General features: G+C 44.7%; 6 protein-coding genes and 1 long non-coding RNA gene across 11 annotated transcripts; 1 reads left to right on the top strand and 6 right to left on the bottom strand.

Moving 5' to 3' along the window:
* Positions 1 to 519: 519 nt before the first annotated feature.
* Positions 520 to 5,751, bottom strand: RPL26 (ribosomal protein L26). Its single transcript, XM_059908115.1, has 4 exons — positions 5,650 to 5,751; positions 4,655 to 4,827; positions 3,379 to 3,519; positions 520 to 691 (listed from the first exon to the last, which is right to left on the bottom strand). The coding sequence occupies exons 1-4, from the start codon at positions 5,738 to 5,740 to the stop codon at positions 563 to 565; spliced, it is 534 nt and encodes a 177-aa protein (XP_059764098.1). The 5' UTR covers positions 5,741 to 5,751; the 3' UTR covers positions 520 to 562.
* A 7,509-nt stretch (positions 5,752 to 13,260) lies between these two features.
* RNF222 (ring finger protein 222) lies at positions 13,261 to 13,905 on the bottom strand. Its single transcript, XM_059909006.1, has one exon. The coding sequence runs from the start codon at positions 13,903 to 13,905 to the stop codon at positions 13,261 to 13,263; it is 645 nt and encodes a 214-aa protein (XP_059764989.1).
* A 16,702-nt stretch (positions 13,906 to 30,607) lies between these two features.
* On the bottom strand, positions 30,608 to 31,140 carry LOC132355282 (ubiquitin-conjugating enzyme E2 B-like). Its single transcript, XM_059907538.1, has one exon. It carries the CDS (start codon positions 31,058 to 31,060, stop codon positions 30,701 to 30,703), a length of 360 nt encoding a protein of 119 aa, XP_059763521.1. The 5' UTR covers positions 31,061 to 31,140; the 3' UTR covers positions 30,608 to 30,700.
* Positions 31,141 to 36,836: 5,696 nt separating this feature from the next.
* LOC132355230 (large ribosomal subunit protein uL23-like) lies at positions 36,837 to 37,366 on the bottom strand. Its single transcript, XM_059907472.1, has one exon. It carries the CDS (start codon positions 37,364 to 37,366, stop codon positions 36,896 to 36,898), a length of 471 nt encoding a protein of 156 aa, XP_059763455.1. The 3' UTR covers positions 36,837 to 36,895.
* A 6,824-nt stretch (positions 37,367 to 44,190) lies between these two features.
* On the bottom strand, positions 44,191 to 48,305 carry LOC132355489 (uncharacterized). The gene is made up of 2 exons (XR_009499634.1): positions 47,963 to 48,305; positions 44,191 to 44,486 (listed from the first exon to the last, which is right to left on the bottom strand). It is a non-coding gene; the product is annotated as an uncharacterized LOC132355489 (long non-coding RNA).
* A 158-nt stretch (positions 48,306 to 48,463) lies between these two features.
* Positions 48,464 to 82,216, top strand: NDEL1 (nudE neurodevelopment protein 1 like 1). 3 transcript variants are annotated; one of them, XM_059907459.1, is made up of 10 exons: positions 48,525 to 48,607; positions 57,276 to 57,373; positions 58,795 to 58,948; positions 59,861 to 60,009; positions 61,951 to 62,087; positions 64,950 to 65,123; positions 69,126 to 69,217; positions 73,950 to 74,101; positions 77,514 to 77,548; positions 80,659 to 81,066. In XM_059907459.1, exons 2-10 carry the CDS (start codon positions 57,288 to 57,290, stop codon positions 80,682 to 80,684), a joined length of 1,005 nt encoding a protein of 334 aa, XP_059763442.1. In that variant the 5' UTR covers positions 48,525 to 48,607; positions 57,276 to 57,287; the 3' UTR covers positions 80,685 to 81,066. The 3 variants fall into 3 exon arrangements, with proteins under 3 accessions (XP_059763444.1, XP_059763442.1, XP_059763443.1); XM_059907460.1 differs by having other exon boundaries at positions 80,973 to 81,055; XM_059907461.1 differs by lacking the exon at positions 77,514 to 77,548 and having other exon boundaries at positions 48,464 to 48,607; positions 80,973 to 82,216.
* Positions 82,217 to 89,309: 7,093 nt separating this feature from the next.
* MYH10 (myosin heavy chain 10) lies at positions 89,310 to 227,287 on the bottom strand. Of its 3 annotated transcripts, XM_059907898.1 has the most exons (43): positions 226,932 to 227,287; positions 219,900 to 220,275; positions 206,515 to 206,671; positions 193,132 to 193,159; positions 177,706 to 177,808; positions 177,070 to 177,099; positions 170,982 to 171,074; positions 154,639 to 154,702; positions 152,811 to 152,909; positions 150,875 to 151,018; positions 150,524 to 150,619; positions 146,204 to 146,322; positions 145,424 to 145,576; positions 140,594 to 140,767; positions 137,978 to 138,151; positions 137,365 to 137,479; positions 132,903 to 132,965; positions 123,681 to 123,874; positions 123,467 to 123,588; positions 121,505 to 121,574; positions 121,256 to 121,416; positions 120,141 to 120,249; positions 119,929 to 120,060; positions 118,837 to 119,043; positions 114,295 to 114,432; positions 113,383 to 113,506; positions 111,910 to 112,081; positions 110,586 to 110,798; positions 108,012 to 108,156; positions 107,238 to 107,444; positions 106,020 to 106,124; positions 104,731 to 104,883; positions 104,140 to 104,388; positions 103,645 to 103,857; positions 101,851 to 102,063; positions 100,635 to 100,796; positions 96,443 to 96,571; positions 95,995 to 96,083; positions 94,971 to 95,094; positions 94,692 to 94,900; positions 93,317 to 93,425; positions 91,752 to 91,924; positions 89,310 to 90,948 (listed from the first exon to the last, which is right to left on the bottom strand). In XM_059907898.1, exons 1-43 carry the CDS (start codon positions 226,988 to 226,990, stop codon positions 90,804 to 90,806), a joined length of 6,114 nt encoding a protein of 2,037 aa, XP_059763881.1. In that variant the 5' UTR covers positions 226,991 to 227,287; the 3' UTR covers positions 89,310 to 90,803. The 3 variants fall into 3 exon arrangements, with proteins under 3 accessions (XP_059763881.1, XP_059763882.1, XP_059763883.1); XM_059907899.1 differs by lacking the exon at positions 132,903 to 132,965 and having other exon boundaries at positions 226,932 to 227,286; XM_059907900.1 differs by lacking the exons at positions 132,903 to 132,965; positions 177,070 to 177,099 and having other exon boundaries at positions 226,932 to 227,286.
* Positions 227,288 to 288,358: the final 61,071 nt, after the last annotated feature.

Raw genomic sequence — 288,358 nt, forward strand, 5'->3', positions numbered from 1 at the left:
TCACTATTTTATTAGTCCCCATTTCGGAATATTGTTAGAAAGCATCTCAATCATTAAAGAACTGATGCTTGGGACTTCCCTGGTCGTGCAGTGGTTAAGAATCCGCCTGCCAATGCAGGGGACACGGGTTCAAGCTCTGGTCCTGGCAGATCCCACATGCTGCAGAGCAGCTAAGCCCTGCACCACAACTACTGAGCCTGTGGTCTAGAGCCCACGTGAAGCCTGCGCGCCTAGAGCCCGTGCTCCCCAACAAGAGAAGCCACCGCAATGAGAAGCCCAAGCGCAGCAACGAAGACCCAACGCAGCTAAAAATAAATACATTAAAAAAAAAAGAACTGATGCTCAAAGTTGGTTAAAAAAACAACTCTCTCTAAACAGTACTTTTCATTACTGGAATCAAGCCACAAGATAAGGGTAGTCTGCCCCTACTTAGATAGCTAACATAACCTGAACTTCCCTGAAAACTGACCCACCGAAATCTAGTCAGCGTCTCAAAGCACCGCAAGTACACAAAGACTCTTCATTTTAACAGTTTTTAATGAAAGTTATATACAAGATTACTTCATTCCTGCATCTTCTCAATTGTTTCTTCCTTATATTTGCCCTTTTCTTTTCCTACTTGGCGAGATTTGGCTTTACGTTCGAGGATCTTTTTGCGGTCTTTGTCCAGTTTTAGTCTGGTGATAACCACCTGCAGACAAATAAGAAAAAATGCTCCTGAGCTTTAAACAATTACCAACACAGAACACGTGGGAAGGCCCAACATTCAGTGCCATTCCCCACACCTGTGGGAGTGGACACGTAAACACTGAAGCGCCAGAAATGATTCTTTACCCCCAAACCTGGCTTAAATGTTCACTAATGCTCAGCCAACAAAGGAGAAGGCAATGTGGCACTGGTGGTTCTTCTCACATCCTCTTCTGTGCTTTATTATAAAATCAGCTTCTTTTTCTACTGTAAAACGTTTCAACTATTTCACTCCTTAGTTTTATAAGCTAACAAAGTCATACACATTTTTGTTTCTATAGTAACATTAATACCACAAAGTTGGAAATTAAATGTAGCCTTCACACATGCTTCAACCTGCAAAACCTTTAGTGAAGTCACAGAACAGACCTTACTCCAACAGATTTGTCACTAAAGACACCCAGATTATGATAAATTTTAGTCTTAGAAAGGAAAGTGAGGGAAGGCAAAGACAGCACTGACCAAGGTCTGGAAATATAGCATAGCGACCAAAAGACAATCTCCACCGCCATGGAGGTTATATCTAATATGAGATGGAATGCTGGAGGACAGGGGCTAAATCATATTGAGATCAGGCAAAGCCTCACGGAAAGGTCTATATTTGAACAGAGACCTGATTAGAGGGAGTAGAGTATTCCAAACAGAACAGCAAGCACAAAAGTCCAGAGGCAGAAGAACTTCTAAGTTTAACAGGTGTGTTTCTCAAATTTGAGTGTGTCTGGAGGGCTTGTTAAAATAGACCCCTGGGTCCCACCCCCAAATTCTGCTTCAGTAGACCTGGGAACAGAATGGACAATTCTATGAAGTTGCCAGGTGATGCTGCCACCAGCAGACACACTGAGGAGCACGGCTGCAGAACAGTAAAGAGGCCAGTGGACTAGAACATGGAGAGTGGAATAAGGTGACATCAAGAAGTAGCTGGGGGCTTCCCTGGTGGCGCAGTGGTTGAGAATCCGCCTGCTAATGCAGGGGACACGGGTTCGAGCCCTGGTCTGGGAAGATCCCACATGCCGCGGAGCAACTGGGCCCGTGAGCCACAACTACTGAGCCTGCGCGTCTGGAGCCTGTGCTCCGCAACAAGAGAGGCCGCGATAGTGAGAGGCCCGCGCACCGCGATGAAGGGTGGCCCCCACTCGCCGCAACTAGAGAAAGCCTGCACACAGCAATGAAGACCCAACGCAGCCAAAAATAAATAAATAAAATTAAAAAAAAAAAAAGTAGCTGGTGATGGGACTTCCCTGGTAGCGCAATGGTTAAGAATCCACCTGCCACTGTGGGGGACACGGGTTCAAGCCCTGGTCCAGGAAGATCCCACATGCCGCGGAACAACTAAGGCCATGCGCCACAACTACTGAGCCTGTGCTCTAGAGCCCATGAGCCACAACTACTGAGCCCAAGTGCTGCAACTACTGAAGCCTGTGCACCTAGATCCCATGCTCTGCAACAAGAGAAGCCACCACAATGAGAAGCCCGCACACCGCAACGAGTAGCCCCGCTCGCCACAACTAGAGAAAGCCTGCACACTGCAAGGAAGACCCAACGCAGCCAGAAGTCTTGTAGGCCACTCTGATGGTAACAATATCTGGATACAATGTGACAGCAGTCAACAGGTCTTATCGACTGATGTGGGGTATATAATAATAATGATATTTTGGCCTGAGCAATTAGGACAAAGCTGCCACACACAGTGACGGTAACAAACTGCAAGAGGGTTCAAGGATAAAACCAGGAGTTTAAACATGTCAGGTTTGAGATATTGATTAGATATCTAAGTTGACATGCAAACTAGTCAACTGGATATTGAGGTTTGTCTGGAATAAGAGATGAAGATGAGCCATAAAGAGGAAGATCAACTGTGTCAAATGCTGCATTAAGTTCAGAAAACACTAAGAATCGGTCACTGGATTGGTGACCTTGACAATGGCTGATCTAGTTGGGGGCAAAAATAAGACTGTAATAAAGAATGGGAAAGTCCTCGCTCTTAAGAGATACATACTAAAGTAATTAGAGGTGAAGTGCCACGATGTTTGTAATCCACTGGTGGGTAGGGAAAAGGGCAAAGAAAATAGTAGTTGTGAATTCTAGGTGAAAGATATGCAACAGCTGTACTAGTCTTTCGACTTCCCTGTAGTTTGAAGATTAGATTTGTGGTGCCAACTCAAGATCTTAAAAAACGAACACCTCATTATTTGAATAGGCACCAAGTACATTTATTCCCTTTATATTAAACATATTTTTTTAATTGAGAGAAATTAGACAGCAGTATTGGAGAATTCACATTGAAGTCCAGGACATGAGAATCAGACCATTATCTTCTATTTTGGCTTAGATACCAGTATCAATGGGATCTAGACTCTGAGGTCTAGATTTTTTCCATCTGCAAATGATTTAATACCTACTTTGCAGGGCTGTAAATGTGCCTTACTGTTTACTCAATTCTGTTTAATACACAGGGTATCCGCTCCATATCATCTAAAAATTACCCAATTTCCTAGATTTTAAGATCTATTCATTTTTAGATTGATCGATCAGCTTACTAATAGCTTTTAAGGACAAGGTACATTAAATACACATACAGAATAACTGTTAAAATTTCCTTCTCCCCTCTCAAGCATTCTTAAAAACACCCACCTTGCTGGGGTGAATGCCCACATGGACAGTTGTGCCATTAGCCTTCTCCCGCTGCACTCGTTCAATGTAGATGACATACTTCTTCCTGTAAACCTGGACTACTTTGCCAATTTGCTGCCCTTTGTAGTGCCCTCGTACAACCTAAATGCAAATTCAAAAATAAAAGATGTATGTGGTTAAAAGAATATTAAACTCGACAATCAGGAAACCTATGAATCAGGTAAACACCATTCACTTTATCAGATATACAGGATCTTCCAATTTTGAAAGACCTAATCATTAATGGAAATGTGCCAATAATTCTATCTCTGGCTTCAATTAACCTGGAAATAAACTGTGCTCCATATAAATCTACAGTGATGGACAGGGCATCCTACAACTGATGATCCACCAGCAGTGGTGGGCTTGTTAAAAGGTTAAAAACGAGGAACAAGCCCACCTTGGTTTTTTGTACCAAGTTGACAAGGATACTGTCACTCCATCTCAAAGGGAACAACAGGCCATAAATATTAAATTCACAACCCATTAAAGGGCCCAACTAAGTGCCAAAGAATGGGCAGCAGCTAATATTTAAGGGAACATGCCACTTCTTTCCCTGAGGTTAACTAACATCGTTCTGTACCCGGAAGTCCCAACCATCCTCAGCTTGCCAAAGTGCTTCTGAACAGATGTTTCTTCCCAGTCGCAGAAAGCAGGGAAGACTGCCTCCGAAAACTACTGGCAATTTTAGGACCAGCACAGGAGCGACAAATGGCTATTCATGTCATGAAATGCTGGTAACATGTAAGCTGCTTTAGAGACTGCTTGAATCTTAATCACTAGCTGCAAGTTACAGCTAAGAAACATTAATAGAAATTTTCACTTAAATAGATTTAATACATTATTTACTGGTACTCTCAAACAATCATATGAAACTACAGCTCAGTTGTAACTTATATATGGATTTTGATTCAGACGCAGAATTGCTTACTGGTCCTCAAATGCCTCTCCAATGCCCAAACATACCCAGAAAATGATAACTCCAAACTAAGATTCTGGTTCCAAACCCCCTTTCTTCTGTTTCATTAAGACTGCATCTGATGCTTGAGACAATTGATTTTCACCAAAGTGTAAAGGTGAAGAAAGCAGCATACTTTTTGTTTAGTCCCCAGCTCAACTCCTTTTGCAGTCCTGTTCTGGGAGCCAGTGTCTCAGATGTATCACTCTCAGAATGCAATCCATCGTCTATGCCTAATGTGTGGGATATTCGCCAAGATGACCTGAACCCGGCACATACCTGAACTTCATCATCCTTCCGGATGGGCATGGATCGGACATTGTACTTCTGTCTCAGTTCTTTAGAAAGAGGGGAAGACATAATCTTCCTGCGAATGTGGGAAGGCGCATTGAAATGCCTTTTCCGGTTCTTGCTTCGGTCAGAGGTCACAAAGGGATTGAACTTCATTTCGGCTAAATAAAAAGTTAAAAGAGGTGTAAATCCTTAAATGACCAAATCTCACTCAGTTTACAAACAAGAAACTGCAACAATTTCATCTTGAAAGTTTAGAATGCTCACAAAAGCTGTCACATTCTTTAACTCCATCAAAAACTGCCTGTAGTGAATTGCTTTACTGGGATGTTTTCTGTATTTGCTTATGGAACAGAAGAACGTTCCATTACCAACGCACCTGTTGTAATTAAACTTTTTGTTTACACACTCAAACTGCATAACTACTGCGTAAGGAAGCTAAAACAGCACTTATATTTCCGCTGAATTAGGGCAAAGCAGACTGACAATTCAAACATCACATCACGTTTTAGAAAGACCAACCAACGTTAATCTACGAACTTGAGAGTGAACACCTTTAGCCCCATCCCAAATGAAAGAAATCAGGCCCTCATCCCGAACCTGGAAAATGGACAGAACTCGGGTCCAAGAAGCCTTACAATGGGCGAGCGCCGTCTGAAAGTTCGGTAGATTTACCAAGAGGCTATCTTGAGACCATTCTTTAGGAAACTACACTGTCCAGACTAGACTCCATCACCATAGGCTCCCTCCCCTTCAGCTGCCTCCCCTTCAGCTCCCGTTTCCAAGTCCCCAAATCCTCTTTCCTCCTCCCTTCCCCACCCCGGCGGTCCTTGAGCTAGGAGAAAGACAGGCCGAGACCATCCTGGCCCCCCTTCCCGGCTGCTACTCGGCCACCGGAACAGTATCGGGGCCCCCGGGGTCGAGATACACCAGGCCCGTGAACGGATGGCTGCGGATTATACGCGTTGTCCCGGCAAACTCACCCGCTAGCGATCCAGCGATGGCCACAAAAGGAAAGAGATCCACACACAGCTTCCGGTTTTGTAAGTTTCCGAGAGATCTCGCGAGACCCATGTTTCTTGGAGCGAGAGAGGCGCAGAGTTTGAACACGGAGGGAAAACTGGGAAAGAAGTTGATAACTAGCGTCATCTCGTGGCTCGGAGGGGAACTGCAAAACCCTTCTCCAGGTCCTGGTGCCTACCGTGGGAGCTCTGGGTTCTACAGCTGCGTCGTCTGGGAACGGTGGTTCCCAGGCAGGTGGCGGGGGCTGCTTGGGGTCTGACTGCCCCGGCGGGTGTTGAGGGAGAGAGCGGCCCCAGGAACCCGTGTCCCTTCACTCTCGAACAGCAGGCAGCGGGTACTCCCTTAGCCGGGAAAGGGCAGGTCCTATATTTGACCGCCAGGTGGCGCCGGGACTCCGGCTGGCCGGTCACCTCGGTTACCTGGACATCCTGGGCCGAGGGCGTGGGCTTGTCGAGTGTGCCTGACAGGTAACCAGCTCCAGCCCGGCGCCCGCAGCCGCCCCAGCACCGCTGTGTGTGCTGACTGCTCCGCGGGGCCCGCCCGAGATTCGGCTCCCGCCGGCGAGGGGCCTTCCGAGGACTGGGGCCGCGGGTCCGCCCCCCACCCCGCGGAAGTAGGTCTGAACCCGCGTTTCTAACGAGCTCCCAGGTGATGCCGAGGGTGCTGGTCCGAGACCAGACTTTGAAGGAGCGCGGCGTGAGGAAGCCTTTCCACGTAGAGAACTGTGCCCTTTTCTTTTTTTGTTTTAAATAAATTTTATTTATTTATTTATTTATTTTTGTCTGCGTTGGGTCTTCATTGCTGCACGCGGGCTTTCTCTAGTTGCAGTGAGCGGGGGCTACTCTTCGTTGCGGTGCGCGGGCTTCTCATTGCGGTGGCTTCTCTTGTTGCGGAGCACGGGCTCTAGATGCGCGCCCTTCAGTAGTTGTGGCTCACAGGCTCTAGAGCGCAGGCTCAGTAGTTGTGGAGCACGGGCTTAGTTGCTCCGCAGCATGTGGGATCTTCCCGGACCAGGGCTGGAACCCGTGTCCCCTGCCCTGGCAGGGGGATTCTTAACCACTGTGCCCTTTTCTTAATTTTACTGCCTGCTCTCATTCAGTTCAGGATCTGATGGAAGCAGGGCAAGGGGGTGCGCTCTCCTGAAGAAGGATTGCAGTGCGGGGTGAACTCCCGCCGCGTGCCTGGCCGCGCACCTAGTAAGCGATTGGTTTCTGTTGAATGAATAACACAGGTGTCATACTAGGGGAAGACACACGTTTCATGATACTTAAGACGTAGTAAGCTTGCAGAGTCTTAGGGACACTCTTCTACCCGCTGCCTTTTTAGCTCCTTTAATCCACCAAATAGCCTTGCCATCCTGGTATAGTTGTCCCGTTTTACAGATGAGGACCCTGAGCCACAGAGAAGTGAGAGGAGCTCGTGCAAGCTTATACAGAACCCATAGGTTATAGACGAACCCGTGCAGGCTGGCTTCCCAGCCCCTTCTGATAATTCCCTATATGGTCCCAATTTGTAGGAACCCACTGGGGTCAACTCAGAGAGTGAGAAACCATATCCTTGAGGGCCCAGAGTGGAGTCAGTCAAGAACACGTGTTTTCATGATTTAAAAATAGTTGTGTTCTTAAATATGCTGTGAAGATATAGCCCGGATTTTATTTGTTATTCAAAAATTCAGTTAGAGCAGAATTCTGCTGCAATTCTTTTCAACAAATGTTTATGGAATATCTTTCATGGGCCAGCCAGGTTGCACCCTGGAGCTACAAAAGGAAATCAGTCAAAGTTTCTGCCTGCAGGAAGCTCACTGCCTAAGAGATGAGATAAACAACAAAATCAACAACCACAGGACCCCAGAGAAGTGCTCGCTGAGCCTGGCTGTCCTTGGTGCCTGGGTGCTTCGGGAAGAGAAGAGAACTCTGGGGTCCGGGAAGACCTGGGGTGAAGTCACCCTTTAGTGACTTTTGAGGAATGTTAAAATTAGCTCCGGGAGGCAGAGGGAATAGCTTGAGGGAAGGCGTGGAGGTGTGAAGCCCATGACACACTGTCACCAGGTGCCAGGTCCCTGTGGCTGGCGTGAGAGGGATTCAGAGAGGAGCCCATGGGGCTCTGGGGTTGAGCTGAGTGTGATTTGGACGCTGAAAGTCGTAGGGAGCTGCTGAAGGCTCCTGCCTTCCTTTCTGCTCTTCACCTTCTCTTTCCTCTTACTGTCTTTACTAGTTTCCTTAATCGCCTCTTCTTCAGGCCTCCCCATCATCTTTCTCTCTTCCCACAAAGGTCCCCTCTGTTTCTTCAGCCTCCCCATCATTCTCTGCTGTCACCCAAGCCTCTCAGGCCTCCCTCCCTCCATCCAACACAGAGTCATGGAAATTAAACTCCAGCCCACCCACCATGTGGAAGCATAACCGCTTTATACAGTGTGAAGATTGTTGGAAATTGTACCCACAGATGCAGATGACTGCTAGCCTAGTTATACAGTCTGTTTATCTTCACAAGTGTCTGTTGCGCGTCATGGCTCCACCCTACATGAACCTCTGGCCACCTCACCTGGCTGCCCTCTCTCCACGTTCTTCTTACGTGACTCCTTTTTTTTTTTTTTTTTTGAGTCTTAACCACTGGACCTCCAAGGAAGTCCCCACGTGAGTCCTTTTAAATTGGCTCCTTAGGGTCATTTTGAGGGTGGTCTTTGTGTAGCCCTAAGACACACCAAAGTAGGTATTATCCAGACTTCGTGCCTACATCCCTGGACTAAACTTTTTTTCTGGACCACAAACCATCATGTTCACTTGTTCATTTGTTCATCCATTCATTCCTTCACTCATGCATTCTTCAGATATTTATCCAGCTTCGACTCTTTCCTAAATTCTGTGCCAGACACTTGGTATGATCTTAGCAAGATCAGTTAAGATCTAGCCTCTCGTCAAGGAGCACATTGTCTAGAAGGAGGAGACGGACTTGTCAACAAACGTGCATTATAAAGTGTCTCGGGAAGATGTTGGGATGCAGCGGGGGACACAGCATAGGTGTGGCCAATTCTAACCAAGGTAAGGGTTGGGGGAGGTTTTATAGGTAACCCATGAACTGTTTCTGGAAAGCTAGGTAGGAATTTTCCAGGTAGACAACGGGGGAAGCGTGTTCCAGGTGGAGGGAACTGCCCAAACGAGAGCCCAGAGGCCTGCACCAGCACTGCTTGTAGGAACTGCCAGTAGTTTGTGTTGAGAATTAGTTGTGGCGTTCCTTTGTTCTGGGTTTGAGGAGGATGAAGGAAAGGGACAAGTTGAGAGGGTGGGCCAAGACTGTTTATTTTGTGTCAAAAAAGGACATTTGGATTGTGAAGGAGGCCAGAGAGACAAGTGGTGATTGCAGAAGGGCTGCCCGAGTCATCAGGCTTCACTGAGGGCAGAGGTCACGGGCCCGAGGGGCAGAGAGGTCTCTGATACGCCTGCCCAGGCTCCTGGCAGCCCTGGCCTGGGACCCGCCAGTGAAGTATGTGTCCTTCAGCACGCTGGGTCGGCCTAGACTGTGTATGAGAGTAAAAGGTTATTGTGATGGGAGGTGGCAAAGGGAGTGAGTGAGTGTGTGTGAGTGTGAGAGCGTGTGTGTGAGTGTAAAGGCCGGGGTGGGGGGGGTGCCTCTGGACAAGGGGAGAAAGAGAGGAGTGACAGTTTATGTTTAACCTCGGGGCATCCGTCTGCCTATCTACCTATCTGTCTATCTATGTTATCTTCCTGTAGTGCCCTGACCCCAGGGTGGTTGCTTAAAGATTTTATTTGAGAAAGAAAAGGAAGGATAGAGAAGAGGGAATCAAAACAGGGAATTCCCTGGCAGTCCAGGGGTTAGGACTCCCCACTCTCACTGCCAGGGGCCTGGGAAGTTGGAGAGCTAAGATTCCACAAGCCGCGCAGCGTGGCCAAAAAAAAAACAAGAAAGAGGGAATCAAAATGAGCACATTAAATGGTGGGGCCCAAAGAAATCCATAGGAACTTAGGAACGCTGAGAATATTAAACTTTCTACCTTCCTTCCTGGGTGCCTATTAAGCCTAAGATGTCATACCTCGAACGAGACACATCAGCTGACGCTCTGGAACCACAGGACAAGCAGCCTGGCGGCTCGCAGATATTCTTGGGGCCGACTCCTCACCAGGCAACAAGTGTGTACACTGCAGATATCTTTAGCTTCTAATATAATGTTTCAATTTAATGTTTGAATAATACCTACATTTATTTGGTTCAAAAATCCCAAAATACCAAAGGTAAAGGGAGAAGTTCCCTTCCCATTCCATCGTTTTCTCATCCCCATCCACAGTTCACCACTCTTACTAGTTTTTTTTCGAATATTCCCAATTGCTTTATGCACAAATCAGAAAGTAAATTCTTTTTTATTTTTTTGGGCACGCCACACGGCATGTGGGATCTAGTTCCCTGACCAGGGATCGAACCCGTGCCCCCTGTAGTGGAAGCGCAGTCTTTTTTTTTTTTTTTTTTTAACATCTTTATTGGAGTATAATTGCTTTACAATGGTGTGTTAGTTTCTGCTGTACAACAAAGTGAATAAGCTATACGTATACATATATCCCCATATCTCCTCCCTCTTGCACCTCCCTCCCACCCTCCCTATCCCACCCCTCTAGGTGGTCACAAAGCACCGAGCTGATCTCCCTGGGCTATGCAGCTGCTTCCCACTAGCTAGCTATTTTACATTTGGTAGTATTTATAAGTGCATGCCACTCTCTCACTTCGTCCTAGCTTACCCTTCCCCCTCCCCGTGTCCTCAAGTCCATTCTCAGCACACTCTTAACCACTGGACACCAGGGAAGTCCCGGAAAGTAAATTCTTATTCCCCCACTTTCTATACAGGTTGTAGTATCGGATAACCCAGTGTTCCAAACCTTGCCTCTGCCCGTCGGCCATTGGATCTTGGAGACTTTCAGAGTCAGTTTGCAGGTCCTTCCTTGTTCTTTTTACAGCTGCATGACAGTCCCTGCATCTTAAGTTACACAACCAGCCCCTTCTGACTGGCACGTAGGGTTTTCCCAATTCTTTGTTTTTAGGAACAACACTGCAATTACATATGTCAATACCGCAATATGCAAGTGTATCTGTCAGGTACCTTTCTAGAATGGGAACTGCTGGGTCAAAGTGGACATTTGATAGATAATATCAAATTTCCCCTCCTAGGGGTTTTATCAGTATCCCTTCCTACCAACCTCACTTGCTTCCCTCAACGTTGGCAGCAGGGTGAGTTTAGACAAGCTAATAGGTGAAAAATGGGATGCCAGCAGAATTGTAATTTGCATTCCTTTCACAAGTGTGTCTGAGTAAATGTTTAAGAGCCATTTGCATTTGTGTTTTCGGATGGTCTTTTTCATTTAAAATGAGTTATCCTAAAAGTCCAAGCTCAGCACTTCCCACATGCATTTACAATGTGTCTGGAATCTTTGAGAAAATATATAGCTTTTGACATTCTTTGAAAATAAAAGAAGTGCCATCTACAAGTCACGACTGAACAATATGGAAACACTACAGGTATTTCGAAATTAACTTTTGGCAAACACAACAGAATCTGAAAAGGCTAAAAGCAGGTCCCCAGAAATTCATGACACTGTTTGAAGCAGCCTGGCTGTGGTTAAAACTGACTCAGTAGGGGGCTTCCCTGGTGGCGCAGTGGTTGAGAATCTGTCTGCCAATGCAGGGGACACGGGTTCGAGCCCTGGTCTGGGAAGATCCCACATGCCGCGGAGCAACTAAGCCCGTGAGCCGCAACTACTGAGCCTGCGCGTCTGGACCCTGTGTTCCGCAACAAGGGAGGCCGCGATAATGAGAGGCCCGCGCACCGCAATGAAGAGTGGCCCCCACTTGCCGCAACCAGAGAAAGCCCTCGCACAGAAACGAAGACCCAACACAGCCATAAAAAAAAAAAAAAAAGCTGACTCAGTAGAGTCTTTGTAAATTTAACATTTTAATTCCTATAATAAACATTTTTCCTATGAATCCACCTGTACCTCCCCCAATAGCACCTATGTTCTCTAGTCTTGAAAAGAAGAAGCCCATAAGTGCATTAAATCAACCCTCCTTGTGTCCCAATATCCCCTGCAGGTGGATCCCATCCCCTAATGGTCCCCAAATGACCACCACTACAGGCTTTTAGGAACTAGGTAAGAGGGCGCTATTTCTTTCCCCACAGACAGCGAACTGTGCTGAGAGAGGCAGAGGCTGAGGAGAGCTTGGCCTTTGGCACACCTGGGCTCTGAACACCCACCCATTTCAGAAAACAGCTTGAGGTTTTTGCTGTTCTTAGCCCTAAAATTAACATGATGGCCCACCGACTTATGGGCCTTAGTAAACAGAAAATAGCTGTCCCCGAATGGCTCGCTCCCCAGACAAGACCCAACCTGAGCTTTTTCTAGTGTCCTCATCAAGGACCCCCAGCATAGGCGGCGTCCCCAGGTGATGTGACCTTGGCCAGCAGCCGACAACAGCTGGCTTCCAGTGTTCACTGAGACAGAAGCGTCCCTGGCAAGCACAGCTGTTTTCTTCCCCACCCTTCCTCACCCAGCCCAGCCTGGGAATCCACCCCGGGAACTGGCCCAGCTGGTGTGGCGTCTAATGAGTGGTTGGTCATGAGGAAGAGGAGAACCTGGGCTGGGAGGGAGCCCCCAGGGGTTCGTTTGCCCACGTAGTTTTCAGCCGACTCAAGTCCCGGCCACCAAGCTTCCCCTGCACTGCCCACCTTCCAGGCTATCCTTGAAAACCCCAGGACTCAAAATTGGGACCATTCCTGGGCCCGGGAGGCTTGGGGAGACCTCTGGCTCTGTGCGCCATTCTGCTGGCCTCAGCCTCTGTCAACAAACTTCTGACTGCTGCTGTGGTCTCTGCTCCCCTTTTCTGTTCCTTCCTCCAGGAGTTCCCTGAGATCAGCTTCTCCCTCAGGGAAGACCTTCCAGGCTGGCACCCTTGCCCAGCTGTGGGGTGTCACGGATGGGGGCTGAGACTCCGGGAAACACAAGTGCCTTTGGCCCCTGCGTCACCCCTTCTGTTTATTGCTCGGAGCAGGTTGGAGGACCCTGGCCGGGAATTCTGACCTGGAGGAGTCCTGCCCTTGGGCCCCCTCCAGGATGTACCCCACGCAGAACCCCAGCTGGCCTCAGGTAGTTCACCTGGCAGATGAGGACTACCCCTTGGGGCTGGTGAGCCCACAGTACGGAGCAGCTGCCCATCTCCCTGCCTTGCTTGGCTCTAGCCTAGAGGAAGGACCAGTATCCCCTGAGGGTATGCCCCTGCTGCTGTTTCTGAGCAGGGGTGTCCATCATGCTTTCCTCCCTGGCCTGGAGCCTGGAGTTTCCATTTCATTCAGCCCAGAGCCTGGCTGCTCAGCCCAGCTCTGGCCTCCCTGTTCTGTCTGAGACGCGCTGGGAGCGAGGAGCCCGGGGTGGGGAGATGCCACTGGACCTCCAGCCAGCACCGCCTTGACACCCCCTCTGCCCCAGGCCACCCCTCAGGGCTCGGCTGGCCCCGCCCAGGCAGCCTGGCTGTGTGAGCGGGCGGCTTCCAGAGCGGCCCTCGGGCCGGTGCCCCACTCACGCGCGCTTCCTCACCAGCAGCACCCAGGGCAGGATGGCGGCCACCACGGCCACCACGGCCACCGCGGCAATGAGGGTGATGAGCAGGAGGGCCCGGGAGCGGCTGCAGAACGTCCAGGTGGAGCTGGGCCCCCGGGGGGCCTCCGAGAACTCGGCCAGGCTGCGCCCGAGCAGGATGCTGTCCTGCTCCCCCAGGGGCACCCCGTAGCGGCTGATGATGAAGATCTGCGGCTCCCGGGGCAGGCCGGGCGGCGGGTCCAAGGGCAGCTGGCCGCCCTGATTCGGGGACGGCCTCCAGAAAGGCTGGGAGAGGGCCAGGGGGTTGGCGTGGCCTAGGGTGTCCGGCGGTGGCACGGGCGGCAGGCCCATGGGCACGGCCAGGGTCTGAGAGCTCTTGTCCAGCTTGGCGGGCCAGCAGGAGCTCTTCTTGCCGAGGAAGGTGACGTAGCGGCAGACGGGGCAGACGACGGTCCTCTGGACCTGCCCGTCCACGCGCGTGGAGAGGAGGTACTTGACCAGGCAGTCATGGCAGAACATGTGGCCACAGCACAGCGTCCGGCCGGCGCCCTCCAGATCGCAGAACTTGTCGTAGCACACGGGGCACTCGCCGCCCGAGCTTTCCTTGCTCTCCCCCTCGGACATGGCCGCACGGGAGGGCAGGGCCCCGGCTGTGGGCGGGAAGGGCCGGAGCATCAGGGCCTTTTCCTCCTCCGCTCCCCTGCCTGACCCCTCCGGGCCGCCTGCCGCCCCGCTGCCCCCACGCCCTCCTCCTCGGTCCTCTCCCGCTGCTCCTCCTCCAAGGTCTACCGGAAGTAAACCCGGACCCTCCGGAGGCGATGAGGGGCCGCTTCCGGAAGGGGGATTGGGAGACAACGAGAGACCCCAGCCACGCTGGGCTCTGGAAGGAGGTGGGTGGCGGGGGAAGGTGTAGCCTCCCACCTCCACCCCGACGGGCACTCGCTGTGAGGTCACCCCCTCCCCCTTCCTGGTTCCATGCCCGAAGTGGAGGCCGGAGGACCCATTTCCCGGGGGAAGCAGGTGGCTAAGCGGATGCGCCCGCGGCCTCAGTGCAGGCTTCAGTGTGGGCGTGTGCCCAGAGTGGCCGTTTTCCAGAAAAGCCTCTGCCGCTGCTCCGTCTCCCCGCTCGGGCTGGCTGACCCACTGGAGTGTGCTCAGCCCCTGGATCGCATCCCTGTGTGCTACGTGTGGCTGTGAAGCAACGAGGGTTTTGAAAACGAAACTCAGAACTTACACATCCAAATGCCAGCTGGCCGGCCGCGCGGTCGCGTCAGGGAGCTGTGGGCTCCTTCCTTTGCCCATCACAGCTCACTCATCCTTCAGACTCTTCGCAGAGGCATGCCCGAGGCTGCGAGACAACCTTCTGATTAACCTCTGTGAAGGCAGATTTTCATCCTTCGAGGATACGTCTGGTATTTGGAAATGGCCAGAAGTCACCGGGTGCCCATTCTGGTGAGAAAGCAAATGAGTGCTCAAGTGGCATGAGATTGTTTTAAATCAAAGATAAGGAGTCACCATGATGTAACAGGTGGGTTTCTAACATTATCTGAGAGCTCAAGAGAGGCTCCAAGGATGCTGTCAGCAATGGCAACATTGTTGGATTTAGTCCAGTTTCCCAAGGTGTAAACCTTGATGGGAAACACCTCTTTGGGTACGTGATGCGGTCCAAGTGTTCTCATTCTTCTACGTGTCCCCAGTATCACAGCTGTGTCATCTAAACTCATCTAGAACAGCCTCTTTAGAAGGACCGTGATCACCTGTTATTGATATATTCTTCCATCAGTGACATAGACAAAAGACCCCTGGACACACTGACAGCTAGAGCTGTGTAGCAGCCCCCAGACCTGAGAGATGACGTAGCGAGAACAAGATTAGTTAATAGGAAGGACAAACTAGAGTTGGTTCAATCACAAATCTTTTGGAATCTCTCCCCCCTCCTGGCTTGGTTCCAAGTCCATTTTGCCAAGTTGAAAACTTGGTCCCATAACCAAGAAAGAGCAAAAATATGTAGAGGGAGGGGTAGGGGACTGGGGACCCTGGTGGCAACACCAAAGCCTTTGCAGGGGTTTTCGAGCTTTGGTCTCTGAAGTGGTCAGTGTGGCCTCCAGGCTGGGAGTGAGGGTTCAAGTGCTCAGACTCTGAAGCTGGCTTCAAATCCTTGATATACCCATTACCGCCTGTATAACCTATCTGAGCCTCAGTTTCCCATCTCTAAGGTGGGGTTGATGATAATCGTACCACCTTCCTCTCAGCGTTGTCCAGAGTATTAAGTGAGGTAGCATGAGTGAAGAGTCTGGCACGCAGTAAGTGCTCAATAAACGGTAGGTGTCATTGTTAAGGCAGGCCGAGCCCTTTCCCCTCCTGGCATCTGCCTTCTGGCCTTCCCTCTCCTCCCCAGATGTTCCTTATTACGTAAGTGACTAAAGAATATCACACCCCTGACAGAGGGCAGCTCCCCTCAAATTAGAATAACTGAACAAGATGACAATAGATTAGGTCAGTGATGGGCAATAGATCATTAAGATGGTGATTCCAGCGTTTCTCAGACTTTTTAACTTTTTTGTTTCATAACACACTTGCAAATGTCTAAACTGGGGTTAGTCTCAGGACGACCTTGATTTCCTTAAGCCAACCAACTGTCCCCCTGCATTTCATTATTCCCCACAGGCATATAGTGGCAATTCCATCCATCCATCCAATTATTCAACAAATATTTATTGAGCGCTTGCTGCGGGCTAGGTACTGAGCCAGGCATTGGAGATAAGCAGTGTTCAAGAAAGCCCTTCATGAAACTTTAGAGCCTAGGGGACATTTATAAATTTTCTTGAAAAAAGATTTTTTTAAAAGGAGGAATGACAGTCAATCGCTTAAGTTGTTTGGGTAACTGAGAAGTAAGTTATCAAGACAGGCAAGAGAAGTAAAGCAGGGACTTGCCTGGTGGCGCAGTGGTTAAGAATCCACCTCCCAATGCAGGGGACACGGGTTCGAGCCCTGGTCTGGGAAGATCCCACATGCCGTGGAGTAACTAAGCCCGTGCGCCACAACTAGTGAGCCTGTGCTCTAGAGCCCGCAAGCCACAACTACTGAAGCCCGCGTGCCTAGAGCCCGTGCTCCACAGCAAGAGAAGCCACCGCTCTCTACAACGAGCGAAAGCCCACGCACAGCAACGAGGCCCCAACGCAGCCAAAAATAAATAAATAAATAAATTTTTAAAAAGAGAAGTAAAGCAGATAGATAAGAGAATGCTGGAGGAAGAAAGGACTTCTGAGGCCATTTAGGAAAATCTAGTTTTATAGGTGAGCAGAGCCGGGTCCAGAGATGGGGAAGTGACTTGTCTGAGGTCACCTAGGAAGGAGAATGGAGAGGGAGATGGGAGAGAGAGAGAGATTTCATAGATAGTATAGAAAACATTAGAATCAGTTGATAGATTGGGTGGGTGAGTAGATATTAGCCAAATCAGAAAGCACTTTCCTCCTTGGGATGAGAAGGGGAGCAGGGAGGACTGAGTCTGAGGAAAAATTAAAAGGATGCAGGGGATGCAAAAGACATCCCAGGTCCCCACTGGTGGCTTCTCTGTGCAGTCCCTTCCCCATCGTGTACTTCGGGAGAGGCACGTCCCTCACGTCTGGACAATGCCACCCGCCCTCCATCCCCACCTTCTCACCTCCCTTTCTCAGCTTCCCTGACGCCTCCCTCCTTGCGTCCCTCCCTTTCTCTTAATTCCATTTCATTCTCCATCCTTGAGTTGCTCTTATGGCCCTGACTCTGTCTTGGGTGCTGGGGCAGGGGAGAGGGCAGCAGAAGAAATGCAAGGAATAATGCTCTGATTTGGGCACAAACTAGCTAAATAACAGTGCAAGACATTATCTGCCAAAGGCATCCCCATTGGTGCTTCAGGAAATTTCAGGGAAGGAGGGCTGAAAAGTCTTCCTAGGTGAGATGGGACTAGTGTTGAGCTAATAATAAATAATTATAACAGCGACTATTTATTGAACACTAATTATGTGCTTGGCATTTTGCATCCCTTCCTCATTTCATCATGACAGCGATTCTGGGAGGTGGATGTTATTTCCATTTTACAGATGAGGAACCGCGAGGCTTAAGTCACTTGTTCAAAGTCAGGCTGCTAGTTCAGGGCAGACCCAGGATTCGAGGCCAGGTCAGTCTGGTTACGTGGCCCATGCTGCGTACCACCTCCTCTAGCGAGGGTTCGGATGCCTCCATGGAGGGCGTCCCAGACCTTGATCCAAGGAGCAGGTGAAGAATCGAGGGCAAGATGGCAGAATTGGAGGTCCCAGCCCTCACAGAATGTTTCTCTACAGAAACACTGACCTAACAAACATCCAGGGATGGAAATACCTCAAGAGAGCTCCAGAATCCAGTTGTATATGTTAAATATGTACAGCTTGTTGTATGTCAATCACACCTCAGTAAAGTTGTTTTTTTTTTTTTTTAAGGAATAGATGAAGCCTGGATGGGAAAGTGAGTCCCCAAACTTCCCTCCTCAGAGTGACTGTAAATGGGGCTGCCCCTCCAGCCGCCTGGGAGGCAGGGGAGGACGAGGGCCAGCTCAGGGGGGGCCGTCCTCGTGAAGCCCCAGTGCCTAGCTTCACCCACAGCAGCCCACCTCGAGGACTGGTGGGGGGGTGTCACCAGTCCAGACCATCCCTGCCCCCCACCTTGGGACGGTGATCCTGTGAGGCAGAGTGAGACTTGTGGGCACCGGGTTTCCCTCCTGGATTCCCGAGGCAAGGCTTTGCTGACCACTTCCTCACCCCTAGACACCACACACGCACACACACACAGACACACACACAGACACACACACAGACACACACTCTCACACCCTGGCATCACTCCAGTGTCAGTGCAGAGCCCTGCCAAGCTCTGACTGGATCCCACTCCTTCCCTGCCCCCAGCCCGGCCCCCAGACTCACTTGAGCTGGGACCAGGGCGCGCAGCATCTGCCTCTCCACCCGGGGCCTCCATGGAGCAGATCTGAGCCACCCAGAGGTGCTGGGCGGGCGACACGTCCTCCTGCCGCTGTCACTGTGACAGCAGCTGCCTCCAAGGCATTTCCTAATGACTGAGCAGGTCGGGAGGACAGCACCGGGAAGTGAATGTTGGCCAACCCGTTTGAGGCTGGGAGGCTCTTGGCGTTACCCAGGGGTTTGGCCCCTGCTGGAGTCAGGTGATCTTGATGAGGATGCTAGGAGAGGAGGGGCCCCTGCCTAAGGAGGAGCCCAGGGATGGGTGCTGGAGACAAGCAGAGGGTCTCACGATGGAGGCAGTGATCCAGGACCCCTTTGACTGAGGCTCCCCAGAGATGGGTCTCCTCAGCCCAGCAATAAAAGTCATACAGTCCTTCAGCCTCCTGGACCCATTTCAGTGATCCTCCCCCAGCCCCCTGCTCCCCTGCCATGATAGGGTGAAGGGGTCGGTAATGCTTTGCCACCCAAAGTCATACACAAATATTTGGGTGATGTGCTTATGTACACTTGTCCTTCATCTCACACTCAAAGGGGCTCAGAGCTCCAAAGACCAAATACCATGGAGATAAAGAAGGAGGCAGAGTAAAACCAACAAAGTAGGGCTTCCCTGGTGGCGCACTTGTTAAGAATCTGCCTGCCAATGCAGGGGGCGTGGGTTCGAGCCCTGGTCTGGGAAGATCCCACGTGCCGCGGAGCAACTAGGCCCGTGAGCCACAACTACTGAGCCTGCGCTCTAGAGCCCGTGAGCCACAACTACTGAGCCCGAGTGCCACAACTACTGAAGCCTGCGTGCCTAGAGCCCCTGCTCTGCAATAAGAGAAGCCACCAATGAAAAGCCCAGGCACCGCAGCTCGCCGCTTAGCCTGCGTGCAGCAACAAAGACCCAACGCAGCCAAAAAAAATAAAATAAATAAATAAATATATTAAAAAAAAAACCCCAACAAAGTAGGAACGCACACCTGCATGGAAGGAAGTCCCTGATATCACATGAAATATAGTAAGTTTCACAACAGTCTGTGTGATTCTGTTTATGGATGATAATATATGATCATTTTTATAGAGGAAAAATCTGGAAGACACATCCAACTTGATAGTTTTATCTCTGGAGGAACTTTGTTTTTTTTTTATTTTGACTGCTAGGGGTCTTAGTTGCAGCGTGCAGGATCTTTAGTTTTGGCGTACAGGATCTAGTTCCCTGAACAGGGATCAGACCCGGGCCCCCTGCATTGGGAGCACAGAGTCTTAACCACTGGACCACCAGGGAAGTCCCTGGAGGAACTTTCTGACATACATTCCTGTGATATTTGAATGTATGTTTCTTTCAAGATCAGGAAAAAATAAATCAAGAATAAGGCAGGGACTTGCATGGCGGTCCAGTGGTTAAGACTCTGTGCTTCCACTACAGGGGCACAGGTTCGATCCCTGGTCAGGGAACTAAGGTCCCACATGCTGTGTGGCAAGGCCTAAAAAAAAAAAAGAATAAGGCGGGAGTCCATGAGAAATTGGTTTTCTTCTGACAAAGGAGGTTCCTGGATCCAAGGCACAGCCAAGCATGAGTGTGACCCCACCAGGGCACCCCACGACGGCCCCTCCCTCACCCAGCCAGCCCTGGCCTGGCTCCACGGCCACCTTGAGGCTGGGGTGGGGGAGGGCGGTCAGGGGTTAGGACCCCTCGCTTTCACTGCCGCGGGCCCGGGTTCAATCTCTGGTTGGGGAACTAAGATCCCACAAGCTGCGTGGCTCAGCACCCCCCCCCAAAAAAGCAGACAGCCCAGATGAATTTGTATTTCAGATGAACAAACAATTTTGTAGTATAAGGGTACTCAGTGCAATATTTGGGACCTACTCATGGGTAATGGGGATCGACTGTATGGTGACGGACGGAAACGAAACTTCTGGTGGTGAGCACGCTGGAGTGCATACAGAAGTAGAAATAAAATGTTGTATGCATGAAACTTACATTATAAATCAAAATAAGTTAATACTTAGGCTCTATTTATACTAATAAATTATCCATGGCTTATCTAAAACTCAAATTTCAGCAGGCATCCTATATTTCATTTTGCAACTCTAGTCCCAGAGGCCTGGCCAAATTTTTCTCCTTTTCTCAGCACCTCCAGGGGCACCTTCCGCAGTGTGGCTTCTGACTCTGCCAGGGCTTCCTGGGGGTCCCTGAAAAGAAGCCCCAAATACCCAGCATCAAGGCTGTGTGTGTCCCCCAGGGAGGGGACTGAGCCAGGCCAGGCTGTCCTTCGACTCAGACTAATGCAGCGGTCCCCAACCTGTTTGGCACCAGGGACCGGTTTCGTGGAAGGCAGTTTTTCCATGGACCGGAGGGCGGGGGGGTGTTCAGGCGGTAATGCCAGCGATGGGGAGCTGCAGATGAAGCTTCGCTCGCTCACTGGCCGCTCACCTCCCGCTGTGCAGACCGGTTCCTAACAGGCTGGTACTGGTCCGCGGCCCGGGGGTTGGGGACCCCTGGTCTAATGTGATGTGGTTATAGTGGAAAATCTTTTCCACTGGTCCTGCCCTGCCATGAAGCTTGACTTTGAGGATTACTTTGAATATATAAGTATTTATTATCATAGTCTGTCATGGTTTTGTGTTCCAAAATAAGAATTCCACTTTAAAAATCGTATCTACATATGTATGTATATGTATGCGTACACACACACACACACACACCCACCCACCCACAAACACCCCTTACCTGAGAGAGTAAGTATATCAGCTGGGGAAACCTTAGCTTGAATTTATTTATCAGGTTGCCTCTAGCCATCTAGCAAGGTCCTAACAGAGTAGGACATAGGACAGTTTTTAAAAATATATATTTATTTATTTATTTATTATTTATTTTGTCTGTGCCAGGTCTTAGTTGTGGCATGCAGACTTCTTCGTTGTGGCATGAGGGCTTCTTAGTTGCGGCATGCATGCGGGATCTAGTTCCAGGACCAGGGATCAAACCTGGGGCCCCTGCATTGGGATCGTGGAGTCTTACCCACTGGACCACCAGGGAACTCCCGGCTGTTAAGTTTTGACAGGTAGAGGGGGATTAGTGATCAGGAAGGCTTGAGAGCAGAGGTATATTAGCCAAGAGGACCCACACTATAGGATTTGATAGTAGGGAGTGTGGGGGAATTGAGATCAGTGCATGAATGTTCACAAGGGTTCTTTGTGTGTTTATATAAAGAGAAAGTGCATGTACCTTGGGGTAAATTACTTAATCCCTTCGTCATTCAGTTACTTCATCTGAAAAATGGAGGTGGTATTACCTCCTCTATAGGATTGTGATGATTAAATGAATGGATACAAATAAGGTGCCTGAACCTACTGAATGGGAGAAAATATTTGCAAATGATATGACTGATAAGGGATTAACATATACAAACAGGTCATACAACTCAACATCAAATAAAACAAACAACCTGATTAAAAAATGGGCAGAAAAACTGAATAGACATTTTTCCAAAGAGGAAATGCAGCTAGCCAATAGGCACATGAAAAGATGCTCAATGCTGCTAATCATCATGATCTCAGAGAGGCAGCAGTGAGTGGTGGTGTGAAGCTAGATCTTAATTCCCTGCCCAGGAACTGAACCTGGGTAGCCTGGATGAAAACCAGAAATCCTAGCCACCACACCCCCTGGCCGTTGCCCCCAGTGAAAAATGCATTTCTCACGGAGGCAAAACTGTAAAAACAGGTACAAAGTTTATTATTAGAGACATAGCACAACAACAAGTGGGAGAGCACACAGAGAAGCGATTTGTTTAGAAGCAAGACAGAGATGCACACCGGGAGAGAAAGCGTGTGGGCGTCCTCCCTAATGAGTAAGAGTGCAGTAAATAGGCAGTGAAGTCATTTATATAGGGCAGTTCTTCCAGATCTTTGTTTACCTTTGGCCAATTATCTGGTTTCTTTTTCCACACCTGACCTGCCTTAGGACCCTCCCCAACTTGCGTGGGCAACTTTTTTCTAAGATGGATTACAGCCCAGAGGCCTATGGGATAGCCTTAGCATCACATATTATGGGGTGGTGCCCCCTCATTTTTGACCCCCAAGGAGCCTTTCTGCACATGTGCAATGTTTCCCTTGCCCCAAGGATGGGAAGTGTATGACCTCTTGATCTTTTAACAGGGTTTAGTCCCGCTCTGTTCCTGCCATAAAAATGTCCAATGTCTGGTTATTTACCCTATTTCTGTTGCTGGTTTTTATATCGAGGTGCAGATCTCGAAATATAGAGAGGAGTACGGTCATAAATATGTAGTCCTGGAGCTCGTTTGTCTCTTGCTTCAGGAAATGTAAACAGGGGGCTGGTAATGAATGTCCGGCCTGGAGCCCATCTTCTTCTCACCCCAGGAAGTGTAAACAGGAGGCTAGTTGTAAATGTCTAGCCTGGAGCCCATCTATCTCCTGCCTCAGTCAGGGAAATGCAAATCAAGTGTCCCCCCTCCCCAGCCTGCATCCAATTGCAGGGGGCCCTGCTTAGTTCCAGCCAGCTCAGAGGCTGTTTTGGGATTTCAGTTCATTCACACCCCTGAAAAATCTCACTCTGTCTTACCTGTTCCCTTTGTCCCCTGGTCTCTCCCTCCATTATTACATAGCCTGGGGCTGCTGGTAGCACAGGGGAAACCTGGGGTCTTTGAACAGAACACAGGCCCTGCCAGGGCACCTGGCTTGGTAGGCGGACAAGGGCTGCTCTCATTCCCAGCTCGCCCCCCTTGGCCCTCAGCCCCCTCAGTCCAACCTGCAGCCCAGCACACAGCAGCTAAAGAGCAGCTTCACAGATGTTACCCTGCACCCTCTCCTCCCTCTGAAGACTTCCATGGCTCCCCACTGCCCTCAGTACAAAGCCCACCCTCCTCAGCCGGCACATGAGGCCCTCACTGCCTTTCCCAGACTGTCTCTGGACATCCCCTTGCCCTTGGCCGTCTCATGCCACACAGCGTGGCCAAAGTGCTGGCTTTTAGTTTAGATACCTGAAGGCCTCGCGCTTCTGGGGCTCTGATTTTTTTTTTTAAATGCCTTAAAAAAAATTTTTTTTTTTCCTGGCTGGAATGCCTTTCTACCTCATCACCTCCCCTCTGGCATCTTTAACTTTTAAGACCTTGTAGGAGGGGATCCTAACTCATCTGTGTCCACTTTTGTGGGCCTGGTGTCTATCAATAGTGCTCAATAAATCAATGTGGTTTGTTTTGTTTTGTTTTGTTTTTTTCTTTTGGGCTGCATCAGGCAGCATGCGGGATCTTAGTTCCCCAACCAGGGATTGAACCCAGGCCCTCCTCAGTGAAAGCTCGGGGTCCTAACCACTGGACCGCCAGGGAAGTCCCTATCAATGTTTGTTAAATGAATAAAGGTAACTTCTGAAGCCTAGCTCACGTGTGTGGGGTGTGTGTGTGTGTGGAGGGGTGGCGCACAAGGGAAGTTTGGACAATGCAGTCATTCTCCTTTCTATTCTAGACGCCTTTGGAATCCATACCAACATTCCCCCCTCAAAGTCATAGTGGACTGAGAACCTCAGGTCAGGCTGGAGACAGCAGGATGAGCCCACCACCAGGGTAGAGCCTACTCAGTCACTGTACACCAATGTTGTCTTTGAAAAAGCATGATCTTGGACAGGTTCTCCAGGAGGTGAGTCTGGGGAGAGGAGGGAAGAGGGAGTGACTTGTGACGGAATCTGGGGCTTTTTAAAAAAATTTTTATTTATTTATTATTTTTGGCTGTGTTGGGTCTTCGTTTCTCTGTGAGGGCTTTCTCTAGTTGCGGCAAGCGGGGGCCACTCTTCATCGCGGTGCGCGGGCCTCTCATTGTCGCGGCCTCTCTTGTTGCGGAGCACAGGCTCCAGACGCGCAGGCTCAGTAGTCGTGGCGCACGGGTCTAGTTGCTCCGTGGCATGTGGGATCTTCCCAAACCAGGGCTCAAACCTGTGTCCCTGCATTGGCAGGCAGATTCTCAATCACTGCGCCACCAGGGAAGCCCGAATCTGGGGCTTTTAAAGGAGGAATCCCCCCGGGGAAAACTTAATCTAGTGGTTTGTCTTGGTAATTTTTGCCACATCTAAGTACGATTGTTTACTTGATTTTTCTTTAAACAACAGCAACAAAAACCTACTCTCTCTCGTTCTGAGCATCCATTCTGTGAAATCACAGGTCTGATGCTCTAATTATATTTTTAATAAACAGCAAAATGAATACATACTGTTAAGTAAAAAAAAAGAAAAAAAGTTTCTCTTGTGTACCACCGGAAGTCGTGGCGCGCACGGGCCTTGGCGCACGCTGATCTGAGACGTACGACTGGGGGATGACGACCCCCAAGGTCCGGAGCCACAGCGGCTCGGGATCTCAGAGCCGAAAGAGGCCACTTCAGGATTTTTCAAGGCTGGGCCCGAGGCTGGCTTTCAATGCTTGAGAGCCCACTGGACGGGAAGCCACAGAGTGGGATCAACCGAAGGAATCCTGAGAAAAGGAGAAAAATAGCTTGGACTTGAGAATGAAACTGGCAAGGACGGACGGTCACCCGAGGGTGCGGGCTGCGGGAGGAGACAGAGGACAGCAGGGGTGGGGCACTGGGAGAGCAGGAAGGCTGAGTCACGTCGCAGCCGCGCACGAGCCGCCGTGGGCTGCGTCCTGCAACTCACCTGGTCTGCGTGCGCCCCCGCCCCACGCCCTCCCACCGCCGTAAAACACACAGGCCCCAAATCGCCCACTGCAGGAGCCGAGATGCTCTGAGACGGGTGGGGGAAGGGAAGCTAAAGAGCGGGGAAGCCCAGAGATTTGCTCGCTGGGCGGTATGTGGAAGGGAAACCTCTCCCCACTTCCTGGGGGTGGTGGCAGCTGCAGGAGAAAGACTGCTTGAAATCAGTCTTTGTTGGAGGATTTTCTGAGTCTTCACTCTTCATCCCAGAACTGAAATCCTCCCTGACAGCTGAGAGGCCTCAACGCTTGAGACAGGTAAGACCAGGGTCAGGGACAGAGTCAGGAGTGAAAAAAATTTTTTGTATTTTTTCTGATTATAAAAATAGCACTAGTGTTGGAAAAAAGTGGAAATTTCATAAAAGCACACGCGAAAAGGAAAAATACAAGCTCTATACCACCTCTACACATAACTATTATAACTATTTTGGTGTTTATTCTTCCAGCCCCTATATATATTATTATATATGTATATATATGATTATGCTAAAGATAATTGTGTATTATATAATATATAATTATAATATGTGATGATTTAAAAATAAGTGGGATCACACTGAATAAATACTTTCAGGATCTGATTTTTTTCAATTGTTATCTTGTGATCCCCAATAAATTTTCTTTTACACCCTCATTTTGATTTTTATTTATTTTATTATTATTATTTCTTGGCCACGCCCTGAAGCTTGCGGATAGCAGCTCCCCCACCAGGGATTGAACCTGTGCCCCCTGCAGTGGAAGGGAAGCTCAGAGTCCTAACCACTGGACTACCAGGGTACTCCCATACACTCTCATGTTTTAAAAAAATTTATTCATTTTATTTATTTATTTTTGGCTGCGTTGGGCCTTCATTGCTGCGCATGGGCTTTCTCTAGCTGCGGCGAGTGGTGGCTGCTCTCTGTTGTGTTGTGGTGGCTTCTCTTGCTGTGGAGCATGAGCTCTAGGCGCGTGACTTCAGTAGTTGTGGTGCGTGGGCTCAGTAGTTGTGGCTTGTGGGTTCTAGAGCGCAAGCTCAGCAGTTGTGGCACATGGGCCTAGCTACTCCGCGGCACGTGGGATCTTCCTGGACCAGGGAGGATCAAACCTGTGTCCCCTGGGTTAGCAGGCAGATTCTTAATCACTGTGCCACCAGGGAAGTCCCCAGAATTATCTTTTTTAAAAATGTACATTAGTTGATTTTTGCTTCTGGTCGTGACAGAGTGGCTTGTATCAGGCTAGGATTCCTTTAGAGAACAATGTAAAAACTAGATTTCCCCCCACCCCACACACACACTCACAGCTGTTTTAAGGCTTTAGAGAGTAGCCAAAGTGGACAGAACTTAAGTAACCAGGATCCTGTACAGAAGGAAAACCCTTTGAAGTGAGGGGGATCATCTCCACTGCTTTCCTGAAGGAAATTCCTTACAGTAATTTGCTGATTTGCTTGGGAGGCATTGAGGCTGAGCAGAAAATGGTGGCCTAAAGTTTTGGCATTATCACAAGGCTCAGGAGTTCAGGATCTGACAAGAAAGAGGGACCTGAGAAACACTTTAGGGTTTCAGCTGAGACCCCTGAAGGGCTATGATCTAGGAGCAAGGGCAATCCAGAAACATACCAGCCCATACAAAGCCAGAAACATCGCAGTTCCTGATTGTATTAAGTGATTTAACCCTACTCTAACTGCCTGGAAAAAAAAACAGCAACAACAACAAAACCCACAAACAACAACAACAACAAAACCACCACCCCCCAAAACAAAAAAAAAAACACCCAGAAATTTCCATCTCTTCTGGAGAAATAACATAATCCAGAACGTCTACGGTTTTTCATTCTACACAGCATCCAACATTTAACAAAAGTTAACAGATATACTAAGAGACAAGACCAAATGAACAAAAACCAAGAGAAAAAAATAAATAGCAGACCTGAAGGAGAAAAAGATATTGGTATTATTGTACATGGACTCTAATACTTTCAATACTTAAAAACAGAAAAGAAAAAAACCCAAACCAAAAACCCAACCAAAACAAAAAAACTCTATAGATGGGTTTAACAGCAGTTTTTTGTTTGTTTGTTTGTTTGTTTGTTTTTGGGCCACACTGGGAGGCTTGTGGGATCTTAGTTCCCTGACCAGGGACTGAACCCAGGCCACAGCAGTGAAAGTGCCAAGTCCTAACCACTGGACTGACTTCCAGGGAATTCCCAACAGCCGGTTAGATATAACAGAAGACAGGATTAGTAAACTGAAAGATAGGTGGGTAGAAAATATTCAGTCTGAAGCATGGGAGTGGGAAAAAAAAAAGATGGAAAATACAGAAAAGAGCATAAGAGAGTATGGAATGTGATGTAAAGGTCTAAATACATTTAATTGGACTCAAGGAGCATGAGTGAGTCGTTCTGAAGCAATAGGTGAAGAGTTACTGATTACAGATTTTACAGTATTAGTGAAAGACATTAAAACACAGATTCAAGAAACTCTACAGATCTGAAGCAAAATAAATACAAAAAATCCCTACCTGGGCAAACTGTAGTAAAACTTCTGAAAACCAAAGTCAAAGATTATTTTAAAAAATTGACTGAGGGCTTCCCTGGTGGCACAGTGGTTAAGAATCCACCTGCCGATGCAGGGGACACGGGTTTGAGCCCTGGCCCGGGAAGATCCCACATGCTGCTGAGCAACTAAGACCATGCGCCACAACTACTGAGCCTGCGCTCTAGAGCCCGCGAGCCACAACTACTGAAGCCCGTGTGCCTAGAGCCTGTGCTCCACAACAGGAGAAGCCACGGCAATGAGAAGCCCATGAACCACATTCATGAATGGCCCCTGCTCGCCGCAACTAGAGAAAGCCCGTGCGCAGCAACGAAGACCCAACGCAGCCAAAAAAAAAAAAAATTAAAAAAAGACCTTAATTAATTAAAAAAAAAATGAAGGTGGAGCAAAGAGGTTTACAAATGAAAACAGAGACTTCATTGCCAAGAGAGCTGAACTAAAAGTACTACTAAAGAACATTCTTTAGGCAGAATGAAAGTGACCCCAATGGAAGCAAAGACATGCAGGAATGAATGAATGACAAGAGGTAAATGTGTGGGAAAAATACACGAATATTGACTGTATAGAATAATAATATTGATAATATCTTGTTTAAAAATGCATGAAAAATTAAAATACTTGACAATAATAGCCAAAAAGCAGGAGGAGGATATATGGAGTTAAATCAATCCTAAGATTCTTGCATTAGCCGGGGAGTGGGATTGCTTGATAACCATTAGAATAATAGTCAAAGAGTGTATAATTTGAATAATGGGAGAGGCATTAATTTCAAAAATCTGATTCAAAAGAAGGTAAGAAAGGTTTAAAATAGGGACATTTCTTGAAAATGTCTTTGACTAATTATATTTCTTCTGCTTTGAGCTTACCTGTATCTTTTGCCCTGTATACTATTTGGATGCTTTCCTTCTGCTATTGATTTTAGATGGATTTAAATATAGGTAAGTAGAAATATGTCCACGTGAATGTTGCAAATAGTTTCTTATAGGGATCAGTTTTAAATCTTTATGCCTTGGTTTTAACACTAAGGGCCTGGTTTCACCACTTGCTTTGATGTTAGTGAAAAGAGAAATGGTCACGTCTTAGGCTTTACACCCCTAATCAATTGAACTGAACTGAGGTCAAGGGAGCAAGCAAACATGAGGTGCTGCATTCTTGTCATTTAGAGAGTATGGAGTTATCTGAACCAGTGATAGGAATAACGAATGGTGAATGTTGAAGTCTAAAGAAGGAAGAGAAATAAACCGGGCTGGGAAAAACTACAAAAATCCCCAAGAGAAGGCTCAGCCGCTGCACACAAGTAGCTGCCGCTCCGGGAGGGGATGCCTGGAGCAGAGACGTGTGATGCATAGCTAATCAAGACCAGCAGGTGGCGCTCTAAAGCCGTCCGATTGCTCTCCAGACTTCCAGAGTTGAGATTTTGCTTGAGCACCTAGGAAGTGGAAACTGAGGCCCCGGGAGCTTCGGACCCCTAATTTTTGGCTCTGTGATTCCTGTAGAGCAGCGGTCCCCAACCTTTTTGGCACCAGGGATGGGTTTCTGTGGAAGACAATTTTTCCACGGACGGGGGTGGGGGTGGGGGTGGGGGGGTGGTTCAGGCGGTGATGCGAGCCACGGGGAGCGATGAGGAGCCGCAGGTGAAGCTTCGCGGGCTCGCCCGCCGCTCACTGCTCACTTCCTGCTGTGCGACCCGGTTCCTAACAGGCTGCGGACCGGTACCGTCCGCGGCCTGGGGGTTGGGGAGCCCTGCACTAGAGGCAAAATCCCCAAGATCTAGAGCCCTGTGGGGTTCTTTTTCTATGCTTGCTTTGCCTGTGCGCGCCTGTATTGCATCATCTCTTCAATTCAGTGGCTGAAACCTTGATGAGCAAACCGATCACCTGGTTCTCTTGTGAAAATGCAAATTCTAATTCAGTCGGACTGGGGTGGGGCCTGAGGTTCTGCGTTTCTAACTAGCTCCCTGGTGATGACTCACACTCAGTAGTTCCGAAACTTAGAACATGCTGACTCTTAAGGTCCTTTCTCTGTGCGATGTGGGAGGTGGGAGAGTTGGCAGCTTCCTGGAGTAAAATCCCACTGAAATGTCTGCAAGTTAAAGTTGGGCCAGTTGCGTGACCTCTTGGGGGTCTCAGTTTCCTCATCTGTAAAATGGAAATGGTGACGGCCTTTACTTAGAGAGTTATTTGAAGGTTAAAGCAGGATATTGTATGTAAAACACCACAGTGCCTGGCGCCTAGGAAGCCTCAACAAGGCTTGGGGTTACACTATGAGAAGTATGGAGACAGGCAGCCCTGGTGGGGTGGTACCTTGGAGGGAGCAAGAGGTGAGGGGCAATCCTTAAGAAGGTGCCGTCTTAGCTATCAAGATATCTATCTGTCACCTGAAAAAAAGGGGACCTTATTGTCATCTGGCTGAGGACAGAGAGCCAGGAGGAGAGCAGGTCTCCTGATCAGGTTGTAAACGTAAGGCTGCTTTTGAGGGCGATTTAAGTAGGCTGCAGGCTACGCAGGCTTCCTTCGGGAGATGGGGGCGGGATGGGAAGCAGTTTTTCCAGGCAGCTTGAGCTGCAGCTTTCATCACACTCCCCCATTTCACATCTTTAGGGGCTTTAGGGGTTGTGAGAAGAGCTTAGAGGAGCCAGGGATCGCCCTGGTCCTGCCCTCCTGCAAGGCTCTGCCACAGCCTGCAAAACCATTGCTATGGCGACCTCAGCCCAGATGCCTGAGTTTACCGAAACGCTTTAAATAGGGCGGTGTTTCCATAGCATCTTTTTTTTTGGCCCTGAAGTTATGTATTTTAACAGCTTTACATGTAATATTCATATATAAAAAACTTTAAGTGCTTTCCTCCAATTAAAAAATCTAAAGAATACAAAAATAAGGCATTCAATATTTGAAAAAAGTACAGATTTACAAAATGTGCATATTCTGTCATGAAAACTCCACACTAGCATTATACACTTGGAAAAAATACAAGCAGGATATATTACACATTTATGTAAGCAATAACTTAGTTATTGCTTACATAAATGCAAGCAGTGCAATAAAAAGTACATTAATCAAGATACATTAGCTTTTGTAGGTTCTAAACTGAAGGACTTCTTTTTCCTGCAGAATCCTTAAAACCTGTGGCACTTAAAATTTGTTAGCCTTTCTACTGCGAGGTAAATTATACACAACAGTGATGAAAAAGATTAACAGACCAGTTGTGTATTATGAATCATTCCAGCTTTGTTCAATAATGGCCGAAACTCTTTTCTCATATCCTCGTTTGTTTTCCTGATAAAGCTGTGCTGCCTGGCTATTGGCTGGACTATTTGGATTCGGTTCATCCAGCAGGGACTGAATTGATGTTAAGAGAGAAGCTACTTCATATATTGGACTCCACTGATCCTGAAGGATATCTAAACATATGCTACCATCAGCATACACATTCGGATGAAACATTTTGGATAAAAACCTAACAGCTGGCAGTATATTTGGATACTCCTCAGAAAATTCTATTACTGGTTTAAAAGTACCATCTTCAAAGGATGTCCCTTCTGGTCCAAATATAACTGCATTCCAGTGCATGATGTTGTTTTCAGATGGTGCGCCACTGACACGCACAGGTGGGTCCTCTTGCAATCACTTGAAATCCCGCATAAGCCTCCTCCAGGGCGGGTCGGCGTGCTCCCCAGCTGCCCCGCCGTCAGCCTGAAAGCTCCGTAGCATCTTAAAGGTCCATGAACATTTACGGACGAACTTCCGGTGCTCTGCTGGATGCTCCCGGGGATACAGAGACAAATCCACGCAGCCCTTTCCCTCTCTGGGTGACCTTGGGGAGATAAACGTCACCGTGGGAAGGAATTATCAGTGAAGGGCCTCAGTAGCAGTTCTTAGCAATGGTGCTTGTCCTACGTGGTGGGACTTAATGACACACGGGACCTGCAGCCGCTTTGGAGGTGAGAGGTGTTTGGGGTGACTCTTCAGACCAGGGTGGTCTGACCTGACAAAGACTAAAGGAGTGGGTCAGATTTGGAGAGGGAGAAAGGAGGGGGGACGCCACAACCCACTAAAGGGACTAATTGGATGTATATGAAGCCAATTACACACGTTATCTCATTTAAGCCCAAACAATACTGTGAGGTCAGTACGGCATTTCATTTTGGGAAAATGCAGAGACGCACGGCAACCCGTTCAAGGTCTCGCCGCTAAAAGTGGTAGGTGGAGGCTATCTGACTTCAAGTTCTTTCTTTTAAGTACCACATGTGTGCTCTGCCGGGCTCTGTGCATCTCTTCTTCACCTCGCCTTTCCCCTCAAATACAGGGCTGGAGACATACATGCATATAGTGGACATGGGGAAGCTTGAGGTTCTGGCTAAAGAGTTAGGGCTTGAATTTCTTTTTTTCCCTTCCCCAGCCCTGAAGTCTTGTTCAACAACAGCTGAGCGATGAGGCTGGCAGGGTTGCCTCACTTCTAGAAGGCCGGCCCCAGCCTTCCTGGCCTGAACCCACTTCCTGTCCTTGTACCTCTTTTGTCAGAAGGTGATTCTCACGCTTCCTGTTGATTTCTACTTTGTTTCAGCGGCTTCAGCTCCGGCCGCTTTGTGCTGCTGTTGATCTGATCAGCGAGGCCTGGGATACGGGACCAGGTACGTTGGGATGGTGGGGAGTGGGGGGTCAGCTTGGACAAGGTCTGGGCCAGGTGAGGGCCAGCTGGCAACACGCCAGAGTTGGGGTGGGGGGCTCCTGGTGGACCCTCTCTGTCCATGTGGTCGGGGGACTGTCAGAGGCTGAGGTCAGTTTGTGAAGTTGGCGGTGTTCCTGTCGGGGTGATACCAGGGGTTGGCTTTGGTGGTTTGGTGGTTTCCTGAAATCCCATCACCTTGATTTGGTTGTGTATTACCTGAGCTGCCCAGGTAGCATTTTTCTGGGTTGCAGAGAGAGCCCCTTGGGTTCAGACAGGTTTATCTGAGGTTGACTGGGACACAGCTGGTGTGTTGCTTGCAATTTTGCCGAGCTGACCAAGTTGGGGCTTGTGATTAAGTCTTGGCTTCTTGCCTTACTTATGGGCAAGTCACTTTCCTCTGAACCTGTTTTCTGGTCTACACAGTTGTAAAATGTCTCTGCTTTGTGGGATGTTTGTGATGCTTGAGCAGGACAATGATTGTGAAAGTGTTTTGTAAACTATAAGATGGCATTCTCAGGGTTTGAGGTTACTTTTATTTCATTTTCTTTTTAAAAAAAAAATAAATTTATTTATGTGTTTATTTTTGGCTGCGTTGGGTCTTCGTTGCTGCACGGGCTTTCTCTAGTTGAGGGGAGCGGGAGCTACTCTTCGTTGCGGTGCGCGGGCTTCTCATTGCAGTGGCTTCTCGTTGCGGAGCACGGGCTCCAGGTGCGTGGGCTCAGTAGTTGTGGCACGCGGGCTCTAGAGCGCAGGCTCAGTAGTTGTGGCGCACGGGCTTAGTTGCTCTGTGGCATGTGGGATCTTCCCGGACCACGGGTTGAACCCATGTCCCCTGCGTTAGCAGGCAGATTCTTAACCACTGCGCCACCAGGGAAGTCCCAAGCCATCTGGTTCTGTTGAGAAAGACTCCCTGATCTCCTGCCTGGAGGGTAGAATCCAGGCTGCCAGCATTCTTGGAGGGTCAGTAGGGGAGGGAAGTTGGGGTCTCATCGTTTGATATGAAGCCTCTGAAGAATCCTCCCTCCCTTTATCCCACTTCCCTTTCCAGTGTAGTGACAGCCTTGCCCTCTGGTGTGCCCAGTGTCCCTAGGTCTGGAGCTTCTCTGGTTTAGCTTCTCCAGAGGAGACGCCTCCTCCTGCTGGGCAGGGGGAGAGCTAAATGCCTTGGCTGGTCAGTTACCTGGGCTGTGAAGTCTGAGTGCTTTGTAAACACACTGTGCTTTCAACAGCCCTTCCTGTTTTTGGCTCCACCCCACCCCGCCTTCTGACATAGCTGGTACCTCCAATTCCTGGGCGTTTCTGCGGTTCAGAGGCACACCCGGCTTGCTTCTGGTTGGCATTCAGTTTCCAGCCTTCTCTGATGCAATCCATCAGCTGCCATTCACCGTTCTGCTTTCTGTCTTCCAAGTCTGTTGACATCTTGTCTGCTCTCCTGTACTCTGTCCTGATGGGTTTCTACCTTTTAAAATTTGTCCTGTCTTTTTTGTGATGTTTCAGGAGGAAGTGGAGATACTTGTATTCAATCCATTGTGGTAACTGCTATAGTTGTAGCATTTTCACTTGGACCAGTGTTGTCTGAGAGTGTTGGCTTCCTCACGCTATTACCAGCACTGGGTATTATCATTTGTTTTATTTTTTAAAGATGTTTTTTGATGGACTATTTTTTTAAAGTCCTTATTGAATTTGTTACAACATTGCTTCTGCTCTATATTTTTTGTTTTTTGTTTTTTTTTCTTTTTTTTTTGGCCACAAGGCATGTGGGATCTTAGCTCCCGTCCAGGGATCGAACCTGCACCACCTGCATTGGAAGGCGAAGTCTTAACCACTGGACCGCCAGGGAAGTCCCTATCATTTGTTTTAAACTCTGCTAATTTGATAAGTAAAAAATGTCTCATTGTCATTTTAATTTACATTTTAAAAGTTATTAATGAAACGATTGAGGATCTTCTCACGTGTTTATTGGCCGTTCGTATTTCTTCAGTGAACCACTTATTTATGTTCATTGCTCATCTTTCTACTGGAGTAGAATAATTGTTAAATTGTTAACATATGGCCAGCTCAGGAAAGAGGTTTGTGGTCGATCCCTTATTTTCCTGGATATGCGATCTCAGAGCATAGGCTTCAGAAAACAGCAGTTCTTAATGACTATGTCAAGAATTTGATGAATTTTTTTCTCCCTTGGATTATAAAAGTAATCTGTGTTCACTGTAGGAAATTTGGAAAATACAGATAAACACAAAAAAGAAAATATAAATCACCTAGAGATAGCCACCAGTTATAAATATATCCTTCCAGTCTTTTTTTTTCCTGTGGGTATATACTTATAAAAATCGGAGTCATTTTATTTTGTATTCATGCTTTCGACTTACTAATCATAATTTGTTCTCATATTATTACACAGTGTTCTATGACATTATCATTCGTGGCTACCTGGTATTCCATTGTGTGGATATATGATCATTGATTCAGTCAGTTCCCTTTGATGGACATTTAGGGTCTTACTAGGTTAAAATTTGCATTAACAATTTCCTCTTTTGATCATATCCCCATCTAACCTTGTTTTCCACTGTGTATCTGCTTAGCAATTTCTTTTTGGGGGGGAAAGGATGAAGGTAAACGTTAGTCCTTTTCTGGTTAAATTATTACTCATTCCAAATTAATGTATACAGACTCATGGAGATTTTCTAGCACTTTCTTTCTTTTTTTTTCTGTGGGTCAGAGGGAGAGATGGGGAAGGGTCGCTCTGGGATTCTCATTAGATTCCTCCACAGCTTTCAATTAGAGAGGAAATGATGAGGGGCAAAAGCACCAGGGAGGAGAGATGTATGCAATAATGAGAAAAGAGAAGCTGATCAGGTAGGCATCTGAAAAAATCATCCAAGAAATAATAGCTTAAGAGAGAGAAAACCTGAAAGAACAAAATGGTCTGAGAGTTGAAGACCTGAATTTTGTCCCTGAGTCTGCCACTAAACTGTGTGTCCTTGGGCAGGTTGCTCAACCTCTCTGGTTTCCTCATTGGCATTCCTCATCTCAGGTAGATTTCTAAGTTTTCTTTTATCTTCTGAGGTTCTATGAATATAGACTTTGTCACACTAGCTGTGTGATTCTGGACAAGTTGCTTAACCTCTCTGAGACATGGTGTTCTCAACTGTAAAGTGGGAACACTAACAGCTACTTCATAGGGTTGTTGTGAATGGATGTGTGTAAAGCACTTATCACAGGACCTGTCCCAGATGAAGTATCCAATAAATGAAAGCTTTTTTTAAAATTTTTAATTTTTTTAATAGATATTTATAGGAGTATAATTGCTTCACAATACTGTGTTAGTTTCTGTTGCACAAAGCGAATCAGCCATATGCATACACATGTCCCCATATCCCCTCCCTCTTGAGCCTCCCTCCCATCCTCCCTATCCCACCCCTCTAGGTCCTTGCAAATCACTGAGCCAATCTCCCCATGCTATGCTGCTGCTTCCCACCAACCAACTATTTTACATTCGGTAATGTATAAACGTCGATGCTACTCTCACTTCGCCCCAGCTTCCCCCTCCCACCCCATGTCCTCAAGTCCAGTCTCTATGTCTACCTCTTTATTCCTGCCCTGAAACTAGGTACTAGGTTTATCAGTACCTTTTTTTTTTTTTTTAGATTCCATATATATGCGTTAGCATACGGTATTTGTTTTTCTCTTTCTGACTTACTTCACTCTGTATGACAGACTCTAGGTCCATCCACCTCACTACAAATAACTGAGTTTCATTTCTGAAAGCTATTTTTATTGCATGCCAGTTGTTATGTAAAAGGAGGGCAATTATATCATCCCACACCCTGTGTATTGGAAAGGAACTCTGTCTTCTTAAAAGCTGTTTCCAGGTTCAGTCAGCAGCTGGGACACATGCCAAGGGGCACAGTACAAAGTCACCACTGGTTACGGACCTCCCTTTGCAGTGCATTCTTCCCTGGGACCTGGACGCTGTCCAGATGTGGGTCAAGTAAACACCCTCTGCTCAACACAGATAAGTAGGATGCATGGATGTTGGTCCATAGGGGAAGCACTAGGAAACCCCACTTTCCAAATATAAAATATCCGGGAGTGTAGCCGAAGGGGAACTGAGCCCTAAATGATATGAATCACCAACGTGAGATGCTATTAAGAAAAAGCTGACATCCTTTCAAGCTGTGATTAATGAGCACCGAGACGGGAGGAAGAAGTCGTGGGTGTAGCCGCAGTTTTGCTCTTTGCTGCTGTGCCTTCGTGGATAAATTACCCTATTCTGTAAAATCAGGAGGCTGGACTCTCTTTTTTTTCCCCAAAGGACAGTCTGTGTACTACTGGTGGCACGCACAGTGATGTTATGTGGTGCAGAGATGAACATTTGACATTTTTTTTAAACTTTTTATTTTGTATTGGAGTATAGTTGATTAACAATGTTGTGGTATTTTCAGGTGTACAGACATCTTTTTTAATGTATATATATATATATATATATATATATATAAAATTGGAGTATAGTTGATTTACAATGTTGTGTTAGTTTCAGGTATACAGCAAAGTGAATCTGTCATACATATACACATATCCACTCGTTTTTAGATTCTTTTCCCATATAGGCCATTACAGAATATTGAGTAGAGTTCCCTGTGCTGTGCAGTAGTAGGTCCTTGAACATTTGACATCTTTTTTTTTTTTTTAATAGTGAAAACTTTTATATTTAGAATTAGTCAGCTGGACTCAGTTTAGATGATCCCAATTTTGTTGGCAACATCCAAAGCGTCATAGTCAGGAGCCGGTCGAACATATGCCTTCTTCTCTCCATCAGGCCTGATCAGGGTGTTGACCTTAGCCACATCAATGTCATAGAGCTTCTTCACAGCCTGTTTAATTTGGTGCTTGTTGGCCTTGACATCCACAATGAACACCAGTGTGTTGTTGTCTTCTATTTTCTTCATGGCTGACTCGGTGGTGAGGGGGAACTTGATGATGGCACAGTGGTCAAGCTTGTTTCTCCTAGGGGCGCTCTTCTGAGGATATTTGGGCTGCCTCCTGAGCTGCAGTGTTTTGGGCCGTCGGAAGGTGGGTGACATCCGGATCTTCTTTTTTTTGTGGCTGTGTACGCCTTTCAACACTGCTTTCTTGGCCTTCAAAGCCTTTGCTTTGGCTTCGGCTTTGGGAGGGGCAGGGACTTCCTTCTTTGCCTTCGGCGCCATCTTCGTGAAAAGGATGACATCTTAATAGTCATGTATTTAACTTATGAAATAGTAGGGAAAATACGACTAGCAATCAATTCTATAATTTCATAGATATGATTGTTTTTTAAAAATATTTGTTTATTTATTTTGGCTGCACCAGGTCTTAGTTCTGGCTTGTGAGATAATTGTTGCGGCATGTGGGATCTTTTAGTTGCAGCACGTGGACTCTTAGTTCCGGCATGTGGGATCTTGTTCTCTGACCAGGGATCGAACCCGGGCCTCCTACATTGGGAGCTCGGAGTCTTACCCACTGGACTACCAGGGAAGTCCCTGATATGATTATTTTTTAAGTTCATTTTCTTAGAAAGTGATCTGATTCAAAGAAAAATTCAAAGATGAAAAGCAGAAATGGTAAATATCATGAAGGTGGTAAAATTGGAGCATCAGATGTGGTAGGCAGAATAATAGCCCCCAAAGATGTCCAGGTCCTAATCCCCAGAACCTGTGAGTATGTTACCTTTTATGGCAAAAAAGAACTTTGCGGTTTTAAGTTAAGGATTTTGCGATGGGGAGATTATCCTGTCGAGAAGAGCTCTCCGATCTCCTGCTTGGAGGGTACAGGCTGTTGGCATTCTGGGAGACCATCGGGGAAGGCAGCTGGGGTCTTATCATTGATATTCAGCCTTTGAAGTATTCCCCCTCCCTCTCCGGCTTCCCCCCCCTTTTTTTTAAACATTTATTTATTTACTTATTTATAATATTTGGCTGTGCCAGGTCTTAGTTGAGTATGGCATGCGAGATCTTCGTGCGGGATCTTCGTTGCTGTGTGCGGGATCTTTAGTTCCCTGACCAGGGATCAAACCCAGGCCCCCTGCATTAGGAGCACGGAGTCTTAACCACTGGACCACCAGGGAAGTCCCCCGCTTCCCTTTATACTGTACTGATTCAGCCTTGCTCTCCGGTATGCCCAGTGTCCCAGGTCTGGAGCTTCTCTGGTTTAGTTTCCCCAGAGAATAAACTTCCTCCTCTTCCTCCTGCTGGGCTGGATTTTCTGGGTGGCCCAATGTAATCAGAAAGGTCCTTATAAGAGGGAGGCAGGAGGAGTCAGAGAAGGCAATGTGATAACAGAAACAGCCACTGGAGTGATGCAGTCATGAGCTCAGAAACGCTGTGGCCCCTAGAAGCTGCAAGTGGCAAGGAACTGGTTCTCCCTGGAAACTCCAGAAGGAACCAGGCCTGCCAATACCTTGATTTTAGTCCCATAAGTCTCATTTTGGACATCGGACCTCCAGAACCGTAAGAGAATCAATGTGGGTTGTTTTAAGCGCTAAGCTTGTGGTACTTTGTTACAGCAGCTTCAGGAAATGAATACACCAGATGTTAGATGCACTTGAAGGCGGTTTATTCTGCAAGTTCAGCGATCCCGGGGCATAGCAAAGGAACGCTGGCAGGAATGAGACTGTTCTCGGTCACCTACCCCCAACCATCTAGGACGGGGCTGACCCTGCCATCACACTGGGCAAACTGGCCAAAGAGAGGCAGGGTCTAAGCGCCCCCAGGAGGGTGCGGGAACTGTTATCATCTGGTCCAACCTGCACGTTTTACAGATAAAGAAACTGAGGTTCAGAGAAGGGAAGCAAAATCACCTATGATGGGGCTGATTCTCCAGAGAGGAGCAAACACCTGAATTCCTAAGGTGGAGGTTAGGGAAGAGGAGCAGGCGGGACTGGGTTCTCACACCAGGTGGGGAGCCCTGAGAAGGGCTGGTGCCTGCACCTTTGGCTCGGGGTGGAGGGTGGAGCTTGCCACCCTTTGATCACCTCCTCTGTGTGTCTGGGCCTCTTGCTTTATATCTTTTTTTTTTTTTTTATTTACTTTATTTTTGGCTGTGTTGGGTCTTCGTTGCTGTGCACGGGCTTTCTCTAGTTGCGGCGAGCAGGGGCTACTTTGTTGCCGTGCGCGGGCTTCTCATTGCGGTGGCTTCTTTTGTTGGGGGGCATGGGCTCTAGGCGCGTGGGCTTCAGTAGTTGTGGCACGCTGGCTCAGTAGTTGTGGCCCACGGACTCTAGAGTGCAGGCTCAGTAGTTGTGGCGCATGGGCTTAGTTGCTCCGAGGCACGTGGGATCTTCCTGGACCAGAGCTCAAACCCGTGTCCCCTGCATTGGCAGGCGGATTCCTAACCACTGCGCCACCAGGGAAGTCCTGTACTTCCTCTAATATCTTTTTATCAGGGTTTTAACAACCATCCTGTCAACAGAAGACTTTCGAAAATTGTTGAAACAGCAACGTGCTTGAAGAAAGGGCTCCTCTGCTCCCCGCTTATCCTGCCCCCAGAACTTTAATTAATGTCTTCTCTTCTGCCTGGGCTGCATCCCTCTAAAGGGATGCTTCTTTTCTTTTCATAGAAGGGACATTTCTACTGTGATTAACAGCAAACCTAGGATGTTTTATTTCTGCATTTCAGCATTTATGAATCAAAATTGGCTTCTGTGGCCAGGACTCTCCTGAGTAAAGCCCTTTCTCCTAATTTTGAGCAGAAGATATTTTCCATGTAGAGGCCCCCAAAACCCACTTGTTGTAATTTTCAAAGTGGACATCAAGGCCTGTGTTGTTATTGTACAGGAATAGATGAAAACTAGTGTGAAATTGCCTCTGAGGTCCCATGGACTGTCATTTTACCAATTAGGTTATAATTATAAATGGTCAGGGTATTGTTCCCCTTATTTAGATAATGGTCACCAGACAAGTGACCCCTGGAGAAACAATCCTTACATTCCAGATTACCTATAGTTGACATCCCAGATGGTTCTATCAAAGTCCCAAATATCATTATGTCATCAGTTAATGGATGTGTAGAAGATATGACATTTAAAAGATTGTGGGGTGGAAACTTTACACCTGTGGAACCAGCACATATATGTTTACAGGAGAGAATAACATCAGGTTGGGCTAACTAGGGAGTCACAGCAGGAGGAATTAATTCTTTGGTATTTTTGGCCATGCCACATGGCTTGCCGGATCTTAGTTCCCTGACCAGGGATTGAACCTGCGCCCCTGGCAGTGGAAGTGCAGAGTCCTAACCACTGGACCGCCAGGGAAGGGAATTAATTCTTATGATCTGTGCTATAGAATTAGGAACCCTCCTACTGAAGCTTACCGACACCTGAGTGCCATGTCACTCTTATATCTGCTAGAGTGACTTGGCTGAAAGGCTGGATTTTAAAATGGTCCTAAAGCCACAAACTTAGGAAAATCATTTGGAAAGAATTTTGAGGAAATGATCTAGCTTTAAGTTTGGATGCATTCTTACTTTTTTAAAACTTAAAAAATTATACAGTTAATTATTTTTGGTTAAAAATACAGAAAAGAAACAAAAAAGGAAGGACAGATGAGAGAAAATTACCTGTGATCTCACCTCCCATAGATGACCACTGTTAACATCATTTTGGTGTCTATCTTTCCAGACATTTTCCATGTAGAACATATGTATGTATTTCTGTTTTACAAAAGTGGGACCCTATTATACATATTGAGTTAACTGCTTTATTCATCTGTTTCATTGTTAATATTCTTTCATACCATCATTGTTACCAACTATCTACTATTATATTGTGTGGCTATCACATAATTCCACTTAACTGATCTTTTCGTCTAGGTTATTTCTAATTTTTTTGCCAAACAGTGCTTTGATGAACATCTTCATGGATAAATCTTTACACACATCCTTGATAATTTCTCTTCAGGTAAATTCCTAGGAGAGGCTAGATCGCAAGGGCTGCATATTTGTAAGTTTCTGGCTCAAGCCACTAAACTGTCTGCCAGGAAAACTCACACATGGGGCACCCCCTTCGCACCGTACACAAGAGTGCTGGTTTCTCTGTGTTCTTGTCTCCACTTTGTAGTCTGATATTTAAAAAATCTCATATGTTTGTTGGATGAAATATAGGATCCCTTCTTTGCTGTGCTACTTTGAATGGTTTTGATTTGGAGCACGGTGGAATGTGATATGTTTGTTAGCCCCCTGTGTTTTTCAATTTTGTCAATTGCTCATTTTTTAATAGGGGAGTTTTTTAGTAGAGTTCTAAAGGATAAAAGTGCTTTGATGAAAGAAAGAAAAAGGAGAAAGAGGGAGCAGCAGAAGAGAGCGACAAAAATAACTCAGAACTTAACATTCTCTGCAAGTTTTTTATTCACTCAGCAAATGTTAAGGGCTTACCACACGCCAGGTGCTGCCTTAAATGCCACCCTAAGTATAAAATATTGAAAAGTCCTGGCTCCTTTTTTCCTCCTCAGTACTTATAACTGTCTGACATGCTAATGTTTCTTTATCTTTTTTCGGTTTCTATTCTTTCCCTTTTCTGTAAGCTTGTTTTGTTGCCTGCCCTATCTCTGGGGCCTAGAACAGTGCCAGGCACTCAATTATATTTGTTTAATGGTTGAATTCATGATCTTTCATTCCTGGTAACTTTGACTCATTGGTTTACTGGTAATGGGAATTTGGCTGAAATTGCCTGATGACAGTCAGCTCAGGTTGGTTAGAAACATCCCATTTCTACTAAGCCCTGTCATTTCATAAGAATGGTTTGGGAGTAGGCAAAACTGGTGCCACCTTGTCTGTGCAAAGGTGTATGAGCAGATATCGCTTTTGTCTGGGGACAGTCACACTGTTTATGTAGGTGTGATGTCAACAGCCCTTGGGGTTGCCAGGTGCTAACCAAATTAGCAATTAACAGTGTTGTGCCATCCTATTCTGTGGACGCGGCTGTCACTCTGGGGTGTGGGTAGTGACCATGAGGGGGCTGGGGTGGGGGCCAGGGCTGACAGTGAAGACCGAAGCTTGGGGGAGTGGAGGCTCTGAGGCCAGGAAGCCCACGAGGCTGCGGACAGCTCCAGAACAGGAGGAAGTCCACAGTTCCGGGAGGCTTCTGGGGAAGAAACGGGGCAGCTCCAAGAGATTCATGGGGGGCACGGCAGGATATCCGGGTCCATCGATAGGGGAAAGAGACTCTGGCAACCTCAGTTTGCCCCCCAGATGAGGACGAGGGCCCTTTCTGCAGGACCCTGCAGGATTCCTGCAGGGTTTCTGCAGGGTTTCTGCAGGACCCTGGCAGGAAGGCCTGTTGTTGCAGGCTTTACCTAAATTGTCCTCATTTTTCTCACCTGCAAGAGCCACTGGTCAGCGAGCTACACCTGGAGGCCCTCAGAGGGCGAAGCACCCTGCGAGGGCCAGAAGCAGGCTGCATTTTTCAGACACCACAGAAAGGGAAGGAAGAGCAAGGTTTGGAACCTAAAACCCCGCATAACAAAGTCATCGTACCCACTTCCTGCCTTTCTGTTGACTTACAGCCAACTGGAGTTTGAAATTTAGGGGACAGATTCTATGGAAGAGCTGAGGTTTGGGAGGCTGAGTTGCTTTGGGTAGTTGGTGAGCACTGTTTGCTCCAGAAGCTACCGAAGATGCAATAAAGGCAACAAATGGAACTTCCTTTTCCCTTCTTCGGTACAGGGATACCCTAGGCTGAGCTCTTGATGGCTGGCTGGGTCAAGGGTTAGGGACCCACCAGAAGTGGGCATTTAAAAAAAAATTTATTTTATTGAAGTACAGTTGATTTACAGTGTTGTGTTAATTTCTGCTGTACAGAAAAGTGATTCAGTTGTGTGTATATACACACACACATTCTTTTTCATATTCTTCATGAAACCATTACGGTTTATCACAGGATACTGAATACAGTTCCCTGTGCTATACAATAGGACCTTGTTGTTAATCCATTCTATGTGTAATAGTTTGCATCTGCTAATCACAAACACGCAATCCTCCCTCCCCCACCTCCCCTCCCCCTTGGCAACCACAAGTGTCTTCTCTATGTCTGTGAGTCTGTTTCTGTTTCGTAGATAAGTTCATTTGTGTCATATTTTAGATTCCCCATATAAGTGATATCATATGGTATTTGTCTTTCTGACTTACTTCACTTAGTATGACAACCTCTAGGTCCATCCATGTTGCTGCAAATGGAATTATTTCATTGTTTTTATGGCTGAGTAATATTCCATTGTATATGTATAGATACACATATACTTCACCTTCTTTATCCTTTCATCTGTTGATGGACATTTAAGTTTCCATGTCTTGGCTATTGTGAGTAGTGCTGCTATGAACATAGGGGTGCACAGAGGTGGGCATTTTTGAATCAGCCATGAACTGGTTATCATTCCTTATCTTGGAAGGGGAAATTTACCAGCTGGTTGAAGGCTCTGGCGTTCTGTAGACCACCTAGCAAGTCATTCATTCAACCAATATTTACTGAGTGGCCACTCTCTGCCAGGCACTATGATGGAAAGTAAGATAAACTTCTCTATTTAAGGCATCTGCACATATTTTTACGTTCTTAATTTCACATCTCTGTTGCATTGTATATAGCAGCCCTTTATTTTAAGGGCCTTGACAGTTTTACGGAGAAGAATCCCCTGAGCATTAAGCCCTATTTTCCCTCAGCAGCAGCCCCTGCCACACGTTATCCTCTTATCCTGGTGTGTTTCTTTATAGTACTTGTCATGACCTGACAGAAATAAATTTGTCTATTTGCTTACTGTCTTCTTCATTAGAATATGAGCTCCATGTGGGTGGGATGTGCTTTTTATAGTTATATGGTTGAAGCCCCAGGGCCTAGAACAGAACAAGCACTATAAACCCATAGCTGATGAGTGAAAGACTTTATCAAATCACTTCTCACCTCAAGGTCCAAGTGTATAGTTTTTTTAAATTAAAAAAAAACAACTAGTAGTTATTGTAAATTACAAAAGCAAAAGATGTTGCTTTGGAGATTGTGGATGCTATAGACTGAGTTTTTTTAGTATTTATTTATTTATTTATTTTTGCCCGCATTGGGTCTTTGTTGCTGTGCACAGGCTTTCTCTAGTTGCGGCAAGTGGGGGCTACTCTTCGTTGCGGTGCGTGGGCTTCTCATTGCAGTGGCTTCTCTTGTTGCGGAGCATGGGCTCTAAGCGCACGGGCTTCAGTAGTTGTGGCATGCGAGCTCAGTAGTTGTGGCACATGGGCTTAGTAGTTGTGGCGCATGGGCTGAGTTGCTCCGCAGCCTGTGGGATCTTCCCGGACCCAGGCTCGAACCCATGTCCCCTGCAATGACAGGCAGATTCTTAACCACTTCGCCACCAGGGAAGTCCCTATAGACTGAGTTTTAAGTTTGGGGCTAGAGAAAAGTCATAATTGCTCATGGTCCAAATCCCAGTTCCTTTGTAACCTAGCATCACCTAAGTTCAGCCTTTCAGACCAGTGAAAATCTTCTCTCTCTATGGTAATTTTTCTCAGAATGTGGGGCATTTTCCAGAAAGTGCTGTCAGTCTTGCATTTGGAGTTATTGCCACCAAACCATTGATTCATTCTCTCAGCTGCTGCACCGCGCGGCTTGCAGGATCTTAGTTCCCCCATCAGGGATCGAGCCCAGGCTCTGGCAGTGAAAGTGCCGAGTCCTAACCATTGGACCGCCAGGGAATTCCCTCTCTTTCATTGAAGCATGTTAAATGAGTGTTTGCTAAGTGCCTGTTGCTGGTAGATATTAGGACAATCAACATTATTCCTGTGCTCAGTGAGCTTTGGTTCCTTGGGGGAGGTCAGACACCTCCATGACCAAAAGGCCGTGTTCAGTAAGTCTCCTGTGAACTATGCAGGGCTCTACATAGTTCCTTCCTCCCGAGAGGAAGGAGCATTCACTTTGGGGCTTTAGGTATCAGGGAAGGCTTCCTGGAAGAGGTAGCAATGAGCGAGACTTCAAAAGGCAGAGAGGAATGCAGGCTGGCCCTAGGGAGCAGCTGTAGCGCATCGGGCAGTGGAAGTCAATAAAAGGCCCAGAGAGGAAGGGAATTGTCCATTTGGGGTACACAGTGGAGGGTCTGATTAGACCCAGCTAGGTAAACTGCAGGACGGAGACAGGAGAAGTGGGTTGGAGTTGCTTTGGGAGGACCTTGAATGCCAGACTTCGTAGTTCGTGTTTTATCACAAAGGCAGTAGGACACCAAAACAAGTTTTGTTGCCTGTGATGCTCTGTACACAGTGGGATTTTAGAAAGGTTATTCTGATGGCGGTGTGCACTGCAGGGCTGGAACAAGCAATTCGAGGGAGAGAAGTTCGGGAAGGGATACTTTGGACTCGGGAGATTCAGGGGCAGAAGACTGGAAATGTATTTATTTGAGAGTTTATGAAGGGAAAGTCTTTCAGATTTCATTTCACGTGAGTGAAGTGAAAGCTGGGGAAGGGGATAATGAAGGGTGAGTTGACGAGGCTTTAGTGCCTTCGTGACTAGGGGAGTAATGACACCATTGGCAGAAACGTGAAACCCTTTCTGGAAATTTCAGCTGTGGCAAATGGAGAACCTGTTTGAGGTTTAGACATGAAGAGCTGGAGGTGGTGATGGGAATCTCGTGGACGTATCCAGCAGGCCATTAGTAACTAGCCGGCCCTTGGGAGTCCCTTGCCCAGCCTGATTGATGCGCCTATAGCTTAGCAGAAAACACCTGGCCAAAGAGATATGGAGATCAGACTGAATCAAACCTTTGAGTTGGAGGTGTCTGCTCCCCTGATTCACTAGTTTCACATGCCCCATCTCCTCAGAGTTTTCACGGCGGGCCTGTGTGCACCGCATCACCTTTTGTGAGTGTGTGAAGTGGCTGGAGTCCACATTCTCACTGGCTGGAGTCCACATTCTCATTGGCTGGAGTCTGTGTTAGTCTCCAGACCTCTCCTAAGGCAGCTGGTCAACCCCTCCTCTTCCAGCGTTGGAAGCTGGCCTCTGTTTCCCGGGTCTCGGAGTTTGTGGTAGGGAAGGTGGGATGCTCTCGGGGGCTGTGACGTTGACCACCTTGGCTTGGTCCAAGAAACACCTTGGATTGGGACCCATGCCTCAGCAAACCCCTGCCTAATGGTTTATGAAGGCAGAGGGTGGGGCAACCCTCACTCACCTTTCTGCCTTCACAAAGCTGATTGTAACTTCTTTTCCCCTTTGAGGCTGCCTTCCGTCTTTACCTCCACTTTATTTTCCCGGGATGGACAAATTGGAAGCAGGGAGTGGGGCAAAGGTTGCTGTTACTTTGGAGAAAACTCAACCAACACAGAGGAGGGAGTTCAGTACAGGGCTTTGATACCTCTGAGAGCCCTGCCAAGCAAAGGCCATTCATTCAGATGGGGCCAACACACCAGTCCTGACAAATACCAGTTCTGGTCCAGGCTGGGTGGGAGGGGTGGTGGCCTGGAAGATGACGCCCACATTTTCTGCAGGCCCTGGCCTGCCATTAGGTGACTCAGTGTGTTTCCCAGGACTTGGCAGGGACCAGAGCTGCAGCCTTTATTTGCTCTTGGGGTGGGACTGTTCTTTCTTGGCATCAGATGCACAGGAAGTCCTCCCTGCTCATCACCTCTGGGGCTCTGCTTTCCTGGCTGAAGCTGTGCCCTGGTGGATGAGGTCACAGGCTTCCATGATGTCCCAGGTCACTGGGCTTGCACTAAGACCTGCTTGGGTTTAAACCTCAGCTCCCCGGGCCTCAGTTTTCCAATATATAAAATGCATGTAATAATTTTAGCCTCACAAGCTGCTTATGAGGAAATGTACGTAAAGCTCTTAGCACAGGGCTCTAGCCCAATAAGTGGTCGTTATTAATAGTCCCCTTTCTTGAGTGGCAGTAGAGTAGTGGTTAATAGTGTGGTTTCTCGAGTTAGATAATCCAGACTAGGTGGGTTTGAACCTCGAGTCCTCTTTTTTCTAGTTAAGTGACCTTGGGCAACCTCATCTTACTGGGTCTTGGTCTCCTCTTTGGTAGGCTGGGAATAATAACAGCACCTATCTCATGGGGTCATTGTGAGAATTAAATTATGCAAACCAAGCATTTAGCACAATTGCCAGTACATACAAATGGCACAACAAAAGTGAACTACTCATTATTATTATTATTATCATGATCTTTTCAGAGTCTAGTTCGAGGTGCCATCTTCCCACAATCCCATTAATAACTTCTTTGATTTTCATTGATTTGGACACCTCTTAGAATCTATCTTGCACTGCTCCTGTTTATGTCCATGCCCTCAAAAATATAACTGGACCTCCCAGGCTCACCTTGTTCTCACCTTGAGACCTTACACATCACTGTGTCCAGAAACCTCACAAACCCAATCCCAAGAGCACTGACATCAGAGAGAATTATGTTATACATTACACAGCAAAAGTTCCTAAAATTGTTTTAAAAACATCTCTGTTTCTTCAAGTTTTCACTCCCTAAGCAGTTGCCCATCCTCCTCTATCTGAGCCAGTTCACCCCGCCCCCCCTTATCCAAGTCTCCTGGGGGGGGGATTTGTATGTATAAATAAAATGGATTCCATTAGTTGGGGGCCCAAGGGAGTGAAAACACATACACACGCATATTTACATGAATAAATATACGCTTAGATATATAAAATATACAAGTGGAAATATTTATATTCCCTCGGTGCCCCCAACGAGTCCAATCATTCATTCAGCAAATATTTGAGCTCCCACTTTGTGCCTGGGACCAAGCTATCTGCTGGGATAAAAAAGGAATGAGGCTCCGGTTCTCGTGTAACTTACATTTTACTGGAGGAAGACAAGAAGTAGTATAAAATTTCAGCTAGTGGGACTGCCGTAGAAACAACAGAGGTCTTCGTGAGAGGGAGTGATGAGGGGGCTAGAATACGCCTGAATTGGGTGGTTGAGGTGGACTCGGAGGTGAAATCTGAGCCGAGGTTCTTCTTATAAACGGGAACACTGAAACAGATACTTGCAGGACTTGGTGGCTGAAAACCGGGAGGCAGGTTGTCATCCACGGTGATGCCACTTTCCCGAACGTAGAGCCCTTTTAGGGAACCACGAAGGTCGCAAACGACACGCAGTGGGGCCCAGAACACCGGCGCAGAAGGCCGCCGCTAGCTTGACGTCAGCGCGCCGGGCACGGCGCGGCCCCGCCCCCCGTGACACCATTCTCGCCACAGCCCCGCCCAGGCCGCCCCGCGCTCGCGCGCATGCTCAGAGCCCCGCCCCCGTGCGTCACAGAATGGCCTCGGACACCCAGGCAGGCTCTGACGTGTCGGGGAGGAGCCGGGCGCGGAGGTGCGCGGAGTGGAGCTCAAGGCTGCGGAGGGGAGCGGAGCTGAGCGGCTGGGCGGGCCTGGCCAGGCCAGCGGAGAGGAGACGTCGGTCGAGCGGCGGCGAACATGCGCTTTTGACACATTGGAGGTGAGCCTGTGGTGCGGGGCCGCTCCCGAGGGCGCCGGGCCGAGCCGGCGGCGCCGAGGCCTGTCCCCGGGGAGCCTGCCAGCCCGGGGGCTGTGTCCGAGGCCCCGCCGGGCCGGGCCCGGGTTCCGGGGCGACCAGTCCGGCGGCAACTGTTCCAACCGCTCTAACTGCTCCCTCCCGCCCTGGTCCGAGGTGTGGCCCACCGGGGCGCCTGGAAGGGAGCGAGCCGGGCGGTCTCCCTAGGATGTGCCCGCGTCCGCGGGTGGGGTGAGGGATGGCGGGGACGAAGGCCGGGACGTGGCACCGTGGGCCCGGGCGCTGGTGGCGCAAGGAGCGGCTCCGTTGGAGGTGGCGGCGGCAGCTCAGCCCTCCTCCTCCACCGCCCCTCCCCCATCCCGTCAGCTGGGAGGGTGGTTCGGAGCCGGGTTGGATTTTGAACTCCCCTCGCTTCTCTCCCGCGGGGGGCCAGAGCGGAAGCAGCCCACCTTGGGCTCCGGTGGCATTCCCGTGACTGCCTGTCCCGAGCTGCTCAGCACCCCTCTTGAAGTTCAGAAAAGTGTCCCCAAACGGGTTCGGGTTGCTTGTGCTGGCCTTTCTTTTTTGTTGTTGGTAAGCAACGAAGTAACTTTACGTTTTGCCAAGGAATTGAGGGTTCTTTCACTCCTGATAATTTCGTTACATTTCTGTAGCGCCTTCACGCGTTTCAGAACACTCTCGCTATCTCCTTTGAACCTCATCACCTGCTTAGTGGCTGCGCCTGAGTCTCTTCTCGCCATTTGACGGATGGGGAAATTGAGACCAGATGGGGTGGGGGCTTAAGTGATTTCTACTGTGGGTTCTACCAGCCGGTGAGTGGCTTCGCTTGGTCCAGGACTTACGTCTCCCGGCTTGGAGTTCTGGTTTCTTTTTGTGGGATTTTTATACCCTTCTCAGCTAGAAAGCAAAGTAGAAAATTTGACTTGCCAAAAATATACCAGAAGCTAGTAGGAGATGTGTTCAAATATTTTTGAGCAGACCTACCTAGGATAAGAACTGCTACTCAGTTGTAAGAGAAATCCTACGCTGGTACTTGGTCATGGTTGCTGGCTAATTATTTTGTCTGATAAATTGTGTTGCTTTTAATCCATTTATGAAACAGGGTAATGGCTTTGCTAAGTCATGAAGTTGGTGCGGGTAAAGTGCAGCATTAAGTCATGTGTTGAAGAGAATAAAGGGGAGCTAAGGTATCTTCTCTGAATCTTTATTAAAGTTATTATTTAAAATCAGAGATCAGAAGGAACAACAACAACAAAAAACCTTTGGCTAGCCCTGGTTGCAAGTTGACTGGGTCCAGATAGAAATCTTATGAAGCAGTTGTTTTTTGTTCTGTTTTGGCTTTTTAAATTAAATAAATTGAAATTGGATGAGGAACACTTAAGTAGAAACCTCGGTAAAAACTTAGATTGCTTTTGTGACATCTCCAAAACTTATTTTTATTCTCATTTTAAGTCTTACTGGGATAAATTTGGTTACTAAAGTTTAAAATTACTTCTGACGTAAGTTTCTGAGCACTTCATAAGGTAGAAAAAGAAGTTTGATAGGACCAAAAGGGAGACCATATTTATGATTGACTTTGAAAAGTTTAAAATTCTGTACATGTCACCTTTGGGAGTAGAAGAATTTTGGTAAAAAGGTATCTATTATCTATTGTGAGTTCCAGAAGAACTCTTCCAGTCTCACTAGTCCATTCTACAACTATTAACAAGGAGACAATATCATATAAAATGGATTTTCTTAGCATTGCACAAAGAATAGTTTCTTTGTAAATATAGCATTTGGGACAGGCAGTTTTTATACCCAAATGAGTTGATTTGTCAGTTGCTAGATATCTGAAGGTCACACACAGTATGATAATGCCCCATGTAGAAGTTGTCATACTTCTGGGGTTCACACTCCATCTGTATGGGACACGGTATTGAGGGAAGATTTGGGTAGTGGGGAAGAGTATATAATTGTCTACTTTAATTTCAGCTTCAGAAGATTGTAGATGTGTCATTAAAGCTTTTTCTTTTTTTTGGTAGCAGTATAGTTTTCTGTATTGACTAACTTTCTCTAGTCTAATATCTCCAGTTACATAGTTTCAAATAACACAGTGAACACATCCTCCTGCTGTAACTTGAAGCAAAATGAACAGATTGTCTTTATGACAATAAAGGTCTGCCCCTGAGAAGGAAGGGTCTTTTGAATATCTGCAGTGGTAGCAAATTTTTGTTATTTGTAAAAAATCCAATTTCTGGAAAGGCTAAGTCTTGTGAATAAAATTAGAGTGATAAAGCTGGATAATACCAATTAGGCAGTAGAAATGAGGTATGACCACAAAGAAAGAGCTTTTTGTTTATTTTTTAATCTGGTTCTTCAAGGCTATTCCAGAAGAGGTTTTAGAAATGTTTTCAGTAATGGTGGTATCACTGAAATATGCACATAGCTTCCAGAAGTGATTGATTTTAAGGAATCATTTGTATGTTTTAAATTCTGGAGCACATTTATTTTGTGGTTATACTTCAGAGGTCTGCAACTGAATGACCAGTTTTTAAAAATAATTTAACGACGCAACTAAGACCCGGTGCAACCAAATAAAAAAATGAAATTTATGCTGCGTTTACTGTGCCAGACTCCGTACTAAGTACTTTCAAATGTTAACACACTTAATCTTCATAACAACCCTATTTTAATTATTATCCCCATTTCACAGGTGAGGAAGTGGGTCACTGAGTGGTTAAGTAACTTGCCCAAGGTCAACTAGTGAGTAGAGGACTCTGATTCCAACCTGGGCAGTTTGGCTCCAGGGTCTGGGCTCTTAACTGCTATGCTGTGCTGCTCCTACCACTTGTTACCCTCTTAAGTGTTTTTAATTGGTTTGCTTGGAAAAGCTGATGGTCATTTTAGTAAAAGGCTTCTGGCGTAGCTTACCGTTTGAGGGAACAATAAGTGACTTGTAAAAGTAGCCTGTTAATTAGAAAAATTGTAGTCTACGTTCAATTCACATAAGATTCAGCAAGAAAACAGAAGTGAGTGTGAAATAAAAACACATATTAAAATAATTTGGCTTGGGCTTCCCTGGTGGTGCGGTGGTTGAGAATCTGCCTGCCAATGCAGGGACACGGGTTCGAGCCCTGGTCTGAGAAGATCCCACATGCCGCGGAGCAACTGGGCCCGTGAGCCACAACTACTGAGCCTGCGCGTCTGGAGCCTGTGCTCCGCAACAAGAGAGGCCACGATAGTGAGAGGCCCGCGCACTGCGATGAAGAGTGGCCCCCGCTTGCCACAACTGGAGAAAGCCCTCGCACAGAAACGGAGGCCCAACACAGCCAAAAAAAAAAAAAAAAAAAAAAAAAAAAAAAATAATAATAATTTGGCTAGAATTATTTGACACTGAGCTAAGTAGTTGGACAAGGAAAATACAAGAAATAGAACTAGATTCTGAAGAAGTTTCACACGAAAGGCTATTTAAAACCTGAGTCGCCAGGGGACACTGATGGAAAAATTGGTAGTTGTATTAAGAGTACGGCCCTATTCAAGAACCAAAAAACAGGGACAAATGGACTCTTTATAGTATACCCAGAGGTGTAAACAGTGAGATTCCTCAGGCAACACTACTTAGCTAAGCACGCTTCAAAGTCATAACAGCTGTAGGTCCTCTGATACTGTATAAATGGGTCAACAACAACAATGAAAAAGAGCCTCACACAGAAAAGTTTCCAACTGGGCATGTGAACGATAACATTTGTAGATAAAAACAACCCTAACCCTATTTGTAGAAGGGTTGGCTCCACATTCAAATACATTCAAGTAAATGTTAGGTGCCAAGGGAGGCATCTAGTAGTCATTATGAACTTCCATAAGGACATTGGCCCATGGACCAATCGCCAGAATCATCAAATACTGCATATTAACAGAAGGAGTACTGGAAACTGTAAAAGTATCCTACTTGTGAATAAAATGTTGACATGCTGAAGTAGCATCAGTCACTCAACTCCAGAAAGGCATGTATGTAATCTAGAGAAGTTCCAAAGCAAGACAACAAAAATATTTAAGGGATCCAGATGGCTGCCAAGTGAATATAAAGCTAAAAGGACAAGAAATATTCACTTTGAGAAGACCAAGGCTGAGAGGTATTATCATCAAAGTCTACAGAATTAGGGCCTAAAAAAGAATACAGGGCTTCCCTGGTGGCGCAGCGGTTGAGAGTCTGCCTGCCGATGCAGGGGACACGGGTTCGAGCCCTGGTCCGGGAAGATCCCACATGCCGCGGAGCAACTAAGCCCGTGCGCCACAACTACTGAGCCTGCGCATTTGGAGCCTGTGCTCCGCAACGAGAGGCCGCGACAATGAGAGGCCCGTGCACTGCGATGAAGAGTGGCCCCCGCTCGCAACAACTGGAGAAAGCCCTCGCACAGAAACGAAGAACCAACACAGCCAAGAATGAATAGATAAATAAATTAATTAATTAAAAAAAAAAAAAAAAAAGAATACAGACTTGTTTACCAAATCCTAGAATCTTTAAAGGGAGCAACACACTAAATGTATGGTAAATTTAAGACCAAATATACTGTGTTTTTTTTTTTTTTTTAAATTTATTTATTTATTTTTGGCTGTGTTTGGTCTTTGTTTCTGTGCGAGGGCTTTCTCTAGTTGCGGCAAGCGGGGGCCACTCTTCATCTCGGTGCGCGGGCCTCTCACTATCGCGACCTCTCTTGTTGCGGAGCACAGGCTCCAGACGCACAGGCTCAGTAGTTGTGGCTCACGGGCCCAGTTGCTCCGCGGCATGTGGGATCTTCCCAAACCAGGGCTCGAACCCGTGTCCCCTGCATTGGCAGGCAGACTCTCAACCACTGCGCCACCAGGGAAGCCCCTATACAGTGTTGTGATTTCTCTGGAGTTTCCAACTTGCTTTTTTTTTCTTGTTGACACAAGAGTGATGTCCTTTTATCATAACCTCAGATTTATCCAGCTTCCCAGTCATGGTGTCTGTTATGGGATTCCTCCTTTGTCCTGGAGCGTCCATCTGGACTGAGCGACTCTCGGGGCGTGATGGACTAGGCTTCATCTTGGGATGTGCCTTCTTTGCAGTCCTGGGTTGGAGCCACTATTTCCTATAGCCTCTGCCATCCAGGTCTTGTTGTTCTCTTTTGTAGCTGTCTCAGGAGATGTGTGGGAGGTAACCCTCCTGAGTTCTTGTATGAGAAGGGTTCTCTCATTTCCTGAATTACCTGTTTCCTCTAGGTTCAGTAGGTCCTAGGATTTTCTTACTCATGCTGCTGGCTTTTCTCATTTCTCTGGTGGTTTTTGGTTGTCCATTTATATTTAAGAATTAAGGGCTGGACAGTGATTATTTTAGGTAGCTAGTGTGCAGCGGTTATCACCAAGGCTCTCCCCGGTAAGTCCCAGCAGCTCCCTATTCTGTGATGTGGGGCCTCTGCTGAGCTTTATAAGTGACTGTGAATGTGGCTTGGCCTGCCTCAGACTGATAATTTTGTCTAGCTGAGAATGATAGGTTTTATAATCCTGATTTAATGCATGGTGGTGTGTTGTGAGGTAGAAATAAACTGCCCACACATCTTTTGGCTTACACCATTTCTGAAACAGGAATTTCAATATTAATAAAGGAAAGCAGTACTTTGAAAGCAAAGAGGGAATAATAGGAAAAAAAAAGATTATAAGTCAGATTCAAATATCAGATTTCTACGGTGTTCCATGTTCCTGGTGAGGCAGAAGGCATTTATAAGTAAGACACAGGTGCTGCCCTTGGAAACTACCTGGAGAGCCACAACCTTTCATCGCTCTTCAAATATTTCTTGTTTAAAATAGAGTAAGTAGCAGCAGAACTTTGCTTCTTGTATCCCTTAGATCTTCATAACATTTCGCAAAACCATAATTGATTGTGTATGAGAAGCTGAATATTTGAGCTGCACATTGATACATGGTTGCCAGTGTTCCAGTGGCAAATGTGTCTCTGCAGATTTGAGGACCAGCACCCAGGAGCTTCTTTAGGGCTGGATTCATAGATTTCAAATGTAATTAACTTTTTTTTTTTTTTTTTGCATTTTGGGAAAAGACCTTATGTAGAGCATTCAAGGGACACAATGATTGTTGCCTCACCCTGAGGCGCTTCTCTCATGTGTCCTGTAATTATATCTTCATCTGGGTTGTCAAGGAGACTTAGGCAATGAGTCTGAGGGGTTTTTGATACCACATGGTGATGCCCTTAACTGCTCTGGATACTCTTCTGAGATACAAATAAACCTCTTGCTACTGGATTAGCCTCATCTTCATTCACACCTTACTACTAATTAAATTACAGTTACAAATAAGATTATCCGTACATCTGGGGAAATTGAGTAGGAATTGGGAACTTTGATGAAGGGATAGGATTATAAAATTAATCAGTATTATTTACTAAACAGTATACATATTTGAAGAAACAAGTCAGCTAGTATAGTCCAAACCCTTATTAAATGAAAAAACTGAGACTTTAAGAGATTAAGCAGATTGCTTAATTGCCATTAAGGAATTTAATGGCAGAGTGGGAACCCTAGAACCCAGTCTCAGCAGGACTCCTAACTCTGTGGGTTTTACATTTTAGTATGCTGTCATGCTATAATGGTTTCTTCAAGAGTAGAAAAACAGACAAAAGTGTGCCAGTGTAGGGGTAATAAGATTAGAGGAGGGTGCATTTGGTCCACTAAATGTTTATCCAGCACTTAACAATGTCTGACACATTGTAGGTGCTCAGTAAACGTCTGTAAGCACTATGTATTTTCTCTGAGCAAAGTGCTGTGCTTACTGCCAGGAGGAGACGCCAAGTATGTCAAGGACCCATCTCTTTTCAGAGAACTCTTAGGCTGATCGGTAATTTAAGTTAATTAGAAGATTGACTAATATGCCAAAAGTAATAATAGACGATGTGGTCAGGAAAGACTTGACTAAAACCAGAAGTCACAGGCCGCAAAAGCATTACACTAAATGTGTATATTAATAGTTACATTTTAATTTTATTCAACTGGAAGCTATTCTTGTGTCTCTTTGGTATACCTACCCTCAAGCTGAAGTTCTGTATTTGTTCTCTTTTCTAAACATTCGTGAGTAGTGGGTCCTGCTGGATGAATTCCATATTCTCTACAACTTCAAGTTTTAATTTACTTTTTAAATTTATTTTTGGCTGCTTTGGGTCTTCATTGCTGTGTGCGGGCTTTCTCTAGTTGCGGCGAAAGGGGGCTACTCTTCGATGCGGTGAGATGGCTTCTCTTGTTGCGGAGCACGGGCTCTAGGTGCACAGGCTTCAGTAGTTGCGGCGTGCACGGGCTCAGTAGTTGTGGTTCACGGGCTTCGTTGCTCCGCAGCATGTGGGATCTTCCCGGACCAGGGCTCGAACCCGTGTCCCCTGCATTGGCAGGCGGATTCTTAACCACTGCGCCACCAGAGAAGTTCCTATTAATTTACTTTTAAAGCTGGCCTTGAATTCTTGCTACCCAGTATGGATTAGGTTGAATCAATTTTGGTTTAATTTAATAAATATTATTAAATATCTGCTATTGTGCAGGCAGTGTGCTGGGGTTGAAATCAGTAAGAATGATACACAGCCTAATAGGGGGAGGTGTAAGCAAATGCATTATTATGTGGTAAATATATGCATGAAAGCATATTCATGGGGGCCAAGAGTTTGGGAGATTTTAGTGCTGTCTGGGTGAGGACAGGAAATGATTTCTGGAAAAGATGACAGCTAGGTTTTAAAGGATAAATAGGAGCTTTCTAAATACACAAGGAAGGAGAGCCATTCCAGATAGGGAAAAGATCCAGACCTGAAGCAGAATGGTGCGTTAGGACAATTTTGAACAGTATTGCTGGAATATAAAGTCGGATGCTTGGGGAGAGGGTTGTAGGAGGTAAGACTGAAACACTTAGGTGTGAATCTAGGACAAGCCCAGCATCTTTGGTATTCCATTGGGCCTAACAGTCGACTGGAAATTTTAGGTAGTCAGTCTAAATGCAAGGTTAACTAAATAGATATTTTTTAACCCACTCTGAAAGCCTTGGGAGAAGAACCGAGGTGAAAGAACATTGAAGTTGGAGAATTAGTGGACTTATGGAGGAAGCTTGAGACTTAAAAGGTAGTTAACAGGAAATGTTTAGAAATGTAATGATAGTAAACTATTGGGAATGTGGTCCCTGATCTCCTCGAAAGGCTACCTAGCATAAAATGTTTCAAGCAGGTGTTTTGAAGCAATTGTACAACAGAGAAGGGCACGCAGCAGTAGCAACTCTGACAGTAAGCTTGTTTTCTGTCACCTGATTCCCAGAAGATCAGTTCGCTGTGAACCAGCTGCAGGATGATTCTGTGGGGTCAACTCCCCAGAACCTAGTGCCGCCACCAGAAGCACTTCACGTGGCTTCTGTGACTTTGTTCGTCTCCTCTGCTGACCCCGTCCACAGTGCTGGTGGTCCCTGTGAGTGGGGCAGTGAAATGATTTATGAGCCTGAGTTTATTGTAATAAAGAGTTAACTGCCCTTAGAATCTTTCATGTTTGACTCCCTCCAAAATGCTGCAGATTTAGTATTGTCCCAGGCTTTATACTTTTACTAAGATTCCTGTGTTCTCTATTAATTTATTTTCGTCTTTAATATTTCACAGGCTTTCTTGATCATGGATGGTGAAGATACACCAGATTTTTCAAGTTTAAAGGAGGAAACTGCTTACTGGAAGGAACTTTCCTTGAAGTATAAACAAAGGTAATGTTGAAAAGCATCCTAAAAAGGAGAGGGCTTTGGAATACATGATCTCTAGTTTGTGCCTTTTTTTTAACAAAGCTAAATTTAGAGTTTCTGATATAGGATTGGGATTCTAGAAATAGTCATAGCATTGCTTGTATTTAAACAATATAAAAATGACATAAATCCTTATATTACTCGAATTATTAAAATAGTAAGAAAACTGTCATTTGTGATTTCTCCTGGTAGTTTACCTCCTTTTATGAAGCTTATTACTGCTCTTGGCCATCTTTGGCCTGCTCGGGGTACAGATTCGGCCTGCTCGGGGTACAGATTCTGCCTCCTCATTTTGGTCTTTTGGAGATTCTGATAAGCTCTCTAGGGCTTCATAGGGTAGACTTTCTTCAGGCAGGTGTTATCAGTGTCTGGAGCCAGCAAAGCTTTGAGGGAGGGACAAGAGCTTCAGGGGTATATGGAGCATTTTATAAAATCTCAATCATTTCAATTAGTTGGGAAAACTTGTAGATAACCTTTTAAGTACCAAAACTTATCTTAAGTTTCTTTTTAAAATGAAACCTTTCTAAAATATGTATACATCTTCCAACTTTGGTTAACAGTTTAGTAAGACTTATCAAACCTTTTTTTGGGGGGGGCTGCATTGGGTCTTCATTGCTGTGCGCGGGCTTCTCATTGTGGTGGCTTGTCTTGTTGCGGAGCACAGGCTCTAGGCTCACGGTCTTCCGTAGTTGTGGCTCGTGGGCTTCAGTAGTTGTGGCTCGTGGGCTCTAGAGTGCAGGCTCAGTAGTTGTGGCACATGGGCTTCGTTGCTCCGCGGCATGTGGGATCTTCCTGGACCAGGGCTTGAACCCTTGTTCCCTTCATTGGCAGGCGGATTCTTAACCACTGCGCCACCAGGGAAGTCCTGTCAAACCTTTTATTGCTATTTCACTGTTATTGCTGAAGCCAGTTACTGTACTGTGCTAGTGGGTATGGAAAGTGTGCGTCTATGGCAGGGGTTCTTAGTCTTTTTGTGCCATAGGTGCCTTCATAGGCTGGGGAAAGCCTATGGACCCCTTCTCAGAATAACGTTTTTAAACGCATAAAATTAAATAATAGAATTACAGAGGAAACCAATTATACTGAAAAAACAAATCTAAATGTTAAACTAATTTGTGGATAGTAATATGTGCTTCTTTATCAATATGTTAAATAAGAAAGAGGGGTGAGTGTATAAAAAATGAATCCTTTTGAGGCTTATAACGTATTTTCATTGAACCCTGAATATAGAGTAAGAGATGCAAAATAGATGGCCTTTATTGTTTAGTATATTTTATGGTAGCATAACGTTGAGGCAAAAATTATTGAATTGATATATAATCATCTTCAGGATGATCCTTATGCTTCCTACTATAACTGATCTTTCCCGCTTTGTTTCTGATTAGCTTCCAGGAAGCTCGGGATGAGCTAGTTGAATTCCAGGAAGGAAGCAGAGAATTAGAAGCAGAGTTGGAGGCACAGTTAGTACAGGCTGAACAAAGAAATAGAGACTTGCAAGCTGATAACCAAAGACTGAAGTATGAAGTGGAAGCATTAAAGGTAATTGTGGCACTAAAAGCTGGTGTCTCATTTGCTGGGTTTTATTAAAATGAGAAATACATTCTTTTAGGTGGAGCTTAAGAGCAGCAGGCAACATAAAAATGTAAAAAGGCCTAAAGTGAATTTTTGACAAAAACTCTTTGCTTTCGTGGAACCAAGGGAAAGGTGGTTTAGAGTTCAGGAGTTCACTTGGAAACTGTAGCTGTCAGTTTTTTAGCTATAACGTTCCTAGCTATAATATTACGTTGTAGTTCCTATAATTTTCAAAAGCTGCCTGATTATTTGTTTTGACAGAGTGCCTCATTCTGTGGCACTTTAAAATTATATTTGTATGAAATACACAATTATTTCATTATGGTTCGTAGTCCCTTTAGTTTTGGAGTTTAGTTTTTAAAAATTCCCTTCTAACAAGGAATATTCAGGAGTGAAAGATTAACCCCTTTTTGCTGCTCTTCCTCACATTCCTAAGCCAGATGCTTGGGGTGTTCCTGTGTCTGGGCAGTGGGGTAGATTTGGGGAAGGTGAGGTATAGGGAATTTGAACTCTTGTCAGTCAACTTCTTTGTGCTTACCCTGGGCTGCATTCAGCCTAAGAACCCGGAGTTTCCCCCACCAAGATTGAGGCTTTTAAGGCAACAGTTTCACTATTTTACCTCTTTTCAGAGAGATCATTATTAGATTTCTTTGAGAGGAGAATGATTGACTAATTTTATATGAGTTAAGGCACTTGGAATGAATGTGTCATTGTTTTTAAATAGTGTAAAAAGGAGAGAGGGGTACCATCAACTCAGATTGTGGGTGAATTTCTTGGATCCCACCCACCCCATCCCACCCCTTACTTGGGTTACATCCTTTATTAAAGAAAACTATATGTTAATGACACATGCTTTCCTTCCTATACCCACACCTTCAGGAGAAACTGGAGCATCAATATGCACAGAGCTACAAGCAGGTCTCAGTATTAGAAGATGATTTAAGTCAGACTCGGGCCATTAAGGAGCAGTTACATAAGTATGTGAGAGAGCTGGAGCAGGCCAATGATGACCTGGAGCGAGCAAAAAGGTAAGTGAATGATGTGCATTTTGTTAGAATAACCAAAGTTGGCAATCAGTGATTAAAATTTGTTTTTAGGCTCAACCTGTCACCTAGATCTTAGTTCCAGAACATTTCCTTTTGGTATTTCATGTCACCTGTAACTTGTCACATTGAAACTTACCAAAAATCCTTATCTCCCCAGATAATGCCCTTCCAGGCTTTTCTTTCTGTTTTTCCTTTTTTCTTCTTCTTTCAGGTACCATTGTTGATCCTGTTGGTTTTTCTTTAAAACATTCATTCCTCCACTTTCCCTGTATGTTCTCAGTATTACCACACGTCTTGAAGGTGCTCACATCTTATACCTGAATCCTGCAGTTAATTCCTAGCTGATCTGTCTTTAAATTTTCACTGCTTTTTATTCTCTTCTGTTTTAATACTAATCATGAATTGTCTCAAAATAATGCTTTTATTATGATTTTGCTGAACAGCCTATAGTGGCTTGCCATTACTTTGCCAAGATTGCATATATCTATAATTAGTTGTTTCTTAACCATTCCAGACTTAATTCCTATTACTTTACAATTATTGTCTGATATTCCTTTCCTTAGTATCTGAGTGACACTTAAATGCTTGGCATGATGCTAGAGTTGAGGATACAAAGATAAGCTAGCCACTGCCCTTGGGCGTGACAGATAGGGACAATCCACGTGACAAACAGTGGTACAGGAATGTACAGACTGCTCCAGGGCATAGAGAAGGGCTAAAGTACTCTGGTAACTGGGGAAGCTGAGTCTGCAAGGAGGAGTAGATGTTAACCGGTGAAGAGAGAGGTGCGAAGGCAGAGAGGCAGGAAAGTGCATGAGGTATTAATATTTCACTTTGACTGAAGTGTGTAAAGACAGTATGGCTGAACAAGATGAGACTGGAAGATGTTTGGGGCCAGGTTGTGGAGAACCTTGTGCTCGACTATGTTTGAAAGTCATTCTGTAGGCAAAGAGGTGCTCCTTAAGAATTTTTAAACAAAGGAGTATTATCAGATTGTGATTTGGGAAGATAATACTGAGGAATTGGAAGTAGGGAGGAGGAGATGTGAAGGCCACTGAGGAGTAATCCGGGTGATGGATGAAGAATTAAGCCAAGGGCAGAAGATTGGAGGAGAGCAAATGGAATTGAGAGGCATTTTGACAGTTGACAGGAGGTGGTAAAATTGGACATGGCATTGAGCAGCGGTCCCCAACCTTTTTGGCACCAGGGACCGGTTTCGTGGAAGATGGTTTTTCCATGGAGAGAGACGGGGTCGGGGGTGGGGTGGGGTTGGAGTGGAGGGGGCGTCAGGTGGTAATGCGAGCGATGGGGAGCGGCAGATGGAGCTTCGCTCGCTCTCCTGCCGCTCACCTCCTGCTGGGGACCCTGGCATTGAGAGTTCTAACTTGAGGTTAGGAAATTTTATTTCTGTAGCACATAGTGGGTAGAGGGCACATAGCAGGTACCTGTCAATGTTTGCTGAATAAATAAGATGAGAAATGCAGGAAGAAGAAAAGCTTGGTAGGAAGAAAGTAAATAGAGTGGGACCTGGGACCGCGTTTTAAACTAATTCTTAGTTAATTCTTAACGTACCCTAAAACTATTGAAAAGTTTTCTTCCTGAAAATATGTAAACTTCATTGACTCATGTTTAAAGTCCAATGGGGAGATATAAATTGTATGATAAGTAGGCTTCCTTTAAGAAACTTGAAGCAATTTAGATGGGAATTTAAGAGAAAAGAATACATCGAATGGCCCCAAATGATAGTAGAGACACTAAATGCACCAGAGGTCAGAAGGGGGCGAGATCATTCTCTTTTAACTGGGCCAGGCTTTCTAGGTCATGAAATGGCATGAGATAAACTGACAGTTTCCTTTTGTAGTAGCTATTTGCACGTTATTTAATTCATGGACTCTAATTTTTTTTTTTTTTTTTTTTTTTTAGGGCAACAATAGTTTCGCTGGAAGACTTTGAACAAAGGCTAAATCAAGCCATTGAACGAAATGCATTTTTAGAAAGTGAACTTGATGAAAAGGAATCTTTGTTGGTCTCTGTACAGAGGTTAAAGGATGAAGCAAGAGGTAAAATTTATACTTAAAGAATATTTATTACCTTACTGTCCCTGAGCCAGAGTGCTAAGCTAGCTTCAGGATCAACTTTTTAAAGCTACACATTTATATGCTTTTGTCAAACACTATGCTAAGTACTCTTAATCTGTTTATTCAATATCTACATAATCAACTCTAGGAGGTAGGTATTATTATCCCCATTTTATAGGTCAGAAAACTGAGGCACAGAGAGTTTGAGTTGTCAGTAGGGATTCAAACCCTGGTCTGTTTCCCAAAGCCTTAACAGCTACCACTGTGCATATATACTGCTTGGTTTGTTTGGATTTTTTTCCTTTTTGCTTGTCCTAAATAATTTTGTCATGCACATATTAGCATTACATATGTGTACATATTGCTGTATACATATTATACATGTAGAGAATATATACTTTCTTTTAAAATTCTCCTTCCCTCCCTCTTTTTTTCTTTCATGCATATTAGAATGCAGAATATTGTAAAGAAGAAACTAAAAGTCTCTGTCAATCCCTTTATCTTGAGAGAACCCACTAAGAGTTTGGTGTGTTTCTTTCCACTCTTCCCTGTGACTATAAATAAACATACCTGTATATTTTTTTCCTTTATATAATTGGAACCACGTTATATATACATATATATTTTTTTCTATACTCCTTTAATATAGTGAATGTAATCCATGCCATTAAAAAAATCTTTTGAAATAGGTTTTTAAAAATGTATAATATTCTGTTATATATGATTTTTTTTGATGGGTCCTTTATTATTGGTCGTTAATTTTTTGCTGTAAATAGTTCTGTAAATAGTGTCCTTGTACATAATATTGGGGAGTATCTTTGATTTTCTTAGATTCTTAGAAGTGGCAAAGGATATAAGTATCTTTAATGGTTGTAACGGATGCTGCTAAATTACTTTTTAGAAAGTTGGTAACTTTACACTCTGGCAGTGACTGAGTGTCCTTCTCACAATGTTTGCTAGTATTGTGAATAATAAAAACAGATTTTAAAATTATTTAAAAATCTATTTGAAAGTTGAAAATTGATATCACATTGTTTTTAATTTGTAGTTCTTTGGTTACTACTTATGAAAACTTTTTGCTAATGTTTACTGGCTCTTTTAAAAATTGTTTTTTCATGATTTTTCCTTTTTTGGGGGAGGGTTTATTCATCTGAAGAACTCCTCATAATTTATATAATGTATAAAATATTAACTCTATCCTATTTATTTTTAAGTTTACAATTCTGGTTAAAAAAAAAAACACGTAACATAAAATTTACCATCTTACCCATTTCTAAGGGTACGGTTCAGTAATGTTAAACTATGTTCACATTGTTTTGTAGATCTCTAGAACTTTTTCATATTGCAGAATTGAAGCTCTTTGCCTGTTGAACAGCAAATTCCCATTTCTCCCTTCCCCAGCCCCTGGACACCGCAGTTTTACTTTCTCTCTTTTTTTTAAAGTAAATTTATTTATTTATTTTTATTTTTGGCTGCCTTGGATCTTCGTTGCTGCGCGCGGGCTTTCTCTAGTTGCGGCGAGCGGGGGCTACTCTTCCATGCGGTGTGCGGGCTTCTCGTTGCGGTGGCTTCTCGTTGCGGAGCACGGGCTCTAGGTGCGCGGGCTTCAGTAGTTGTGGCATGCAGGCTCAGTAGTTGTGGCATGCAGGCTCAGTAGTTGTGGCTCACGGGCTCTAGAGTGCAGGCTCAGTAGTTGTGGCACACGGGTTTTGTTGCTTCGAGGCATGTGGGATCTTCCTGGGCCAGGGCTTGAACCCGTGTCCCCTGCATTGGCAGGCAGATTCTTAACCACTGTGCCACCAGGGAAGCCCTGCAGTTCTACTTACTGTTGTTAGGTATGACTACAGTAGTCCCCCCTTATCCGAGGTTTAGCTTTCCATGGTTTCAGTAACCCATGGTCAGCTGCAGTCTGAAAATATTAAGTGGAGAGTTCCAGAAATCAACAATTCATAAATTTTAAATTGTTGTTCTGAGTAGCTGTTCTGAGTTGCTGTTCTAATTGCTGTTCTGAGTAGCAGGATGAAATTTTGCACCATCACGCTCAGTGGACGTAAATCATCCACTGAGGGTCTTGGAACATATGTTCCTCAGATAAGAGAGGGACTACTGCGCTCTAGATACCTCATATAAGTGAAATCATACAGTATTTATCTTTTTTGTGACTGGCTTATTTTACTTATCATGTGTCCATAATGAACATGGATGTGCAAATATCTCAGTGTCCTACTTTGAATTCTTTTTGATATATACCCAGGAGTATGGTAACTTTGTATTTTTTTTTAATATAAGCAAGTATTCTGTAGGTCAATTGCATAACTGGAAAAGAAAACATTAATTTTGGGTTAAAAATTCAATATTTCAAAACAAAACAATTTGCAACTATTTTGACTACTTTCTTTCTAAGACAAAGTATTTCATAGGCTAGTTAGTAAAAAAAAAAAAAAGCCAACCTATTTAAAATGACAAAAATGCACTTCATTGATTTTGTAATAATCCCCAGACTACATCATCATTTCAAAATAAATGCAAATGAGTTGATAAAGAATATTTATTTTTGTGTCATATATGTTCACTGTGAGTTCTACTTTGGACTCTGCCCTATTTCTTTTTTCATATAGGCATAAATAATTGTTAAGTTTATAGCATTTTTAAAGTCTAAATGATCATGTAGACAGTAGGGTTGTTGTCATTTTTATTCCCCTGGAAATAAAAATTGTTAAATAGGAAATTCATTTTTGAGAAGTAGTAATTTAGGAAGAGTGTCTTTATGCCATTTCAGATGTGACTTTGCTTGATGTATTTTCTTCCTCTAGTGAATATTACTACTTTTGCAACATTTTACAGATTTAAGACAAGAACTAGCTGTTCGGGAGAGACAGCAGGAAGTAACTAGAAAGTCGGCTCCCAGTTCTCCAACTCTAGACTGTGAAAAGATGGATTCTGCTGTCCAAGCATCACTTTCTTTGCCAGCTACTCCTGTTGGCAAAGGAGCAGAGAACAGTTTTCCTTCACCAAAAGGTTTGTAGTGTCTTTTCTTTTTGAACCTGTGGTTGATTATCCACTTAAGAGGCTTTGCTGGTGAAGCAGGGGTTGCTAAGGTTTAAGCAATCATTTTAATCTTTTTTTTTTTTTGGCCATGCTGTGTGGCATGTGGAATCTTAGTTCCCCAACCAGGGATCGAACCCATGCCCCCCTGCATTGGAAGCACGGAGTCTTAACCACTGGACCACCAGGCAAGTCCCTAAGCAATCATTTTAGTTTAAAAGTTGGTTAAATCTAGCACTGTGTGAAGCAGAAGGCATTGGTCTCCTAGGCCAACTCCTACGTAGGAAACAGTGCGATGAGGGCTACATTTGAGACAAGAGCAGCTTAATAAATTGAAATTTTAATAAAGGTTTTTAATGTAGAAAAATTTAAAAACAAGAGAAAAAATAAAATCCATCTGCAATCTTAGGGCTCAAAGTCAACTCTTATTAACACTTTGAATTTTTTTCTATTGTGTGTGCTTTTTTGTGTTTGTGCCACCTTGTTACACACAAGTTTTGGGATAGTATTTTTTTTTTTTAATTAATTTTTATTTGAGTATAGTTGCTTTACGGTGTTGTGTTTGGGATTGTATTTAAATGCAGTTTTATTTCTTTTGCCACTTGACATATCTTGGGAGACTAGAATGCTTTATACACAGAAAGTACAGAGACTCACTGAGTTACCATTCAGACTTGTCTAAGATTGGCTTGGGTGGACATGTCCATTCTATAACATGCCTCAGTAGCTGCCATTTTCATAGGTGATGTTCAGAGTAACTGATGAATAGTACAGAAAGAATATGCCTTTTGCCATCAGTCAGGGTGTTTTTTTAAATCCAGGTAACCAGAAAAACGATTTAGTAGCCACTAGATAGAACGTTAAGAATGGAACCCTGAAGCTCTCAGTTGAGATTTATTTAGTTTTTGCAGCTTGGAGATCATATTTCAGCTACTTCCACTCCCCTATACTTTCTTCTCCCCCAGTGGAAGCTGTCCTTCACACTTTTTTTTAAAATATAGGACTTTATCTTTCGGAGTGATACGAGAAGGTTTCTGTCTAGGCGGTTAGTGCAGTTAGCACTCCATATTTGTGCTGCCCAATACAGTAGCTGCTCCAATGTGACTATTTAAATTTTAAAATTTTATTGATTTAAATGAATTAAAATTTAAAATTGAGTTTCTAATTACGTTGGCCACATTTCAAGTGCTCAGTAGCCCTTGAATAGATAATTCACCCGATTTTCGTCTTTTTATGAGGTGAGGGTAAGGTATGTGAAAATTCTATGTAGTTACGTTATCGATTGTACTGGTAAGTGCTGACTCTGCTGCTGAGGATACAGAGCAGGCAGTATGTAGATCACAGCAATCGTAAGACGCCCTCGTTTTTCAGAATGGCTGCTTGTGCATTTGAGGACCTTAGAATTACTAGCATTTGAGAATTAACAAAGCTTTGCTTTTATGTTACTAATTAGAATTATGCAGATAAGTTCTGAAAATTCTTTAGTTGAGCACTAATCAGAATAGTCTGGAGCCTCAAGGGAGTGTCAGTAGGACATAGAGCTTGCTCTGGCACAGTTAAGATAATGTCAACCCTAAGGCAGTAATATTTGTCCAAACAGACAGGTTTTTCGATTGGAACTGATAGCATGAGCTTTCACTGACCTAAAAGCTGCCGTTTCATGACAAGGAAGTCTGCACAGACACAGTGAGAAGCCAGAGGTTAGAGAAATCAGTGGCAAGATTGAAGAGCTGATCTCTATGAAGTGGTCTAGCTCTAATTGTGTTTTATTGATAAAATGCCTGTTTCCAAAAAGCATTCAAGACAACTTACCATAAAAGTACAGATTTAATAATACCTAAAATATAAAATTCGAGGGGAATAGGGAAAAACAAGATCCAGAAATTCCTGCCAAGAGAAGTATAGCAGTTTATTTGTATCGCATTGAGCACCTGTTATGTGTCATGTATTACTCAGGATGCGGATATCCTCAGGGGAGCATAGTGGTCTAGTAAGACTAAGTTGCTACCTTCAATGTGATTATATTCTAGAGGACAAGGATAGTAACAGCAGCAGCAACAAAAGCATTTTACATGCTGATTACAACTCTGTAGAAAGCAGATAAAAATAATAGTAACATTTATTGAGCACTTACTATGTGCTCTGCATTTAAAAAATTTATTAATGAATTTTGGGACTTCCCTGGCAGTCCAGTGGTTCGGACTCTGCACTTCCACTGCGGGGGGCGTGGGTTCAATCCCTGGTCAGGGAACTAAGACCCTGCCTGCTGCGAGGCACGGCCAAAAAACAAAATTTATTAATGAATTTAAACTTAACAACTTTATGATTTAAGTGCTATTATTAGCCCCCTTTCACATTTGGTTACTTAAGGTCACACAGTTAACGGCAGAGATGGATGTGTATCTAGCAGTTTAGCTCCAGAGCTCTTAACCACCATGCTTTAATATCTCAAAAATAAATTGAAGAAATGTGCACGACTGAAAACCTTTGCTGAGGGGCATGAAAGAAGATGTGAATAAATATCATGTTAAATACCATGATTCAGAATAGGAAGACTTAATTTAGTTGCAATATCCGTTTTCCCCAAATCAATCAATAGTTTAAATTTCTAATAAAAATCCTAATAGGATTTTTAAAGTTGTGAAGTTGATTTTAAAGTTACTCTGGGGCTTCCCTGGTGGTGCAGTGGTTAAGAATCCGCCTGCCAGTGCAGGGGACACGGGTTCGAGCCCTGGTCCGGGAAGAGCCCACATGCCGCGGAGCAACTAAGCCCGTGCGCCACAACGACTGAGCCTGCGCTCTAGAGCCCGCGAGCCACAACTACTGAGCCCGTGTGCCTAGAGCCCGTGCTCCACAACAAGAGAAGCCACCTCAATGAGAAGCCCGCGCTCCCCGCAACCAGAGAAAAGCCCACGCGCAGCAACGAAGATCCGATGCAGCCAAATATAAAATAAAAATTAAAAAGAAAACTTTATTTTTAATAAAGTTACTCTGGAAGAGTAAATGTGCAAGAATAGTCAATAAGAGTTTGAAATAGGTTAGTAACAAGAAGAGGCTTTGCCCTTTAGGAAATATATTTTAACACTATAATAACTAAAGCAGCATATTTCTAGTAGAATAGACAAATAATTTAATGGAACTTGAAATGTATAGAGAATTCAGTGTGTGGTTTTAGTGCCATTTCAGATGAGATAAGTCTTTTTCACTAAGTGGTATTACAACAATTAGATACCCATTTGGAGGGGAAAAATTTAGATATTTGATGAGTTTACTAATCTAAGTGGTAAAAAGTTTTTTAGAAAAACATTAGGAGAAAATGTGGGGAACAGTTTTATTATGTTGCAGTGAGGAAGCTCAAGGCTTCCCCCCAAACCACAAAGTTTAAGAGATAAATGTCACACTGGGAAGTACAACATATATAAGAGAAAAGGTGAATATCTATAGTGTATAGTGCCCTTGCAAATTGATTAAAGACAACCCAGTAGAAAAAAGTGCAGAGATTAAACAGATGACTTCCAGAAAAAAAGATTCAAATGACTCTTGATTAGGGAAACAAAAATTAAAACAAAGTGACTATCAAATTGGCAGGAAAAAAAGATGTCTAATACTATTGAGGGCATTACCATTCAGACTGCTGATATTGGCACAACCTAGAGAACATTTTGGCAGGATATTAAGGTGAAAATATGGGCATATCCTCTGACTCAGCAGTTCTATTTTTAGGAAGCTCCTCTCCAGAAATACTTGTCTAGCTGTTTTAAGGGTATATGTCCTTTCAGCATTGTTTATAATGATGAAAAATTGGATATAATCTAAACATCCAATGGAGATATTTGTGGTATCTCCACTTTATACTTTATCCACAGTTTGGAATACTATATTGATTTTTCATTGAGCGTATACTGCTTTGTAATATGAAAACCCAAATGTAAAGGGAACTGCAAGAGTAATCACTCACCTTTTATCTTTCTCTAGCTATACCAAACGGTTTTGGTACCAGCCCACTGACTCCTTCAGCTAGGATATCAGCACTAAACATCGTGGGGGACCTCTTACGGAAAGTAGGGGTAAGCCTTTAATTATTTATCACTAGGTGTTTCAGCTGCCAAGGTGATGAATTATTTCTTAATTTGCAGTGAGGGAAGAAAAAAGGATACCTTCCTGTGGTAAAGTCTGTAATTAAGCTGAGAAGCAGGAGCATCCAGTGATCAGCTGAGACTGTGAACACCTCCAGGGCTCAGCCTTGCCAGTGCCTCTGCAGAAGGTCCCTGCGCTTAGCTCCCAAGTTCCCCCTGGGCCTTCTTCAAGTTCCCCCTGGCTGTTTCTAAAGCATCGTGATTCCTCCTACTTCCTCTAAGGCTGTGTGTCTTACACCGCCCTCTGATCCTTTTCTTTGCTCTGCCTGCTCTCCTCCTGGTCATCCCCGGGCTTTTTCTTCATAGGACTTCCGCATTGGCTCGTGACATGAATTTCTGCTCTTAGTCATACACGTCTTTGCTGCTTGGCCCCCTCAACTCCAGTGCTGTCTCCTTGGCTCTAACCTTGCATTCCAGAACATTTTGGCTTTTGGAATATTAAACTTGGTTTTGTGCTTATTCAGTTTTTTACTCTGTGTAATACCTACTCTTTGACCTTATCGAGAGCAGTACTCTTGTTTTGATTTTTCGGTTATCTCTTGCTTTCACTTTGTTCCTACTCATCTGTGATCCACGCATCGCTTACTCTGCCACTGTTGACTCATGGGCTCTTTGGCCATGGAGGAGACCTGCAGCCTGGATCAGTCAAGGAACTGGATTTCTTTCCTGCATCCAGATCACAGGAAACAGTTACATGACCTTGTGGATTTTTAAGCCACTATAAAGTTAGCATTTTCTAGCATTAGTCAGTTTTCTTTCCTGTTTCCCTCAGTGACTTTTATTTCTCTTTTCAATAATCTACCCCTGAAACTTCCCACTATCCACCGCCCCTTCACTTATTTTTTTTGTGTGTGTGACTCTTTCTGAAAAAAGCAGAAATTGCATTATACTTTACATAAAGAAGAAATGGGAGGCCAAGATAGAAGGTCCTATTGTTACCTTTTCTGGCTCATAAAATTATTGTCTGACCATCAGATTAAATCTGCATTTTAAAGTTACTATAAAAAGTAATGTGCACAAATCATTCATACAGTACATAGAGTAATCTTCCCTTACTCCTAACATAATCTTCCTTTAACCTAGCTGTCGTAAGAGTTGCATTGTAATAGTTTAACCTATATGTTGTAACCTATAACTTGAAGTAATGTGCTTGCTTTTCTGTATCTTAACAAATTTAAGCAAAAAGATGAGGCATTTAACTTACATCCTCCTAATTTTTTATTTTTTGTTCTTCTGTTGGTTATTTTTATAACTTTAAATAACATGCTTAAACCTATGTTTCTGAATTTATTAGACTGTATCTCAGCTCCCTGTTGTGTGTATGTGTCTCTGTCCCTTCTTGAGCTCTCCATTGGTTGGTTCTGAAAATTAGTCAACAGCACCTAAAATATTATGCCTACATGTATATTATTTACTGAATAATCATAGAGGAGGAGCTGGGCTCTAGGGCTCTTTTACTTGTGCTGCTCAACAGGTGTTTCAAGCATTTTGTTCTTTACCTATTATTTACTCAAAACCATATTAGGTTTTTTCATATTTGTATCACAGTTGACATGTATGTCTTTTTTTTAACATTTTTTTAAATTGGCCATCTTTTTTATTATTTTCACTGCAAAACAATTTTTACAAGATCACAATAAAATAAATAAAAAGAAAAAAGCTTCTAAAATCCTTCTCATTTCAACAAATTCAACCATTTCTATTTTTTAAAATTACATTCAGCCTTTGTATGCATATATAATTTGTGTATCATTGGATATTTTTGTTATCATGGGTCTTAGCATTTCTGATTACCTTTGTTTTCTTGTGGAGCAAAGAAACACGTGCTTTGCTATATCGTGTATCTTCCGGCTTCTTATTTACTGAGTGCTCTGATATGCTTCTAGGGCTGCTGCACTGCTGTCAGCCTTGAATTTCTCTTCATTGTACTCTTGGGTTAGTTCTGCCTGTTCCTGGACCCCGCGTTGTCATCTTTGTTCCCTGTTTTGCTTTAGTACCTTAAGTAATTTATTTAGAAATGGTGCACGAAAGTTGAACTTAGAGTCCTTGCATTGTTTACACATTCAGCTGACAGTTTGTCTTTTAAGGTGTTGTTAGAGTTTTTGGTCTGCTGTTATCCTCCAGCCCCTGCATACTTTTATGAATATTTCATTTTCTACTTCTTCATACTACCTTGTCCACTGATTTCACCTGGAAGCCCCATTCCCACTCTTGCATCCTCTTCCACTGAGAAATCAAGGCCATCTAAACTTTGTTTTCCTCTCTTAACCTTCTTTTAGTACTCTCCTATTATTACCTCTGTGGCTGTTCTTCCTTTTTATCTCAGTGGTAAAAGTATCACATTCCTCCCATGGCTAATTTTGTCCCTCTGTGCTTTGGATCTCATTCCTTTCAGCCTTCTCATCTTTATGTCTCCTGTATCTTCAGACTTTTACTATATGTTTTAATATTTATATGCAATATTTATGTATAATGTATTACATATATATACTTTATATCTACTATTTATACTTTATATCTAATATTTATATATTACATATTATACAATTTTTAAACCTTAAAAGCAAAAATAAAAGCAGCTATTCTTTCCTTTTACCCTACGTCTCTCTTTAGCTGTCATTCTGTTTCTCTTTTCCCTTCCCAGCCAAGTTTTTGAAAGCATGTCTCCATTTATTGTTAGCATTTTTGATGGCATACTCACTCCCCAGATAGCCTAGTCTGGGCTCTGTTTCCTGCTCACGCCACTCAAATTGCTCACTGATGATCTCAGTGCTGTCAAATCCAAGGGATGCTGTTCTGTCCTAATTTTACTTGAAACATTCAGCACTGACTTATTTTTTTGAAATGGCCTTCTTTCCTCTGCTTTTCTGGTGCTGTGTCGCTGTGTCACGCCTGCTCGCCTTCCTGCCCATTCCTGTTTGACATCTTGTTGGGTCTTCGTCTGCCCACCATTTCAGTGTTGATTTTGCTCAGAGTTCTGGCCTTACCTTTCTGATCTTCACAACCACAGTTTCATCTCCTACTTGGTGTGGATATGGTCTAAATCTTGATTTCTAGGCCACTGTTTTTGAGTGCCAGACCCAGTGCTTGCATTAGGCTGTCTCACTGACACCTCAAACACAAGTTGTACCTGTTATATGATAGATTCTCAGCAAATATCAGAACAAATAAATGAGTGTCTTGAATATAGGAAATTAATGGCTCTCAATTTTTATTGTGTATGTGTCTATTTAATAAGATGCTGAAAAAATGCTTATTCAGAGCTTGTCCTACAAGGTCACTACCTCTCTTCCTTCTTTCGTTGTTGTTTTACTAGGTCATGGTACTTTTGTTTTAAGAAAGGAGAAGAGAAAGAAGTTTCAGTCTGTTTTTGTTGCTGTGTCTTAATAGCTGTTGTTGAAATTATGGGGGGAGGGTTCTCAGAGTGGAATATGTTATCTGTGGATTTAATTTTTTTTTAATAAATTCATTTATTTTATGTATTTATTTTTGGCTGCATTGGGTCTTCGTTGCTGCGTGAGGGCTTTCTCTAGTTGTGGTGATGGGGGCTACTCTTCATTGTGGTGCGTGGGCTTCTCATTGTGGTGTGCGGGCTTCTCATTGCGGTGGCTTCTTTTGTTGCGGAGCATGGGCTCTAGGCGCGTGGGCTTCAGTAGTTGTGGCACGCGGGCTCAGTAGTTGTGGCGCACGGGCTTAGTTGCTCCTCGGCATGTGGGATCTTCCCTGACTAGGGCTCAAACCCACGTCTCCTGCATTGGCAGGCGGATTCTCAACCACTGTGCCACCAGGGAAGTCCCTCTGGGTTTAATTTATCTATGTATTCCACATTTCTTAGTGTCATGGATAATAGGATTAGACTATTTTTTTTTTTTTTTCGGGGAGAGTGGTTTGATTTGGTAAAGTGTTTGCGGGAAAGGGGGAGTTGGTGATATTTGTGAGCGATGGAAATTGATGAGAAACTTCTGTTCTCTTCATGTCATCTGTTGGTTTGTAGAGCCTGGCATTGACCAGGTGTTGTGGTGACAGGTGCTAAGCAGGCACTCAGTTTAGAGGTAAATGCTAACGGGCTGGTGTCATTTTCAGGTGAATTATTTAACTATAGATGAAGGGTATTAGATGTTTTACAGTGTGCTCTCAGAAGTAGAAAAGCATTTAACTTCATGTGAGGTGTTGTAAATGAACTTATCCATTCTGATACAGTAGAAACGACTAACCTGAAGCCCTAAAGAAAGAATTGGCTGCTTTAAAAAATTTTCAAGTGATGTTTTTGCATTCTTTAAAATGCTTGCTCCCAAAACACACACACGCACACACCCAACTAGCCAACTGACAGTCCACAACTTAGAAAGAAACAGTGGATAGGGCCAAGAGACCTGGGATCCATCTCTGTAAACTGTGCCATACTTTTCTTAGTTGTAAGGTGACGATTCTATCTGTATCCCTCAGTAACACTGAGAGAAGTATATATTCTGAGTTCATTAGAAAGGGAGTCAGCATAAATATTCCCTCTTTCTATTAGGAAGGTGATTGATATGGCTTAAACAGCCACCATTATCAACTGAGAGAATAAGATTTGAGTCTTGAAATAGAAATGGTTTGAAATGCAAATTTTTATGTGCAGCTACTGTTTTGACAACCAAATCATTCCTTCTTCCTTTTGTAGGCTTTAGAATCCAAATTAGCAGCTTGCAGGAATTTTGCGAAGGACCAAGCATCACGAAAATCCTATATTTCAGGGAATGTTAACTGTGGGGTGATGAATAGCAACGGCACGAAGTTCTCTCGATCAGGGCACACGTCTTTCTTCGACAAAGGGTAAGTCTTGGAAATTCTAAACGTTAATTTTTTGGGTAGTGAAGTTGCCCATTATTAAGTGAGCTTGCTGAACTTTGAAAAGATAAACTCAGTGTGATAAACCTACCTGAAGCGTTATCATTGAGATCTTAGGGGACATGAAGTCTATTGCCTTCTAGTCCCCATGGAGTCTGTTGCCCTGGGAACCCTGACTCTGAAGCTTCTGTCCTGGGAAGCAGACTCTTGAAAGGCAGCTGTGTTAGGCTCTGGGGATTAAAGATGACTATGATACGGTCCTTGTGCTCAAGGTGCTTGCAGGCTAGTAGACTTTCTTGGCAAATATTTGTTAAGAGTAGAAGAGAACATGATGATCATGTATGTGTGAACTCTTCAACAAACGTTCTGTCTGAAGATTAGAAAAATATAAAACCACTGGATCAAGTACAGTTTAGGAGATACAAGTTTTGTATGATGTGAAGATGTTTTTTGGGGAATTGAGAATTAAAAAAAAATTGTTGTAAGATTAAAGCAGTGGTACATCCTTAATACAAAAAATATGTCAGTTGGTACAGAGTATATAAAGTAGAAAGTGTTTTCCGTTTTCACACTGTTTTTGCATCCTTATAGTTATTCCTAGGCATGTAAATTCATATTTTTATGCATCTGCTATACACTTTAAAAAACTTATGGGATACTTTATTTATTTAATTGATTAATTTATTTATTTTTGGCTGTGTTGGGTCTTCGTTGCTGCGCGTGGGCTTTCTCTAGTTGCGGCGAGCGGGGGCTACTCTTCGTTGCGGTGCGCGGGCTTCTCACTGCGGTGGCTTCTCTTGTTGCGGAGCATGGGCTCTAGGTGCGTGGGCTTCAGTAGTTGTGGCACGCGGGCTCAGTAGTTGTGGCTCGCGGGCTCTAGAGCGCAGGCTCAGTAGTTGTGGCGCATGGGCTTAGTTGCTCCGCGGCACGTGGGATCTTCCTGGACCAGGGCTCGAACCCATATCCCCTGCATTGGCAGGCGGATTCTTAACCAATGTGCCACCAGGGAAGCCCAGCAGATGGATTTTTAACCACTGTGCCACCAGGGAAGTCCCTGGGATACTTTAAATACTGCTCTGCAATATGCCTGTGGTGACTTATATTGCCAGTATCTTTCCGTGTCAGTACATATTGTTCTACTCAATTAAAAAAAAAAAAAACCCAACAAAATGCTGCATGGGTATACTCTTGTACGGGTGTGCCTTAGTCTAGGTAACTGGTTAGGACCTGTGGTCTGAGATGCTGACCGTGTGACTTAAGGTAGCTGGTAGTGGAGCAGCAACTGAGGCACCAGGAGTCCCTTGCCACCATCTCTGCTTTGAGTCATAGAGGCAGCTTGTCCTTGTTCTGTGAAAGCAATATAGAAATTTTCACAACTTCTTAAAGGAACTTGTATTTTCTGCTTTCCTCAGTGACGGTGGCACATTTGTGGAGGCCCTGATTTGATACATAGTCCACTGTAAAAAGCTTTTTGTTGTTCATCCTTGTGGAGTGGAGTGTTCTGGTTTTTCTCTCTCCCTTAAGAGAATTCTACCTTGAAGTATATGTATTTCATTAAGGAGCACGTTCTAAAATAATGTATAAATCAGGGCTTTCTTTATACACATTTCATTAAAAGCACATTCTAAAATATCAACATATAAATCAGAACTTTATTCTAACCATTGGGGCTCCTCAGTGGTGGTAAGAATAAAATTAATATTTCCTATGTTTAGGAGCTCCAGGCAACTTTGAGGAGTGTCATTTTTATACTATAATGATAAGTGGAATAAGTAGGTAGATATTTTTTACATTAGAGATGGCATTTCCCCAAAACAGTGTAGGGAAGGTTATAGGGGAGGTCTTCATGAGTGTTGGAAGTAGTGCCTAATTATTTTTCCTGCAACTTATAATTCCCTCCAAAAGAGTAGTTATTCGTCTATCTGGAATCGTATTTCTTCATGGGCCTTGGGAATCTTATGACGTGAGAACAGGCAAACCATAAATGGATTGGTCGGGCAGATGCCTTTGCAATAAAAAGTCCTTAGAACAGTCACGATGAAGGAGGGATAACATTATCAGTTCTGGCTCACTGCTCTGTCTTCCTGAGAGCCTGGCTTCTACTTGACCCCTGATGCAGAGCACCAGGGCAGTGATTTCCCAGAGAGGAACCCAGTCTTAGGTAGATGGCGGAGGATTCAGTGTAACCTGGAACGAGGAGGGCGCCCTGGGCACGGTGACGGAGATCCTGTCCCTTGAGGAGCATCCTAGGTGTAGGTATAGGCTTTATGTCCTGAACTGAATCTGGAAATATGCTTCTCCGTGGAACTAGTTACAGATAATGTTTAGTTTTGGTTTAGATAGTACAAATTTTTAATTGTATTCTTTCTGTTAAGAATGAAATATGGTTTTGTGGGTTGGCTTTTTCTCAAGTGTTTAGTTTATATGGTAAATGGATTGTATATGCACACTCAAATATTAACCTATTATTGCTCGAGTTACGTTTGTAATTGCCATCTTCCTGAGGATAACTCTTGTGTGGGTTTTGCTATGTTCTTACCTTCTTGCTGCTTTGCTTTGATTCTGGCTTCCTTTTGGCCTGCCTGGCTTTTTACCTCTGGCCTTCCTTCCTGCTCACCTGGTGACTAGATAAAAACCATGATGGCATATACCTGCTGCAAAAGGAAGGGGTAAATATCCCCACTCCCAGCTCCATTATTAGACCTGGCTGGTTAAAAGCATAAATGATAGTTCTTGTAGAAGTGTAGCTTGTAGTTTCAGCATGAGAAGAAGCTTTCCATTTAAAAAAAGCCTTTGGCTCTAGAACTTGCCTGCTGCCTCTCACTCCTAAGGAGTCTGTCTGTAGCACTGTCACTGTTCGGGAGAGTTTGCCAAAGTTGGTTTGCGTACGCGTGCACGTATTGAATGTACGTGTATACACTGTGTGCTCCTGCTTCCCTCAGAATCTTGAGATGAAGCAACGCCTTACCACGTAAACATAAAGCCTTATTGTTATGTATTGTTTTATGGGATTTGAAAATATTTTGTAAGCTCTGGTTAGTTGAGGGCTTCTTGGAGTCAGGATTTTATCTAGTCTGTGATCACTTCAGTCCCTAAAGTGTGGGTTGCTGGGCCTACTTCCCTGTTGTTGCTGTTTCCTCCAACCACTGCCAGCCGTTCATATCACTCATGCGAAAGGACACCAGTTCACGCGCAGTGCAGTCACTTGAGTTCTCTCAAAAATGTCCTTTTTTTCTCCATAGCTTTTATTTAGCTTCTTATGTATCACTTGTCCTAATTTTGTAAGCCAGTCTGATTTCTTTTGGGTTGGGTGTAGGTGAACGTAGACTAATTTTAGGGCATGGTGTGAAAATAGTATTTGTATTACTGTTTAATATTTTTTCCTTTCTTTTACTAGGCAAGAAAAAGTCATATTTCCCACGTTGTTCATGGGTAACTGAACTTGTTTGCTGTGCTCTTTCATTCTTAATCATGGTGTGTGGTGGAAGACAAGTTAACATTAACAAACTGGTTTTACTAACTGCATGGGGCTGACTGCTTTAACCAGCTTCCAGCCCATGAGTGAGCTTTCAGGTTCCTGTTTGATTTGACTGTGCACCATTATTATTGGTTCAGCTGTGCAAAACAAAAACAAGTCAGCTGTAGTGGTCCTGGGGCGGTTGTGAAGTGCTCTGATGGTACTCCTGTTACAGGTGGGAGTGTGGTGGAGATGATGCCAGCAGTCTGGGGGCGGGTTGGGGGTCACTGCCAGGCCCTGGGACCCACATTTGACTGCCTCCACGGGCCTGGGGTGCTTCCTGTTACCCAGTGTCTTCTGTTTTCTCAAAGCAGCACTAATGATATTGGATTCTTGCCGTGTGGGGACTCTCCTCTGTGCTCACGCTTGTGTTCCCTCAGGACGCTGGAATGGTAGATGGGGACATGTGTATAAGGGCTGCCTTCCTTTTGAGGAATGTACATTTCAGTTTGCAGAGCCTGGGCCGAGGACTGGCGCTGCGCTGAGCGTCCATTTATCCATAGAACTGGGAGACGGGGGTCTGGAGTGTGTCTGCCTGCTCTCCTGAATTAGCTCTAGCCCAGTCTCTTCCTCTTCTTTCCTGCCCTCTCAGGTGTACCTGTCCTTGCTTTGACAGATTTAGTCCCCATGCTTTATCTATATTGTGTTAAATTTATTATCCTCCTGACCAGCTTCTAAACATGCATTGGTTCTTTTCCCTCTTTCCCTTCTTCTGTTGCCATTTACAGCTGACCTTAGTTCCTTGTCTTAGCTGGATTCTCTATTTTTCAGACTCTTAAACTAGATTTTTGTGGTATGATCAGGAAATTTTATAGCTTCTGGAACCTTTTTTACATAGATGATTCCCAGATCTGTATCTCCATCCCTGCCCATTCTTTCTCCATTCAGTCCTGTGTTGTCCACTGGGACATTTCCCTTCGGCTCTTTTGCTGCTCCCTAAAACCAAATGTGGTGAGTATGGAGGTGTTTCTTTTCTTGGAAACCTTTCCTCATTGCACAGCTTTGCTGTTCCCTCAAGGGACCTCACCAGACTGATAATTCTGCCTCTAGGTTCAGCTTTCTCCTTCCTCCTGGTCTTTTACTTACTCTAGTTCTTGACTCAGAGAGAGGTGCTAGGTAAGACCCTGGTGGATTGTTATTCTCTCTCTCTTCCATCGAACTTTCAAATCCAGAATTCCCATTTCTGTCCACACAGAGAAGCTACTTTATCTAGTTTCTTGTTTTCCCTTTATATTTTGGATTGCACTGCTTGTTTTTTCCATTAGAGCAACCTGCAGTGGGAGAACCAACGTGCTTGCTCACTGGAGCCTGTCAGGTGTCCCTGGGACGGGAGGAAACTGGGAAAGGATAACGGCCTTGGCATCTGGAGGCAGGTTGTGGGCCCAGCTCCCCATTGACAGGCTCACAGGGTGCACTCAGGTGAATGGCTGGACCTTCTCCTGCTTTTGTTTCCTTGGCTGTATAACAATGGGGATGAACTTAACATTCCTTAAAGGTCCATTCCTGAAAATGCAGGCATCTCAGTCCTAAACCTGCCTGTGGAGCCATCCTCACGTTTGCTGCTTTTGCACGCCCTGTGGAACAGGTGCCAGGTTCTTCTTGGCACCCAGCAGTGCTCCCTTTCTGCCCGGGGACTGTCTGTAGCCCTGCCTGCTGCCATGCTCTGTGCAGCTGGGAATCTGATGCTCACGCGTGTAAAGCTGAAGCTGTTTGTGAGGCCTGCCTAGTTAGTTCTCCCTGAGGTTCTAGGAGAGGCAGGCATCAGGGCTCTGGGACCAGGCAGACAAATGACAGACAAATGGCTTATTATGTGAGGGCTACAATGGCATATAGGATGTGGGCTCTGTCCCCAGAAGAGGCAAAGGCATACAGCCTTGGAGGATGGAGAGGGATGATTTAAAGTTTTCAAATGTGATGAAGCTCAAATATCAGACCTCCCCAGCCCAGAGGGAAGGGAGAAAATCTTGAGCGTGCATCACTGAGGTGGGTAAATGGACAACAGGGAGAGATTGCACTGGTCAGAGCCCCTTCTGTTGCTCTTGGCCTGTGTGGGTAGCATGATTTCCAACTCAAAATCTATACGCAGGTTAGTTTCTTCAGATGTTAACTGTTCTTCAAAGTAGTCAAGGGTCATTAGTCAAGTCTCTTTGCATGCCTGTTTCTCCAGGAGGTTGCCCTCACCTCTTCAGTGTATGAAACCGTCATCTTGATCTTGGTGGGGAATATGTGTCTATGTTTTGTTTTTTTAAGAGAACCTCTGTCCATGAGTCTATATTTTCAACTCCCTGGGCCCCTCTGATGAGTAGGCCTGTGGGGACAGTGGTGGGCACGTGTGGGGCAGTCCGGCCCCTTGCACTTGGCGGCATCTCCCAAGCTGTGAGTGGGACACATTTTCCTAGGACGTCTGTCCGCATGGAAGGGCTGCAGTGGTGTCCTGAGAGGGGCTGCAGGCCTTGCGCTCGCTCCCTCATTGCTTCCTGAGGCTGTGCTGCCGGGCGCCGGGGCCGGGGCGGGGCTGGGTCCTGGCTGCAGGCGCTTGTGCTGGGCGGGGCTGGTGTCTCACAAGGTGGCAGAGAAGCCTACCCATCTGGCTTTGCTGCTGAACAATTTAAAAAAGTTATTTTTCTCCCCCTTATTTAAGATGTTCCTGTACATTGTAGGAGATTTGGAAAACAACAGAAAAGTATAAAGTAGTAAATAAAATTTACCCAAAACTCAGAGGGAAGAAGAGTATTGTTACGTTTTCCTTCTGTAGTATATGTGGGAGTGTGTGTGTGTGTCCACACATTCTAGATTTAGCTCCGTGGATGGGAATGTCTAGCTGTATAAGGGGCTGTAGTCCAGAATATATACTACTCACTTTTTTGCCTTCATATTATGGAGCATATCCAGTTTGGTAACCTGCTGCTTTTTCCACCTAGCATTAATTACATTCGGAATATTTTCCATGCTGTTAAGAACTCTGGAATGTGTTTTTAATGGCTGTATGGTATTTCATTGTTTGTTTGTACCCTTATTTATTTAGGTAGTTCCCTACTGGTAGACGTTTAACCTGCTCTGTTGGGAAATCAATCAGGGCTGTGGCTGCCGCGGCCAGTGTGATAAAGTTGCCGAGGAGGGAGCAGGAGTGTCATCACCCGCAGGACCACGGGCTTCGCAAGTCTCTCACCAGCTCATGCTCTCTAGGCAGCTCGCTCCCTTGGGCCATCAGGATTCTGCTCTAGGCCGGGAAGAGGAATAGTTGTAGAGAGCAAATGAATTTCGCTGTGTGTCGAGTGATTTTAAATGACAGTCTCTCTTTCTCTTCCCTTCTCTTCTCTGCTCTGGTCACCCCCACAGGGCAGTAAACGGCTTTGACCCGGCTTCTCCTCTGCCCGGTCTGGGCTCCTCGCGCCCGTCGTCGGCACCGGGTATGCTGCCTCTCAGCGTGTGAGTGCCCCGCCTCCAGGTCGGGGCTCCCGCCCTCCTGCAACAACCCAGGACACCCACGCCTCACCCCTCGGTGCCCGGGCCCAGCTCGTGCCCCTCCGTCTGCCTCCCCACGGCTGGCAGAGGGCAGGCTGCATGCAGTGGCGGCTGCTGGGCCCTGCCCAGCCCCAGGACTCTGCGCGACATCAATACTGGCTATTTTCTCTTCTCGCCGTAGTGCCGTTGGTTTCACATGATTGCACTTTTGTGGGTCACAAAGTGATACATACACGTATTACTTGGTCACTGGATGCAGAAGTACCCATTCATCACACCTGCCTCATGGCCCCCTCCCTGCTGTACTGATAGGATTTAGTTATGTTTAGGACATTGCAGATCTTCTAGAGGTTCTCCCCCAAATCAGGTCGACGTGTGTTCTCCTCCTGAGCTCCCACCCAAGCATCTCCAGTGCTCATGGATCATGTGTCCCCACCTCCACCCCCCACGGTTTGGGCCTGTTGCTGGCAAAGAGTCAGGAAGGTCACTGAATTAGGGAACATTTTCTGCACCTTCTGGTTTTACTTTAGCAGTTGTCATTCCATAGGCTAGCCTCCCAGAGCAGCGAAACGCCTGTCTGAGCCCAGGTGGCAGGAGCTTCTGGGACCTGGGCACGTGCAGGGCTGTGCCCCTGCCGTCTCCTCCTCCTCCGTGTGCCTGAGACTCGGGGTGGGGGTGGTGGCGTCCTCCTCGCCAGCTCTCTGGTCCTTCAGTTAAAGGACACCTTCAGAGTGTGTTTTGTTTTCAGAGGGCCTGTCCAGTTGTGTTCGGAAGGGTTGAGCGGCCTGATTCCAGGGGCCGGCTGGTGCCAGCTCCTGGGGGCAGACTGACCATAAGTGGTTGTCCCTGTGCATCCTTTGATTACTCTCATGCTGCATTTACTGTTTACATTTGTTTTATTGTACATAGGTTTGTAAACATTATTGCCTAAGATATTTGTATATAACTTGGGCTTTGTAGCTTTTATTTATTCAGAACTCATATGGCATGTTAAAGACTTACGATGGGGTCCTACTCTGGGCAGCTGTGTAGGATCATCATGTGGTTAGAAAAAATACTCCCCCTCAAAAAAATCTTTTAATGTGGAAACAATAAATTTCACAGAAAAAAAAGAAAAAGGATTGAGGTTGCTTTATTGGGTTTCTGCCATCCTGGGAGAGAGGAGCTGGAGTTGCAAAGCCAGGTTCAAATGTCACTTCTGCTGTGACATGGGACATGGGGATGGACAGCAGCTGTGGAATAGGGCAAAGAAAATTCAGGCGGCCTCAGGATGTGTGAACAGGCATTCTCATGCTGATTGTCTTTTATTTATTTATTTGTATAAAATTGAAGTATAGTTGATGTCCAATTTTACACAAGTTACAGGTATACAATATAACGATTCACAGTTTTTAAAGGTTATATCCCATTAATAGTTACTACAGAGTACCGGCTGTGTTCCCTGTGTTGTACGATACATCCTTGTGGCTTATGTATTCCTCATGCTGATTCTTGGTGCTGGTTTCTGCTCTTAGCTGTGATTTCCAGGAGCAGCCTGAGAATAGCCCTGGCCCCGTGTGGAAATCTGGGCGGAAGGGCCTGCACTTTGAGGGAGGCAGCTTGCTAAGTCTTGGAGTAACCGCGATGGATCCAGGAGCTGGTCCTCCTGCTGGGCTGCCGTTCATGACACGTGCTGGTGTTCTGGGATTAGAGGTTACTTGGATCCGGGCTTCTCTCCTCATCCCTTGAGAGAAGGTGCCAGATGTTTAGTAGCAAGAGACAGGGTGCCTGGACTTGAGGAACAAGTAAACTGGGGCATCTGTACGAATGTGTCAGATTCTGAGCACTGCTTATAACAAAGAGCATAAACGGAGTAGTTTGTAGTTTTAAGACTATATGTCAATGAAAGTAAATGAATCCAGTTCCTAAGTGAATAAGAAACATTAAGGTAGGATACATTAAAATTTTTTTCTTCTCTCTGTCAGTATGCAGGCAGGAATAGCTTCTATTAGTTGTTCCTGGAGATTTCGTCATAAGTTGACTCACGAGAGACGCTTGTCCTGGTGTGTGTGTGCTGTGCCCAGCTCTGCTGGCTGAACAGTTGAAAAGAAAACTCCAGGTCTCTTACTGATGGGCAGACTCCTAGCTTCTTTCGTAGCCATCATTGGAAGGGTTGGATTAGATCAGAGGTTTCAGCGTTTAGCAGACCTCTTTGTTTATGCAGGAACCCCAAATCTAAAACATAACAAACAGAGCTACTCTGGTTAAAGTAAGGATGAGTTCTGGAGCTTCAGTCCTTTTCCTTGGCTCCCCAGCGATTTCTCACTTCCTCTCCAGCTGCACACCCCTGGGATCATCTCACCAATTGTTATTCAGGCAGTGGCTGGGAGTAGGGCCCTGGCTTGCAGGGGCCAGCGTGCTATTCACTGATGTCACCACTGCTTTGGGTCCAGGAGAGCACAGGCCAGGTCCGTGAAAGTACAGAGTATGCTGCTGGGCTTGATTTCCGGCCCCTTCAGGAGGGGAACTCCCACATAGTTTTGGTTTTTGATACCTGCAGTAGCCCTTGGCATATGACCCCCTGAGGAAGCTGGTTGATTCCCCAGGCCTCTTTCAGCTTTTTCTGTGGATTCCAGATCTTCCTCCACTTACAGTGGGATTACGTCCCAGTAAACCCCTTCATTGTAAATTGAAAATGCGTTTAATACACTTAACCTACTGAACGTCGTAGCTTAGCCTCGCCTACCTTAAACATGCTCAGACGCTTAGACATTAGCCAACAGCTGGGCAAAATCATCTAACACAAAGCCTATTTGATAATTAACTGTTGACTATCTCATCTAATTGATTGAATAGTGTACTGAAAGTGAAAAACCAAACGGTCGTCTGGGTGCAGAATGGTTGTAATTGTATCAGTTGTTGACTCTCGTGATTGTGTGGCTGACCGGGAACTGCCCTGGCCAGCATCGTGAGAGAGGATCGGGCTGCGTATTGTTAGCCTGGGAGAAGATTAAAATCTAAAATTCAAAGCATGGTTTCTATTGAGTGTATCACTTTTGCATCATGGTAGAATCAAAAAAAATCTTAAACCATTGTAAGTCAGTGACCCTCTGTATCTGGTTCAAGATGCTGCTTTGTACTTGCTCAAATAGAGCATTTGCTTCCTGGTATGAAAGTTCTACTAACTGCTTGCCTGTGTAGCTAAAGATCCTCTGAGTGGGTTCTCTTCCTAGGGCTGCTCGATTGCCAGGTTTGCGTGGCTCACACTGAAACCTTCAGGAATGAGCTGCCCCTGAGCTGGGTCCACATGGTCTCCCCTGCATGGAGGGGGCTGATTTTCCAGGTGGCAAAGGACAGCTTCTTGTCTCCAGATATTTTCATCTCACCACCCATTCCCATCCCTTGCTCCTGAAACGTCTTCCTGCATAAAATAGGAGCCAGCTGAGTGGCCAGAAGCGATACCCCACCAACTCAGTGAGGAGCCAGAAGCCGCAGCTGGGGTGTTGAGTCACAAGTAGGCAAGTGGCAACTAGATACAGTGACCTGGGCGCAGGATGAGCTGGTTTTGCCTCGGTTTACAGATGGGAAAGTGGGCCCAGGGTGTAGGTGACTGGCCTAAGCTCACGCAGCTGCTTCACGGAAGAGCCAGGTTTGGGAAGGAGCCCAGTGTTTTTCTGCTGTATTCACCACCTTGTCGAACTCGAGGCCTCGCTGGCCTTGACTCTGTCTCACGCCTCCGGAGGTGAGCTGATTCGGACGCTTGGAAGTGATGCGCATGGAGGCTGCCCAGCCTTTGCAGCAGGAGGAATGCGGCTCATCCTCCACCCTCCTCTCCCAATCCTGTGTCTGTCGTGTGTTGACTCTGTTTCTCTCAGAAGCTGTCTTGGAGACACCATTAGCATCTCCGGAGAGCCAAGGTGGAAGCTGGCACCTCTGGGGAAGGGGACATGACCTGGGGTGCAGCAGTGGCTTTAGGGGGCAGCCTGTAGCCAGGTCTCTCCTGCCTGGCTGACACCGAGAATAGCCAGCCTGGCCGCTGGTGGGAACAGGGCCTGAGGGGGGTTGGGTCCAGGCTGTCAGTTGTCCACAGTGTTTGCCTAGAGGGATGCTAAGGTAAGCCTTTTCTACATTCTGACTTTTACTTCATGGGTTGTTTTTCTCTCTCTATTTGCCTCAAAGTTTGAAACAAATTGAGAGCACTAGCTTGGCCTTTAAAATTTGAATGTGTTACTGAATTCTTTTCTAAAAATGGGAGCGGGGGCAGGAGGCATCTTTGCAAATCATCTTCCTAGGACTTAGAGCATCTTATCTAACAACTGGTCCCATGACTTAAAAATATGATATATGGGAATACAGTAGCGCTTTTTTAATTTTAAGGAAAAACAATCTCTAGTAAATATTAATGTAACAGACTTCTTTTATAAGATAGTGCATGTGAAGAGGCAAATTTGAAAACAGAGCAAAGCTTATGGTGCTGGTGTTTGTGCCACACGGGGTTATGATTTGGAGTCATGCTTTATCCTGCTGCCCGCCTGCACCCACAGGAGTTAATGTTAGTGTTTCGAAACTGAACAGATGTTTCACTTGTTTACCTGTGGGGTGTTTTCTAATCCGGTATCAAGTTTGCTGCCCCCATTGAAATATGGACACTCTGCCTGGGTCATGATATGCAGGTGGAGGCCTGGGAATGAGGGTGCTGGGCTGGCAGGCAGGACTGGGCAAGTTTTCTGTGCGTGGATCAACAGTTTGTGTGAGGCTCAGGGCCTTGTCAGTAGGTGGAGCTATGAAGCACTGTTTTTTGGTTCCAAAAAAAGTGAGTGCTTTAACTGCCCACCCTCCCCAGCAAATCCTGCTGTCACCTAGAATTTAGGGGACTAGGTACACCTTTACATATTGGTGTCACTGAATTATCCTCTGTACGTCTTGACTCAGTCTAACACTGTGATAAGCTGTAACGGCTCTTCATCTATGGTAGTAAGAACAAACAAAATCAGTCTCAGTAGTACTAATATAAATGTCTGATGGCAGGGGAATGGAGTGGTTGGGATGACTTATCAGCTGAACAAAAGACCACGGAGCCACTGAAACATAAGTGTGCAGTCGTGCTAATCCGTGGGAATGGAAATGATCAATGAGAAGAGGATACAAAATAGATGAACATGCAATTGCAGCTTTATAAAAAAAAATCAAGTGAAATGAAAAGATGGAAATAGTTTACTATTTGTGGGTTCTAAATTTTCCTGTAAAGTTGCTCAAATTTTTTAAAAATTGAAGTAACATGACTGATTTTCTTTCACTGCCCCAGTTGGCCTGAAGACTTGTGCTGAGTAGTTCTGAGAGTTGACCAAGTAGCACAAAGCAGGGGGCTCCCTGACCTGCCAGATGACCGGGCTGAGTCATACTTGGGGAAATTTTAAAATGCAGATTCCCCCAGGTTCCACCCCAGCACCGGCCTAGTGAGGAGAGTTCTGTATTTCATGGACTCTCAAACGCCAGCAATTGTAAGACACACCTTTATTTTGTAAACCAGTAAGAAAAATGTGCCAATTGGAACTATGAAAACGCCTATCGTTTAGACTTTGTATTTATTGAAAGTCTAAAAGACTTCTTTATGCAGATTTTCATCATATCACACTTAATTCATACACAAAAAGGAAAATGTGAGAGACACTCCTAAAACTTCATTGTGATTCCGACGTTCTGAACTACATTTTGACCCAGAGTTGTCCTTGTCCGTGTTTTCCCAAGCAATGTCATCCTCTGCGCTGCGGTGAGCACTGGTGATGCAGTACTTCTGAAAAGCATATTCTTCTGCTGGCCCCAGAATCTTACTCTAAGCTGCTGATACTCATTCTACAAGATCTGACGCTGGGCTTTATTGACCTTACCAGGAGTCAGGCAATGACACCCACATGACAACTGCCACCTCCTGAAGGTGATTATGAGATGCATGAGCTTACACGTGTGAGAACAGGAGCATCTTAGCTTCTGTGCAGTATGGTCCTTTGAAGGAGCCAGCGCTCTGCTTGGATGTCTCAGTCAGACCCAGTGCTTAATAGTCTGATTACGTCACGTTACATCTTGAATAAGGCTTCGTGACATCCAGTTAGCGGGGATGGATTCCGTTATTGGGCTACTTTGAAAAAAATAAACAGACCTCACTGCTGTAATGCATCAAACACGAATTTGTAGTCTTGGTGTTAGGGGTGAAGGACGTGTTCATACTTTGTGCATATGGTACATAGGCACTGTAATTACAGTTAATGTTGTCTTTGGAAACTGGTGTCATGTCAGTATACCTTTATAGTGTTTCATATTCGATTTCTGAAAAGAATTGTATGATTTGCTAGATTCCCAAATGACAGGTGGCTACACAAGGAAGCAGACTGCCTGGTTGGTCCTGACCGTGCACAGGATGTAGCATTCTTGCAAATGCTCAGCATTTGGGAAAGCTCCTAGTGAAGATCTTGTCCCTCCCAGAGCGACTGGGAAGCTTTTGTGGATGGGGACTCGCCTCGGGTCTCAGCCACGGGCTTCACCCAGGCCGGCCTGAACTAGGGGGAGAGGAGCCATTGTCTCCACTTTCTAAAGATTCCAGCCTATGGCCTGTTGTGACTTGATTTTTTTTTTTTTAGGGGTGGGGCAGGAAGTGGTGGTTCCTAGCATCTGACAACTGTGAGCTCTTTTCTTCGGCAGTCTTGACAGACATGTCTACTGTCATAGCAACGTTGGCGTCAGGAGGAAGGGGCCATGGGTCAGTGATACCCAGAGCCATAGGGAGGGCCGGTTGTAAGAAATCGGTCTTCCAGCTCATTTCATCTTCATTGAGGTTTCCAGGGATGGGGAAGATTGGTGACAGAAGGAAATGTGATAGGGCACTAGTCTTTCTGATGTCAGAATACCCAGGATGGTCAGGCTAGGAACAGATGTGTTATCCGTACCAAAGTAATTTAAAAGAATTTCCTAGAATGTCTGCATTAAAAAGAGCAGCAACTATGGTGTGGCGAGGGCAGACAGAGCATTTAAAGTGTACGTGACAGAGTTAAAACCCAGCAGAGCTCATCTAAACTTCATTTCCACAAAAGGCTAAGGCTTTCCCACGTCTTGCCTGAGCCCTTCCTCACGATGGACCATACACCTGTGGGGTGGGAGCTGGCCTGTTGCTTTGTCTTTGACACTCAGAGCCTGGCTCCCATCAGCTGTCTTCCTTGTGCTTTACATGCCCCGCGAATGTTTCACGAACTGCCTTAGGCTATGATGGTGGCGGTCTGTTTAGTGAAGAAAGGTCCTTTCTAGTTAGCATCTTTTTGGAATCAGGGATTGGAATCTGTTCATGTAGATTATATGTTTCTCCTGATAGGCTGAGTAGTTGGGAAACAGTGTGACATTAACACCAGTTAAACCAGCCAGCAGGGAAGGATTCTTTTTGAGAAAAACAAGCCTCTGAATTCCACAAACTCCTGGACTGAGATATTGAATGCAGGGGTGAGAACACACCTGAGACACGGTAAGTGCAAATCACCTTTTTTTCCTATGGTAGTGACACAGGAGAAAGGGAGCACTTTTGCCCGTTTTTCACATCCCCACAACTGCCGAGCAGCCTTAGGTATATAGTTCAGACCACCAGCCTAACCTGAGCATATCATGGAAAACCCCCCAGCATTCTCTACATGATTGTGTTCCCCTAGTATTTCTCTCCAGCCTGTCCTAACTGGCTCACAGCTGCCCTTGGATCTCATCGCTGAATCCTCCCAAAAGCATTTTTAATGTGCATCCTGCCTGAAAATATAGTCTGAAACGTCTTGGACCTCTTTAATCCAGTAATGAGCTTCATTGGTTGGTGACTGGAAAACCTCCTCAAGGCTTCATCCTGCAGCCCTGGATTGCTCCCTTCTCCATTAACAGTTGGGGCTCCAGCTCCAGCAGCCCTTTCCTTCCTGATGCGGCTACACACGGAGGCCATCGGTGAGAACAGGATCTGTCGCCAAGACTGCCCAGAGAATTAGCCTGTCATTCGACAGTTTCTGCGAGTGCAGTGCCCTCAGAAAAAGCAGCCTGGCTGTCAGTATTTAAAGTCTCTGTAGCTTCCAACCTCCGATCAGACCACAGGTGGGAAATCGAGAACAGAAGGTGAGAAAACAGATTTCACATTCACATGATTATTCTTGTTTATTGAGGTCTGTTTATTCTCAACGGGTGCTTTTTCCTCCAAGTAAATAGAGCAGGCGTAAATATCTATAATGAATAAATTTATTGTCTTACAAAAATCATTGTCTAGAAATATGGGAATACAAGAAAAGATATTTGCAGTCAGGTGTCTGGTGGTCAACAGCCAGTACAATTCATAAAGGGGGAAAATCAAAGATTCCAAACCCACATGACAAATTCTTCCTAACAGATGTTAAAGCTTTTAACCCAAAAGGTTTGTGTTTTCAAGCATGTTGCAGAGGATCAAGGATTTATAATTAACACTGATTCATTGTCACTGAATGTTTATAATACCACTTTGACTAGAGAGGTACATGATATATGAAGCAGTCAAAACTTAATACATTAGATTGTTACAGAGGCAAATAATATATTTAACATTGTCTTAGTACTGTAGTGTCTAAGGCACTTTCTGTAATGTCAGTTTGATTAACTATCAACCGAAAACAGAATGCTAAGTGTTCACTGTAACACTGTCCCAAGGGGGAGGGGAAAGGAGAAATGAAAAAGGAGTCACATCCACTGGCATGTCAACATTCAGGCAGGTGGCATCTGTTCTCGAGGTTCTGTCAACCTCACCAACAAACTTGGAACAAGTCTCGGACACAAAACCAATATTCCCATTTTGGGCTCAAAGCAGCGGCTGAATTTGCAAGGTCAGCATGAGAGCCTGGCTGGCGAGGGAGGGTATTCCCCGAGCTTCTGCTCAGGGGCCTGCAGCTGCTCGCTCCAGAAGCGAGGAGCACACTGGGGAAGCCGGGGCCTCAGGAGGCCATCCTGAAGTCACTGTGATGGCTGCCCCCGGGGCCTCAGCTGGGTGGTGGCCACCGTTCTTCCTATGCACAGACTGGGCCGAGGACAGTTCACGTGAAGAGATACGGGCACACCACGACTCGAGGGAGGTGGGCATGGCCACCCCACACGGATGCCGCTTCCCCCCATCCAACCCACCCCTCCTAATCTCTCCAAAGCCCCTTTCACAGTTTGCTCACTGAAATAGTGTTGATCATTATTTGAAGGAAATGAGAGCTACAAGTGCAGTTTAGGTTCCACGACGTTCTAAGAGACTTGACGTGGCTGAGGAGGCAGGGGCCACATGAACACAGAACTAAGGTAGCTGTCCGTACGACAGAGCATGCAGAGCGACTGGGCAGCAACCCCGGGGCTGCCCCAGCGACCGGCAACGGGGTCTAGAGTTTGTCTGAAAAAGGGTTCTCTTCTTAACATGTATTATAAAATGGTCTCTTGATGGATATATGGAAAATAGACGCAATGATGAGACGATCTGTTTAATATGTGTAGGTTTTGTGTATATATATATAAAAAGGGGAGCAATTGTACCTAAATCTGAAGCAGGAGACAGTCGTGTAGGCTGCAAGTCCTTAAGACACAGTTGATCTCTCAGGAAGGAGTCGTGCAGTTCGCCAGTCCCCCAGATCTGCAGGGGGCCCCCGAGGCCGGGGCGCTGGGTGACTTCCTGCATGTCCCTCGGTATCGCCTCCCCCGGCTTCCTTGGATCTACTCAGACTGGGGTGGCTGCGTCTCATTGACGTCACTGGTCTTACTTTCTGTGTCGTCATCCGACAGCTCCAGGGAAGTGCCCTCAATGTGCAGCTGGCGCCGGCCAGATCGGCTGGCGGAGAAGCTGATGGGGCCTCCTCGCCTGGAGAGCACAGAAAACGTGTGGGCACGACCGCAACAGCACGTGGCTGGCAAGTTGTTCAACCACCTGACGACTCAACTTCCAGCCCTCCCTCAAGACGCACCAGCTGGGGGGGTGGGCAGCTCAGGAACGGCTCCGCGCTTTCCCACCTCGCCCACAGCCGCCTGCGGAACATCATCCGGGTAGGGCCCCGGAGCGCTGGCGGGGGGGTGGGGTGGGGGCTGGACTCAGCTCCCCGTTCTGTGATGGACACAGTGAGGAACGTGCCACCTGCTCACCACGGGCCAGCCTCTCCCCAAAGGGTGGAGAGTAAATGCTCTATCTAGGCTTTGTGGGCCACCTAAGGTCGCTGTGGCACATTCTTATCTGTTTTGTCTTTTTACAGCCTTCATAAATGTGAACACCATTCTTAGCTCCCTGGCTGTACAGGAGAGCAGGGCACAGACAGGATCTGGCCCATAGGCCACAGTTTGCCAACACCTGTGCTAAGCTGTCCTTCTGGGGGAGAAGGTGTAGCCTTGGCTCCCCGTGTTCTGCCCTCACCCGGGACGTGGACAGACACCTGGGCTGGCTCTCAAGCCTCGAGCCGTGTATTCGCACAGCCCGCTAGTAAACGCGGAGCAAATGAGTGGGCCTGTTGCTCCTCCATCCTCGAGGACTACTGACGGTCAGGGATCCTGAACGGGTAAACAGGCAAGAACGAAGAGCTGGACGGGAGCCCGAGAAACCACTGCACCCGGAGCCCGCGGACGCAGCTGTCTGCAGGCTCTGCGTGTGACCTCGCGGAGGCCCGGGGCGCTCACCTCAGCCGGTTCTTCAGCGTGCTGACCTCGCGGCTCAGGCCCTCGTTGGCCTCGGTGGCGTCATCCAGTTCCCGCTGGAGTTTGCGCCGAGACGCGTTGGCACGTGTAGCTTCTTCCTCTGCTTCCTCCAGCTGCCGTTTGAGCTGCTTCATCCTGGCGTTGGCCTTCTCCATCTCGGGGAAGTCACACGAACCAAGTCACACCAAACCGGTGAATCCAAATCCGGCATCGCTGCATCCTGAGTGTGTCACCATGGGCCCCTGCCCTGCCAGCCACGCGAGTGCACACACGAGTGTACCCACACACACGGCGGGCATATACACGTGCGAGTGCGCTGACACGCGAGACTGGGGCCTGGCCCAAGGCCTGTTGACCAGCCTGCCGTTCTCAGCAAAACCATGTCTATGCAGCAAATTATGCTAAAGGAAACTTAAAAAAAAACTTAAAACCCGCTTTTCATCCCTGAGTTTTCTGCAGAAAAATGACAGTTTAGTAGTATCTTCACACGAGTGCCCTATGGGATTGTGAAAGGGAAGGGCTAGTCCCGCAAGACACAGAACAGCCAACAGTGTGGACAGTCTCCAACCCCAGGAAATGCTCCATTCATTTTACACCTCTTTGCAACACGGGTGTGTCGACGTTCTGTTTGATTCAAGTACAAAGCCACTCTGGAAGACCTGACACGAGAACTCAGCCTGCCCACTGGATCCCTCACTCCTGAGCCACAGAGACTGGCCAGTGCCCTGCGGGTCCAGCTCACACCCACCCAGAACTGCCCTCGGTGTTGCCAGGCCCTGAGCGTGGGGGTGAGAAGGGAAGGCCAGGCTGGGTGCCCGACTGGAGCAGGGGAGGAGGATCTGGGCCAAAGGCAGTGGATCCTCAGCTCCACCCACGGCAGCAAGTCTCAGAGAGGACTGAGCACCAGAGGAGGACACAGCCCCCACCCAGGTTTTAGCCAGTGCAGACCTGACCACAGTCCGAAGCCCTATCAGCACGTGCCCTTGGCACTGAGAAAACAGATGCCTGGACGCAGACAAGGAGGACCACTCGGGTCCCACGTGCAGTACATTTGCTTTCTCTTCGCTTTCCATTCAACATCTCCTGTATCCACCCCTCCATCCGGCCAATATTCAGTGACTGCCAGCTGTGCCCAGAACTATTCTAGGCATTCAAGAGATGACAGTGGGTGGAACGGGCAGAAATCTCTGTACTCCTGTAGCGTCCATTCTAGTGGAGGAAACATGGTAACTTTAAGGTCAGTCCAGGCCTCACACTTCAAAGCTTCCTGACGTACTCTCGCCCACCCCTTCCCTGTATCTGGGGCACTTGGGGGGACTCATGGGGCAGGGCCAGGTCCTAATCACCTCTGTATCCCCCAGCACCTGGGAGTGAGTGGCAGGAACAAGGAACAGCACATGTTTGTTGAAACGTTAGAATTAAGCGTTTCAAATAGCTCTTCCTCATTCAGCTAGTCAAATGGTAACACGGCTGGTTTTGCATCCGTCTCCTTGCTACAGCATTTAGAGTGGAAGATGTGTTCCTCCTACCCCGCCTTCTCCCCTTACCTGTTCTTTATACTGATCGGCATGGCGGCGTTCATCCTCAACCTGCATGAAGATTTCCTTCAGCTTCTTCTCGGTACGACGGACTAGTTTGTTGGCGGCTGCTCTTTCCCTATGAAAATGAAAATGATCAACACGTTAGTTTTCCCAATTCTTGAATATTTTTTTTAAGTCCTTTTCTCTGGAAGATGGCATATGTTAGAGTGCTTTCTGGGACCTCTGTATCATCGTGATCAATATGGCCCAGAAACTTTTCCCTTCTGGTCAAACTATGGATTACCTTTAATGTATTCTAATGCTGACAGGTAGAAAAACTGCATTATTCCTTCACACACAGATGTTAATCACTTTATTTAGTGATCTACCAAAGATCAAATGTTACATACAAGCTACCTGTCACTTATTTGAGTGTAGAGTTTTTGAAGACAAAAACCTTAGTTGGTTCCTCTAATCCCCTAACTTTTCAGCCTGGAAAACAAAACAAAGACTCAATTTATTAGGCGATTGTCTCAGTTTAAAACTTACTGGCTACGTACGAAGATGCTAGAGCAGCTGACACTGAAACAACGCCCCCAACCCTCCACGCTTCACGTAGGAGTCAAAGCACCATGTTTCTAGACAGGCCTCCACTGTCCCACATGAAGCAGAGGTAGCTTATTTGGAGGACTCCACTGAAAACAAAAAGTTCTTTTGTTCCTCCACAAATGTTATGCAAAAAGGATAGTGATGGAGTCAGCTGAAAGGGCGAGTCATGTTAATTACAACCAACGGCAAACAAACCCTTAACTGTTAGAGTTGAGTGCAGGGGCAAGTCTGGGATGCTGGTTGGAGAGGATGTCAGGCTCTGAGCACAGACCCTGCATTTCTGGGCCCCAAGCTCCCCGACAGGAGGGTGAGCGGAAGGGCTGCTCTAGTTCTGGCAGTCTGTGATGTGATTGTATTCTAATAGATTTGTAAATGCCTGTAAATGCCTGCCAAAAGCTGTATTGTGCAACTCCTCATAAATTTCAGAACGGTTTACGACAACCGTCTTTTTGTCATATTACATTTCTTCTCTGCCAACAAATTGTAGCATTTCACGTGATGCCACCAACTCGGGCAACCGACTTTGGGTAGGGATGTAAACTATGGCAGCAGGAAGTCACGGGGCACAGTGTGATGGGAAGAGCTGACAGGTGAGCCCAGCGTGCCCCGAGGGCTCACACCACCTTCTCTCTGGTTACATGTGTTCTTGTCATTCTTCCCCTGCCAAGGGAGCTCCCATGGGACAAGGGGCATGTCTGTGTCATCTCCGACTCACAGGCTAAACCTGGACCTGGTCTGTAGCAGAGACGCTGTGAAAACCTTTCTTTGGTTTACGGCAGCAAAAACCTCTTACTTGGCCTCCTGCTCAAGCTGCTCCTCCAACTGCCCAATCTTGGCTTCCAGGGCCGAGATGGTGGCCTTGAACTTGGACTTGACAGCGCCCTCCAGCTCCTGCAGCTTGGCCTTCAGCTCCTTGTTCTGCCGCTCCAGCTGCTGGCGCGCATTGTCGCTCTTCTGGGCGGCGCTGCGCTCGGCCGCCAGCTCTGCGTTCAGCGTGTCCACCTGGAGAGGAGATGGGTCAGTCATGCGGGGGACGGCGCAGCCCTTCCTGGGGCGGCCGCCGCGTGCCCACCTGCAGCGTGGTCTTGCGGAAGCGGTCGTTGAGCAACTCCATGTTGCTCTGCTCCTCTTCAAGCTCCTCCTCCAGCTGCGCTATCCGTGCCTCCAGACGCCGCTTCTCATCCAGCAGCGCAGACCTGCCAGGCGAGGAGGCGACAGCTCAGACCCGTCTCCACGACACGGGAAACTCCCAGAGGGCGCCTCCACCCACCCTGCTGCTAGAAGCCGAGCGGCATTCTTGACGTTTCCCTTTCCTCTGTTCCCACCCCGATCCGCCGTGCCTAGCTGGTTACGCTTCCAAACACACCACCCACTGCTCTCCATCCCCAGGCCTACCACCCGGGCCAGGCCCACCATCTCTCGTCTGGGCCGCTGTGTAGCCTTCCCGCTGACCGCCCTGCTGCCCTCCCTGCTCCAGCTCTTCTCAGCAGCCAGCGTCAGCTTTAAAAGTGCAAAACGTCCTGGCATTCCCTAGCTTTTCTAGTGCACCGAGATCAAATGCCAGGTCCAAATGATGGCGTGCTAGAAAATGACCATGATGAATACTCAGTACAGTAATTAAATGGAGAAAGCAACCTCTTAATTGGAAAAAAAAAGAAAAAAAAAAAAAAAGGACTTTTAATGAAAAATGCATCCAGGGTAAGGTAAGTCTAAGGAATGTGCTTGTCAAACCTAATGAATCTGAAAGTGAGGACTTGCATTGCAAGGCTGGGCACCCTATGGAAACCAGCTTGGTTCTGAATGTCTTTCCTGCACACCTGTGTGGGCATGACTGGCACAGGGAGGTGTGACCTGCCGGGGTCATGCAGCCGGCCAGGGGCCGTGGCAGCCCAGAGGCTCAGCATCTCGTGCTCATCTTTCCAGACTTGGAACAGATGAGCAAACCAACTACTGACTCCTAGATGCCAGACGACCCCCATGGCCTGTCTCAGTGCCATGGGCATGCCCCAGGGGAATGGGCCAGCGCCCACGAGGATGGGGGGCCACCACCGATTGTGAGATGCCCGCCCCTTCCCACCTGCTGCCAGGAGACTCACTTGCCAGAGGCGCTGTTGGCGATCTCATCCGCCAGCTCATCTCTCTCCTGCTCGGCGTGTCGGCGGGCTCGCTCAGATGAGGCAAGTTCCTGAATAAGTTGAGACCGTGATTGAAGCTCTGGCTGTTAACAGTTTCCTCAAGTGTGAAATCCGACACTGCCTGTAGCTGCTGCCACCTTGCTCAAGGCGCTAAGTGTGCCTCCAATTGCAGTCAGATTTGAGAAATCACCCATCAACTTCCTGACGTTAGCCAGGTAGAACGGTGTCAAAGTATGACCACTTTGTCTGCCCAACTGAAGCAGTAAGATGGTCCAGTACCATATTAAACATGGATAGTGAAATTACACTAGGCTACAAAGATACTAAAATATATTTATCTGGTCTTAGAGAAATTTCAAGGGCAGATATATTTTTTTAAACAAATGGATGAATAAGTAAACAAACAAACCTCCTGCAGTTGAAGGATTTCTGCTTCCAGACTCTTCAGTTTCTTTTCACTCTCTTTGGACTGAGCAAAAATCTCATCCCGGGATGCACGAGCTTCTTCTAATTCACGTTGGTAGTCCTTCATCTGAGCCTAAGATTAAATAGGAAGAAAGTTTTAGGGTAATGTCCATTCTTAGTTTTTAAACATATATTTTTCTCCAGATTATAATATATGCATTTATTGTAAATATAAAAGTATGTGGAAGTGACAGAAATAAGACAAGAAAACATTCAGGCCAATATCCCTTATGAATACAGATGTAAAAATCCTCAACAAAATAGTAACCAACTGAATCCATCAACATATTAAAAGAATTATACATTGTGTATATTTATATACCATTATACCCCACCATCCAAGTGGGATTTATCTGAGGAATGCAATGTTGATTTGATATCCCAAAATGAATTAACATAACTGTAGGATCATCTCAATAAATGCAGAAGCAGCATTTGACAAAATCTAATACCTTTTCAATATAAAAACACTCAATAAACTGAAGGAAACTCTGATAAAGGGCATCAGTGAAAAACTAACAGCTAATATCATACTTAATGGTCAAAGACTGAATGCCTTTCTCTAAGATAAGCAATGAGACAGGGATGCCTGACCTCGCCCCTTCTGTGTAGCATTGTAATGGAGATCCTAGGCAAAGCAGTTAGGCCAAGACAAAGAAAGAAGAGACATTCAGATTGGAAAAGAAGAAATAAAACTAGCTCAATTTGCAGACGATATAACCTTATATATTGAAAATCTTAAGGAATCCACTAAAAAACGATTAGAACTAATAAACGAGTTCAGTGAGGCTGCAGCATACAGGATCGATATATAGTCAGCTCTCCGTATCTGTGAGTTCCACATCTGTGGATTCAACCAGCAGTGGATCAAAAATATTCAGGGGAAAAAAATTCTCAGAAAGTTCCTAAAAGCAAAACTTGAATTTGCCACATGGGCAGCTATTTATATATCGTTCACCTTGTATTAGGTAGTATTATAAGTAATCTAGAGACGATTTAAAGTATACAAGAGGATATGAATAGGTTATATGCAAATAATACACCATTTTAGCAGGGTACTTAGGATGGGAAGGAGAGACCTTTTTTTCTTTTCCCCCCCTTATTTTGGCTGTGCTGCACGGCATGTGGGATCTTAGTTCCCTGACCAGGGATCGAACCTGTGCCCCCTGCAGTGGAAGCACGGATGCCAGGGAAGTCCCAATACACCACTTTACATCAGGGACTTGAGCATCTGAGGATTTTGGTATCCATGGAGTAGGGGGGTCCTGGAACCAATCCCCCTCGGATACCAAAGGACAACTGTACAAAAATCAATTATATTTCTATATACTAACTATAAACATTCTAAATATTAACAAAGCAATTTACACTTAGTGTCAAAAAGGATAAAATTTAGCTAAAGTATAAGACTTGTACACCAGAAACTATAAAATAAAGCATTGTTAAAAAAAAGAATAGCGATTAAAAAAAAAAAAAAAAAAAAAAGAATAGCGAAATAAATGGAATGATAGCCATGTACTGTTAAGATGGCAATACTCTCCAAGTTGATCTTCCAAGTCAACACAATATAAGAATCCAAGTGGGGGGCTTTGGGGGTTGGGGGGGGAGGCAGAAATTGACAAGTTGATCCTAAATGGAATTGCAAGGAACCCAGAATACAGTCATGAAAAAGAAGAACAATGTTGGAGAAGTCAACAGAGCTACAGAGCTACAGTAATCAAGACTGTGTGGTACTGGTGGAAGGACAGACATAGAGATCAATGGAATAGAACTGAGAGTCCAGAAATAAACACAAGTCTCTGGTCAGCTGATTTTTGACAAGACTGCCAAGACAATTCAAGGGGGGAAAGACTAGTCTTTTTAACAAATGGTGCTGGGACAACTGGATATCCATCTCCGAAAGAATGAAATTGGGTTCATGTATCAAACCATATAACAAAAATTAACTCAAAATGGATTTAGAAAAAGAGCTAAAAATATAAAACTCTTGGGAGAAAACATAGGACTGAATCTTCAGGACCTTGGATTAGGCAGTGGTTTCACAGACGTAACAAAAAAAGAAACAAAAGAAAAGATAAATTGGACTCCATCAAAATTAAAAACTTTTGTGCTGTAAACAATACCATTGAGGGAGTGAATAGATAATCTAGACAATGAAAGAAAATATTTGGAAACTGTGTATCTCCTAGGAAACATCCAGAATATATACAGAAATGTTACAACTCAATTACTGAAGACAACTCAAAAGCTTAGCAGAGGACTGAAAGACATTTTTTTCCCACATATGATATTGGCTAATAAGCACATGTAAAGCTTTTCAACATCATTTGTCATTAGGGAAATGCAAATCAAAACCACAATGAGGGACTTTACTGGTGGTGCAGTGGTTAAGAATCCACCTGCTAGGGCAGGGGACACGGGTTCGAGCCCTGGTCCGGGAAGACCCCACATGCTGCGGAGCAACTAAGTCCATGTGCCCCAACTACTGAGCTTGCACTCTAGAGCCCGTGAGCCACAACTACTGAGCCCTTGTGCCACAACTACTGAAGCCCGCGCACCTAGAGCCTGTGCTCCACAACAGAGAAGGCACCGCAATGAGAAGCCCGCGCACTGCAGTGAAGAGTAGCCCCCGCTCGCCGCAACTAGAGAAAGCCCGTGCGCAGCAACGAGGACCCAACACAGCCAAAGATAAATAAATAAATTTATAAAAAAAAAAAAAACCACAATGAGATACCACTTCATACCCACTGGGATGGCTATAATTAAAAGATAGACAATAGCAACTGTTGGTGAGGATGTAGAGAAACTGGAATCCTCATACATAGCTGGTAGGAATGTAAAATGTTGCTGTGGAAAGAATGGGCAGTTCTCAAAGTTAAACAGAATTACCGTATAACCTAGCAAAACACACATCCACACAAATATATGTGAATGTTCATAGCAGCAGTATTCATAGTAGCTAAAAAGTCAAAGTAACTCAAACGCCAACTGATGAATGGATTAATAAAAAAATATGGTATGTCCAAACGATGGAATATTATTTGGTAATAAAAAGAATGAAGTACTTATTTATGCTACAACATGGTGAACCTTGAAAACATGCTAAGTGAAAGAAGCTGGTCACAAAAAGCCACATATTGTAGGATTCCATTTATATGACATGTCCAGCATAGGCAAATCTATAGAGACAGAAAGTAGATTAGTGGTTGATCAATGCTGGATGTGGCAGAGATAGTGTGGAGTCACAGCTAATGGGCACAGGGTCTCTTTTAGAGGGAACCAAACTGTCCAAAATGAGATAGTGGGTGATGCTCGCACAGCCCCTATGAATATTCTAAAAAACAGCAAAAACACTTTAAATGGGTAAATTGAATGGTGTGTGAATTGTATCTCCATAAAGCTGTTAAAGTCATAGTAATATAATTTATATTCTTTGTAATTAGCTGGTCAAAGTAAAAACCTTTGTATTTAGCTTTTTAAAAAAGTGTAAGGAAGCAAATAAGTTACTCATGAAACTATTATCCAGAGATGACTTTTCCTTCTAAACTTTTTTTCTAAATGTGTATATCTACATGTCTATGTATCTTCCTCTGTCACTGCATACATATCCCCATCATTTGAATGGCTGGCTGTCCACCTACATTTAGGTTATTTCCATTTTTGCCATCGTAAATAACACTTCAGCTACATACATACAAAAGTGATGATTCAATCAGGCGGAAAGGCTCACTAAAGCTCACGGCGCCAGCGGAGGGAAGTCGACACTACTCTCCTCTCGGTGGCTTAGTGGCTGCATGTTTAGTTGAGCATCAGAGGCTGTTCAGAGCCCCAAAAGCTCACCCTGCTGGTGACTCCACCCCGATCAGTCCAAGTTGGGCAAGCACTGGCCCACTGTAGACACTGGAGCTGCACACGTGCCATCTTTATGGCCTGTGGCCCCAACCCACAGCCGAGGCTGACGGCTGCACTGTGCTCTCTGCAGGGGTGACCTGGCAACCCTGAGCCTGTGGGCAAGATGGCAGGCTGGGTGCTGCCCAGAGCCCTTCTCCCCAGCTTCACGGGCCATGTCGCGCTCGATCTAAGTAGGGCCAGATGACACCTACCACCACCAAAGACTGACGGCTGGCCGCACTTACCTGAAGTTTGCGGAGCTGCTTGATCACTTCATCCCTAGCTTTGTTTGCAGCCTCGATCTGCGCTTCCAGGTCCTTCAGGTCTATTTCCATTTTCTTCTTTGAAGCCACAGCAAGGGCCCGCTGTTTCCGCTCATCCTCCAGCTCAGCCTCCAGCTCCCGCACCTAATGGACAGCATCGGGTTACGCTGGTCAGACCCGGTGCCCCACCCAGAGAACCGGCACGTGAGGGCTCGGGTTACTCTGGAGAGGTGCCGTCTGCCACTGGGCAGTTATGACTGTTATTAGCAGTTAATTTGTACAGAGAGATCTTTAACCACCACCACTGGTACAAACCATTTCCACTGACCACAGCAAAGGCACGTAAGGAGGCAGAGCTCATGGTCTCAGTGATGCAACGAGACTGGCCCATGTGCCCGGAGCAGAGGTCTCGGGCCAGCACCTTGCGGGTGGGGCCAGCACCCCGTGGGCAAGCCAGCCAGGATGCAGACCCTCCAGCCCCAGTCAGGCCTTCAGGTGACACACCCTGCTAAGTCCATTCTGAATTCCCGACCCACAGAAACTCAGTTAATGTGTGTTGTTTTAAGTCACTAAGTTTGAGGTAATTTGTTATCTAGCAATAAATGACTAATAAAATATTAGTGGACTGCAAATAACAAAGCAAAATTAAATATATCTCAGATCCAAGACTTGATACCATGAACTCCAAGGGACTGAGAAAATATCCAAAATTAATTTTTAAAGTAAACTTTTAAATTAGAAGTTTAACATGCACTCAGGAAAGTATATAAATCATAAGTGCCCAAGCAACTTCTTAAAATAAAAAAAATGTAAATACCTAGAGTTTTCCCTTTAAAGAGTGGCTTAATGAGGACGTGTGATCTGACCTTCGGAATACTCTGAATCACCTTGTCAGGTACATACTGATTCTTCCCTTTATCGATACTCATAAGACTCACAGAACTTGAACCTGACTACATATCCCTGGAGATTCCACTAAGGGCTTTTCAGTGGATATCCTGGCTTGTAAGTAGCAGTGATATTATCTGAGAAACAGGAAATCAAAACCAGTTGTATTACACTTTAAAGAATTATCAAATGACCAAATAAATTTCCTCCAGCTAATATGTTCCAATGTGAATGAATAAAATATTGACCCAAAACTGGGCTTTGAGAACAAACCGGTCCCTGTCCCGGGGGCCGCTCTTCCGTGACCCACCTGTTTAACGAGGAGCCGCTTCTTCTCCTCGTTCTGCTCATCTCTGGCCTGCAAGTCCCTCTCGAACTGGGCCTTCATGGCCTGCATGTTGACCTCCAGGCGAAGCTTGGCGTCTTCTGTAGCCTGAAGCTCATCTTCCAGCTCTTCCAGCTGGGTCCTCATTTCCTCCACCTGCTGCTCTAGGGCCCGTTTGGATTTTTCAAGTTCATGAACCTAGACCACAGGAAGCACAGGGAGGGGATGACCCTTGGTGGAGGGACAAGCGAGGACAGCAGTTCCTGTTTTATAGGCACCCCTCCCCCACATGCATCCTTCCCTCCCACTGCAGCTGCGCTAGTCCTCATTTCAGAGCGCGCCACCTGAATGACAGGCCTGATTTCTTCATTCACATGTGCTCTAGAGTCGATCAGTTACTCTCCCATGACCTTGAAGCCGAGAGATCTTTAAAAGCAGTGAACAATAAAAAAGAGCATGGTGTCAGGGGAATCGCCTGTTGATTGGCCATTGGCCTGAGGTCTGTGTCTAACATAGTACATCCCTCTTGCTGTGGAAAAGGTCATTTGTACTGAAAATGCACATGTGGAGACTTACATACTAGGTGTGTGAGGCCCGCAAAGCAGGGTACAGTGAAAAAGAGGTTTGACCTTTCTCTGCGCAAAGATCCCCACACCACACGTGTTTACTGAGTTCTCGGTGCCAAGCGCCGTGCTGGGTGCTCCCCCTTCGCGTCCCCTCTGACCCTGGAGACAATCCTGGGGCAGGTGCGCAGGTGCTATTATGATGTGTCCCTCTGGGGTTCACTGCCACGGCAGTGCTCACGCGGGCAGGAGAAGCCTTACAGCGTGAGGAGGGCCTGTGTCTCTTAGTGTCCGGCACTTCACAGGCACAAAGGAAATGCTCGTGGAATGAATGTGGGACTGTCGTTTGTTCTAAAGAAAACTAATATGGAACAAGAAAATGGAATCAGTGGTGGAATTCTCTCTCTACATTTTACTATGTAATCCTGGCCATTTCTACTCTAGGAGGCCTCTTCTTGTCCACGGGGCCGGTCCCCAGGCTGTAGGAGACTCAGCAGGAAGGTAGGACAGTCCTTCCTCCCTTATGATGTGGCCAGAGAGGCCGTGTCCCAGGAAAAGGAGCTTTTATCTTTAGAGAGGACTTTATGCTTTTCAGGGCACAGCTGCAGCAGCTTCATGAAACAGGCAAGTATCACGTCCATTTGACAGAAGAGGAAACTTAGGCTTAGACAGGTTAAATGGGAGCTTGGGGGAGAGTCAAGCCCTGAACCTGTTCTGACCCCCAGGCCTGGGTCCCCGTCACTATCCTCAACACCTCGTACACTAGGGGAGGGAGGGAGGGTAAATAAAAATCACAGCAGCTCTTGGGGAAGGCGTGTGCAGTGGGAGGACAAGGGGGTCCCACCTGGCTCCTCCTCTCCAGCTTCCCCACTCGGTGCAGGAGACAGATCCCACTACCCTCAATGTGAGGGGACTTCAGGTACTTGCGTTTGATTAACCACCTGAGACTCAGGAACAGAGAAACCCTTCATTAAAAGGACCCCTGCCAGGATGCAGCTTAGGGCGGGGAGGGCCCGTGAAAGCGACAAGAACTCCCCGCCTGGCTTTGGCACAGGTAAGCGAGAACAGACTGCAGAAAACCTGATGGCTTATCCTGGGAGTCTTTAACCCCCTATTTATATACCGGCCAAGACACTCCCAGTCCGCTTCGCTGTAGGGCTGGGCCTTCCCAGAGCCGCCTGCCTGCCCTGAGGGCACCGGTCCCCGGGACACTCACGTTCTTGCCCACGTCGTCCTTGGAGCTCATCAGGTCCTCCATGTCGGCCCGCAGCTGCTTGTTCTGCCGCTCAGACTCTTCCTTGGCCTCCAGGGCCTCCTCAAGGGCGCGGGCCAGGGACAGGGCTTTGGTTTCCTTCTCTCTGGCCTCTGCTTCGGCCCGGTCTCGCTCTTCCGCGTAGCGGGCAGAGACGTTCTTCTCTTCTGCTAACAGCTACACGGGATGGCGTTGGGAAACAGCAAAAATCGATTTCAGAAGCAACACAGACTCCTCTCATTTGCTACGTGCCTGAATTACTGCTAAGAATATCAGGGGTGTTCTCCTGTCTCCTTCTTTATGCTGGTCTGCTTTTTCCAATTTTGCTATAAATATATATTGCTCTTAAATAAGAAAGGATTTTTTTAAGCCGAAATGACAAAGGCGAGGGCTTTGCCAGGAGGAAACACGTGTGGCGCTGGCCCTGGAGCCCAGGGGTGGGGAGCGCTGGGCACCCACCTGATCGAACTTCTTCTGCTTCTTCTCCAAGTTGGAGACGATCTGGCGCTGGTGGTCCAGGTCCACCAGCAGGTCATCGAGCTCCTGCTGCAGGCGGTTCTTGGTCTTCTCCAGTTTGTCGTAGGCCAGGGCCTTCTCCTCCAGGCGCTGGCTCAATGCTTCCACGTCTTTAAGGAGCTTCTTCTTGGCTTCTTCCAAACTTTCAATTGTCCCCAGGTCATCATCTACTTTCTTCTTGGTATCTGTCAACTGAGGGAAAAAAGATCACTATTAAAGAACTCAACTGGATTTCACACTTGAGGAATAAAGATAAAACTTGTTTTCAATATTCTGTCAGAAGAAATAATATAAAGCAATACTATGTGTTTCTGAGCAAATGAATCTTAGACCATAAATTTCTTCACTGATCATCTATAAAAGGATGACTGGATTGGAATTTACATAGTTGACACAGTCCGAGGGTCTTTACTTTGCTCCCAACAAGAGCCAATTAACTGTCCCAAATGGAGTTGAAACCACCCAGCAGGGCAGGGACGTTAGCTGCTAAACACACACGTTGAGGCCACACAGCGTCCCAAGTGGATCACGCACCTGGGCCTGCAGGGCCAGCACCTGCTTTTCCAGGTTCTTCCTGGCCTCCTCCTCCTCCTCCTGCTGCTCCTGAAGGCTGTTCTTCTCCTCCTCCAGCTGCCGGATCCGACTGCTCAGGTTCAGTTTCTGGCGTGTCTCTTCCTGAAGAAGCTCCTGTTTATTTTTATAAACGGTCAGTACTTAGGTTATGGTAATCACCCAAACCACAATGCCTCTGCTAAAAAAAAACAGAGTCTCAGTGTGTGAGAAATACCCAGTGATGTTAACAAACAAGTGATTTTAAAACACACCTGATCATTTAACAAGTGCCCTTAATACAATATTGCTTTAAAGTTGTTCACGAGGGAATTCCCTGGCAGTCCAATGGTTAGGACTCCACGCTTTCACTGCTGAGGGCGCAGGTTCAATCCCTGGTCAGGGAACCAAGATCCCGCAAGCCATGCAGTGTGGCCAAAAAAACCAAAAACAAACTTGTTCACGAGCAATGGCAGCGTCACCCCCCAGGGGCCCAGGCCAGGGACCTGCGAGCTTCCCTTTCCCACATCTTTTATCACTCCTGGAATCCTTTCCTGTTTCTCTCAGGTCAGCGTTAATGAACAAAAACCATGAGAAAATGTCTAAAATGGCCAGCAACGCACGAATGTATAACAGGACCACTGCCTGGTGAACCACACCCCAGGCAGCGCCCGGCCAGACAGCAAGAGCCGCCTCCCAGGCACCCACATGCCTGCCAGACACAGGAACCGCAGGCTCTAGATATGAGCTCAAAGGTGAGTTCCTGAGCATCAGGGCTGGTTTTGGTGCAAGATGGTTGAAAATAAACGTAGAGCAGAATGGCTTCCCTGGTGGCGCAGTGGTTAAGAATCCGCCTGCCCATGCAGGGGACACGGGTTCGAGCCCTGCTCCGGGAAGATCCCACATGCCACGGAGCAACTAAGCCCGTGCGCCACAACTACTGAGCCTGCGCTCTAGAGCCCGCGAGACACAACTACTGAAGCCCGCGCGCCTAGAGCCCGTGCTCTGCAGCAAGAGAAGCCACCGCAATGAGAAGCCCGCGCACCGCAACGAAGAGTAGCCCCCGCTCGCCGCAACTAGAGAAAGCCCGCGCGCAGCAACAAAGACCCAACACGGCCAAAAATAAATAAATAAATAAATTTATATAAAGAAAAAAAAGTAGAGCAGAAGATCAGAGGTGATAAGAGGGCAGTTCTGGGAATAGCATGTTTCACCAACTTACAGATCACAGAAACAGCAAAGTTACTATTAACGCCCCACCCCTGGGGGAATACCTGTGTGTCCTGGAGTTGAGACTCAAGACCAGCTGCGTCCTTGGCAAACTTAATACCCTTTTTCTCTGCTTCTTCTAGAAGAGTTGAGACATTATCCAATTCATTCTGCAAGGAGGAGTGAAAGGTTATGACTCACTTCAGCAGTAGGCAGAGAGAAACGAGTGGTGGCTCTGGACCCTAAATGCACACGAAGCGAACATGTCGCGGGGAGGAGGGGCCGGCCTCAGCTACGGAGGGCTCACCGCCGAGAGTCTACCGCCCGCACGAGCAGGCCCGGAGCCGGCCACCGCAGACAGCCTCCCCTACCACCCGGCCAGGGACGCTTCGGACGGCACAGCCCGCGCGTGGAGGGCGTTCTCCTAACTGGCTTGCTCTCTTGTGATTCAGCGTCAAGAGACAAAAATTATACCAAAGCCTCTGAAAGAGTGGCTGCTTTCCTATGTGAGGAGGCTCAAGACTAGCAGGTGGTTTATTTTAACCCTTTTTCACACGAAGATGCACTGTCCATATGCTGGGGGGAGGTGGGTAGGGGGCGCAAGTATTCATTTTCTTAGAGAACTTGAAAACTTTATCACACAGATTCAAAGAAGTTTAAATTCTAAGAGTCACAGCCCACAGTTCTTTTTAAGCTGAAAGAAAATCTGGTATGATATATTTATCATGAATATGTAGCCATTTCTTATGGTCGGATTTTATGAATAACGTGGTAAAAACATTTTTTTCTTTTTCGTGTTTAATTAACGATAGCTCTAAAATACCTCCCCCCCCAGAAACCCCCGTGGCGTAAGACCTTCTGTGTTTTTTGTGGGGCCAGTGGGTCTTCGACAAGAGGGACAGGAGTCGCCCTTCGTCCTAGTCTGTCCTCTAGTCACGTGAGCAAAGGCAAGGCACACGGAGGACGTTTCTATACTTGAAACTCAAGCTGATGGCGTTTCTGTTTATCCTCATTTTAGCAACGCCCTTCAGAGATCCCCCGCTTCATCAGTCTTGGCAGCAGTGGGGCGGGGAGGGCTGTGGACTCAGCAGAGCCCAGAGGCAGGCGAGCTTCTCACGTCCTCGTCCACCAGACTCACCCGGGGGGCGCTGTGAGCTTCAAGTGGGAGGACAACACAAGGAGCCTCATGTGGACCTGGGGCAGCCCGGGCGCCCCCAGTGTCAGTCCCCTCCCCCCCAACCCCGCCAGACACTGGGGGCGACGTCAAGGCTGTCCAGGCCTACCTGTAACTTGTTCGCTTTCTCGGCCAGTTCCACCCTGAGTCTGTCTCCTTCCGAGACCTTGGCGTGGAGCTCCTGGACCTGGGCGTCCAGCTTCTTCCTCTTGTGCTCAGACTCGGCCTTGACCTGCTGCAGCACCTTCACCTCGCACGCCAGCTCCTTGTTGTCTGTCTCCAGGCCCTGCTTGTTCTTCTCCAGATTTGCTTTGAACTAGGAGAGAGGAGGGAAAAAGAGTTCACTAGCAGTTTTACAACAGAGGACACAAAGGGCATGGCTTTGGGATCCAGAGAACTGTGCTGACACGGAGTGAGGCTGCAGTCGACATCTGTTGCATAAATGAAGGAAGACACCTGCTGTTCGCGGAGCGTGAAGACTTCTGTGGGTGGAGCACCCCTGTACACACCGCTCAGGGCAGCAGATACAGTCTGGGCGGTGGGGGGGGGGAGCTGACAGCAGTGCGGGGAGCCAGCATGTGAGATACGGAAGCGGGAACGACGTGTGCGGTGCCTGAGGCAGATGGGGGGCAGGAGGGACGGGGCACCTGGAACACTTGAAGGGCCGGGTGACTTCCGGGCAGCAGGTGAGCGAGAGCAGACTTCCAGCTGCTGAAGGTTTAGAGCTAAGTCATCAGGAGGAAGAGGGTTATCGGTGAGAGGAATATGGGGATTCTAAAATAACATCAAGGGCGCCTGGCTCTCCCAGGCCAGCAGTGTGCTTTCAGAGAGCAGCCGCCGCGGGGGCATCTGGCCGCCCGCGCTGCCCACCGACGCGTCCTACCCGCTTCGCCTGCTCCAGCTGCTCCGAGAGCTCCTCCAGGGCGGTCGCGTGCCTCTGCCTCATGTCCTGGATCTGAGCCTCGTGGTTCTTCGTTTCCTCCTCAAGAGCCTTCTTCAGCTCTGCCACTTCTTGTTCACGTTTGGTGCTAGAGAAACAATTTTAGAGGAAGAAGCTCAGAATTAGTTGAATGACTAAATTAAATGCACATTTTTAAAGTTCTGCTTATGTTTGAAACATGACATGGATTCCAGGAGGCTGGCGTGTCTGTCATTGTGGTAGCGGGAAACCTTCCAGAACCAGCACGACCCCCATTCCACACGCGACTTACAGTCGAGACACGGTGTAATGTCCCTGAGGGTCTTCGGACGTTCGGGGCAGCCTGGGTGCATCACAGGCCAGGCGCTGCTTAACACAAGATGCCAAAATGCCTGCCACAGCACCAGCTGGCATTTCAATAAAACCGGAAGAGGGTAAATCCCCAAAAGCGCTGGTAAAGGCTCATCAGGCAGGACACTGCACCCCGACAAAAGTGGGGCTGAGCATCAGGTTTAAGCGCACAGCTTAATGCTGAAACCAGTTAAGTAAATACCACTCCTGCTGAGAGCTGCCGTAACACGGAGAGCTTAGAGAGCAGTAACTTTCCAATCATCCTGAAGCACAACTCTGGCAAACTTGCTCTAAAACCCGTAGCCAGTTAGAACAGTGACATATATGCTGATTGCTGTGTGGGCGCACTTTCCTCTCTTTACAAGGAAGCGAAATCTAGGGGCTGCGACCAGCTGCGGCAAAGAGAAAAGGGGCCCAGGTGGCTGCTAGGTCCGGGGTGGCAGGTCACCAGACGAAGGGAGCCACCGGCGTCGCGGTGGCGCAGCCGGGCTCGGCCACACGTTCGCTGGAGGCGAAAGGCGTGCGGGGGTCTGGCCTTGGCCTCTGCCAGCTTCCGTGCAGAGGCGGGGTGGGTGCTGGCGGTGGAGGAGCGGCACCAGCATCCAAGCATCAGCCCAGCGAGACAGGCTCCATCGAGGTTACTTCAGTCCACCCCCCACCGACCAGATGGCAACACCATTTCCCCTGACGCATCGGAACTGCAGGCCGTCCGACCCCTTCACCAGCAGAAGCAGGGAGTGCTGTGTTGGAGCACATCCACGGTTTTAACAAATATGCACATACTGGACTTCCCTGGCGGTCCGCTGGGTAAGACTCCGTGCTTCCAGTGCAAGGAGTGTGGGTTTGATCCCTGGTCGAGGAACTAAGATCCTGCAAGCCGTGCAGTGTGGCATAAAAAATTAAAAAAAAAAAAAAAGCGCATATCATTGGTACTTTTGTTTTTTAAAACAAGAGTTGAAGGGAAGAAGTGAGCAGAACCTTTTTTTCTACCATGGTTGAAAGCCCAGCTGAGAACGGCTATTTCAACCAAGTCTAATCATTAGACTGTGGGTTCCAGCCCACAGTTCAGTGGTTTCCAGATATTTAAAAAGCAGGTATTTTAAAGACAAGGCCAGGACTTAAAACTGCTAAAAGCAGAGCTGCTCTGTGGAGGCGGGTAGGAGCCTCTAGCCCCACCGGCTCAGGTGGCTCTGCGGGGAAACACCCTTCCGTTGCCGGGAGGCCCTGCGTGCTCGCGGGCAAAGTCCCTGGCACGTTACCGGGCTCACCTCCTCCGTTTCTTCAGCACTGAGCGCTCCGGACACCCACCGGCTGACCTCACCTGGCGGCTCGGCACGGCTTCTCTCCAGGCCCAGCACCCGACGGGCACACGCCCCTACCCACCTGCCTCTGTAAATGACCCCTACTGCGCTCGCCTTACTGCAGGCTCTCCCTGAGCCCCCTTCTCGGGGGCAGGCTCCCCTTCCCACCACTCACAGCCTGGGACAGGCGGCAGGGGTGTGGGTGTGTGCGCGCGTGCGAGCATGTGCACGGCCAGGTCTACCCGCCGAGGCAGCCTGGGGATTCCTGGGCTGGCCTCACGCGGCCGGCAGCTTGGTCTTGAGGGGGGAGGAGCCGGTCAGGAGGAGGCCAGCAGGGGCCTCAGGCAGCCCACCTGCCCACCGCTAGCTGCGCGCGCTCTCCCGGGGCTTCCCGTGAGTCGTGTCTGGCTGCGCGCGTCACTTTCCTCTTGCCTGCGCTCGGCGGCTGGCCCATCTGTTACGTGGGTACCTGCACTCACCCGTCCTTTTGTCTCTGTGGACACGGGCCTCCTTCTCGTCTGTTTCCGCACCACTGTTCATCAGACCAATTGCCGCAGCCAGCAGATGCCCAAACACCCCCATCTCCTCCTGTTTCTGTGTCTGTCCCCTCTAGCCCTCTGGCCCCTGAGCCCCACCCCCTTACTTGGTTCAGGTGTAACTCTCCCTCCAGCCCCGTGTGCGTACCTGGGGCTTTTCTGATCACACCTCCCTCATCCACCTACCCTGTGCTTTCTACCTACAGGCAGGTTGGTTTCTAACCACCAAGATTTTGTTACCGTTCCACCTGCCACTGTTTCCAGGAGGGAGAGAGGATGCTTGAAGTGACAGCATACAGGAAAACACCGCCCTCCCCGAGGACGAGCATCTCTGCCCTGCCCCCGCTTACCGCAGCTCCTGCTGAGCTGCTGTGGTGTCCAGCGTGTCCTCAAGCTCTGTCTTCAGAGCTTCCAGCTCCTCACTCAAGTCCCTCTTCTGCTTTTCCGCCTTGTTCCGCGAAGCCTTCTCGGATTCAAAGTCTTCCTGCAGCTCAGCAAGCTGGGCTTGCAGCTCTCGCACGACTTTAAGCGCGTTGTTCTTGTGCAGTGTCTCGTCGTCACCCCTGCGGAGACACCCGGGCACGGGAAGCGCTCAGAGCCGGCGCCCGGGGGCTCTTCCCACAAGGAGACCCTGAGACACCACCCCCAGCCCACAGCCCACGGCTTGGAGGCCCAGAGCTGGTATCAGGATGGAGTCTGGGTCCTGTCCAAAAGGCTAATAAAGTTCTCCGTGAAAAGGGAGGACCATCTCACTTTAAGGATTATAATATTTAAAAATTCCCTCTCAAGCAAATGTTCTTCTAGTTAAAACACTGCTCAAGGTAGCGGTCTTGTCTGTCAGATTGGTTCCAGCCCACAGCGAATCTGCAAATTCAGAGAAGTTCTTGGAACAAAGTGGAAGCAGACCCGCCACCTTCACACCCTCCACTCTACGCTTTCTCTATCCTCTGGTGCATCTTTTTGCTCACGTGTGGTTTAATGTGGGTGGATGTTCTGACCGGGGATAGGTGGGAAGTGTGAGGTGAGGGAGGGGAAGCTGACACATGGGAGCAAATGGAGAATTTTAGTTCTGGGTTGCAGCCCTCACGTCTGTAAGTGGCCAAAGAAAGACTAACAGTGACAGAGGCGGAGAAGAATTTCTGTTATAAGATTTTCGTCATAGGACTCAGTTTAATTTATAATTTATTACAATCAAGAAGATTGTAATAAATTATAAATTAAACTGAGTCCTATGACCATGTAGCCAAATAGTTATTCTTTATAAAGAAATGAAATATTAGGTATAAATGTATTTACTATATATGACTTGCATTCTGTAACTGAATGGTTTAGGACTGAATAGCAAATCATGCTAGAAGAGGGGGGAATATTTCTGAAAAGTGATTTCCTCTAAACTTCTAAATCATATTGAAATTAATCTGTAACATACAGAAACCAGAACATTTGATATGGTTAAAACTGTTCAGGTGTGAATTTCCAAGGATTTCATGATATGACTCGTGATTTTTAAGTATAAATACCAAGAAGGATTGATGAGATTTTCTGGCTGCCCCGACACAAATGCTCCGGGGTCTCCCAGGCCCGTGTCACACCCAGTGACAAGGAGGCCATAAGTCAGTGTCCCAGGGTCTCATCTGTCGGGAATCCCCCTCCAGCCACATGCCTAGTGCAGACCTGGCCAGGGCGCCCTGCAGCTCCTCCTCCTTCTTGGCCACCTGGATCTTGAGCTCGTCAATCTGTGCCTGGAGCTCAGCGATCTGGTCCTGCAGGTCCGTGGTCTCGCCGTCCAGTTTCCTTTTGGCCTTTTCCAGTTCCTGGCGGGTCTTCTCCTCCTTCTTTAAGCGCTCTTTAGGGCAAGATACAAGAAGCCCCTCAACACACTGAATGTCACTCCATATGGACAAATTCAAAATAGAAACTGATTAAAGTTGAAAATTAGCCATTGTATTCTAAAGCATGTCGCTGCCTTAATATCATCCTGCCAACCGCTCCATCACCTGAAACCCATTAAGATCAAACCAAAGGCGAGATACATTAGTAGGAGGGTGGAATTTTCAGGAAGAAACTGGGAGGATTCTAAGGATGTCCTTCCACAGGGAGCGGGCCCCCGCTATCAGAGCCAAAGTGACCTGGACCCCGTGCTGTGCCCGGGATTGCAGAGGGCTTGGCACAGGCCGGGCGGCGTGTGACTCCTGTCACCCAACTCCCCTTTCACCGGGAATCCCTGGTTTGAACCCAAGACTGCAGTTCCTGAGCCCTGAGGGCGAGAGGGCAGAGTGTGGGCATCTCTCCCACCCGCCCTCTGAATCCTGCAGTGATTCCTTAATTAGGGCCGGGGATGCTTCCATTCACACTCTGTCCTCACCTGCCCATCAATCAGGTGAGAAAAGGACAGGGCTACCTACCCTTCCCAGAAGAATCGCCTACGGGTAAGAACGGTTTATGGAAAGAATTTCAGGCTGACAACAACGAGGACAACAAAATCCTAAATACTGTTTTAGAAACCACTCATTTTCTCCCCGTTATAAACGACCACGCGACAGCACGGTGTTAAGAGCCACGCTCTTCCTCCTCTGTCGATGCCAGTCTCCAGCTGCGGGTCAAAGGGAAGGTTTTCTGGGCTCTTTCCAACTTCCACCCTCTTTTCTTATTTCTTTTGCAGAAGGCAGTGATCCATTTTGCAAAAATCCTAGCATTTGCTGGCATGACTTGGGCCACCAGAGTGAGACACTGCTACCCTGCAGAGTCTCCTGTCCCTGCCAGGTTTTGTGTCAGCAGCTGTCCCTTTGTGAAGGGAAACCTAGGCACCTCGACGCAGCATTTAGATTAAACACAAACAAATTTAACGGCCCGTACAGCTCAAACTTAATTTAGGTCCCAACTGTGTCCACCAAAGGGCAATCTATTTTACTACAGGACCTAACTTTAAAAAGTAAAAGTTTAAAGATAATTTAGTGCCGTTTGATGGCACTAAATACTTGGTGACTAGGCAAATGACAACACCATATAAGAGGCCTATTTTAATAGTTGAACCCAAACTGATGAGCAATCCCCATGTACATATTCTATTACAGCATGTTCTGATTTAAGTAAAATCTAAAGGCTCACATGTCCTAGCCCTAAATTTCTCTAACCTCCAACACTCACCTTCTAAATCTGAGATCATCACTTCTTGCTTATTCCTGATCTTGGCCAGGTTTTTTGCCTTTTCTTCCTCTTCAGCCAGCTGAGAGGAACACTCAGCAATGCGATCTTCCATGAGTTTCTTTTCCTGAATAGGAAAAACGGCTTCAGAAAAGGCATTCAAAGTGACAACTGGGTTTGGTTATTACTTAGAAAACAAGTAACGTTGGCCCGCCCGCCTGGCCTGCAGTCCCGCAGCAGGTGCTGAATGTATTACCGCCCAGACGGGAACAAGTCGTCGGTCAGTGTCCAAAGGGCACAAAATGTGCACGTTCAATCATCTCAGGGATTAAAAGGATATTTGGTGGATTAAAAAAATTAAATAATTTCTGTCTTTAGAAATCTATACCGACTATATATCTGTAGAGACTTAAGAGAGAAAACTGAATAAATGAACTTGAAATCTTGAGAATTTCCTGTTTGAAGCCACTTTCAGTGAGAGCATTGACACAAGTATTTTCCATATTCTAAAATCAGCTCTTGGACTCCCCTGGTGGCGCAGTGGTTAAGAATCCGCCTGCCAATGCAGGGTACATGGGTTCGAGCCCTGGTCCGGGAGGATCCCACATGCCGCGGAGCAACTAAGCCCGTGCACCACAACTACTGAGCCTGCACTCTAGAGCCCGCGAACCACAACTACTGAGCCTGCGTGCCACAACTACTGAAGCCTGTGCACCTAGAGCCCGTGCTCTGCAACAAGAGAAGCCACTGCAATGAGTAGCCCACACACCACAACGAAGAGTAGCCCCCGCTCGCCGCAACCAGAGAAAGCCCACACACAGCAACGAAGACCCAACGCAGCCAAAAATAAAATAAACCTATTAAAAAAATAAAAATAAAAATAAAATCAGCTCTTAAATGGAAATAGTCTCTTACTTTGATAAATTTGGAATTTTGGTCCTCGAGAAGCAGGATCTCCTCTTCCATCTTCTTGATCTTGGCCTCCGCCGTCACCTTCTCCAGCTGCAGTTTCTGGCGAGCCCCCTCCTCCTCGTCCAGCTGCTCCTCCAGGTCCTTGGGGAGAAGTACACGCGGTCAGTCTCCACACTTTCTCTACGAGATTCTACACATGCTAACAAGCAAGGTCAAAATGAAATGCCAATTCTTGATTTTCAAAATGGCAGGGTTATTTTTAAAAATATAAAATGTAATTATGTGAAACAGACACTTGTGTCCACTATAGGTTAAGTACAAAGTGCGTCAGTCCTTCTAGAAGCCAACATGGGAAAATGCAGCAGCTTTGAAAAAGAGCATTTCTTTTAAACCAGCAATTTCAGGAAAAGGCACAGATGTGATTTATATTTAAGAGACCTGTAGCAAAGTGTTATTTATCATACTGAGGAACTATGAACATACTTCAGAAAAGTCTTGGTGATTAAAAGTGGGTATATTTGTAAAATGGGATAACGTGTAGTTATTAAAATCCGTACTTTAGAACAGTAGTAACACAGGGAAATTGAATAATACAGTCCAACTACATCAAACACATACTTCATTCATTCTACTATGTCTGCTTAGCCAAAAGAGAAGAGAAAGACGACTAAGAAACAACCATGGAAATAGTACAGGTCGGTGAGAAAGGGCTGTCTCAGGTCAGGTGTGCCGTGCCGTTCACAACATGAGCGCATCACCAAACTGGGTGGGATTCCAGAGTTTACACATGGGTTTCCTATAACACGCTTCTCTTTATTTCATGCCCTACGTTACTGTAGCTAATAAACATATGCATTACAGAACAGAGTTGTATGTACAAATCAATATATGGCCAGTTTAAAAAACTTTCGTGGGACTTCCGTGGTGGCACAGTGGTTAAGAATCCGCCTGCCAATGCAAGGGGCACGGGTTCAAGCCCTGGTCCGGGAAGATCCCACATGCCGCGGAGCAACCAAGCCCGCGCGCCGCAACTACTGAGCCTATGCTCTAGAGCCCAAGAGCCACAACTACTGAAGCCTGCGTGCCACAACTACTGAAGCCCGCGAGCCTAGAGCCCGTGCTCCGCAACCAGAGAAGCCACTGCAATGAGAAGCCCGCACACTGCAACGAAGAGTAGGCCCCATTCGCTGCAACTAGAGAAAGCCCATGTGCAGCAACGAAGACCCAACGCAGCCAAAAATAAAGAAAGAAATAAATAAATTTATATATAAAAATAATAATAAATAAAAGCTCATAAACACAGAGGTTAAAAAAAAGAAACTTTCAAGGGTAACTTTGGCTCAATAATTTACCACAGTTGATTCTGTAATGAAACCTCTGCACAAGATTAACTTCTTTTGTGAAAAACTTCAAACACACATATAAGTACAGAGTAGCACGGTGACCCTGACACAAATGCATCAGCCCAAGCTTAACAAGCATCAGCTAATGGTCAGTGGTCACTTCTAAACCTCCAGCTTCTCCCTCCTCCCCGTGCATTATTTTGAAGGAAATCCCAGACATCATATTTCACCTGTAAACCTTCAGGCTCTATCTCTAAAAGATGAAGACCATTTAAAAATACACTTGTTCGAACTGGAATCCAAATAAGGTTCACACATTGTGATTGACTGATAAGACCCTTAAGACTGCTTTAATCTCTAGGTTCCCTTAAATTTCTTTCTCCTCCCTTTTTCTCACTATTTGTTAAAAAAAAAACCCAAAAACACCCCACAGGTCATTTGTCCTACAGTTTCCCAGAGTCTGGATTTTGTCCACTGCCTCCCTGCACTGCACACTCCTAAGGTGACAAAAGCAGTAAACAGAACAGTGGGTCCAGTGTCATTCAATTAATAAATGAATCCACATATATCTGTTCAGAAATATATGCAAAAAAATAATAGGGATAATGGGATGATGGGTGGGAGGAGACTTATAAGTGCTATTTTGTATTCTCTGGGTATTCTACAATATAGTGTTATAATCAGGAAATTAATATTGAAAACAAAACAAAAACCAAAAACAGCTCTAGTAGTTTTTGTTTGAAAAGGAGACAGATCAGAAATCCCTGAAAGCCTCACAGGTGGGGAAAAAAAAAAAAAGGACAAGAGACCAACAAGGTTGGGTTTTCCCAAGGGCCACGCAGTTAATATAGAATCTCAGATATTCCATAAAAGGGGGAAAAAACTAATATTTAATAATAACATTACCATAAATATTTTATAATGTGTTTGAATTTACAATGGAGATATTAAGATAACAGTGCGAAAAACCAGTGAAAGAGTCTAGAGTAAAGGTTATGAAGATGAAAAGTACTGAAAAACAAAACAAGCAAAAAACAACAACAAAAACCCTGTTCTTACAAGGAAATGCTTGTTTTCTAAAGAGAGAAATGCAAGCATTTCATGTGAAGTTGTTAAAACATGGAGCATAAAACAGTAGGTTGGGGAGACGAGATGACTTTGGGTGACCTTACCCTGTATGAGTAAAATATTATCACTGAAATGAGCACATGCCGTGAAACAAAGAGAAAATCAAAATGGAAAAAGAATTTGAAAAAGGATACATGTATATGTATAACTGAATTACTTTGCTGTATACCTGAAACTATCACAACATTGTTAATCAACTATACTCCAATATAAAATAAAAAGTTAAAAAAAAAAGAGAAAATCAAAACTGTTGATAATACCACCAGAGCTCACTATTATTGATGACCATTATTCTAGATCTTCTGTACGTTCCCTTATAAAAATCATACATAGTTTGTAAGTTATATACTTTCAGTTAGAGCTTATTGTGTATACTCTTTTGCAACTCTCTTAATATAAATACCCATAAAAATAAACACTTTTTAAATTTATAACTGTATATTATAACCGTAGTTTAAGAATCCCCTATTGGGGCTTCCCTGGTGGCGCAGTGGTTAAGAATCCGCCTGCCAATGCAGGGGACACGGGTTCAAGCCCTCGTCTGGGAAGATCCCACATGCCACGGAGCAACTAAGCCCGTGCGCCACAACTACTGAGCCTGCGCTCTACAGCCCGCGAGCCACAACTACTGAGCCCGCATGCTACAACTACTGAAGCCCGCGCTCTGCAACAAGAGAAGCCACCGCAATGAGAAGCCCGCGCACCGCAACAGAGTAGCCCCCGCTCGCTGCAACTAGAGAAAGCCTGTGAGCAGCAACGAAGACCCAACACAGCCAAAAATAAATAAATTTATAAAAAAAAAAAAAAAAAAAGAATCCCCTATTGTTAGATAATTAGTAGGCTTCCACTGATTTATGCTTAAAGTCCTAGAACTAGGATTGCTGGATTAATGTGTACTTTTTACAGCTTTTGTGATATTTTGCCAACCTATTATGGGATACTGGAAAGCTGTTTGTGTTGAAGAGTGGAGAGGGCCTGGACAATTTATTGTATGGGGTATTTGCCAAGGAAATAATATGATATCTTTTGCGGTTTTGAGAAATGTCTGAAATGTCTGTGCTTTGCAAAGATAAGCTAAGTGGTGGGGGAGAGATCTGGAAGAAAGAAAGTTTGGTGCTGGACTCGTGAAGCAGTGGTGGCAGATGCAGACACCGTGACTCTCAAGGCCATGCTGGATAGGCTGGGGTGGGGTTCCAGGAGAACGTGTCTCAGGGTACAGGCACACTGTTGTCTGGGTCACTCATCTGGGTATTCAATCACAGAGACAGCTGTGCTTCATGTGAGGACAGCTGGATCTCCTAAGAAAGCAGCTACCAGCAGGAAGGGCTAAGTGTTGTATTCTGATTCCTGGCCACCTCCTGCGTCAGTGCTGAGCATTTCTTATGAACCAAACCACCTCGTAGGTGTCTCTCTAATGAATGGAGTGAGCAGTGGAATTATTAATGATAACACAAAGAACAAACTCCGTCCCCACAGACGCTGGGATGTTTCTACTCTGAATCACTTTGCATCCTCTAAGATGCCACATCAGAACATAAAAAAGATTCCTGTTCAAAATAACAAATCTGGGGCTTCCCTGGTGGCGCAGTGGTTAAGAATCCGCCTGCCAATGCAGGGGACACGGGTTCGAGCCCTGGTCCCGGAAGATCCCACGTGCCGCGGAGCGACTAGGCCCGTGAGCCACAACTACTGAGCCTGCGCGTCTGGAGCCTGTGCTCCTCAACAAGAGAGGCCGCGACAGTGAGAGGCCCGCGCACTGCGATGAAGAGTGGCCCCCACTTGCCACACCTGGAGAAAGCCCTCGCACAGAAACGAAGACCCAACACAGCCATAAATAAATAAATAAAAATTAAAAAAAAAAAATAACAAATCTACTTTTGAAGGAATCTATTATATGTGTGCTTCAAATGATCTTTTAAAGGGGTGGGGGGGTGGGGGGGGAGAAACGACTTATTACTTAGGCTCCTTCTGCTCCTCAATGGACACAAGAATCCAAACCCATAGCATCTATTCACTCAGCAGATCCATCTGGAAAACCCAAACTATAACCCGAAGTGAAACTTCTCACAGATACCTGAATATGTGCTTGCATTTTCTTCTTTTCATTTTGGAGGATTTGGTTTCTTTCTTCTTCTTCTTCAACCCTAGACTCCAAGTCATGGAGAATCTCTTCTAATTCCTGCTTTTTAGCAGCAAGTCTTGCCCTCATCTCTTCTGCTTCAGCAAAGAGCTCAGTCTCTGCCTGTAGCTGCTCTGCCAGGATATTCTTCTCTTCTAGCAGCTGCAATCACAATAAAGCATCCGGTGCTATGACTGGCCAGTTATGCACAAGAGACGGTCACTGGGACTCCAGTGGTCAGTGCAGGCCACCCAAGAAACCCAGAGTTAAAAATATATAACATCACTCGCAAAACTTTCAAATATGTCTTCGGCTCTAGCAAAATAAGCTGGGTGAAAACTTGAGACAATAGAAACAACGAAAAATGTTATCCTGAATAATACATATTAAATTCATGCTATTTTAAAGAATTCCCTTTCTTACTATTAAGGTAATTCACAAAGGGACCAAAGAATAGGAGGGGAAATATTATACAAATGCTATGAAGTTCATGGTGACTGAAGTCGTCTGGTATCAAATGATATTCTGGCCTCTACTGTTAAAACGTTTTGGCCCTGAACACATCAGTCCTATCACTGTCAGCTACAAACATTTCCTGAGTCTCTGCTTTGTCCATGAAGCACAGCTTCCTGAGAACGGGGTGTGGACTCAAGACCACTGCGGCTGGAGAGCAGGCAGGGGGGTTGCCTTGTACTGTCTCATCCTTTTACTTTTTTCTAGGTCCCTTGTGAGCAGTCACAGGAAGGTGCTAATACCAGGAGAAGCCTCACTGGTGTCAAACGCACACCTGATAGCAAACGTGATCATCTGGGTGTCCAACGGGTGACAAAGGCAAAAATGCAAGAGGTCAAGCTGATTTCAGTTTATATACACCCCGATGCTTGGCCTAATACATGTGCTACCTCTATGCTCAAACGTCTATGCTTTGGAAAGGAGTGAAGAACACACACAACACAAGATGCTGTTTCTTCGGAATTCACTGGGTGGGTCCCTATCCGCGGGTCGCGCATCTTCACTCAGGGCTGAGCGGGAACCGGGGAGCTGTACCTGCTGGTGCTTCCTCTCCATCTCCTCCAGCTCCCCTTCCACCTTCGTCTGCTTCTCTTTCACCTTCAGCAGCTCTTCGTCTTTGGCCTGGAGCTCCTCCTCTTGGCGAGTGACTTGTAGGAGCGGCTTCACCTACATTCACGACATTGAACACTGACTGTCGCACCCTGCACCTCCCCGCCCCTGGGCTCCTCTTGGTCCCGGGCGCCCACCTTGGTGAAGACGCGCCACCACTGCCAGTGCCGCAGCTTCAGGTACGCGGCGCAGTTGCGCTGCAGCACCTTCAGGGCGCTCAGCTGCTGCTGCTTCTTGGCGAAGGCCCTGAAGAAGAGGAAGGAAAACTAGTTAAAGAAAACTGTGGTTTTGTTTTTGTTTTGTTTGTAAACAACAAACATTTATCTCTCACAGTTCTGGGGGCTGGGAAGTCCAGGATCACGGCCCCGGCAGATTCCGTGCCTGCCGAGGACCCACTTCCTCACTGACAGCTTCTTCTTGCTGTCGCCTCACATGGGGGAAGGGCAAGGAAGCTCTGTGGGGTCTCGCTCATGAGGACACTAATCCCATTCATGAGGGCTCCACCTTCATGCACTAATCACCCCAAAGGCCCCACCTCCAAACACCATCCCACTGGGGATTAGATTCTGGCACACGAATCTGGGGGACACATTCAGTCTACAGCACATAAGAACGAACTGTGCTTTGACAGCTGCTGTCATAGGAGACTGCCTAGAGGTAAATGTTCTTTGTGGGCTGGGCTGCGGAGCGGGGACATGACCACGTCCCCGCCAGATGGCGGGCCTGCTCCGCCGACCTCAACTCGTATCACGGGACCTGGCACTTTGCTCACAGACGCTGCCGGAAACGGCCCCTGCCACCTACCCCCAGACACACACGTGTGCGCGTGCACGCGGGTGTGAACAAGGCCCTGCCCTCCCCTTCCCTTTGCTGTGCTCTTCATCAATCCTCTATTAGCCACTCTTTTCTTTTTGGATCTGTCACAGGAGAAACCTCCCTCTTTCTTGCTAAGGTACTCTTTCTCCTCCTTCCCTCCTGGACTGGACCTGCAGATCATCTTGCTGACACCTCTCATTTACAGACGGGCTCAGAGAAGCCCTCCCCGAGGACCCACGCTGAAGCAGGACCCCTTTATCGTCTGTCTTGGCCCCTTGTTTGTGTCCTTATTTAGAACGTGTGTCTGCTTACCTGGCTCTCGGTCCCACAGGACAGGGACCTCAAGTCTCACACGCGCTTGTATTTCTAGCACAAAACACATGCTTATTAGCACAAGCACACACTCTAAGCATTTAATACATGATTTCCCACTTACTTTCTGGCTAAATAACCTCTGCAAACAGCCTGAAAGAAGATAATGATATCGGTAATTTTTAAATCTCTTTCTTCCTCTAAGTGTGCCAAAACTCCAGCTCTGAAAAATATCTTGCTCTGTCCAATCCTGTACAAGTTTGGGTCCAATTCTAAAGCCCGGATCTGAGAGAGAAAGAGTCTGTTTATTATTTTTGCTACAGGAAAGATTGTGTCAATAGCCCACGAACCAGAAAAATCCAGAAGAGCTTACCATGCGCTCACAAGCCTGTTTGCCATCCATAAAACCCTTAGGAATAGCATTTGGAGTTAGGATCTCATATCTGTAAGAAAAGCAGCCAAAAAGCCTTTTGTAAAAATTTGTGGAAATGTCTACCTACTAACTATGAGTTTTGTTTTCACTAAGAGGCAAGAATATAATGGGCAATCATGTTGAATTAAGAGTAAAGAAATGACCAGCTGATAATCTGAGGTTTTCTGCAGATCTAGTTTCTATTTCTTAAAAGAAGCAGCAAAATGAAAATGCAGTCAATTCTCCCAAGTCAGAGACCATGTTTAAGAAGTTGTGGTGGAGAGGAATCAAAAGCACGGTGATTTTAGAAACTTTTTGTTTTTATTTCCCACAAAATGTCCACATCCTTAAGATGCAAAGAGAATCTGGCTCTTTGCGTGTTGAGTCACCGTCAACTTGTAGGCATTTATTAGATAACAGAAAAGGCTGTAAGAGCAATGCCTGGAGGCCTCTGTTTAGAACAGGAGGAAGGGGGCTTCCCTGGTGGCGCAGTGGTTGAGAATCCACCTGCCAGTGCAGGGGACACGGGTTTCAGCCCTGGCCTGGGAAGATCCCACGTGCCACGGAGTAACTAAGCCCGTGAGCCACAACTACTGAGCCTGTGTGGCGCAACTACTGAAGCCCGCGCGCCTAGAGCCTGTGCTCTGCAACAAGAGAAGCCACCGGGATGAGAAGCCCACGCACCGCAACAAAGAGTAGTCCCTGCTCACCGCAACTAGAGAAAGCCTGTGCACAGCAACGAAGACCCAACACAGCCAAAAATAAATTAAAAAAAAAAAAAAAAAAAAAGAACAGGAGGAAGTATCAGGGTGACTCAAAACAGCGCTGGGCTGGGTGCACATGTGTTCACCGACCTGCACACCTGAGGTCTGTGCATTTACTATATGCGGGTTATACCCCAAGAAAATAAATTTTAGCACAAAGACAGTGGCTGTATTAAAAGATGAATCCTGGCTACTTCAACCAACTTTGTATTTTGGATGCCAGCTATGTTCCGTTTTCTCCTATCAAATAAAAAGTGAAAATCTACCAGCTCCTTTATCATATAGTGGGGCCGTAATAAGGGTTCCCCTGAAAACCTGTAGGGATCGGAACAGGTTTTCAGCTGGGCTCCCTCTGGGAGAAAGGGCTACTCCTCGGCCTGCGGCACTGTTTATTTATGGAAAAACAAATGCTTCATATTTGGAAACTTGATTTCCAGGAGCAAAGAGGAAAAAGGCAAACTAGACTAACTGTTAAAGAAAATTACATAATACACTTTTAAAAAACCTGTTGCCCATCATATGTTTTCATCCATTTCTTTTGCACACTGATCTTCTCCCTCGTTTTTTTCCTAATTCTTTTCTAATCTTTTGTATTTCCGACCCTACTTTAGTAAAAGGATTGTAAGAACACACACACGGGCACACACAGTGGGAAAAATATGTACATACACACGTACACAGATATATTTATTGAAAAAAAGATGGAAAGAAATGTCCCAAAGTGCTTTTAGGAGTCACACCTGAATAATTTTTATTTACTTTTAACGTATTTAAAATTTTTCCTAAAAGGAACATACGTTATTCCTATATTTTAAAAAATCAGTTTAAAAAAGAGTTATGTTTAAATCCCAGGTAGAACTGTCTGAATGAGTGAACTGTAAGTTCTCAGCTCTCCGTGTTTCCTCACAACAGCCTCAGGGCCCCAAGGCCAGGAAGCAGTCTTTGCTGCACCCAGAAGTTATGAGCGCCCTGCCTCTAAAGTAGGCACTCAATATTCCCGACCAACGATAATGGTAATAATGATGACCGCCCTCCTACATGAAAAGAGAACAGAAACCCTCCAGGGAACAAGGAAGAGTCCTTTCTCATCATCTCACTGTTTGATTCATATTCAGATAAGCTTTGATACACACAGAACCCAGGTAAAGGTGAGCAATACCTCTGTCTGAATTCCTGGAAAACAATCCGGTTGGGGAATCCCTGGCGACAGATTCTGATCCCTTCCAGGACACCATTGCAGCGAAGCTGATCCAGCACTAGGTGCGGGTCCAGTTTTCCAGCCTAATCAAGCAGAGGACAGTTTTAGAGCTTCATCTTTGTGACTGGACCTCGATCAGTCTTCAACACCCGCATCCGTTTTGCTAAGCACGTACCCGCTTCTCGTGATTTGGAATGATGCAGCGCACAAAGTTAGGGTTGGTGTTGCGGAGCGTCGCCATCAACTTGGTGAGAGATTCTTTGTAGAGCTGCCCGACTGTACGAAACATGCCCTTCTTGGTTTTATAGGCAGAGCCAAAAGCTGTCTCCGTCATCCCCGTGACTTGATCCAGACCCACGATCCGGTCCACTGGTGGAAATAAAAAAGACAAGGGAAAATAAGCCAACTCTAACTCTTTAGCAGGGAAAGAAAAGACAGAGTGAGAGTGCAGCAGCACAAGCTTTGTGGGACAAATGATAAGAGATGCCATAGAGGTAAGGCAGTCAGCATATTTAGACACTGCACAAGCCGTGGAACTAAAAGCCACACACTTCTAGGGCAGGATACTGTAGTGCTTTGACAACTTCGTACCACACACCAGCAGGTGCCTTCTGCTGCACTAGTTTCAGGAACTCACTGCCTGATAACACTTGCCTGTTACATATACAGTTATTTGGTAAGTGAAAGATTATTGGCTGGCATTGATACACAAACCGACACTGTGACAAGTCTCAAAATAGGAAATGGCTTCTAAAAATGTACATTAAGATATACATTTGTACAAAGCAAATCCACTTAAGTGAATATGCTCAGCAATTAGGGATCAGAGTCATCTCTTATTGGTCATTAGATTTCCAAAGAGAAAGGCCAACAAATGCAGGAAGATTAGATCACATCAGCTCAGGTTTTCAGGAAGGAGTGAACTTCAACTCTCTCCTCAAAGCATGGATGAGACTCATGAAAGGGCAAGAACACTCCATCGGAAGGAGTCTTCTGAAAAGTAATCAGTGCCTGAGCTGAGTTCAACGATGGTTAAACCTCTCAGACGCTACGCTCTTATTAAAGCAGCTGACAGTTTCCCCTGCCCACACACCTAACGCTTCCAGTGATGGGGTCACACGCAGAAGCCTGGCAAGCGCACCAGCCGCCAGCCAAACATTCGGTGCCTAATATGCTCTCATTTAAAAAAACCTGATGAATGAATGAAACACACAACTGAAATATTTTTAAAAAGAATCAAAATGTCAACTGAACTACCCCATCAACGCTCTCTTCGACCCTAGCAGTCCCCTCCGTTTCTTCCGTTTGCTCCCCAGGGCAGAAAGCACGTGGGGACCTGGCACCACGTGAAGTGCTCTCTCAGCAAAACCTCAGTCTTGATTCCAATCCTTGATTTCCAGTGAGGTTTTTAGGGAAGAGGCAACCATGGCCCAGGAGGTAAGCGAACTGTCCAAGTCATGCAGGCCTTCCGTGGAAGCTGCGAGAAGGGTGGATGAGGCCTGCACACTAGCTACACTTTCTCCTCGGGAAGCCGCCAGACTCGAGGGTTTAGGTCAAAGCTACTCCTGCTTGTGCCCCTTGGAGACCACCACTCTCTCCTGTGCCTTCCGCCCGGCTCTCCTCACCAAGCCTGCCCCTGCACGCGCCATGACAATGAACTTCCGTAAGCCAGCCCACTTCTGTCTCCTCAGAGCCGGGCCTCTTTCTAGGGCGGTTCCCACACGTGCCATTCCTCATCCTTCCCGCCAATTTCTCCTTGTGCAGCCAACTGGCTTCCAGGGCACCCTCCCCCCACACCCCATTCCACTCAGGCCATGACAGGCCCGGGCCTTATTTAGCTTGACCCTGGTCCATTTACCTGTTGACCATCATAGCAGCATTCTAGAAACTCTCCACGCCTGGCTTCTCTCGTGGACCATGAACCCCACCTTCTCCTGGCCCTCGACCCACCTCTCTAACCACCACGCTCTCCTTGATGACTTCTCTTTTGCTTTTTCTGTACATCACGATGCTCACGAAGGGCCCAAACTCAGCTCACCTAAAATCCTTTCTAGAATAAGACAGGACACAAGTGCGGGCAGACAGCACTTGACCAGAATTCTGCCTTCCTCAAGCCCGTCTCATCCTGGGCGATCACGTTATACCTGACCTCCCAGCACCAGTCACCAAACACCTATATTCTCCTGCCCACCCAGAAGTCACAAAGCTGCCTCTGCCTTCCACAAAGTGCCTCTCACATCTGCTTTTCTCAATATCACCTCCCTCTAACCTAGTGCGACGTCTGGCATATAACGTGCTTGATACATATATATTAGCAAATAAATGAAGTAAACATTAAATGCTTTCACAATTACAAACAGTGAGAAATGCACTGAAAGAAAAGAACAGGATGCTATGAGAAGGATGGGCGGTTAGAGACCTCTCTGGAGAAATTACGTTTAATGCCTTTAAGGGTAAGGATGAGCCAGTGGAGAGATCCCTGCGGGCAGTGGGAACAGCAGGTGTGAAGGACCAGAGGCAGGAAGAAGTGCAAGAAGCTGGTACCAGTGGGGCCTCAGGAGCGAGGAGGTGAGGACGCGCACGCCATAGAGAATGCACTGGGGGAGGGGTCAGGGAGCAAGGGGTGACCCATGTTGTAGTCCAGGCTCTAAGACAGATGATGGTAGGCTGAACCTGTAAGATCACAGAGGAGATGGTGGAGAAGGAAGATTCCAGATGTGTTTTGGTGGCAGGACTGACTTGCTCTTAGGATGAACTTGGTATGGAGAATAAGGCAGAGGGCGAGAGCAAGAAGTCCTGGGATTTGGGCTTGGGCAGGCAAGTGGCTGGTGGCACCACTGGGAAGATGGGGAGAGAAGGGGGTTCTGTGGGTAGAAAGATGGATCCAAACTATGTAAGTTTGGGGCGCCCGCGAGACACTGAGGCGGAGATGTCAAGCGGACAGCGGACGGTCTGCTGCTAAGAAAAGAGGTCTGAAGGAGAAAAGGTAGATTTGGGAGTTGCTGACTTGCAGATAGGATTTAAAGTTACGGGACTGGATGAGTCCCCTAAAGGGCGAATGACCAGAGATGGGGGCGTGGGGCAAGCCCCAAGGAGCTGGGGCAGGAGGAGGAGCTGGATAAGAAGGGGCTGGAAGCAGGGGGGCCCAAGGTCAACGTCCTAAGCTGAAGCACATTCTCCCTGTCCCTCCTCCTGTACATCTAGTGCAGACGTGGCCACGGGTTACTCAAGCCAGAAACCGTGAGTCGGCCTCCATGCCCCTCCCACATGTAGCTGCTGATCTACCAGAACTAGTCAGGACAAACTTCCGGAGTCCTCAGTCCATCCCTCCTCTCCGCTGCCCTGGTCTGTGCGACATCGCCCTACCTGGTTCCCTCCTCCAGCCTCACTCTCCCGTTTCATCCTCCACCCCTGCAGCCACAACGTGCTTTCCAGCTACACCTCTGGTCCCAGTGTCACGATTAACAGCTGTGTCTAAAACTAAGCAAGTTCCTTGCTCCTAGACTTAAAATCCTTCCATTTCTCCTACAGCTTGTAGGAAACGGTCCAAATAACAGCCCAGCAGCAGAGCACAGGGATGAAGAACTCTACCCAGAGAGTCAGAAACACCTGCCACCTACAAGCTGCGTGAACTTGGGTCTAGTCACCCATCTTCTCCCAGCCTCAGTTTTTTCCTCTGTGAAATGGAGCCAAGGTGACCCACCTTACAGAACCGAGGTGCCTAGAAAGCATGAAGTGCTCGGTGAAGGGACCTCCTGTCACCTTCCCTAGACGCCAGCTCTACAAACCAGCTGCATTTTCTCAAAGACCCAAAGCTCTCAAGTCTCCATCCTTTTTTCTCTGCCAGGAGCCCCGCCTCCTTGCAAACTCATAACGGCTTTTAAATCTCCATCCCTTTCCCTACCACCTTTTCCTGTTCACCTGCCTCCAGGCTAAACAGGCCACTCCCTCCTCGAAGCTTCAAATCACATACGTCAGACCCTGGGATGACACTTCCACTCTGTTCCCTGTATATTCCTGCTGGACTCAGCTTCCGGGGACGTCTCTCTCCAGCATCGAACACACACGGGGTCCTGAGAGCAGATCCCTGGTGTCCCTGGACCCCTCTGATCACCAGCTCAAATGGCTTCTTCTGCCTTCCCCACGTCCTGATGCTGGCCTGAGCATGGTCCCTGGCACACAGTAATTTTTTTTTTTTTTTTAACAAATATCCACTGAATGAACACAAAATTACCCACAAGAACAAGTCACGCCCATGACAAAAGAGAAGGAGGCACCACGCTGACTTTGGGGGGATTTAGCCGCACCGGTCTGCAGCTCTTTCCCTGAAGGGGCAGGTCCTCTTCCACAGTGCAGGATGGCGGGGACCCACGATGCAGCCCTGGGCAAGGACCACTTTTTTTTTTTTTTTAAGTAATAAACAAAAAATATAATCATAATGAGCCTGATTTTCAAATTTAACTTTAATAAGGGTAATCCAAAGCTAAATATTCAGATTTTTAAAAAATGAATGCTTCAGACTTTCAGTTTTTGTTTTTCTTTTAATTCAAAAACTTAAACTCAGGGTTAGTTTCTACCAATGAATAAAATTATTGGGTAGAAGAGAAACACTTTGGGAACTTCATTAAATGATTTGGGCCACACTAATCATATACGATTTCACTCAAAAATCAAGACCTAGAAAAACCTCTATTTTAAAAGAATATTTTCTTGTTGAAGACTGTTGTAGCAGGAACCAGACAAAGGTGAAAAATGCAGGCAAGATGCTAGCAGCCCCCTGAAATGAGCAGCACTGCCTCTTCTAAGCCTTAATATCACTACTAAAACCTCAAAGTGTCTACTGCCCAGGGTTTCAAGGTAGAAGAATGGCTTTGTTGATCCTTCTCCTCCTCCTCCATCCAGGAAAGGCTGGTTAGGCTGCTGGTGGGCACTGCAATTCATTACTTGGTTGCCCAGTGGCCTGAAAAGAGTTCCAAGTATTTTATACTAACAACTTATTAATCAATAAACCCTACGTAGACAGTCAGAAATGAGATGAGCTCCACAGACCTGCGATCTCTAAGGCCATGTTCATAGTTTAAGAGGCAAAAAAAAAAAAAAAGCAACTGTAATCCTCTATCTCATAAAACTGCCATCAACCGTTTTACGTAAGGAATGGTATCATCTACAGCCGGAATGCTTAACTGGCCCTTCTTCTAGCGGACAGTCTCAGGAGACAAGAGGAATACATGAGATTTTTGTGTTCTTTAAATCTGTGCATGGGCCAAAATACTAGTGCTATTATTTCATTTGAAGTATTTAAGCCAGTTCTTCAGAAACTCTCTCTAGATAATAGAGCTGGAAACCAAAAAGGGGGGGAGGAAACTGTCTTAATGTTAACTTTAATACCCAGACACAACGATTAGGAACCACATCACACACTCCTATCCTAGAGAAGCCTCTAGCGCCCAGCGCTGTGCCAGGCTCATGGTGGATTCTCAGTGCTCATTTACATAGACTAAGACTGTTCTACTCCTAAGGTACACTAGAATGTTACTAACAGTTGAAAATGATTCCCAAACAAATATTTAACTGCTATGAATTCCCAGAAACAATCTTAACATCGAATAGTCTATCTCCAGGGTACGGCTATTACACAGTAATAACAAATTTACAGTGGTTACATAACTGGGTTGTAGAACCAATCTGTTAAATGTTCTAGAGTGTCTGGGAAGTTTTAGAAAACTTCCAGGAAGTTCAGCAGTTGACGGGGAGCGTGTGATTCAGGGAGAAAGCAATCTGCCTTCCCCCAAGCACCAGCGTTAAGGTGACCTGAAATTTGTCTCCCTTACCCACCCTCCCCATCTGTACTTTCTGCCCCTACAGAAGCCAAAGTTTGGGCACACAGGGAGCCCCACCCCTCCCGCCAGAGCCTCCGGCACGGCTACTCCTGCTTTCTCCCGCGGGCAGGTCCCATGAATATGATTCATGCCCACCCCGGGCAGCACAGAATGACTGCCTGTCTGCGGGGCCTTGGGGCACTGTGAAGAAAAGAGGACCTGTGTGAGACGGTGGCCAAGGAAATAAGCATTTACTGACTTTCTCTGTTTTTTATAATTAGCACAGCAGCAGCAACGAGGGTACAAGAGCAATTACGGCAGCTGCAGAGGCAGCCTCGGCAAGTGCAAGGCCAGGCAGGCGGCATGCACTCGGGCACTTCCTGGGCCGGGTCAGGCTCGCGCCGCCTCGTCTGATACTCGCGATAACCCTGAGAACCAAGTGTCACTGTCCCCACTGGACCTCGGGAGCTGGAGGTGCTGCTTCTCCTCGAGCTCCCAACTCTGGCTAGAACTCAAGATAAAGAAATAGGAAAGAGTAGAATATGCAACGACATATAAAACCTCCATCCACTGAACACGAAGACAATGAATCTGCGTACAGAAACCGGATCAGACCTAAACCAGAGAGTCTAAAAGGCACTAAAAATAGGGGTTAGGACCAGTGGATATAATCTACACAGAGATCCAATGATGACCATTTTTATCAGTCGTGCTACTGGATTCTAACTACTCAGTGAAGGAAAAAAAAAGGCTAGTTCAAAGTCTTCGAAGTCAGAACATCGTCATTTCTGTTATGCCAAGAAGGAAGGGAAGAATTCCGGGGCCACTAGGAGATGAAGGCAGACCCCAGTGGGGCAGCCCTCCCGCAGGCCGGGACCGAGCTCTCCCTGCTGATTCCCAGCCCCAAGTGAACTGCTGCCACCACGTTTCAAGTGCTGCTTCTATGAGAGATTGAAAAGGGTGGAGGGAGTTCTCTATCGACGACTAAAACTTGCTTCCTGTACTTCTCACCATGTTTCCGGTGGTCACCCTTCCAGACCCGTCAGCTGCTGTCCAGCACTCATGGGGGGTCAGAGAACCTAAGGGTCCTTACTACCCTGTGAAGGACACGGCAGGTGTCCGCTAGCGTTAGGGCAGATCACACACAACCGTCCCTCCAACACAGTTCGCGTCAGGACCAAAGCCACAAACTGCCACCCCCGTCATCACAGGCCCTTTTAGTCTAAAAACCCTGCCTACCACTTTGAGGTTAGGAACCCGCTTTGCTAATTCATTGCATCCTCCATTACTAGTTTATCCCAGGAGTCTAGATTTTCAAAATATATTTGGAAGAAAACAGTCCTTTGGTTTCTAGCAGAAACTTGTATGACCTCCTTATTCTGCCTCTAGGAATTGTTCCTTTCTCTCCTGCACTTGTTCTTCGATGGTTTTGGAAACCTCTCTTTACCCCCATCTCTCATCTTTCTCCTCCAAAGCCCACGCATTCTTCTAATGCTGTTTTCCTAACGTTATGACTGTACTTAGAAGCACAGGGCCCGCGGCAGCTCTTTGTCATCTCATTGAGAGGCACCGCCCACCTCAGTGTGTCAAAGGCCATCACGATTTGATCCTGAGGATCCCCTTCATCCACCGTCTTCCGAGAAATCACTGAAAATACTAAAGCCCGTGTTTTCATTTAAAACCCGTTACCCCTCCCTGAGGTTTGAATCCATGAGCACATGTTGAGGAGAACATTTCTGCTGTAGAAATATCAGTACTACCTACAAGTTCAAAGACCACCTGTGGCCATAGTGGATGGAAGGCCCTCCGGGGTGGGGAGAGACTGAGACCCCGATACTCGGGTCAGCTGGCTGACTCAACCAGAGGCCACCTCATGAGAGAGACGGACCAGGCACGTTTCCAGTGCCCAGGGAAACAGACGGGGAGGAGCGAGCCGGCTCCCTGAGGGAATGGTTTTGTCTAGGGTGGTCCTGTACCTGATCCCGCAGGTACAGAAAAGCACCTGGTCCACAGACCCCGAAGATCATGGTCCCACAGGAAAGAGCATCTGTGCTGCAGGAGAGGGAAGGCCATGGTGGGAGGGCTGGGCGAGGCTGCTGCCCCTCGCTGCTGGGTGTGGGAAACCCACCCACGGACTTCACGGTGCGCCCGTTTGGTGCCAGCAGCGGGGGCGTGATGGGGGCTCACGGGCTGGAAGTCTCTTAAATGGTTAGAAATCCAAGAGTTAGAGGAATGAATTTAAAGAGGGAGCTCTATTGGGGGAGAAAGTCCGAAAGATCGAGCGCTGACCTTTCAACAAAGCACAAGTCCCAGGCAGACCATAAGCTTCAAACTACCATCTAGCTCTTTCTCTCCCCACTTCCTCAACTCTCTCAGAACCCCCAAGGCCAAAGATGACCGACCTTGAAGATTTCTCCTGTGGACAAGTCATCCCAGCTCACGGAGCAACCTTCGGCATAATCTCTCCCTCCCTCCGCCCCCTTGCTTGCAACCTACTTCTTTCACAGTATGTGAGCCAGAATTGACCCCAGAAATCTGGGATTAAAATGGGCATGTTTCTTTAACATATTTTAAAAACACTTTTGAGATGGGTTTGGGTCTCAGCATTATGTTCCAAAAATCATGAAGGAAATTTTATAAGATGAATTTGACTTTACCTTTTGAGTTTTTACTACTTGACAATTTCACTAAACAACTGGAAGGTTAGGTGATCTGCATTTATATCAGGCTTTGGGAGGGCCTCTTCGCCGTGGTTCGGCTGTGTTCCTTCCTTCCTTCCATCTATCTATCTATCTATCTATCTATTTTTAAAGTACAGTCGATTTACAGGTTAGGCTGTATTCTAAAGAGGGCTAAGGATTCAAACCATAAGGCCCAAACTTGTGAAGCTCAATTTCAGGTTCAAGGTTCAGGTTCTAACACTCCACTTTTCGTATCAACGTGCACATTTCAAGCCTCGTAGACAGTTTCATGGTTTTCAGTTCAAAAGAAAAGGGCAAGTAGCCAGATATGCATATAAATTCCAAATAAAAGGCATAAGTAGCCAGATATGCACATAAATTCCAAATAAAAGGCATAATGATGAGACCAACATACGTGAGATAATTACGTAATTATTTGTTCACAAAATGTTAATGACTTGAAAAAAGAAAAAAACCCCAACTCCTCCTTGGAGTTCCTTAGAGTTGAAAATTTAAAGGTAACTCAAAGACAAAGGAGGTATTACTGGGGACATCGATTCCTAACAATTCCCTTAGAGGACTGTGTATCAAACGGCACTACTGGAAAAGGTAGTGACAGACCTTTTGCTCTGCGGTGCTTACGGGCTACGCATAAAAGAAGCAATGTGTAGGCAGTAGCGACTGAATTGTTTATGCGCTCAAACAGTTGCCTTGAAGGATAATAAAACTGAGCATGAAATGAAGGTTCATGCAGGTCTATGAGCAAAACAAAAACAGAAACCCAGAAACCAAGCCCCCGTCCTCCCCGGCCACCCTGCCAGGCCCCCCACCCCGCAAGTTCTTCCTCTGGGCTGAAACCCCTTGTGTTTGGAAGACCTACAGGCTTTATCCATTCACCTGGTGGCTCATGAAGACCAGAAACACTGTCATAGAAAGAAGCTCTCTGAATATTCTGAATCTCTAAAGCAGAGAAACAGCAAAAACAGGAGGACAGAAGGGCAAATACACAAACACTTCAGTTAGTGTGAAAGACATTCGACATCACAAGTCAACTTTGCAATTGGGCTACAAAAGCAGCTAGTCCAGGGCAGACCCCATGCAAACATTACTGTTTAGAGAATTTGCACATCTGGACAAAGTTCTGTATAAAATAAATGTATATAGCCGAATCATTCCCAACTCCAGGTGTGAGCATTATATCATATTAATGTCAAATGGTTACCCCCATGTAAACGCAGGATGAAATTTAAGAGTAATAAGGTACTATTTGCATTGTCTTTCATAAAATTATCTTCCAATTAGCAAATTGGGACAAGACTGCAGTAAGTTAGATTACTCTGGAAAAGGTAAATATTAGTGGCAGTTACTGTCAAAAATTCACACTGCTGTGTAATTTTATCTCCAATCCAGATTTTGGAAATATAATTTACTTCAAATACAAACTACGAATAGGTAATTACCACTAAGGAAAACAAAATTCTATTGTAGCAAGTTCTATTGTACAAAATGTTAAAGCAACTTCAAATCATAACTAAGATGATACCTATTGATCATACCGTTACCATTATGAAAATATCATAGGAGGTACATTTACATGAAAATGTAATTTTTAGGTCTTTTCTTCCTTGTATGTTAGCCCCGAGAAGTGGCAAGAAATCGTGTGCAGCTGGTAGAGAGATCGCAAAACATCTTTCAGCAAAAAGTAGGGCACTATAAATCTCTAGGGCAGGGCTGCCACCAATAAATCTTATTTCTCCTGGTTTGGCCTGGAGAAAACTCTAATACAAAGTTTATTTTAACATGAAATGTTTTATACTCAAGGCACTGCACCTTCACAGGCAAACTATATTCATACATCATATACTCATACATTCAGTCAACTTGTCATTTTCTGCCTTTGCATTGATGTGGCTGTAAAAAGACAAAAATAATCACATGTTTTCCCAGGGCTATTTTCTTTTCCTAGAGAAGAAGCTCCCCTTTTCCCAAGACATCTCTACGTCCAGAGTGAGCATGATGAGTTCTCCACCCTACGACCGTCTTCAAACTCCTGTGCCTGCCGCTGACCTCATGCGTGAAACACACGGTCCTCGAAATCGGAGGAGCCTGGCATCAGGCTCCGCCTGCCCCTCCCCCTGATGCTGGGTCACCTCTGAGAGCCTGTCACTCAGATTAAACTGAGTGACCGTCCACCTGAGCTGACGGATGGCAGGACTTCCCACTAAGAGAAGCGATATCAGGAGAGCAAACCCACAGGATGAGTGCGGAGTGGATGCTGGCAGAGCCAGGTCACAATGGGGAGAGGATTCCGCTCAGCCCATTTGGACAAAAGTGGCCACACATGCTCCCAAGCCGTCCACGTGGAGAAAGGTGAGGGCCCCGGCAGGGCCTGAGCTGTGGGCCAAGGACAGGTGTTCAGGGCTTGAGCCAGGATGGGAGAGCCCCGCAGGCCACACGCCTCTCCTCTCAGAGCTTCTGCCATCAAGTGAGTAACTTGTCTGCAGCTAGTCCATGAAAAGCACAGAAAGGCAGGTCAGGGCTCTGCAGACGGGGTCCTACCTGTGAGACACGTCACCCGCACCTGTGACACGGAATGCGCATCTTATCATCACTGCGGCTGCAGCCCCCATCTCCACCCTCACCTGCCGGATCTCACGTTCCTGATACTTGTGACCCGCTGCCGCCAGAGGCCCTCCCGTACCTGGACGGCGAGGCGGGGAGTTAAAGGAGGAGCCTGGAAGGAGGAAGCCGAGGCAGAGGCTCCTCGGTCCCGTTCCCGCCTGTGTGCGTGTCCTGAGTTTCCATCCAGAGGAAGGCCCTGGGCGGCAGGGAACACGCCGGTCACGGTTCCCAAATTCACCTCACTGCTGACAAGCGTGGGCGGTGAGCTCGTCCAGCGTGGCTGGACGTGCAGGGTCACAGGAACAGGTCAGGGGGTCCAAAGGTGTTCCCCACAATATTGTTTTCGGTTAAGAAGTGAAAAGACAAGAGTCAAAAGTGGTTCACAATGTCAGAACCAGTGTGTACGCCCGGGACCTGCTATCATGATTCCCCAAACACCTGCTTCTCTTTTCATTCAAAATGAAGAGAGAAAATCTGTTTTTGAGACTTCAACGGTAAAATGCTGGTTTCCTCTGTTCCTCTTCTCCTTGGCTTTCCTTCCACGGTCACCTCGCGCTGAACTGCCCGCTTCCGGGGTCTTTCACCCCGATCCATCCAACAAACCACTGCCTGCTTTGCTTCTTCAAGTTCACACTGTGTCCCTACCCTGGCCCGCAAATCTACTGATGCCATTTAGTCAGTGAAGTCAAATTCACCTGAGACTGGCCACCGCGTTCCTCCGTGCTCCGGCCTCATCCATCACCGGCCTCCTTTCCTGCTCGCTCTGCCTCCTGGCCCCAACCCTGCCCTAACGCCCCAACGGGACACTCACCCCAGGCTGGGATTGTCCACTTCCGCCCTGTGATCGCTCCTTCTACCGGCTTCACCCCTGCTTCTTCCACACCAACATCACTCCTAACAATGCCACCCACCCCTAGACGAGTGGGCTCGCAGAAGCCTACTCACCCTCCACGATTAAGGCCCCAACAGGATGTGAATGTTCGTCGGTGGGTGCTGGGAGACTGCCCGGCCCTCAGCACGTGCTCAGGAAATGCTGGCTTTCTTTGTTTCTTCAACAAAGTATTACTTTTCGAGGACAAGGAAAACTGCCTCATCCTTCATGACATTTGACCTTAGCACCCCAGGAACAAGGCAGTCCCTGCTCAGCTGTCCCCGCGGCATTCATCTCAGGGGTCTGCGACACTCAGCAGTCTGTCCACACGTCTCACTTCTTTTGCTCTGAGATCTGAGCGGAGCCAGGAGGCGGGGTGGGCATGGTGGGTTCCGTGGGCCACACTGCCCGGGGCAGCACAATGGAATCGACTCCGGATTGAACACAGCATTTCTGACGGGCGGCATTACTCCTTCCTCCTCTTTTTGTGACGTTTCCTGTGCACCTTTCCCACTGACCTGTGCTGGTCTTCCCAGCCCTGTGGACCCGGTGGCCATCAGAGCTGAGGGTCCCTTTTTCCACACTAGATCCATTTCTCAGACCCACTCTCACACTTCCCAGAACAGGGCCAAGAGTCCCTTGGCCGCGTGGGCACCGCAGACACCACCTTAGGGTCCTGCTCTCGCCTCAGTCCTCACGGGCCCCCCTAGGCTGACCAGGTCACCGCAAGTGACAGCGAGCACGCAGCAGCCAGGTGAAGACCTCCATCCAATGGGACAGCGATTAAAAGCTTCTGTTTTACTTGCGGGAAACCTAACCCTTCTCCCAATCCCTCCCTGTACAGTCTCATGCACATGATCTCTCCCCAGGACACGTGCGTGCACGTGTGCGGTGTGCCCAGCCCTGCAGGCTCCCTCGCACTTGTTGGAGCCGATGTACGTGACCTTGACTAGGCTGTCTTTGGTAGGGTCATCACCCCCCTGCTCACTTTCTCTGTGGTCGTTCTTCTCTTTCTGTCTCTTTCCTTTTGTCCTGATTGCCCTAAGCCCTCTGATCTGCCTTCTGGGTTTCTTTCTCTCTACCTGAGAAGACAGCTAGATGGCAAGGTCTTGAGATGCTATAGAAAAAGCAGAAGTGAGCCAGGTAACTGACAGGCCTGGCCTCAGGGTCAAAGCCTAGGCAGGGGCAGATCCAGAGCTAAGGTCCTGCATGACCTGAGGCCAAGCGAAGCGGTGGGGACAACCAGGATGAAAGTGTAGAGAGAGCTAAACGCCAGAAGATGCTGGTCCCACTATACATACAGACACAGAGCTGCTTTGTTCCTCTGGTACCAGCAAAATCTCTAGTCTATGATAAAATCACCAAAACCTTCACCTGAGGTTCATGTAAACCAAAGAACTATGAGGACTGACGGAAATACAAACAACTGATCTATATGCAGATGGTCTAAGCTTATTCACCAGCCACTTTGCGTGCGTGTGGAGGGTAGGGCACTGGGGGAGGACGCAGCTCGGCTGACCTGGACACAACACAGCGAAGATGCATAAGGCTTCTCAGGTTTTGTATCCCGACACCCTTGGATTACAACTGCACTGGGACCAGGGTGGCCTGAGGCAAATGTGTAGTTCTTTATGGCTCTGCTACTAGACTGTTCCTACAGCACCTGACCAAGAAGGCAGATGTCTTATTACCCAAGTTTCCTTAAAGTGGGTAAATTCCGATACAATGGCAGCCCTGCTCTAGGGAAAATAAAGAGCTTTAAAGTAAAAAAAAGTCTACACACATCTATAAGTAAAAGAACCATATATAAGCCTTAACTGTAAAAGATTCGGCCAAGTTTGATTACAAACGCAAGCACGTTCTCACCATCCTTCCAGAGCTCCGCCACAAATCTGTCAGAGGACTGATGCAGGAGGGTGGCCACGTTGTCGTTCAGGGGGTCCATATTCTTCATCAGCCACTCGTCCGCCTTATAGTCCACCTGCCGGGCCAGAGCCGGGTGCGCAAGAGGGAAAAAAAAACCAAGAAACATTTCCAGCCTTAACCGAAAATGTTCACAGGACCCCCCACCCAGGTGGAGGATGGCAACTGCAGGCTGAACCCAAGACTCCCGGAGCCCCGCCCTGTTCCCTCCCCAACAGCCAATCAGAAGAAAGTCACACACCCTGCAGCCCTCACCCCAAATTTTACCTGTAAAAACCTTTCCCCCAAACTATCGGGGGCTCAGGGGTTTTGTGCATGAGCCACCCGTGCTCCTCACTTGGCCCTGCAACAAACCTTTCTCTATACTTCCCCCATTCCACCCCCCAAATAAGTTCGTAGAGCAACCCAAAAAATGGGTTGTCCCGAAGGAAGTGCATTTGTAGTATGTACTATATTTAAGGGTTTATAAGTGTATATCAGCACATTTGTTACAACCTTCATCAAATGCAGCAAAATCCCAAACACAGCACTTTTAATGGAGTTCTTTCACTCTTACCTTCCCTGCATAATGTATAATGCAAAAGTCAGCTTTGTCTTTCAGTTGACGAGGTTTCTGAAACTTGGAGTGGGACCCTTGCTCTTGAACTAGTTTTTCAACAAAGGTCTTATCTGTGGCTTTAGGGAACCAGCACTCTTCATCCAAAAGGGCCAGCACGCCAGGAGGGTTAGCCTGATAACAGAGGCAAGAAGAACTGACACGTTTTGCACGTCACTGTACATACAAGGATGTTTTCCACTGGGTTTGGCAGTTTAACTTCCAAAACAGTTAGAGCTTCGTGAAGATCTATGCAAATCAAACTGCTAGGGTAGCAGGTAATGCCAAATCATAACTATCATGCAAACGCTGAGATCTCAAACTGCTCAAGAAGTACTGGTAAGAAAATGGATGAGTACTGTATCTCACAAACTTATAAAAAACTAATTCCAAGTAGATAACTCCCCCAAAAGTAGCAAATAAAAGACACCAGAAAGGAACTGAAAGGTGTAGAGACAAAACTGAATCTTTATATTCAATGACTGGCTGGATAAATTGTTATAAACCCTCAACTAGCTGGAATGCTTCAGACATTTTATACCCTGGTCAATTTAAGTTTCTATTTAAGTGATGATTAAATAAAACGAGCACTTCACACTTGGTGAAATATTTAAAACTACTGTTAAGTAGACTATATGGAAGGTGATGAAGTAATTTATCAATTACTTCATTGGTTTGTTTTATCAACAAATAAAATAGAGCCTTTATTTCACTCAACTAGTTCACTGAAAAAAGCCGTAGAGACTTAAAAGACACGGAGACACAAGATAGATTAGTGGCCCAGGGGCTGGGGGAGGGGAACAGGAGTGACTGCCAAGGGCAGGAAGTTTCCCTCTGGGATGATGAAAATGCTGTGGAATTAGACAGTGGCAATGGTTGTAAAGCTCTGTGAATATGCTGAAATTCACGGAATTACATACTTTAAGAGGGTGAATATTAGGATAGTGAATTATGTCTCAAATTAAAAAAAAATGCCCAGAGCTTGACATTCTCTGGGAGCTCGGAAATCAATGGAACGACTTCTTTTTTGGAGGAAAGTGGGGTACACATGAAAGCTAAATGAAATATTTAAACAATGATGGCCTATTTTATAGTGCTTTGGGGGTCATCGTTTACTGCCATACTGCAAATATGGCAAGTTTCTAACACAAGACTGAGCGTACCAATTCTAGGGCACAACGATGAAATCAGCTTTTGGAATAAATCTCTTAAGACCAGTTTTCCTCAACGCACAAGGCCTTTACCTTTACTGCAGAAGAGCTGGCTCTGTGCAAATATTGCTTAAAAAGTAACTGGAGGTTCTAGTTAAACATGAATGAAACAGTGTAATAATATGGTCACAGGAAGGCAGAGGTTAACAGAACAGAGCAGGTAGAAGCATCTGAGGGAATCCTCCCCTCCAGGAGCCCAGGACGTCTCTGAGACCCTTACTCCCTGGCTGTCTAGTTTGTGGCCCCTCTACCTGAAAGGATTTGCAGGGTTCAGAGCTGCTAAAAGAACACTATAATCAAAGGCTACTAGGCTTAGGTGATCCTAGGGTCCAGGATGGCATTTAACCCAATTTACCCCACTCATCTGACAACTTTGAGAAATGAAGTTCTAGATTAAGATAAGTGAAACACCCATCTTTCTGCCATAATTTTTACATTTTTAATCTGTTTCAATGAAAATATTTCTAAATTCTGAAAGAGGAGCCCAAATATAATTTAATCTTTTCTAAAGGACTAAGTGACAGCATGATTCAGAAGATCCGTAATTTTGTCTCCTTTTTATTTTTCCTACTTCATCTTTCAATGTCAGGATCTCTCATCCCTTTTCCTTTTCACTGGGGATTTCTAAAGAGCTTTAAGTTTGGGAGACCATGTTTTGTCTCGTGGTCAGAGTACCGTAAGAAGGCAGGCGGGGCCTGGGTTTGTGAGAGATGAGGACAGACGCCCGGGACAGGCAGGTGCCCCGACAGAGTCGCTTTAGGTATTTTCCTTCTGGAAAAAGTTGTCCTCCCTCTCCACTTCGAAAGGACCCACAATGGAATCATGAGGCCGTATCATTCTACATGCTATAGTTAAATTCCCTATGATTATAAACTCTTACAAGGTTTTGAAAAACCTTATAAAAAAGCATCTTTGTACTTATGAGGATAAGCTTTAGTTACCCCCCAAAATGGATTTGCACGACCTGTCTTATTCCCAGCTAGACACGACGCCCCTTTATCACCTCGGACGTGTGCTCAGGAGAGCCCCACACCCTTGACACGTGCCGAGGGCTGGAGTGAGGGCAGCTGCCGCCACCACCGTGGCACCTGCGGGCAGCCAAGGACCACGTCGGCCAGCACACGGACCCACGCGAGGACAGGACACGGCCGTGAGAAAGGACAGCTCAAGAAGGGTCTTACTGGCACGCTACTCACTTTTCAAATGGATATTTCAAATGGGCATCACTTTCCTAGGAAATTTAGACTAGAAAATTATCTTAGCACTCATGAGACAGGATAATTCCTGTCTCAGCTGATGGCAAGAAAAAACTCAAGGCCCCGCCTGAGCAGGGGCTGAGAGCCAGATGGCGGGGAGAGGATCTTACGGGTCTCTCGATGAGGTCGATGCACGGCTGCAGGTCCAGCCCGAAGTCGATGAAGTTCCACTCGATGCCCTCGCGCTGGTATTCCTCCTGCTCCAGGATGAACATGGTGTGGTTGAAGAGCTGCTGCAGCTTCTCGTTGGTGTAGTTGATGCACAGCTGCTCGAAGGAGTTCAGCTGCGGGTGCCAGGAGAGCCATGTTCCAAACATGGGGTGGGGATGGGGGAGGGATAATGAGTCAGCTAGTTCCCAGAAAGTTCTCGAAGAGTTATTCATCAGGTCTTGACTACCCTACTGAGTCCATCAGATGACAGTGACTAAAGCGAGGGGGGTCTCTCTTAATCTCTGTCTCACACACACACACACACATACACACACACACACACACCCAGATCACATTACTGCGAAGCTAAAATGAGAAAATGATAAACTTAGTGTGCTGAGTTTCTACAAATAAAACCATTTTGATTAGCGAATGGTTAATGAAGAGAAATGAATAAATGAGAAAGAAAGTGAGAAAAAGAAGAGAAACAAAGAGACTTGGGAAGGCCAGAGGCCAAGGAGGCAAGCGCGTCTCCGTGAGCTTTGAGGGTCCAGAGGACAGATGGGCTGCTGTCTCCTCTGCTCCTTACTTAGGCCACTGGCTCCAGAGTGAGTTAAGGAAAACAATAATAGAAAATAATAATAACCTTTTCATCTGTTACAGACATTTCTTTTTCCCTCTCTGTGAAATCTGCCCATTTCTCTATTGTGCTGCTGATGGGATGAAACATGGATGGATGAAGTAACAGGGATAGTTTTTTTTTTTTTAAAGAAATCTTTTTAAAAAATTTTTATTTATTTATTTATGGCTGTGTTGGGTCTTCGTTTCTGTGCGAGGGCTTTCTCTAGTTGCGGCAAGCGGGGGCCACTCTTCATCGCGGTGCACGGGCCTCTCACTATCGCGGCCTCTGTTGTTGCAGAGCACAGGCTCCAGACGCGCAGGCTCAGCAATTGTGGCTCACGGGCCCAGTCGCTCAGCGGCATGTGGGATCTTCCCAGACCAGGGCCCGAACCCGTGTCCCCTGCATTGGCAGGTAGACTCTCAACCACTGCGCCACCAGGGAAGCCCGAGGGATAGTTTTCTTAAAGCAGTCGCCTTATATGAGAAGTACTCAGCTTTTCCTTCTGCTTCCATGATGTCCACACAAGTACCATGGGCCCATGAACAACCTCTTTCATTATAAAGTGATCTGTAATTAGGGAAGGTTTAATCAAGCCCCAAGGAATAGATTTAGAGTCTGAAAAAGCCATTCCAATCTTCCCTGGGAGGTGTCACACTCAGCGTCTTAGAACGAGGTCACGCTAGGAGGGCCAGGGCAGAGTCTGCCTTGTTCAACGCCGTATTTCTAGTGACCCACATCAACACCTGCAGACCGCCCGATGGTGCTTGGTTATGTTTATGTGAATGGATTTTGCTCTGCCTTAAGATCATGAGATCTTAGCGCTCTATTTAGCCTGAGCTACTACATGTGATGGTATTTTTCTTTAATGGATTTCTACTTGTCTTCGTATTTAAGCTACCAACTGTATTTTAAAATAATCGATTTTTAAATTGGTAACACATGGTATAAAATTTAAAATGTACAGAGAGATGCACTGAGAAGTCTCACTCCAATCACCCACTTGCTCTCCTATAAGCAACCACTGTCACCTATTTCTTGTGACCCTTCCAGAAACAGTCTGTGCACTCATAAATGTGTGTTACTCTGATTTTTAAAAAAACTTAACAACGCATCTTGGAGTCTGTAATATAAAGCCACCTCATTCTTTATAATGGGTGCACAGTTCTCTATTACATGAATATATATCATAATTAATCAAACCAATCTCCTACAGTGAGCATAAATCTCCTAACAGTGGGCATTTTCCATTCTTTTCCGTGACAAATAACACTCACTAAACAATCCTGCATTTTTAGCATCTAAAACATTTTTTTTTTTTTTTTACTGTCTGTGTATATTCGTATGTCAAAACCATACTTCTGAAGTTTTACAGCTTTATAATGTTTTATCTCTTAATATCCTCTTTTCATTTATTTTTCAGAATTTTACTATCTATACTTCAACTTATTTTTCAAATTAGTTTTAGAAGCAGGTTGCCTAGTCCTCTTCTACCCCTTGAAATAGGTTTTAAACAAGTTTGTTCACTTTAAAGATAAATTTGGGGGACTTCCATGGTAGCACAGTGGTTAAGAATCGGCCTGCCAATTCAGGGGACACGGGTTCAAGCCCTGGTCCGGGAAGATCCCACATGCCGCAGAGCAACTAAGCCCGTGCGCCACAACTACCGAGCCCATGCACCACAACTACTGAGCCTGTGCTCTAGAGCCCGTGTGCCACAACTACTGAAGACCGTGCACCTAGAGTCCGTGGTCCACAACAAGAGAAGCCACCGCAATGGGAAGCCCATGAACCACAATGAAGAGTAGCCCCCGCTCGCTGCAACTAGAGAAAGCCCAAGCACAGCAACAAAGACCCAACGCAGCCAAAAATAAAGATAAGTAAATAAAATAAAATCTATGCTCTTTTTTCTTGATGTTAAAAACATATTTTTTAAAAAAAAGATAAATTTGGGGAAGATTTACACCTTTACAATGCTGAATTTTCTCATCCAAGAACAAGCTATATTTTTAAATTTCTTTAAGTCTTTCATTTTTTCACAGTTGCACTGTAAAGTTGTCTTCAACTAAATCTTGCCCATTTCTTCTTAGGTATTTCATCTGTTCTTGTTGGCAGCTGGAAGTGGGGGTCTTTTCTTTCACTGTATCTTCTGATTGTTTACATACAGGAAGGCAACAGACATGCAATTTGCACGCAGCCACCTTTCATGGTTTTTCAGTTATTCACAAATCAGTACATATTAAAGCAATCTTGGGGCTTCCCTGGTGGTGCAGTGCTTAAGAATCTGCCTGCCAATGCAGGGGACACGGGTTCGAGTCCTGGTCCAGGAAGATCCCACATGCCGCAAAGCAACTAAGCCCGTGTGCCACAACTACTGAGCCTGAGCTCTAGAGCCCTCGAGCCACAACTACTGAAGCCCGCTCACCTAGAGCCTGTGCTCCACAACAAGAGAAGCCACCGCAATGAGAAGCCTGTGCACCACAACAAAGAGGGGCCCCTGCTCGCCGCAACTAGAGGAAAGCCGGCGTGCAGCAACGAAGAACCGACGCAGCCAAAAATAAATTAAAAAACAAAAAACATATTAAAGCAATCTTTTATAGTGGCAGTGGCAGTTTGGGGGATAAAACTGCTTATACCAGTAACAGTTCAGATTTTATGAGGACAGACTTATAGTCCAAAGGGGTTCATTTTAAAACAGGACAATTTGGGCTTCCCTGGTGGCGCAGTGGTTGAGAGTCTGCCTGCCAATGCAGGGGACGCGGGTTCGAGGCCTGGTCTGGGAAGATCCCACATGCCACGGAGCAACTAGGCCCGTGAGCCACAATTACTGAGCCTGCGCGTCTGGAGCCTGTGCTCCGCAACAAGAGAGGCCGCGACAGTGAGAGGCCCACGCACCGTGATGAAGAGTGGACCCCGCTTGCCGCAACTAGAGAGGGCCCTCGCACAGAAATGAAGACCCAACACAGCCATAAATAAATTAATTAATTAAAAAAAACAAAAACAAAAACATATTAAAGCAATCTTTTATAGTGGCAGTGGCAGTTTGGGGGATAAAACTGCTTATACCAGTAACAGTTCAGATTTTATGAGGACAGACTTATAGTCCAAAGGGGTTCATTTTAAAACAGGACAATTTGGGCTTCCCTGGTGGCGCAGTGGTTGAGAATCTGCCTGCCAATGCAGGGGACACAGGTTGATGACACCGTGATGAAGAGTGGACCCCGCTTGCCGCAACTAGAGAGGGCCCTCGCACAGAAACGAAGACCCAACACAGCCAAAAATAAATAAATAAATTAAAAAATAAATAAATAAATAAATAAAAACAGGACAATTCAGTATCCAACTGGTCAAAGCAGCACACTGATCCCAAGAAGTATTTAATTTAGTATTTGTGCCTTGCTATGTAGTGTCTATCAAAGGAGAAAGATACACATTTTTAGGAGACCAAAATTTTATCAACGGTTAGCAAAACCACGGCAGGTATGTGACTACAAAGCTTTGACGGATTGATGGTGAGTGTTTGGAGAAATCTAGTCAGATTAGTAATGAAATATATTGAGGTGCATCACCAAGTCCTGTGGGTGTATCTTCAGAACGGAGTCCACTATGTTTCCTCATCTCTTGATCTCACACAGCTGCTCCTGACTCCCGCCCAAGCCAGTGTCATCTGGCCGCCAGGCTACGGCAACGCCATCCTCCATGGTCTCCCCGCTTCTGCTTTTCCATCTCACACTCCATGTCTCCAGCTCCTCTGCCCCTCTGGTCAGCTACATCTAGTCCCACTGGCTTTCTAGCAGTTTCTCACATCTGACAAATTCTCTCCCATACAGGACCACTGGACCTACTCTCATTATGCTGGGGCGTCTTCCTGAGGGCGGGGGCTTCTCGTGCTCCACTCTTACTGCTGCAGACACATCTTCCACAGTGGGCCCCCCCAGTTCCTTCGATCACAGCCCCCCCCTCACTTCATTATCCAAAATTCTGAGAATTTTGGGTTTCTGTCACTTAATGTTTGACTCTCTACTATCAACAGAATGGCAGGGACTGTACCTACTTATCTACCATCATATCCCTGGTGGCTGGCACTGAAGCTGGTACCGAGGGAGCCTTAAGTGTTATTTGTTAAAAGAATAAACAGAAGGAAGGAAGAGCAGGAGGGAGAAAGATATACCTCAAAAATCTCAAATCCAGCGATATCCAGGATTCCAATGAAAGATGCCCCTTGCCGTTTGGTCCTATCCAGAGCTTTGTTGATGCGGTGAACGAGCCAGCGGAAGAGCCGCTCATAGGTAGCTTTTGCCAAAGCTTCTACTGCAAAATCTGCCTGTAATTAGACAACATCAACCTTTTATTCCGGAAATAATCTCAACAAAACACTAAAAGCTGCTTGATGGAGGGAGTTTAATGATCTACAGCGCCCCCAGAACCCTAACAGAGCACTTACTGCGTAATCCTCTCTGAATTTTATACATCAACAGAGGGTATTAGTACAATTACATGTAAACTGGAGATAATCAATGTAGGAAATGGGTGAAGATGCCCAGTAAAAATAAACTCTTCCCTCTGCCCCTGGGGTTCTAGGCAGCGAATCTGCCCAGAGTCCACCAGGAAACGGGTGAATCCGACTCCTGCATTCTTGGCGCTGTCTCCCCTCCCCCCAACAGGGACAAGGGAGCAAGCAGGGCACGCCTGTTGGGCGGGATCCCGAGGCACATGTCCTGGGGAACATGGACGATCCATCTACCTGGGGAAAACTCAAGGTGATATTTCAGATTTCCTTTTTTACAAGTCACCTCTAAAAACGTTCTGAGAGAAAGTACTCAATTAGTACCAAGAAACACCCATATAATAGGGCTTCTATTGATTCAGTTTGTTACATGCCCATCAGAAGGTCTAACGGCCACGGTTATCATTCAAACAAATGTGTGATAGCAACTGATGTTAAACTTACTTGTTCTTTGGTCTGTGCTTTCTGCACGTAGTCTCGGCCGACCTTGATCCGGGGGGTGAGAATAGCCCGAGTGAACTCCATCACATTCATGCCAAGAAGATGGCAGAGTTTCTGGGCAACTAGAGGGTAAAAGGTCTCCTCAATACTAGGTTTCTACTTACGATCTAGTCGCAGTATATTTAGTAAACACTTGAAACACCTTAGTAGTTATCAGATTGTATTAAGAAATTAAATATAAGGCATAAGGTTGGGCAAGTTTTAGGTCTGATGAAAACTACCTTCATCCTTTCAAATTAATAATACTCATCCTTAGGCTATATAAGAGAAGATTAGTCAGCAATTACTTATTCTGGGTAATTTAATACAAGTTACTAAGTCTTAGAACCCATGGATAATGCACAGAATGAGAAAAATGGCGTTTAAAATAGTTTAAATCATCATGTTACCAAGACAACTTATCATGCCCATATAGCGATCCTAATAATATTTTAGTAGGCAAGAAACCTAAAGGTTATTAAAATTATTTGATTTCTCGGCTCACATAAAAAGCTGCTAATTTTGTTCCTGTTGATTCTCACCAGCATTAGGGCACCTACCCTCAGCAGAAGTTCACTGTCTAATGTCACTAAGGTCCAACAAGTGCCCCAATTATTACAATACACGTCTGATTAAGTGTTAAAACAACAATACGATTCTATAAGGGTCAGTGCATTTCGAATCACGTGAGAAGCGTAACCAAGTTCTTCCTCAAAGATGCTCTGCATCCTACCCCGCTCTGATCCAGGTGAACTGTCGGCAACCTAGCAGCACCCTGGGTGGGCAGGGCAGGCCGTGCCTCAGGGAGCACTTCCTTTGGTTTGTGACTCTTCTCACCAGCTTCTACCAGCTGCCCTCCTCAACCCCTACGTCCTGGCTCCTTTTAGTTAACCTACATAGGTATGCTTGTGTGTACGTATTGAATGGGAAGTTGAAAAATACAAAGAAGCAAAAGCAAATTGCCTACACTCTCTTGCTTTATCACGATAAACATCATTTTAGCAGCGAAAAAATAGACTTTATAGTGTGGTTATATCTTGGCTTACTTTCCTCTACCAGGAAAACACAAGTTCCCTTATAACTGCATCACATTTTCTACTTCTAAGCCTTATTGTCCTCTTATTTGCCATTTATGCTTTTTTTAAAAGAGTCATATTCAATCTAAAAGCTAATAATTTGCCAATATCCCTCTGAAGGCAACTCCAGGGAGGCGCGTGTAAATGTTTCAGTATCACTGGAAACGGAACCATTCATCCTGATTGTAGCCCGTGGTCATTTAACGCGTGCCTCCAGCCTCTGTTCTCCTGCAGATAGGTGGTTAGATCTGGCAGTCTTTTATTGGTTTTCGTTTTTGTTTTTGAAGCAGCAATAATGACCCTAATTTCCCAGCTCTCGCTTGGTCTGTTTGTGATTGTTTTTTCAGATTTTATCTAGTTTCAAACTGCCTTATATCCAAAGCCCAATAATCAAAACGTGCTCTTCCTTTTGGTTCATTATTATGTTTGTGATAAATTTCTGTGACTAAATGTATTTTTTTCTTTCGAATTTGTGGTGCTCTGGTACTACTGGTTAACAGCTATTTGCTATATTTACCTTATTCATGGGGCGGGGAGTGGATAAGGAGGAATGGGCTGTAGAGACTGGTATGTTAATAAAGATAATTTTACTTTTAGTACTATAGACAACAGTAGAGAATAAGTCTTTTTAGAGAAATGCCACTTTGGTACCAACATGTAAAAATGCCATGGGAAATTAATGTATAATAACATATTAATAACCTGATGAAATAAGCCAGTCACAAAAGACAAATACTGAATGATTCCACTTCCACGAGGTACCCAGACTAGTCAAATTCATAGAAACAAACTGGAATGGTGGTTGCCAGGGGCTGGGGGAGGGGGAAATGGGGAGTTGTTTTAGAGTTTAAGTTTGCAAGATGAATTCTGGAGACTGATCGCATAATGATGTGAATATACATTACTGAACTGTACACTTTAAAAATGGTCAAAATAAATTTTGTTATGTGCAATTTTATCACAATTAAAAATTTTAAAAATATTGATAACCTGAAAAACTCTGGTAAGAGAAAGTAGAAATATCACCAATACTAAAAGAAGTCCAAGTGTATATGCTCACTTCAGGCCCTTATTTTTTGATCCTGAGTCAAGCATCAGACTGAAATATTTACAAATTAAATATCTGGGACTTGCTTTGAAATAATCCAGAAAAGGGGAAGTGAGAGGTGGTATGAGTGAAACACGACAGGCCATGAGTTGGTGACTGTCTACGCCAGGTGACGAGAATGTGGGGAGTTCCTTACACTCTTCTCTCTCCTCTTACATATTTACATTTTACTGTAATTAAAAAGTACAAACTCTTACTCACTGCAACAGAGCAAGTGTTAATTAACCACCACTACCTAATATAGGTAATAATTTGAGAAAAATTATTTATAGAGTTGTAATTTTTTAAAGCTTCTCATAAGAAAGAGATTTATTTTACTTTCATTACTGGTGATGTAGAGAACAGCAATGAAGCAATGACACTGGAGCCATTTTAGTTGTTTTTTTTTTTTAAAAAAACAGTTGTTCTGTAAATGAAGCAGGAAAAAAGGAAAACGTAGGGAAGGATGGAAAGAAAGAAAAATAAAGTTAGAAAGAGATAAAGGAAAGAAGAAAGGAAGAAAAGAAAGAAGGAAAAGAATAGAGAAAAAACAAAAAGAGGGGGAAAGCCTTGCCATTATGAGACATTTCCAGATTTTCAGGGAAATTTTCAAATGCCAGTCTATAAAATCGTATGAAAAAGTAACAAATCAAGGGCGTTAAAAAAAGGAAGACAAAACCAACCATTATAAGCCAGAAGTTATCTTAAAATAACAAGTAGAGGACTTCCCTGGTGGCGCATTGGTTAAGAATCTGCCTGCCAATGCGGGGGACACGGGTTCGAGCCCTAGTCTGGGAAGATCCCACACGCTGTGGAGCAACTAAGCCCGTGTGCCACAACTACGGAGCCTGCGCTCTAGAGCCCGCGAGCCACAACTACTGAGCCCACGTGCCACAACTACTGAAGCCTGCATGCCTAGAGCCCGTGCTCCACAACAAGAGAAGCCACTGCAAGGAGAAGCCCACGCACCACAACGAAGAGTAGCCCCTGCTCGCTGCAACTAGAGAAAGCCTGTGTGCAGCAACGAAGACCCAACGCAGCCAAATAAACAAATAAATAAATAAATATTTTTTTAAAGGTAAAAAAAAAAATAACAAGTAGAAAACCTATCACATTATATTTTAAAAAGTAGAAACACACTTGGCTGCCTTGTCTTTCAGAAGGGTGACTTGATTCTCTTCTATCTCTAGGTCAAGATTTCCAAGCAAAGTTACACTAATACATTTCTTGTTCTAAATCTTAAATTGCTCGATTTTAAGTCTTACTTAACCACGTGAAAGCTATATGGAAGAAGCTGGCCCAAAGGTCAATCAAAATACTTTGAATGAATGATACATTTCATGGTCCTGGAACTCTAAAGATTTAAGATGAGGTGCAAAGGCTTTGTCAGGAAATGGTGGTGATGAGGTATCAGGAGACGGACAGGTCCCTTAAAAGGGTTACACAGAATTAAATTAATATTGGTTACAACAAAGAAGGCCGATTTCCAGGGCAGAGACTGTGATGTATGTCAGCCTTCACTGGCCACGGTGGATCCTGTGAGGCAGGATAACGGCCTCGGGTGATCAAGCATTGGAGTCAATACACTGATTCCTCAGTTTTCTTTTTGTCTCCAGACCTTCGGAAGCAGACCTCACAAGGCTTGCAAACACACTTCATGGTTCACAAACTTCTGTCCTCGACCGGTGTGAATTTCAATCCATTTTCGATATTTAAAAGCTTGAAGATTTCATATTAAAATCTAGGTTTCCACCTTTCTCTGAAAAATCAATTCTAGCTGGCAGCCCTGGGCCTATATGCCTGGCAAGGAGAAAACTGGCTATAGAACGCGGCAGCTGCAGCTCCCTTTCAGATGAGCGCTGTGGTCTCTGCAGCCTGTGCCCCCTCCCACCCCCCAGTCCTAACGCCCCATGGCTAAGGCAGAGTCTCCACTGCCGCGTCTCACCCTGCACCCCATTCTCTTGCCTCTTTTATGGAATCAGAGTGACCCTTACTCCTAGGCACGTGGCGTCTCGTAGGAAACACTTCAGGAGGGCTTTTATGCTTGCGTTGTAACATGTTTTTGGAGAACACAACAACAGACCATGGAAATAGAAATAAAATCAGTATTCATCAATTTACCTGTATTCTCCGGCATGGAAGCTTGATCAGTGTTTCGCTCCTTTTTGAAAGAAATATTTCCGAACTGTAGCACTGAAGATACCACTTTAAGCATTGCTTTACGTTGATATAAAAAGAAAAAAATTAAGATACTGCATCAAAATGTAGCAGAGACATATTCTAACTTAGTTTGTGCTAAAAATTAGCTACACAAAATTTTTCAGTAAGACAAATTTCGTAAAAAAAATTTCGTAAAATTACAGGCGGTTCCCATTAGTTTCTCAATCATTTTCTAGTTTAGGTTATTTACCCCCAATTTATAAGTCTTATGAAAATTGAGCATCAGAATCTTATTAGAGAAATCACACATACACAGAATCTCTTCGTGGGAGAAGCCCATTATATGCATTGCTTCCATTGTCTCCTGAAAGTTATCTTTGTCTTGCTGTCCCGGAATAGGAATATAGCCATTGGAGAGAAATCTGTAGTTATTAAATCCTTCAAGGAGCAAGTCAGCTGAAAGAAAACATAATAGAATACAACGTAGTAAACAGTCAACAACAGACTAAAGCACATCTCCACCTTCAAACTGCACCCACATGGCAGAAGAACATCTAACCCATCACCACCACGTACTTCTTCTTTCTTTATATGCTCATGTTAAATACACAAACATAAGACAGTTTTCCATTATCTGTACAATGAAGGAAAACGATGATGTAAACAACAAACATCTAAACAGGGGCTTTTGGGAACATCGGTTTGTATAATATTATATTTGAAATCAGAAAGCTGGGGTATGATAATCTTCCAGATAACTAAACTTTATTTTCAGATTTAAATATTTTAGGCATCTTTTGAGGGAAAGCTTTCAAACCCATATTCTATGTTCCTATATTAGCAAGGAGTTTATAGCAAACACTATGAGGTCAATGTGAAGACTGCATGGGCTTAGATAAAGACTTGGATATGGAAGGTGTAGAATATGGACCAGGTAAATCCTGAGCCCAGACAATGCCTTGAAACTCTTTCTCCAAGTCAGTCTGTTTAGTGGTACATTGCCTCTGAGAGTGATGTCTGACATAGTAATAGTCCGACGGGGTGTTATAACGGACACCCCCGCTGACTCTATACTTCAGGGGCCAGGAGTCAGAGAGAACTTAACTGACTCCTTCAAGAAATGTGTTCTTAAGAGCAGAAGAACGTTCTCAGGAGCACTCAAAATAGTAAAACAGACAGTTATCCCTTTAGTAGATGTTATCGTGTGCTCCTAGCTTTCTGTGTAACTGGCTCTGCTGCAGAGAATTTCTCCCGATCACCCCCATCCCTTAATTCTTATTTACATCACATTTAGCTTCTACTGGGTATTGCTTGCTCTTTTTTCTTTTTAAATCTCCTTCTTTTAACAGTTTTGTCTTTTTTTTTTTTTTTTTTGATTCATTACTACTTCAGAATGCCTGCCAGTCTGAAAGCCTGAGGGTTTTCTTCCCTTCAGCGTTACCTAATGTGTAATCTTGAATTTTTAGTCTCTCACTGGCAATTACTCTATTTACTTGCTGCTTATTATTATTTTTTTTTTCCTTGCAGGTCTTTCTTTAACTGATTTCTGGGTTTAATGCTTCCACAGATGACCTATGGTTAACAAAAGCCTAGACCCCAGATGAGAAAAGTATTACTGGGTTTTATATGTCTGTTTTGATATCTAAATAATATACATACTAATCCTAGAGAAGCAGCATGGACTTTGAAACTCAGAAGAAACTGGAAAGTTGTGTACCTTCTCCTCTCCCTCCTGACCCAGCAAAACTCTGACCAAGAACAGAATTTACTTTTTACCCTGTCCAACCCTAAACTTGTGATTCACAAAATAAATAAATAAAAATCCACACAGGCTCTTTCTAGTACTACTGGAAGCATAACACATATTCAAGTTGTAAATCTAGGAATACACATATTTATTCAAGTTAATTTTATTAAATAAATTTATTTTTTCTTACTTTTGTACTTATAAACTTTGAAATGGAATGTGTATAAAAACACATCATTTGTCTTCTAATTTAAAATTATTTTAAAAGAAAAGAAACAAAAGTACAAAAGATAACATAACACCACCCATATGCTTGACACTTAAAGTAACTGATCCCATGGCTTGGAAGTTCAATATCATTTTCGTAATTTAACCAGCTAGAATTCTGGCGTATGTGTATAAATCTGTTTCCCAAAACTGTTCTCTTTCTCAAAAAAATTTTTTTAATATTAAAAAAGATACTCAACTGAATATAAAATAGTAAAAAACTTTGTAACTTACACTTCAGATGTTCTCCTGCTCCAGATAACAACTGGTAAAAGATATGAAAAGTACGTTCATCTTTTGCTTGACGAACAGCACGAGATTTTTCCAGAAGGTCTGAGCAAAGGAGGTTAAGGGTGACACTGAAGGCAGGAAAAGCCTTTTGACATCAGAATTACTATCGCAACTTCACAAATAAGGAAACCAAGGCACAAAGAAATTACTCAAAATAACACAGCTGGGACTTCCCTGGTGGCGCAGTGGTTAAGAGTCTGCCTGCCAATGCAGGGGACACAGGTTCAAGCCCTGGCCCGGGAAGATTCCACATGCTGCGGAGCAGCTAAGCCCATGTGCCACAACTACTGAGCCTGCGCTCTAGAGCCCGCGAGCCACAACTACTGAAGCCCGCGCGCCTAGAGCCCGTGCTCCGCAGCAAGAGAAGCCACGGCAGTGAGAAGCCCGCGCACCGCAACAAAGAGCAGCCCCCGCTCGCCGCAACTAGAGAAAGCCGGTGCGCAGCAACAGCAACGAAGACCCAACGCAGCCAAAAATAAATAAATAAATAAACAAATAAATAATAAAAATGCGAGGCACCGTATGTAGAAAAGATTTTTTAAAAAAAACAGAACAGCTAATAAGTGGTAGAGGTACAAATCAAAACTTTGTTGAACTCCAGAATACATGTGCGTAACTCCTGTCCTACCCCTGCGAGTCCGCACTCAGCGCCTGCACGTCATTAACACCGCGCCTCCGCCTGGGCATCAGGACGCACATCTGGGGCCTGTTTGGGTTCTCTGTCCACGGGGACTTGATGCTCCCGGCGTGTCTCTGGGTCGACAGCCACACTGGGCTCTGAGAGTCTCAGTTTCACTGCTTTGGGAGAGGATTGCCTCCTCTGAAGTAAGCCTTCCCAGGGGCCACCAAAGTGAATCTTATGTGTGTGCCACACAGCCTGATTTTAAATCAGACTCCCAAACACATCCTCCACATTCGGCGGAAAGTACACTCACACGAACGATGCTCCCCAGTATGAAGAAACCCTAGCTCCATTCGCCTGTCATTTTCAAGTGCTTCTTGTGTTTTCTGGCTCTGAGCATATTTAGAGACATAAAACACAGCTCTGAATTAACAGGAAAAGTTTGATTTATCCCTCACCTGAGGGATAGAAGCAGTGTATTTCTATCACTGAAGAGTATTTAACAAGTATCAGAGGATTGTCACCTGTATCTTTCCTAACTGGCACATTATCATTCAGAATCATTTCTAATTTATTATCTCTTAAATCAAATTAATTCTTTATATACCTATCATTCTTTAAGGCCATTCTATGCATGTGACATTTCTTAAGACTAGTCTATGTATTTGACTTTTTTTGCCTCTACTTTTATTCTGCTTAACACTAACTGAAACTACTTCAGCTCTGTACATTAATAAGGTTTGTTTCGATGGGACATGTTCACCCCACTAGTATCAGAAGTAAATGGTAAAAAAATGGGCTAACACAGCAGTAACTGAAGATGTCTGCAACATATTGGTATTCACCTAAACGTCCTTACAGCACACAGACACTTCCTGGGTCGATGTACAGGTACCCTCACCTCAGTGGGACCCTCCACTTCCCCAGCCATGTGACCAGATCATGACCTGGTGTTAAAAACGAACAACAACAAAATACCACTTTGGAGTTCATATTCCGAAGTTGAAGGTATTTGAACAAGTCACAATCTCTCTGGGCTAAAGTTTTATCATCTGGATAATGGAAGAGGTACCACAGAGGGTTGCCATGAGTCCACAGGAAGATTAAATCATTCTCTATTTTGAATAATGCGATTATGAAAAAGGATACATGTTTCAATGTTGGCCCCAACGATATACCCAGTTACGTCAAAGTTGATCCGAATAAACTTGCCCTGAAAATAAATCACAAAGAGAAAATTGAAAATAAATTAAGGACATAGGAGATCTGAACACTATAATAAAACAATAAGCCAAAGTACCCTATCATGTATCCATGAATTGCTTACAAAAGTGGATCTTATATATTGCCCCAAATAAAAAGAAAAAGCCTCAATAAAATTTTTTTTAAATGTAGGGCTAGGATAGGTTACTTTCCTTGACATAATAAAAATGAAATCCTAACCATTTAGAACTTTTTAAAAGCTCTTCTAAATAATCTGAAAGATTTTAATAGCTTTAAAGGAACACTACGCCCAGCCCCATAATGCTAGACTTGAAAAAAGTAAATAATATAGATGACTTCCTAAGAAAACAGAAATCCATTCAGGAAAACAACAAGAGAAAACTTGAACAGACCATAATCATAGAAAATAATAAAATATAATTACTCCTTTAAAAATGATGGATTGGTCTTAAATAGTTTTGCAAATTCCTAGGGAATATTTGATTGCTTCACTACATAACTGTTTCAGTGAAACAGAAAATAGTGATTCTTTCATAATTCATTTTATAAAGTTATCATAACACTGAATACCCAAACCGGTAAAGATATCATAAAAAAGGGAAAGCAAAATAAAAGCAAATATCTTACTTATAAATACTGATATAAAAGGCCAAATTAAATACTTTGCAAAATAAAGGAACATAATAATGATCAAGAATTCCAGGACTGCTAAGGACTGAGACTGGTAAACATACTACTATTATTCAGCAAATGAAAAGGCAAGGGATTGGAAGGCTTTCTTTATAGAAGTGGACAGGCAGATTCTAAAATTTAAGGGAAATGAAAAAGATCCAGAAAAGTCACAACAATTCTGAGAAAGAGGACCAGAGCTTGAGGACTTGCACTACCGGATTTCAAGAAGCTATAAAATGATGAAGACAGCGTGGTATTGATTAAAGAACAGAGATACAGATCAACGGAGCAGAGTAGAGTCCAGAAATAGAGCACGCACATTCGGTCAGTTCATCTTTGACAAAGGTGCCGAGGTAATTTAACAGGGAAAGGACCAGTCTTTTCAACAAGGGGTGCTTGAAAAATATGCAAAGTGAAACAAAAAGAACCTAGACCCTTACCCCACACCATATACAAAAATTAACTCAAAATAGACCATAGACCTAAACGCATGGGCTAAAACTATAAAAGAAAACTTTCTAAAAGAACTTGCTAAAGAAAACAGGAGAAAATCTTTATGACAAAGATTTCTTAGATAGAATGCAAAAAGCATAAACCATACAATAAAAAACTGATAAATTGGATTTCATCAAAATTTAAAACTTCTGTTCTTTAAAAGACACTGCAGTACTCGTTTCGGAAGCACATATACTGAAAAGACGCTGTACAGAAGATTTAAAAAAAAATAAAAGAGAGGGAGAAACCAGACTGGCAGAAAAAATTTACAAAACATGTATCTGATAAAGGATTTTGTTCCCAGAATATATACAGAACTCTTACAACCAGTAACAAGACAAAAAATCCAATAAAAAAAAATTGGACACAACATTTAAACAGATACTTCATCAAAGAAGATATGTAAATGGTCAGTAAGTATATGAAAAGATGCTCAATATCATTAGTTATTAGGGAAACGCAAACTAAAACTGGCACAATGAGATAGCACTACATATCCACTCTGTAAAATTTTTAAGAAAGACCAGCAAGGCTATAGAGCAATTAGGGCTCTCATGTAACCCTGGAACGAATGCAAACTGGTACAGCCACTTTGGAAAACAGTTTGCCAGTTTCTTATAAAGTTAAACATAAGTTACCACATGACACGAAGTGTTGGCACGTGAAGAACGTCCACAGCTGCTTTCTCCTTAATAGTCCCCCAAAAGAAACAATCCAAATGTCCGTCAAGAGTGAATGGATAAAGAAATAGTGGTATATTCACACAATGGAACACCGCAGAGCAATAAAAATGAACAAGCCAGTGATACACCCAACAACACGGATGGATCTAAAAAAGCTTTATGTTGTGTGAAAGAAGCTGGCCGGTAAACACTACACTTACGCCATGATTCCATTTACTTGACATTCTAAAGAAAACAAAACTATAGAGAAGAAATAGACCAGTGGTTATCAGAGCTACAGTTAGGAGGAGGGGACTGACGATGTCAAGGCAGGAGGGGAACTTTTTGGAGGATGGGAATATTCTATCTCTGGATCACGGTGCCAGTTACACTACTATTTACATTCGTCTAAATCCATCGAACTGTACACTTGAAAGGGGTGAATTTTACTGTATGCAAAATGTAACTCAATAAACTAATTTTAAAAAATAATCAAGGGAGATATCTTAGGCCTCCTTAGATAAACATCATTTAAAAAAATATAGTTAAACATCTATTCCTTAGATTTACAATAAACATGTTAAATTAAAGGTTACTTCCTCATGAAATGCTGATTTACACTCTTCACTTGTGTCTCCACTCCACTTGCCCATTCTTTTACCTATGACTTCAGGACTCTTCTCACCTTTCCAATGTTATTTTTTCAGTGTATAAATATTTACTTTAAGTAGAAAAAAATGAGTAAGTATTCGGATGCTACCACAGAATTTTTGAGCTGTGATTTATTGCAGGTAAATTATATCTCAATAATGTTGATTTTCAAAACTGAAAAAAGGGATAACTTACTAAAATCAAGAACTCATATTTTGGGGCTTCCCTGGTGGCGCAGTGGTTGAGAATCTGCCTGCCAGTGCAGTGCACAGGGGTTTGAGCCCTGGTCCGGGAAGATCCCACATGCCACGGAGCAACTAAGCCCGTGTGCCACAACTACTGAACCTGCAAGCCACAATCACTGAAGCCTGTGCGCCCAGAGCCTGTGCTCCACAACAAGCCACCGCAATGAGAAGCCCGCGCACCACAATGAAGAGTAGCCCCCGCTCGCCACAACTTAGAGAAAGCCCGTGCACAGCAACAAAGACCCAACACAGCCAAAGATAAATTAAATTTTAAAAAAGAACTCGTATTTTTTGCTCAATATTATGAGCACTCAGTAAGAACTCACCCAGTTTTCCAATTTTAATAAACTCGAACTAAATTAGGAAAACAAGGTGAAAAGAGGTCGTACGTGGGGAAGCTGGGGAGAAAGTTCCTAATGCTGATTTCCGGCAGTGAAGTCTCCCTCACGTACACACCGAGGAGCTGCCTCCCCACCCCAGTTCTCCCCTTCACCATTTCCAAAGTGTCCTTCAAACCACCCCCTGCCCGGCCACCAAAATGTAAATATGCTATCTCATATTTTCTAAAAGCCTTGCTCTGCACAGGAAATGCATGGCTAGTTTGGTATGGTTAAGGTATCATGGCGTCATAACAACAGACATGCACTCCATTAAGGGTCTGCCTCAGATGCCACTAAATCCCAAAGGGTTCAAGAGGGAGGTGAAAAACATGAGTCCTGGAAGAAGCAAAGGCATTCTGTGAAAAACAGCCTCTTAGCACCCCTCACGCAGTCATGTATAAAGTCACTCACCACATTTACAAATTATCAAAACATTGGCTAAACCAAAACAACTCTGGGCACGGGTCTAACATTTGTAACTGAGTATATGCAGACAACAGAATAGAACATGAAATTGGAAATGAGGATGGTGACACAAATACCAGCAACGCCCTCTAGCTTAAAAGCTGATCTTGTATCACCGAACTTAATGAGGTAACAATTTAAATTCCATCAGACTACCATGCAAATCTTTAAGAGGCTGCTGGTGAGCATTGAACAATTTCTTCCATAGAGAACTTGTTAATTACTTAAGCGTCACAAAATAAAAATCACAATTTGCTTGTTTGGTTAGTTTTATTTTATGGCGGGAGAGAAAGTTTTGTTTTGTTTTTTAACGTGAGAAAAAACTTCTCCTCCTTTTCAGACGGGCTCTTGTGATATAAGTATTACTTTTATACAAACAACCAGTTTACACAAATAATATGGTTGTGGCATTGAGAGATGTTGACCAGTGGCCCCCAACTTCAGGAGAACCAAGGCGGTGTTTTTTCAGAACTTGAAGAACGTGGTCCGGGCACGTCCAAAGGACTGAGAGTCGGTGCTATGGGAACAGAAGGATTCCCAGAAACAGCCCAGTGGAGCTGAGTAGTCTTACAGTTTATCAAGTAGATCCGTTAGCTTCAAGCTAAACGGTAATTTAAAGGGAGGATCTGTGTTTACGTTCTCGTAAAATAAAACTACTACAGAGAGTAGTAGGCCATGATACACTGCAGTCTGATTTCAACCTCTAAGTTGTAAGCAAAACTACTCCCTTATCTTCAAGAGATACAACATCCTGGGGTAACAGCTGTTCAGAGTGGCAACTATCAACACCTTTATTCCCTTCCACCAACAGGTTCTCACTTATTATTGCCCTTGCATTGTCAGAATGCAATACTGGAAGAATACCTAAAACCTCTGACAGCCCATAATTTTGTTTATGAGAGGAAGTCCTTTTTGGCTCTGTAATTGTAAACCATTTTCATTTTTAGATTTACAAGCACCGATTAGAATGGTCAATCCAATGAATCTCTTCATTTCTACACCGTCTACTTCCTTCCAATCACTTTCATATACAATTCTGCCTTCAGCACTTGTCTCCTTACAAACCATACTGCATAAATGCTGGTCCACAAACATTACACAAGATGAAAGAACATTGTCACACGGCCGTTTAGTAAAACCAGCGGTCCAGATTCTTATTACAAAATTCTGAGTTAGGAAATCCTTCCTGTTGAATGATTAACTGGATGCCAATGACGTACTTCCTTTTTGTCTTTAGAAATAGATTGTTCTTGAGTTTGAGAAAATTCTAGGCTACCGCATTTGAAGACTCAACCTGAGACTTACAGAACCAATTTCACTGTCATCAGAGTCTACAACGCTGCCTGTCTCTTTGCATTCATCTTCTGATTCATCTAATATTTGTGAAATGTGTTCCTCTGTCACTTTACTTCTCTTTGTCATTAAGGTGAAAACTTCTGATTTTTTCAACCATGTTCACTGAAATCTAAAAGCAGACTACAAAAATGCTGTCTGTAGCATTCTTTCATACCTTCTTGAAAGATAATGCAATTCTTTGGGCAATACAATAAGCAAACGAAAGGATGATGCAACAGTCACTGTTACAGCATCCTTCTAGGCAATTCCATTAGTCTTATTATTTTAGTCTTTTTTTTAAAAAATAAATAAATAAATAAATTTATTTATTTATTGGCTGCGTTGGGTCTTCATTGCTGCGCACGGGCTTTCTCTAGTTGTGGCGAGTAGGGGTTACTCTTCGTTGCGGTGCACGGGCTTCTCATCGCGGTGGCTTCTCTTATTGTGGAGCACGGGCTCTAGGCGCGCCCGTGGGCTCAGTAGTTGTGGCACGTGGGCTCAGTAGTTGTGGTGTGCGGGCTCTACAGCGCAGGCTCAGTAGCTGTGGCTCACGGGCTTAGCTGCTCCGCGGCATGTGGGATCCTCCCGGACCAGGGCTCGAACCCGTGTCCCCTGCGTTGGTAGGCGGATTCTTAACCACTGTGCCACCAGGGAAGCCCCTATTTTAGTCTTTTTAAACGTTGTTGGGAATAACTGATGAGTAATGATGAATCAGTTCCAAGGATGATGAAAGAGCAAAATGTTACAAAATACAGAAAAAAATAAGATCACTAAAACCCTTAATTTTTCTTAGATTTATAAAATGGCCCAAAGGACTCATATGGTAATTATGAGAGAAAATGAGTTTTATGCTATTTTTAAAATAAATCATTTCTGTTCTTGTTTTGTGGAAGACCCTTAAGAAACAATAAAGTTCAAAAACTATCAGTCCTTACAAATCGTTAGAACTGCTCAAAAAAGAAACTCAAAAACTAAAATCAGGTCCTGATGTTATAATGAGGAGTAAAATTCTTTACAAATTTTAAACAGCTGTATCATCTATACCCTACTTCATTGAGTTAATAAAAAAATTACTATTTTAAGAGACAGTAGTCAAGACAATGTTACTTCAAAGCTGCAAAGATTACACTGCCATCACAACTGCTCAAACAGATACTTTTTCAAACTTCTCATTTTAACCCTGCAGAAATGTTAATCAAAATCATATCTTATCACCCAATTCTTACTGAGTATTTCACTTAAAAATTCATTATACAGTAATACAAACGTTCAGCTTTCAATAACTTGTCTAATTTATTATGTATTTATCTACATGCTGTTTAAGCTTTCAACTTCTTATACTATTTCCTATCCCCTTTTCTTTACCACTGTACATTAGAAGTTCAAAATTCATTAAACAAAAGAAATTCTTTATTTGGGCAAAAGGACAAAGTTATCACACTGGTAATGTTGAACTGTAATAACTTTAAAATTTTAAATTGAACACTATCAACTTTATATTTGGTGAACTTATTTTTCCTTTACTTCATGAGAAAATATAAACTAAAAAGAAGTTAGATTCAAAGGAGAAAAAAAACAAAACAAAGTTTTTTAGTTCTTCTGAACTAAAAACACGGGCTTCTGAACAGGTAACCTAAAAAGAAATGTCCCCAAATAATTTAGACATGTGACCACTACCTGGATAAACAAAGTCACCAACATACAACGTCTAATTTGCTCATCAGTTCCCTAGACAAATCGGTTCCCTTTCCTTTTTATAACTGGCATCCGTAGTTGCTCTAACCATTACAGCTAGTGCCAGAGAAATATCTTTTGGCTAAAGGAAAAGGGCCAGGCAAAAAACTAATGAAAAAAGAGGATGGAATGAGAAAGCCTACACGTGGGAGAAGGCAGAGTGGACTGGGGGTGTCCCTCTGGCCCTGTTCTGACCCCAAAAGAAACCAGTAACTCTGAAAACAACCTACTTAGTAACTAATAAATCTTGGTTCTATTTTTAAAACACTTTAACAAAAAAACCTTATAAAGTTGAAAATTATCAACTCTCTATGCTAAGTGATACTCATGTTCAGCTATTTTACGAAATCTACCCAAGTATCGATACTTTGACAACAGAAAAAAGCAAAATTTCTGAACCAAAAAGAAATACTTTACTGAATATCCTCCAAATGGTCTAGGATTTAAATATTCCCCTTAATGTTGAACATCCTGGCAAATTAGGTAAGAGGCAGGCCAGGGGATGTGAAATCACTTCAGTGTTAGTCTTGGGGTGGGGTCAGGGGAGAAAATAAAATATATAGGTTGAAAAGCTTTTCCATCACATACATAATAAATACTCTTTCAGAATTAACATTTTTATTAACATACAAATCTAAAGTGGAAAACAAGCAGAGTTTTCCTTTTAAATGGGTTGGGTCCTCTCATCTTTTAGACATGATGTGAAGAAACTTGTGGTGAAGATGCCCACACTGTATTTGATTCCCATATAGGTCAGATTATGGTACTCAGAATATTCAACCAGGATTTCGCCAATAAAAACAAAAACAAAGGAAAAGCAAATAACAGGACAAGTACATTATGTGTTAATGATAGAGGATGCATTTTGATGCCATGCACATTGCTTCCCAATCCAAGGACAACTAAGACAGCACGTTACTGCAAGAGTCTGAACAGCAAAGATGGCTAGAATCCTCTCTCTTATGTAAAACAGAAACTGTAAAGAATTTCACTCAAAAGGTGCAATAGGACAACTTGGATATTTTGATACTATCAAGAAAATAAGAAGAAAATTATCTTACTTAAAGAATTTTATTCTTTCTGAATCAACATTGACTTTCTGGAACTTTTTCGGTGGGTGGTTATGACATATCCATAGTTATTAAACCTAGATTGTTAGCAACTTACTACAGGGACAATGCAGGTTTGTTTCATGCTCTGAAAATACTTTCCCCCTTCCTAATTTGGTATTTAAAGTTGTTATAAGATCTGTAATTTACCTGAACACATGTTAGTACAGATAGCGTGCTATGGATGTGTATTAGTTTGCTCCAGGAAAAATCTCCACTCTGGAGGCAGCTATTTGCCCTAAATGGGAAAACCCATTCGTGAAGTAATTAGTTAGGATTTAATCCCAAGGCCAGATGGCTATTTTAAATGCTTCAGCTATCTTAATCTCCAGATTACACCAGAAGCTTTGTTAATTAGTAAAATGAGTTTTCTTGTGAACTAAGTGGCCCTGTTACTTAGTGTAACGGATGTTAGAAATTCCTGGGGAAAAATGAGTGACATTAATAGCCTGGACTGATTGGAAATACACAGACGTCCGCCAGCCAGTCTGGTGTGGGCCAGGTGTCAAGGCTGCAGCAAGCCCCAGGGGCTGCAGGGTTGGGAGGGCAGCCACGGGTTTGGAGGATGGGGGTTGCGTGGTGCAGACCACGTTCTGTCTCTAATACTGTCACATTTGCCTCGGTAAATCTTTACAGAAAGGCTCGGTGAGACGACACGAGACAGAGCAGCAACTGTGTTCAATTTACCCACAAAATTGATTTTGGTGCCTGCTCGATAATACATGTGAGGGTGCAGAATTCTGACTCACTTTCATTGTAACCTGGTAGCCGAGGGGTAAGGAGGCACCTGGAGGCTTTATCTAGCTTCAATGATTAGAGGCTAATTAGTTACCACAAGGTACATAAAACGGAATTGCCAAATTGGCTTAAATCTTTGCAAAGGAAAAAAAAAAAGAAGAAAAAAAGGAAAAGATTTGTGCAGATATGGAAAGTGATCCCTACTAAAACTTTCTAAGACGAGACGTATCTGCTGATACAATCATTTTGAAATTGAACTCCCTGTTTCTACAGTTTCATTACAAGACATTCATTTTACATAAATCTCCTCCATCTGGAACGCATTTCACTTGTCCATAAACAGAGAGCTGGACTAACTGTGAACGATTATTTTCATAAGGGCAATGCTCTCCTAAAGAATCCCCTTCAATACAAACCATGCGCTACTCACCTTTGAAAGAAAAGATATTCTTCAGGAAATTACTTGTCTGTATCAGATCAAAGAAATGGAAACAAGTGGATTCTAAAATTTACGGAGTTTATAGTTTCTAATATTTTCACTGCAGGCATGTGGCTTGTAAATAATGACTACACGGAATTCCACTGTACGCACAACTCATCTTTTAACGTCATGTCACTCTTTCCATCTGACGTCCAACCCCAATCCCAGCCCCAACCCCAGGCTGGCCTGGCTGTGGGGCCAGCAGCTCCCACGTACCTTCTGCCCACACTTCTAAAACTGGGGCATACACACTATGGAAAACAGGGTGGATATTCCTCAACAAGGTAAAAATAGTTACCATATGATCCAGCAATCCCACTCCTGGGCATACATCCGGGAAAGACGAAAACTCTAGTTTGAAAAGATACGTGCACCCCAATGTTCATAGCAACACTATTTACAATAGCCAAGACATGGAAGCAACCTAAGTGTCCAGCAACAGATGAATGGATAAAAAGATGTGGTACATATTTATACAATGATTTATACAACATCTGTCCAGCAACAGATGAATGGATAAAAAGATGTGGTACATATTTATACAACAGAATACTACTCATCCATAAAAAAGAATGAAACATTGCCATTTGCAGCAACATGGATGGACCTAGAGATTATCATACTGAGTGAAGTAAGTCAGACAGAGAAAGACACATTACACGATGTTGCTTATATGCAGAATGTAAAAAATAATACAAATGAATTTATTTACAAAACAGAAACAGACTCACAGACATAGAAAACAAACTTACGGTTACCAAAGGGGAAGGGTGGGGAGGGATAAGTTAGGAGTACGGGACTAACAGATACACACTACTACATATAAAACAGATAAGCAACAAGGATTTACTGTATAGCACAGGGAATGATATTCAGTATCTTGTAATAACCTATAATGGAAAAGAATATGAAAAAAAAAATGTATAACTGAATCACTTTGCTGTACACCTGAAACTAACATGATATTGTAAATCAACTATGCTTCAATTAAAAAAAAAAAACCCAAAAAACTGGGGCATGAATATTCTCAGAGAGCCTGGCACGTGCAACACTCCCTGAGCTCAACTGTACACGATGGCAAGTCATCAAAAACACGTTAAAGGTAAAACCCAACTGAAGGCGAGCTCTGTGAGGCTGCAGACCTTTGTTTTGTGCACTGATACATTCCCAGGGCATAGAAGAGTGTCAAGCGCTTAGTAGGCAACCACACTGTAACAATGGATTCCATAAATACATACACCTACTATGTACTTACACGTGGGAGGCAGAGGCAACTAAGGATCCAGAGAGCAAGGTGGATGGGGTCCCTACCGCCAGAGATCTTACGTGCTAGCAGAGGAGAGATCACAGATAAGCAGAGCGCCGACTACAGACTGTGGTAAGTGCTACAAGGGAAATCAGCAGGACACTGGGGGAGAGGATATAGAGGAAACCTCCTCAGACCAGGTTTGAGACGAACAAGGAGTTTAGGGAAGGGAGAAGGAGAAACGTGGACAGATGTGAAACACGTTCTGGAGGCAGAACCACAAAATTCACTCCTGGCTTGGACATGGGCCATGAGAAAAAGGCTCAAGCAAGGATGATTCCTAGGCATTTTGTTTTTCTAGGTTTTGTTGTTTTTATTTTAAGTTTAAGCAACCGGGTGACTTGATGGTACCATTTATTGACATCAGACTTAAAAAAAGAAATTTTGAACGAAAAAAAAAAAAGTTCCATTTGTTAATTCAAGAAATCCATTAGACATCCAATGGAGATAACACGTAAGCAGCACAGTGCCTGGCAAAGAATAGGTGCTTAACAGTCAACTGAAATGCACAAAAAAAATCTAAATTAATAAAATTTAATTTAAAAATGAGTCTACACTGGCTACTCTCTAACCCCCTGAGAACCAGTGTCGGCAACACCCACAGGAAACTGCTAAAGGGTGTTTTAACTGAACACGAGTCAGTCAATGGAACTAATTACTTCGCTATTTTTTATGGACCCGCTAAAATCAACTTCTTGTTGTATTGTGCAGTTAATGCCTTATGATAATAGTAGCTAGCTACTAAACTCTTTAAAAAAATACTGTACGTATCAATATAAAGTTGACTTTTTCTAAGAATTAAAGCCCAAAGTCAATATTAAAGATACTTGTTTCTTGGTTGAATGAATAGCTAAGAACACTGCCTTAATCAAAAATCTTTTCTAAAAAGATTAGCTTTTATACTACAAAGCTACAGTAATCAAGACAGTATGGTACTGGCACAAAAACAGAAATATAGATCAATGGTACCGGATAGAAAGGCCAGAGATAAACCCATGCACCTATGGTCACCTAATCTATGACAAAGGAGGCAAGAATATACAATGGAGAAAAGACAGTCTCTTCAATAAGCGGTGCAGTGGAAAACTGAACAGCTACATGTAAAAGAATGAAATTAGAACACTCCCTAACACCATACACAAAAATAAACTCAAAATGGATTAAAGACCTAAATGTAACATCGGATACTATAAAACTCTTAGAGGAAAACATAGGAAAAATACTCTTTGACATAAATCACAGCAAGATCTTTTTTGACCCACTTCCTAGAGTAATGAAAATAAAAAAAATAAATAAACAAGTGGGACCTAATTAAACTTAAAAGCTTTTGCACGGCAAAGGAAAACATAAACAAGACAAAAAGACAACATTCAGAATGGGAGAAAATTTCACAAACGAAGCAACTGACAAAGGATTGATCCCCAAAATATACAAACAGCTCATGCAGCTCAATATCAAAAAAAACAAAAAACCCAATCCAAAAATGGGCAGAAGACCTAAACAGACATTTCTCCAAAGAAGACACACACATGGCCAAGAGGCACATGAAAAGATGCTCAACATCACTAATTACTAGAGAAATGCAAATCAAAACTACAGTGAGGTATCACCTCACACCTGTCAAAATGGCCATCATCAAAAAATCTACAAACGATAAATGCTGGAGAGGGTGTTGAGAAAAGGGAACCCTCTTGCACTGTTGGTGGGAATGTAAATTGATACAGCCACTGTGGAGAACAGTATGGAGGTTCCTTAAAAAACTAAAAATAGAACTACCATATGAATGAAATTAGAACACTCCCTAACACCATACACAAAAATAAACTCAAAACGGATTAAAGACCTAAATGTAAGGCCAGACACAATAAAACTCTTAGAGGAAAACATAGGCAGAACACTCTATGACATAAATCACAGTAAGATCCTATTTGACCCACCTCCTAGAGTAATGGAAATAAAAACAAAAATAAACAAATGGGACCTAATGAAACTTAAAAGCTTTTGCACAGCAAAGGAAAACATAAACAAGACGAAAAGACAACCCTCAGAATGGGAGAAAATATTTGCAAATGAAGCAACTGACAAAGGATTAATTTCCAAAATTTACAAGCAGCTCAATATCAAAAAAACAAACAACCCAATCCAAAAATGGGCAGAAGACCTAAACAGACATTTCTCCAAAGAAGATATACAGATTGCCAACAAACACATGAAAGGATGCTCAACATCACTAATCATTAGAGAAATGCAAATCAAAACTACAATGAGGTATCACCTCACACCAGTCAGAATGGCCATCATCAAAAAATCCACTAACAATAAATGCTGGAGAGGGTGTGGAGAAAAGGAAACCCTCTTGCACTGTTGGTGGGAATGTAAATTGATACAGCCACTATGGAGAACAGTATGGCGGTTCCTTAAAAAACTAAAAACAGAACTACCATATGACCCAGCAATCCCACTACTGGGCATATACCCTGAGAAAACCATAATTCAAAAAGACACATGCACCCCAATGTTCACTGCAGCAGTATTTACAATAGCCAGGACATGGAAACAACCTAAATGTCCATCGACAGAGGAATGGATAAAGAAGATGTGGTACATATATACAATGGAATATTACTCAGCCATAAAAAGGAACGAAATTGGGTCATTTGTAGAGATGTGGATGGTCCTAGAGTCTGTCATACAGAGTGAAGTAAGTCAGAAAGAGAAAAGCAAATATCGTATATTAACGCATATATGTGGAATCTAGAAAAATGGTACAGATGAACCTATTTGCAGGGCAGGAATAGAGACACAGACGTAGAGAACAGACATGTGGACACTGGGGCGTAAGGGGAGGGTGGGACGAATTGGGAGATTAGGATCGACATATATACACTACCCATGTGTAAAATAGATAGCTAGTGGGAACCTGCTGTATAGCACAGGGAGCTCAGCTCAGTGCTCTTTGATGACCTAGATGGGTGGGATGGGGGTGGAGGTGGGAGGGAGGTCCCAGAGGGATGGGATATATGTATGCCTATGGCTGATTCACTTCGTCGTGCAGCAGGAACTAACACAGCATTGTGAAGCAATTATACTCCAAAAAAAAAAAAAGACTAGCTTTTACTATATTAGATTGAGCATACTTAATGATGATTATTCAGTAGTACAAGCACTTTGGAAGGTGGAACCTCAGCTGAATCAGGGTTTGTTGAGAATTCACACTGAATGGGTGGTTCTTGCTAGAATCAATCTTGCTAGGAAACAATCTAAGAAATTCTTCCCACCACTAGAATGTAAAAGAAGTTCCCACCAGAATTATTTTATCAACCTTTGGAACAGGAGGCATCAATAACAAGCATTAAGGAGACTTAAGTATAGTAATTGCTCTGCAAATGAATTTCAAAAAGTGATCAGCTTAATTTAGACTACAATTTAAAGGAACAAACTAGAGCAGAGCTTCTCAACCTCCATATAACTGACATTTGGGGATAATTCTGTTGTGGGGCCTGTCCTGTACATTGTAGGATGTTTAGCAACACCCTGGCCTCCACCCACGAGATGTCACATGTGGGATCCCCAGGGGACCCCAAATTGAGAACCACTGATCTAGAGTAATGCAAATTATGGATTATAACCTATATACGTCAATACGGAAATCTAACGATCTCTGGTAGCCAACTTCCAAGATGGCCTCAATAACCCCCCCCCCCCCCGCCACCTTCTGGTACTCAGGTCACCTGCTCTGGGGGATGCCGGCTGCCATGCCGTGAGCAAGCGTCCCTGCAGAGGCCACTGAGGTGCGCAACTGAGGCTTCTTGCCAAAAGCTACCCAAGTAAGCTGGCAAGCTCCTCCAGCCTCAGCAGGCCTTCAGATGCCTCGGCACTAGCCAATCACACAGTAATGACAACCTCGTGGGAGACCACAGGCCAGAACCAGCACTCAGAAACGCTGAGACGATAAACGTTTTATGTCGCTAGGTCTTAGGGGAATTTGTTACATAGCAACACGTCTATCTGTCCCAAACACTAAAACCTCAGTAGATGACTCTTTACCACTTAGTAACAGAATCACTACATTCTTTACCAAAGGACATACATGACTGGTTAGTAGCAATTTATCTTTTCTAGGCAAAAATGAGACAAATGGGTACAAAAGTGTTTTTCTTGAATTTAGAGTGTGGTTTGGGGGGAGGGTAGAAATCAGAATAGACTGGTAACTTGATTTATGTGGTAAAATAAAACATTTTCCACTAAGAAGTCCTTGAAAATCTTCACGGAGATTCACATACCAAAGCTGGTAGCTCACTGTGTCTCCCACCCCATGACACAGCCACTAAACACAGGGCTTTCAGGAGGAAGAATTTCAGATTTAATTGTGGCTCCAGCTCAGTGCTGATGACCCACAGAATGATAGAAACTCAAAAAGCAGCTCAGTTTCCCCAGATCCAAAAGTCACAGCCATGCTTCCTACCGACACGGGCACATTTGTTATCCCACTTTGTACAGAAAAAGCTAAAATAATTACTAAATGAACTTGGATTAAGCAAATCTTCAGATTTTAACTTACTGGGAATAAACAATATTCCAAGCAAATAGTCCCATACTTCTTACATAACTTGGAAAGTCTCTTGCACTTAAACTACCTCTGAGGGTGTTATGGGCTGAATCATCCCCCACCCCCAAATTCATACGTTGAAGTCCTAACCTCTGGTAGCTCAGAGCATGACTATGTTTAAAGAAAGGGTCTTCACAGACGTAATTAAGCTAAAATGTCACTAGGGTGGGCCGGATCCAATATGACTGGGGTCTTATGAGAGAAGAACAGACACAGACATGCAGAGAGGACCACGTGAATTCACAGCAGACGGCCATCCACAAGCCAAGGAGAGAGGCCTCGGAAGAAACCAACCCTGCCAACACCTTGATCCCAGACTTCCTCCAAATGTGAGAAAATACATGCCTATTGCTTAAGCCACCCAGTCTGTGGTGCTCTGTTTTGGCAGCCCGGGCAAAGGCATAGAGAGGGTTATCTAGCTACCTTTGTATTTCCTGGGGCCTCTGTGATCTGGTGGCTTCTCCTGATCACAGAGACCACATCATCAGGAGATTAACGTGCGGACCCAGAGTAAAGAATGTCACAGTGAACCCGACTTCCAGAAACTGCCCATCAAGGGATTGTTAGAATTGAAGTCTCTGATTCTGGCGTTCTTAACTTTAACTGAGACGTCTAATATCAGAGGAGGGAGGAAAAACATAGAATTAACTCGAATGACTTAAGTAGAGATAACAGAAGTTGAATGATTTGCTATGAAAGTGTCGACTCTGAGCAGCTAGAAAGGGGAGGGCCGTGTCCTGTAAGTCACACTGATCCGGCTGTCACTCAGGATAACGTCCCCAGACTAGGTGTGCAAGCCGGTCGGGCTGAGGAAGAAAGTAAAGCTTTCAGCGAATTAAGAGAGTCGAACAGCTGAGGAGGAAATTTTTGAGGAGACAAAATGTGAGGGACAAATTCTTCTGAGGTCCACATCCCATAGAAATGGTAATGTATGAAAAGAACAATTTACCACATCAAATTCCAACTTTGCTTGTTGAGTGTTTACTGTGCCTGGTTCTGTGTTAAGTACTCAGCACGCATCTCATTTTATCTCCACGCCAACCTCATAATTATATATCATCCCCAATCAAAAACGAAGAAATAAGTTCACAGAGGTTATATAATTATACACCCATAGAATAACACATAACTATCTATATACATAACTATATATAATAAACATATGATTAAAATTACTTTCCCATTTGTTTTTTCCCATTTGTTTTGCTTTTTAAAACGTGACTACTAGGAAAATTTTAATTACACGTGACTTGCATTGTATGTCTATTGCACATCCCTGTTCCGTACTACATCTGTTAGGAAGGAAGGTACTTGATTTGCTTAATCATAGTAGACATTCAACTAGAAGTCTGAGGAATGAAAAGTTTCTGGTGCTTTTAAACTTACAAAACGAGATGAGTTATCATTTTTCACAGTCTTTGCGTTTCCAAATGATTCCAGGATTGGATTTGCTTGCAAAAGCTGCCGTTCAAGTTCCCCCTAAAAGACATCACACACACACACACACACACACACACACACACACACACACACACAAATAAAAGCAAATATATGTTAATCTAACATGTCTACTCCAGTCCTCAGGGAAAAAAAACAAAGCAAAACCAAACACTGCGTCTTTTGCTCAGTGTTTTCATTTTATTTGCCATCCAGCAAACTTTGCTGTTGGCTTCTTATCTTGGTCTTATGGGCTCTGCTAAAGGAAAAAATTAGCATCTACCATGTGCTCACAAGGAGAAGAAAACGTCACATTGAACAGTGATGGTAAATTTAAGGACGGGCACATAAATTAAGTGGAGAATTTTTAAAATAAAGCAAACTGGTTTTCATGAAACGAAATTTAGCATGATACTTCAATTAAGAACATATTAATACTTCTGCTTATTTCTACTTTGCCTTGTTCCAAAGATTTAAGGCAGCAAATTCTAATAACTTCCACTGTACTGGTAATAAGACTTGCCATTTTTCCAAGGGTTTCACATAATATCTTAACGATGTAGACAGGGCAATGTCCTCGTCTCCAATTTCAGAGATGACAAAGATGGCGATGCTACTGAATTCTTGCACATATTTAAAAAGCTAAGTATACTGTACTTGGTATAATGGTCATTACTTATATGCAAATTAAGCTTTAAAACAGATTTTACAAACAAAATACGTAAGTATATTAATATATGCTTTAATCATGAAACACAACAGAAGGCTGTATGGGGAAGCATGAGGCATTTCTGTATCCCTGGAATGTAATTTCAGAATTATACTGTAGGACTTAAATAAATCTGCTCTTTCCAAATACAAATCTTACCCCTATATTTTAAAATACCCACAGTATACTAGACCTCAAGAAAGAATAAAAACTGCTAGCTACTGTGATTCTCTAAGCAAAAAAAGAGTACAAGGAAGCTCACATAAGATTTTAAAATTAATGGCCACTTGCCCTGTGATGTATTACACTATCATCGACTCCAAAATCAGGAACAAATCTATGCCATACACGCAGTCTCGGCATCTAACCCACGTGTGGTTGGATGTTTAGGTGGTGTGGTTCCCTCCAATGAAAGGGTAGGAAATGTTCCTGAAGCACGTGACACAGTGAGGTGCTGCAGTGTTACACGTCTACTCCAGAGCATTTATCTGGATTGTCTGATTGTCGGGATTATTTTCCCAGGTTTCATCTATAGTCTACTATTGTGTTCAGCTGAAACCAGTCAGGAACCAGTCCTGCCATGTGAATGTCGTGACACGGCATCAACTCACATTCCTGGCTTTAGATAATATGCTCCCTGTACAGGGGATCTTCCCGTTTCTGGACTTCAAGACACCAGGCTACTTCTGATGTAAATCTTTCTAAACACTACATGCTATCAAAGTTTCTTAAACATGGTGTCCTGAACCAATGTTAATGGCTGAGAGTCATCACTAAGAATAGCAGCCATCGTGCTGTGACGCAGAAGTGCCTTTCCCCTGGAGGTTAGCGGCCACAGCCATCACTGAGTCTGTGCCAACATCTCGCAAAGCTCTCGGTACGCTGGCACCGCAATAATGATTTGGGCTCTAGAATCCCTTAACGTCACTCAATCTGTGTGATCAGGGCGTAGAAACTGTCAGAAAAACCCGGACTTGATAAGTGGGGCACTGCCTTTACCTGACACTCCTACGGTTAGATCAAGGAGTTAGAATACAGATTCCTTAAAATTACACACTATCCTACCAAATCATAATAAAAATACTTTCAATAATAATCTATCTTTAAAATATTTTCCTAACTTGGAGGTAAAACAAATATTGTATACCTCATTTTAATATTCCCTAGACACGGCTTCAAGAATTCTTTGGGCCAAGTTTATAGATTCTTTTCTTTTCTCCTTCGCGTGTGTATGCGTGTGTGTGTGTGTACACGCACATGTGTGCATGTGATCCACTGATCCTGATTCCATTCTTTCTTCTCTTGGCTTAAAGGCACCGGCTGTATCCCCTGCATGAGGTTAGTGAGTATCACGCCAAAACGATGCTCCGTGAATGTTTGCTGAATGGATGGGTAATCAGCGGTCCAAAGACACTCTAGTAGTATTTGGGGAGGGGATGGTGGTGAGCCAGAGATGGCAGTAAGTTTTGGGTTAAGGGTCCTCATAATCACTGTGGTAACCGCAGGCTTGGGTCCCTGCTTTGGAGGCCACTACATTAACAGGAATGTGGTGGTACTTCTCTTCCAATGGATTTTTGACATCACTGAGACCAAGTAAAGATCTCAAAAACTCGTAAATGAATCACAAAGAGCTTGACACAGGGCTAATATTATAAAACACACAAAAATGATATTTAAGAAATTACCACTAAAATTTGACCATTTCTGCACTGAATAATTTCACATTTAGATAAACAGGGCTAACAGCTCTCAACCAAATTATGAAGCCATTTTTTACAGATCATCAGGGGACAGTGGCTAAGTGCTAACCTTTCTGCTGGAACTTGGATGGGCAATGTCCCTTTTCTATTCTATATAGTAACGAGAAATGTCACTTGGGAACGTGGGGAAAAGAAATCAGCATTAGCTATTTAAATTATTTTTAAAGTTCTAAGTATTTAGAATTATATGATGCTTTAAAGGTTTACCAATCGTGATGAAAACTATACCCTTGTGTTTATTACATAATGTATTATATATACTTGCTATATGATAGATATAGGATGAGTTTTAAAGTGGTTAAAAAAAAATTATATATATATGTATACATACACCTCTTTCAAAACTCCAGTTCAGCCAGCAAGGGGACTCGGGCTGGACTCTTGCTGCCCCTTGTAGGCCTGAGGGGCAAAGCTGCAGGTGTCCCACTGACCACAGAGTAGGGTTGGAAGCTGGCAGCAGCAATCAATCGCCATGCTTAGAACCAGACTCTAATCTCGAGCGGCAGGCTCTAATTTCTGTGCTTGTTACTTGCTATCTATCACCTTTTTGTCTTAGTTCAAGGCAGTTTAGACCAGTAGATACAGAGTCATCCGGAAGCTGCCATCTAGAGGTGGACGACTCAGGAGTCAGTGGGGAGGTGGGCTGGCTTGAAGGGGTCATTCCCAGGGGATGGTCCAGTTTAAGAAATTAGTCGTCCTCAAATCTGCTCTGAAATCGTAACATGTCCAGGCTTTGGAGCGGCCCTGAACACTGTGCCAGACATCGAGGGTCTGTAACAGTGACCTGCGATGAGGGAATATGGGCACTGGAGCTGTACTTGCTGTTGGCCGGGGCATTAAGCCAAATGAGGACTCATTTTGTTATAGTAAGTAAAAGTTGATAGGTAAATGTTTTACTTCTTAAATATTGTGACCTTAATTTTGAAAATTTATTTCTTACATTTGTTCATATTTCTATAATGAAGATGAAGTTATAAGGTAAACATAAAAATACTGATCACTTCACACCGCTAGGATGGCCTTAATAAAAAGACAAGTGTTGCCCAGGGTATGGAGAAACTAGCACCCTCAAACATTGCGGGGAATGTAAAGTGGTGCAGCCTCTATGGAAAAGTGTGGCAGTTCCTCAAAATGTTAAACAGAAAATTACCACAATCCAGCAATTCCACTCCTAGGTATACACCCAAGAGAACTGAAAATGTGTGCCTACGTGAAAACTTATATATTGCAGCATTATTCATATTGGTGCCAAAGTGGAAACAATCCAAATGGCCATCAACTGGTGAAGGGATAAACAGAACGTGACAAATTTAATATAATAGGTTATTATTTGGCCATAAAAAGGAATGGAGCACTTACACATGCTCCAGCATGGATGAACCTTGAAAACACTATGCACAGTGAGAACCACATATGATATGATTCCGTTCATATAAAATACCCAGAATAGGCAGAGTCAGAGAGACAGGAAGTAGATGAGTGATTTCCAGGGGCTGGGAGAACATGGAAGGTGATTCCTAATAGGTATAAGCTTTCTTTTTGGGGTGATGAAAATATTCTAAAATTGATTGTAGTAATAATTGCATAACTCTGGGAATACACTGAAAAAAAACAAAAACAAAAACACTGACCTGTACACTTTAAAGGAATGAATTTTATGGGACATGAATTTAAACCTTAATAAAGTTATTTAAAAAAAAGAATGAGCAAAGAGACGAAGACTCACAAAATCAGGAGCCTACAAATGCCTTCCACTTTGTTTTTACAATTTATACTGCTGTTTAGTGATAAAATGCTAGCAATTGACACAAATGGTTCCTGGGAATCTAAGTTTTGCCAATAAAGTGCAACATAAATTTGGAAACCAGTGATATTAAACCAAGAGAAACACTGCCTTTGCAAAGTATAACCATTACTTTACGGTGGTCATCCTCAAAATGGGGTGAGGAAGTCATGCCTAGGGGTGCCCGGGAAGGGGAGAGGGGGTGGTGGGGAGAGAAGTAAGTTCTTGATTCAACCCTCCCCAGGGTGTGACCAGTCCCTATGCTCAGGAGTATCTCATATTCCTCAGGTGTGCTGGGGAAGAAAAATTAATTGAGAACCAGGAGTCTTCTCATGTTTCTAAAAACACGGCATAGCTACTACTTGACTAGTATTAACATAACCTTGGGGAAAGCAGCACGGAAGATTCTGTGCGGAGTGCGAACATGCAACAAGACATGCAAATCAGTAATGACAGTGCAGCACGGCCCAGAGAAGCTGTCGCCTCGCCTTCCTGGAGGATACCTGCTTACAGGGCTTGATTTGACCCAAAGTAAAATCTAGGGGTAGGCATGTTACTCACACACAACAGGGATCCACTCTGTAGTTTAAGATGACATCGAAACAAAATGTTAACACTAATGATTTATGTAATCCACAGAGGATTTGGAAAACCCAAATCTGTATGTTAACTATTTAACACTATTTTGCTAAGTGATCTAAGTACATATTAAAAGGTCATTTAGCATGTACTCTAAAACACAAAGAAAAGCTGGTTGCTGGTCTAGAGATTCCTTCTTTAACTGGCAAAGAAGCCTTTAAATATCATATAGGATAATGATTATTTCATTCATCCTCGCAATGCGTATCACTGGTCTGGTCTACAGCTAAAAGCAAAAGGACATCCTGGGCCTTCATAGGTATAGTACAGCTTTAGTGTCTGAGAATTTCTTAAGAATTCTAAAAAAGATATCTGAAAATCTCAGTATCTGGGACTATTCCTTTAGATGTTTCTGATCGTTTCTTTATATTAAGAGATTGTTTTCATAACACTATCATTTCTAGCTTTATGCTAGCTTTGCACCACTATGCTTGTGGAAGACAGACAAACCAAAACGGTTCCAGTGCGAGGGAATGGGATGTCCAAGTACAGACGTCCCATTCTATCCAAGGCATCTGGCTCAGCTCTGCCCTCCCTCTCTTGCCAAGTAGCAGGAAATGCTCCGGTCCATGGTTTGTTCATTGCTATGCTCTGCAGAGTTAAAGGCAGGCATCTGATAATTAGGGAGAATAACATTCCTCTGCTACTTGCCCTGGATAAAGGAAATTCTAAATTTATGTATTAAATACAATGAGGCTTTTGGGTTAAAACACTTACCAGGCCCTACAATGTTAACAGATTAGAAATTTTTTAAGTTGCAACTTTTAAAGCTGCAGCCCCAAATTCAAAATTTAATGTATGGCATAAAGTCAGGTTTCCACCTATTTAAGAAGTATTAAAGTAATTCCACCTGGTAATTGACACGTGAAACCCTAAGTTTACAGGCTTCATAAACATATGATTCAATGTCATGATGAATGGGTAAATAAATATTAAAATTCCTCTACAAAACAAAGGTAAAGCAAAATGGCATGCTGCTTCTCCGGAAAGAATAAGCCTCAAAGCAACACAATTTCAAAACTAAATATTTTGTTCATAGGAGATTTTGCTCAGAACTAATGGTATTTGTTTCTAGTAGAGATTCAATCCAAAGACAGAAATTAGTGCAAACACTCAAGACTAAGAAGCATAAAGAAAAGCACTTGCCTGGTGTTTCACTGGTTTAGGTGATTCCTGCTGCTCGTTACAAACAGATAAATGCAAACGTTAGCAAGTCTGTGTCTTTTCCTAGCGGTAAGCCACATCCAAAGCACCAAGTCAGTGTGCGGTTTAGAACCGCGAAAGCTGGTTTGCCTGGCATCTCTCAGGGAGTATTAACTACTACTTCTCGTATCTACAGATTAAGGATAACTGATGTTTATATTCTCACCCCTTTCCTATCACCAATTCTCCCCAAATTTCTATCCTCCCCTCAGGCTGCTGTGGGTGGTAGCTCTGTAAGTTCAGGAAGAAGCGCTGAAAATATCTGAGGATCTTCTCTTGGTGGAAACGAAGAAGTCTTCCTAAGCACTGCTCATGGATGTTTAACAATCCCCACCACAGCTTTGTAAGAAATTAGGCTTCGAGTTACAACCGTAATTCCAGTTTGCCCTGGTGGAATCGCTAGTTACTAACATTTTCCTGATGCCCTAGCTCCCTCCTTGCTGGGTGGGGAGTGGCGGAGACAGGGAGCTGTCAATTACAGCAGCACACTGAGTCCGCTTGCTTCCTTATTCTTGTTTCTGAAATTACAAAAGAATAAATCTAAGGGTTTTAAAAAACAACAGCAGAACAAACACTTACAGGAATATTATGGTCCTTTCGTCCTTTGTGTGAAGAAGCGACATGAGCAAGGTACTGAATGACTTTCTTAGTATTTTCTGTCTTCCCGGCACCCGATTCACCCCTGGAAGAAATATTAACATAGGCTGCGTCACAAAAAGCACAGCATACACATTCCCAAACTATAATTGACAAAATTAAACTGAGTTGGAACAAGAATTAGTAGGAAGTAAAAAGAGAATAAGTAGGGAAGAAAAAGAAAAAAAAAACTATCACCAGCAGTTGGAAAATTATTATTTTTAAATGGCATAAATTAACCCAAATATTTTTTTGGTAGATGCCGCTAAGAGGACAGAGGAAAATGTTCACAACGATTTTTTTCCCCCTTGGAACTGGGGGCTCTGCCAGAGAAGCGGAGTTTATTAGAATGTTTGTAAAGCAATGCCTCAGCACCAGAAACATATCCAGCACTGGAAAGAGAATTCCTAAAACAGTTAAATTAAGGTAATTTAATCTGAAGGAGCTGAATGAACTCTGGGATGTCCGCTGATTACTGACAGCATCTTCAAGGACACTAGACGCCTTCTCGGCTCATCCCTCAGACCAGGCTGACGGTGGTTCTCTCCCCTAGACCCACGTGGCACCTTGTACATGCCTCGTACACAAATCTTCACACTGATCACCAGCCTCACCCGAGGAAGGATAAGGCCCCATGCGTTTGCTGATTTGTATGTTTGTGTAGTTTCTTTTTAATCCACGTAACCTTGTGCAGTGTCGACACACAGCCAGGACGTAATTTGTAGAGAGAATGAAGGGATACTACGAATTTTGTTATGAACTGGGACAAAGGCTATCACTTCCTATGATTTCTATTTTCAAACGAGGCTGGCACATTTCAAAGGTTGCTTTTTATTTCTACTCAGTACTAAGCTTGAAATTCAGGCAAGCTGCTAGCATACAGTGTGATACTTGAATTATGGCCTCTCTGATCAAATACTTGAGGTTCCCCAAGACCCAGGCAAAGCAAAATGAATAAAATCTCAATTTGGATTAAAATAAAAAACTGTAATATATAATTAATTTTCTAAAAACAACAACAAAAACACCCCAGGAACTCAAAAATGTTATTATACACACGGCCAACTAGTGATCCTCTATGCCTCTTCTATTTAAGGCTTGAAAATCTATTTTTTCGAACTCTGACCCTTTCTTGAAATTGTACTTGGAATTGTACTATCTGAACTGTCCCCAACAAGAGTTCTTTAGGTTTCCTGGTTGCATTACCTCCCTAACTCTCTGCACCCGAACACCACCGAGGGGTTGGGCAAAAGGGTCCTATTGATCACCTAGTGGTATGGCTTTGAGTAAGGAAATTAACTTCTCTGGAAATGGACATCATCATTGGTAAAATGTAGGAATAGGATTAGACCCTTTCCAGCTCCAAGATTTCATGATTCTAGATACAACCCACTTACTGGTGTCTAAGAATATTTTACATATTAAGCTTATTAACCACCATCTACTGTTGTATTAAAAACTGCCCCCTTCTTTGTTTTGCCATCTAAGTCTAGTCTTACGTACTCCAATCTACCAAACCTTCTATTAAGATTTCTGCCTGCTATTCAGGCTTAAAAAGGCCTTTCCTGGCTTCCCTGGTGGCGCAGTGGTTGAGAATCTGCCTGCCAATGCAGGGGACACGGGTTCGAGTCCTGGTCTGGGAAGATCCCACATGTCGCGGAGCAACTAGGCCCGTGAGCCACAATTACTGAGCCTGCGCATCTGGAGCCTGTGCTCCGCAACAAGAGAGGCCGCGATAGTGAGAGGCCCGCGCACCGCAATGAAGAGTGGCCCCTGCTCACCGCAACTAGAGAAAGCCCTCGCACGGAGACGAAGACCCAACACAGCCATAAATAAGTAAATAAAAAATTTTTTAAAAAAAAGGTCTTTCCTGCACTAACATTATATCCATCTATATTTTCACTTCTATATCATCTGTATTATTAAAATCATCTATGTTTTCTTCCAAGACTTTGATGGTTTCACTTTTTACAACTAAGTTTTTAAGTAATTTGGAAAAAAAAAAAAAAAAAAGTATGGTCTGAGGTCAAGATTGAATCTCATTTTCCCCTCAAATGATTCAGTCCACATCCCAACATCAACGGCTGACCAAGACATTGATTACCCAGCAATCTGAAATGTTATCTTTACCTTACACTTATGACTTATTCCAAAGCCAGTACCACACTGCAGTAGTTCGGAAGTATGACTAACCAGAGCACCCATCACTGTCTTTAAAAAATAAATCAAGTAGTCTCTGAGGTTAATTTTTTTCAGATAAACTTCAAATAATTTTGTTCTGCTATATCCCTCTCCCATCTCCTCCCGCTAGCCACCCCCATAAAAATAGTCAGACAGAATTTTGAGTTAAATAATACACCTGCTATTTTTAAGAGAAATGATGGCTTCATCTCTGTCTCAGTTAAATTCTGTATTTCTCTAAGTTCAAAACAGGCAAGGACCATGTTTGTCTTATTCATCTTTTAAGTCACAGTGCCTAGCATAGCAGGAACTTGCTGAATTCTGTTGAATAAATGAATATACGTCCTACACAGATTTATTTCTAGGCTCTATTTGATAATTTTTTCTTCCTGTTATTAATTTCACCACCATTATATTTTCTACCTGGCTACCATTGGTACACAGGTAATGATTTTCGTTCATTCATTTATTCAACACATATTTGCAAATCATCTTCTATGTGTCGGGCATCCTTTTAAGTGCTAGAGATAGAGCTGTGGGCAGGGTCCTTGTGCAGCTCAAGATCAGCAGAGACTTAAAGTAAACAAGAAAAACAAATGGGATAATTACATGTGAGGGAGGCGACGAAGGAAACAAGGAGGCGGCTGAAAGGGAAAAGGCAGAAAAGCAAAGGACAACTCCCTGGAGATGCCATGGCGGGGAGAAGCCTCCTGAAAGGTGAGCAGGACCAGGCAAGAGAGGGCCTGGGGCAGAGCATCCAGGGGGATGGAAAGACAAATGCAAAGCCCTCAAAGCAGAAAAAAGCTCGGTATATCCCAGGAACTGGCGGCCGGAGTGCAGGATTTGATATAAATAACTAGCAAGGCAGACAGCAGCAGGAGGTACTGCCGAGGTGGGAAGGGGTGGATGTGATGTACCCTGGAGCCACAGGAAAGAATCTGGATTTTATTTATGTGTAATTTCGTTAAGAGCTATGATGTCGGTTTTCTTCGTTTTGTTCTTAACTTTATTCAAAACACCTAGAGTTTCAAGCTAAGCATGATGTTGGTTGTTGGTTTCAAACAGATAATTTTTCATTACGTTAAGAAATGAGCCTCATATAGCCTGGTGATGACTTGTCTTGAAAACAGCTGTGATTGGTACTCGTCAGCTTGGTTTGCCTCTGAGGTTTCTCAGCTAACCCCTCTCAACTGGACATGTTTCGGTGTGTCCTGAAAGCATTTTTTGCCCCCATCTGTCACACTTACTTGGCTGTACTTGACAACCACCTATGAACTCTGCTACATTTTCCATATTTCAGGTCTAAGGTACTTCTGCTAATAGAAAATATTGCTTCAAAGACAGATGTATTCCAGTACCTTACGGTTGAGGTCCCAAGAGGGGAGACAGCTTTATACTCTCACCTCAAAATGGGGATAATAGCTTCTGACACGTAAGGTTATTGTGAAGGAAAAAAATATAGTCCGTCTAAAGCTTATAATTAGTAGTCAGTAAACATTACCCATTATTGCCCACTCAGCTGGTGTCAGCTGGATGACACCATATAGGAGGGAATTTGAATTACTAAACTCTCTATAGTGTTAGTAAAGTGATTAAGAAGTGGGCCATGGTGTCCTGGTGACCTACTTAGATTCAAGTCCCATCTACCACTTCCTAGCTTATGGGGCTTTGGGCAAGTTACTGGGCTCTCTGAGCCTCGGTTTATACTCCTTTAAAATGAGATCCGGTTACTTCAAAGGACTGAGATAATGCATGTGAACAGCATAGCATGGCACGCAGCCAGAAGTTTCTCCATAAATGTCAGTAGTGGTAACAACTATGACAATGGTCAACAGTGATGATAAAGAAATTGACAGAAGTAAAAAGGTGATAACCTCTTATTTGACTATGAAAGACGTGGCAGGATCAAAGGAATATAATTCTTAGAAAAAAGTTTTTTTAAGGGGAAATGGCACACCTGTCCCAGATGGAAAAGGGGGAAATAAAGCAGCTTGAACAAAAGTAAATGGGCAGAGCTTCCCTGGTGGCGCAGTGGTTAAGAATCCGCCTGCCAATGCAGGGGACACGGGTTCGATCCCTGGTCCAGGAAGATCCCACGTGCCACGGAGCAACTAAGCCCGTGCGCCACAACTACCGAAGCCCACGCACCTAGAGCCCATGCTCCGCAACAAGAGAAGCCACTGCAATGAGAAGCCCGCACACCGCAATGAAGAGTAGCCCCCGCTCACCGCAACTAGAGAAAGCCCGCGCGTGGCAACGAAGACCCAACGCAGCCATAAATAAATAAATAAATAAATAAATTAATTAATAATAATAAAAAAAAAGTAAATGGGCAAGGGAACCACAAAGAAAGCTCAGCAGACTCCTCTCGAAGAAAATTAGGAGAATCCTCAAAGGTAACAACAGGCCAAGCCCTCAAAGAGTGAAGAAGACAAAGGGAATCTGACCTCATTTCCACCAACGAGACAAGATCTACCAATGCAGTAGTTCTATACTGTAAAGGACTGCTTGTTTCATTGCTGGTCTCTGGGGCACAAGTGCAAGGTTAACGGGAGAACAGAGCAAGCAGCCTGCTGGGTGGGGTGCCCTGTGTCTGTCGCAGCGCATATGGATGTAAAAGATCAGGAGTTTCTAACCTGAAGGTATCTGTGTTTTCTAGAGAGATCTGTGGCTTTCACTGGCTTCTCAAAGCAATGTGCAATCCAAACAATAACATAAAAAACAACAGTGGTGAGAAGCAGTGATGCAGATAATTAACGCATGATCAGTTCCGAGATCTTTCTCCGAATCCCTTCTGGACTGTGGGTATTTCCCCAAAGAGAACCCTCCTTTCCCAGATCTTAATTGGTTTTGCTTTTATTCTCTCTGGATATCTGTAACATCAAATTCAGTCTAGCTTCAAAACCACCCTTTGCCTGAAGTTCTTGCTTTCGATAACCTCAATTTGAAAAACAACATAAATTTTTCATAAAACATACAAATATACGTATATATATAAATAGCATTACTCAATGACTTCCTACAGTTTCAAAACTCTGTTCTATTAGAAAGCAGCTTACTAGGAAGGTCAGGATAGACTTGGGTTCAAGTCTTCTATTAAACACTAATACCAGCTAGTGTCAGCTGTGGTATATAAATGGAGATAACAGGGGTATTGCAAAGATTCATGCAAAGATGTTAGTTCCTTTTTCTGGAAGATTTGCCTGGAACATTTTAAACTCCTATTTACAAGTTGATTTGCATACTTGTTCGCCATAAGATAGCTACCACTGAGATGCAGACACAATAATCTAAAAATCCCCACGTTTTAAGACTTGAGGACACATAAAGCAAAGGGTCATTAGAAAAGCAAACTGAGGTCTAGAGAAGCTCACTGTCTGACCTAGGGTCATGGTAGAGCTGGGACAAAAACAAAAAACAAAACAAAAAAACCTATCCAACAACACAATGGTTTTTTAACTACAACACACTTTTTGTTGCCTTCACTATTTTTTTTTTAAGACTATTTTTTTAGAGCAATTTTAGGTTTACAGCACAATTGAGAGGAAGGTACAGAGATTTCCCTTGTAACCCCTGCACTGACACACACAGCCTCCTCTGTGATCAACATCAGTCACCAGAATGGTACATTTTTTACACAGGATGAGCCCTGAGTTCATAGTTTACATTAGGGTTCACTCTGGGTGTTCTATGGGGTCTGGACAAATGTATAATGCCTTGTATCCACTATTATAGTATCACACAGAATATTTTCACTTCCCTAAAAATCCTCTGTGCTCTGCCTATTCAACTCCCCTCCGCCCCCCACTCCCCTGGCAACCACCGATCTATTGATACTTATTATCTTCATAGTTTTGCCTTTTCCAGAAGAATGTCATCTAGCTGGAATCATACAGTATGTAGCCTTCTCAGATTGGCTTCTTTCACTTAGTAATGTGCACTTAAGCCTCCTCCATGTCTTTTCATAGCTTGATAGCTCATTTCTTTTTAGCACTGAATAATACTCCATTGTCTGGATGTACCACAATTTATCCATTCACCTACTGAAGGACATCCTGGTTGCTTCTGAGTTTTGACAATTATGAACGAAGCTGCTATAAACTTTCAAGTGCAGGGCTTCCCTGGTGGTGCAGTGGTTAAGAATCTGCCTGCCAATGCAGGGGACACGGGTTCGAGCCCTGGTCTGGGAAGATCCCACATGCCGCAGAGCAACTAAGTCCGTGTGCCACAACTGCTGAGCCTGAGCTCTAGAGTCCACGAGCCACAACTACTGAAGCCCACGCGCCTAGAGCCCGCGCTCAGCAACAAGAGAGGCCACCACAATGAGAAGCCCGCGCACCACAATGAAGAGTAGCCCCCGCTCGCCGCAACTAGAGAAAGCCCATGCACAGCAATGAAGACCCAATGCAGCCAAAAATAAATAAATAAAATAAATTAAAAAAAAAAAAACTTTCAAGTGCAGGTTTTGGTGTAGATACAAGTTTTTAATCCTTTGGGAAAATACCAAGGAGTCTGATTGCTGGATCATATTGTAAGAGTATGTTTAGTTTTGTAAGAAACCGCCAAACTGTCTTCAAAAGTGGCTGCACCATTCTGCATTCCCACCAGCAGCTAGTGAGAGTTCCTGTTGCTTCACGTGTTCAGCAGCATTTGATGTTGACAGTGTTCCAGATTTTGGCCAGTCTAGCAGGTGTGTAGTGGTGACATGATGTGGAACATCTTTTCAGGTGCTCCTTTGCCATCTGTGTATCTTCTTTGGTGTCTTTGTTGTCTGCTAATATGGTCTTTGGACCATTTTTTAATTGGGTTGTTTTCCTACAGTTGAGTCTTTTAAGAGTTCTCTGCAGATTTTGGATAACAGTCCTTTATCAGTCGTGTCTGTCGCAAATATTTTCTCCCAGTCTGTGGCTTATCTTCTTGATCTCTTGACGTTGTCTTTTGCAGAGCAGAAGTTTTTAATTTTAATGAAGTTTAGCTTATCAATTATTTCTTTCATGGATGTCTTTGGTTTTGTATCACAAAAGGCATTACCATACCCAAGGTCATCTAGGTTTTCTCTTATGTTATCTTCTAGAAGTTTTATGGTTTTTCATTTTACACTTAGGCCTCTCATCCATTTTGAGTTCATTTTTGTGAAGGGTGTAAGATCTGTGTCTAGGTTCTTTTTTTTCTTTTTGCATGTGGATGTCCAGTTGTTCCAGCACCATTTGTTAAAGAGACAATCTTTGCTCCTTTGTCAAGATTGTATTGCCTTTGATCCTTTGTCAAGATCAGATGACTACATTTATGGGGTCTATTTCAAGGTTGCCTTAGCTATTTAATCAATTCTATCGATTTGGTTAACTTAAAACTTTTAAGGTATGTTACTTATAGCAAGAATCAACTAACTGTTTGAAATCCAGGATGGCTTATCATTATCACTTAATGCAATATTTGTATAGGACATAAAATTCCTTAACAACAACAAAAATCTATTGTCACATCCTGATAGAAGACTGATATGAAGCAACCATTGTTTTATAATACAATTGTTACATTATATACAAACACACTTAAAAGGAGAAAAACTAGAGTTAACCAGCAGTTAGAGTCATAAAATGTAAGCAGAGTATTCTTTAAAAGGGGGCTTAGAGAACAGAGTAACTTCTTCACCAAGGGTGACCGTGAATTTTAATTATAATGAGAAGGAAAGTCAACGTGAGGATTACACTCTTAACAGGATTTCACTTCCAATTACATTGGGTGCTCTCCCATGATCAAGGAAGTCCTTGCCGGGATACTAGAATAAAGGATCCAAGCCACCTGCTTGGTCATAAGTGGGAGAGCTCACGCTGCCTGGCCTGAGTCTGCAGAAATAAAGGCTAGTTGGGGAGCTGTACGCAGATGAGGCCAGAGGGTAATTTACAGGTTCATCCTTTTGGGGGAAAAGTAAATTAGAGAGTAAATGACTAAAAAAGTAGAGCTTAAACAGGAGCTGTCAAACTACTTAAGTATTGATTTTTTTAAAAACTGGTGCTTCCAACTGTATTTTCTCTTTGTGATACCTTTGCAAACATAGGTACTTAATATAAAATAACTACTAAATAAAACTGACTAGTTATTCTCATACAGAAATCTTAATTAGATCAGCTGTGTACTAAACTTAAGAAGACCCCGGTTACATACTCCTAGAGTTCTTTATTTGGTGGATCCTCAAAGGCACCAGGGAACATATCATATTTTCTTAAGTCTGGGATACCTTGTTTAACATTTTCATATTTCTCAAGTCACAATGTAGCTTGTAATAGATATAAGCATGAAAAGCTATTTGTTATTAAATATCATAACCGGTAGATTATTATAGAATTACTAAGAATTAAAATATGGTGAGGCTAAAAGAAGGGTAGGAATTGGCTGGATACAGGAGGGAACTTTTTGCGGTTTACGTTACACAAATAACTCAGCACATATATACTTAAGATCTGTGCATTTCATTATATGTAAAATTTATCTCAAAAGATAAAGATGTAAATATTGGACTTTAGTTAACGTTATGTATGAAGTATTTAGGGGGAAGTGTGCTGACGTTTACAAATGCATCAGATGAAGGGATTAATAGTCCATCAAAGTGGTTTTCAGTTTAAACTGAAAACAATCTAAACAATCAGCGGCCACAGAAAGGAATGCCATCTAACCTTAAGCAGAGCCTCCTGAAAATACAGCTGCCACGGACCTCCATCCCAGGGAGTTTCTGGATTGGGAGAAGTCTGACCCTTAGTACCAGGAAGTGCAAATTCAGCTGTCCACTGGCATCATAAAGCCCGACAGAACCCTCCATGCTTTCCCCCAGAAGTCCTAATTCTCCTACAGCACTCCTCCTTTTGTTAAATTTAGTATTTAAGCCTTTTATTTCTGGTTTTCAGCAAGTTACTCATGAGCACTCCCACACGCATGCGTGAATACACCTTGTCTTTTCTCCTGTTAGTCTGTCTGTTGTCAATTTGCAGACACCCAACCACAGGACCCAAGCTGGAAAAGTTCTCCTCCCAACACAAACAATAAAATGCATTGATAGATGGATAGAGCGATGAACAGATCAATATATAATAAAGCAAGTATAGTAAAATACTAATGGTAGAATCTAGGTGGTAGATATATGGGTCCTGATGGCAAAATTCTTTCAACTTTGCTTTATGTTTGAAAATATTTATAATAAAATGTTCAGAAAATTCAATTTTAAAAAAAAGAAAGAAAAGAAAACAAACATGGTACTTGATGACTGCTGCTTTGTGTCCACGAAGAGATAACCAGCTGCTAGGAGACCTACCTCATAAATCCAAGCCTATCCATGGATGCAAATGTCAGTCTAAAATGACAATGACCATCTAATTGCATGCCTGTGATGGGCACTTTTGGTGACAAGAGTAAATCAGTGCTCACTAACCTTTGGTTCTGTCAAACAGCAGTCATCCCCTCCCCCAAGTGTTTCCTGCTTCCAGACATTGCAAACAGTCCTTATCCAAAATGGTCACCCAAGCTCCCAAACCACCCAAAGAGGAGAGCTCCATGTCCTGCACCTGGTCCCCTGCGTATTGTGTGCAGGGTCAGTGTTACCGTGACACTGCAGACAGGTGACACACAAGTTCTAGTCCTCTCTCGCTCCTGAGCAGAAGAAGGTAGCTCACTTATTACGCTCATTTCATGACGCTTCAGTGACTAGATTCTTGTGGCGACTTTATATTAACCAGTGCTGTATAATAAAGAATTGCTGGTCTTTGTTTCTGATTCCTGGGAGGGAGCCTCTAAGTACCTGGAATGTCTTTGTTATTCATGGTGGGCACTTCAAAAGCTCCAGGATGGGGACTGGCCAAGCTGAGAGCCCAAACGGGTGATTAGAGGTTTGGGCTTTAAACCATGTGACATGAGCCTCACCTCTTGGGAGGGGAGAGGGAGTGGACATTGATTCAATCAATCACGCCTACATAACAAAGCCCAATAAAAACTCTGGACTTTGAAGCTTAGATAAGCTTCTTGGTTGGTAACATACACTGACGCACTGGGAAGGGAAGTGACCAGAGGCTATGGCAGCTGTGCCTTTGGGAATCCCCAGACCTCACCCTCTGTGTCTCTTCTTTTGCCTGGCTCTGACTTGTCATTCTAGCAAAGTATCGAATCTGAGCGGGTAGTGGCAACCCCCAAACGTGTAGCTATTTATTTAGTCAGAAGCACAGGTGGCCTGGGAACCCCAGAGCTTGTGGCTGGTGTCTGCCAAGCAGGCCCACGTAGAGGAGCGTGCCCGGGAAGTCAGGGTCAGAAGTGCTTTGAAACAGATACTTTTAAAAAGACATCTGCAGATCACGTTCTAAATAACTGACTTTTTGGAAGAATACAGCCAATGGAATTAAATAAGTAAGTAAGTAAAGCAAAAAAGTGAACAGACTATTCTAGAATATAGAATTAAAATGAAGAGATGTAAGGAATACAAGGAGTGAGAGCCTGACAGGATTTAAAAGTTATTAGAAACATGGTGAGGACTGTTACAGAATATGGGTTGTACATGAGATGACATTACTGAATCACTGTCAATCTTCTCAAGTGTGACAATGGTCTGTGGTTATGTGGGAATGCCTTGCTCTTAGAAAACGCCTGCTGTGTATCTAGGGGTAAAGTGTCAGGATGCCTGCAAACTTGCAAATGGTTTAAAAAAAAAAAAAGTGCTGTGTGTGTACAAAGAGAACTGACATTTAAGTGAAGGGTATACGGGCACTTAAAGTACCATTCTTTCAACTTTTCAGTAAAATTCAGGTTTGAATTTTTTAAAATAAAAACTTGGGGAAATGCACGAGCAAAGGTTAAAAAAAGGAAAAAAATGAAGTAAAGAAAACGTAAAAATTTAAAAATCACTGAAGTAGGGGATGGGTATATGGGGGTCACCAACTATTCTATTTTTGTGTAGGTTTGAAGTTTCAAAATAAAATGCCTTTATAAAATGCTATCAGAAAGGTTTTACCCTTTGAAGACACATACAGTATTCACTAGTTTCTAAACTTCCTAATCTGTACTTAAGCCTGTTTCCTTGGTTCCTACTTAATTAAGAGATGCATTCTTTTGTTTGCATTTTTATCCATTTCCTAAGTATGTTCAGAACAGTGTGCTAGGTTCTCAGGGGATAATTAAAAAGCAATGAAGGGAAGTCACAGTTCCTACCTTACTGTCTAGTTATAAGACAAGACCCACACGACCTAAATAGGTAATGAACTGCTGTCTATAAAAAAAAAGGGCCTGATAAGGGGAAATCAGTGTGGGCTGGAACTGGCTGTATCGATGGGCATATTTCCTCCCTGCAGGGAGAGAGAGGCTAAAAGGCAAGGAAGTCAGCCAGGATCCACCAAGATGGGCCAGATAGTAGGTGCTGGGCAGGGCTAGGAAAGACAGGAGAAATATGAAACGAGGTGACAACCAGAAAGAGGGATATGAAAGAGAGCGGGGAGTCCAAACACAGGGCAAGATTTAAACCTTGAGTCTGGAAACACACAGTGTTGATGTCGGAAAGAAGGATAATGGGAGACACATCTTGTCTGTGTAGGAATAAAGGTTAATTTTTAGGCATGTTGAGTTTAAACTGGCATTTATTCCCTACTTCACACCCTGGGCTCCACGCAAGACCAAATTACCTGGAATTGCCTGACATCATTTCTCACCCGCTGTCCCCTGTGCCCGGAAGGTTCACTGATTCTTTAAGAAGTCCCGAGGGATTGTGACAAGGATGAGGGTCTAGAAACTCACCTGGCTGCACGGCTGCCCATCTGAGCTAGAAACCCCCTAGAAGCCAGTAAGGACCAGCCAAGGCTGCTGCCTCCCAAAGGCCCAAGTCCCCCCCGCCCCCCTCTTCCCCAATGCACCAGGGCGCAGAGATGAACTCTGTAGGGGAGCCTTCAGACTCACACCCCTGCCAGCCTTGTTCACTGCCTCCAATGTCGCTCCTCTGCTCTCATATTGTGTTTTCTTTCTCCTGATCCCAAACCCCACTATTTCCTGCTCCCGCCCCCCTCTTTTCCTCCGTACTCTCTGGGCCCCCCATTCCACAGTGTGCAAAGGCACCCACGTTCTCAGTGTCCTCCCTGAACACTCCCTCCTCCGCTGGCCCCGCTCCACGTCACACACCGGCACACACACATGATCAGGAAGAAAGGGGCATCTTTCTCCCTCTCCCTCACGTCGCTTCCAGACCCTCATGTTACAAAGCCTCGACCCCTCACCCCCGCCTCTCTGAGGTCACATACAGCCATAACGGTTGTTCTGACACTTGGATTTATTTTGTCTAGTAAGATCATTAAACACAAACAAAAACCTCCATTCCCGTTTCAAAAAAGAAAGCACTTTTTATCCCCCCCAAAAAAGGGAAGTGTCTTACCTTGGAATAAAGGACATTCCTCTAAGTGAAATAGTTTAGCTTTTTGAAGGGCTCACTAGAGGCCACCATCCTCACACTATCACTCGTGTGTGTGTGTGTGTGTGGTCAAGCCTCTCCTCTCCTCATGTGAGTGACACACCCCCAACCCAGGCCCCTTGGCTCCTTGATACCTTCAACCCCGATGACCCCCTGCTCTCTCTCTGCTTCGGCTGCCCACTCCTGTGGCCACACCGAGGTGTTCCCATCTCATCACCTGCGGCCACAGTGCCTACTCTTCCTGCTCCTTCTGCGCCGGTGTCCCCAGGAGGACCTGTCCTCTAGTTCTCTGACCCAACTCCTTCCTCTCTATCAATCCCCCCTCGTTTGCCCATATCCCAGGCAGGGTCCATCATGACAGTTTCTCTGGCCAATGTCCTCAGTTCTCTCATTTCAGTGACCGCCCATCTGCACCCACTTACAAAAACTGTCCCAGCTTCTGTTGGATTGAATCTGGTTCCATTCCAACACCCTCGTGGGGCAAGGTCCACAGCAACGGCCCCAACTGTTTCACATCCTGCTGTACCTACCCCCTTGGCTAGTGTTTCACACACTGACCTTGGCCTTGGCCACACATCTGGCTTGGGAATGGGGCGGCAGCAAGTGCAGCAAGTGTGCACAACCCTTATGCACTGGAGCTCGCTCTCCTGCTGCTCTTGGCACCTGTCACCATGTTAAAACCAGGGCTGGCCTGCTAGAGAATTAAAGGGCCTACAGGCAAGGCACCCCGGCCAACAGCCAGCCAGCCAGCCAGCCAGCAACTCCCCCCTTCCCAGGTGAGACAGGTCAGCCTGGCCCCGCTAAGCAGAAAGGCCCAGCTGAGCCCAACCCAATTGCTGGGAAAACTGCTTTAAGTCATTAAGTGTCAGGGTGGTTTGTTTTTTAAGAAAAGCTAATTCAGGGGCTTCCCCGGTGGCGCAGTGGTTGAGAATCCGCCTGCCAATGCAGGGGACACGGGTTCGAGCCCTGGTCCAGGAAGATCCCACATGCCGCGGAGCAACTAAGCCCATGTGCCACAACTACTGAGCCTGCGCGCCTAGAGCCCGTGCTCCTCAACAAGAGAAGCCACCGCAATGAGAAGCCCACGCACCTCAACGAAGAGTAGCCCCCACTCGCCGCAACTAGAGAAAGCCCATGTGCAGCAACGAAGACCCAACGCAGCCAAAAATAAATAAAATAAATTTATTAAAAAAATAAATAAATTTATATTGATTCGTATAACTCAGAGGCTAAACAATGCTGGAAGAAAATTTACACAACAGAGACTAGTGTCAGCTATTTCTGCTTCTCCCCTCCTCCTTATTAACACCAAAGTCTCTCTTCATGGGAAGGAGAAGCCACGAGATGGGAACTTTCTCAATTCCCAGCCTCCCTGTCACTCTAGAGGCCTCACGTCCCCCCAGGTCCCGGCCCGACGCCCACCCCGTGCCCTCCGCGCCCCTCAGTTCTCTCTGCCCTGCCCCCATCTCCCTCTACAGCATTTAACCTCTCCCACATTAAACTCACCATCAAAAACAACAAAAGTCGATTTCTCACCACTAATCCACTGCTGCAATTTTCACTTTCTCAAGCCCTGGGGAAGTAGCAGGCCTACACTTGGCTTTTTGATTCTTTTTTAAACTTTTTCACACACACACACACACACACACACACACACACACACACACCCCGCCCCCGTCATTCCTCAGCTGCCATCTGGCTTCGACCTCCCTCCCCACCCCCCAGTGCACCTCAGTCGACCACCGCCAGCCTCCTGCTCTAGCGCTAAATCCCACGCCCGTGGTTCTGTATATTTCACTCACTCTCAAGGGCGTCGGACGCATTCTGTGGCCCACGGTTTGGGCGTCTCTGCGGCGTCTCACCCTCTTCCCCCACCCTCGAAGGTCGCCCCTCCCGGGGATCCCACACTCAGAGGCGACCTCACTCACCGCGTGGCTGCCGTCACCCAGGCCGCCGGCTCTGCATTCCGGGCACAGCTCCGACTCCACGTTCATGGGGCCAGCGGCCTAGTGACAGCTCCACTCCGGAGAGCCACAGGCACCTCAAAGTCAGTGTCCTCCCAAACTCCTTGCCTTCCACCCCGAGCCTGTTCCTCCACCGAACTCCTTACATCCTGAAACTGGCACAACTCCAGCCTCTCCGAGCTCCCCTTGCTCGGGCGTGTAAATCACCGAGTCCCGCTGGGCCTGTCTCCTAAACTAAACTCCACCCGAGATCCACCCACTTTCCTCTGGCTCCACCACCACCTCTCCACCTGAAGTCACTTCCCTCCCTCGCGGAGCTAACTCAACAGCCTCCCACCTGGTCTTCGCGTGTTCACGCTTCCCCGTGCACCCTCCCCACCGTAGCCAGCGTGACCTTCCTAATGTGCAAATCTGACCGCTTCCTGCCACGGGTTCTGTTCTATCCTGACTCTCCAGCACTTCACACACAGCACACAGGCGCATGATAATAATGCTTCCTGGGTGGTACGGGTAAATTCCCAAAATGTCCAAGAGGTCAACACTTGGACAAACAAACTAAAGATGTAAGTTTCACAGATTAACGTTATGAAATCTGTGAAAAGCCCAGTTTGACAACCAAAGAGTAACACCAAATTTAAGCAACTTATATACTGTAGTCTTAAAACAACAACTGCAAGGTTTACATCAAACTCTTAAGTGACTGCTCTCCCTTCCCCCTCCCCCCATACAAAAAAATAATGGCTTTTACTTTCCAACAGAATCGAAAAGAAGTCTGAATGTTCAACATTTACTTACGTGCAAAGAATTGACTGGTCCTCACGATCTACAAAACAAAACAAAACAAACAAAAAAAAAAGAAAGTGACCATTTGCCTGGTTTTTAAAAAATTTGATATAATAATAAAGTTGCAGTGATAGCCTGTAAAATACTAGTAACTCTGCTGCTCTCAGGTCAAGTTAACTCTTCCCAACCCTATTATATATTATACAGTCCTAAATCCCGTCAAGTTCATCATTCTACTGCCAGATTCTCTGGGGTAGATAACAACCCAGGCTCAGATGACTGTACATGTCTAATCAACCTGGACTCTCCAACCCGGCTGCCCCTCAGAGTCGACTGGGAAGTTTTATAAAATTGAACTCCGCAGAGCTCCACCTCCACCTTCAGGGGGAGGGATTGAAAACCCCTTTTTAAGTAGGTTCCCCAGGTGATTCTGATGCAGGGCCAGGTTTGGAAACCACTGCCTTTCAAGAAAACCCACCACCAGAGAGGAATCATTATTAATTTGACCTTAAAGGAGAAAAAAACCCCAAAAAGTATCAAACACTGAGTGGAAGAGAAGATTGAAGGAGGATAAACAGCTATATGAGGTTTAACCACTGTCTCAAGTCAGAATGTTAGATACACCAAAAATAACGAAAGGACGTATGATGAAAAATATCTAACATGATTTTAAAGTGATGAATGATTTAAGTATTCATATTCAGCTCAATTTTTCAACTGAAAAGGTGAAATGCAAACCCACGTGTAGTCCAAGGACAAAACCACCTGTGTAGGATGTATGACTTCCAATCACTTATGAGCATCATTATCTCTATTTTACAGAGGAGAATGTTCTTTGAGGAAGTTAATCCTCCAGTCACATAGCTACTGGGGGACAAGGATGCAGGTGAGAACCCAGGCCTGTCTGCCTCCAGTGCCTGTGTCCTCAACACTCCCGACCAAGACTGTCACTGCCTCAAAAGCAACTGCGGTCACGAGGGCCCGGCCCAGGTAGCATTTCCGTCGCTCCCTACTCTGTGCTTGCTTTCCCATCAAAAGAGCCATCACGTGCCCAATGAAGGTCTCACAGTAGTTCAGGCATAGATAACCTCCATCAAAGAGAAATGAAGAGTTCCTTCACTACGTCATGCTCTTTTCATATAATATTATTAAAAGAAACAAATCCATTCATATACTCTGTGTATAAGCTGATTTATAGCAAGAGCATATTACTGCCTGGCCCCTTGAGTCTAATTTTAATTCCTAATAATAGCTCCTAACCACTGTTTTCTCCTTCTTTCTGGCCGCCATGGGCAACATAGTTGATGTCTGCCCCTTTATTGGTTCACTTTCCCAGGAGTGATGTGCCATCTCCTTTCTGTGGCATGTCCTTCCCGGATCCATGACCACTTGGATTACCTCCACCTGCCCTTCGTGCTCAGCTCAGCTGTATCTCCTCTGAGGAGCCTCCCCAGACCCTCTTCCTCAGGCTCCTCCCTGTTTCCTTCTTTTGACCACAGTATTCTGGAGTTAGACAAACAATACCGCCAACTGCCTGCCCCACCAGCATGTGCTGCCTGAGATCACAGACTGTCTTGCTCCTTTATTCCCAGAATTAACAGTCAGCCTTCCGTCCACTGAGAGAACCCAGTACAAGGAGCCAGGCCGGGCACTGGCAAGACACCGGGAACTGGAATCTTCTGTCCTAGTTCCAGCCCCGCCACAAACTGCCCACAGATCTATAAATGAGGCATTGATTCCTTGCTGGTCTCGGGTTCTTCACCTATAAAACTAGGATTTTACCAAGTTTTTGCGTATTATTCACTCTAAACATGAACCCTCACACCCCAAATTCTCCTGGTCTGAGCAACGTCTATAGAACTCCACTTCATAGTTTACAATGAACTTTATATGCTAAAAACCTATAAATATAACCAGACACAGCCTTATAGTGACATTTAAGGGAAATAACTTCATGTTCAAAAATGCAACTAGCCTTCTAAAGAGTAGAGACTCATTTGATAGCTCAGTTATTTTCCAAAGCACCTTTCAAAAAACACATAAGGAGGTACTCAATAAATCCATGTTGAATTAAATCATATTTTCAACAGTGAAAAAGGTTTCAAATCAGTCACCTCAGCTCCTACCTTAAAAAACTAGAAAAGCACAAATTAAACACAAAATAAGTAGAAGAAAAAATGATAAGGAACAGAAATCAATGAAATGGGAAACAGGAAAAAAAAACAAAAACAAGTGACCAAATGCTGGTTCTTTGAGATCGATGAAATTGATACATCTCTAGACAAAATGATCAGGTATAAGACACAAATTACCAGTATCTGGAATAAGAAAGGGAAAACCACTATAGATTCCAGAAATACTGAAAGGATAATAAGGAAATATTAGGAACCACTTTCTGCCAAAAAATTTGACAACTAGGATGAATAGGATAATTTCTTTAAAAGACATAAACTACTAAAGTTCACTCAAAAAGAAACAATAACTTAAATAGATGTAGAAAAGACATACAATAAAACAACATCCATTCATGAGTAAAAACAAAAACAAAAAACTCAGCAAACTAGGAATACAAGGGAACTTCAACAACTTGATAAAGGGCATCTACAAAACACCTACAGTTTACATCATCCTTAATGGTGAAAAACTGAATGCTGTCCCCCTGAGACCAGGAATAAGACAAGGATGTCTGTTCTCACACCTATTCAACATCACAAAGAAGAAAAATAATTAAAAGCAGAGACTTAAAAAGGAGGAAAGAGGGCTTCCCTGGTGGCGCAGTGGTTGAGAGTCTGCCTGCCAATGCAGGGGACACGGGTTCGAGCCCTGGTCTGGGAAGATCCCACATGCCGTGGAGCGACTGGGCCCATGAGCCACAATTGCTGAGCCTGCGCGTCTGGAGCCTGTGCTCCGCAACAAGAGAGGCCGCGATAGTAAGAGGCCCGCGCACCGCGATGAAGAGTGGCGCCCACTTGCCGCAACTAGAGAAAGCCCTCGCGCAGAAACGAAGACCCAACACAGCCATAAATAAATAAATAAATAAAATTAAAAAAAAAAAAAAAAAGGAGGAAATAACAATGTCTCTATTTGTAGAGGACATAATTGTCTATAGAGATAGTCCCAAAGAATCTACCAAAAAACCTTTCAGAATAAGTGACTTTTGCAAGGTTGCAAAATATGTCAATATATATTTTAAAAATAATATTTCTATATATTAATAGTGAACAATTGGAAATTAAAAATTTTAAAGTTCCATTTAACACTACTAAAAACAGGAAATGCTTAGTTATACTAAGGGATATGTTATACTTAGATATAAATCTAACAAAGTATGTGCAAGATCTATATACTAAAGACTATAAAATACTGATGAAATAAATTAAAGACCTACATAAATAGAGAGATAAACCATGTTCATGGATTGGAAGACTCAAAACTATTGTCAATTCTGCTCTAATTGTTCTATAGAGTCAATGCAATCCAATCAAAATGTGAAGAGTGGGACTTTAGAAAATGACAAGCTAATTTCTATAATTTATATTGAAAGACAAAGCAACTAGAATAGAGAAAATAACTTTTAAAGAATGATGGTGGAAAATACACTATTTGATTTCAAGATTTACTGTATGGCTATTGTAACCAAGACGTATGATATCTGCCAAAGGACAGACATACAGATCAAAGGAATTGAGAATCCTGACAAAGGCAATTCACTGGAGAAAAAAATTGTCTTCTCAACAAATGGTGCCAAGATCAACTGGATATCCACATGCAAAACGATGATCTTCAATCCATACCTTGCACCATACATGAAAATTAACTCAAGATGGATCACAGACTGAGTGGGAAAAAATTGCAAATCACTTACCCAATAAAGGACTTGTAACTAAAAAGGACAAAGAATTCTCAAAAATGAGTAATAAGAAAACAAACCACCCAATTTTTTTAAATGGTTAAAAGATTTGGACACTTCACCAAGGAAGACATACAGGTGGCATAAGCACATCAAAAGGTGCTTAATATCATTAGTCACTAGGGAAATGCAATTTAAGACCACAATGAAAGATCACTACACACTTATCAGAGAGACTACAATTTAATAAAAAACTGACAATACCAAGTGCTGACAGGATGCAGAACTGGAACTCTCATCCATTGCTAGTAAAGTTGAAAAATGGCACAGCCACTTGGAAAAAGTTTGGTAATTTCTTATAAAGTTAAACATACACCTACCATGTGACCGAGCAATCCTACTCCTAGGTATTGAGCCAAATGAAATTAAAACTTACACTAAAAAAACCTGTATACAAATGTTTCTAGTGTCTTTACTGCCAAGAACTGGAAACTATCTAAATGCCCTTCGAATGGTAAGTGAATAAATAAACTGTGGAACATGCATCCAATGGAATACTACTCAGAACTAAAAAGGAGTGAAGTATTGGTGGATGACGCTCAAATGTACTATGTTAGTGAAAGAAGCCACCCTCAAAAGGCTAACTTGTGTATGATTACATGATGTTCTGGAAAAGGCGAAACTAGAGTGACAAAGGAAAAAAAAATCAGTGGTTGCCATGGTCTAGAGGGGAGGGAATGACTATAAGGAGAGTGTAGAAATTTGGGGGAAGATAGAGCTGTTCTATATCTTGATTGTAGTTACACAACTATAAGCATTTGTCAAAGGTCAAAAAACTATGCACTAAAAAGGCTGAATATTACTGTATGCAAATGATACCTTACTAAAATTGTATATATTTAGTTTTCCCATCCAGCAACATGCTGTGCCTCTACATTTAAGACTTTAAAAAAGTTCTGCAATTTCTTATTCAAGTTCTGCCTATTTTTGTTCACTGCTACCATATACATTTTTGGCTAAAGAATAAGTACATCTTTAAACTTATCACCCAGTGAAATCACTGTTTCATCCCCTCACTAACCCTTTCACTCTGATGCCTGTACTCTCTTAGTTTTCTTCATAGCACTTATCACTATGATATTGTCTTTATTTATTTTCCTGTATCTTCAATGAGATAACAGTTCTCTAACACAATCACTAGAAGGGTTTTCCTACGTTTGACAGCTTCTCAGGGTAAGGAGTGTTACTGTCTCCCACTGTCTGTATTCCCACATTATAAGATTCAATACATAGATTCAAGGCAACTGTAATTCATTATAAAACATTCCTTTTCCTGGCATAAAATAATGCCCTTTGTCCCTGTTTCTGCTGTGACGTCTACTTTAGACTTGAGATGACTTTAATTGGTGCTCCCTTTTTGTACCCATTTGGCCGAGGAAATGCCCATCACTGCACTGCTATTATTTTTCTACTTTGAGATGTCTCTCTTGTAAGGGGCATATGATTATATTAGGCTCTGTTATTTATAGGGGGTTAAAAGTATTTCTATTTACTGCTGTATTTGGTGTTACCTGTTTTCTGACCTTTTGAAGCCTTCCTTGATGTTCCTTTTAAAAGATGGTCTGTTTTCCTTGCTTTTCTTTCTCCTAATGTAAGAAACTTGTATCCAGTTTCAACATTTTTCAAAAAGATTCCTTTAACCTATATTTTAAAGGTTCACACTCTGATGTATATCAACCCTAGTCTTAAAAGACTTATTCTTAAAACAAGAGAGGGGTAGTATATGTGCTTATTATACTAGGACATCCCTTGGTGTGTCAGACGTCATTTCAAGACTGCTGCTCAGGATTCCACTATATAAGTGAGCCATCTTTTTAGGTAATTACTTACTCGTAGAACAATTGGTTATTTCCAGTGTTTCTCAGGAAGCTACTGGAGGTTATTCTCCATCCAAAATAACAGCATATGGGATCCATAAATTAAGAAGTACAACCACGGAAAGAAGCAAGGAGGAATTCCCTGGTGGCCCAGTGGTTAGGACTCTGTGCTTCCACTGCAGGGGGCACGGGTTCGATCCCTGGTCGGGGAACTAAGCTCCCACGTGCCGCAAGGCGAGGCCAAAAATAAAACCCACACACACACAAAACACACATAACCTTAAAACACACATACCCTTTGATCCAGCAGTCCACAGAAAGAAGCAAGGAATTTCCAGAGTGCAGGCGAAGGCAAGTCTGAAGACCACTAAGTACAGACTGGAGGATAAAGGGTCCCCGGAGGTATGTCTCCAAGGGAGGAAAGACACTGATAAATTACGTGATATACGTCTACGTATTGAAAGAAGATTTGTAGTTCTGTCAAATCAATGTAGTAATTGCAGAACTAATCTGTTCCCCCAAAAGAGGAAAATTACTAACCCCAGGGAAAACAGCAAATTGTGTAAGAAAGGAAATGTGATCATAGGAGAAATAGTTTAAATGTTGAATACTAAAATGCCAAAAAATGTTGATTTGACTTCTATCAGGAAGATGGGGGCAGGCAGTTAAAAACTCTTCTTTCATAATAGGAAGTCTATAGAAAACACCAGAAGTTAAAAAAAAAAAGAGAGAAAGAATATCACAAGCCTGTTACTTAGAAATATATACACACACAAGAAGAAACAGATTAAAACATGATTTCCTCTAAAGAGGAAATCCAGAATGGGCAGGGGTAGGACAGGTATCTCTTGTTTCTTTTTCAATAATGTAAGCCTTGCTGTACGGTGTTTTTGCTTGTTTCAACTATCTTCACGTATTACTTTTTAACAAAAAGTAAAAAGTAATTTAAGCATTCAAAGTTCTTTGACAATTTCTGATCTTGATGTTATCCAGACTATTCTGCATTGTTTAATGGTCTAAAACCATTTAGATAACACAGGAATTATCTAGTCCTTGAGATTTGATAGACTTCCCCACTAAAATTGTCTGGGCCTTGTGTCTTTGAGACATAAAGGTAAAATCTCTGACAATCTTTACCATTTCTCCCACTGACATTTTTCTAAGTTTTCCACCTTATTTTGAGTCAATTTTGTCTCTGTTTATAGTGTTATAAAACCTTTATTCTTTCTGGTGGTTCTCTCTTAGTCACACTTGCCAAATGTTTGTCTATTTTATGGTCTTTTCGTGGAACTAGTTCAAGTTTTACTTAACAATTTTATGTTTTTCCTCTAGTTTAGGTTCATTTCATGTTGTACTTTTTAAAAAATTGAGGTATACCTGACATGTAACGTTATATTAGTTTCAGGTGTACAACACAATGATTCAATATTTGTGTATACTGCGAAATGACCACCACAAGAAGTCTTAAGTTACCATCCAGGCTGTACTTTTAAAGAACTTCTTTTGTGTGTGTGAAATGACACACAGAAAAGCTCATGAGACAATACAGTTTAACAAATTATCATAAAGTCTTTTATCTACCTTGTGAGTAAAAGGCTTGTATGTAAATCTTTATTTACTAATAAAAATATTTATAGCTATGAATTCTTTCTTAAAGCAGTTTTTGCCTTAAGCCATAAATTTTTTACATGTGATATTTTGTTGTGGTTAACTTCTAAAGAATCTGTAATAGCAGTTTTGATTTCTTCTTTTACCAAAAAAGCCATATAGATGAATGGCTAACAGCAAAAACAGTAAGAAGAACTCATTAAACAACACTCCCACAAAACAAACCCAGGTGGAAATCTGTTAATACCTTGTCTTACTGCACTGTGGTCAGAGAATGTGGCCTGATCTGAGATTTTTATTGGTGACTTAGCATCAAAATTACAAGCCAAGGTTGTAAATGTTCTTTCTGCTTGATGGGCAGTAGTATTGTATATACGGGCAGTAGTATTGTATATACACTTTCCAATTCAAGCTTGCTAAATTGTGATCACATTCTTTATGTTCTTTCTTTTCCCTACTTATCTCAAATTCTGAGAGAAACACATTAAAGCTCCCTCTATAATTGTGGGTCACATTTCCCCTGTATTTCCAATAGCTGTTGTTTTAAATATGTGATGCAATGTGAATGGTATAAATGTAAGTATTATCTGAGTCTTCTAGAGAATTATGTCACACTGTTCCTCTCTTAAATCTCCCATCTCTGCTCCCTCCTCCTCACTCTCAGCTGAGACCCTGCTTCACCTTTCCCTGAGAAAACAGGAGTGTTTTCACAAGTTCCTACCATCAACCATATCTACCCACCAACCGGCAGATGCTTTCAAGAAACCTGGCCGTGAAGGGAAGGAGAGGATGGAAGAGAGAATTTTCTTTTTTAAAGTAATGGGGAAAACTTCAGCACATTTAATGCTAACATTAGGAGCCTCTAAAAAGGAAAGCAGAAGACAGTCAACACCATGAGCTTCCTGAGACGGATTCCTAGGAGAGATGGGACGGGCACCAGAGGTGAAGGAGCTGGGAAGACTGCCTTCACGGGAGCGGGCGCAGGACGGGACGGTTTGTAAATCTGGCTCAGGAAGCTGCGGCAGCTCCTCTCTGGTGGCTTCTAATTTCTCCATGGATCAGGGGAAGAAGCCACCAGCTGGGGAGGAGAAGGGGACGCAGGGACCTAGGGAGCTGAAGTGGGCAGGGGCTTGAGACAATCATTAGGGAGAGTGAGGTTATAATCTTAATAGACAATCAAGGAAGGATTAGCAAGCAGTGTTCTGCGTGGAATCTGGGCTTGTGGTCACGAAATTAACAGGAGTATTGATCTGTTCAGCTGTATGAAGAGAAGATGCCAGAGGCATCAGCAACCCAAGTAAGAGCCTTAAAAAAAGACAAATATCTTGACTGACCCAGGGTAAGAATTTTGCCAAATAAGTATAACAAAAGAACAAAGGGACAAGGGGCATAGGATACTGACAGAAGACGCTGAAATGACAGACTATAAAATCTAAACTACACAAGGAAGAAAGTCAAGGCAGTACTGATAATACACAGGGAAAAAGGAGAACAGCGTCTGGACCCGAGATCTAAACGGAGTCAAAGAACACGGTCAGGAGACTTGCTGACTGAACTGCCAGGACGGAAGGATTTTGCAATAGAATTTCTGAAATATTTGAAAAATAAGATCATTTCAGAAGGTGGCACAGTCTAGGGTGTCAGCAGCATAAGTCAGAAGAGAAGAAGATTAAGAGATGATTAAGAGACCGGGGGCTGGCTGTTGACGAAAAACTAGGAAGTAACACAGGGTTATGGCAGGGCTTGAGGCAGGGAGGAAACGACGCCGTGTTGGGGGCCAGACCCACTAAGGAGGGAGGGGAGGAGGAGGGAGGAGGGGAACCCAGAAGAAAGCTGCTACAAGCGATGAGGGGCAGGCAGAGGAGGGGCAGTGTTTTCAAGGGGTAAAGAGTATTAATAGCCCAGCAGATGCACTGAGAGTAAGGACACTGACCCCATCTCCTAGAGCACAGGATCGGAGTGGAGGGCCCACACTCAGGGGAAAGCCAAGTTTCAGTTAAAGCCCGGAGGAAAAGAAAACACTTGACGAAGACATTGAATACATAGGGAAGTTTGCACATCACAGAGTGGGAGTTACCTAAGGCAGAAATGAAAAGAGAGCATTACGGAAATGAAGATGTGACCGGGAAACAAAAGAACAAGGAGATGTGGATTTCATTCTAAGACTCCAGGAAGAAGGTAGAATCTCAGGTCTTAGATATGCACGAGGGCCCCTGCAACTACTGTTAACAGCAAAATTTGCCTTTACATCTGTCTAGGTCAACAGAAGGTGGGTGGCAGTGTCGGCTGCTACTGAGTGGAAGCTGGCTGGGGTGGACGGCCACGGGGAGGGGCAGAGGAGGAGGAGCACACGGGGTGCTGGGGGAGCCTGGAATATTAATAGTCTTAGGTCCCCTCGCATGATTACCTACCGGGCACAGGTCTCAGTGTGCTGCGTTCAGTTTCTAACACGCAGGACTGCAAATGAGAAGTCTGAGCCCACTGACGCCCTCTCCACCGAGATCACCTGATCTTGCCCTATCCACACCACGCTGTGTTAGACCAGGCATGTGTCTCCTTTCAAGATTCCTGCCTGGCACTTAGTGAACCCTCTCAGTTTCAAGACTGAAGTCCTTCTTCAGCTCTGGTGAACTTTTTCAAAAATATCACTTCTCTCATGGCTCCTGAGAGTCTATACCATGTCTACAGATATGCGGAGTGTACACCATGTTTCCTACTCTTTCTGTCATAATTTCCATCAGTTTCTTTTTCTTGTGTATTCTGGAAGAACTCCTTGAGTCGGTCTTCTAATTCATTGCTTTAGTCCAATTATGTCAATTCTGCTATCCCACGCTTTCAGAGTTTGTGATTTTTGCGAGCAAGTTTATGTCCAAGAACTCTACTTTCATTCATGCAGTCAAAAAATATTTCTTGAACAACTACTATGTGCCAGGCACACTCTGCATTTTTTTTTTTTAAGTCCCACCGGTTGTTTTTTTTGGGGGGGCTGCGCCATGCGGCATGTTGTGATCTTCATTCCCTAACCAGGGATCGAACGTATGCTCCCTGCATTGGGAACACGGAGTCTTAACCACTGGACCACCAGGGAAGTCCCTCTGCATTTTATTGACGCAATATCCCCTAGAATCTAAAGTTAAGAAAAAAAAATTAAGCTCTCTTCTGTTTTTTGTGTTAAAAAAACAAACTCTGTTCAGTAGGACCATCTGCTCTGAATCCTCCACATGGTCCCCTGTCAAGCTACAGGTCCTCTTCGTAGGCCCACTGATGTTTAGCTATTTACTTGCTCACGTTTGTAACTGAACACCCAGATGGATGAGCATTGGTAGCTGGTCTGAGCTTCATGAGCAGTTGCAAGTTGTTGACTGTTGTCTGACTGCTCTAGCAGACGTCCCACCCGACTGTGTTGTATCCTATATCCACAGGTAGCCCCCTACTTATAGAAAAAAATACAGTGGAATTGGTTAGAGTGGGTTTTTTTTGTTTTTTATTGTCTGTTTTAAATTATTACGTAATCAAAACTATCAACTAATTCTTTTAGCTTCCACGTGGCAGTTTATGATTGTGGATAAGAATGTGTCACGTTGCCTTGGTTTTGAATCCTCGTTCATACCTCTTCTATTTACATTTTCTTGGTCAAGTTATTTAACTTTTTGTGCCTCAGCAAAATAGGGACAGTAATTCTATTTACTTTATAGGATTGTTGTGGATTAAATAATACACATAAAGCATTTAGCCCAGTGCCTGGCACATAATAATATTCAATACAGGTTCATTCTAGCATTAGTGATGATATTAATAATACCATTTACTGGTAAGCCACATCTTCCTCACTCTGTATTCATATAGCTGGTTTGGAAACCCAGTAGTGGGGCATTAACATTTATCCCTCTTAACTAGAGTCAAGTCACCGTTCAACCTGTCAAGAGCTTTTGAAAACTGTTTCTTTTCATCAAATGTATTTCTTTTTCCTCCCAGTTTCATGTCATCTATAAATTTTACAGGCATGCATCCTATGTCTTCAAGTATATTGATTAGAATGTTGGAAAGGGCACAAACCCCTTGGTGCACATCCTGACGCCTGGCCAACCTCTATCATTAATCAGCATCTCAGGCACAACTTTGCAGCATCCAACCACGAGGAGATCACAGGGATCATGGAACACCATGGAGAAGTCCTAATTCTCTGATAACACTGTCTACTATATTTCCCTTCCTACTCAGTGTAACGTAATGTGAGGAATATTTTCATGCTGTTTCTAGACTATTAACAGTAGATTCTAGAATCTTTCCTGGCAGGTATAGTAAGCTCAAGAGTGGGAGCTCCTGAGCTTAATATAAAGGGGAGCTTCTTCCTCTTTTTAAAAATTAGAATTATATAATGTGAGACCATCTCAGCCTTCTGGAAACTCCTGTTCTATATAATACTTCAAAGAACAGGGGTTCGGTAACCTCAGTTGTGAGAATGTATTTGTTTAGAAGAGAAAATATGGATTCAATCAGAGGCGGAGTGTACTTTGGCCAATTTCTTCTCCCATATGAGGCAGTTTGCTCATTCATACAAATACTTTTCTGCATGTAAAGATCATTCTTCTTAATGGAGACACAGAATGAGACACAAAACAAAACGCTGAAGATTTTCCTTCTCCATCACCTGACTGCAATTTATCACAGTCATGGCCATTTCTTAACATTCTTGGCCCTGAACCTAAGAAAGGGTTATTAAATTGAACCTTTTTTAAGCCTAAGCTCATCTTGGATTCTGAACCTCTTCTTACCCATCTGTGCCACTATTCTAGTCCTAAAGCACTTCCTGTTTGCCTCCGAGGACCTGGTATGGAAGAAGCATCCAAATGATACCTGAGTAGGAGATGGGTATTAACTCCCTCACACTGCCCTTTAGACCCAGGACCCAGGCAGCCTTTCCAGGACCTGGGATTTGATGACAGGTGGATGCAGCATACTCTGCTTCCTGAAGACCTCCTAGATTTTATTTTACTTTACAGAATTCATTTTTAAAAAAATAAAAGGAGAGAGAGGGAGAGTTTTACTATAGAAGATTTCACATAGTGCTAGGAAGTCCCACGTTTAAATGCAGTCTTGTTGACAGGTCCTACTGTATAACACAGAGAACTATATTCAGTATCCTGTGATAAACCATAAGGGAAAAGAATAGGAAAAAGAATATATAAGGGAGTTCCCTGGTGGTCTAGTAGCTAGGGGCCACCGGGGTCACTGCCGGGGCCCAGGTTCAACCCCTGGTCAGGGAACTGAGATTCCACAAGCCACGTGGCGTGACCAAAAGAAAAAAAAAAAAGAAAAAGAACACGTATATGTAAAACTGAATCACTTTGTTGTACACCAGAAATTAACACAACGTTGTAAATCAAACTATACTTCAAGAAAATCAAAATTTTAAAAAATTTAAAAGGAAAAAAAAAAAAATGTAGTCTTGTTACACAATAATGTTAAATGCATTCAAAACTGCTCCATTCTAGTTTTCAAAAAAAATTCCTCCATAAATCATTGCGTCTGAAGCCATAATTCCAATTAAGGACTCTTCAAATTTATATTTCACTCAAGATCCAAAAAGAAAACAATCGAAATCCACCAACTCCACACATGCTGTTTAACTTTTGGTGTGTCCTTTTTCATGCATTTAAATAAAAAATATTTTATAATCTTTCTTTCCCCAATGATGCATCCACCTTTTCTTTTATTCTTCCTGTTGGTTTTAAAAACTAATGCAGTACAGCTTTGATTATACTGGCTTGTGGTGGAGAGATCAAATATATATAAAAACTAGATGCTTCTTAACAGAAAAATTAACATGAAGTATTTATGAAGCACCAAGCATACTTACCGGATGCCTATAGAAAATGGCCATATTGCCTAGTCTAATCTTAAGAATTCATAATTTTTCTACAATAAACATCTATCACTTTTCTTTTTAATCTTAAAAAAAAGAAAGTAAAGCCCTCTGTAGAAAAGATTGAAGACATTCTAAAAAAAACCGAATTACATTTAAGAAATTCTGAGTAGTATTCTAACATTTCCAGTTACCTTGAAGCATGCATCTGTAAGCAGATTCAGATATGGCATAGATGTGTGGAGGCATCTCGTGACGTTTCTTCCCTCTGTACATTTCAATAATATTCTCAGAGTAAATGGGAAGGTTCTTGTAAGGATTTATGACTACACAGAAGAGTCCAGAATAGGTCTAGAATAGATAAAAATAAAATACAGTGTTAAAAACAACAAACAAACTGCAATATATCCACAGGATCCAATCAGGAGACAAACCACACAGTAATTTGAACAGAGGACCTTTATCATTTGCACAATTAATCTATCCCTAAAATTAAATCTCGCCTATAATGGGCAATTCTAAACCACAAGTAGTTCTCCCACAGAGAGCCTATTAAGTGGTACTTCCTAGATTCAATTCCCTCATCTGTCAAATGGAAATAATAATATATGCTTCATGGTTTCACAGGGTCATTATTCAAACATGTCATTTGCTTTTTCACACTCATTCTCTCATGAGTGTACGAGGTATGAAAAGTTCATTAAGGTAGTTTCAGATTCCATGTTGCAACTCATCTTTAAGGAGATACCGGTGGCCAAGTTTGGGTACAGTATCAAAGGAGAATATCCACAATTATCTGGAAAGGTTATTATTAAAGAGGTTTTTTTTTTTTAAGTGTAAAACATTTTTACTCTTCTAATTTTTTTTGCTTTGGAAAATATAGGGGTTTTTTTCATAAAAATAATTTATGTCAACTTGTTATAGGTTTATTTTTAAATGAGTTGATAAATATTTAAAATTTTTGTTTTACTTTCTAAACACAGTAAATATCATGAAATATAAACAAAAGCTCTTTGGGGGCCCTCAAAAATTTTTAAGAGCCACTAGTCTAGAAGATAAAAACCTTCCTCATCAGTAGGGTAATCATTACTCAGAATTAATACTAGGAGCACTTTTGCCTTTGGGGTTTTTTTAATTCACATGGAATGATTTCTGAGAACTGACTCTGGGAATTATGGAAAATCAAGAGCGGTTAGGATTGCTGCCAGATGCTCTGGTCCTGGCGGGGCTGAAGGCACCTCAGCTGCACCGGGAAGCAGACCCTTTACTTCGGGTGATTCTAAATCTAAAGGCAAGAGGATCCTAGAAAAGGCCGAGGACCAGTGGTGCTCAGCTCCCCCCAGGAAGTACCGAGGGGCTTCTAACCAACAAGCTGTGTTCAGAAAGGCTGAAACCCCTGGCAGTGGCCGCCAGGAGGCACTGTCCAGCCCACTCTATTCTGAGCGCTGCAGTTAATGATGCTGGAAGAAGAAAGGTGGCCAAAAAAAGTTTAAGTGATCAGAACCACCTCAGTAGCTGTTCTCCTTTATCTTTGCTTCCCTCCCAACGGAGGCTCGGATGTGGAATGCACTTCCTACCTAGATCAGCGCTTGGGAATAAGACAAAGGCAAGCAAGGGCCCTGCCCTGAGCTCACTGATTTGGGCTGTTTGCCTGATTTCTGAACTGAGCGTCCCTGTTTGCCTGAGGCCACAGTAATTACTTGCCCCTCTCTGGGTGACTGCTGGGCCTGAAGCCGTTGGCTTTCTCATGTCCGGCATCACACCTCCAAGAACCCGGGCTGGCTCTCAGGCCACCCACCCAGCAGCCTGGCACCTTCTACCGAGTCTCTAGTCTAAGTAGGCCAGCCTCTCTCTGCCACCCACAGGAGAGAAAGGCAACGAGAGACAATAAAAACAGAGATTTCATTAAGGGTGAGAAAACTAAGGAGAGGCAATCTCAACATTTTAATTTTTTATTGAGTTTAATTTATACACAGGAAATTTGACAAATCATAACTACACATCTCAATGAATTGTTATATATACAACCTCCACTTTTTCTTCAAAAATGAGATAATAAGTCTATCATGAAGCTACAAATTCTGCATTTCACTTTCTTTTGTAAGAGAAAAATAATTACAGACTGCCAAAACAAAACAAAACAAAAAACCCCAAAACCTCCAAGGAAGTTAAAATACGCCAATTCAGTTTAACATCCCATAGCATGTACGGCATGGTAACAGATCCTAATGATGACATTTGTAATCAGAGATCATTCCAACATGTGTGTCTATCATGTGTTGGGGACTTTTCTGAGGACTAAGATTACAGAGATGAGTAAATCTCACAAATATGAGTAAGTCATCAAAAAACAAGGTTGAATAATCATCAGTGTCCTATGCTTGCCAAAGAGGAGCAGTAATAGAGGTTTAAGTGGAAATACTAAATTGAAGTGCTTAAAAAGCTAAGCTTCTATCTTGAAAATTAGCTCAAATGTTGGGCTCCTGCACTGAACCAGTACTGTACCACTTTTGTCCTCCCCAAGTCACATGGAAGGAGGGCGATGTATTGTTAGTTTCTCTGGAGGCCTTAAGTTCAAAGTAAATGTCATTATTAAGCATTTGAATACATGCAGAAGATACTAAGCAACTTCTTATACGCTCTAGGGGATGAAGACAATAAAGATACACTAAGCAAACAAGACATAATATAAGGCACTAAAAAGAGAGTGGTACAAAAAAAGAAAGATGAACAAGCCTTTTCAACAGAGAAACTCTGCAGTGGAACACACGACAAACCCCACTGAAGGTCACGGCCATCTTGTCAGAAACCGTACAACTAGGTACTAAGTCCAGACCTAGAGGGTCTTTGATGTTCTTTTTAAAGACTATTAGGTCAAAAGGAGGGATAAAGGAATTCCTATTAAAATAGTAAGAATGTGGGGCTTCCCTGGTGCTCCAGTGGTTAAGTTGCTCCAAATGGAGGGGGCCCAGGTTCGATCCCTGGTCAGGGAACTAGAGCCCGCATGCCGCAACGAAGGTCCTGCATGCCGCAACTAAGACCTGGAGCAGCCAAATCAATAAATACTTTAAAATTTAAAAGAATAAAATAAAATAGTAAGAATGTAAAACTTGGTGGCAGGGTATATCCACGGCAGAGTGAAGCGCAGTCTAGCTGACAATAGTTTGCTCTGTGGAAGGTGAGAGAAAAGAGCCCAGACAGGCAGATTTTGTCCACTCTAGGTGATCAGGTATCAGAGGTTCAGGAGAGAAGAGTGATGGAAGGAAAGAGGCATTCCTGAAACAGCATAAACCTGGCAGCCATATGGAAAAGAGACTGAAGGGGCAAGAGGTGGGAAGCAGGAGGTGGAGATCTCTCCAGGCACAGTAACAGGCCTGCAGGGGAGAAAAACAAGACAAAAACGGAGCAGGGATGAGCCATGAAGAAAGCGGGCTGGAGATTCAACAGCAGTCAGGACTCTGAATAGAGAAAACCATTCAAGACTCAAGGTAAAGATGACTCCAAGGTTGTCAAGCTTTAGAGGTGGAAAAGTAACGAGTGGACGGGAAAAATCATTGGAATTGTTTGTGGGGACAGATACTGAATCCCCTTTTAACATATTGAGATTGTGGCATGTTAAAAGGAGATTCATTACAATAAGGGAGCCCAGGAGAATGAATGCCTACTGAACAGTTGGAAACACTGGAATCCTAAAGCCATGAGAACATTCTGAAGAACTGCAAAGCCTTGAAGAAGTCTGCAAAGGCTTTAAGACACCAAGTAACAGTTATTATACAAAAATACTAGCACCAAAACCACCTTGACATTTTCCCAACAGTCTGTGCTGCTTTATGCCTCCAGGCTTCTACATACGCTGATCACTCTGCCCGAATGCCCATCTCCTATCCAGTATTGGGAAATGTTACTCATCCTTTAGGCTCAGGCCTCAGTCTAAGAAAACAGGGATATGCATATACATTATTACTTCATAGCTTTGAAGGATTAGGGAACCAGGAAACAGAGGCAGGTACAGATATCAGTGCAATAGGGCAGCTACAACAGTCTCTTATTAGGAACAGGGGATTGAACTGGGAGCATCACCCCAATCTACACCCCGACCGCAGCTCTCACAAGAAATCAGACCTCCGCCCAAAAAGGAAAGGAAGAGAAGAAAGAATAGGTCGCTCACACCATTTGCAAACACCACACCTAGATAAAATTCACGTGTGTATTTAAAAAAAAAAAAAACAACCCTATGTAATAAGGAAAAGATCATCTTCCAGAATACTCAGAGAGAGAAATGACCTCTGGACATTCTCTACAAAATAAGCTAAAAGAAAACTTTAGGGAACAGATTTATGGCTGCAACAGAATGTAACACAACATGGACTCTTAAAGAAAGATAAAACAAAGGTAAATAATAAAAGAAAAAGAAGGTACAAAGATAAAACCAATTTAAAAAATACATAGAGGAAAGATGAACATGGAGAGCAAAGAAAGGGTAACTAAAATATTAATCATTGCTCCTTAGGGAGGAAAAAAGGTCAAAATTCTGTAAAAAGAACAGTAATCAAAAATAAACTCGAAGAAAACTGTCTGTGCCTGGTTGGGGCGGGGAGGTGCTGTAATACACATTGAGTTAAAAAAAAATTCATCAAGCTAATAATAACAGAAGGAATGATGACATTAGACTATCACCATTTTGCTTCCTAACGAAATGATGTATCAGGACAGTGCCCACTACCGGCACTAAATCCCTTAGGTGAGCAGAGGTTGAGACACAGATGTAGAGAACAAACGTATGGACACCAAGGGGGGAAAACCGCGGTGGGGTGGGGATGGTGGTGTGCTGAATTGGGCAATTGGGATTGACATGTATACACTGATGTGTATAAAACTGATGACTGATTAAAAAAAAAAAAAAAAAAAAAAAAAACCCTTAGGTGAAGGCAGGCACTCCTAAAGAACAAATCAGGCTGACGAAGCCCAAACTGAGTCACTGATCCATCTCAACATTGTAAACTGAGAGACAGCTGGCATCCTGTGCGTCCTGAATCTGAATCAGATCAAGCCGCTGCATCCAACTACCAGTTTACAGAAGGCACCACAGGTACGCAATCAACAAAATCCAGACTATGGGAAATTCAACAGCACAAAAGACCTTGGTATTTAAAAAAAAAAAAAAAAAAGCCACTCCGGAGGAGGGTAAATTACCCCAGGCGTTCAGCTAGGACCCTAACTGCTACACCCTGAGAGTTTAGAGTATACCAGAAATAGACCAGCCCAAAGCCCAGTTGGGAAGGATGTAAATCCCTGACTGATCTACACGTGCTCGATCCCCTTCATCTAACTGCCTGCTCAGAGCAAAACTCTAGCACTAGCTTGATGTCATGCAGAGCCTCAAATTAACTTCACAATTTCTTATATACAGTAAGTGGCACGTAAGGCAACAGTTGTGACTAAAATCCAAGATAATATGTGGGTTCCCTGTGAGTCTACTTTTATTGCCTTGTATTATTATCTTGGACGATAATATGCTCAAGTAATTAAAAGATATGATTGAGATTAGTAAAATTGATAAACCTCTGGTAAGGCTCATTTTAAAAAGGGTAGAGCAGATTATCAGTATCAGGGGTGAGAGAGAACATCACTACAAATCCTACAGGAAAAAAGAGGGTATTATGAACAACACTATGCCAATAAATTTGAAAATTTACATGAAATAGACCAATTTCCAGAAAAACTCAATATCAAAACTGATACCAAAAATGTTTAATCTGAAAAACTCTATATCTATGAAAGAAAAACCTCCCCACAAAGGAAACTATATCATTATTGTAAAATGAAATAACATCAATCTTATCCAAACTCTTCCAGAGAAAATACAAAGATAAAATATTCCATGATTCATTTTATAAAGCCAGCATAATCTTGATACCAAAATATGACAAGGACATCATAAGAAAGGAAATTTTTAAGTCAATCTCATTTATGAATATAGATGCAAAAACTCTAAACAAAATATCAGCAAACAAAATCTAGGAATCCAGTAATACATAAAAAGAATACTTGGTCCTTGCCAGTTTAGTCTTAACACTAAAAAATATAGTATATAATTCACCACAATAACAAAATAACCAGAAAATCACACTATCATCTGATCAGAAACTGGAAAAACATGTGATAAATTAACAACCAATCAGTATTTTTTAAAATTCATCCATGCAGGATAAAAACTAGGAACAGAAGGAAACTTCCCTGAATCTAATAAAAAAATATTCAAAACAAAACAAGTCATTCTTAATAGTGAAATATTGAAAACTTTCCCTCTGACATCAGGAATGATACAAAGATGCCTCCAATAACCACTACTATTCAACAAACATTTATCAAACTTCTTAGACAATGCAATAAAGCAATGTACAAGAATTAGAAAGGAAACAATAAAACTGTCATTATCTGCAGACAACATGAGTGTGTTCAACACAACATCTGAAAGAATCTTCAGCTAAACTACTATAATCAATAAATAAACTTAGTAAGGTTGGTGAATATAAAGTCAATATACAAAAGTTAACTGTAAAAAAACATGGCAACTGTATTTCTACCTAATGGTAACAATTTAAAAACAACACTTAGGGCTCCCCTGGTGGCGCAGTGGTAGAGAATCCGCCTGCCAATGCAGGGGACACGGGTTCCAGCCCTGGCCCCAGAAGATCCCCACATGCCGTGGAGCAACTAAGCTTGTGCGCCACAACTACTGAGCCTGCGCTCTAGAGCCCACGAGCCACAACTACTGAGCCTTCGAGCCTAGAGCCCCTGCTCCGCAACAAGAGAAGCCACCGCAATGAGAAGCCCGCACACCGCAGTGAAGAGTAGCCCCTGCTCGACACAACTAGAGAAAGCCCAAGCACAGCAATGAAGACCCAACACAGCCGAAAATAAATAAATAAAATAAATTTATTAAAAAAATAAAAATTAAAACACCACTTAAAACACCACTTACATAGCATTAAAAAAATCAAACACCTAAAAATAAATCCAACAGAGGATATACACGGCCTCTACAAAAAAAACCCTAAAACATATTGAGAAAAATTAAGAACTAAATAAATGAACTAGATGTTATAAAGAACTCATTTCTCCTCCAAAATGATCTATAGAATCAGCAAAAACCCAACAAAAATTCCAATAAGGTTGTGTGTGTGTAAGTGTGTGTGTGTGTGTGTGTGTGTATGAAAAACTGACAAGTGGGTTCTATAGCTATACTGAAATGCAAAGGACCTAACAACCAGAACAATCCTAAAGAACGCAAATGAGAGAACACATACTGGATACCAAGCCATAGTATAAAGCTGTAATAATCAAGACAATGTGGTATCAGCCAAAGGATAGGCACAAAGACCCATGAAACAGAACAGGTAGTCAAGCACACATTTATGAGCATCTGATTTACAACAAAGGTGGCACTTCAGAGCAGTGGAGAGAGGGCTATGTTTCAGTAAATGGCACTGGGTCAACTGAAGAGCCATTTGGGGAAAAAAAAATTAACCTTGCCCCTACCTTATACCATACACAAAATTAAATTCTAAATGGAACTGAGGCTGACCCTAAGAAATGTATCACCAAATTCTCTTCTCCTCTGGCTTCAAACTGAGTTAGGCAGCAGGAGATTGAGGGTGGGGGGAGAATGAAGTCAGGATGTTTATCCCCCAGGCCCCTCCCTGCTAGTTGTCCGCTTCCCTCTAAAGGCGGCCACAATTCCTACCAGGAAGCCCTCTCCACACAGCATGCTCTCCCAGCTGAGGTAACAGCTCTTTGTTCCTTTAAAGATGAAGATGGGTCCAGGGCTCTCGGCCATCACTAGTGCTGGGATACTGCAACATTTCTGCATCTGTTTTCTAAACTCTATTCACATGTTTGTAAATCGTCCCCTTATTAAATTCACAGAATACCTAGTTAGAGGGCCTTCTGTTTCCTGCTGGAATCTGACTAACTTAGGCATTATCTAGAAAAGCTGAAGATATGAGTTAAAGATATGCAAGTCCTATATCACCCAGAAACCACTCCTAGTTATATACCTTATAGAAAGCCATGCTTATGTGCCCCAGGACATGTCCGAAACTGTTCACTGAAGCACTGTTTGTACAATAATAGTCACAAACTGGAAAAAAAAAATGTCCAAAGACAGTTGAGAGGATAAATAAATTGGGTCAAAAATCTTACAATGGAACATTACATTCCACAAAAAGGAACAAAATACTCAAACTTTTACAGTTCAGGGCCCTTTACCACTCTTAGGAATTGTTAAAGATCCTAAAGATCTTTCGTTTTATATATTTTTATACAAATATACGTACATACATAGTTTTTAAATGTGTATTTATTCATTTAAAAATAACAATAAATAACATTTCTTATGAAAAATAACCTTCTGTTTTCCAAAATAAAAGTGAGAAGAGTGGTACAGTTTTATATTCGCAAATCTTTTATTGTCTGGCTTAACAGAAAACACTCAACACTCTGTTTCAGCACTCAGTCTATTGTTGTTTTGACTGAAACACATGAAATTAGCCTTACACTGATATTTAACTGGAAAAGGGAGGAGTAGTTTAACAGCATTTTCATGTAATTATAGATATTCCTCTTTGATACTACACCAAAACTCGACAAGTAAGAATTTCTTAAAGATTAGATGCAATGTAGCATCTGACACCCTGTCAATGAACTTTTCATACTCTGTTACATACATCAAATCCATTAGCTAAGCTTGCACAGGTGAATGAATCTTTTACCCAGGCATGATTTTGTAACATCATGTACACATCATTTGGAAAACTCTGGTTCAATGAATTGTGCAAGTCTTCCAAATGATGACATTTCACACTATATGACATTAAAAAAAAAATCACATTCATTAATATCGCCATCTATCTCATCAGGAAGGTTTTAAGTGTTGACAAGCTGTCAAGTTCACAGCGGCAGATACAAATTCTAATTTTCATGTGAAAACTCAAATTTTATCATTGTCAACAAATACATTCAATTGTTTCCTTTAAAATGACAGGCTCACTTTGTTCATTTTCAAGAAAATGTCTGCCAAATACCCCAGTGTGAATTAATCATAGCTTATCTATCAGCCATTCTATCAAATAAACATGGTATTCTATAAAAAAAAGTAGCAAGTTTAGTTTGCAACTCAAATAGCTACACACGTGCTTTTTTTCAAAGCAACCATCCTAGTTCAATATGCAGCAGAAGCGCTTTATGCATACTTATCATTTCATCACACAGAATATTAAAAGATGTGTTCTCAAGAGCTGAAATAAATTCAATCATTCCTCCTGCTTTACCAAGGACATTCTGGAGTGAAACTGGATTAGTATGACCACCAGTACAGTTTGGGGTCACTGCTTTTACCCACGATAAGGTGTCAGCAGTTCTCCTCACCATTGCTTTTACACCATCAGTACCAATGTCAACAATAAAAGGGCAAATAAAGTCTTCGATAATCATGAAAATAGTTTTGACCTCAAGGATCCCATCAAAGGGTCTTAAAGAAACCCTAGGAGTCTGTAGAGCACCCTCTGAGAACAACTGAATTACATCAGCACAAAGTAATATGGGTGAATCTTAAAATTGTAATGCTGAGCAAAAATACTGACACAAAAAGGTATGTATTAAGAGATGCATTCATATAAAAATTCATCAACAGGCAAAACTAAACTATATTTTTAAGGAATGCATACTTAGTTTGAGAAAACACACTGGGAGATTTTAAGACACTTCTCAATAATCAACAGACCAAGAAGACAAAAATTAGTAAAGTTTAAACACAATTAAAAAACTTAGTCTAATGGCCACATATAGAACTCCACACCCAACAATAACAGAAAACACATTCTTAACAAACATACAGAACACTCATAAAAACTGACGATATGCTACACGAAGCAAGTCTCACAAAAACAAGGAGTGTTATTATATGGACTATATTAATGCAATTAATTTAAAAATCAATAACACAAAGATAACTTAAAAAACAACATTTAGGAATTTTAAAAGTATATTTTTAAACGGTTCATAGGTTAAATAAGAAATAATAGAAGTTAGAAAATATTTAGAACTGAACACTAAAAATACTACATGTCAAAATGTGTGAAGTAAGCTAAAACGTAGTAGAGAAGACATCTGCAGTTTTTAAGTAGTTTTATTAAGAAAGAAGATGAAAATTAATGACCTGAGAAGATTGAAGTTGGGGAGAATAAATCCAAAGAAAATATAAGGAAATAACATAACCAAACCTGTTAGTAACTTACCTAAATGAACATATGTTATGTCTTATCTATAGAAATATGTCCCAATGGACTTCCCTGGTGGCACAGTGGTTAAGGATCCGCCTGCCAATGCAAGGGACACAGGTTCGAGCCCTGGTCCAGGAAGATCCCACATGCCGTGGAGCAACTGGGCCCGTGAGCCACAACTACTGAGCCTGCGCTGTAGAGCCCGCGAGCCACAACAAGACAAGCCACCACAATGAGAAGCCGGTGCACCGCGACGAAGAGTAGCCCCTGGTTGCCGCAACTAGAGAAAGCCCATGTGCAGCAACAAAGACCCAACACAGCCAAAAATAAATAAATAAAAATAAATAGATTTATTTAAATAAAAAAAAAAAAAGAAATATGTCCCAAAGGTCCTATCCAAGTTATTATAGTGTCTATACCATGGTACCTCAATTGATCAATTTCAAGTGCTGGGTAAATTCCAAAGCCCAATACTACACCCTTCACTCAATGTTCAGCAGCCACAGCCGCCCACAGCCCCATTCTCTTAGTAGGTTTCTTTAGAGTCAAGCGCTCCAACGTGAATCTTCCATAGGAACCCTTTCTCCACCCCACTAACTGAAGGCATGATCCTCCCAAACCCTCACCTCTGCTGTGACCTTAGTACTTCAAGACAAAACTCAGGGACTTCCCTGGTGGTGCAGTGGTTAAGAATCCGCCTGCCAATGCAGGGGACACAGGTTCGAGCCCTGGTCCAGAAAGATCCTACATGCCGCGGAGCAACTAAGCCCATGCATCACAACTACTGAGCCTGTGCTCTAGAGCCCGCGAGCCACAACTACTGAGACCGCGTGCTGCAGCTACTGAAGGCCACGCGCCTAGAGCCCGTGCTCTGCAACGAGAGAAGCCACTGCAATGAGAGGCCTGCGCACCGCAATGAAGAGTAGCCCCCCCCCACCCCGCTCACTGCAACTAGAGAAAGCCCGCGCGCAGCAACAAAGACCCAACGCAGCCTAAAATAAATAAATTTTTAAAAAAAGAAAAAACTCAGATTCTCCTTCTGTAAAGCCCAGGGGGCCATGCTTTGAAAAGAAACCCAGAAATTCACTCCTGTTGGCCCTGAATTAAGCCTGAAAAAAATCAAACAAACTCAATAAAAGATACTTGCAAAGTCTTAGAATTATCATGAGGATTGGCTACAAATAAACTAAATTGTCTTTTGCCCTCCTCCTTCCCTTTTACCCACAACTTCCTTCCCCTTCCTCTTTCCCTCCTCTCTCCTCCCTGCAGCAGCCCTCGAGGGCAGGGTGGGGCCGGGGGCAGACAGGCTCTTTTCCACAGCGCAGCACTCCACAGCTTTTTGGTTACGTCCCTGCATTTCCAGCCCTTCACAATTCACCGCACCAGGTATCATCCAAAATTGATCCACCTCTCAAATCTCAGATGTCAACATAATGATCTGACCACAATCTCTTAATTTCCCAGTTTTCTCACTCCCTCTCTCCACTCCTTTCTCTCCAGACAAAAATGTGGCCACCTTACACATTCTGTTATTCAGTCTCAGCTGGATTCCCAATGCTGCTCTCCAATTGTTTTCTTATCCTTGGCTTCCTCCCCTTTCCAAACCTTACTCATTCTCCTCAAGCCACCTTCCCGACCCTGGTGCCTCTTACCCTTCCTTTGCATCCTAACTCATAGAGAAAACATAAAATAAAAGAGACCACCAGGCTTGATTCAGACTACTCTGGCAAAGGTCATGAATGAACTACTCATTCTCAGATGTTCCCATGGCTAGCTCCCTGCTATCAGGCAGATTCCAGCTCAGATGCTACCTTCTCAAAGAGCCCTTCCCTGACCCGCTGGGGAAAGTCATCCCATAGTCCTGTTTTATTTCCGTACAGGATGTACCACAAAGGCAGGGATTTGGCCTGGCCTATTCACCACACTCTCTCCAGCACCTAGAACATAGCAGGTGCTCAGTAAACATCCACTAAATAAACTAATTCTATGGGAAGACGACTTCTGCTTTGCTGAAGTTCTGAATTATACGTGGACGTTAGTACCACACTCTTTGCATAAAATTCAACTTCTCTTTTCCAAATTCAGACCATTACAGTGTCAACCTCTACTTCTCTTCATTCTAAATCTACGTTCTATCTACCCTGCCTTCTTTATTTTTTTAAATTTATTTTATTGAAGTATAGTTGATTTACAATGTTGTGTTAATTTCTACTGTATAGCAAAGTGATTCAGTTATACACACACACACACACACACATTCTTTTTCATATTCTTTTTCATTACAGTTTATCACAGGACATTGAATATAGTTCCCCGTGCTATACAGTAGCACCCTGTTGTTTATCCATTTTATATATAATAGTTTGCATCTACTAATCCCATACTCCCAATCCATCCCTCCCCCCCACTTCCCTTGGCAACCACAAGTCTGTTCTCTATGTATGGGAGTCTGTTTCTGTTTTGTAGATAAATTCATTTGTGTCATATTTAGGATTCCACATATAAGTGATATCATATGGTATTTGTCTTTCTCTTTCTGACCTGCTTCACTCAGTATGATAATCTCTAGGTCCATCCATGTTGCTGCTAATTACCCTGCCTTCTTTAAATCATTGCCACCCGTGTCTACCATCCCTTCAAGCCTCTTTTGGCATTCGAGATTCTTTCAGTATCTGGCTTGCATTTTCCTCTCAACCCGATCCCTTATTACTTTCGGGAACTTCTATATGGTCACAACACCATCAGTGACTGTGACATATGTGTCAACTGCTAACCACAGGACAACCCCAGCCTCAATCTCACCCTGAACGGTTTCCTCTTAAAAACCTCAGCATTCAGCTTTCCCACTTCCCTGTACCCAATGACCTTGGTCTTGCTTCTCACTGAAACCTCTAAGCTTGCAGCCCCGCCACTTTATACCCCCTGGATACACACTGGATTTCCTACCAATCTGCCGTCTGTATCCTACCACTAATGCAACTCTTATTACCATATTAAGTTCCCTTATCTTTCTGCCACACGCTCTCCCCCATCTTATTAGGCTCCAGAGCACCACTACACAAGTCTCAAATACCATTTTAGTATATTTAATTGCAGATTGGATTATTTAAAATTATGCGTTAAGATTTAAAGCAAAGCAAGACTTGGGTAAGCAAGGGACAATCTTTCTACCTTTAATAGAAATAGACATGTGGAACAGAGATTATGTGAGTATTCCACATTGATTAGGACAGTATGTATAATTTCCATTAATTCCCAGTCACCACTTCACATGATTATTTAGAGGGCATACTTACGTAGATGAGTCCTGAATAGTAACGATCCTTCAGATTATGCAAAACAGAAGCTTCATTTAAGCACGTCAATTCTGCCATATCCTCCACCTTGGAAAACTTAGGTGGGTTCATCTTCTGAATATCATCTTTGTTGACCATTGCTTTCTTTCCATTCTCCGCCAACTCCACCATAACTTCATCTCCCCGCTCTTCTTTGATACTAGCTGCCTCGAAACCATGGCGTTCTGATGGAATCCACACTAGCTTTTTAGCCGTCCAATCAGCCTGAGTGGCAGGGTTGTAGATGACTGCCCTGTCCACAAAGAGATACCTCTCTGGATCTTCAAGTCCAGTTCTCTGTGCCATTGTGAACAGGAGGATCCAAGAGCGATTGCCTCTGCGAGAAGAGGAGGAGGACAAAGTCAGATATTTCAACATATACTATGGTTCACAAATTTTACTCTTCTAAGAAACTTAAAACAAACGCTTTGGTAAACAGAAAGCGTGAACTCTGAGTGAAGGAGCTGGGGTAGCCCTCTCCATGGCCGTACTAACTGGGTTTCCAAGGTAAATTTCAGGGGTGACCACAAATGATGACTCTGGTCGTCTGAGGACCACTCAAGATGTAGCCTGTCACTGACGGCTGGAAAACAAGCAGGAGGGAAAAGCAAAGTTCCAGTTTCACCCCTTTTTCCCTCTCCATCTCCTATTTCACCCTCATCACAAACTAAACAGGGACTTAAGAAGGGAAAGGAAAAGGAAGAAAAAGAAAACAAAGTTTCATGACAAAAGGCCCATGGAGTGCTGCTGGACCACCAGGATGTATGGATGGCTGCAGAAACGCACGGTAGCTGCCAGCAGACCAACCCTCAGGTCTAGAATGTGCCTCCCATCCTACCTTCAGACAACAGACTCAACGTTCTTCCTTACAATTACCCCAAGCCAGCCCCCTGCAGCTTCGCTATGGCCCATGTGGCCTCAGGGTGATCACGAGACCACAGGGGATGAGCATAAGTTGGCATCACACCCAGCCTTTCAGGTATGTGATGGGGGCTGTTCAGGTCTCCACTCCCAGGCCCGCAGCTGCTACCCCCCCCCCCAACCCGGTTCCTCTCCTGCATCCCGTCCTTCATCAGGACTCACTCCTCCACTCTGGTCTCTCGCCTCTACCCAGACTCCATGCCCCTTTCAAGTGTGGAGACTGGAAGCAAACAGAATATTCCAGACACAGTCTGACCAGTGCAGAAGAAAAGGAACTGTTCACAGCCTCAGGCCACACTGGGGAAAGCACTGCTTCTGTGACTTTTACAACGAACAGTATCTCAAGACCTAAGTGGTTTATTGAGCACTCATTTACGGTTGGTTCACAAGGAGCTGTCAGCGAAAGCTCCACTCATGGTCCTTGAAGCTACTTCTCCTCTTTCACTTGTGGGATTGACTTTTTGGATCAAAGGACAGGATTTTACATTCGTCACTCACCTTTCTGATGTGACTCATCATTCCTGCCTGACAGTATCTTTCTGGAATCCAACACCATCATTAAATACTAATGTTATTACTCCAAATTCCAGGTTATTACAAATCTCAACCAAATCAATGCAAGAAGGCAAGTGAGTAACCATCAAACCCTCCCAACTTTTCCCTCTCCCCAAAATGATGGGGATTCTTGGTAGGCAAGAGAATGGAAGCCTGCAAGGGAAATCATAAAGTCATCCAAAGTTGTTAAGAGGTTCTTAACCTCGAGTCTGTAGACAAAGTTCAAGCTCCATGAAATCACTGAAATGGTCTAAAAAACGTTGTACAACGTTTTTGTATATCTGTGCTTTTCTGAGGAGAACACTTATAACTTTCTTCAGATTCTTAAAGGGATCTATTTATCTTTGTCCTAAAAGATTAAACACTGATAGTGGGTACAAGATACTAGCCCTTTCAGTCCCAGTAAGAAGGTACTAGAATCAAATAGCTAAGATTCTTCAGAAACTGGTTGTTACAATGTAAAGGATTACAAACACTCATGCCCTGGAGCATGGTTCTCAAACTTTGGCAAGGGCATCAGCAGCAACTGAAGGGCTTATTAAAATACAGATCGTTGGGCCCTATTCCCAGAATTTCTGATTCAGTAGGTCTGGGGTGGAGGGCCTGATAATTTGCATTTCTAACAAAAACTCCCAGATGCTGCTGATAATGCTGGACCACACTTTAAGAACCATTCCTCCACAGTTCTCTGGTTGCCATGGTGAACCACTGTTACTACCAGGTATGTTGGAGTAGAAAAAAAGGTTGAAAACCAATGTTTTAGACTAATTCATAACCTGATTTAAAGGATATGCTAACGTTTTAAGGAGTATACACTTGGATAAAACAAAAATCACAAAACAGAATAAAACAACCAAACAAAAAATCACAAAACATGTAACATTAAGACTTCTACCGATAGAATTGCTAATATGCTCTCTAACTATACTTGCAGTTGCCTTCTTAGGCATCCACGTGGGAGAGGGCAATAGAGAAAATATTCATGCACACATGTACATTCTGAAGAACGGTTTCAAAAACCCATCACCTCTCCGGACTGCACTAATAAGATTATTAACAAGTTTTCTGTCTTCCCAACCTGTACACTCACTACCCACTGCTAGGAAGAGGATGGCTCTGAAATGGGAATCAGCCTGGATGACTGTGGATACAGACAATAGGACACACACTCTGCCTTAGGAAGGACAGTCTCTTAAAAGAGAAAATATCCAACTAGAACAAAATACGATAACAAGTTACTCTTATTCTTATTAGGTATAAACTGTATACCCCATACAACACTTCAGAAACTGCCTTGCTGCCTGTATGTATGCACACATTTCTTTACTTTTACACTGGACATGTAATTATATGTTTAGATTTAGCAAATGACTATAAATCACAGTAACTTAACAGATCATTTCTAGGGCAGGTCTTTTTTCTTTTTTTTAAAGTAAATCATGGATTTAAAAATTATTCGATCAAATCAACACATTTTAAATTTATCAGTATGTACTTTTTCTAGGTGGGGAACCACCTATAATTTCATCTAAGGGAAAAAAACCACAATAGATCACAATAGTGTGATTACAATATGCTTCCGATTTTGTGTGTGTGGGGGGGGAAATTACATAAACACTTTTTTTTCTTTTTGTTTTAAAAGAAACAAATAGTCATTGGGTCTTCACTGGGTAGTGGGATCACAAACTACTTTTAATTTGTACTTTTCCAGAGTTTTCTACAACTAACTAAACACTATGAGGATGGTTTCCTGTCTTTGCCATACGGTGAGCTTACCCCCTGGTCCACGGGAGGGCCTCTATATACCTATTGATCAATACTACATGAATGGTCCCAACCCTCACTGTAAGTTTCAGCTTCTCCTCCACCACCAAAGGCTAACCATTCCTTCAGATCCTAACCCAACGCCACCCTTTCAGAAGTTCTCTTCAGGTCAACCTGGCAATTTAATCCTTCTCCTTCTCCTAACATTTTGTACCGCTCTCCTGGCATTCTTCTTCCCTCCCTCGCCTTTGTACCAGAGGACTCAGGTAGTAGGTGCTCAAATCCTTGTTCAGTTGACAGAGTCCCTGAGGCCAGTGAAGATGTTTTGTTCATCTTAACTCTTCACTTGTGGTTGCCAAATATGTTGTATTTTTTTCATTCCATCGTACATTTGGTAACTAATCTTGATAATGCTGGTATTTAATAGGGAAACCTCCCCCAAATGCTTTGCCTTTTGGAAAGGATAATACTAGAATTTGGAAAACAGCAGATACTGTTGTTATATACCACTAATCACGGCCAGGCACTATTCTGAGCAGTTTATGTATGTATTAACTCTTAATCCTCACAACAGCCCTACGTGGTAGGTACTATTAATATCTCCATTTTACAGATGAGGAACCCAAGGTTCAGAGAAAGCCAATAACTGGCTGGAGGTCACAGAGCTAACGAGGAGCAGAGCTGGGAATAAACTCAGTTCAGCTCCAGAGCACATGCTACAAGGATGGAAGGGGAGAAGGAGAAAACTTTGAAGGGCATGTAGTACACTACATACTGCCTCTCGATCAATTATCGATCATGGCTTCAAGAGTACAGGCTCAGGGAATTCCCTGGCGGTCCAGTGGTCAGGACTCTGCGCTTCCACTGCCGGGGGCCGGGGTTCGATCCCTCGTCTGGGAACTAAGATCCCACAAGCCGCCAGAAAAAAAAAAAAAAGAATACAGGCTCAGCCAATGAACGCACTAGCACAATCTAGCAAAGGCTTTGTATTTTATATTAAAAAAATACCTATATTGGGGAAAAAAAGGAATAAACAGGAACATCTTTGCAACAGACAGAATCTGAAGGTTCTTGGTGTCAACCGAAATAACTACCTAATTACAGTTGAATCATTTATCTGTGCACAGATTAGCTCCCTACAGAGCCAAAGCCCCATCCCCTTCATTTGCTTTTAGACACACACACCCCTGCGCTCCATCTCCAAGACCATTTTAGACTCTCAATGAAATATCACCCAGGAAACTTCTCGACTGCCTCCCAGCACCTACTATAGGTACAGGCACAGGAAAACAGTTTTATGAATATCTTGCATATAAAAAGCCAAACAAAAATGATGGCTAAGGGATCCATATGATAGCGCATCTCTCTAAGACGGATAAGCTAAAACAGAATTGTCGCAATTTGTGTAACGCTACCACAGAGGTCACTTACATTACAGAGCCCTGCAAGTCTGTTCCTTTATCAGAATTCTGTTTAACCAAATGAGCAGAAATACAAACTAAGTGCAAAAGGACACTATCGCTATTCATGGCCCAAGCCACCTCTGTGAATATCTTTACACCGTGTTAAATGTTTCTGAAACGTGGAGACGACACCAGGAATTTTTATTCTTCCTATATGACAAGTAAGTACATCATCCGCTGAAGCCTATAGTCTTTCACCATACAACGTGCCCTTAAAAATTTCCTCCATCTCACCTTCCATCCAGCCTGTCTTCATTGAAATGATTACCCTAAGGAGCCCAAATAAAAAGCCAACCTCTCGGGTCACATCCCTTTGCAGCAAAAGCTAATGCTATATCACACAATTACACCATATGCTTTCTCCAGATAAGGACGAGGAAGAACTGAATTTAAGATGCAGAAGTAAGGAGCTGCATAAAATGGCCACTTTTCCAGAGTCCGTGACAGACAGGGCATACTTAAACATCAAAAGCATGGAACTGAAAGAGTAATTAATAAAGATGGATTGATGAAGGAAATGAAACAATAAATACATTAAAGTTTTCCAGAGTGAGATACTATCAAGAATAATTAAACCTGACTCAAAGAATCCTCAGCTTCAACGTTAAAAAACAAAAATCTCAGCAAAGCCGAAGTATTATATTTGGTATTATATTATTCAGCGAAAACAGCAGTCTTTGTTTCATTTGCAGTCGGGATCTACCCTGCCTTCTTTCCCCTACCCCACCCCACCCCACCCCCTTCCATCCACCGCACTGATCTCGAAGGGAACTGCAGAGGCCCCAAGGAACAGAGATAACGGTCATAGGCAGAGGCCACGTTACCCAAAACTCACCAGCCGAGCTCAGACCAGAGTCGCCAACCTCCTTCCCAAGGCCCTAGTTCCCAGGCAGGCCAGGCTGGGGGCCTCACCGGTCCCCGGGCCGCATCCGCCCACCGCAGGCCCACAAAGCCCCCGCGGACGCCGGGACTCCGCGCCTTCAACTTCCCTCCGACCCCATTCCAGACCGATTTTATAGGATCAGGGTGTGACCCCCACTGCAGAAGGCCAGGAAGAGACTCCGCGCCGAGCCATGCCCAGATCACTTACACAATAAAGGGATCCCGAGGCGAGGGCTGACCCTCCCCCCCCCCCCGACCGCCCTGCTGCAGCGCGCCCCCGCCACATTTCCCGCCTCGCCCCCCCAAACCTCCCGGGCCTGGCCGGGCGTCCACCCCCAGCCCCCGCCGTCCCCAGAGCGCCTGGGAAGACGCCCCCCCGCTCTCCCGCCCAGCTCCCCCGGGACCAGCGGAGCCCGACCCTCCCCAAGCCGGCGGCCGGCTGCTGAGACCCTCACCCGCCGCCGCGCGCCTCCCGGGCCGTGCGCAGCCCTGCCCTCCGGTTCCTTCACCCCGCAGGTCCCGGCGCGCCGCCCGCCTTCCGAGCCCTCGGCGAACCCCTCACCGCACTCGGGATGCCGGACCTGGCCTAACCCACCCAGTGGCCCTTCCCGTCCAGCGCTCCCCCACCCCCAACCCGGATGGCACTTTCCAGCCCGCCCCAGGACTCCCTCCCCTCCCGGGAGGCAAGCACAGGCTCGCGGGACCCCCGGGGACACCCACCAGGGCACGAGGCCCCCCCAACCCCGCGCCTCACAGACCCCGCACGCCTAGTACCAGGTCAGCACATGCCCACCCGCAGATCTCCATCCCCAGCCCCCCAGGGGTCGTCCTCCCGCACACCCAGGCCCTAATCCCTGCAGGGGTCTCACTCTCAAGGACCTCATTCCCCGCCCCTCCAGGGGTCTCTCCACCCACCGGGGTCCCGTTACCCACCCCTAAGGTCCTTCCTTGCACGAATCTACGGCCCCTGCAGCACAAACCCTCCGCCCGGAACCCCTTCTGTCTTCCCCAGCTCCCGCTTCGGCTCCGTTCCTGCCCTACAGAGCCGCCCGGGCCCCCAGCCGGGGATCCTCTCCTCCCCCACAAACCGTCCCCCGGTCCCCGGCCGCCGCACTCGGACCCGGGAAGCCGCACCTCTCACCTTCAGCCGAAGATGGTGGCGCCGGCGCACGTCCCCAGCCGCGACCACAGATCCGGCGCCTCAGTCCAAAACCCACCGCTGCCTCCGCCGGGCTCCTTTAGCACTGCTACTCCGGGCTGCCCCACCCCCTCCCACCCTCATTGGGCCAGCTCCACGCCCGTCACCACCGCCCCCAGACCCACTGGTCCGTTTGCGCGCCCATCTCCAAGGGAAAACGTTAGCAACCCGAAAGAAGCTACCTTCCCGAGGTCCGCTCCCTCCACCCACCTGAAATGATGCTCATTGGCTCCCGCTCCCAGCCCAGGCCGCCGAGGCCCCCATCTCATAGGCTGAGCCGCACGCCCGTCAGAGATTCCGGGAGGTGCGGCCGGGGCAGTCGCGGGCGATTGGCTGGCTCGGGCGGAGATGGACAGCTGTGGCTGGCTGGGCGACCCGCGATTCCGCGGGGCAGAGGGTACGGACCCCGCAGCGGCCTCGGCCGTGCGGACCGCGGGCCAGGTGTGCCACGGCCGGAACCCCGAGCTCCGCCTGGACGCGCCTGGCCCTGGTGTCGGGCTGCAGGGGCAGTCCAGTCAAGTGCCTCGCCGCCTCCTCTGCCTGTCGCAGCCGGCGTGTCCCGCAGCGGGACCGGCTTCCACCGCGGAGTCGCGGGCCTCGGGCCGCGGGCGCTGCCTGCAGGGGCGGGGCCGGAGCGCGGTCCAGAGGCCTTACGTCACTCCCGGGGCAGCTGGGGGGGGGGTGGGGGCCGCGGCTCGGCGGCTCACCTGCAGTGGGGGAGGGGAGGCAAGTCTCGGGCTGCTGCTCTGCCCATGCGCTCCGGCCCTGCAGCTGGGGCCCCGGCTTCAGTCGGCGGTCCGCGCTCCCGCCACTGTCGCGACCCCCGGCTCCGGGCTGACCCTGCCCGGGCCCGGGCTGACGCTGCCCAGGCCGGCTGAGCGGCGGCCGCCGGACAGCTTCCTCCGCTGCTGCGGTTTTGATGTTTGAAAGGGGAGACGCCTCCCTACCCAGACTCCTGGCTGGGCTGAGATTCCAGAAGATTGAGAAGCGAACCCCCCTTGGAGAGAAGACTTGGGAAAAGGACTTAACCTCCTTCATTCGTTCGTTCATTCATTAATTCATTCAATAGAGCTCCCTACTTGAGAGGGGCTCTGAGGAGTTTCTGTAGAGCTTGTCTTATCCCCCAGGGCCTATTAACTTTTCAAAGGCCTTAGAAAACGTTTGAGACCTGAAGAAGAAGAAGAAGAAAAAAAAAGCTCCAAAGTAAGGAAAAGGAACCAAAAAATCAAAGTTAATCAATATTTAATGAAACGTCTGCAATATCTAGTCAACTGCAACATGACCCTTAATTAATTATATATAAATATAATAAAGTTTAAGTCACAAGAATAAAATGATTTATTCTTACAAAAACTGAAGTTTATCCAAATCTTTTCAAAAAAATTTTACAGCAAGATGTAGTTATTTCATGTTGAATATGGGTGCATTTTATTATTTATGATGTAAGTGGCTAGGCCTAGGAAACTTCCGGTCTGGTAAAATGTGAATAAAGCAGAAAACAAAACAAGGCAGGAAACGATAAGGAGGGGGTGGTGCAATTCAGAGAAGATTTCAAGGCAGCTGAGTGCAGAGTCCCTCCTGGGGAAGTCCGAATCAGGTCCTGTACTGTCCTTTGTCCTAGTGCATCTTGCCCCCCACCCCCACCAGCCTCCTAGAGTAAGCTGCCCCTTGTCCAGGTGTCTCGTGACTCGGCTCCATGAAGTCTGTCCTTCTTAATGCAGCCTGCACATGGAGTACAAGTTAAACTGTACATAGCATGTGAACAGTATTCCTCTTCTGAATTAAAAAAAAACAAAAACAAAAACAAAACTTTTTAGAGAACACCAAACACTCCATCTCTAACGCCTGAGTCTCAGCTTTGCCAGCCACTGAAGTCATTTCTGAATGCTTAGAGCATTCACGCACTAACAGCCCCATCAGCCACCAAGTCTGTGGTTTCCCATAATTTTAAAACAAACTCAGTGGACCATCAGAAGAGGAGGGCAGGAAGCTCACCAGAATTCAACATCACAAAGATGTCAGTCCTGAAGAGAAATCAATAATAAAGAGACTGTCCCCAGGAATTCCCTGGCAGTCCAGTGGTTAGGGCTCTGGCGCTTTCACTGCGGAGGCCCAGGTTCGATCCCTGGTCCGGGTAACTTAGATCCCGCAAGCTGTGTGGCGTGGCCCCAGAAATAGAGAAACTGTCCCCAAATGCATCTCTAGCCATGGCATCTCTGCAGCCCTTGGGCCCTACATTTTCAACTGTCTGCTAGAGGTTCCAACCTGGATGGGAGGACAACTGCAAAAGCAGGAAGCCCCAAACCTATTTTCTTCCCACTTCCGCTTCATCCCTCCACCCAAACTCTTTCTTCCCAACTTCCCTTTGTCTGTTAATGAAACCAGCCTTGAAACCTCTTTGATTCCTTCCTCTCCCTTGCTCCCACATCATGTCCCCCTCCACCTCAGTCATCTAGCCAGCCAGGCTCAGAATTCTGACTCCAGTCTCACCCCATGTAGCTCCATCCCTGAACCTCTTGCCATTTTGATCAGGAAAACGCAGGATTTAGGACCACATAGACCTGGCTTTGAATCCATCTCTGCCACTTACTAGAGCTTTAATCTTTGACAGATTCCTTAACCTCATCTCTAAAAAGAGGATACAGGACTTCCCTGGTGGCTCAGTGGTTAAGAATCCACCTGCCAATGCAGGGGACACAGGTTCAATCCCTGCTCCGGGAAGATCCCACATGCTGCAGAGCAACTAAGCCCGTGTGCCACAACTACTGAGCCCGCATGCCACAACTACTGAAACCCGCGCACCTAGAGTCCATGCTCCGCAACAAGAGAAGCCACTGCAGTGAGAAGCCTGCGCACCGCAACAAAGAGTAGCCCCCCTCGCCGCAACTAGAGAAAACCCGCCCACAGCAAGGAAGACCAAAGGCAGCCAAAATTAAATAAATTAAAAAAAAAAAGAGGATACAAATACACACCTGAAGGACTCATTCAACAAATATGTAACAGGATGATTTACTGGGGGAAAAAATGGCATTATGAATATACAGATTGAAAATTGTCCTTTTTTTCCTAATCTACAATTTCATTACAAAAGAGTGAGAAATCTTTGTCCTCTCTCCATAGTAATTTTTGCTGGCAGTCTAGGCTGCTTTTACCCCCAGAAGAAAAAGGTCACAGACCACTGTTTTGCAGAGTCTAGGTTCACAAGTCCAAACTCATTCCCTCAGGGCAGTTCTAGCCCATGAACCTGTTTTGTTCTAAGCTGTTTTGTTCCGTCTGTACAGAGCTGATATGAAGCATTTTTTTTAAATAAATTTGAGTGAATTCCAACATTTAAAAGTCAAGAGCTATCCAACATCATTAGCCATTAGGGAAATGCAAATCGAAACCATAATGAGATACCACTTCACACCCACTAAGATGACTATAATCAAAAAGGCAGACAATAACAAATGTTGGCGAGGATGTAGAGAAACAGGAACCCTCAGTCATTTCTGGCAGGAAAATGGTGTAGTCACTCTGGAAAATAGTTTGCCAGTTTCTTAAAAGTTAAACATGAATGTACCATGTAACTCACAATTCTATCCTTCAGTATCTACCAAAAAACAACAAAAATAGTAAGATATATATGGATACAAAAACTTGCACACAAATGTTCATAGCAGCATTATTCATAATAGCAGAAAAAAAAGGAATGTCCATCAACTGGTGAATGGGTAGACAAAATGTGGTATATCCGTACAATGGAATACTATTCAGCAATAAAAAGGAACAAACTACAGATTCATGCAGCAACACAGATGAACCTTGAAAACATTATGTTCAGTGAAAGAAGTCAGACAGAGAGACCACATATTGTATGATTCCACTTACATGAAATATCCCCAAAAGGCAAAGCTATAGAGACAGAAAGTACAATAATAGTTGCCTGAAGTAAGGGCTGCGGTGAGGAGGAGGAGGACAGCACAGGGATTAACAGTAAATATACATGTGGGATCTTATTGTGATGATGAAAATGTTCTAAAATTGATTTATGGTGATGGTTATACAACTGGATAAAGTTACTAAAAAGTCACTGAATATTATACTGTGAATTACATGATTTTAAAAATACACTTTAATAAGTAATGTTTTAAAAATATAGAAAAAAGAGTTCTCTCATGAAAATCCAGATTTCTGGCTTCCCTTGAAAACACAGAAGATCTGGAAATTCAGCGCCAATTCGCTGATGCCTTAGCTGCTGCTCATTTTTAGACAAAGCTTGTGTTCTAGAGCGTGCCTCAGTCACCACTACTCCCTGTTGTCTCTTGAAGCCAGCCTGATTTATTCATTGACATTCTTTTCCTGGTCTTTTTAGGCATCTATCTGCGTTTTCACTCTCTGTCATGCCTGTCAAGGGATTTCATGTCAGATCATTCCAGAGAGATAAGAGAAAGGGTGGTATTTTTGAGTTAAAGAGCTATTTCCCTGACAGTGGTGAAGGAGTAGGAGATTTGGGGTGTCCATGAGAAGGGGCCCCCTTTCAACAAGATTCCTGGAAGTGGCAGGACTTTGGGGCAGAGGCTACTGTACTGACCACCTCACAGCCCACCCCGGGGAAATAATTCCTGACTGACAGATGCTTAATAAATGCTTGCTGAATAGAAAGATGGAAAGATGGAAGGATGGATGGATGGGTGGATGGATGCATGAGGAGATCCCTTCCCGCTTTCCACAGCTCAACTGTGGCATTTTGAAACAGAAGGAAGAATAGTTAAAAACAAACAGAAAACTTCTAATGAGCTGAGAAAGAAGGAACCTTCCAGAATTTTCTTGGGCCCCTTAAGCTCTGGAGTTTTGGGGGGAAAAGAAAAAAACAGAAGAGTTTCCTGAAAATGACTAATTTAAGACTTCTCACCAGCCACGCAGGATGAGGCTAACTCAGATTTAATTTGATTTAGAAAAACAAAAGCATGATAGTCCTTGCATCCTAATGTCTTAGAGCAACTTGTACCTGTGAAAAATGCTTACTGTCTTCTGCGTCTAGGAAGAGAGCAGGGGTTGTTAATCTGGAGTCTGTGGAAACCTAAAGAGTTTTAGGGGTTTTATAAAACCTCTGAAATTGTATGCAAAATGTATTGTTCTTTTTTCTTCCCCCTCTGGGGAGAAGCTGTACAGTTTTTAGTAGATTCTCATAGAGGACTCTGATCCAAAAAGATTGCAAGAATGCGATATGGGGCTTCCCTGGTGGCGCAGTGGTTAAGAATCCGCCTGCCAGTGCAGGGGACACGGGTTCGAGCCCTAGTCTGGGAAGATCCCACATGCTGCGGAGCAACTAAGCCCGTGTGCCACAACTACTGAGCCCGTGTGCCGCAACTACTGAAGCCCACGTGCCTACAGCCCATGCTCTGCAACAAGAGGAGCCACCTCAATGAGAAGCCCGTGCACCGCAACGAAGAGTAGCCCTCACTCGCCGCAACTAGAGAAAGCCCGCGCGCGGCAACAAAGACCCAATGCAGCCAAAAAAAAAAAAAAGAATGCAATATGGCATGATAAGTACCACATTATGGGAAGTACAGCAAGATCCAGGGACACATAAGGGACACCTAACCCAGAATGGTGGCAGGAGTGGGGGTGGGGGAAGTTCCAGAAAGTCTTCTTAGAGAAAGTCATTTTGAAAATATAATCTGAAAAATAAGGCATTAACCAGACAAACCGAGGAAGAAAATACTTTCAGAGAAAAATAATACATAGAAGAGAGAGTACAGGGCTTTCCAAGCTCAGAAAGAAGTTCAGAGCAAAGCTACCGCAAAGTGAACAAACGTGGAGGAGTGTGAAATAAGGGACTGAGGAGGTAGGCAGGGGCTGGATCGTACGTGTAAACCATGAGGCGGAATTTAGATTTTATCTGGAGGACAGCGGGGGAACTATGGGAGAGTTTTCAACTGAAGAGTAAAATGACCAGGTTTGTGTTTTGGAAGCATCCCTCTGGTCATAATATAGAGAATGGATGAAAGTGGGGATCAGGGTAGGCCAGTTAAGAGGCTGCTGCCACAAACAGTCCAACTGAGAGATGATGGTGACTTGGTCTAAGCAGCCTGGAAAAGATGTGGTCAGGTTGTAGTGATGGCAATTGCAAAGATTAACTGAGATATTTAAAGTGCCAAGCCAACGTATGAAGATGTTAAAGTGCCTCGAACGTGCATAAGGATATCTGCAAGTGCCTAGCAGAGTATAAGCTGATTCCCTTCCTCCACTTTCTCATGGCCTCTTGAATAAATATAATCCCTCACTGTACCCTGTACACACATTTATCAAAGCACCTATTAAAACTCCTTGTATGTTTTTTTATCTCCATCCCTGTATCCTCCTTCGAACCGAGTGCTGTCCAAGAGAAACAGAATGGGAGCCACCAATGCAAGCCACATATCTAAGTTTAAACTTTCTAGGGGCTACATTTTAAAAGTAAAGCAAAATAACTGAAATTAATTTTAATAACATATTAACCCAATATAAAAAGAATATTACATTTCAACATGTAAAAAAAAATCACTAATAGGCTATTTCGCATTCTTTTTCTTGTGCTAAGTGTTCAAAATCTGATGTGTGTTTTGGACCTACAGCACATCTCATTTCAGACTGGCCACATTTTAAGTGCTCAAGAGCTACACGTGGCTGGTGGCTACCACAGTGGACCCCACAGTGCCAGACTGTAAACTCCTTGCAGGCAAAGTCAATGTTTTCAGCTGTATCCCCAGGAACTAGCTCAGTGCTTGATACAGAACAGATGCTTAATAAATGCTTGTTGAATAGAAAGATGGAAAGATGGAAGGATGGATGGATGGGTGGATGGATGCGTGAGGAGATCCCTTCCCGCTTTCCAGGTGTCATTTCAGCTGAGCCTGAATCCCCATCAGGACTGCAACGGTGGAGGATAATACGCTGCAAGGGCAAGGAGGCAAGGAACCGAAGCAGGAGCAGGGAAAAGTGATACCAGGAAACGGTGGGAAGTAACAGCATTTGACTAAAGAACGGAATACTTGCTGCAGAAAAGAAGGTGAGAAGTAATACTGGAGGTTCCTGGAAGCTGACACTGAACCCTGTACACATCTGGGGATTCCCAAGCTTCCAGTGTAATTTCCATCAGTAAATATTTAAGGAACAAATGAAAAGAGAGGTGAGAGGACGAGGCAGCAGGAAAGAGACAAGGAAGCAAAAAGAAAGGGAAATGTTAGCAAAGTGATAACAACTGCTGGTGTGAATGTTGGCAAATAACACACAATAAGCAAATTTCTTAGAGGGTCCAGGTTGTCTTGATGGAAAGAGGAACAGGTCACTGGAGAAGTCTGAAGTCTGGTCAATGGTTAGAGATGAAAACAGGGTCATTGGTCTCAGAGTATCTGTGGTCCCTGGTGGATCAGACCTGGTGGGAAGAGGGGGGGAGTCCCATTTTGGTGCAGAAAACCCCAGTTTGAAATCAAGCCTGATTGCTATTATATGACGCAGCATTATTGCCACCTCGGCCTTAAGGAGCCAGGCCTGGTTTGCATTGGTCCTACTCACTAGGTGAAGAGAAAATCAAGAAATTGCCCTGGATTTGCTAAAAATGGATATGACTCTTCGGGAAAAAAAAAAAAATAGTGTGCGGGCATCTCATTGGAGGTTGTTTTAAAAATCCAGATCAGTCTATTCTTGAAAGATATATTTTATCAAAGGCTTTTTTTGTTGTTGTTTAAAATAGTGGTCCCCAACCTTTTCGACACCAGGGACTGGTTTTGTGGAAAACAATTTTTCCATGGGGGAGCGGGGTGGGGGATAGTTCAGGTGGTAATGCAAGCGATGGGGAGCGACAGATGAAGCTTCGCTCGCCTCCTGCTGTGCGGCTGGGTTCCTAACACGTTCCTAACAGGACTGGTACCTGTCCGCGGCCTGGGGGTTGGGGATCCCTGGTTTAAAACATCCTGCCTGGGGGACTTCCCTGTTGGCACAGTGGTTAAGACTCCGTGCTCCCACTGCAGGGGCCCCAGGTTCGATCCCTGGCCAGGGAACTAGATCCCACATGCATGTCGCAACTAAGAGTTCGCATGCCACAACTAAGGAGCCCACCTGCCACAACTAAGACCCGGTGCAACCAAATAATTAATTAATTAATTAATTAATTTTTTTAAAAAAAGTAAAACATCCTTCCTGGGAATTCCCTGGTGGTCCAGTGGTTAGGACTCCACACTTTCACTGCCGAGGGCCTGGGTTCGATGCCTGGTCAGGGAACTAAGATCCCACAAGTCTCACGGTGCAGCCAAAAAAAAAATCCTGCCTGATAGTGGGTATGTCCTTAACCTCTCTGTGCCTTGATTTACTCTTGTGCAAAACAGGGATAACAATACCTACTTAGTAGGGTGGCTACGAGGCTTAGATACAGTGAGGTAACACTTGTAAAGGTCTTGGCACAAATTAGCAGTCAGTAGCGTTCCTCTTTATCATTACTATGATATTCATCAGCAGTATCATTACCCTTTTGAAAGGACTTATACACAGCCTTTCAGAGGAAGCGTATAGTGTTCTTCCATTATTTTCTCTAGATGTATATTAAGAGTATTGTCCCTGGCTTGGAGGTTTAAATGAAGAATGCACAACCTGTAGAAAAAAATCATTTACGGCTATCAAAGTTCTTATAAAAACTAAATTGAAAATATGAGGTGGGGGGCTTCCCTGGTGGCACAGTGGTTGAGAGTCCGCCTGCCAATGCAGGGGACACGCGTTCGAGCCCGGGAAGATCCCACATGCTGTGGAGCGACTAGGCCCAGTGCGCCACAACTACTGAGCCTGCGCTCTGGAGCCCGCGAGCCACAACTGCTGAGCCTGCATGCCGCAGCTACTGAGGCCCACGCGCCTAGAGCCCGTGCTCCGCAACAAGGGAAGCCACCGCAATGAGAAGCCTGTGCACCGCAAGGAAGAGTGGTCCCCGCTCGTGGCAACTAGAGAAAGCTGGCGCACAGCAATGAAGACCCAATGCAGCCAAAAATAAAAATATAAATTTCTAAAAAATAAACAAATAAATAAATCCCTCTCAAAATGTTAAAAAAAAAATGAGGTGGGGACTTCCCCAGCGGTCCAGTGATTAAGACTCTGCGCTGCCAATGCAGGGGGTGTGGTCAGGAAACTAAGATCCCACATGCCATGCAGTGTGGCCGAAAGATTAAAGAAAAGAAAAAGGTAGACAAACAACGCTAATGGAAGTTATATATACACACATAGACCTCACAAATAGCTTACCCATTAAGGTCCTCTCTGATAGACATACAGGTACCTCTACACTTAGGAGCATTTGCTCTGTACATCTAAGCAAGAGAAATGTGAAGGGATAATCTCAGTATTCGAAGTGCATCTCAATGTCACACAGGGCCTCTCACAGTAGGTAGTATGGCACCGCAGATAAACGTCTGGACTCAGCAATCAATTAAATTGGCTCTACCGCTTACAACTATGTGACCTTGCGCAAGTGATACAATCTCTCAAAGCCTCAGTGTTTTCATCTGTATAATGGTGATGATGACGATGGTAGGAAACACCACAGGACAAACAACCTGGTTTCTTCAACAAATAAACTGCAAGGAAAAAATAAACAACAACAAAAAGATGAGGCTCTGCTGTAGGTTAAAAGAGATTTAAAAAACACATCAACCGGGCTTTCCTGGTGGCGCAGTGGTTGAGAGTCTGCCTGCCAATGCAGGGGACACAGGTTCGAGCCCTGGTCTGGGAAGATCCCACATGCCGCGGAACAACTAGGCCCGTCAGCCACAATTACTGAGCCTGCGCGTCTGGAACCTGTGCTCCGCAACAAGAGAGGCCGCGATAGTGAGAGGCCCGCGCACCGCGATGAAGGGTGGCCCCCGCTTGCCGCAACTAGAGAAAAGCCCTCGCACAGAAATGAAGACCCAACACAGCCAAAAATAAATAAATAAATAAATAAAATTAAAAAAAAAAACAAAAAAAAAACCACATCAACCAATTGCAATGAAACCTTTTTTGGATCCTAATGCAATGAAACCTTTTTTGGATCCTCATTCAAGCAATAAAACAAATTATAATAACGTGTGTGTGTATATAAAATAAAATTTATGAAACAAATAGAAATTTGCATGTTGACTGAATATTGGACAATTATGAATTATTGCTAATTTTTTTATGTGTGGTTATGGTATTGTGGTTATGTGACACTAAAGAGTCCTTTTATTTTTGAAATTTGCACTGAAATATTTACAGATGAAAGAATACAGTGTCTGGGATTTAATATACATATATATATATATATATATATATATATATATATATATATATGTCCCCCACCCCACCCCACACCGCATGGCATACGAGATCTTAGTTCCCAGACCATGGATCGAACCCCTGCCCCCTGTAGTGGAAGCATGGACTCTTAACCACTGGACTTCCAGGGAAGTCCATGGGATTTATTTTAAAATGGCATAAAAGAGGGGAAGTGGAGAGGGTACAGATGAAAGGAGTTTGGCCATGAATTGTTGAAGCTGGGTGATGGGTATAGGGGAGTTTATTATCACTTGTCTTAGTCAGTCAGGCTGCTATAAAAGAAGTCCATATAATCGATAGCTTATAAACAACAGAAATTCATTTCCCACAGTTCTGGAGGCTGGGAAGTCCAAGATCAAGGTGCTGGCACATTCAGTGTCTGGTGAGGGCCCGATTCCTGGTTTATAGATGGCTGTCTTCTGACTGTGTCCTTATGTGGCAGAAGAGGGAAGGAGCTCTCCAGGGTCTCTTTTACAAGGGCACTAATCCCATTCATGAGGACTCCACCCTCATGACCTACTCATCTCCCAAAGGCCCCACCTCCTAACACCATCACATTAGGGGTTTGGATTTCAACATATGGATTTTGGTCCCCCCAAAATAACATTCATTCCATTGCATTACTGGTCTCTCTACTTTTGCATACCTTTGAAATTCTCCTATAACATAAAATTCAATAATTATTTTTGTTGATATGATTTCTACTGGAAGGGCTAGATTCTTAGGGAAAGGAAATGAAATCCTAGAAAAAATAAGAAATTCCTCAGGGAATTCCCTGTCTGTCCAGTGGTTATGACTCTGTGCTTTCACTGCCGAGGGCCAGGGTTCAATCACTGGTTGGGAAACTAAGATCCCACAAGCTGCGCAGCACAGCCAAAAAAGAAAAAAAAAAAAATTCCTCAGCTTGATTTTCACAATCTTGCATATTATGACCTCAACCTATCTTCTCAAATTCCTGTCTCCTGCTCCTTCATTACAGCTGTTTCTCCTAATAATCACCTCTCCTTGGCCTTCTCCATCTGTCTTGCTTTTTTTTTCTGGCCATCTTCTCCCTTTTGCTTACGCTATTATATGTTCCATTGGAGGGCCCTTTCTCCACAAATCCACCTGGAAAGTACTCCCAGGAGGACTCGTGTCAGGGAGCCTTGTTGAAGCTCCTCAGTGTGAGAAACACCACTGGGGAGCTCAAGCAAAGGCCCCTGTTCTCCTCAATTTTAGACTCAAGTTTCATAGTTGTGCAGCGTTTTCGGCATATTCGGAAAGGGTGGTTCCTGCTCTGCCCGTGAATGTTCTCATGAAAGGAGATTTCCCAATTTCCTTCTATTGAAAACACTGATGGGTGTGAGCCCACTGGTAATAACACTATTTTCCATACCAGGTATTTGAGAGTTGGCTGGCGGGAAGCAGAGGAGCTGCCCAGGAACCCAGCTTTCTCAAAGGAGCTCCAGACCTGCATCTGCCCTTCAGATAGACATGTGGGAATCACAGAATCTAGACCTTTATGGATGGAAGAGCCTGTAGAAGCTGCCTAGTCATCATTTCACAGATGAGATACCGAGTCAGGGACTTGCCCAATAGCACAGAGCAAATCAGTGCAGAGCTAGGACTCAGCCCTAAGTCACCTGCCCGCTCTCCATACAGGATTTTCTGTGTGTCATCATTTTCAGCCGTGGCAATTTTGTGGTGCACCTACTGTGTGCAGCACTCCTACTGTGTGCAGAGAAAAATAATACAGAGCATCTCAGAAAGGGTTGTAGAATTCAGAAGATGCTCGTGTGTTTAGGCAGGGAGTGGGGGAGGAGTCGGGAAGAACTCATGGAAATAGGGCTGGTTCTCAGCTTGGACAGAAGAGGGGAGAGGATGGCACAGGGTATCAAGATAATGGGGAGATAGGTCTAGAAGCCTGAGGGAGATTTAAGTAAAGGGATGCCCAATCTTCCCCCAAAGCATCTATTCACAAATCATGGAGACATCCAGTTACCTTCTCTTCCGTGCAATGCCTGACAGCCTGTGAAAATGCCTAATACTTTTTCCAGGTCCCCAGCTGACGGGCCAGAGGCTCTTGGCTCAAGGCCAAGCAGGTAATATCTAGATAACACCCAGCGTAATGATTAAACAGAGATGTTTTGGAGACACAGCCTGAGTTCAAATCCCAGCTCAGTAGTGACTTGACCTTGGACGAAGTCAAGTCCTTCCTACTTGTCAGGGTCATGGCATGAGTTCAGGAGCTGCTGTACATAAAGTGATAAGCACGGTGCCTGGCACACAGGTAACCGCTTAGTAAATGGCAGCTGCTATTCTGGTACTTTGCTCCTCTGTCTCCCTCATCCTGGCTGCTGAGTCAACAGGAAGTTGGCCTAGAGACAAATGAGCTCCCCGGAACATACCTGGAGTCGAGACCTATTAAAAGTTTCTCTCTCTTCATGGCCACATCTTTCATTTCGGGGAAAATCTGGAAGAGCTAAACTGGGAATGGAAAATTTGCATCTGACGAAAGGTATGTGCAAACACATGTTTGCAAATGAGGTCAAGGTTTCAAAATACCCCTTCTCTGACAGATGAGTCAAGCCCCACACAGTGGTCTTACTATTTACCGCACATGACGGCACATTCTCTCCACGACTGATAGGGTCGTTTGCCAGGAGTTATATTGGAAGGAGTTACTCATTGGAAAATGTGGCTGCATTGCCCAGACTGAGATCTGAACTTGGACTTCCAGGGATTTCACCCAAAATAAGCTGAATTCCTCAGTTATAATTGTCAAAGAAACACAGCCAAGGAATCTGTGTGCCAGACCAACGCCAGCTCCTGCTGGGAAAAGTGTGGGTCCAGGCAGGGGATGCTCACGGCTTGGATTAGGAAAGCACGAGGCACTGGGCTCTTCTGACCCTCACGGCATTTAGTCACTGCCCAGGACTGTGGCCAATTGGTTGTCACTCATCCTTTTCCTTTGAGATCTCTCTTTTCTTATTGTTTCATAAAATTACTTATATCCCTTGTTGTTATTTAATCTTGTAAGCTCCTGTGAGGGCATAGATGACGCCTTATATTTTGTTGAACCCCCCCCCCCCCGCCAAATCTAATCCAGAGTCTACTACAGAGAAAGACTGTAGTTGTTCACAAACAAAAGATTCACATCCCTAGTATATTAGGAGCTTCTAAAAATGGAGAAGAAAATAACCAGTAACACCACAGAAAAATGAGCTAGAGATATGAATAGATAATTCACAGAAAAAAGAAATGAAAACAGTCCTTAATCATATGAAAAAATGCCCAAACTCACTCATAATAAGAACAACATAAATGAAAACTACACAGATATTATTTCCAACCTATCAGATTGGCCCAAACTCAAAAGTTTTACAACACACTCTTGGCAAGGTTGGTGGAGAAACAGGTACACTCCGCATTACCGGGGAACCATGTTTTATTATGTAAGAGTCTGTTGCATTTGTGCACTCTTTAACGAGTGTATTGTTTGTGTTTGTGATACGTGGAGCGCCCTAAAGCACGGATTCTGGAGCAGGGACCCGGGGTGGGAATCCCTTTACTGAGTTCTAAGGAAAGTTCTGCTTTGGAGTCATTGCCAAGGAAAAGAGCAAGGTGGAGAAAAGTATGTACAGAATGTAAGAAAGGATGTATCTTTTTTTTTTTAATCACAAAAGTTAAGCCATACTTTATTTTTTTTTTTAAAGTATCTATAGGGAGAGAAAGGAAATAGAGACCCAAGGATAGAAGCTGGACTTCTCTAAATATACCTTGTTTGGTAGATATGACTTTGGAACCATGTAAATATTTTATATTTTATTTTAATTTTTACTAACACAAAATTAAAGTTTAAAAAAAGGGTCTTGGGGGCTTCCCTGGTGGCGCAGTGGTTGAGAATCTGCCTGCCAATGCAGGGGACGCGGGTTCGAGCCCTGGTCTGGGAAGATCCCACATGCCGCGGAGCAACTAGGCCCGTGAGCCACAACTACTGAGCCTGCGCATCTGGAGCCTGTGCTCCCAACAAGAGAGGCTGCGATAGTGAGAGGCCCGCGCACCGCGATGAAGAGTGGCCCCCGCTTGCCGCAACTAGAGAAAGCCCTTGCACAGAAACGAAGACCCAACACAGCCAAAAAAAAAAAAAAAAAAAAAATCTGCCTGCCAGTGCAAGGGACACGGGTTCGAGCCCTGGTCCAGGAAGATCCCACATGCCGCAGAGCAACTAAGCCCGTGCGCCACAACTACTGAGCCCATGTACCACAACTACTGAAGCCTGCGTGCCTAGAGCCCGTGCTCCACAACAAGAGAAGCCACTGCAGTGAGAAGCCCGCGCACTGCAACAAAGAGTAGCCCCCGCTCATCGCAACTAGAGAAAGCCCGTGCAGCAACGAAGACCCAACGCAGCCAAAAAACAAACTAATTAATTTTTTTTAAAAAAAGGGTCTTCACTGAAAATCTGAAGTAAGTGAAAAAAAAAAAATGAACCCAACTCTTTATCCAATTTGAGGCATAACCACACAGAGAAAAAGTATTCCAAGGGATCTGAAAGCACAGGAACTTGAGTGCACATTCCTAGTGGGATAATCCTAAGGACAAAGAGAACTGTTAGAAGGAAGGAAGGAAGGAACAAAGGGGGGGGGGACAGGGAAGAAATCTTGAACCATCTTCAGTAATCATATTGCTGGTGATAGGGTTGATATTGCTATTCTGACACTGTTACGTGTACTCTGTGGGTTAAACCTGATGAGTAATTCTGTTATACTGTCAGGAACCAGGCGTTTCAGTATAGGAGAAAGGAGGTAAGATAGATGAGGTTAAGTAAACACTTTGCAGCACTGCATTTGAACCAGAATTTAAGCAAGAATTGATAAAAATATTCTGTCATTAAAAAGAGTATTTCCTAGCTCTGCCCATGGAAGAAGCCTAGAAACAGTGGGCACCCCTAGAGCAATGAACATCCCTGGTGGCTCTATAGTGTGGTCTACAAATGCTATCAAAACTAGGCTCCTCAGGGAAATGGCTGAGTCCAGGTCTGAGACAGGAAATATACAAGATGAGCTTGGAATATCTTATCATAACAGAAAGCAAGGAAACAAAATATCAAAAACTACTAAGTTATGACAAAAGGATGTAGGAGCTAATTTGAAGAGGCTCCCTCTGGCCAAATATGGGAGCCACAGCTTGAGTATCATAATGATAACAATGGCAATGAATTGAAACATGTTAAATATGTTTAAATACATGAGTTCACAGTGATTAAAACAAAAAAGCAAATTCATGGGCTACCTTTGAAGAGGGCAAGGGAACAATCTCATGACTTAGAAAACAAGTAAATAGATGTTCAAAAAAAACAAGCATTTATCTTGCCTTTCCTATATAAACTGTAACTGCAGGAGAGCCAAAGAATTGATGAGGGAAAAGTTTTTTCCTTTAATAAATGACAGTTAATAAATGACAAAGGAATGGTAGAATTGGAATGTTGTTGCTTTACAACCCTCTGCAAATATTGGATCTAGACAATAATCGTCAGTGGATACTAACATCATAAAAAGAAAACCAACCTGACGACATGGTTCTCCTGGTGGAAGTACAGAAGGCAACCTCTGAGTTGTCCAAAAAAAAAAAAAAAAAGAAATCAAACCTAAATCTGACTGAGCCTCTAGATCTCACTACTAATTTATCAGAGCTACAGAGGACAGAGAAACATGTTAAACATAGCCATAGGAAAGCAATCTGAAAAACTCAGATTGCAGGAAATTTTAAAGGACAAACAACTTGATTTCTTCAACAGTAAATTGCAAAGAAATTAAAAAGAAGGGAGAAAGAGAGTGGAAGAGAGAACTGTGGATCAAGATCAAGAGACAAAACATATATCAGCAAACAATATATGGACCTGATTTGGAATTTGATTCAAACAAACTGTTTAAAAAATTATATACAGGTAGAACAATTGGGGGATTTGAATACTCATTAGATGTTTGGTAATATTAAGGAATTATTGTTAATTTTTTTGTTGTGATAATGATATTGTGGTTTTTTTTTTTTTTTTTTTAAAGAATCCCTATCTAGAGATACATGCTGATATATTCAAAACAAAATAATATGATGTTGGGAGTCATTCAAAATAATCTGGGAGGAGTGAGTAGCATTACTGTTGAAACAAGACTGTCTATGTGTTAACTGTTGGAAGCTGGGTGACAGGTCATGGTCGGGGGTGTCCTCAAACTCTTCTCTCTTTTGCTTATGTTTGAATTTTCCATAATAAAAACTTAAAAATAAGTAAGATTAAAACGTGGTTTTAATTACAAAAAATAGTGCATGCTTTTTGAAAAACATTAAAATAATACAGGAGTGTAGAAAGTGAAAGATAAAATCTCCTTAACCCCTGGCCCTTGACCTCAGCAGTAATCACTACCAATGGTTCAGTAGATTCTGTGGTAAGATTCTGTGTTACTAGGACTTCCCTGGTGGTCCAGTGGGTAAGACTCCACGCTCCCAAAGCAGGGGTCCCGGGTTCGATCCCTGGTCAGGGAACTAGATCCCACATGCATGCCACAACTAAGAAGTCTGCATGCCGCGACGAAGATCCCACGTGCCGCAGCTAAGACCCGACACAACCAAAATAAATAAATAGATAAATATTAAAAAAAGATTTTGTGTTACTGCTCAGACATTGTCACTATGCTACTCTGAGGCAGGAGTATGCTTCCTCACCCTGTTGTACTCAGGCTTAGCCATGGAACTTGCTGGACCAAAGAACAGAGATTCTTTAAGAGCCAGAACATGGTTTTCTCTTCTGCCACGATGTTCCAGAAAGTTCGATCCCAGAGTGAAGACAACAAAGCCACAACCAGCCCATGACACCCTGGTGTACATAAGCAAAACTTTATCGTGGCAGACACTGAGATTTTTACAGTGATTTAGCACTGGGACACAACCTCACCCATCCTGACTGATACAATATCCTTCCAAGCCTTTCGTTGTGCATGTATAAAATAGTTTTTTCCATGAATATTATACATATTACTCTTCAATTTGCTTTTTTAAAAAAACTCAATAATGTATCATGGGCATTTGAGTCTCTTTGAAATAAAACCAATCTGAGTTCCCAAAGGCCCCAGAACAGTTTCCTAAGGCCAGAGACTTCTGTTTCTTTAAAATGTGGGTCAATGGAGAAGTTCTCCGGAAAAAAAATTCATGCGGGAAGTAAGCTGAGTGGGTCAGAGTGTGAATTCCAACATTAGCGCCCTCCTTGTTACCGGAGTATAATTGGCAGAGGATCTGCATGATTCCAAGGCTCTTCCTGCCGGAGGAAGGCAGGACATCTACGAGGCTGTTAAAGTGCCGGTCTTTCTCTTTGTAATCTTATAGGCGCTGCCTGAGGTTGGAGGCAAAATCCTGGATTTCCTCAACAGCTTGGAGTCAGAGGGCTTTTACTGCTATTATGATTACAGCTGAAGTGCTGGGAGAATTGAGCATTTAGTTTTTCGGTTATACTATCAAACTCAATTCAAACTGGCCGCCTGGGTTTCCTCTGTCTGATAGTGGCACCTCCACGCAGCCAGGTCCACACTCTGGAAACCATCTTTCACTCTCCAGACCACTAGCATATGAGCTCCAAGGGGACAGAGATCTGTCTTGTCCACTGCCGTCTCCTCAGTGTCTGCAACGCTGCCTGACACATAGTAGATGCTCAATAAATATTTCATCAGTGAATGATTCTAAGCGCTTGCCAAGTCCTCTGACTTCTCCCTCTATAATTTAGCTTCGACCTGTCATCCTCTCATTCCCATTGTTACTACCCATGGTGGTTTAAAGAGAGCCACCATTCTTGGACAATGCTCCCACTGAGATGTGGGGTGTATGTCCTCAACTCCTGAACCTCGGTGGATTCTGTGACTACTTGAACCTATAGCATATGGTAGAAGTGATGGAGTGCCACTCTCCAGGCCCAGGAATTAAGAGGCTGGCAATTTCCACTTCCTCTCTCTTGAAACTCTCACGCTTACAGCCCTGGGCTGCTGGACAGGCCCTGAGAGACTACATGGAGAGGGAGAAAGGCCCAACTGAGACCAGCCTTCCAGCCATTTCTGCCAAGGAGCCAGACGTAAGAGCAATGCTCTCTTGGACCCTCTAGACCATCTCAGCCTAGCAGCTGAATACTGTTGAGTGAGTCTACTGGGTGTTCTGCCGAACAGAAGAATTATTCAGCTGAGCCCTGGGCTGGTCCACACAATTGTAGCTGAGTCCAAATTCCTGATCTCCATGATTGTAAGATGTGATACTACTGTTGTCACTTGAAGCCATTAAGTTTCAGGGTGATTTGTTAATGCAGCAATACATTACCACAACATTACCCTGCTTGGGACCTTACCTGGAAAACTGACTCCTACATTCAGTCTCCTGCCATTCCAACCATGCTCTACACCGCTCAGTTTGTTTTCTTGAAGAAGCTGTAGGAGTCCTGTTTAAAAAAAAAAAGAAAGTTATTGTCAACAGAATATGGCCCAATCTCTTTAGCCTGCCTCCACTGGCCTTCTAAGATCGCTCTCTGAACTCAACTTTCCAAGTTCTCCTATTCCTCCTATTTCTTAAGTTCCAGCCAAATTCAAGCTTTGGTCCACCCCCTCGACACCCCATAATTTTTATTTTGTTCATACAGTTCCTCCTCCTGGAACGCCCTTCATCACATCCATGTATGTCCACATCCTCCTTGCCTTCCAAAGACATCCAAGAATGTCAATTTCCCCAGTGGAAATAAACTCTCTCCTGAATTTCCACATCATTTGACCTGGGGCTCTCATAAAATGTACCCTTCTCTGCCTTTTTAACATTATAATTTAAAACCATGTCTTTCACTTCCTCATAGACCAGGGACTCCTGGGAGGCAGAGTTCACGAAGTCTTATTTACTTATGACTAAAACTAGCGAAGAACTCAGCTCTTGGTAGATCCTTAATAAATATTTGTTGGACAAACAGGAGGATAAATGGGTGAATAGGTCAGATACATTTGCTAGAACCACGTCACCGGGCCTCAGGTCCTCTCTCCATTGCTCAGCTCTGTTTTCTTCTGTCTTGGTTTCTTTCGGAGGCAGCTTCGCCAGCTGGTGGCACAGATGGCCCCTAGCAGCTTCACACCTACACCCTACCAGTTTCGCACCCTCCACCAAAAAGGGTGCTTCTTTTTTCCCAATAGTTCCAGAAAAGAGTCTAGGGATGAGGACTCACTAGGCACAGAGGGGGCCTTTCCCTGAGCCAATCACTTTGGCTCTAGCCTAAGGGATGGACCATCCTGATTGTCCAGTCCTGGGTTTCCAAGAGACCCCAGGAGCTAGAGCTGGAGGCGGTGGTGGAGGGAATTATCCTAAAGGAAAATGACGGGGCTGTTAACCAAGGAATGCAGAATGGAAGTTGGAGAGGGAAGACAACAGATCCCACCCCACCCATCCTGGGAGGAGCGACCAACCTCCACAGAAAAGGAGTGCTTTTCCTCAAGCTTAGTGTTAGGTACCTGTTCTTTACTGGACCCTTTTAAAGAGAACTGTGCTGGGAATTCCCTGGTGGTCCAGGGATTAGGACTCCACGCCTCCACTGCCAGGGGCCTGGGTTTGATCCCTGGTCGGGGTACTAAGATCCTGCAAGCCGTGTGGTGCAGCCAAAAAACAAACAAACAAACAAACAGAGATCTGTGCCAACCAGGTAACAGGGCATCCGGGCCCATGATAGCTCCACTCCACTAGCTCTGTCCCCTCCCCCATCTCTGCTCCTTATCCAAACCACCTTCCATTTGTCTCTGATTTGCCCTTCCTCACCCATCACGCCTAACTGTCGTCTTTCCTGGTTCCCTATCCCTCCTAGCATCCATGAGCATGAAACACAAGAGCTGTTTAACGCCACTTCCCTGCCCAAGCCCACCCGTACCACCACCGCATATTTACATCCTTTGCCTGCTGTTGGCCATCAGGCAGAAAGCCCATCTGAACAGTAAAGAGACAGAGCCCTGATGATATTGCTTGAGCTCCTGAAGCCAGCCATACCTGAAGCCAGCTATATCTCTGTTGTGGGTTGAACGGTGTCCTCCAAAAAGAAATGTTGAAGTCCTGGGACTTCCCTGGTGGCGCAGTGGTTAAGACTCCAAGCTCCCAATGCAGGGGGCCTGGGTTCGATCCCTGGCCAAGGAACTAGATCCCACATGCATACTGCAACTAAGGAGACGGGAAGCCATAACTAAGGAGCTCGCCGGCCACAACTAAGCCCTGGTGCAACCAAATAAATAAATAAAAATTTAAAAAATGATAATAATTAAACAATTCCTTAAAAAAAGAAAAAAAGAAACGTTGAAGTCCTAACCCCTGGCACCTGTGAATGTGACTTTATTTGGACATAGGTTCTTTGCAGATATAATCAAGTTAAGATGAGGTTGTATGGGTGTCCTTGTAAGAAGATGGGAGTCCTTACAGGAAGAGGAGAAGAGATCTAGAGACAGACACATAGGGAGGATGCCATGTGATGATGGAGGCAGAAATTGGAGTGATGTGTCTACAAGCCAAGGATTGCTGGTGACACCAGAAGCTGAGAAAAGAATAGAAGAGAATTTCCCCTAGAGCCTCCAGAGAGGGAGAGAGCTTCCAGAAGGAAGTAACCTTGTTGATACCTTGACTTCAGACTTCTACCCTCCAGAACTGTGAGGGAATGTTTCTGTTGTTTTATGCCACCCAGACTGTGGTAATTTCTTAGGGCAGCTGAGAAGGAAACCTACACTATTCCTATGTTTCTCCTTTACTCTCACACTTCTGCCAAACTCACGATACTTCTGACTCCTGATGCATGAGGGCTTCCCCACACCAAGCAATTCTCTGACACCAGCGAAGTGTCCTACAATTCAACTCAATTCTGACACTGTCTACCTGGAGAAAGCATCAGATTCCACAGGTTAAGGGCTCAGTCCTACAAGACTGTCCCCACCCTGACTTCGGATACCAATTTCAAGTCCAGGCTGTCACCTGAGCTTCTAACCAACTGGCTATAGGCCAGAGGTTCCAATGACTCCCTCCTTGAGTTAGATTAATTTGCTAGAGTGGCTCACAGAACTTAAACATTTTACCTCCTAGATTACTGGTTTATTATAAAAGGACATAACTCAGGAACAGCCAGATGGAAGAGACGCACAAGGCAAGTGGGGAAAGGGCTCAGAGCTTCCATGCCTTCTCTAGGAAGCCACACTACCAGAAACTTCACGTGTTCACCAACCCAGCTTTCCAAACCCTGTCCTTCCGGGATTTTATGGAGGCTTCATTATGTAGGCATGAGTGATTAAATCATCAGCCATTGGTGACAGGACTCAATCTCTAGCTCCTCTCTCCTACTTGGAGGTCAGGGGTGGGATGGAAAGTTCCAAACTTCTAGTCACACAGTTGGTTCCTCTGTCAACCAGCCCCCATCCTTAGGTGACTTAGGGGCTTTCCAAATGTCACCTCATTAACGCAACAAGACACCTTTTATAGCTCTCATCGCTTAGGAAATTCCAAGGGTTTTAGGAGCTCTGGGCCAGGAACTGGGATGGAGACCAAATATATACTTCTTATTATAAATCACAATATCACAGCAGCCCTAGGAAACTAATACACCTTCTCATTTTTTCCCCGTTTTGTGAGCCAATGAATTCCCTGGTTGCTTAAGCAAAATGTTTTCTATTACTTACAGCTAAAGTCCTGAATAACACGTATTACCTAGTCTATGCGCTAAGGATGCAAATGCAAATTAGACCCTGTTCTTATCTTTTTTTTTTTAAATAGGTTTTTCTTAGGTTATTTTTGCAGCATTCAATCCCACTCCCCATATTTAATATAAAGTATATAATAGAGGGTTTTTTTGTTTTTTTGGATTGTTGTTTCCTAAACCAAAAGTTGACTAGCCAATTCATTCACTTCATTCAGCAAATATTGTGCGCTCATCAACTACGGAAAGCACAGTTTAGTGATAAATCAGTCAAACTATCCCCAGCGTTGCTTTTTTTCTTTCTTCCCACCCCATCCTTCTGGGCATCTCTACCCCAAACCACCAATCTGTTCTCTGTAACTATGAGTTTGTGGGTTTTGTTTGTTTTTAGATTCTACATGTAAGAGCGATCACACCGTGTTTGCCTTTCTCTGTCTTATTTCACTTAGCACAATGCCCTCAACGTCCATCCATGTTGTGTCAGATGGCAAGATTTCATTCTTCTTTTTTACGGCTGAATAATATTTCATTATATATATATGCACCACAATTTTTTTCATCCATTCACCCATTGAGTTGTTTACTTAGGTTGTTTCCATATCTTGGCTATTGTAAACAATGCTGCAAGTATCTGGGGGTGCAGATATATTTTTGACTTAGTGTTTTCATTTCCTCTTGATAAATACCCAGAAGTGGAATTGCTGGATCATATAAGTAGTTCTATTTTTAATTTTTTGAGGAATCTCCATACTGTTTTCCACAGTGGCTGCACCAATTTACATTCCCACCAACAGTGCACAAGGGTTCCCTTTTTTCCACATCCTTGTCAATACTTATTATTTCTTGTCTTTTTGAAAATAGCCACTTTGACAGGTGTGAGGTGATATCTCATTGTGGTTTTGGTTTGTATTTCCTTGATGATTAATGATGTTGAGCATCTTTTCATGTACCTGTTGGCCATCTGCATGTCTTTTCTGGAAAAATGTCTATTCAGATCTTCTTCCCATTTTTAATTGTTTGCTTGTTTGTTTTCTGCTATTGAGTTGTATGAGTTATTTACATATTTTGGATATTAGTTCCTTATCAGTATATGATTTACAAATATTTTCTCCCATTCAGTAGGTTGCCTTTTCATTTTGTTGACTGTTTCCTTTGCTGTGCCGAAGCTTTTTAGTATGATGTGGTCCCACTTATTTATTTTTACTTTTGTTGCTTTTGCTTTTGGTATCAGATTAAAAAAATAATTGTCAAGATCTATGTGCAAGAGATTACCACCTATGTTTTCTTCTAGGCGTTTTATGGTTTCAGGTCTTACATTCAACTCTTTAATCCATTTTTGAGTTAATTTTTGTGTATGGTATAAGATAGTGGTGGAGTTTCATTCTTTTGCATGTGGCTGTCCCATTTTCCCAGCACCATTTACTGAAGACACTATTCTTTCTCCACTGTATATTTTTAGCTCCTGTGTCATAAATTAACTGACCATATATGTTTGGGTTTATTTCTGGGCTCCCTATTCTGTTCCATTGATCTATGTATCTGTTTGTATGCCAATGCCATACTGTTTTAATTACTATCACTTTAAATGTGGTTTGAAATCAGGGAGCATGATGCCTCCAACTTTGTTCTACTTTCTCAAGATTGCTTTGGCTGTTTGGGTTTGTTTGTGTGTGTGTGTGTGTGTGTGTGTGTGTGTGTGTGTGTTTCCATATAGGATTATTTGCTCTTTTCTTTGAAAAATACCATTGGAATTTTTCTAGGGATTGCACTGAATTATGTTGAGGTACTTTCTCTCTTTACCCACCTTGTTGAGAGTTTTCATCATAAATGGACATTGAATTTTGTCAAATGCCTTTTCTGCGTGTCCCTACCTTTGAGTCATCCATTCTGTGGCACTAAACCCAGCATCACCTAACATCACTGTGGCCAAAACCAGTGAGAAGGACAAGAAGAAACCCAAAGCCATAATGGGAAGGCAATTTCTTACCCCTGATTAATGAAAGTAATTTATCTCAAGCACAGTTCAGACTCTGATCAAAAATGCTAATGGCAGCTTCCCTGGTGGTGCAGTGGTTAAGAATCCGCCTGCTAATGAAGGGGACACGGGTTCAAGCCCTGGTCCGGGAAGATCCCACATGCCACGGAGCAACTAAGCCCGTGCGCCACAACTACTGAGCCTGAGCTCTAGAGCCCGCGAGCCACAACTACTGAAGCCCGTGTGCCACAAGTACTGAAGCCCGCGCGCCTAGAGCCCGTGCTCCTCAACAAGAGAAGCCACTGCAATGAGAAGCCCATACACGGCAACGAAGGGTAGCCCCTGCTCGCCACAACTAGAGAAGGCCCACGCGTGGCAACGAAGACCCAACACAGCCAAAAATTAAAAAAAAAAAAAAAAGTGCTAATGGCTTCCCATCCCATACAAGATAAAGGCCAAACTCCTTAGCCAGGCATTCAGGGCGCCAGTCTGTATTTCCATTACCTCCCACTAAATTTGGCTCTTTCCTCTTCTCTACCTCCTTTGCCCCAGCCATATTGAATTACTGATTATTCCCCAAGGACATCATAGGCTTTTCAAAGTTGTTACGTTCACTCATAGTGGCTCTGTCTACACATAGCCCTTTCCTCCATTTCAAAGTCCTACCCATCTATATTGGTTTCCTGGGGCTGTCATAATAAATTACTACAAACTGGGTGGCTTAAACCGACAGAAATTTATTCTCTCATGCTTCTGGAGGCTGGCTATACGTCTGAAATCAGGGTGGCAGCGGGGCAACACTCCCTCTGAAGGCTCTAGGGGAGGATGCTTCCTTGCCTCTTTCTAGCTTCCGGTAGCTGCAATAATCATTGGCATTCCTTGGCTTGTAGCCCATCACTCCAATCTCTGCCTCTGGTGTCGCAGAACATCCTCCCCGTCTGTGTCTGTGTCCAAATTTCCCAAGAGGACACCAGTGACTGGATGGGGACCCAACCTAATTCAATATGATCCCAAATCATAACTTGATCACACCTGCAAAGACCCAATTTCCAAATAAGGTCACATTCACAGGTATGGGGGTTAGGAACATAAATAAATCTTTTCGGGGAACATCACCCTTCAAAGCCCAGCTCAAGTGCCACTTCTTGCAGGAAGCCCTCATCGTCTGCCTACAGCATGAATGCGTAGTACTCCCGAGCTCTGTGAAGCCTTATCGCATTTGGCCCTGCAGCACAGACCCTTGTAAACTTACTGCCACTCGTGAACAACAGGACTAGGATTCTGTCTGTACCATCCAAAGACCTCGGGCAGTGCCTGTTTCACTCGTCAGAAAATAACCTATAAATGTCTGTCATTTTGAATTGAACTGATAAGGAGAAGAGCGATAAGGGAGAGAGTAGCTGTAGGGCGCATGCTGGAATGGCTTTTAAGCCATTAAAAGAAAGAGAATAAAGTTAAATCTGTCCTAATAAGAACTGAAAGGTGATCACAAGTCTTGCGATTCCTCTTCTGCAGCTCCTCTGCCTCAGTGCCCCACTTGCAACAATCAGAGTTTTGGTCTCTTGCATGCTCTAGATCAGAGGGCTTTGAAAGGCTCGGAGGGGCCGAGAAGAGTCTTTGAGACCCAAGAATGGCCCCTGTCCAGTGGCTGCAGTGGCCCCGAGGCTCCAGGACAGTGGAAAATCCCCCTCCCTATGATTCCATGACAGCCTCCAGCCACAGACTCTGACTGCCCAATCTAAAACCCCAAATCCAACACACACCAGGAAGACCTCCTGTCTCCCGCTGGGGCAGTCTGGGTCCCCAAGGTGCTGCACGGAAAACTGGTGGCCAGTGACCAGCCCAGATAATACTGATCCCAATACTAAGAGGAAACAGCCCAGCTGGCCCAGAGCCCGGCCTCGCTCCCTCCGTGGTCTCAGCACTTGACAGAAGCGGAGCTATTGCAGTCTGCTTGGAGACAAGAATAACATTGCAGTGTCCTAGTCATCCTGAAATAGCTGAGGAATGATCGCCCAATACCCTGACGCCTGTCTTTCGGGAGAGACTTTCAGAAATAGCCCAGTAAAACACAGCTTTACTTATTCCTCTTCATTAGAATGTTTCAGACACCCAATCAGGCTTTGGGGCCTGGGTTCCAGCAATCTCTTTGTTAGGGTTCCTCTCTGGTGTTTTGGTAGTTCTTGCTGAATTGGGCAGCTGATGTAGGGACTCTTCCTAAATCAGGGTCTGCGAGCAACTGGCCTCCTTAGCAAAAGTCCCCAAAAATTCAAGAGGAAAAGAAAGTACTAAGAACAGTCCTTATAGAGCACTTCCATGGCCTGGTCAAGCACTATTTTAAGCAGTTTATATAGGTAGGTAGGTACTGCAGTAGACAGTATTATTGTCCCAAATATTCTCTGCCCTTCCTCATGGGAGAATTATCTCTCCCCACCCTGTTGACATCATGCTCAGCCAAGGAAATGTAAACAGAGGCGACAGATGCCATTTTTAAGAACAAGCCTTGGGAATTCCCTGGTGGTCCAGTGGTTAGGACTCTGTGCTCTCACTGCCGAGGGCCTGCGTTCAATCCCTGGTCGGGGAACTAAGATCCCACAAGCCTCGCGGGTGCGGCCAAAAAAAAAAAAAACAAGCCTTAAGAGCCATTGCATGGATCCACCATCAACCACTCTTTTCCTGCTGCCCTCACACCAGCCATGTCTCAGAAAAGGGCTGCTCCTTCAGTATGGTCCCAGGGGGAGGAGCCAAAGCCAACCTGTGACAGACATGTGATATGAGCAAGAAATAAACCTTTGTTAGCGTAGGCCACTTAGTCTTTGGAGCTGCTTGTCATTACAGCACAACTTAGCCTAAGCTATTAACCTCATCCCCCTTTCACAAATGAGGGAATCAAGGCACCCAGAGATTGTGCACTTTGCCCGAAAATGCCTTGTTGTTTCTTTCAACACTCCTTTAGCTGGCAAGATCCCCGTGTATGCTCTGTTGTTCTTCATTTCCCATGGAGGTAATTAAGAATAAACAGCAGGGCTTCCCTGGTGGCACAGTGGTTGAGAATCTGCCTGCTAATGCAGGGGACACGGGTTCGAGCCCTGGTCTGGGAAGATCCCACATGCCGCGGAGCAACTGGGCCCGTGAGCCACAACTGCTGAACCTGCGCGTCTAGAGCCTGTGCCCTGCAACGGGAAGGGCCGCGATAGTGAGAGGCCCGCGCACCGCGATGAAGGGTGGCCCCTGCACCACGATGAAGAGTGGCCCCCGCTTGCCGCAACTAGAGAAAGCCCTCGCACGAAACGAAGACCCAACACAGCTAAAAATAAATAAATAAATAAATAAAGTAGCTATTAATTAAAAAAAAAAAAAGTTATAAAAAAAAAAAAAAAAGAATAAATAGCAGATCACTTGATCCCCAGTAGGTAGAAGAGACTAGGTCGATAGACAAAAAAACATAACTGGTTATTGAGTGAGCTGTACTCACTGGTATGCAGAGCAGGAAACAGCTTTGTTCCACACCATCGTCTTTCAGGAATTAAATGATTTCGTCATTAGAGATTTTAAAACTGAGATCAAAACTCCAATCTCTCAACCACTGGAAAGCTTCTCTCCTGTCCCACATTTGGAGATTTGCAACAGGGAAGGGGGTCAGGGGTGGCTGCCTGATTTTCCTTCTTCACCCTTTCCACACTCAACTGACTGCCTCAGGCTCTTGCAGAATTAGGGTTGGGGAGGGATGGGATGGGAAGGATAAGAGACAGAAGAAGCCTTACTCGGCTTTACTGCCCTCTGGGCGTGGCAGGTGGTCAAATGCTTATGAATTCCCCAGAGTCATATCTGAAAGTGGGCACCACTTTCCGGCCCAGGTAATATACTACCTGGCTAACCACTTAGGACCAGTTTCTGCATCCAACCTCTTCCTGCTGGGGGCGGAAGACCCACTCACACGGAATACGGCTTTACTGAGATATAGTTGGCCTACAATAAACTATACATACTTAAAGTGTACTACCGCTAAGTTTTGACTTTTGAAGAGGCCCACTGTACCAGAAATCAAGATAATGAACATTCCATGGTTCCCAGAAGTTTCCTTGAGGCCCTCAGGGATCCCTCGCTCCCGTCCCTCCCCCACCCCCAAGCAACGCTCATCTGTTTCCAGCACTAGAGGTAAATTTGCATTCTCTAGAACTTTATATAAATGGCATCATACAGTATGTACTCTTTTTTGTTTGGTTGGGCTGCTTTCACGCAGCATTATTCTTTTGAGCTTCATCACGGAGTTCCTCTTGCAGAGAACTGAAGCCTGGCCACTGCCCACAGGTGCACAGGGCCCGTGGGAAAGTCCACTCCCCCGCGTCCTGACACACAACGCGAGTGCAGCCCGTTCCCAGGAAGCTGCCCTGAGCTGCTCCACCTTTATTTTCCAGGTGTGGCAGGTTCCAGTGTGAGGCCACTCCAGGGGGACACGGGCCAGGCACCTCGCCTTGGGAAAGGGAAGGGCACCCCCTCCTCACCTTTGTACCCCGTGATCTTGGGGAAACCTTCCCTTTCCAGTCTCCTTGTGGACACTTCAGCCCCCCCTTGCACAGCCTCCAGTGGCTGATGCTCTGGGGCCCTGATCAGTTTGGGGGAATCACTTTGCTGAGTTCTGCACAGATGATCTGGAGCCTTTCCTGAGAATACGTGGGCGCCTAACATCCTCTGTTCTCATCGCGGGGGCCTCAGCTGAAACACAGACAACAGGAGAAGTTGCACGTTAACACCAAGTGTATAATCACTTGGGATGTTAAAGGACACCCTTGCATAGAAATGTTCCTATAAGGGTTCTGTACCCAGTTCCAGCGTGGGTGTGTTTGCGGGGCGGGAGGGGTTCTCCGACACCAGCTGGGCGCCCTACAAATCTACTCAATTCTGACACTATCGACATGGAGACAGCGTCCAATTCCACAGGTTAAGGGCTCAGTCCCACAAGACCGCCCCCTCCCTCACAACTTCAGAGGCCAATCGAAAGCCCAGGTTATCAGCTCTGTGCTTCTGATCGACCAGCTATAGATTGGAGGTTCCAATGACCTCCTCCTTGGGTTTGATTAACTTGCTGGAGCGGCTCACGGAACAGAAGCATTTTACTTACGAGATTACCAGTTTATTATAAAAGGTATGTGGATGAGAAATGTCACCTGCCATATCAGTAAACAAAGTATGTGGCAGGCGATCAAGCCACCAGCCCCTGCAGCCGCCCAACTCTGCACCCTGAGGGGATTCAGGAAGGAGAAAAGCAGGACACTGACCCTAGATAGTTAAGGTGCGTATCAAAGGAATGATTTCAAGGAGCCCAGACTCCTGCATCTTCCCATACACAGAAAGGCACTAAACGCATTAACTTGATGTCTGCTTTTCTTTCGTTAACAGTAATCTTTTGATGTTCCAACTACTTGGGTTTTTGTTGCAAAAACTCCTACATATCCTGGCTCCCCCCTTACCTCTTCGGAGCGGTCCCTCACAGCTAACTCAGAGGCTGCCTCCCGGACTTAAGTCCTCAGAAAGTCCGCCGAATAAAACATAATCCTCAGCTTTAGGTTGTACGGTTTTTTTTTTTTTCATTTGACAGCTATAACTCAGGAACAGCCAGATGGAAGGAAGAGATGTAGAGGGCGAGGTGTGTGGGAAGGTGTGTGGGGAGCTTCCGCGCCCTCTCCAGGCATAACTCTCCCAGACCCTCCACCTGTTCACCAAACCGAAAGCTCCCCAAAGCCTCTCCTTTTGGGTTTTTATGGAGGCTTCATTACAGAAGCTTGATTGATTCAATCACCGGCCACTGGTGATGGCTTCACCAGCCCCGCCCTTCTCCGGAGGTCAGGGGGGTGGGACTGAAAGTTCCAACCCTCTAATCACGTGGCTGGTTCTCCCAGCAACCAGCTCTAGGTGTTTTCCAAGAGTCTCCCATTAAAACAAAAGACACCTGATCATGCTATTCACAGGCAATGCTAAGGGTTTTAGGAGCTCTGTGCCACAAATGGAATCAAAGACCAAATACACATTTCTTTCTATGAATCACAACATCACAGACTCCAACCCTGATGCCTCAAGTTGAATTTGTAACCCAAGTATCCCAGACGTCATCAGCTGATGTACTCATGCTGTCCCAATCACAGTAGCCAGGGCCCTAGCCTCCTTGACCACACACTTTTACCAGGATCCTCTGCAAGTTTTCTAGAACTCCAGACGAAATGCCCACAAGACCTACACATCTGTCCTGACTCCACTTTCACCTCCATCAGCCCTGAGATCCTGGGTAACTCCCTCACTCCCCTCTCCCCAAGGACCCCCTCCCCTCCCACCCCCCTCTAGAGCCTGACTCTTCTGGCAATGACGAGCTCTCCCAGCCCGTCTGGCTCACCCCAGCAGGGCACAGACCTCTTCCTCAAGTGCCCCTAGCAAGGCTGAGCCAGACTTATTTCATATGTAATACCGGAAACTTGGAGGTAACAGGAAAGATAGCATGGAGGGTCTTCACAGAGGTTCCTTTCTTAGGGTTGCCAGATTTAGAAAAATATAGGCTGCGCCAGTTAACTTTCAATTTCAGATAAACAACAAGTAATTTTTTAGTGTCAGTATGTCTTGTGCAATATTAAGAACCATGCAATAGTCGAGACATACTTACGCTAAGATAGTATTTGCTGTTTATCTGAAATGCAAATTTAAGCAGGCATCCAGCATTTTATCTGGCAACCCTGCCACCTTCTGGTGTCTTTCAGTTGACCTTGACGTGTTGTCCATCGCAGAATTTGACTTCCCTCCCACCATGGGAGTATCCTGAATAAACCCTCCCTTTCCAGGGTCTAGGCTTTTCCTTCCTCAAAGCTCAATGCACAAGGAGCAGTTTTCCCCTAGGAGAGTCTAAAGTTCCTCCCAAGTCCCTATTTTTTTTTTAATAAATTAATTTTCTTTATTTATTTTTGGCTGCGTGGGGTCTTTGTTGCTGCGTGCTGGCTTTCTCTAGTTGCGACGAGCAGGGGCTACTCTTCCTTGCGGGGCGCGGGCTTCTCATTGCGGTGGCTTCTCTTGTTGCGGAGCACAGACTCTAGGTGCACGGGCTTCAGTAGTTGTGGTGCATGGGCTCAGTAGTTGTGGCGCACGGGCTTAGTTGCTCCACGGCATGTGGGATCTTCCCGGACCGGGGATCAAACCCGTGTCCCCTGCATTGGCAGGCGGATTCTTAACCACTGCGCCACCAGGGAAGCCCCCAAGTCCCTATTTTGGATCCCAGGATGACTGATCAGGGGAACAACCATTCCTTGCAGGGGAAACCCCACCCACACCCAGAAGAATGTGGTCTTGCCCTTTGCCCCCAAAAGGGCATCAGAACAATACTCTGGAGTCAGCACATTTCCTAAGGTCTTAGGTTGCATGGTTGTTCTAGAATAACCTGGCCTGGGGGAATATCTGTGGGAGCGTCCAGGTGGCCTCAGGCCGTGCCCGTCTAGCTGCCTTTAGGGGACTCAGTCAGCCTGCAGTGAAGATAAGGCTCCAGGCAGCTTTCCTGGACCTTCCGATAACTGCTCTTAATCTTGGACAAGACCCCATCACACATCTTTCCAGAAGAAACAATAATTTTAGAAACATCCGTGATGCAGCTCCGCCCACGGGAAGACACTCATTTACATTATCATACAGAGAAGCAAACCTCCCCAGCCAGAACAGGGTAACACGGCTACTTTACCTTTACAGAATCAAAGGCCTATTAAAGGCTTTCCTCTAAATCAAGGCCAAAATCCCAGCCTCTACTTAAACAAGAGGACAGCTTGTGCATTTAAAGCATTGGGTTTTCCTACACAGAACCACCAAACTTTCAAAAAATCTAGGAGTTTGGTCTTAGCCGAGACCTCACCCAATCCTCCAGCCCTGTACACACCACTAGTGACTCATCCAATGGATAGATTTTAAATCTCTGAACATCTTGCTAGGTTTTTTTTTTGGTTCAAAAAACACAGTGATACTTCAATTATGCAGCTCTGCTGGCACCAAATTCTTCAAAAACAAATGAGTTTTCCAGATAACTGAAGCTTATCTTTACAAAAATCAATACTTTGTTGACTTTAGTCATTTTGATTGGAATCTGTCAAAAATGTCACAGCACAGTTCCATGTCTGCTTTTTTTAGGTTTCCGTCTCCTTTGTCCTCGAGCTACCAGATGGTTTAACACTGCTGCTAACACGTCTGTCTGTAGCGGTTCCCTCCCAGGTCTTGACTCGCTGTTGAGAAGGATCTGCTAAAAAAGAGTGAATAGAATTTCCAGGTCTAAAGGCTTTTCTCACAAATAAAGCTCTTGTCTTTAGTGTGGGATTTTGTGAAGGTTATTCCAGAGGCTTGGAGGGTTTTGTTTTGCTTTGTGGCTTAATTTTAGATTTTCATCATTCTGAAAGGTTAAGATTTCTTCCCTTCTGGATCAGTGAGATGGATGTTATTATCATGAAATCTGCAAGTTCCTTTAGAACGAGCTATAAAAGTTAGAGCCGTTGCTAAGCAAACCAGGCAAAGCTTGCTTAATGTATAAACCTGGCTATTATATTTAAAATTCAAGTAGCAGCCAGAGATTCCTAATGGGAGAGGGAAGACTGTTTTTGAAGAAGAAAGTGGAAAATTGCTCCTCTCTCGTGGGACAGGGGAGCTTCTGAGGTTCATCATTTGTAGCCTACAGACAAATTTCTGTGACTACTCTTTCTTTTGTGTTTCTAATGGTAGAAAAAAAGGAAAGCCACTCTTCCAATAGGAAAGTGAAGAGGAAATATGGGCAGCTCTCGCTTCCCTCCTAGCAGTTTGGTTGATTGAGTTGAAAGAGCAGAGGAAGGCCACAGCTGTGACACCAGCTCTAGAGACGGAAAGGACAACTCGGAGATAGAGACCCTGAAGCAAGAAGGTGAGGAAAGAGCTAAATATCCTTTTCCCCCCACCAAAGGAAACAGGTTTAAAAAAGATTAAAATGTTGAGATTGAAGGACAAAGACATTTAATTGTCCGTAGCTGCACACCATCTCTTTTCCGGACCGGGCCCTGCCCCCACCCACCCCACCCCCAACTCCCCATCCTGGTGCCAGATCACATGGGAGGGAGACCAAGTTAGGTCAGAGAATCTGAGACTTCAAGAGATCGTCCAGTTCATCATACTCAATTAACCGCTGCAGAATCTAAGGCCCACAGAGGTCCTCATCAGGGAGGAATGTGAGTTCGAACTCCTAACCCAGGATGTTTTCCCACTGCCATCAGCCACGGCAGGAACATCCCTGGAAACTTCGGGAATTTTCTCACTTAAACAGTGCTCCCTCAGAGCTATAAAGAGCAATGTTTCAAAAGTGTCTTCCACAGAACACCAGTCCAAGAGATGCTCCGGCAATTCCACATCTGGGTATCTACCCCACGGAACTGAAAGCAAGGACTCAAACGGATATCTGCACACCCCTGTTCACAACGGCCAAAAGGTGGAAATAACCCCAGTGTCCACAGATAGATGAATGGATAAACAAAATGCATATACATACAGTCTATACATACAACAGGGTAATATTCAACTTGAAAAGGACAGAGAGTCTGACACCTGCTATGACACGGATGAATGCTAAGCGAATATGTTAAGTGAAATAAGCCGGTCACAAAAGGACAAATACTGTGTGATTGCACTTATAATGGTATATCTATCTATCTATCTATCTATTTATTTATTTATTTGGCTGCGTTGGTCTTCGTTGTGGTACACGGGCTTATCATTGCGGTGGCTTCTTTTGTTGCGGAGCACGGGCTCTAGGCGCGTGGGCTTCAGTAGCTGTGGCTCGCGGGCTCAGTAGTTGTGGCTCACGGGCTTAGTGGCTCCTCGGCATGTGGGATCCTCCTGGTCCTGGGATCAAACCCTCGTCCCCTGCATTGGCAGGCGGATTCTTAACCACTGCACCACCAGGGAAGTCCCTATATGGTGTATCTAGAGTAGTCATATTCACAGAGACAGAACGTAGGGTGGTGGTTGCCAGGGGCTAGGGGGAGAGGGAATGGGGAGTTACTGTTTAATAGGTACAGAGTTTCCATTTGAGAACAGATGGAAAGGTTCTAGAGATGGATGGTGGGGTAAGTCTGTGGTATGTATATTTCACCACACACACATACACACACACACACACACAAAAGAGATACTCCACTAATCAGTGGTATCACCAAACAAACCAGTCCAAGATCTGAATTCTACCCCTTCCAGCCCCCCTCACACACAGCCTCAGCCCTGGCAAGTCAGTGCACATTCAATAAAAGACTCCAAGAAGTCCTAAATCAAAGACGGTTTGATTCGATTTAATCAAGCACTTCCTCCACTGAATACAGACCCTTTTTATTTTCACGGAGTGCTATTAATAGCCCACATCCTTAGTGCACACTCGGGAAATGCTGATAAAGAGCTTCGTTCTGCTCAAAGCACTTCTTCTATCGATACCTCACTGGATGCTGCCGGCAGTCTAAAGATAAACCCTGACAGACCTCAGTAATATTTATTGACTATTTGACAGTCAATGAGCTTATTAATTGTCCCCATTCTACTGATGAAGAAACTGGGGCTCTGAAAAGTCAAGCCCTGGCTCAAGGCCTCACAAAGCTACTCTGCCAATATCAGTGGCAGAGTGGGGCCAGACCCCCCGCCGCCCCAAGTCCCTAAACCCTGGTCTGGAATGTGTCCCCCAACCCCTGTGCTGATCTCCTGCTGCCTCTCCTGGGTGCCGGCGTGTGGGCAAGTTCATGGAAGAAATTCAGAGCTCCAGGGCTGCTGGATGGCAGGTGGGGACACCAAGGGGGGCAGAAGCACTCAGGAACTCAGTTCCTGACATCTCAGAGTCCTTAATGCCAGCGCTCCCAGCTTCCATCTCCTTTCTCTCTTCCTTTCTCCAAAACAGGGCTAGGGGTGGTTAGAGATATCCCATTCCCTACAGCAATTCCGGACTTTTCCTGGTGTAAGACTCATCTGGGGTACCATTAAAATACAGCTTCAAATGAAGTAAGTCAGAGAAAGACAAATGCTGTATGATCTCACTCATGTGTGGAATCAAACAAAACAAAACAAACATAAAGAAAGAGATCACATTTGAGGTTTGCCAGAGGAAGGGAGTGGGGGTGGGGGAATTGGGTAAAGGTACAAACTTCCAGTTATAAGACACATAAGTCCTGGGACTTCCCTGGCAGTCCAGTGGTTAAGAATCCACGATCCCAGTGCAGGGGGAGCGGGTTCGATCCCTGGTTGGGGAACTAAGATCCCGCATGCCACATGGCACAGACGAAAAAAAAAAAAGAACCCCCTCCTCAAGAAAAAGACACATAAGTCCTGGGGATGTAATGTACAACATTATGACTATAGTAAAAAAAAAAAAAGACTGTATTGGTATATTTGAAAGTTGCTAAAAGAGTAGATCCTAAAAGTTTTCAGCAAAAGGAAAAAAATTTTTTTTGTAATTATATAAGGTGATGGATGGTAACTGAACTTATTGTGGTAATCATTTCACAGTATATATGTATGTCAAGTCATTATGCTGTACACCTTGAACTTATACAGTGTTGTATGTTAATTACATCTCAGTAAGACTAAAGAAAACGTGTGCTTCAGTATCCTCATCTATTAAAAAAAACAAGTAAATATAAAATAAAATAAAATAAAATATAGGTTCTCAGGCCCCTTTCCCCGGAGATTCTAACTCAGTGGGTCTGGGGCAGAACTTGGGAATGTTTGAATATCTTTGACCTTTGCACTCAAAGGGACCTTAACAGAACATCCGCTGGTTTAGTTTCCTGTTCCAGATATTGCAGATGAGGCTCAACAGAGCTGAAGTGATCGTCCAGGTTCACACGGTTACGTTTTCTAACCATTTAAGAACAGACACAAAACCAAAATACTGCTTTCCTCCGGGAAAGATGCAGGTCGGCCAGTTTTTAAATAAAAATGGATCATCCCTGGGCTTCCCTGGTGGCGCAGTGGTTGAGAGTCTGCCTGCTAATGCAGGGGACACGGGTTCGAGCCCTGGTCTGGGAAGATCCCACATGCCACGGAGTGGCTGGGCCCGTGAGCCACAACTACTGAGCCTGCGCGTCTGGAGCCTGTGCCCCGCAACGGGAGGGGCCGCGATAGTGAGAGGCCCGCGCACCGCGATGAAGAGTGGCCCCCGCTTGCCGCAACTAGAGAAAGCCCTCGCGCAGAAACGAAGACCCAACACAGCCAAAAATAAATAAATAATAAATAAATAAATAAAGTAGCTATAAAACGCAGCTTTCTTAAAAAAAAAAAAAAAAAAAAAAAATGGATCATCCCTGCAAACCTTAAAGTCCATCCCTCCCTGCCCTGTGGAGACCACCCTTCTCCTGTTCTTTTGGGCAGGTCTAGCCGCCCGGAAAATTTCCCCGCCGCCGCCAGCTCCCTGCTACAGACCCAGCTCTGACTGCAGCCTTGACCCAAGTTGCTTTCTGAGCAGTGATGGAGACCAAATGGAGTCTGGCTCTGCTTCCCCGCCCCACTTCCTTGTGAGCACACAACTATCTCAGGCTTTAACTATGCTGCAAGAGGGAGCTGGCAGCCTCCGGGCTCTCCCTCCCCGGGAACCGCCATCCGCCCCCCATCCCATGCCCCTCCCCCCCCTCCCCACCGCAGCTGCAGAACCTGCGGCCCCAGCCCGTCGCGGGAGATGGATGAGCCACGACGAGGCTGGGCACACACACAGCATTCTGGCATCGCTGGCAGGGCCTTGTCAGAGCAGATGGAAAAATCTGAGGACACTCCATTCCCCAAATTCCTTTTCTGAGAGCTCTACCCCATCCCAGCCTCCGCAAGTTAGAGTCTTTTCAAAACGAGTTAAAACCCAGCAACTCCTCACCCACATATACACCAATTTTCTTACTTCAGGTCCCAGGAGCGTGGGGGAGCTAAGAGATGGATAGATCACCAGGGATGTTGTGTCTCCGGGGTAGTGGGGTAGAGATGTCTGCCTGGCTTCGCTGGTGAGGTCCCCGCTCCCCATCTGGAGGGCCCAGGGTTGTAGCTTCTCTGTGTGCGGGGTGGGGTGGGGGGGTCTTACCCGCCACGGCCTCGCCCCAAGAGGGCCTCAATGTCGCATGTGGTCCTGGAGTCCTTGCCAGCCACCGGAGTCACAGACCTGGCTCCAAACCCTGGCTTTCCGTCTGCGGGATGGGAAGGCTGAACCCCTCTGGAGCTATTTCCCCATCTGTAAAATGGGAATGATAGTATCTACTTCACCAGGTTGTGGTGAGAGGCTGGGGGCCAAGTGGTTGGCACAGAGCTGAATGCTCAGTGAATGGCAGTGATGATCATTTCCTGAGCTCTTCTCTCCCCGGCTCCCCTTTGCCCCAAGGGATGCCACCAAGTACACCAGCATGGGACCTGGACTGCCGCCATCACAGAGCAAACAACGGCCATCCAGAAATAATTGATTCAATTAAATAAAAATGTACTCCACACACAAACAAAAGTAATAATAATAATGACTGCGAGGGGGAGGGGTCTTAATTGGTGGGTTTTCATGTAAAATAAACATGGGGGATATAAGAATACCTGAAATTTGACTCAAGAATGTGTAATCTGATATATTTTGCTAAATTGCTTTCCAAAAAGGTTGCATCAATTTACACCTCCTCACACGATGTAGGAAAATGCCTACTTCCCTGCCCCTTCCTGAACAATGTCTATAGCAACATTTTTTTTTAATAGATCTTTATTGGAGTATAATTGCTTCACAATACCATGTTCATTTCTGTTGCACAACAAAGCGAATCAGCCATATGCATACACGTGTCCCCGTATCCCCTCCCTCTTGAGCCTCCCTCCCACCCTCCCTATCCCACCCCTCTAGGTCATCGCAAATCACTGAGCCGATCTCCCTGTGTTATGCGGCTGCTTCCCACTAACTAGCTATTTCACATCTGCTAGTGTATATATGTCGGTGCTACTCTCTCACTTCGTCCCAGCTTCGCCCTCCCACCCCATGTCCTCAAGTCCATTCTCTATGCCTACATCTTTATTCCTGCCCTGCAACTAGGTTCATCAGTACCATTTTTTTTTTTTTTTTTAGATTCCATATATATGCGTTAGCATACGATATTTTTTTTGTCTTTCCGACTTACTTCACTCTGTATGACAGACTCTAGGTCCATCCGCCTCACTACAAATAACTCAATTTCGTTTCTTTTTATGGCTAATATTCCACTGTATATATGTGCCACATCTTTATCCATTCATCTGTTGATAGACATTTAGGTTGCTTCCATGTCCTGGCTATTGTAAATAGTGCTGCAGTGAACATTGCGGTGCATGTCTCTTTTTGAATTATGGTTTTCTCAGGGTATACGCCCGGTAGTGGGATTGCTGGGTCATATGGTAGTTCTATTTTTAGTTTTTTAAGGAACTTCCATACAGTTTTCCATAGTGGTTGTATCAATTTACATTCTCACCAACAGTGTAGGAGGGTTCCCTTTTCACCACACCCCTTCCAGCATTTACTGTTTCTAGCTTTTTTGATAATGGCCATCCTGACCAATGAGGTGATACCTCATTGTAGTTCTGATTTGCATTTCTCTAATAATTAGCGATGTTGAGCATCTTTACATGTGCCTCTTGGCCATCTGTATGTCTTCTTTGGTGAAATGTCTATTTAGGTCTTCCGCCCATTTTTTAACTGGACTGTTTGGTTTTTTTGATATTGAGCTGCATGAGCTGTTTGTATATTTTGGAGATTAATCCTTTGTCTGTTGTTTCATTTGCAAATATCTCCTCCCATTCTGAGGGTTGTCTTTTTGTCTTTTTTATGGTTTCCTTTGCTGTGCAGAAGCTTTTAAGTTTAATTAAGTCCCATTTGTTTACTTTTGTTTTTATTTCTGTTACTCTAGGAGATAGGTCAAAACAGATCTTGCTGTGGTTTACGTCGAAGAGTGTTTTTCCTAGGTTTTCCTCTAAAAGTTTTTATAAAGCAACATTTTTTAAGGCACTGTCAGATTGATGAATTTTCTCATAGTTGTCCTGATTGGTGAATCTGTGATTATAGGTGAGGTTGAAGTTTTTTTTCATATTTATTGGACATTTGTATTTCTTCTTTTGTGATTTTCCTATTGGTGTCCTTTGTTTCTTTTTCCTATATTTACACTTTTAGTCCCTCTAGAACAGTGCCGTTCAATTTGGTAGCCACCAGCCACAAATGGCTACTTACATTTCAATCAATTAAAATATAAAATTCAGTTTCTCAACGCACTAGCCCCGCTTCAAGTGCTCCATAACCACACGTGGCCAGTGGCTACCATCATGAATGGCACAGATCTAGACTATTTCCATCATCAAAGAAAATTCTATTGGACCGCACTGATCTAGAATTCATTCTGTGAATGATGCGGAAGGGTAGGGAACCCAACTTTTTTTTCAAAATACTTCAGGTAGTTGTTCCAAAAACATCTTTTGGATAATCCACCGTTTTGAGCCTGATTTGAGGTGTCACGTTTAAAACATTTATAAGTCTAGGGACTTCCCTGGCAGCCCAGTGGTTAAGACTGTGCGCTTCCTGTGCAGGGGGTGCGGGTTGGATCCCTGGTCGGGGAACTAAGATCCCACGTGCCGCATGGCATGGCCAAAAAAATAAAACTAAGAAATAAAAAAAGGGAATAAAATATTTTATAAGACTTGTAATATACAGCTGGATCCATTTCCGTATTTCCTATTGTATTCCTTATCTTTCTAATTCCCACCAGGACCACACAGTTCCGACCATTGTGATCTTATATTTTAATATTTAGTAGAGTAATATTTTTTTCTTTCCTCACTATTATTTCTTTAAAAAAAAAATCCTGGCAATTCTCACACTTATTTTTTCCAGACAAACTTTAAGGTCATTTTGTAGTTTGGAGTTGGACTTACATCCGTACACTAACTCAACTCATGAAAGGCCTTTATCTGGCCCCTCGTTTTCTAAACTTCTTCGACTTCCCGTCAAACTCTGCATTACCACTGGACTCAGCTGCTTGTCCTTCCACGGTGTCCCTGTGCCCTGTGTCCTCCTCCTGGAACTCTCCCCTGTGGTCCACTTGGGCCTTTGGCTTTTTCTCTCAGCTCACAGATCCCTCCCTGTTGCCCCTGGGCAGATGTGGGTACTTCTTCTCCTGCTGTACTTTGTACACTCCTACCTTGGAACAATTAACTTATGATTTTGCATTTGTTTACAAGTCTGTCTTCTCACCACGAAAAACAATTTGAGGACAAGGGCTATGACGTTCCAACTTCCCATAACCTACACAGTACTTTGGCTCAAGGTTGCTACTTAGCAAAAACGTCTTGAGTCAAACAGCATAACTCCGGCAACGCTGGCAAAGCTGGCCATGGCATGCCGTGGACGGCTTTGAACACAGATATGGGTGGGCTTGGAGCTGGCTTGGGCTGAGACAGAGCTGTACTGTGTTCATTTAATCTGGCAGTGATGCGATAACTGCATTGGAGCCGGGAAGCAACAGAAAGCCAGGAGACTAGTTAAGAGGCCATTATAAAGTTCAAGGCAGACAGAGTAAAGGCCTGAATAAGGGTGGTGACTGGGGCTTGGAAAGGAAGGGACATTGCTGCAGGATGACGCAGGGTTAGAATTATCAGGAGACTGCGGGCAGACAGAGCTAAAACTAAAAGGATCTTTCTGCAATTTAGTCTCATTGAATTTTCAATACGCTTAAGTGTTTTGTGTCATTCACAAATATTACAATGAGATTTTACTGTAAAATCTAAATGAATTATTATAATGTCACTGATGATTGTTCTAGAGCCAGCTGAGCTGCCTCAATCAAGGCCCTTAATCTCTCTGTAACTGTTTCCTTGCCTGTAAAATTGGTATTGTCACGGTACCTCCCTTAGAAGGTTGTGGTGAGGATGATGTGAGTTAATAGTTGGGATGTGCTTAGGGCAACACCTGGCACATAGTAGGTGCTTAATAACTGTTGGCTATTTTAAAAATTAGTATTCAGGGACTTCCCTGGTGCTCCAGTGGGTAAGACTGCGCGCTCCCAATGCAGGGGGCCCGGGTTCGATCCCTGGTCAGGTAATTAGATCCCACAAGCATGCTGCAACTAAGAGTTCGCATGTTGCAACTAAAGATCCCGTGTGCTGCAACTAAGACCCAGCGCAGCCAAAATAAATAAATTTTAAAAAATAATGTTTGATTTTTAAAAAATTAGTATTCATACATTTCCATGAAGAGAAGAACCCATTTATCCCTGCCCCTAAGGTAGCTCCCTACTTGTGACAAAAGCGACCAGTCATCCAGTGACTCGCGGAGCTGTATGTGGGGAACTCATCAAAGGCTTTTTGAAGGATAAAGTCTATTACAGGTGTGCACTCAGGAAAGAAACTGTCCTGCCCCTATTAAGTCAGGTTTGTTCAAGGCTATCATTTACTCTCTCTGTTCCTTGGTGTACCTGGGAACGACTGGTCTCTCTGTTTCCTTTGAGAGGCAATGCACATGCAGTTAGGTAAAGAGTTCTTGGGGTGTGTGGGGTGTGACTGGGGAGGAAGGGCCACGTAGATGGAGAGTAACGGGAGGCCACCCCAAGCGAGACCCACTCACGTCCCAGGAGCAGGGCAGGATGCTCTTTTTCCACATGGTTCCCATCGTCCACAGAGAGAATGTGAGTTAAGAGGCAGGAACTAGAGGTTGAAGCTATCTTGTTCTTCCCATCCACAGAGAAGGCTGCAGGAGGAGCTGTGACTCCCCCCATTAGCCAGAATCAGCTATTGCCAGCGGATTTTAAAATCATGAGAGTTCAGGGAATTCCCTGGCGGTCCAGTGGTTAGGACTCTGCGCTTTCACTGCTGAGGGCACGCGTTTAATCCCTGGTCAGGAACTAAGATCCTGCAAGCCGCACGGCCAGGTCAAAAAAAAAAAAAAGAAAAAATCATGAGGCTTCAGGTCAAAGGCATTTCAGCCTGGACAATGCTTAGTGGACTCCTTGACTTCTATGGACCAAGTGCAGCTATTGGCTGTGTTGGCTTCATTTCACATTTTTACCATTCATCCTGCCATCTTGCCCATAAAGAAAGTGAGATGGGTGGTTTTTTGTTTCGTTTTGTTTTGTTTGTGGCTGTGTTGAGTCTTTGTTGCTGCGCACGGGCTTTCTCTAGTTGCGGCGAGAGGGGGGCCATTCTTTGTTGCGGTGCGCGGGCTTCTCATTGTGGTGGCTCCTCTTGTTGCAGAGCACGGGCTCTAGGCTTGCAGGCTTCAGTAGTTGCGGCACGTGGGCTCAGCAGTTGTGGCTCACGGGCTCTAGAGCACAGGCTCAGTAGTTGTGGCGCACGGGCTTAGTTGCTCCGTGGCACGTGGGATCTTCCTGGACCAAGGCTCGAACCCGTGTCCCCTGCACTGGCAGGCTGATTCTTAACCACTGCGCCACCAGGGAAGTCCGAGATGTGTGTTTATTATAGCTCTTATATCTTTTTTTCTTTTTTTTTAGCTCTTATATCTTGAGAGAAGAAAGTGGGCTATCCCAGGATGTCTGTTACAGATTTTACCATCTTGCTCATCACAAAAGTGAATGTAGCATAGTGCTTATTATTTCTTCTTTCCTCTTTCCCAGAGAGAGGGTGAGGGTTGACAATGCCTTTCTCAAAGCTTCTACGGGTCCTCCTTGTGACTGGGGGTTAAAATGGCAACGCCTAAAGCCTAGTCTGTTGAGCTAGCCTGGAACTCTCTCTCTCCATCCATCCGCCCTTGCCTTCAGCCTTGTCTGTGTCAGACCTCCAGGAGGGATTCTGAGGTCTTTGATGAGCATCGCCATGTTTGCGAAGGGTCACGCTCACAGTTGATGCCTTTGTGCTGGAACAAGGTCTCCACTGTGTCTCTCTGGGTGAAAACAAAAATCCCTGAGACACAGAGCTGACTTCCAGAAAAGACTCCCGTGCTAAGTCAGCCAACAGACTCCAGAGTTAATCAGAACCAGATGTGAGTTCTTTCACTGAAATATATGGCAGGTCACAGATTTATTTTTTGAGAGCGCCTATAATAACAATTAAAATCATAAAATGTGTTTTCCCTAGATATTTTTTCCTAGCCAATCGAGCAATCTAGTCTGATAAGTTGGGGCTAACGTATGCCAAAATCAACATATTTGCTTTGTTAGAAATCTGCAGAATGAGTCTGTCTGCGGAGGTGTGCTCTGGTCAGGCCAGGGGCAACTGGCAGCGTACAAACCATTTCTTAAAATATCCTGTGAACGCAGGAATGATAAGCAGACTCCATGGGCTTGTGGCTGAGAAGTGGAGAGAGAAAAGCCTGGCTGAGAGGCATAGAGTGAATGGCATTAAGCATAATTCACGTAATGTGGCAGGTCCTTCCTGTGTTTGAAAAACAAGAGTCTACAAAGAGTTCAACGGCTGCCAACAACTTTCTCCATCCCAGCAACGCTGCCAAAGTTCAAATGCTGGGCTCAAGGCCACCTCTAGGAAGAACGACTAGCAAATTCCCAGGGCCGTTCTTTCATCTAAACTCTCCCACCAAGACACATTATGTTTTTGGAGACGCGGTCAGGCCTTCCTAGGAGCCAATCCTATGCCTCTGAATAGCTCCCTCAGCCAGGTGCTGCCAACTCTCCCCACTTGGGTCCCAAGTCCACGGAAAGTGGCCTGGCTTCCAACTCGGAACGCCAGCGAGCAGGGCCCTCCTGCCCTGGGATCACCCTCTGGCCCTGGGGCTTGTTTTGTTACTTGCTGGTAGCCATTTCCACGCCAACACATCCCCTATTTCCCAGCACAAGACTCCCAAGGCCCTCTGGTCATAGTTTCTTTTTTGTGTTTTGTTGTTTTTGTATCCACTAGTGTCTTCGCCGCCTAGTTTCCATTCTCCCTGCTTTTGGTAACGGCCACCCATCTCCATGTGGAGAAATCTCTCTCCCCACTCAGTCCTGAGTTCCCCTGGGGTTGATAACACCCCCTCTGTCCCCACCATACACACCCCCAGGCACCTTGGGTGGTACATGCCCTAAGCTTGGCCAAAGGATAATGGTGAATCAGTGAAGGCTCATGATCAGCGGAGGTTTTGGACTTCAGGTCCTTTCTTTTTAAAAATTAGTTTTTAAAATAAGTAATCCATTCACATGGTTCCAAAAAAAAGTAAAGAAGGGAAATAGTAATAAAATAGGAAATTATGAGTCTATAAATTAAAAAATGAGTAAATGCAAAATTTGAGACAGCACAGGGTATTTACATAGTCTCAAAGTACAAAATCCTCATTCATTACAAAGGGGAAAAGAGTAACTTTACAGTGGAGAATCCTGGCAGACACCACCTTAAAAAAGTGATCAAAGTTAATGTCATCAGTAAGGGGACAAATCGAAATCATGTGCCACCGGATAGACAGCAATGAGAAGATTATACATCACTTCTGTGATATTCCTGTCCAAGATTCATAACCTGAATTTAATCAAGGAAACGTCAGACGGAGGGAGGGAGGTCCAAGACGGAGGGGATGTGCGTATGCATATGGCTGATTCACTTCGCTGTGCAGCAGAAACTGATGCAGCATTGTAAAGCGATTATACTCCAGTAAAAAAAAGAAAAAAGGAAACATGAGACAAACCTAAATTGAAAGACATTCTATAAGATTACAGGCCTGCATCATTGAAAAGTCTACACATAATAAATGCTGGAGAGGGTGTGGAGAAAAGGGAACCTTCCTCCACTGTTGGTGGGAATGTAAATTGGTACAGCCACTATGGAGAATATATGAAGGTTCCTTAAAAAACTGAAAATAGAGCTACCATATGATTCAGCAATCCCACTCCTGGGCATTTATCCGGAGAAAACTCTAATTCGAAAAGATACATGCACTCCAATGTTCATGGTAGCACTATTCACAATAAAGCCAAGACATGTAAGCAACCTAAATGTTCATCGACAAATGAATGGAAAAGAAGATGTGGCATATATGTGTATATATATATATGTATATATGTACACGCACACACACACAATGGAACTACTCAGCCATAAAAAAGAATGAAGGGACTTCCCTGGTGGCGCAGTGGGTAAGACTCCGTACTCCGAATGCAGGGGGCCCAGGTTCGACCCCTGGTCAGGGAACTAGATCCCATGTGCCACAACTAAGAGTTCACATGCCACAACTAAGGAGCCCGCCTGCTGCAACTAACACCCAATGCAACCAAATAAACAACTAAATATTTTTTAAAAAAAGAATGAAATAATGCCATTTGCAGCAACATAGATCGACCCAGAGATTATCATACTAAGCGAAGTAAGTCAGAGAAAGACAAACATCATATGGTATCACTTACATGTGGAATCTAAAATATGATACAAATGACCCTATTTACAAAACAGAACCATATTCTCAGACATAGAAAACAAAATTATGGTTACCAAAGGGGAAGGAGGGGGTGGAGGGATAAATTAAGAGTTTGGGATTAGCAAATGCAAACTACTATATAAAAAATAAACAAGGTCCAAGTGTATATAGCACAGGGAACTATATTCAATATCTTGTAATAACCTACAATGGAAAAGAATATGAAAAAGGACATATATATATATATAACTGAATCACTTTTTTGTACACCAGAAACTAACACAACATTGTAAATCAACTAAAAGATTACTGGCCTATAATCTATATGATCATGAGGGCTGGGGAAATACTAAGAAACTATTCCAGAATGAAGGAGACTGAAAGAGACATGACAACTAAAGGCAACACATGATTATGAATTGGATCCTTTTGTTTCTATAAAGGACATTATTGGGACACCTGAATGGTGGAAATGTATCAATGTTAATTTCCTGATCTTGTTGATTATATTGTGGTTATGTCAGAGGAGGTCCTTCTTGCAGGAAATCCACACTAAAGTACTCAGGGGTGATCAGGCATCCTATCAGCAACTGACTCTCAAACGGTTCGGTGGGGGGGAAAAGGTATTTTTACCATACTTGCAGGTTTTGCATAAATTTGAGATTGTTTCAAAATTTAAAAATTGTTTTAAATTACCTAGTAAAAATTTTGCCTCGAATCCCTGACCCCCATCTGGCTACCCCTCCCCAATAATAGGTAACCATGTAGCCTGATGTATTCTTTAGAGATTTTCTTTCTAATGTATATATAAGAATGAATAATCCAATGGCCACAACTTAAGAGGAACTCTATAATACAGGGATCTCTGAATCACAGTTTGCTAGAGGGTCTTGAAACCTTGCCAGGGCTCCAGATCCTGCCCTGGGCACCTTGCCCCTCATCCCCATAGCTCTTGGGGATGCCCAGTCTGGGGGTGCGGAGCCCCTGTTCTCATGGCTCACCTTACCAGGATGGCAACTTGCATTCTTCGTCCTCTTTCTCTCTTCTCTCATCAAAAGTGATACGGCTTTAAGGGGGAGGGGGTTGGAGGAGGGGTGGAACAGGGTGGGGTTGGGGTTAGCAGATGTCAGCTTTTATATATAGAATGGATAAACAGCAAGGTCCTACTGTATAGCACAGGGAACCATATTCAATATCTTATGATAAACCATAATGGAAAAGAATATGTAAAAAAAGAACGCATCTATATGTATAACTGAATCACTGTGCTGTACAGCAGTAATTAACACAACATTGTAAATCAAGTACACTTCAATTAAAAAACAAAAAAGCGGGACTTCCCCCGGTGGCACAGTGGTTAAGAATCCGCCTGCCAATGCGGGGGACACGGGTTCGAGCCCTGGTCCAGGAAGATCCCACATGCCGCGGAGCAATGAAGCCCGTGAGCCACAACTACTGAGCCTGCACTCTAGAGCCCATGAGCCACTACTGAAGCCCGCACGCCTAGAGCCTGTGCTCCTCAACAAGAGAAGCCACCGCAGTGAGAAGCCTGTGCAATGCAAAGAAGAGTAGCCCCCGTTTGCCGCAACTAGAGAAAGCCTGAGCGCAGCAACAAAGACCCAACGCAGCCTAAATAAATAAATAAATAAAATAAATTTATAAAAAGAAAAATAAATTTTAAAAAAACAAAAAAGGGAATTACAAAAGGTAAAAGTGAAAAACAGAAGTCACACAGCTTTGCAGAAATAAAATGATTCTTGCTCAAATAGCTCACCCATCCAAGCCACCCACCTGTGGGAAACATAATATGTCAGAACCTCATTTGGGGACATTTAGATTTTCTTTGAGGGTGATGCTTCAAAATGTTCAATGCATCCAAAGCTTGATTAACATTGGTTTACTTCAAACAAATACAATCACCAATGAATACATTTCCATTCTAAGTAAAGACAGAGAACCAAAGAGAGACACGAGGACTGTGAGGAAGAGAAAACGGCTGAGACAAAATTTCAACCAGAGGCCAGGCACCATGGGGGTGGGGGAGGGGAACTGTTGTGTCTCCTGGAAATACTGGTCTCCAGTTAATGTTTTATACTCAAACCTGGGGGCTTCCCTGGTGGCGCAGTGGTTAAGAATCCGCCTGCCAGTGCAGGGGACACGGGTTTGAGCCCTGGTCCGGAAAGATCCCACATGCCACGGAGCAACTAATAAGCCTGTGCGCCCCAACTACTGAGCCTGCGCTCTAGAGCCCGCGAGCCACAACTACTGAGCCCTCATGCCACAACTACTGAAGCCCGCGTGCCTAGAGCCCATGCTCTGCAGCAAGAGAATCCACGGCAATGAGAAGCCCACACGACGCAATGAAGAGTAGCCCCCACTCGCCGCAACTAGAGAAACCCCGTGCGCAGCAACGAAGACCCAACGCAGCCCCAAAATAATAATAATAAATAAATAAATAGATAAATAAATAAATAAAGTTCCCTTTTAAAAAAAAACAACCTGGGGCGGAAAGAGGGACTTTCTCCTTTCAACGTGGAGTCACAGAGGCCTTTCCCCATAGCTTCTTCTACAGCAGAGCTTTTTCCTTATCACATCCACTGTCATTCCTCATCTCTCAATTCAAGAGCTAAATGATTGTTCCCCAGGAAGGAATTCTGGGAGCACAAATTCTCTCCAGGTGGAGGCCCATCCGTAGGACAGGCTCTTTAAACTTGGCCTTTTACAAGTCCTCCTCAGACACAGCCTGTTACTTGTTTTTGGTGGGGGGCGGCGGCGGTGGTGGTATTCTTTTTCCGATTCTCTTCCATTATAGGTTATTACAAAACATTGAGTATAGCTCCCTGTGCTATACAGTAGGTCCTTGTTGGTGATCTATTTTATGTATAGGAGTGTGTGTAAGTTAATCCCAAACTCCCCCGGCCCCCTGCCCCCCCAGCCTGTTACTTTTTCAGTGCACAGTTCCTGTCTGTGGCCCCGACCATACTGGGCTCCACTAAGGCCTCCTGAGTCCCCTGGGGGTTCACACTGCTGTCAGCCCCTGGCTTGGAATGAACCTGGCCTTTCAGAGACCTCGCCCCTTAAGGAAGCAGGACCTTTTTTGTTCACTTACTTATTTAACAAATGTGTCTGAGGGGCTTCCCTGGTGGCGCAGTGGTTGAGAATCTGCCTGCTAATGCAGGGGACACGGGTTCGAGCCCTGGTCTGGGAAGATCCCACATGCCACGGAGCAGCTGGGCCCGTGAGCCACAACTACTGAGCCTGCGCGTCTGGAGCCTGTGCCCCGCGACGGGAGGGGCCGCGATAGTGAAAGGCCCGCGCACCGCGATGAAGAGCGGTCCCTGCACCGCGATGAAGAGTGGCCCCCACTTGCCTCAACTAGAGAAAGCCCTCGCATGAACCGAAGACCCAACACAGCCAAAAATAAAATAAAATAAATAAATAAAGTAGCTATTAAAAAAAAAAAAAAAAAATGTGTCTGAGATGCCCACTGTGCGCCCGGCACTGGCTCAACACTGAGGATGCAGGGGGACAACAAGATGGTGCCCACGCCCTGTTGGAGGACACGGGAGACACAGATTTAAATTACACATTTAAGTATTTAATTACAATGGTAGCAAGTGCTAGGAAGCAGACATCCAGGAGGCCATGACAAGGCATATCATACTGCACGTTCCTGACACTAGTTTAAAGAAGAGACATGTGAGCTGAGGGAGGACGATGGGTGGGAATTAACCTGGAGAAGAAGTGGTGGTGGTGGGGGAGGTAAATGTGTAATCACTGAAAAGCGTTCAGCAAAGAAGGTAATCTGAGTCACCTGACTTTTTAAAATAAATTTATTTAATTTATTTGGGGCTGCGTTGGGTCTTCGTTGCTGCACGCGGGCTTTTCTCTGGTTGCGGCGAGCGGGGGCTACTCTTTGTTGCGGTGCGTGGGCTTCTCATTGTGGTGGCTTCTCTTGCTGCAGAGCACGGGCTCTAGGCACATGGGCTTCAGTAGCTGTGGCATGTGGGCTTCAGCAGTTGTGGCTCGTGGGCTCTACAGCGCAGGCTCAGTAGTTGTGGCGCACGGGCTTAGCTGCTCTGCGTCACGTGGGACCTTCCTGGACCAGGGCTCGAACCCCTGTCCCCTGCATTGGCAGGTGGATTCTTAACCACTGAGCCACCAGGGAAGTCCTTCAACTGACGTTTTTAACAGAGCATTCTTAATAAGAAGATAAATAACCCAGTTTTAAAAATGAGCAGAAGATTTAAATAGACACTTCCCCTAAGCAGATATTTGGCTGGCAAATAAGCACATGAAAGCATGCTCAATCAACATCATCAGACATTAGGAAAATACAAATTAAAACAGGAATGAAATATCCCACTAAAATGGCTATCATCAAATAGACTGACAGTACTAAGTGTTGGCAAGGATGTGAAGAAACTGGAACCCTCAGTCACTGTTGGTGGCAATTTACATAAAGCAGCCACCTTAGAAAACAGTTTGGCTGATCCTTAAAATTTTTAACATAAACTTACCATAGGACTCAGCAATTCTATCCTTAGGTATATACTCAAGAGAAATTAAAACATACAAAGTCTTTGTCCACACAAAGACTCATACCAAATGTTCACAGCAACATTTTTCATAAGAGCCCCAAACTGGAAACAACCCAGGCATCCATCAACTGATGGACAGATAAACAAAGGGTGATGTACCAACGCAGTGGAATACTGTTCAGTAGTGGTAAGAATACAGTATCAGTGTGACTGACTGATATACTCGAAAACATTGGTGAATCTCAAAAATATTAGGCTAACTCAGAGAAGCCAGACTACAAAAGACTAAATTTTGTATAATTATATCCATACGAAATTTCCAGAAAAGACAAAACTATAGAGACAGAAAGCAGATCAGTGGTTACCTGGGGCTGAGGGGCGGAAGCAAGGATGGACTGCAAAGAGGCACAAAGGAAATCTTCGGGGTGATGGAAATATTCTAAAACTGGATTCTGGTGATGGTTGTACAACTGTATAAATTTACTAGAACTTGTCTAACTGTACCTTTAAAATAGCTGAATTTTATGACATGTAAATTATGCCTTAACAAAGCTATTTAAAAAGAAAAAAGTCATTCTGGGGTAGGGGGCAAAGTTAAAGATAGAAATTTAGAAAACCTGGAGTGCCTTCTCTTGTGCTTTTTTCCTTGGATTCTCGTCTCCAGAAGTCAAACCTCCCTTAAAAAAAACCACAAAACCACCTCTCCACAGAAAAAGCTGGAATAGTGGCACATTCTTATACACTCTGATACAGCAGACACTGAGACCGGCATGAGGAAATCATTACAATTAACACAAGCATTCAGGTTGTGTTGACTTCACAGTTTGTTTAAAAATAATCAGGAGTTCCCTGGGGGATCCAATGGTTAGGACTCCTGCTTTCACTGCTGGGGCCTGGGACAAACAATGATAAAAACAGTTGGCCTTAAAGATGCATATAAAACTCCATCTTTAGTGACAGAAAATTATTCCCAACTTTTAAATTACAGCCACCACTCTCATCCCCTCCAAGTTTCAAAATCCACGCGATCTCTTCTCCACTCCTTATACCACCTAGCAGAGGAAGGCACATATTAAGGACCAAGTGACTGCCTTTCAGAACATCTCCATTTCCATCTTCCCACTACTCTGTCTCTTCTTCATCTCCATTCATCTTTCCAATGTCTTTTCTGTGTTTGGTATCATGCTTCTTTCTCCTGGGTTCTATTATTGCCGAGTTGCCCTTAACAACTGTGGGGCCTGTTATATTTGTAAATATTTAGAAACTGCAAACCCAAATGGCAAACTGTTAAGTAAAATACGTTCTTGTTTCCTACCTTGACATTTACCTTCATAACAACCTGGCAGGCCAGGTTTGAATTTAGAATACTCGCACTCCTTGGAATATCGTGCTAGAATAGGGAAGCTTAGAGACAGGCTGCCCATCCCCAACCCCGGGCTGCAGCCCACCATCCTTTTCTTCCCGCCCCCAGCTCCATCCCGTACCCGGAACCTCATATGCACACCTATGGACACCCCAGCCCAGGTATCTGAGCTCTACCCTACCACACAAACAGCCTCACCTTGGTCATCGTCCCTGAGGCCTTGGGGTGTGTCCTATTCTGGTGGCAAGATCCACCCTTGATGGGCTGGAACCAGGGGAGAGGTCAGTGTAGGCCCTGGAAGTGGACTTGGGGCCATTTGGGCAGGCAGTTTTGGAGTCCTGGTCCTGACAGTGTGGTCTATTAGGAAGGAGGAACACAGACCAAGTCTTCCTGGCCCAGAGGAATCCTTTACCCTTTGGGAGAAGCGGGGCTGGAGGGGGGCCAAGGTAGGTGGCCCTGCTGCCCAGGTCCAAAGGCAGTACTGATTGTCTTGATAAATTATATTATAGACTTCCTGATATTCATCCATCCTTGTGATTCTGGAATAAACCCTGCTGAGCCACGGTTTTTTATATACTGCTGGATTCTATTTGCTAATGTTCTACGTAGGAATTTTCCATACATATTCATAAGTGACACTGATCTCCAGTCCTCTTTATTTGTGCTAACATTGTCAGGTTCTAATATCAGGGTTATGCTAGTTCTATAAATTGAATTGGGAAGCTTTCCATCTTCTATGTTCTGTAACAGTTATTTTGTTCCTTTGAATATGTGAGGCATTTATAAAAACACTCTCATCGTAAAAAAAATTCAAACCATACAGAAAAAGCAAAAATTCTGACTCTCCCTTCAAATCCTAATCCCCTGCCTAGAATTGACCACATTATCTTCTAAACCTTTTCATTTCCATATATACATGTACATCTATATAATTTGGCACTTTTCTTTTTTACAGAAATGGGATTAAATTCCACATACTGAATTGCAAGGTTTTGTGTTTTGTGGGTTTTTTGGTTCCGTTTTTACTTAGCAAATTTATGTCTTGGAGAACTTACCACATCAGTACACACAGACCTATCTCATCCTATTTAAATGCTATATAATAGTCCATAGTACGGATATATATATATATATATATATATATATATATATATATATATTTATGTAATTTATATTTATATATTTAAAATTATTTCCTATTTAGGGGCATGTAAATGGGTTCCAAATTTTCTTCATTATTATGCTGCATTAAACACTTTTCATAGCATTTATTACTGCCTGACTTTATCCTATTTAGTCATTTGTTAGGTTGTTCATTTGTTTATTGTTCTGTCTGCTCCCACTAGAACTTCTTTAAAGAAAAACATTTCCTGCTCTGTTCTTGCCGTGCCTAAAACTGTGCCTGGTACACAGTAGGCACTCAATAAATATTCACTGAATAAATGGATGAATGAAAGAGCATCTTTGTAAATGGGTCTTTGGGTGTACAGGCTATTGGGAGAGGGAGTTAAAACATGAGCTAGGTCTCAGACTTGAAGTCTGTTGCATTTTTAGTCAGAGTTGGTTCCCTGGTCTAAACTTTTAAACCAGTAAGTTGAACCTCTTTTATTTCTCTCTCAACACCATCCCAATCTAAGTTAGTGCTTGGGGCTCAGTAAGTATTTGTCAACAACTCCTCTTCCTCCTCTTTCTCCCCCTCCCCCTTCTCCCCCTCCTCCTTCTCCTCCCCCTTCTCCCCCTGTTTCCTCTCCTCCTTGTGGATAATCAGTAGCCCTTTTGAGAAAAGCCCAACTATCGGGGTTAGTGGTTCTCAACTGGGGGATGCACAGCAGAATCGCTTTGGCAGCTTAAAAAAAACAGACTCCTGGGCTCTACCCTGGATTTGGCTGAATCAGAATCACCAGGGGCAAGGCCAGGAATTCTGAAATGTTTAAGATCTCCCCAGGTGATACTGATGTGCAGCCAGGGTTGAGAATACCCAGGTCTTGAATCTTAACATATGACTTTATCCTTGAACAACAGTTAAACCACCGAAGAGGATTCTGTCAGCCAATGTGACTAATTCTAAAGGACAAATGACCCAGTTTCTTCAACAAATAAATGACATGAAAAACAGCAGGAGAGTGGAACGTGTTATAAACGAAAAGACTTGAAACATACACCCAAATGCAATGCGTGGACTTGTTTGGATCCCGATTTGAACAAACTAAAAATAGGCATTTCTGAGACCATGAGAGAAAACCAAACACAAACTATTTTATATTAAGGAATTATTAGTTTTTGTTGGAAGTGATATTGTTGTGTTAAAAACACAAAGTCCTTATCTGTTAGAGATAAATACTGATGTATTCGGGGTGACATAACGTATCTGAAACTTGCTTTTAAATATTCCAGAAAAAGAAATGTGGGAGGAAACGATGAAGCAAGAATGGCAGAGTGTTGCCTGCCAACTGTTGAAACTGGGAGATGGGTACGAGGGGGTTCTTTGTACTATTTTGTCCACTTTGGTATATGTTTGAGAATTTCAATAAGGAAAACACCTTAAAAGAATGATCCCATCATAAGGGTTTGAAGACCCAGGCTCCTCTCAAGTCGGTTTTCCTGACCCAGCCTCACTTGGGCCTTATCAGCATCTCCCTTTGGTGGTTTATTTTCTCTGGATGTACCTGATTGGATCAAGAGGCTTTACACCAGCTTTCCCTGTACATCCCTTACCTGCTCCTTCTGCCTCGCAGGGAAGTGGAAAATTAGATCCGGAGGGATGCTTTGCCACTGACACTCCACATTTTCTAAAATCAGCGCTGGAGCAGGAAGCCTCGTCGTCAGAGCTTCAGGAGGCGTCTTCCCTCCCGACCTTCCAACCTTGCCTACGTGGCCCCGTGGGCACGAAGAGCCCTGGATGAGGCTGTAGAGCTTAGCCCCAAACACCTCTCAGGGGAGGGGGAGTGTGGCATCCAATCAAGCAGGTGAAACACAAAGGCAAGGTTTTCTCACCGAAACCATCTGAGAAGAAGAGCCAGAACCACCGGAGTCCAGCCTTAGTGGAAAGGAAAGCACCCGGAAACTGGTTTCTCTCTATTTTGTCTTATAAAGTTATCATTTTTCAAACTTGGTTTTCTTGATTTTTAACTTAGGAGTTGTACGTGTGCGTCTTTAATAAAAACGATGAGAAGAGAAGAATGCCGACTGTATAGCTATCCACGCTCTGACTGTAGTCAGGCTGTTCAAACACCCTGACAAACATCCCACCAGTGGCAGCTTCCCCTAAATTCAGGCACAGTACCTCGGAGGCAATCGACCACCTCTTGAACTCGCATGTCTCAAGTCCAGCTTCCATTAAGTCGACAAAGATCACACAAGGACAAAGCCATTTCTCTGACCTCTCTCTCTCGGCCTCTTGACTTTTCCCGGACTTGCCAATTCCAGTCACCACAGCCCAGTTTCCTGATTCAGGCTGCTTCTATCTTCACTCCTTCACGGCACTAACATCATCTTCGACCTTCTTCTAAGCTCAAATTCCTCTTCCTTCTGATTTTGCTCAAAAGAAGGTGGAAGGTAGAGGTGAGATGGAGGGGACCAGAACCTGCACGCTACCGGCTTCCTGGAGACAGGTCCGCTGTTCACTCAGCCACCCTCCTCCTGTTTCCATTTTGTTTTTTTCTTTCCCTCCTGCTGGGCAGAGAGGGGTTGCCGTACTCTCTCAGCTGACTGATGTCCCTTCATATTTGGGCCAACCATTATTTTGTGCTCTTAGTCGATGAAGAGGCCGGCTTTGAAACCCATTCCTTGGCAGCCTACGATGGAGGGCAGAGGAAGCATCACACTGCTTGTGCCAGAATCAGGAGCCTGCCGAGGGCATTGCTCTTCATGACCTGAAGCATCCTCCCAGAGTCTGTCTTGCCAGGTTTAGCCTTGACATCCTGCGAAACACAGCCAGCGAAAAGTCCCTTCATATTCGTCTGGTGTGTAAACCAGTGGTGGTGCTGAGACCTGCAAGCTCTGGAATCGTGTTCCAGCTCCCCCTCGCCCACCCCGCCAGTTAGTGGTGGTGGGACCTTGGCCAGACAATTTAGCCTCAATTCTCTCATCTTTAAAGTGGGCAGAGTAGTAGAACCAAATGAAATAGCATGCCTTCAGCACCCAGCATGGTGGGGTACACAGTAATTATTTAGTAGCATTACTACTATGTAAACAATCTCACTGGTCCTTCTAGAACTTCTCTACCTCCTGATTTTGCGGTGGAAGAAACGGGGGTTTTAAGACATTCGGAGCGTTGAGGAGGGGGCTCTGGCAATTCAGGGCAGAGCCAGGTGGGAGTCAGCTTCTGACTTCCAGGCCACGGCTCATCCTTACCGGCCAGCTGGACCACGCAGCTCCCTGGGAAGGGGCTTTGCTTGGGGGACCTGAGGCTGACCCAGGTAGGGGGATCAGGAGCTGGTGGGCTCATGTCAGACACTCCAGGAAGAGCCACCCTGTTTGCAGCTGTGCACACATCAGATCACCAGGGAAGCTGGGAGGGACTGACATATAACACATCACACACCCGAGACCTACCCCAGGCCATTAGATGAGAATGTACCGGGCCCGGACACCAGTAGCTTGTAAAAGCTCCCTCGTGTTTCTCCGTGTAGCAGGGTCAAGCTCCCACTCTGTGCTAGAGGCACAGGGGGTACACTGCTGGAAGAATCAGTCCCTGTTATTTGAAGCGAATTAGAAGACAGGGATCACCAAAGCCGCGTTTCACCCAGGGTGTACTCCCTAAGGATGCTTCCGGACACCACGCGAGAGGCTGGCCGCCTGCCTTCCTCGCCCTTGACGTCAGAGGCTCAGCTGCTCCTATGAACATCCTTAAGCTTGCACCCACCACTCCAGACCGGGTCTAACCTTGCTCCATCTGTCTTTGCTTTAGGACTGAGCCACCCCCCTGACGTGTAACAGTGCCACCTCCGACCTGTGATTCTGAAGCTCTGAAGAAATTCTGGGCTGGAGGTGTAAACCTCAGAAATCTTGACTGCCTCAGGCTGGTGATGTAAAGTGAGGTCCTGACAATGGCCTTAGGGGATCGCCGATATTTATTTGGGCCTCAGAGAGTCTTAGCGGTTGGCTTCCTGTGTTGCCATTCTTGCCACCTCAGGCCCCTGGGAAGGCTCGGGCAGCATCTCCTGCTTGGCCAGGCCAGGATCTGGCCTGGGCAGGTTCTGGGAGCTGGGGCATCTTGTCTGCTGTGACCCTACACTTCTTTGGATCCCGCCCGGCCTCAGGGGCTCATCTGCACCCGGCCAGCTTCACCTGGGCTGAAGGGCTGCAGGCGAGGAGGGGATTCTGGCGCAAGGCGAGAAATGAGGCGAGTCAGCAGAAAAGGCCCTCTGGGGGCGGCCGGAATGGGAAAGACTTCAGGGGGGTTGCGGGGTAAGGGGCAGCGGGAGGAGGGGAGGGGAGGGGAGGGTCAGAGGATGAAGGAAGGGAAATGGCCAGCACATCTCTTTCCCCACATTCCTCCTGGAATTCTTTTCGTTCCCTTGGTTATAGAAGAATAGCAATTAGCAAATTCAGTAAAAAGAGCCAGAAATGGAGATTGTTTGCGCCTTTGGGGGCCAACATGCATTAGTGAAGGAATGTGAACAGAACTATATATAATCCCCCTGCTGGCCCACCCACCTGTCCGGCGGGTGAGCGATGGTCTGCTTGTTCTGGGCTGGTATGTAGCTCACTTCACTCTGGGAGCCCACCATCTGGGCCCGAGCCCTGCTGCCAGTAGCTCTCGGTGACCATATATGGCAAAATGATATATGTGATAAAAAGAAGCCAAATTCTCCAGTTGCGTCAGCCCCTGGAGCACGCAGCCTGCGGGGCTCGAAATGCCCTTCCAGCCCGGCTCCCTGCCTCCCGCCCCCAACCCTTGCTCCGGAAACCGAACGGGCTCAGTGATTGGCTGGGGGGAGCAGGGGTGGGGGCTGAGGGGGCGGGGCCTCCCTCCCTTAGAAGGCTTCTGCCCCCTCTAAGGCCCAGACTGACTTCAAAGTTTGTTTCTGGTGGGCAGGATGATGGCTGAGGGTGTTTGACGCTGGCTTTAAACCAGCGAGATTAGAAGTTGAGTGATAGCACACGTCCTTTTCGGAAAGCAGCCTGGTGTGGCACCAGCGTGTATGTGGGTAGCAGGGTGGAGGGGCACACACTACCCCCAGTTCCAAAGATAAAATGAACCCACATTCCCCAACATCCCTACAATACGCCTGAACCTTACTTAAGCCACCAGGAGAAAAGTTCAGTCTAGACTGCTTAGCTGGGGGAAGAAAGTTCTCTCTCTCTCTCTCTGGCTATGGTTATATACACATATACATAATTTTCTTTTCATTCACCCCTCTGCAGGGAGCTCCCACACGGGGCCTGGTATCAGGCGGGATGCTGAGGGAAGACGGCCAGCGCAGGCAAGGTCCTGGCCTCCAGCAGCGGCCCTGGGCAGAGGAGAGGCGGGGGCCACTGCTGCCGGGGCGTCCAGCCCAGACCCAGGGGCTCAAGGAGGCTCCTGCGAGGAGGGGACACTTGAGCAGAGCCTGAAGGGTCAAGCAGTAGTTTGCCTAGTAGTGGATGGGGATTGGGAACAGAAACCCTAGGCTGAGGGGAGAGAGAGGGCAGAAGCTGGGTGAGTTCTGTAGGGGGTGGTGAGTGCTAAGGCTGGGAGGAAGGCAGGGGCTAGAGCAGCTGGGGGTCTTTTCCAGGAAGTGCTAAAGAGTCTGGACCTCTGCCTGTCTCCCCGCCTCCTCTCACATCTGAGCCTGTGACCCCCCCAGCATATGTGCATACCCCTGTGCCAGGTCCAGCTTACACACCGATATCCAGTGGTGAACACGCACACACACACAGACACACACACACACAGGAATGTTCACAGAGACCCACGCTAATGCCCACCCATTGCCACATCACATAAGCAAGGACCTTTAGCAAAAGGGGAGAGAAGAAGAACAATGAAGCACAAACGGGAAGCTGGGGGAGAAGGCAGGCCTGGTGAAGGCGCTCTGCCAGGAAGGGGTTCTGTGGGAGTGGGAAGTGCGCGGGCGGGAGAACAGGAGCTGCTGATGGAAGGGGAGGGGTGTCCCGGCTTGCTCCCCGCGCCCCTTGGGGAAGGCACAGGCGGGGCGTGGAGACAGCTGGTCCGCAGAGGGGCTGGGGGCCCAAGCACCAGCCAGTAGCCAGCCTCCCCCCACCGACAGCGCAGCTCAGGACGTGTGCCTGCATGTCTGCAGGGGGTCAACACCTCCTCTCCAACCCTCACCTCCACCACCCGCCCCGCCTTGCCTGTGGGGACTGCGGCTCCCGCCTTTATCTGCACTGATCGCACTGCAGAGGCTGGGGCACTGGAGGCGGGCGGCCCCTGAGAAAGTGCTCCTGTGAGGCCCAGCTGGGAAATAGGGTCTGGGGGCCTTGTCTGGCTTTCTCCCCTCGAGGATGCATACATCCAGACATGTCCCTTGATGTCCTGGGAGGCGTGAGAGCCTGTCCTAAAGGGGTGAGGTCATCCTTGGATGCGCCTTCAGAGGCCTGCGTCCACTGAGCAGTCAGAGGGGAGATGAGGTTTTAGGATGCAGTTCAGCGATCGCTTCCACCAGGAAGCCCTCCCTGACTCCCCAGGGTTAGGCCAGGGACCCTCCTGTGTGCCCCTCGGACACAACAATGCAGTGGGACATGCCTGGGGGAAGCAAGGTGCCAAGTTCAAGTCTCTTATGACCTGGAAGTCACATCACTTCCATTACATTCTGTTGGTCTCACAGAGTAACCTCAATAGGATATAGGAGGAGACTGCTCAGGGCACAAATACCAGGAGGCGAGGATCTTTAAGGGCTTTCTTAGAGGCTGGTTACCATACTCACTAAGTTTGGGGTCATTTGTTATGCAGCCATAGATAACTAACACAGCACTGGATGCCCTTGTAAGGGTACCTGGGCCCAGGGAGCTGGGCGAATAAGGTTGGGTCTCTAGAGTAGACAGGATTCTTTCCATCACAAGAGGGAAAAAAAAAAAAAAAAATCACTTCAAAATGAAGTCTAGAAAGAAATGCATTGGCTCACATAACAGAAAAAGCCCAGAAACAGTGCCGGTTTCAGGAGGAGCCGAAACTCAGATTTCATGAGAAAGTACATTATTAACTGCCAAATGGGAGGCACGGACAAGTCAGAGGTGTCTGGAGGAGGAAGAGGTCAGTGGTGGTGAGAATGATGGTCCATGGAGGTTCACTGTACTATTCTCTCCATTTTTGCATCTGCTTTCAAATTTCTATAACAAAAAGTAAAAAACAACAAAGAACCAGAATGGGCAAGTTTCCTAGCAGGGTGCCACCTTGTTGGTCTGGCTCTTTCTCTTCCAAACACATACAGAGTCAACCACCAACACATCCCAACACACTCAAAGCACAGAGGGGTTCTCTGCATCAAGTTGCTCCAGAGATATATCTGGACACACACACCTCCCTTCCCCAAAGTCCCTAAGACCTTCCAGAGGACAAGCCTTATCCAACAGCCCCTTCCTATTATGGGAAGTCTGTTTTCCTCTGACCCCCATATCTTTTGTGTCTATCTGCTGCTATTCAAGAAATCGGTCCAAATTGAGGGCACCTGCCTGGCCAAAGAGGTTGTTGCCACTTGGCTTCTTTGGATACAGGCATGGATTCTGAGGACAAGGATGGCATTGGTCCTGTTGAGTGCTCTACCCACGGTGCTCAGGACCTGGTTTGGCACACAGCAGGCGCTCCATAAATATTTGTTGAATGAATGAAATCTTTCCAAGATAAAGGACCAGCTCCATCGACAGATGAATGGATAAAGAAGATGTGGTATATAAATACAATGGAGTATTACCCAGGCATAAAAAGGAATGAAATCATGTCATTTGCAGCAGCATGGATGGACCTAGAGATGATCATACTAAGTGGAGTAAGTCAGACAGAGAAAGACAAATATCATATGATATCGCTTATATGTGGAATCTAAGACAAATGATGCAAATGAAGTTATTTACAAAACAGAAATAGACCCACAGACATAGAAAACAAACTTATGGTTACCAAAAGGGAAGGGGGGGGAGGGATAAATCAGGAGTTTGGGATTAATACATACACACTACTATATATATAACAGATAACCAACAAGGACCTACTGTATAGCGCAGGGAACTCTACTCCATATTTTATAATAACCTGTAGGGGTAAGAATCTCAAAAAGAATATATATATATATGTATGTATAACTGAATCACTTTGCTGTACACCTGAAACTGACACAACATTGTAAGTCAATTATACCTCAATTTTAAAAAAAAGAAAAAAAAAAAAAGTAAAAGGACCAGCAAGACTCCGCTGCAGGCTTTTTCCCTCTCGGTTCTCTGCCTCACCATGTGTTTGCTCTGCTCACTTTCCTCTCCCTCTGGCTCCCCTACTGCCTGCTTCCACTCACACCAGCTCAGCCACAGCCCCCCAGGTCCACCTCACGGCATCCTTCATTGCTGACTTTCAAGTCCCACCTTCCAGGAACCTTCTACTGTCCCTGACTCCCTTCTCTTATACATCTAATCCCTTCCTCCAAACTAGATGGTTCCCATCAACATTTAAACATCCTCTGGGCTCACCCACTGAAATCAACAAACCTTCTCTTAACACGTCCTCTTCCAGTGACTGCCTTCCTTCCCTTCACAACCAACTTCTTTAAAACGTGTCCATATTCTGCTCTCCTTCACCCCACACTCAGTTCTTACTCATTTCATTCTGGCTTCTACCACCATCACTCCACTGACATAATCTTGCCCGGGGTACCAGTGACATCCTGGTGGTCCGCATCCTCCTCTTACACGACCGCTCAATCACATGAGACACCGTTGGCCAGTCCCTTCATGGACTCAGCCGGTTTTTCCCCTCCCTCTGGTTGCTGCAGCTCAGCCTCCTTCCCAGGCTCTCCCCCTCTCTCGGGCTGGTGGGATTTCCGAAGCCCAGGCCCCCAGGGCCCCCTGGTCCACTCTGTATTCTCACTGGGCAGGTCATTCATGTTACTTATTTCGGCTCTTCTGTTACTATATATACATCTATGACTCCTGGGATAATCACTATCTATTCTCCTCTCCTTCCAAAAGCATGTTAGGACACCCCCATCCCCCTGGGACATGGTCATGAACATGAGCAGAAGTGACACATGTCCCTTCAGGGCAGAAGCTTTAAGGGTCAGTATGCAATTTGCTACGTCTCCTTTCTCTGCCTTAATCACAGTGGAAGCTTCTGTTGAGACAGAAGCTTCATCAGCCTGGTCCCTGAGTGTCTGTGACAAGCAGTCTTCTGGATGACCCACTCTGGACACTCGGCCTACTAAGAAATAAGTCTTGTTAATTATGGTGCTGAGATCTGGGTTCAATCTGCTTATAATGTCTTTGTTGTTTTG

Source organism: Balaenoptera ricei, chromosome 20 (assembly GCF_028023285.1).
Source record: "Balaenoptera ricei isolate mBalRic1 chromosome 20, mBalRic1.hap2, whole genome shotgun sequence".
Classification (NCBI taxonomy): Eukaryota; Metazoa; Chordata; class Mammalia; order Artiodactyla; family Balaenopteridae; genus Balaenoptera; species Balaenoptera ricei.

Excerpts from the sequence above, each read along its gene's own strand:
- RNF222 (XM_059909006.1), bottom strand. The coding sequence starts at position 13,905 with ATGTCCGAGGGGGAGAGCAAGGAAAGCTCGGGCGGCGAGTGCCCCGTG.
- NDEL1 (XM_059907461.1), top strand. The coding sequence starts at position 57,288 with ATGGATGGTGAAGATACACCAGATTTTTCAAGTTTAAAGGAGGAAACT. Across the intron at positions 57,374-58,794 it reads TCCTTGAAGTATAAACAAAG|CTTCCAGGAAGCTCGGGATG; the intron begins GTAATGTTGAAA and ends GTTTCTGATTAG. Across the intron at positions 62,088-64,949 it reads GTTAAAGGATGAAGCAAGAG|ATTTAAGACAAGAACTAGCT; the intron begins GTAAAATTTATA and ends AACATTTTACAG.
- LOC132355230 (XM_059907472.1), bottom strand. The coding sequence starts at position 37,366 with ATGGCGCCGAAGGCAAAGAAGGAAGTCCCTGCCCCTCCCAAAGCCGAA.
- MYH10 (XM_059907898.1), bottom strand. The coding sequence starts at position 226,990 with ATGAGATGGGGGCCTCGGCGGCCTGGGCTGGGAGCGGGAGCCAATGAG. Across the intron at positions 152,910-154,638 it reads TGGGGCCAACATTGAAACAT|ACCTTCTGGAAAAATCTCGT; the intron begins GTATCCTTTTTC and ends TCCTTTGCTCAG. Across the intron at positions 108,157-110,585 it reads GCAGCTCAGCAGGAGCTGCG|CACCAAACGTGAACAAGAAG; the intron begins GTAAGCGGGGGC and ends TTGTTTCTCTAG.
- LOC132355282 (XM_059907538.1), bottom strand. The coding sequence starts at position 31,060 with ATGCACTGGAATGCAGTTATATTTGGACCAGAAGGGACATCCTTTGAA.
- RPL26 (XM_059908115.1), bottom strand. The coding sequence starts at position 5,740 with ATGGGTCTCGCGAGATCTCTCGGAAACTTACAAAACCGGAAGCTGTGT. Across the intron at positions 4,828-5,649 it reads CATCGCTGGATCGCTAGCGG|CCGAAATGAAGTTCAATCCC; the intron begins GTGAGTTTGCCG and ends CTTTTTATTTAG. Across the intron at positions 3,520-4,654 it reads GGAAGGATGATGAAGTTCAG|GTTGTACGAGGGCACTACAA; the intron begins GTATGTGCCGGG and ends ATTTGCATTTAG.